At 42.5% G+C, this 202,838-nt stretch overlaps 4 protein-coding genes across 6 annotated transcripts in view; 1 reads left to right on the top strand and 3 right to left on the bottom strand.

The window, feature by feature from the left end:
• Positions 1-49,210: 49,210 nt before the first annotated feature.
• ELOVL6 (ELOVL fatty acid elongase 6) lies at positions 49,211-122,252 on the top strand. The gene is made up of 4 exons (XM_033160206.1): positions 49,211-49,575; positions 114,195-114,326; positions 117,756-117,907; positions 121,808-122,252. The coding sequence occupies exons 1-4, from the start codon at positions 49,487-49,489 to the stop codon at positions 122,230-122,232; spliced, it is 798 nt and encodes a 265-aa protein (XP_033016097.1). The 5' UTR covers positions 49,211-49,486; the 3' UTR covers positions 122,233-122,252.
• A 21,999-nt stretch (positions 122,253-144,251) lies between these two features.
• Positions 144,252-183,843, bottom strand: EGF (epidermal growth factor). The gene is made up of 22 exons (XM_033160210.1): positions 183,452-183,843; positions 176,978-177,177; positions 175,112-175,293; positions 174,536-174,766; positions 173,939-174,141; positions 170,812-170,937; positions 169,159-169,281; positions 167,674-167,796; positions 165,788-165,913; positions 164,875-165,011; positions 162,350-162,498; positions 161,186-161,290; positions 159,010-159,233; positions 155,920-156,087; positions 154,542-154,700; positions 154,014-154,130; positions 153,468-153,593; positions 151,949-152,090; positions 149,521-149,685; positions 146,960-147,068; positions 145,373-145,472; positions 144,252-144,702 (listed from the first exon to the last, which is right to left on the bottom strand). Exons 1-22 carry the CDS (start codon positions 183,570-183,572, stop codon positions 144,632-144,634), a joined length of 3,207 nt encoding a protein of 1,068 aa, XP_033016101.1. The 5' UTR covers positions 183,573-183,843; the 3' UTR covers positions 144,252-144,631.
• A 6,389-nt stretch (positions 183,844-190,232) lies between these two features.
• Positions 190,233-200,738, bottom strand: LRIT3 (leucine rich repeat, Ig-like and transmembrane domains 3). Of its 3 annotated transcripts, none has more exons than XM_033160498.1 (4): positions 200,615-200,738; positions 196,042-196,532; positions 192,616-192,921; positions 190,233-191,687 (listed from the first exon to the last, which is right to left on the bottom strand). In XM_033160498.1, exons 2-4 carry the CDS (start codon positions 196,505-196,507, stop codon positions 190,609-190,611), a joined length of 1,851 nt encoding a protein of 616 aa, XP_033016389.1. In that variant the 5' UTR covers positions 196,508-196,532; positions 200,615-200,738; the 3' UTR covers positions 190,233-190,608. The 3 variants fall into 3 exon arrangements, with proteins under 3 accessions (XP_033016389.1, XP_033016391.1, XP_033016390.1); XM_033160500.1 differs by lacking the exon at positions 200,615-200,738 and adding an exon at positions 199,917-200,327; XM_033160499.1 differs by lacking the exon at positions 200,615-200,738 and adding an exon at positions 197,234-197,754.
• Positions 200,739-200,903: 165 nt separating this feature from the next.
• Positions 200,904-202,838, bottom strand: part of RRH (retinal pigment epithelium-derived rhodopsin homolog) — a 10,934-nt gene continuing 8,999 nt past the window's right edge. The window contains exons 5-7 of the mRNA XM_033160502.1: positions 202,478-202,646; positions 201,663-201,841; positions 200,904-201,516 (exon numbers count right to left, since the gene is read on the bottom strand). Coding sequence (XP_033016393.1) covers positions 201,411-201,516; positions 201,663-201,841; positions 202,478-202,646 — 454 coding nt within the window. The 3' untranslated portion in view covers positions 200,904-201,410. The remainder of the gene's footprint in view (positions 201,517-201,662; positions 201,842-202,477; positions 202,647-202,838) is intronic.

Below are 202,838 nucleotides of genomic sequence, written 5' to 3' on the forward strand. Positions count from 1 at the left end.
GGAACTCTGTGCAACTAGAAACCTACCTATAAGAAAGTAGCTACATAACATATATGTAACACAGCAAAAGTAGCCCCCTGGTGGAGCTAAAAAGCACAGAACAGAAAATCCTCCTTTGTCATTTCTGTGGCTTAGGTCTCTTTCTTTTGTTATCTCCCAAGTAATGTACTTCTTGTTGGGCCACAAATGTTGCAAATGTAGCACAAGCTCAAAACAATCACCTTACAAGAAATAAAATCTTTGATTTTTGTTTCTAAAATAATGATCATAATTCTACCGAACGGACTGAATATCTTGTACATACCATGCAGGGCGGAAAAGCTGTCACTGCAACGATTACAGCGAGAGAGAACATATTGTCCTATAGGAAAATTAAGAAATGTCATTGATGAAAAATGTAGCTCCTAAAGAAAAAGTCCTTCTTTTAAGGAGAGGTGAAAAAAAGCAAAAATAGAAACCTAGAGCACAGCAAGATTTCCAGTTTTTCTGTGATGTTCATCAAAATTGAAACCGCTCACACATTAATTAATTTAACCTCACATCACCCCTGAGAAATAGGGTGTATCAAGATTGCATTGCACTTGCAGCAATGAAACCTTACCCTAGGCAGGAGGGAGGATGTGGTTGTGTTGTGCACAGCTGGAGACTAGAGAGTTGAGCTTGCTCGTACATGCAAGATCCAGGGATGGAGGAGAAAGCCATTCAGTCTGCATTTTGGGGGCAAACCAACCCAGTTTTCCAGTCCTAGACTTGTATGCAAATCAGAACATAACTATTATTACGTAATCAAAATGTACACATCTCCAAAATTTTGCAATGCAGTTTCAATCACAAAAACTGCAGAATGCCTGACATTTTATGGAGGTGGAATGTGCACAAAATGCATATTTTAGGGGAATACACACTGAAAAGCAGCTAAAGAGACCCTTGCAGTCTTCTTCTTCTTTGGCTATCACTCGTAGCCGAGTAAGATTGTCTTCCATGAACACGATCTTAACAGTGAGTCCGTAAGTGATGTGGAGGCCAATTCTGGATCCACACATCCTTCCACAGCAGGGACATAGGTTTCCGTGTGGGAGTTGATCACGGTGAGGGTTTGCCAAATGTGTCTTCCTCTTAGCTCATTTTCCCTTTTTGCCCTGAATTTGTGCTTCTTCAAAGTCCACAACACCTTTGGTAAAGGCTGTTCTCCAGTTGGAGTGTGCGCAGGCCAGTGTTTCCCAGTTATCAGTGCTTCTGTTACATTTTTGTAGATATGCCTTGAGAGCATCTTTGAACCTCTTTTGTTGTCCACTGGTATTTCGTTTTCCATTCTTGAGTTGGAACTAGAGTGGTTGCTTTGGAAGGAGATAATCAGGCATTCGAACAACATGACCAGTCCAACGAAGTTGATGTTGAAGAATCGTTGCCTCGACAATCACTTTGAGCGAAAACCCATGGCAAGGGTGACCAGGTACTTTTTCTGTACCTGAACTGATAGCTCAGATTTAAAAGTACTCATGCAAATGTTAATCATCATTATTTTATGATTTTTTGTGTGTGACAAAAGTAACAAGGGGGGGGGTGAGAAAAACAGAGAGGGAAAAGGGGGGGTGGAAACATCAGCTCATATTAATGCAATAACCACCTATACAGTGCATCCAGCTTGATCTAAATAAATAAATTAACATGTTGTTGTTTAGTCGTTTAGTTGTGTCTGACTCTTCGTGACCCCATGGACCAGAGCACGCCAGGCACTCCTGTCTTCCACTGCCTCCCGCAGTTTGGTCATACTCATGTTGGTAGCTTCGAGAACACTGTCCAACCATCTCATCCTCTGTCGTCCCCTTCTCCTTGTGCCCTCCATCTTTCCCAACATCAGGGTCTTTTCCAGGGAGTCTTCTCTTCTCATGAGGTGGCCAAAGTATTGGAGCCTCAGCTTCAGGATCTGTCCTTCCAGTGAGCACTCAGGGCTGATTTCCTTCAGAATGGATAGGTTTGATCTTCTTGCAGTCCATGGGACTCTCAAGAGTCTCCTCAGCACCATAATTCAAAAGCATCAATTCTTCGGCAATCAGCCTTCTTTATGGTCCAGCTCTCACTTCCATACATTACTACTGGGAAAACCATAGCTTTAACTATACGGAGCTTTGTCGGCAAGGTGATTCTCTGCTTTTTAAGATGCTAAGTTTGTCATTGCTTTTCTCCCAAGAAGCAGGCGTCTTTTAATTTTGTGACTGCTGTCACCATCTGCAGTGATCATGGAATCCAAGAAAGTAAAATCTCTCACTGCCTCCATTTCTTCCCCTTCTATTTGCCAGGAGGTGATGGGACCAGTGGCCATGATCTTAGGTTTTTTATGTTGAGCTTCAGACCATATTTTGCACTCTCCTCTTTCACCCTCATTAAAAGGTTCTTTAATTCCTCCTTTTTGCCACCCAGGTTCTGTCATCAGCATATCTGAGGTTGTTGATATTTCTTCCGGCAATCTTAATTCCGGCTTGGGATTCATCCAGTCCAGCCTTTCGCATGATGAATTCTGCATATAAGTTAAATAAGCAGGGAGACAATATACAGCCTTGTGGTACTCCTTTCCCAATTTTGAACCAATCAGTTGTTCCATATCCAGTTCTAACTGTAGCTTCTTGTCCCACATAGAGATTTCTCAGGAGACAAATGAGGTGATCCGGCACTCCCATTTCTTTAAGAACTTGCCATAGTTTGCTGTGGTCAACACAGTCAAAGGCTTTTGCGTAGTCAATGAAGCAGAAGTACATTCTTTTTCTGGAACTCTCTAGCTTTCTCCATAATCCAACCCATGTTTACAATTTGGTCTCTGGTTCCTCTACCCCTTCGAAATCCAGCTTGCACTTCTGGGAGTCCTTGGTCCACAAATGCTCGAGTACATGAAACTGAGGTTTATGAGAAATGTGTTCAAATGTGGGGGCAATGAGGTCCTCAGACTATGTGACTATTGTGTGATAGATGGTGGGTGTTTATGCTTCCAGGGTTTACATATAAGTTTATTGGGTACCATATGGGCTCATAAAATCCAATGTGATGGGTTCTTGGGTCTCTTTGAGTCTTGGACAGATTTCGTTTCTCATAAGAGCATAAACGGCCTTATACTGAGTCAGACCATTGGTCCATCAAGCTCAGTACTGTCTACACTGATTGTCCAGTGGCTCTCCATGTTTTCCTAGCCCTACCAAATATTGAGGATTGGACCTAGGAACTTCTGCATGCAAAGCAGTTGTTCTGTCTGGGCCTTCCCTGACTCAGAAGACTGGACCATGTCACTTTTGAATTCCTATTTTATAAGGCTGTTTTACTGTTTTCATAATACTGATTTATTATTTTTGTATCCTGCTTAGAGATTTCAGAATAGTAAGCTAAGCCCAGAAATGCTTTTAAATAAATAAATAAGGCCAGAGTTATGTTGTTATTATTAGCATTATTAACGTCGTCGTCATCCTCATTTAATGGTAGCTAGTAATCTTTGTAAAAATAGCCCCTAAACTGGAACATCTTATGCAAGAGTTTGCATCATCCTTGTTATCTTTCTTATTAATTGGAACTGACAAGCCCATATTGTTCAGTGAGGTGTTCAGAATGCAGGCATCTTGCCAGTTTTAGTATCCTACCAGAGCACCATAAGAAGGCCAGCCAGGAAAACAGGGAGGAGGCGGGGGTGGGGAGCGGGCAGAAGATATGCTCTTTCATTTACTGCTCTCAGGTCAGGTCACTCAGTTGAGTACAACTTTGCAGCTCTCACTCATGAAGCAAAGCATCAATCTCCTTGTTAAGCCTCACCTGTCTCAGGTAGCAAAGATGGTGCTCAGTCTTTGAAACCAGACTTGGAGCAGGCAGCCTTTCAGATAGAGGATGCCTTCAAATAAAGGACTGTCCTTTGACAGCCCTTCAAACAGAGAGTTGTTCTCTAGAAAATTAGGCAACAAAGAGCCCTTGTCTCCTTCTGCTTCCCAAACTCCCCTTACTGTGAAACTATGTGGAAAGAAGAAATATGAATTCAGACGTTGCACCTTTCACATAGTGAAAAGATACACGACAAGAGTAGAAATGATCATGACTTTGCCATCATGTGTTTGGCTGGCATGTGAATTAACTGTAGGAGCATATCAATGAACACACGCAGAATGTTTTCACATGCCGGTCAAACATGCAGATGACAGCGAGGAGATGAGCTGTAGCTTCTGGGACACATTTACTACAGTGTTTTCTGAGTTAAGAATTGGATAGTTTACAGAGTCAACTCTCTTTTCTGCTCTCTCCCCACGTTCCCTGTAACCTCCAGCAAGTCTCTCCTGCCTGCTATGGGGGGAAATGAAAGAGAAATGAATGAGTTTCGAAAGAATAACAAATGGGTAGATGATATTCATTAGTGAATCTGGCCTTTGCCAGTTATTCGTGTGCCATGTGGAACAAGCCATTTCCTCCACACCACTGTAAATGTAACCAGATAAAGCTTCACAGTGTGAACGGGAGATAAAATGGCAGCACCTCTACCCTGCCTTGAGAGAAAATGCTTCCCACAATGTCAGGGTAATGCCCAACACGGCAGAGGGGAGAGCCAGTCTAACACATGAAAAAAGTAAACAGAAAAAAGAGGAAACGAACACCTACCTGCATCCTATATCAGCCTGAGTGCCACATTCCTGTCTATGTAAGCTTTTGAGGGGCCACATACCAGTGGTGGGCAGAGCCAGAGTCAAAGGTGGGCAGAGCAATGGTTGTAAAAATGACCTTTGTAGAGTAGACTAGTTTCTCAACATCCTCACCCACTCTTTATCCTTCATTCAGGCAACCAAAAGTCACCACCAGAGTCCAAGGACACATTCCACCTAGGCAAAAACACCCAAGGAGCATGTGAAGCAGGACCAGTGAGAGGAGTGGCTAGGGAGGGGTGAGGTTGGCAAGAGCCAAACCAAAGCTGGAGCACATTCAGCCCCTAAGATTCCCCACCATTTAACTGAATGTTGCAGAGCTCATTCTCCCCAACTCACATGTATCTTTCAAAATGAAAGGTGCACCCTCATTTGTAGAATTTGCACCTGTATTGTGTTTGAAATTGTTTTAACCTATGAAATTGTGTCTATCTATCACATGGTGTTACCGTGGGATGCAGGTGGCACTGTGGGTTAAACCACAGAGCCTAGGGCTTGCCGATTGGAAGGTCGGCGGTTCGAATCCCCGCGACGGGGTGAGCTCCCGTTGCTCGGTCCCTGCTCCTGCCCACCTAGCAGTTCGAAAGCACGTCAAAGTGCAAGTAGATAAATAGGTACCACTCCGGTGGGAAGGTAAATGGCATTTCCGTGCGCTGCTCTGGTTCACCAGAAGCGACTTAGTCATGCTGGCCACATGACCAGCATGTACACCGGCTCCCTTGGCCAGTAAAGCGAGATGAGCGCCGCAACCCCAGAGTCGTCCGCAACTGGACCTAATGGTCAGGGGTCCATTTACCTTTGCCTAAGACATGGTGTTTATGACATTGTATTTTGTTTTTATTGTTAAGTCACTTTGAGTTGTTTTATAGATCATTAAGCAAACGGTCTGTGAGCAACTAGAAAGGAACGCTGTGATAACTAAAAGTCAGCATGGGTTTCTGAAAAATAAGTCATGTCAGACTAACCTGATCTCATTTTTTGACGGAATTACAAGCCTGGTAGATGAAGGGAATGCTGTGGATATAGCCTATCTTGATTTCAGCAAGGCCTTTGACAAGGTGCCCCATGATATTCTTGTAAAGAAGCTGCTAAAATGTGGGCTAGACAATGCTACCATTCAGTGGATTTGTAACTGGCTGACTGACCAAACCCAAAGGGTGCTCATCAATAGCTCCTCTTCATCCTGGAGAGATGTGACTAGTGGGGTGCCACAGGGTTCTGTCTTGGGCCCAGTCTTATTCAACATCTTCATCAATGACTTGGATGGTGGGCTTGAGGGCATCCTGATCAAGTTTGCAGATGACACCAAATTAGGAGGGGTGGCTAATACCCCAGAGGACAGGATCACACTTCAAAATGACCTTAACAGATTAGAGAACTGGGCCAGAGCAAACAAGATGAATTTTAACAGGGAGTAATGCAAAGTACTACACTTGGGCAAAAAAAATGAAAGGCACAAATACAGGATGGGTGACACCTGGCTTGAGAGCAGTACATGTGAAAAGGATCTAGGAGTCTTGGTAGACCACAAACTTGACATGAGTCAACAGTGTGATGCAGCAGCTAACAAAGCCAATGCAATTCTGGGCTGCATCAATAGGAGTATAGTGTCTAGATCAAGGGAGGTAATAGTACCACTATATTCTGCTCTGGTCAGACCTCACCTGGAATACTGTGTCCAGTTCTGGGCACCACAGTTCAAGAAGGATACTGACAAACTGGAACGTGTCCAGAGGAGGGCAACCAAAATGGTCCAAGGCCTGGAAACGATGCCTTATGAGGAACGGCTTAGGGAGCTGGGTATGTTTAGCCTGGAGAAGAGAAGGTTAAGGGGTGATATGATAGCCATGTTCAAATATATAAAAGGATGTCATATAGAGGAGGGTGAAAGGTTGTTTTCTGCTGCTCCAGAGAAGCGGACACGGGGCAATGGATTCAAACTACAAGAAAGAAGATTCCACCTAAACATTAGGAAGAACTTCCTGACAGTGAGAGCTGTTCGGCAGTGGAATTTGCTACCAAGTCTTTACATTCCGACATCAGAAGAAATGGCGGCGATTTGGACTTGCGTAGGAAAAAATTGAGACAAAGGAAGGAAAAGACAGGAAACGTAACTTGATACCCACCTCCCCCCGAAGATGCTGGACTTTGCGCTTATGTTGGCACTGAAGGACTGGGAGGATGAGGAAAAGCTTACTGTCTTTCAATTGGAACTGCTTGATCGAAAATTAAGAGCCTTGAGTGGGATTATAAATGGAAAGAATTTGTTTTCCACAGAGGAGGCTTTTCGAAAGTTTTATTCAATGGAAACAGACTTTTGCAAAGAGCTGGAAGATGTGTTGGAAGGATGGTTTGAGATGGCTGAGCAAATCCGAGTGGAACAGGGGCCGATTTCAGGGGGTGGCAGCAGCCCTGGAACGGAAAGATTTTTAATATCCAGACTCCGAGGTGGCAGTTCGGGGTCGAGGGACACAGAATTAAGATTTCTACAAGAAGAAGAAGTATGGTACAAAGGCACGGAGAAACTCAGAATGGAGAGGATGAACATCTTGGAGCTCGATGCAGGGTTTGTTGTGGGTGTAACCTGGATCTGTGGACATTCAGAAGAATATAATAGGAGATCCAGTTCTGGTGAAAGACAGGAGAAGATAATGGACAGAAGGGGAGTGGGTTGAACCAATTAATGTATAATATAGATGGTCTGCCATGGTATCCGAAATCGGAGTGTGAAGTCTGTTAATTACAAGTCTATTTTAAATAAGTAAGGAGATATTGAATTTAAGTGAAAAGCAGCATGATAAATGATAGAAGAAACAAGTTTAGCTGTAAGAATATTTGGTTAAGTTTTAGGTTATAATGCAAAGATTAAGACAAAGGAGTTTTTTCTTTTTTAAGTAAAGTTAATCTTTATAGAGAAAAGTTGTTAAGGAAATAGTGTACTGTTTTAAAACCGAAGGTGTATAGGCGGGGGAAGTCAAACGTCAAGATTTGGAACTAGAAATTTTTTTTTTAGTAAGGTATACAGATAAGAAGAAGAATCCTGACATTATGTGTATTTGTATTTGTTTTGATATTTGTAGGTGTGGGGGTTGGGTTTGTGTTATTTTGTGAAAATGTCAATAAATTCTGTTTAAAAAAAAAAAAAGGAATTTGCTACCAAGGAGTGTGGTGGAGTCTCCTTCTTTGGAGGTCTTTAAGCAGAGGCTTGACAGCCATCTGTCAGGAATGCTTTGATGGTGTTTCCTGCTTGGCAGGGGGTTGGACTGGATGGCCCTTGTGGTCTCTTCCAACTCTATGATTCTATGAATCTATGATTCTATAGGATGTGATTGGAAGGAAATAAATAAAATAAAATAAAATAAAATGTATGAACAGGAGGCCTACATCTGTGTGACCAGGTGAAATATGGGAGGTTGCCAGCTGTGGCAATATGACCCTCTTTTCATTCAATAAAATATTGCCATGCTGCCAACTTTCCTCTAATAGCACTTGTGTGCATTGCAAAGTAGGATTGATTCTTGATGGGAAAGGACAGTTTTCCCTTGCTCTTTTAGAAAATCAGTTTCTTTGACATGCAGCATAGACCAGCAGCCAGCAAGGGAGAAAGTTGTCATCTGCAGCAAGTCTTGTGAAATGGGCAGTTACCCAACGGAACAGTTATTATCACCTCCAATTTTGCACAGGCCACTAAGCAGCCAAAGGAAGTCACTAGGGATGATTTCTTCATGTACTCTGCTTTGGATAATACCCATGGATCTGTCACGTAGCTTAATGCTCTGCCCAGCCAAAATAAACTTCGTGGCAACTACTGCTTGGAATGCTTCTCACCACATAAGAGAACGGAAGCAAACTTTCCAGCTGAATAATTCTGCAGTAGTTTATATGCAGGAGTTTTATATGCTCACTACGTAAAAAACAACAACATTGCTGTCTTCCTGGTGGGATTGATTGCATTTAAACTCACACCTTGATCCTATGATTCGGGGTCGTTTTCCAGGTATGCCTGCCATCTGAAGTGTTTGTACTAGCGTATAAAGCCTTAAAATGGCTTGAGACCCAAGTTCCTAAAAGACTGCCTTCCCCAGTATCAGCCATATTGAACTCTACAATTGACAGGTGAAGCCTGGTTGGTGGCGCCTCCACAGGGAGCTACATGCTGAGCCATGACAGGGCCTTTTCAGTGGTGGTTCCTCAGTTGTAGAAATGCCCTCTCTAGTGAGGTGAACCTGACTTTCGTGAGTGATTTGAAAATGTTTACCCAGACATTTGGTGGCTGAAGCATACTGTTCCTGGCAACCACAAGATCACCAGATGGAATAATGTTTTTAACTGAAGTTGCTTTTAGAATGTTTCTACTGTTTTAAAATGTTTCTGTTTTGTTTCTGTTTTAAATTGCAGATCCATTTGCCATCCTGGACTCCTTTGGTGGGGCTGGGATATAAAATAAATAAATAAACAAATTGAGAGTTACCAATTCATTTGCAGGTGGGATCTGTTGTGCTCAGAGACCAGTTGCATACATAATGCTAAGCTATACAATGGCTTAGTGCTGGATAGTGTTACAGTAGTAGAATTGGGCCATGGACTTCTCTGGGAACATGAAACATTTGCTCATTTCCACTAAACCATGGTTTGGCTTAGCATTCTGTGGAAAATGAACCAGAGTAAATTGCAGACCTCAGAATATTGGAACAGGGACCTGGACCAGATTTCAAACAGGTGATTTTCAATGTTATTGAATACTTAATCAGGGGAAAATATAACTACACAAGAAGAGTCCTGCTGGATCCTGAATTTGTCAAATCTTCTTTTAATGCCATTCAGAACTATCCCCTTTCAAAACAAGGCAAGCTCCGTTTCAGATATACGCTGGTCTTTATGAACAGAAACAAAGGAGAAAGATTTGGATTTCCAACTGAACAAGGACAGTTTAATGTGTAGAATGGACACAGTTGGAGCCAGGTGAGCAGGGGAAGCCACATAGATAAGGACAGATCTCCCAGAACATTCTGTCTCCAGGAATTGAATCGCATCGTGATCAAAGGGCTAGGTGTGAATAATTTGCTTCCCATGCACTTTCCAGAACAAAGACCATCTCTGTCTGAATATTTAACCTTTCGCAGTTACAAGCTCGGCATTTTCTATATACAGAAACAGCTATGTTTCCTCCCCTCCATAAGCACCCTACAGGGCAAAGAGGCATTGGGTGAGATAATGGGATCAGTGTGGCGTTTCCCCAATCTCAATTCCCAACGAGGCCTCTGGATTGAAAAGAACATGTCCAGGGGCTGCCACTGTCAGGCACCTATAACATATGAAAGCTACACCAGTAAGATGAACAACAACTGGTTTTATTACTTGGCTTCTGTTGTGCAGTTTTTAGTCTGGCATCCATCTTGGAACCACAGAATTCAAGCATGCAGAGTTCCACCTTTACTCAAGAAACACTGCTGCCTTTTGGCCACGAGGTGGCAGCCACACAAACACATCTTACAGCATCTGCAGATGCCTGCGCGACAGTGGAGGAGGTACAGTCCATTGTCAGACACCAGCACTGTGGCCCCTGCTATTCTTTTAATTCTTCGCCTTTCCTAGCCAAGCAGGTGAGCAGTAACAAAAGCAAGGAAAGAGCATAAGAGCGCAAGAAGGAGACCTTCTGAGTTAAGCCAAAGGCCCAACACACGCAGCACCAAAAGATGGGCCTCCCAGTTTTCATCAGGGGATTGTTGGAGGGTATGAGAGAGCATTCTTGATCAAGGGCCCTCCACAATCTGGACACGGGGACATGTTGTCATCTAACAACAACAACAAGCAGAGCAATAAGCCTGCATGAAATTTCTCTGCGCCCAAATAACAGTGACGGCAAAATTGGGAGAGCACCTGTAGCCATCAGTTTCAATGCCAGATTAAGAGGGAGCAAAGGGGATGTGTGCCCCAGGCAGCAGATTGGGAGACAGTGGGCAGCAAGCAGCACCCCGCTCTGAGCTTTGTGGGTGACAAAGGGGTAGTCCGGCAAAGCAGATTCTCTGCCTCTGAGCTATAGACCTTTCTCACCAATCCTAAATCAAGTCTTCTATATCCTGTGCCTCCCTCCCCAAGGCATATTGCTAGGGACCGTAGATTTCACCCTAAGCCTGAGTCACCTTCCTACTTCCCCATGTATCATTATGGGCTGGGCCCATTGCAATTACTTTTAGCATCAGTTCAATAGATTATGTATGAAGCTTCCCCATTCTGCAGCAGCAGCACCTTTTGCCCTGTTGTTGACTTGTAAGTACTAGACTCTCTCTGGGAGAAATACGAAAACAAAAACTGAAAAACCCCGGATGACATGAACAACTCACATCTGTGTCAATTTGTAGAAGCATAAAATCCTTCAGAATAAATCAAGAGTGGAATACTCTTAGCTGACAGCTCAGTCAAGCTTGCTATGTGGGTAGTTATATTGATTCCCCAGCAGTTACAAATAATGCTGTTTAAAGATCTCCGCAGTACATCTGTCAAGCCTGAAAGAAAATCACAGATATATTTCAATTGAGGGTCTTGCACCTGCACCTGCATCCCCCCACCCTACTTTTCAGTCTCCTTAACTCTTTGCAATTCTGAATCCACTCAACGGCTTTTGTCCAACAAAAACAATCTTCTTTAATATAAATATAAATATGTATAAAATCAAGGAGAGAGAGAGAGAGAGAGAGAGAGAGAGAGAGAGAGAGAGAGAGAGAGAGAGAGAGAGAAATAAATTTGCTAATTTGTTTAGACATTGTCTGTCAGGAAAAGGTGCCCATTGGAGTGAAAAACTGTTTTATTAGGCTATCTTGACTGTGTGTAATTATGGAGTACTAGAAAATGAATAAAGACGAAAATGTGGGATGAATAAATCACACTGTGTATATTTTGGGCCTGTAATGAGTTATTAAATTTCTTGAAGGTTCTAAAGCCAAAGCTGAGGGTTCATCCAGACATGCCCATGCCCTGCTGCCTTCTCCTAGGAAACCTCAATATTTACTGCTAAATTGGAACAAACGTCCATCGAGTTTTCCCCTGATTATCATTTGCTCCAATTTAATACTAAAGAGCAGGTTTTCCTGGGGAAAGCATGGGGCAAGAGAAAAACCAATCAGACCCATGCTTTCTAGGCATGGGACAAGCAGAAGTCTGTGATTTGCGGACATTTAACTTTGTCTACAAGCTGGGGATGGTCACATGTTACTCAACAAATGTATAGTCTCTGTACACAATAGAAGAGCTGCACAAGTGAACAATCATACACTTTCACACAGTGTGCAGGTACCGTTTGACAGGAATCCATTGCCTAGTAAATTATAAAACCTTGTAAGAATTACCATGCTGTGTCAAACCAAAGGCATTTTTATTTCATCAGTCTGCTTCATTTTTTTTCTTTTCTTTTTAAAAGTTGCACCCTTCTGAAACACTGCAGACCTGCCTCCCCCCAAATGGGTGCCTTCCAGATGGCTGGGACTACAACTCCTCATCTGTTGGGATTTGTATTCTAAAACATCTGGAAGGACCAACTTGGAGGAGAGCCTGATGTAGACATACAGGGCTGAATCCAGAGGAAGTTATGGGCCAATCCTAAAAGGGAGAGAGAGTTAGGGAGCCGATCATTCACCAATTCCAAAGCCCTTCTTGGTTTGTTGTGGCCAGAAACTCAGTGCACTCACGGTTGCTGACCACAGCAAATCTGGTAAGTATGTTCAGGGCTCGCTGCTGAAACATGGCAAGATTAGTGATGGAGGAAGTGGGTTCTGCCTCCCATATATTTGCAGGTTAATAATACATGAAGGGACTTTAGCCACCTGTAGATCCTCTTGTTGGCATTTCTTCTTCTGCTTGATGCCTTTGATCCTCATAGAACTGACTCTGAAAGCTCCATTTCTCAGACCATTGACCCAGCAAAGGCTTGGAAGAGTCAACAATTCCCTGATCACTGAAAGTATTCCTACTTAGGGCCGCCCATGCTTGGCATTATGCAAGGGCTTGGTGGTTTCCAAGTGATAAGAGAAGGGTGGCATGTTACAGGGTGGGGGAGGGGAAGCGCAAGGAGATGAACAGAAGAATTGTCATCTGCGTGAACACAGAAGAGCATTTGTCCTCTAGCTGTTAAGGACACCCCAATCAAAATTCGGATATAACAAACGAATGCTTTATCTCATCACTTAAACACTTTCTTCGGGTCATGGCATAGCCAAACCTCATTTGCTTTTAAAAAAGGAAAAGGAAAAAGAATCCTAGAAACCTTCTTTATAGCAATTTGCTCAAATTGTTTTATTTTTCACTGTCTTTTAGCCGCTGTTGGTTTAAAAATCAGAACGTGGCAATGAGCAGCGCCATGTTAAGATCACAATTAAACCAACATCTATACCATGATTTAAAGTAAATTCAGAGCATACAAATTAAGAATAAGCCTGTATTAATCACCAGTGAAGGCTTGGAAGAATAAATGAGTTGAGACAATAGGGAACCTTCCCATGATCCCAGCCAGAGTTTGAAATGGTCGCCGTTGTCAGTGGTAACAAAGACAATGAACACAGCCTTGGAACAAAGGGGTGGTAAGAGAAACAACCAGCTATACCACCATGAGGTAGGAAAATCCACTGATCCACGATTTAAGGAAGTTGCACAAGGAAATGGAAAGCTCTCTTCGCTTTTATTATTAATATATTGTTTTCGTTTTTGTTGTTGCTTTAATATGAATGCAGTTGTACCTCGGAAGTCGAATGGAATCTGTTCCGGAAGTCCTTTCGACTTCCAAAACATTTGGAAACCAAGGCACAGCTTCTGACTGGGAACCCGTGGAACCCGCATTGGACATTTGGGTTCCAAAGAACGGTCGCAAACCGGAACACTCACTTCCGGGTTTGTGGCTTTTGGGAGCCAAAACATTTGAGTCACAAGACATTCGACTTCCGAGGTACGACCGTACTGTAAATCACCCTCCTGGCCAATGAAAGGTAGGTCTAGAAAGATAATGAATAAGTAAATAATAATTACTCCCCGCCTCTAATTTTCCAATAATTGTATGCACTTATTAAGGTGGGAGCCACAACACAGTGTCAATATAAGATCACAGTGCCTTGAGCTGCCTTTCAAGTTTTACAGAACTTGTTCTCCAAACTGAAAGAGAAAAGAGAATAAATGGGAGGACAGGAAAAAGATATTGCTAAAGGCATGCTAACCAGTGCCAGCTCCAGGTTTCAGGAGCTGAGTGTCCCTCATCCCTGAGTAGGTTCCCCGCTTCCTCTAGGGATGGGGGAGAAATTTGTTACATTCACATTTTAATGTGAACTCCCCAAATTTGCACTTCTCAAACTAGGAGGAAATTGCTTCCGTTCACCTACCTAATTCACACTTTTCAAAACAAGGCACTAACCAAAATGGCCCTATCCTTTAAAAACCACACCTCTTGGCATTTTGTAATGCAGTTCTCCAGCTGTTAATGTGTACAAAGATGCATCTATTGGGGGAAATGTCCACAGAAATGCAAATATGGGTGAAAATAGCATACAAAAAATGCATTATGTAAAGGAACATTCATTCCATGCACATTATATGTATGTATGTATGTATGTATGTATGTATGTATACGTATGTATGTATGTATGTATGTATATATGTATATATGTATATATGTATATGTATGTATATGGCAAAATCATACATAAACATGTACACAAAAATACTAGTGAATTTTCTTGAGGACTTAAAAAACAAACAAACCACAAACTGGTGCATACTTGGAGTGAACTGAATTTTAAGGCTGGAAAAATGAGAAACTGAATTTGATGAATCCATCCATCTCTACCCCAGACCTAGAGATTTGCAAAATGGCTTCTAATGTCTCGTCAGAGAAAATGCTGCCCAGTGCCAATCCCATTAGTGTCAGCAGATACACAACTTCAGATGAAATATGGGGAAATCAAGCCCAATTTCTTTTTTCTTTTCTTTTTTTATTTCCCTTTTTCTGACTCACCGTTAACGAGGGACTTTTGAAGTTTTGGCATGGAAGGAAAGAGTCCCATTAACTAAAACTGACAAAAGGAGCGTGTGTGCATTCTCTGGGGGTATGACTCAACCTTCTGCCTTCCTAACAGCTGCTGCAATATGATGTGAGAAGTGGAGATGATCGCAATGATCAGAAACATACAGAAAATTGTGTTCCTTTTTCCCCCCTGGTGAAGATTAAATACAGGAAAATATTGCAGCTGCATACAGTCTGTTCAATTCTAAAAGAAATAACCCAGAAGAAATAAGAGGCAAACAGTGTGGAAATGCTAATCCAACCAGTCTTCTTGGACTTGCTCCTTTCGGTCAGATTTCCCCCCTAAACTCCATATGAGAATATAAGGGCCTGCTGAATCAACACATGACAGTTTATTCTATTTTCATGATTTCCCCCTAAAGTTCCACATAATATTTGAGCTTTCACATGATGCAAAAAGCCACTTCTGGAACTACAGTGAAATCTATTTGTTTCTTCATTATTGCATTTACAGTCCATCTTTTTCTCCAGGAGCTCAAGGATGCACACGTGGTTCTCCTCTTTCTTCATTTAATTCCCACAACAACCCTTCGAGGTAGGTTAGGCTGAGAGGCAGTGACTCCGCCTCCCTCTTACCTTGGAAGGTCGGCCTCCCTTCCAATTTTAACCCAGAGAATTTCTAAAACTGACTTCCAGTTGGCTCCTGTAGAACCTGCCACACTTGTAAGTTTCCATCTTATTTCTTACAGACTAAAAAAAGGTAAAGGGACTAGCAACGAGCATTAGTGGGCATGTACGTTAACGAACAATGCAGCCCCTTGGTGCCTTTTTTACACTACGGTTGAATCAGCATATGGACTGATGTACAATGCTAAACTGTAAGGAGAGGTAAAAAGGCACACATTGAAAAGCCTTAGTAAAGTGCACACATGTGGTGTTCTGGATGGGCAGAATTTTGTGCATATTCATACTCAGTATCCAGTCTAACTGATAGGTGTGGTTTGCCTTCCAGAATAAGCTTTTAGACAAATGGCAGCTTTCATTGCTCTAAGGAAGGAGCCACTTTGAATAACAGGGAAGATCCTGGGTTCTCAGCTGCAGTAGTACACACTGGAGAAACTTCCCCCACAATTAAAGGGCTGAGCTGTCATTCAGAAGGAAGGCGTTCCTGTAGAAACCCTTAGATTCTTGCTGTAATTTTTAGCACCTTTGCTGTCAAGGCGAGATTTCCACTTAACAGCTTTTCTCTCTCTCTCAATGGATATAATGAATTGTTCAGCTCCGATTCTGTGAGCTAACGATTTTCCTCTCGATATTCAGCTGTGATGTGCATTTTTCTCCAGCTTTGGATGGCTTATGCAGGGGGATCTAGGTTATTATCTGGTCTACAGTTTAGGTATTTATAGATTGTGTCCATCTCTTTTTCTACTTCTAGATGGAACAGTTCTACAACTGAATATTATGTACCCGTATATACTCGAGTATAAGCCGACCCAAATATAAGCCGAGGCACCTAATTATCCTACAAAAACCAGGGAAAGCTTATTGACTTGAGTATAAGCTGGTTCACCTTTGCCGCTGTGGAGGAGGAGGAGGAACGAGCAGCCCGAAAGCAGCCCTTCAGGTTTCGAACCGCCATTCTTCTGATCGGCAAGCCCTAGGGCTCTGTGGTTTAACCCACAGCGCAATGTTCCCTTGTGTTATACAGAGAAGGCTGGGCTCCTGTCCTGTTTAAGCAGGAGCCAGGGAAAGTGAGCATCTGTGGGGTTTTAATACTTCCTTAACTGATAGGCTTTCTGCCTTCTGGGGTCTAAAGTTTGCATTTATGCGAGCAGTTCAGGAATGGAACAAGCTGCCAGGGGAGAGTAAAGAACCGCCGTTCTTGTACGCTTCTTAAGGAATGGTTGACTGGGGTGAGCAGGCAGCGGCAGCACGAGCAGAGAGAAAGGGTTTCTTTCTCGCCGCCCCCACCACCCGCTTCACTTGAGTATAAGCCGAGGGCAGCTATTTCAGCACAAAAAATGTGCTGAAAAACTAGGCTTATACTCAAGTATATACGGTAAGTTCACTTAAAATTCTGGTTGTTGTATATGAGCAAGGCAAAGAAACCCACATCTTTCCCTGGTGAGACTTATTGCAGCCTTCTGCTTCTGACTTTCTGCTTAATATTAACTGATCTTTTGTGTCTCTTTTGTAACCTTATTATACACAGCTTAAAAGCTATGTTGTTAAGTGGTATATATAAACTGTTGAAATAAAATAGAGCTTTAAGAAAAGTAGGGGAAAGGTAAAAGTCATAGAAGTGTAAATATGAGTACTTTAATGCCTGCAATCTAGATATGCTAAAATCCGACTCATTCAACAACTCCTGTCCACACCCAACTTATGTGATGCTTGCTCAGATTTCTCGCGCATTCTGATTCTTGGTTTTTCTCTCAGGTACTCCCAGGAATTTCCACGGCTCTCATTGGTTCTCACAGATGTCCTGAAGGACTCATAGACAGAGGGATTATAGGAAAGAAACCGCTGTACCTGCTACACATTATAATGCACTTTATATGTGTAGCCATTTGAACAGGTGTTCTGTGCATAATATTCTCCATCTTTCCCACTAGGTGGCCTTGCAGAATCATTTCAGCACCTCAGTAGCTCATCTACTGTATACCAGGCATGTCCAACTCCCACGAGACTGAGATCTACTTCCAGTATAAAAAGGAAACATTGTCATTGGAGGGAGAAGGAGCGAGCGTGGGTGGATTGCCCAGAGCTGTTGAGCTTTTTTTAGGAGGGAGGTGCCCAGAGCTTTAGGGGGGGAGGATTGCACAGAGTTTTTTGCTTTCCCCCCATAACTTTTTGTACACAATAAGGATACCACAATCTACCACGATCTACCACGATTGCGATCTACTGGTTGGACATCCCTGCTGTATACAATAAACCTTGACCATATACAAACATAAGAATAGCCTGCTGGATCAGGCCAATGGCCCATCTAGTAACCTCACCTCAAAAAAGTATATTGTAGAGTTCAGAAAAGGGCACCCAAAATTATCAAAGGGGTAGAGCGACTCACCTATGAAGAATGGTTGCAGTGTTTGCGATTTATTAGTTTAGAGAAAAGGCGAGCAAGAGGCGACATAATAGGAGTTTATAAAAATTATGCATGGCATGGAGAAAGTGGGCAGAGAAAAGTTCTCTCATAGCACTAGAACTCATGAATACCCAATGAAGTTGAATATTAGAAGATAAAAGAAAGTACTTTTCCACACAGCACGTGGTCAAACTATGGAACTTGCTCCCTCAGGAGGCAGTGATGGCCCCTGACTTGGATGGCTTGAAAAGAGGATTAGACAAACCAATGGAGAATATAAAAGGTAAAGGTAAAGGATCCCTGGATGGTTAAGTCCAGTCAAAGGCAACTATGGGGTGCGGCACTCATCTCACTTTTCAGGCCAAGGGAGCCGGCGTTTGTCCACAGACAGCTTTCTGGGTCATGTGGCCAGCATGACTAAACTGCTTCTGGCGCAATGGAACACTGTGACAGAACCAGAGCACACGGGATATCAATGGCTACTAGCTGTAATGGCTATGCTCTGCCTCCACAGTTGGAGGCAACAATGCTTCCTAATACAAGTTGTTGGGTGAGTGAGCCTAAGAACAAAAATCTTTCCAGAATGTATAATCTGTTACTGGAGTGGCATACGCAAGATGTCATTGGTGCCAACATGTACCACAACCACTGACACCTCCCCAGCATTATCTACCAGCCTACCTAGGTAATGAGCAACAGCCACAACCCTCATGCCAGGCAGGCAGTTCACCCTGTGGTCTGTATGCCTATCACACACCCACAATTTAATTGCACACTACTATGATCCCACTACCCACTAGAAAGGTTTCCTCGGCATGTGAGGATACACTATCAACCACCAAGGGAATAGAATGTGGTGTTATCCTTTCTCAAGACCTTCATTCTCCCTGACAGCAGGGGAGCTGTCGTTGTGGGAAAGATATCCAGCTATCACATCCACCACTCACTTTTCCTCTCTAACACTTCCAGTTCCGCCACCTTGGCCTCAAGGGAACAAACATTCTCAGAGAGCCAGGATCTCATTGCATCCTGGGAGTGCATTCATACTGACATGCTCACAACTTCTGCCCTATGGAGAGATAATTATGCATATGGCAGAGGGAGCTGGGAGTGTTATCCTAGTAGCATAAGACCAATGATGTCCTTATTTTTATCCCCTAGGTAGAGGATAAGTAGTAACAAACTCTAATTTCACATAATTACAGTATGCTGTTGCTGGTTGTTAAGAAACATTACCACATACAGATTACAATAGACCTCTGTGACAGTGAGCAACTAAGCTTTAAAACCACTCAAAAATCCCATTGGATTGCCTCCCTTCCACCTTTAATGAGGGCGGTTGCTACAGTAGCCTTCTCTGATTGCCAAGTGGTATTTTAAAAATGTTGGATGGACATCTTAATACAAATGGGACAAGTTGTTCCCTCCCTTTGATGCAGGAGCTTTTCTCTAGGCAGGATGGAAGACTGGCAGATGTTTGGGAACTACTGGGAGAGTATTTAGGACATTATCTGTTAATCACAGCAACTTATATATTTGGATCCAGAGCCAGCTTGTTTGTGCACTCAGTGTAAAGTCTACCCAGTGTAAAGTCGATGGATTAAGAGATGTAGAACAAAATATATTATATGTTAATTACTGGAAAATTATTATTTCTACTACTAATTAACTATTATCACTATGTTAATTGTTAGGAAAGAAGAAAGGAGGCACATTGTTTCAATTGGCTCTGGAGATTGTAGAGATGTGGCTGAACAGTGTTGCTCTAAGAGCAGTTGGAGGGAGGGAGGAAATTCAGTTAGACCACTTATAAACTGAGGGTTTAAGGAAATGTGGGAAATCCTTGGAATGTGATGAAAGGAGTAGTCCATTTATAAACTGCAATAAGGTCCGTGTCTTAAAGAGAACATAACAAGGACATTAGCTACTGTAAGGCAGCATTTTGTCCTTTTTTATATATTCTGCTTAGTTTGGTCAATTATCTGCAGAATGCTATTAAGTTGTTGCTCTTATTTAAAATACATCATTGCTTATTCAGTGTGGCTTGGACAATTCTGTTCCCACATTGTAGTTATGGAGATGATCAACAATTTTCACAGGGCTCAACAACCAGCAGTGCAAGGTACGGTGCAATAAAATAGAAGAAAATTCATCAAGTGGTGGCAGCAGGTTGGTAATAGCAGCTTTAGACTTTTCACTCTCACAGGCTGACATATCATTAACTATCACCCTTATGAAACTTAAAGGACTCTAAGAGTAGAAATCACCCTTTGGCTGCTATAACTGTGAGCACAGCAGGATGCTTAAAAGAAGTAAGTTAAAGCATGAGTAGGCAACTTCTTCAACCTCAAGCAGGGCTGTCTTAAAGGGATCGGCCGCCGTGGCGCAACAATCCCTCGGCGCCCCCAGCGTGCTGCCTCTCCGCCCGCCTCCCTCCTGTGCTGGCCGCCCCTTGGGAGGGGGGGGGCGAGCGGGGGATGAGGGGCGTGGTGCTGTAACGGCGCGGGGCTTTGCGCGCCCTTCCCAGCGCTCCAGCTGGGGCTCCAGAGGGCGGGCAGCTTGCAGCTCGCCCGCCGGTGCGCGAGCACCCGCCTGCCCGTGGGGGCGGGGGTGGGTTGGGGAGGGGGCGCCTGGTATGCCAGCGGGCTCGCGGGGGCACCCCTGGGGGGCCTGGCGCCCCTGGCGCACCGCGCCACCCAGCATCTATGAAGAGACGGCCCTGACCTCATAGAATCATAAAATCTTAGAGTTTGGCTTCATCTGCAAATTTGATGAGCATCCCCTCAATTCCTTCATCCAAGCCATTTATAAATATGTCAAACAACAATGGGCCCAGGACAGAACTCTGTGGCACCCCACTTGTCACTTTTTCCAGGATGATGAGGAACTCTTTGGGTTTGATCAGCCAACCAGCTACTAATCCACCTAACAGTTACGGTACCTTGTTCAACCCACATTTTACCAGTTTCCGTGAGAGAATATCATGGGGGACTCTGTCAAAACCCTTACTGAAATCAAGATACACTATGTCCACAGCATTTCCTCGATCCACCAAGTTTGTAATTCCATCAAAAAAAGAAATCAAATTGGTCAGACATGACTTATTTTTGAGAAACCCATGCCAGGTCATAGTTATCACTGCATCCTTTTCTAAATGATCACAGACCGACTGTTGAATAATCTGTTCTAGCACCTTCCCTGGTATCAATGTCAATCTCACGGGTCACGGGGGATGAGGGGCGTGGTGCTGGAGCGGTGCGGGGCTTTGTGCGCCCTTCCAGCGCTCCAGCGGGGGCTCCGGGAGGCGTGGGCGGCCAGCTTGCAGCCCGCCCGTGGGGGTGGGGTCGGGGAGGGGAGGGGAGGGGGCGCCCGGTATGCCGGCGGGCTCGTGGGGGCGCCCCTGGGGGGCCCGGCGCCCTGGCGTGCTGCGCCACCAGCCCCTATGGATGAGATGGCCCTGACTACTGCTCTGGTAAAGAAGGCCCAGCAGAGAATTTATTTCCTCAGACTTTCAAAGAAGAACAATCTGAGTGAGAGACTGCTGGTGTCCTTCTACCAAGGCTCCATAGAGAGCATTCTTATTTGTGCTTGGTTTTCCAGTTGCACAGCCATGGAGAGGAAGTTACTCCAGAAGGTCATAACCACTGCCCGAAAGATTATTGGTCACCCTCTCCCATCTTTGGAAGAACTATACAGTTCCCGCTGCCTTAAAAAAGTAAACAATATTTTACAGGATCCATCTGATCCGGGATACAGTCTTTTTGCACCACTGCCTTCAGGCAAGAGATATAGAACAATTAAAGCAAGAACAAATAGATTAAAAAATAGTTTCTACCCCAGAGCTATAACCATCTTAAATGCTGTAACCAGATAATATGACCTTGGAGAGTTGTGATGGGTGTGCATGTGTGGCTGAAAATGTGTTTTTTTGTTTTTGTTTTTTGTCTTGTTTTTATGGGATGGCATTCAATTTCATTGCACTTGCACAACATTGTACTTGTACAATGACAATAAAGAAATCTTGTCTTGTCTTGTCTTATCTTATTACATTACTATTACTATACTGTTCTTCATCTGAGGATCACAGGGCAGTTTACAGTATAAAAACACAAAAATATATAACATAATAACAAACATGGATGTAGCCAAGGGGAGGCAGGGGCAGCAGCTGCTCCCCCAAATCAATAAAATTCAATATAAATTTATAGCAAACTGAGGTTCTACTCCCCCCCCCAACAAAAGGCCTGCGCCCCTAACAAAAATCCTGGCTATGCCCATGGTAACAAACAAATACAACAGCCCCTCAATAATCTATCTGACCGCATTTGCAAGCTGATCTATGCTATGCTTTAGAACATAAAATGTCAAAGAGTTCAAAGTTTCTAGGGCAAAAATGTGCAAGCTGATGGAAAAATGTGATTCATTTCTGCTCCAGTTAGAATTTGCTTGTGCTAATTGTTGAAGCAATGCATCTCTATAATGTGAACAATGGATTTAGGTAATTGTCTTGTTAATTCCATTTCCTTCCTCCCTAGTCTGGAACTATGGGGATAGAAAACCTAGCATTAGCTGTGGAAATGTAAGCAGCTGGAATTGTTACTAAATAAGTACTTTTGAAGCTCAGAAGGGCTGGTGTCCACATGGCATAAAACTAGTGATTGATGCTAGCACTGTTTGCTTGGTAAAGGCAGGCCCATTGGAGCTACTGGAGATTTTTAATACCCTCAAAATCTCAAAACCACGCACCCTTTCCTGTCCCCATTTTATACTTCTATTTGAACTCGCAGAAGCTCTGCAAACATTTCTGTCAATCTGTTGTTCTCTGGCCAATCAGCAATCTTTACCACTCAGCCAATCCTAATCCAAAAGTACAGCTATGGCAGAAAAGGCCCCTCCTTTATGGTTCTAGGGACAGGGGTGGCGCTGTGGTCTAAACCACAGAGCCTAGGGCTTGCCAATCAGAAGGTCGGTGGTTCGAATCCCCGCGACGGGGTGAGCTCCCGTTACTCGGTCCCAGCTCCTGCCAACCTAGCAGTTCGAAAGCACGTCAAAGTGCAAGTAGATAAATAGGTACCGCTCTGGCGGGAAGGTAAATGGCATTTCCGTGCCCTGCTCTGGTTCACCAGAAGCAGCTTAGTCATGCTGGCCACATGACCCGGAAGCTGTCTGCGGACAAACGCCGGCTCCCTCGGCCTATAGAGCGAGATGAGCACTACAACCCTAGTTGTTCGTGACTGGACCTAATGGTCAGGGGTACCTTTACCTTTTATATGGTTCTAAGCAGAAAAGTACTTAGAAAAGTACTTAGAAAAAAAAAGTACTTAGAAAAAATCTTAAAAAGCAAAGACATCACCTTGCCGACAAAGGTCCGTATAGTTAAAGCTATGGTTTTCCCAGTAGTAATGTACGGAAGTGAGAGCTGGACCATCAAGAAGGCTGATCGCCGAAGAATTGATGCTTTTGAATTATGGTGCTGGAGGAGACTCTTGAGAGTCCCATGGACTGCAAGAAGATCAAACCTATCCATTCTCAAAGAAATCAGCCCTGAGTGCTCACTAGAAGGACAGATCCTGAAGTTGAGGCTGCAGTACTTTGGCCACCTCATGAGAAGAGAAGACTCCCTGGAAAAGACCCTGATGTTGGGAAAGATGGAGGGCACAAGGAGAAGGGGACGACAGAGGATGAGATGGTTGGACAGTGTTCTCGAAGCTACTAACATGAGTTTGGCCAAACTGCGAGAGGCAGTGAAGGATAGGCGTGCCTGGCATGCTCTGGTCCATGGGGTCACGAAGAGTCGGACACGACTGAACGACTGAACAACAACAAGCAGAAAAACAACAACATGTGACTGATCAGACAACCTGAAATCTAGCCCCTCATGGAATGCTCTGTCTCTTGTTATGAGGCCTGTCCAGCAAAGCCACTACTGCATATATGTCAGGATTGCCTCAACAACAGCATATGTGCCACACCAGCCTCCTCCCATAGGCACAGCTTTGGATTCAAGCAGAAACCAAGCATGGCTCTATCTTTTGCTTGCTTCTAGCTTGTAACTCACACAAAACTCTGCTCTGGTTTTTGTCCTTCTAACTACCAGCCAGGCGAGGGAGGGAGAGTGGTCTCCATTCATTTGCCCTCTGGGGACAACTTTTATCTTCTTTATCTGAAAATGCAAAAATTATTAAGCTTGCTTTGGCACTTCTTTTGAATTCATGTTAAGCAGTCTCTAGTACTTTTAAAACAGTCACTTCAAGGACTTTTTGGATGACACAGTAGTTTATAAATATAAATAAAAGTAAGGCTAAACCAAAGTATCTTTAATAAACCTCGCATCATGCAGGATTACTAGTTGACCAGTTTAGCTATGTAATTCTTATTTCTGAGATCCTGTATAAAAGAGGTGATACCTTCACTTTCTGAGAGATAGTGAAGGTATCACCCCTTTTATACAGGATTTTAGGAATTTTGCTACCATTAACAATGGCCTAAAACCCCAAAGAAGAATGGAATGTGGCTGGCTTTAGTTTATACCATTATAACTGAGATCAAGATCTGCCTATCATTCTTCATTCGCCATTACACTCCCCATTAATATTTTTTATTGGGTGATTAATCATGTGGCGTCATGAGGTGCAGAAAGTTATCAGGCTCTAAACTGCAAATTAAATATTTCATAAGCAGATTTTACTTAGTCCACAATCATAGATGGATTTTATAATAGAAACCCAAAGTTATTGCATAAGTTGACATGAAAGGACGGCAAGATAGATGGTTTTTCTGCACCAGTGGTCTATCATGCACTAATGCTTGTTTCCTATGAGTTTAGCACATCTCTCACTTGCAGCATTTACCCTATGCCCAGCCAGAAATTTGTACAAACTAGGCATTTTGGCCCTCATCCAGCTTCAGTTATGGGCACCTAGTCATGCAGAACAACTATAAGCCCCAGATAGAAATGCAAATTCCCAGCTACATCAAATTCCCAGCTAGTTCAAAGGAATCTAGATAAATGCTGTGCTGTGTATGAGTGCTGGATGTGCTGCTGAAAACATGCCAGTTCTGTATACAGAAACTTTGTTCTGGTTGCACATCTCCCTTGCTAGATTGGAGCACTTGTTTCCTAAAAGAATGGTGTAGCACAATGAAGGTGTTCCGGCTGTAGGATTCAGGACAACGAAATGTAGAGAACATTTCCAGGACTTGGTCTGTTCTAGCAGAGTCATTGGGGTGGATCTCTTTTTACCTTCTTTGATCCTTATATTCTTTTCTATGTACTGGAACCCAGTGGGAGTCTTTCTGTTTTTATTTTAGAAAATGGGAGTTAGAGTAGATGATCAAAAATGTTTAAGAAATAGCAGCACAAAATTTACATAGGGTTAATGGTTGTGTACACACCTTACATTTAAAGCACATTTAAAGCATATTTCCCCCTCCTAGAGAATCCTGGGAACTGTGGTATGCCAAGGTTGCTGGGAATTGTAGCTCCATAAAGGGTAAACTACAGTTCCCATGAATCTTTGGGAGAGAGACAAATGTGTGTTAAATGCATGGTGTGTACACAGCCTAAGGACCTATTAGAAGTATCCAGAGTTCCCATGAGTTGTATACTTCACTCATGGGACATTGTTGACGTTGGGAGGCAAAAAAATTTGCCAGTCCCTCCTTTCCCTGAGGCCCTCTGTGCCAATTGATAAGCCAGTTGGAAGGTTTAGGGAACACTCTGTAATGAAGTGGGAGGAGATATGAGGGGTGGCATATAAACTTAACTCTTTCTGCTTCCACAAGCAGAAACTTCTGCTGGATATCAGTGCCTTCCAAAAACTGAAGGCGTGTTTTCACTCTCAGAAGAGACACTCTGGATCTAACCCAATATATTGTGTTAGTTATGTAAATAAGATTAATGATATTAAAATTAATGAGGACTGTCAGGAAAAGATACTGTTGGCCGGGGTTAAGACAATATTAACACTGAACAAAGGAGGAAGATTATTGCTATCCTATTTTACCAATACAGGAATTTTCAAAATACTGCTATCCCTTACAACGTTGCCTAATCCACCTTTAAAGCCATCTAAAGCCCTTTTGGTGTAGTGCTTAGAGTTCTGGACTAGGATCTGGGAAACCAGGGTTCAAATCACCACTCATCCATGAAGCTCACTGGGTGACCTTGGGCCAGTCACAGTCTCTCAGCCTAACTCACCTCACAGGTTGTTGTGAAGATAAAAAATGGGAAAAGAAGGGAACGATGTACAGCACCTTGAGTTCCTGGCAGGAAAGGCAAGATATAAACATAGCAATAAATTAAATAAGTAACATTGGCCTGAAGGCACGAGGGTTAATGTCAAGGCTCTGTCAAGGCTTCGGGAAAGCTATTCCTCCCCTGGTTGCAGCAAGAGCAGAGAAAACAAGGTAGAGTCCTTTTTTAATGAGTTTTACTGAATCCTAATAGCAAGAGACAAAAGAACGCAACCAGCCTCAGCAATGGCATTGCTCCAAACTGGGCTCCTCCTTCCTAGCAACAGCATCTTCCCCTACAGTGGCCACTCATAGTCAAATGTCTTTGAGTCTTTTGTTCCTGTACTCTTAACGAACGCCACATTCTGGGAGAAGGGGGATCAGAAACACTTTCCAGTGACAACGTGGAATCTAGCTGCCCTGCTGCAGTCCACCCCCCTTCTTCTAACACTTCCCAACTTTTCTTTTCCATCTCTCTCTGAGCTGTGACTTTCCTCAAACCCCTCAAAGCTGTCTCCCTCTTTTCCTGCGGCATCAGGAGAAGGGGAGGGGGTTATCTCCACAATTCCTCCTCCACCACCTTGCCCTCTTGAGTTCAATCCATGATGTTTGCAGAGGATAATGGTGTGCATACAAGCCCCATCCCACGGCTCCATCTGCTCAGACTTTCTTGCTCTAATCAATGTTTCTAAAGGGGGTTTCTAATTGCATTCAATCCGGATCTATGTACAGATCTAGTGTGGTATTGCGTCCATCAGGAGGGGTCCATGTGGAGTCCCTTTTTGTGTAACATTTTTTCGGTGGTAGTTGGTGGTCAACGTTCTGTTCAATAATGTGTTGGGAGGGCAGTGGTTGTTCCCCAGTAGGTTGAAAGATGTTGTGTTGTGAAGATGTTGTTTGTTCTACTTTGTCTTGTTCTTGTGTGTGTTGAAAGTACTCCTTCAGGTGTACCTGTAATCTGGATCTAGTTAGGAACCTCAGTGCAACCAGAAACCCTGCAGTATCAAAGTATTGGCTCCTTACCACATTCAGACCTTTGTTTGAGCACCTCATGTTCAGAGAAGTAGATGCATTCCAAGTTCATGGGAGGTTGAGATAGTGCACAAGCTCAGCCACCTATACAGCACACACCTGTGTTTCTCCTAAAATAAGACACCGACTTATTTCCCCCCCCCCTCAACAAAACAGAGTATGGCTTATTTTCAGGGGATGTCTTATTTTAACCACATTGCATCAGTACGCTGCATAGCCACGCCTTTCCAGGCTGTTTTAATGGGAGGTGCCGCGTCACTATGGCTTACTTTCGGGGTATGGCTTATTTTGGGGGAACGGCTTATATTTCGCAAATGCATAGAAATCCTGCTATGGCTTATTTTATGGCTATGTCTTATTTTAGGAGAAACACGGTAGTGTTCACTTGAATCAGCTGAACGTTTGAATAGGATTTAAGTCTGTGACCATAACCTCATCCTACTGAGGCTTCCAAGTAACAGCGACAGATTTAGGGTGGTGCAATCAATTCCCACACATATAAGGCGCCAATTTTTGTAATTGCTCAAGATTCCTCATTCCTGGCTTACTGTGTGCACCTTATATAACATCCTCTAGAACAGGCATACCACAGCATGGGCAGACAGGGGAACATTTTGCACCCTGCCTCCTGTGGCGAGACACACCCATCCTGATCCCGTCAATTGAGCTTAGTGGTAATCAGGGGGCTATATTCTGAGTAAATTTAAGAAATTAAGAAATGTAGATTAGATTACAACAAGAAGCTGCCTTATGCTGTGACAAACAATTGTTCTATCAAGGTCAATAATCTCCACACTGACCGACAGCAGCTCCCCAGGGTTTCAATCAGGGGACCATCTCACCTCTACCTGGTTCTATTCCTGGCACCTCCCGCATGCAAAACCCTGCTGCCACTTCAGACCTATTCCAGTTATAAAGCAGATCACTTCGCTTTCCTTACGGGAGACCCAGTGAAGACCGAGTTCCTGAATTTGAATAGATCTCACACAATGGGCCATCTGTAGTCCCATCCCCAAGCCAAGAGGCCACCCCGGTGCCCTTCCCAATTGGTCCTCTGCACTCAAGCCTTCTCACATGTCACTGAATCTTCTAGTAGAGTGGGATGACTCGGTTTGTGCTAACCTCTGACCCTCATTTGGGGCAATGGTGGCACTCTTCCTGAGCAGGACCTTTTCTGCCTCTGAACCTTAGCAATGACCCAGCTTGTTGACTGCTTCACACTGTGGCAACTCTCCAAAGAAAAGAACTTCTGCTCATCTATCTTAACTCATCAACAGTCATTAGATGCTGTAATTTCTATCCTTTAATTTCAACACTAAACACTGCATATTTAAATTATGGTGTGAGAGTAATTAGTGGATGTACAGTGTAACAATAACATCCTGCACATTCTTTTGAATCCTCACTCAGTGAGTCTCCAGCCCTTAAACATATTTTAATGAGTTCAGCCTCACATAAAATCCTTATAAGAGAAGTTTTTGTCACACAGCGGTAAATTAATGAATGCAGAGTCTTCTTCATAAACAGAATAAAAGTTTACTGAAGAAATTAAACTTGTTCATAAACAGCATAGTTAAAGAGCATACAGAGTGCTCATAGCAGCTATCTGATTCTTCAGAGACGTTCAGATCTAAGTTACTGATTAACTGGAGTCCTGGAGCTGCTCCGTCTTCCTCAAGCTATATGTGCACATACTGGCTGAGACACACAGGCACTGACTGACAAAGAAAGAGACTCTACATTACAGACTGAGGCCCAGAGAGAAAATGGCTACTTTTTATAGGGAAAATGAGTCACGAGTCCCAGCAGGGCCGTCTCATAATAGGGGCTGGGTGGCGCGGTATCACCAGGGCGCCAGGCCCCCCAGGGGTGCCCCGCGACCTCGCCGGCATACCGGCCGCTCCCTCCCCAACCCGCCCCCGCCCCCATGGGCGGACGGGCGGGCGCTCGCGCACCGGCGGGCAAACTACAAGCCGACTGCCCTCCGGAGCCCCAGCTGGAGCGCTGGGAAGGGCGCGCAAAGCCCCGCGCCGCTCCAGCGCACACCCCTCATCCCCCGCTCACCCACCTCCCTCACGCGCTGGCTGCCCCTCGGGGGATGAGGGGCGTGGCGCTGGAGCGGCGCGGGGCTTTGCGACGCCCTTCCCAGCGCTCCAGCTGGGGCTCCGGAGGGCGGGCAGCTTGCAGCGCCACGCCCCTCATCCCCTGCTCGGCCACCCCCCCGAGGGGCGGCCAGCGCGGGAGGGACGTGGGCGGAGAGGCGGCCCACCGGGGGCGCCGAGGGATCATCGCGCCAGGGCACCCGATCCCTTTAAGACGGCGCTGAGTCCCAGTGACGTAGCAATTTATTGCTAATAGTTACAGCTTGCAGGTTTGAATGATTGTGTAGGCCTTGTAGGCCCCACTGCCTTATTGCTTCTGCTCTTAAGAACCTTTGTCTCATGACAGTATTTGCTATCCAATTTGCAGAACAAGATGGCAACCTTACTAGCTTAAGGCTGTCCAGGGGAAAGAAAAGGCAAGCCTTAAAAACAAATCTGTGATGTTCCCCACAAGTAAAATTGCGTGGTTTTCATTCTTCTGCCAAACCATGCATACATAGTGGGCTAAGTTGATAATAGCACTGACTGACCCAGCACAATGATCTACTCTTCTTGGATCCACACATATCATCTCCATGACAAGCTCCTATTCACTTGGGTGATCCTAGCTTTGATATTTGGCCTGAGTCTGAGGTGTTTTCATAGGAGTGAAGAATGTGATTCATAGAACTAGCCAGAACTGCTGTTGACTCATGTACACTCGGATTCCTGTTGGTTTGAAATGAACAAATACTTTGGTAGGTGATAATGTGTTATATGACGGTCCATAAATAATGACCACAAGGAAACATAACAGTGACATCTTGAATTAAATGGCTGCAATCCTGAACACACTAAGGAGAAAGGCCCAGTGATCAGTGCATTTTGAGAGAGCATCAGCACATATCGAGGAAGTATTTTCTTCTGTTTCTAATCTATATGTAATGATTTCTGACAGAAATGCACTTACTTGGCAGAATATCACTCACCTAAATGGAGGTAGTTTTCTCACCACATGTGGTGGACCTACAGGTACATGGTAAATAAAGCACAATTCTGTTTAAATGGGAATGGCAGATTACATCAATAAATTGAAAACACAACGGCATAATTTTTAATTTTCACAGCACTCGGGAAATATAAAATGCCCCATCTCAGTTTCTGTCAAAACCCTTTTGAATCTTTTTGCACATCTTAATAAATTGTATTGTTTGAAAGCGGAAGGAATATTTCACCCAAAGTACTTAGGCAGAATGGTTGCAGTCTATACACACTTATCTGGGAGAAAGCCCCATTGAATACGGCGGGTAAATATGTGTGGTGTTACTGCCAGCACTATATAAAAAACATGATGCAATACTAGAACATTGCAACACCATTGTTAGCAGATAAAATAGCTGTGTTGCATGAAATACAGGGATGGAAGAATCTCATTTCACCTCAATCAACAAAATGGGACACACCACCCCTGCTACCCTGAATCTGTTGGTCTATAACAACACTGTCCAGTTGCAAATACTCTTTTCCTGGCAAACGTATTGGAAAAGATTATGGTGGCTCACTTGCCGATATTGATAATCTGGATTCATTCCAATCAGGATTCAGGCCTAGTTTTGGAACTGAATAGGTCACAGTGGTCCTTCATTAACAGACAAGGGGAGTGCAGCAACCACCCATGGCACCTCCATCTAATCTGGATTCATCTTCAATTTGTTTGCCCACACCAAGTCCATACACCTCCAGACACCAATTCAAGACCTTTCCTTCTGACACCAATGAAACAGGAAAACGGAGCTGGGTGTCATCAGTACATTGTTGGCACTTGACCCAAAATCGCCTGATGACTGTTCCCAGTACACTCATACCTCGGGTTGCGCTCGCTGCGGACTGCACGCTTTCAGGATACGAACGCGCCGAACCCGGAAGTACTGGAACGGGTTACTTCCACGTTTCAGCGCTCGCACATGCGAAGAAGCGCTAAATCGCACTTTGCGCATGCGCAGTAGCCTCGAATTGCATCACGCACGTGCGCAGACACAACCTGAGCGTCCACTGTATTGGCAACAAAACATTACCAAAAAATGTGCACATTAGGCAGAATTGCATAGAAACATGGGCACATTTATTATTTCTTAGTATTCTTTATTAAATTCCTATACCACCCTTCATCCGAAGATCACGGGGCAGTTTACAATATAAAAACACAAAAATACAGAGCATAATAACAAACAAAAACAATACTCACACACAGTTTAAAAGGCCATAGATGGTTTAATTAGCCAAAAGCCTGGGAGAAAAGGAATGTTTTTGCCTGCACACTAAACTGTTGACACAGTTGCAAATGTGTTGCAGACATGTGGCAATCAAAACTGAATAAAAAGAGAAAGTGAGTGAAGCCAAAATTGGCAGATCCTTCTGAAGAGGGCTAGGGTCACATGCATCGAAAAGTCAAAGCTCTTGGTTTTTGCTCTCCTGGCACTAAATTGTATGGATTTATTTGAAATGTAGAAAGCAGTACCTGAGCAGAATTTCCTTTTATGTTCTATTCTCTACAGCTTCCAGATGGTGCAGCAGAACTAATGAATCTGTGCTTCAGCACTGCCCAGTGCCAAAGCAGGTGCCTCAAAGTGGAGGAACAGCTTTTTGTTTGCTATTCATCACTTTCTCCAGAATTAGTACAGTGTATGAACCAAGAGAACAGCAGCAAAAAAGTTTTGTCCTCATACCTTTCTCCTCCCTTCCTCTCTTAAGGAGAGACAGCCAGCCCATTGCTCATTTCAGCAATGTTTTTACATTTGCACTTCTCCTCCATGTTCCCCTCGTTCATTGCTCACTCACCCTTGAAAGGGCAAGTGAACAGGCAGCAGCGGCAAGAAGGACAAGCAGCAGCGCATGGTCTCCCTGTTGGGAACTTGGCGTGTGCCCAGCAATGCTGGGGTCTGGCACGGACATTGTGTCCATCAGACGCAGATTCAAGGGCTGCTGGGTTGTGTGCAGGAATGGGCAGATCTGTCCGTTTCTGTTTCTTTCAGTTTCTCCTTTTTTCCTTCTTGAGGTCAGTTATCCAGGTTTATACATTAGTTTGCTTTAAAAAAAACAACAACTGCAAGATCTGAATACACCAGCATTTTAGTGCAACTTTCTCCTAAGATACACCTCTATCTATGCAATTTTTTTTTGTCTGATATACATATATTTGCAAATAATGTTTCCAACTAAAATGCATTTATTTTCACTAATACCGGTATATGCATTTTTTATGGACACTTTGCACCGGTATATGCATTTTTATAGACATTACATAGCTGGAGAACTGCATTGCAAGTGCACATTTTGTTTCAGAAAGTGCAGATTAGGTAACTTTGCCTTTTTTAAAAAAAAAATTAAAAGATTTTTATTATTTTCTACAATAAACAACAAATACAACAAACAAAAAAACCAAGAACAATTAACAAAAAGCAAAAAACACAACAAACAGATTAAAACAACATAAGAAATAACAAAAGAAAACTTATACATACCTAAACAGGAACACTCAATAAATCATTGTTTAGTTCTAATTTCAAATCTTCTTTAGGGGGACTTCCCCCGTTCTCTCGACTGCGTTCAGTACCAATATACTTTGGTAACTTTGTAACTATTTTCTTAACATTCACCATTATTCTTAATATACTTTAAAATATTGGCTAATCATATATAATTCTTTACTTGAACAACATAACCTTAAAAATTTCTAAACATTTCTAAACCATTTATAACATTACTTCTTATATACTATTTTTATCTAACATCATCTAGCTGAAGCCAATTAAACAAACTGATTCTGCTTCAAATGCCTAACTTTTCACAATTTTTTAAATAATCCTTAAATTTCTTCCAATCTTGTTGCATCTTATTGTAGGTAACTTTGCCTTTAAACCAGTGTGATGTAGTGGTTAGTGTCGGACTAGGCCCTGAGAGAAACCAGGGTTGTAGTCCTCACTCGACCATGAAGCTCACAGTGTGACCTATCCGTCACTCTCAGCCTGCCCTACCACACAGGGTTATTGTGAAGATAAAATGCTTTATAATAACAGAACATATAACTGTTAATTTAAAAAAATCCATGTGTGACTCTCAATAAAGTAGCAGCAAAAGCTTTGGCAGGAACAGCTCAATAAAAGTCACCATCATCATAGTCTATCAAATGCCTGGGGAAAGAGTAAAGATTTTAGCAGATGTTTGTGATGGCTCCAGTTGGAGCTCACTGGGGAGACCATTTCATAAACAGGGAGCAACAACTGAAAAGGCCCTGGTGAGCACTAGTGAGTTTTCTTAAGCGCCCTTGCAAAACTACCAGGTGCACCGAGTGCTTCTTTTCCACCAGGCTTATGAAGATCAGCCTTGATTTATAATACTTGTGACATATGGAGAAGCAGATGGAGTGTACTGCAGTCATGGAAAAACTTGTCATCCTGCGACTTGTCCGAATTCTTCCATCTCCTCCAATACTGCGTTTGCACTTTCTATTGGTTCTTCCACTGTCAGCACCAAGTCATCGGCATAGGCTTTCACTTTATGTTGTGTCTTTCCGACTGTTATTCCTTTTATTCTCTCTGATTGCCTCATTGTCTTCAAAAGTACTTCCAGGACCGAGATGAATAATAATGGTGACAATGGACACCCTTGTCTTGTTCCCTTCGTAATTTCTATATTCTCAGTAAGCGTATTATTAACAATTATTTTAGCTCTTTGTTGTGAGTAAATTGCTTTGATACTTCTTATGAACTTTTCACCCATATCCATTGCTTCAAAGTTCTTAATCATGAATTCCCACGAGATATTATCAAAGGCCTTTTCCGCGTCAACAAAAATCATTGCAGCTTGTTTCTCATTCCTGACAGACAGGTATTCGATAAGATTTATTATATTTCTTACATTATCTTTCAACTGTCTGCCTGATATTTCTTTAAGAATATTCTTCATTCTATTTGCTAATATACTAGCAAAAATCTTATAGCCATTGTTCAGTAGCGAAATCGGCCTATAATTCTTAATTTGAAGCAAGTCTGAATCTGGTTTGGGTATCAATGATATATATGCATCCTTCCATGTATCTGGTATTTCCGCTTTCTCTAAGATGTTGTTCATCACTTCTTTGAAGGGTTCAAGTAAGGTGTCTCTAAATTTTTTGTAATATCTTGCCGTGAATCCATCCGGTCCTGGAGCCTTTCCACTTTTCAAATTTCTTATTGCTTTGGTAATCTCTTCCTTTTCAATTTTTTTCATTTAGTCGGCTTTTCATTTCTGTCGTTATCTTCCGCACCTCTTTTTTATTTATATATTCCATAATTTTATTAATGTCTTGATTTCCAGCTTTTTTATACAATTGTCTGTAGTATTTTGCGAAGCCTTTCCTTATTTCGGATGGATTTTCAACTTCCTTATCTTCAATTTGTATTTTATTTATTGTGTTTTGCTCTTTTCTCTTCTTGATCTGCCACACCAACCATTTTCCTGGTTTATTCGCATGTTCGAAGTTTCTTTGTTTCATCCATTTAATTTTCCATTCCACTTCTTGATTAACAATCAATGAAAATTGGCTTTGCAGAATCTTAATATTTTGGTTTGCTTTCACATCGTTTGGTTTTGTTGCGAGTCTCTTTTCGTTTTCCATAATTTGCTTAAGTATTTCTTCTTGTTTCTTTTCTCTATTCTTCCTCTTAATGCTATTTTGTTGTATGAAAAATCCTCGCATCACCGCCTTAGATGCATCCCAGACTATACTCTCTTTTGTTTTTTTGTTTCTGTTTAATTCAAAATAATCCGTTAACTTTTTCCTTGCTTTTTCTTCCAATTCTTGATCATCTAATAGATTCTCGTTGAGTCTCCATCTGAATTTTTCTTCCATTCTTTTAATTTCACAAAATATTGGATTGTGATCAGAAAATGTTCTCGGTTGTATTTCAATTTTTTCAACTCTTGGTGCCATCTCGCTGGAAATCATGACGTAATCAATTCTTGCTGTTGATTGGTTTGGTTCTGAAAAATGTGTAAATTGTTTTTCCAGTGGGTGTCTCAATCTCTAAATGTCTATTAAATTACAGTTTTTAATCAATGAGAAGAAGGTCTTAGGCAATTTTCCTTCTTTTGATTCCATCTTCTTCCTCCTTCTATCCATTTCCAATGAGATCACTCCATTCATATCACCTAAAATTATAATTTTCTGGTCCAAGTATTCAAAAAGTTTTTCTTCCAATTCCTTGTAAAATTCTGATTTATTGCCATTTGGTGCGTAGATTCCGACAATTACAAATTTCTCGCCTTGTGTCGTGACTTGTACTGCAATTATTCTTCCTTCCTCATCCTTAAACAGCTGTTTTGCCTCAAGATGTTGTTTCATGTACAGAATTACTCCTCTTTTCTTTGTTTTATCTGAAGATGTAAATTCATTACCCAATTTCTTTTTCACCAATAGCCTTCTGTGTTTCCTGGCTACATGCGTTTCTTGTAAGCAGATTATGTCGAGATTCTTTTTTTGCAAAATATGCTCAATTCTGCTTCGTTTCGTCTTTTGGTTAATTCCGTTCACATTCTAGGACAACACACGTAGCGCCATCTTGGTTTTCTTTTGTTTCTTTTACTGTCTTTTACTGTTATTCTTCTTCTACTACTTCTTATTCTTCTTCTTTATTAATATTATCCTCCTCCTCTCCTCCCTCCCCCTGTATTGGGGCGGCACATGCTCCTTCCAGTGTTTCTTCCTCCATCTCTTCCTTTTCAAACTCTTTATATCTCCTGAGGAATTTTGTAACTTCCGGCATCCCTTTCAATTTATGTTTTTTGTCCTTATAAAAAAAGGAAATCCACTCTGGGAATTCCCATTTGAAGTCTATCTTCTTCTTCCGCAGCATTCTTGTCAGAGGTTGGTATGGCGTTCTCTTTTTCAGCAAGTGAAGTGGGATGTCCTTAAATACGATTATCATTCTCCTTTCAGCTCCTCGTTCCGGCCAGAAGTCCTGCTCTATATGGAAATTAAAACCATATGAAGAGGTGAAAGAATATGTAAACAATTGGTTGCAGTATCATCAAATTAATGAAATGTTCAAGAGCGACATGAAAAAGATAGGCTTCAGCGAGACTAAATCAAAATTTGAAATCAAAATACTAAATAACAACTTTAAAGTACTTGCTAAAATGTACAAGATGCTGTTGGAATGGAACTTGAAGGATGAAGAAGTGAAGTTGATTATTCATTGGGCAAAAGACTTAGGACATAACATTATGTTAGAAGACTGGGGAAAACTTTGGAAGGAAGGAATGAAATTTACGGCATGCACTGCAATAAAAGAAAATATGCTAAAAATGATGTACAGATGGCATATTACCCCAGTTAAACTAGCAAAGATGTATAAGTCTGATAATAAGTGTTGGAAATGTAAAGAAAAAGTTGGTACCTTTTATCATATGTGGTGGGAGTGTAAGAAGGTAAGGGCTTACTGGGATCTGATATATCATGAATTGAGAAAAATGTTGAAATATACTTTTGTTTAAAAACCGGAAGCCTTTTTACTGGGTATTATAGGTACAGACATTAAAAAGCAAGATGTTAAACTATTTCAATATGCAGTGACTGTGGCTAGGATTTTGCTAGCACAAAGGTGGAAACAAGAAGAAATACCGACAAAGGAAGATTGGACAGTAAAATTAATGGAATATGCAGAACTGGATAAAATGACAGGAAGAATCCGGGAACAGTGGGACCACAAATTCATCAAAGACTGGTTAAAGTTTACGAACTATTTGACAAATAATGACTTGAAATTGAATACATTAGGACTTCCGGTGGAGCGCCATTCTGTGCAGTCGGGAGCTGTTTCGGTTCCGAGACAGCTCCGGTGTTTTCAGGGATTGGAGTGACTGCAATCGCGTTGCGGGCTCCGTTAAACCTTGGGAGGGGCGTCCCGAGGGCTTGGGTTCTAGCGGGCACCAGACGTGCCAACCTTGCTCTTTAGCAACCCTTGTAAAAGGGAGGCTCGAGCGAGCGGGGCTCCGGTACGGCGCTGAAGAGCCATCGCTAACTGAAGACACGAAGCAGCGGGTACTGCCGGATTTTGAACGCTCTGCTTTTCTTCAATTTGGATTTAAAACAAGGACTCTGTAAGTACGGAGCTTAATTTGAACTTAAAGTGTGGAAATTTGGCTTGCGGAGAGAGATTTAAAATGAGGAAGTCCGTCTCTCTCTGACAGCGGCAAGATCAAAGTAACGTCAAAGGAGCTGGAGCCGCTTAAGACTTGCTTTAAAGTTTAGAGCTGATTTTAGAGATCGCTGAAACCCCGGTTTGGGGTAAGACTGAGACATTTTATTGCTTTCCTGTGGATTTACAACTCTGTTAACCCTCTGGCCAAGGAGTCTGGGTCAGACTGGAAATGGCGGATACTGAGATGGACTGGATTGCGCAGTTGGAAAATTACTGAGACCCCATCACCTCCTGTTTACTTAAATCCCACAGTGTCCTTCAAACTCAAAGAATGGAAGACACAACATCACTCCAGCAAAGACTATTGTTAGAGCTTCAATTACTTCAGCAGAGAGTTATAGACAGGTTTTCCCAGATTGGAACTGTTTTAGATAACTGTTTTAGATAACTGGTAAAGATGGAAAAAATGAAGATTCAGAGGAAACCCTTGAAGAAGAGGACTTGCAAGCTAAAAAACAAGGAAAGCTCCCTAGGCATGAGAGGCTGGGAGCCTACAGGCTGGACAGAATAGAGAGTGCTAGGGGTGTGAGCCCTAGTGCTCAAGATCAACAACTGAGGAAAATGCAATATGTTGCCGAGTATGAAGATGATGTTGCTAGTGTAGCTATTTACCAAGAAGAAAGTTACAATCTGGAAAAGAAGAAGTTACAACGAAGAATATTAAGTTTAAAGCTGGACATGATTGAAATAATAGAATTACAAGAAGGAGCTGGAAAGGGTGGATTTGGGGGGGGGAAACTTGTGGGGGATGGGAAGGGAAAAGACAAGGGTTGAGATGGACAGGAGGGGTGTGGGGTAAAGGATGAACTTGTAAAGGGGATATAGAAAAAAGGCTGACCACGGAACTCCGAAACCAGAGGGGAAATGGTGTATGAGAATTGGAAGAAATACTTAGGTTTTTGTTAAGATGTGAATTATTAATAGGTGAAATTGGAATCAGTTGATATATAGGCTACAGTATTAGAAGTTAAGTTAAGAGAGGATATAAGAGGTTGAGTTATGTAATGTAATGTTTAGTTTGATAAGAATAAGATTTGAGGTTTGAGGTTTATGGATGTAAGATTAAGATTAGGTGTGAGAAATAAGATTTTATAATGTTACAAAGTTACTAAAGAAGATTATAAATGAATGCAGAAGAATGGACGTGAGGAAGTCCCAAACTAAGGATTATAAAGAGGATAAGGATGGATAAATACGTGTTTTGTTTGTGTGCATTTTGTTTTGTAGTTTTTGTAGTGTTTGTATTTTGTGTATGTTTATTATTAAAATCCAATAAATTCTTTTTTATAAAAAAAAGAAATTGAATACGTTATTAGGACTTCAAGAAGCTTTGTAGTTAATGTGTAGAAATATTATTGTAATTAAGATTGTTAAAGTGATTAAGAGGTATATGATATTATAAGCAATGATAGATTAAAGAAATATATTATTAAGATAGAAATCTGAAAGCCATGTGAAAGGTCTGAGGGAAGTCATGGCTATGATTGCCAAAGTTGATAAATGAATGTGAATTTATATTTTATTTTTTGTAGTAGTTATAGTATAAAACAATAAAAATCATATTTAAAAAAAGAATAGTAAGAATAGTGTACTGGCCCTCTTGGCTTGCCATACCAGAAAGTGCTTGAGTCATTTGTATGGTTCCAGTTTTATCTCTGTGTTGACAAGAATCAGTCTGTTGCACAGCATTTTTCTCTATGAGCATTCTTGTTGATTATGCATCCTTTGTACTGTCTGTTCTTTAATAAGCTTTTGATTGTGCATAAGTAGGATCGTGTTGTAAGCATTTGGAACTCTGTAGTATCACGGATTTAAATTACCAAATCCGCACTATTCATTTAAAACATTATGACACCACTTTAAGCAGTTGTGCCTTCCCTCAAATAATCTGTTATGGTAGGCACCTCCCAAAGCAGTTTAATTCACCTGAAGATTAAAGTAGAAGTTACACCATTCAAGTGGATTAGAATGTTTTGGGTGTTGCTTGCCCCAATTAATGTTGTGATTATTACTTATTGTTTTGACATTACAAAGGTACCTTGCTTCTTGAACAGCTTGGCTCTAGAACAAATCGGCTCCTGAACGTCGCAAACCAGGAAGTGGTCTGGTTTGCTAAAGTTGTTTGGAACCCGAACATCCGATGCAGCTTTTGCTCCTGCCAGGGCCGTCTTAAAGGGATCGGCCGCCCTGGCGCGACGATCCCTTGGCGCCCCCGGTGGGCCGCCTCTCCGCCCACCTCCCTCCCGTGCTGGCCGCCCCTCGGGGGGGGGGGTGGGCGAGCGGGAGATGAGGGGCGTGGCGCTGCAAGCCGGCCGCCCTCCGGAGCCCCAGCTGGAGCGCGGGGAAGGGCGCGCAAAGCCCAGCGCCGCTCCAGCGCCACGCCCCTCATCCCCCGAGGGGTGGCCAGCAGGGAGGGAGGTGGGTGAGCGGGGGATGAGGGGTGTGGCGCTGGAGCGGCGCGGGGCTTTGCGCGCCCTTCCCAGCGCTCCAGCTGGGGCTCCGGAGGGCAGCCGGCTTGCAGCTCGCCCGCCGGCGCGCGAGCGCCCGCCATCCCACCCGCCCATGGGGGCGGGCGCGGATTGGGGAGGGGGCGCCTGGTATGCCGGCAGGCTCGCGGGGGTGCCCCTGGGGGGCCTGGCGCCCTGGTGCACCGCGCCACCCAGCCCCTATGACGAGACAGCCCTGGCTCCTGCAGCCAATTGGAAGCCGCGCCTTGGTTTTTTAATGGTTTCGGGAGTCAAACAGACTCCCAGAAGGGATTAAGTTTGAGAATCCAGGTACCACTGTACTTGTAAATGCTAGAGATTCCTAAAGAGCTTTCTGTTTTAGGCCCCATCTGCACTATACGCTGAAAGTAGTCTGCCACTTTTGACTGTCATGTCTTCCCCCTAAAGAATCCTGGGAACTGTGGTTTGCCAAGAATTTTGAGAGTTGTGGGCAAGCTAAATTTCAAGAAAGCTGATTCACTGTTGCTGAGAACATAGTTTGACTGCATAGTGAACATAGTGAAACTAGCATGGGACAGGAGAGAATGACACTTTAACTCCGCCTGGACACCCAAGCTTCGTATCTTGAGCAGCTCCTCCAAGCTGAAGCTGATTGTCTTTACCCAGTGTTTGGAGAGAGAAAAAGGATGCTGAGAATGCTCAAAGGCACAGTTCTCATTATTATTGGTCTGATATTCCTTAACTACTTGTTCAGGCATGCAGGTAAAAGTCTAGAGACACATATAAAACTGGAGATGCTTAGCACTGGAAATTGCACTTGCCATATTGTCATCACTGATGTAAATGAGGCCTGAAAATTTTGCTTAAGGGGAAGCAGGTTCTACCAGTTCAAAGCATGCTTTATGCACAGATCAGATGTGTTGGTTGCCTGGAACAAAAACAGTTTAGATTTGCCTTAAAGCAAATCAAACTATATTATTATTATTATTATTACTATTACTATTATTATTATTACTAATAATAATAATAATAATAATAATAACAATATTTCAATACCAACCTTCATCCAAATATCACAGAGTGGTTTGCAAGATAAAATGATGGGGGGGGGTAGCGATTCTTGTTTTTATCTGTAAGCCACCACGAGTTCAATGAGGGAAAAAGGCAATATATAGTATAAATAAATTAATAATGCTAACACTAATACAGTACTACTGATAATAATGTTTTGGGTCAGGCTATTATTGTGCCAAAGAAAGCTTGGAGTGACTGAAATGCAACAGTTTCAGTCTGTTTCTATTTCATAAATAGACTGGAAAGAGAAGTTGCTGAATTGCAACTAATTACCAAACTTAAAACCACGGAGAGACCTGGTCTGAACAAAGACATTGGATTCTTATCTCATTATACATAAATGACAAAGCTATCTTTAGCCATCTCACCCCTTGCTTTTTCCTGTAAGACCAACTGCAGTTATTAACAGTCGTCAACAGGTTTTCCATACCTATCAGCCAATCACCCATTCCCACCACCCTTCTGAGTAATACCCCTCCCCACTCTCTCACTATATATAAGGGTCTGGTGACTTCTGTTTCAGTGTATCTGAAGAAGTGTGCTTAGTTGGTCTCTAAGGTGCTACTGGAAGGATTTTTTGTTTTGTTTTGTTTTGAAATGCAACAGTAAACTACATTTAACATACTAGTTAAACTGGAATGATGGGATCTACAGTGGTTCAGCTGCATTTAGGAAACTGGCTTAAAGCCAAGCAATCTCGTTCAACTGGTTTGAGGATTTGCAACCTTAGCCTATGGAAGCTGCACACTTGTAATGAGAAAGTAATAAACTGTTGCATGCCACCCCAATCTCAAAGCAGTGTGAGATTCCAGAGCTTCCAGGTGCTCACCCTTCAGCATGAGGGACAGCGGAGACTGTGGTGTCTTTACACATACATACAACCTAAGCCTATGATGGATTGGTTCACAGCACTAACACCCCAAGAGGGTCTTGCTTCTCCTATGGCCCCAGCCTTGGATTTCAACAGAAATCGGGCATAGCTGTGTCTCCCAGCAGCCCAGCCTGCATGCTTCCAGTTTCTAGCTCACATAACTCCACTCTGTCCTTTGTCTTTCTAACTACCAGCAAGGTGGGAAGGAGACACTCTTTGTTATCTGCCACAGAGCCACTTCCTTTGTTACCTTAATGGCCCGTACATAGAGGGTCATTACCTCACCAGGAAACAAGCCTGGCTATTCCAATAATTGAATCCAACCTGAAGGGGGCTCAAGCATATAGCCTACCACAAAAAACCCCACAATACTAACATCAGCTGATCACCAAAATAGAAAATTCTTTCCAGTAGCACCTTAGAGACCAACTGAGTTTGTTCTTGGTATGAGCTTTCGTGTGCATGCACACTTCTTCACACCAGAGTGAGATGAAACATCTTGCCCATGATCGGGCGAGATAGGGCTGGCTATTGGCCAGAAAAGAAACCTAGCCACCAGCCAGGTCTGTGCTCTTTCCACTTTGACATGTATTTGCTATGCATAAATCAACAAGTGAAGCTTTGCATGTCACGAAGGGAAAACACCATCGCCTGCAGATCGCGGCAGACCACAGTTGCCGGCCCTTTGTCAGCTCCAGGAGCTGATTAGGTTGGCAGAAGTAGGCCTACGATGTACATGTGTCAGAGTCCTTTAACGCGATTTCCCTCGGGGGTGGAGGGGTGGGTAGTAAGGATGAGTAGTTAAAGCTGCAAGACTAAAATGCAAACGCCTTTGGAAATCTATCCCACTGGAATGTTGTTGTTCAGCTGGTGGTACGCTCACCTGAAAAAAAAATGTCTTTGTTTATTTAAGCATGGGATGATTGGCCAAGGACACGCCTGCAGCCCGTGGGCCGGCATAATGGCGAAGCGCCCCCTCCGCCGCGCTGCTCTCCCTCTGCCTCTTTCGCGGGCATTCGGCTGGGCGTGACGTCATTTCATTCATACCGCCAGTTTGCAGAACAATCTAGACCCTGGGCTCGTTCGAAGTGAGGCAAAGGTGAGGGGGAAGCTGGACCGCCCAACTTCTCTAGCCCGTTTATAAATGCCTCGAAACCGGTTGCTTGAGTTCGGCGCGCGCCCCTGAGCTAAATCGGTCCCCCTGCAGCGGATTATTTAAAAAATCCCTTCCATTTACTCATGCTTTGGCACTGTGGATTCAGTGCATCGCATATCCTTCATATAGATAATGTTTAAAAAGTCTCTCTGTGTTTCTATCTCTCTCTCCCCACACACCCCTTGCCAGCTCTCGGTGGTGCAGTCCATTGTGACATTCCGCTAGGAAACCTGTCGGCTTCGCCAACTGTAGACCACGAGCGCGCTCCTGGGTCTTAAAGCTCGCGAATTGTAGTTTGCTAAGATTTCGTTCTTATCTAGGGAAGGAAACTGCGTTCCTCGAACCTAGCTGTGAAAGCTCTCCTCAGTTACCTGTGAGGAAGAAATTGTAACGATAAACTTGGTTGCATCGCTGAATTTCAGACAGACAGTGTGGTGTAGTGGTTAGAGTGTCAGATTACCACCTGAGGGAGAGCAAGATTCTAGTGCCTGCTTGGCCAGGAGGCTCACTGGGTGACTTTGACCCAGGCAGTCACTCAGCCTAACCGACCTCACAGGGTTGTTGCCAGGATAAAATGTAGTGATGGGATGGGGAGAGAACTATGCACACCACCTTAAGCTCCTTTGACGAAAAATAGGATGTAAATGTAATAATAATAATAATAATAATAATAATAATGTGACTAGGCTGCAATTTGAATCCATTAGCTGGGAGTAAACTTACACGGTGTATTCTGCATAGCTATTCAAAGGCAAATCCCATGGAGGTCAATGGGGCTTACTCCTAGGAAGTTGGGCATGGGATTGCTCTTTTTCTCTCCCATTGACATCAATTAAAATACCTAACTTCGGAAAGAGGGAAGGCCAAAAGGAGGGTAGACTGTTTGTATCGATGGACATGTAAAAATTAAATCACTGTCCATTGTTATTTATTTAAGGCATTTATACTGCATAATCATTAGCATTTCTAAGCAGTGTATATAAAAATAAACCATACAGAGAAGAAAACAATAAATGTTCATCATAAAACCAAACATAAGCTGGAGCATTACCTTAAAACAGGCTTCCCCAAACTAAGGCCCGCGGGCCAGATATACCGTATTTTTCACTCCATAGGGCGCACCGGACCATAGGGCACACCTCGTTTTTAGAGGAGGAAACAAGATAAAAAATATTTTTTCTGGTTTTCCTCCTCTAAAACCCCTGGGTGGTTTTGTTTTGTTTTTTTGAGGATCAGCTAAAAGTTTTGCAGCTTTTTTGCAAAGGGAAAAGCCCTGGTTTTTTTAGGATCAGCTAAAAGTTTTGCAGCTTTTTTTGCAAAGGGGGAAAAGCAAAGAGAAAAAGCCCCATTTTTATGGGGTTCAACTCACATTTCTGCAGCTTCTAAAGGAAAGGGAGCCTTTTCTACAATTTCCAGACAGATAATCTAATCAGCCAGTCACATGTCGCTGGGGAAACAAACAACCTCCCTCTGCAGCACATTCAACAATGGAGGCCTGGGCAAGGGGGCGGGCCTGAAAGGGAGCCGGGGACTCTTATCTCTCTCCTGATCTCTTGCTGATCAGCTGCTGAGCGGGGTCCTTTCAACACTCCCTTTTCTCTTTGTAAAATAAAAGCCATGATCCTCTTTTGGCCCCTGGGCAATTCAGCTCCAGGGACCACCATTCGCTCCATAAGACGCACAGATATTTCCCCTTACTTTTCAGGAGGAAAAAAGTGTCTTATGGAACGAAAAATATGGTATATATAACATGGGGGGGGGGAAACAAATGAAACCAAGACAAGTGGATTAGAGCCTTTCCCAACTAGGTGTAATCCAGATGTTTTGAATGGCAATTCTCATCTGCCCCAGCCCTGACCCATAATGACCATACTCTAACTGACAAACAAGCCTAAGCTGGGGATAAGCGCTCCTACCGACAAAAGTCATTTGAGATGCCAGTGACAAGTTGGAATCCAGGAGTACTCCCAGATTATGAACCTGATTCTTCAGTTGGAGTGTAGCACCCCTCAAAACAGGATATACATCTAACTGCCAAAACGTGAGTTACACATGGGAACCACCCACACAGTCTTAGCCCTCATTGCTGGGTGAAGAACTCAAACGCCTTGTTTGGTTTCTGCTGAAGTCTTTAATTCACAAATCAGCTGGGTGCATAGGCAAGGGACAGGTTACAAGATTCAGCAGGTGCATAAAGGTAAAGATACATGTTGCTGTTGTTGGCATCCATCTGTCTTGAGAGACAATGGTCAAACAGCTGTGTTAGCAGCACCATGGTGACCTCCCTAGCGAGCAGCTGGGGCAGTGTGTATGGAGGTCCTGGGCTTCCCAGACGACAAGAACCTCCTCTCGTCCTCACTGTTGTGGTCCAAAGGAAAGCAGAACAATACATTTGGCACCAGCTTGGCTACAGAAGTTGCCAGAAGGAGGTGTACAAGATGCCATGCAACCGCCTTAGGGACTCCACTCTGGATTTGTGAAGGGTTTACTCCTTAGCCTTTTCTTCTCCCAAAGATATCCTGCAAAGCAGCAGAGCTTATGGGTCAGATTTTTCCTTCTCCTAGATGGACTACGTTTCCAGGTTGATGTAGAGTCTACAGCATGCACATAAACCACCTTCTTGACAATTGGGCCCGCTATTGGTCTCATCCATTCAATCTTCCATAGCCTGTCTTCACATACTGGGCAAATCCCTAACTCAAGCTAAGAGTTGTACCTTCCTTTTTGAGAGCACTTAGTGTGGCAAGCAGCTAGAGTCCTGGGACTGGGCAAGCAGATGGACATTCCTTCAAGTGAGTTGAGCTTACAAAGTGTTTGCACTGGTGCTGGGGTCCCCATGTCCTTGGAGATGGATGTGGGACAGGTGCCAGCTCAGCATCCAATTTACCGGTACTCTCCTCACTGGCAAGAGGCACTGATGAGCAGCTCCACAACAGGAGGCATCTGATATGGGTTGTCTGGTTCCATAGGGGCAGTGCACCCCTCTGCTAACCTGCTTGGTCCCTCCCCTAGATCCAGCTCTCTATTCCCTGTAAATACTTGCACCCTCCCTGAGCTCAGACACTTCTTGGGGTCCCAATTGCATCTCCCCCCCATGCTAGGATCCTCCCTGGGGTTATTCAGATCCAACTCTTTATTTCACACAGTTAAGGTAACTGAAATGGAATCCCATGCACAGACTTTCTTTAGATTACCATTTGTGAAGTTGAAACAATGTTTCTAATCCACCTTTTTTTGTAATCACGGACGGACTGATTGGAACAGGAGAACCAATTAACAGATTCCTGATAAGTGCTATGAGCATGCTCTGAAAAAAATGGCTAACAGAACATTGCTTAAAATGTTCTAAGGTTGGCTAACCTAGCTACCACAGTGTTTGCAGACTGGCGATTCTCACCTAGTACTGATGACGGAAACAAACTAACGACACAATCTATTTCTAGATGGGGAAAGATGCAATTGGAGGCACTTGGTGCAGCTTGGGAACTGAGCATGATTACTCAGATGCAAACTTGAGTTCAGTGGTTCCCTAGTAAAATGTGCAGCTACCTACCAGTAGTTAAACAAGATGTAGTGATGTCTTCTTCTGTGCTGATCACTCATAGCCAAGTAAGATTGTCTTCCAAAAATACGGTTTTAACAATGAGTCCGTAAGTGACTGTGGAGGCCAATTCTGGACCCACACGTCCTTCCACAGTGGGGACATTGGTTTCCAGGTGAGACTTGATCAGTGTGGATTTGCCAAGCGTGCCTTCCTCTTCGCACGTTTCTCCCTTGTGTCCTGAGTTCGAGTGTCTCCAAAGCCCATGGCACCTTTGGTATGACACCTTTGGTAAAGGCTGTTCTCCAACTGGAGCGCTCACAGGCCAGTGTTCCCCAGTTGTCGGTGTTTATACTACTTTTTTAAAGATTTGCTTTGAGAGAGTCTTTAAAGCTCTTTTGTTGACCACTAGCATTACGCTTTCCATTTTTAAGTTCAGAATAGAGTAGTTGCTTTGGAAGACGATCATCAGGCATCTGTACAACATGACCAGTCCAACGAAGCTGATGTTGAAGAATCATTGCTTCACCAACTTAGATGGCTTTAAAAGAGGATTGGGCAAATTTATGGAGTATAAGGCTACCAGCATCTACTAGGCATGATGTCTATCTATGTTCCTCCTCCACTTTCAGAGGCATTACGTCCATGAATGCCACTTGCTAAGAAGGTGAGCTGAGTGGCATCTGGTTGGCCATTGTGAGAACAAGATGCTGGACTAGATGTGCCACTGGCCTGATCCAGTAGGGATCTTCTTATGTAGCTCCCTAGACATTATTTGCTGTGAATGCAGTGCGGAACATATGGTGGAAATAAGGGAAAACTGTGGGTCTTTTTTTGTTGTTGTTCATTCTGGGTATTTCCCCCTCATCCTTTCCCCATAACAGAATAGGCTTGCCCCAACCTGTATGATTACATCGTTAAAAAAGAAAAGACAAGACAAGACAAAATAAAAAGAGTCCCTACTGCATTTGTATAGGGCAGTGGGGAAGAATACAAATGACAAGAATTTTATTTATTTATCACAAAATTTAGATAATGATTGGTTGTTAAAACAACAACAACAACCCTCAAAGTCGAAACAAAATAGAAAATTCTTTCCAGTAGCATGCACACGAAAGCTCATACCAAGAACAAACTCAGTTGGTCTCTAAGGTGCTACTGGAAAGAATTTTCTATTTTGTTTCGACTATGGCAGACCAACATGGCTACCCACCTGTAACCCTCAAAGTGGTTAAGAAAAAGAATAAAACAATGAAATTATCAGTAAAACATAGTTAAAAATGATTAAAAACCTTCAAAAAATAATGTGGTTTGTTGTTGTTTTGCTAAAAACCAGATTAAAATACATGTCAGCATAACCACATGTCTGGATAGACTTGCCTAAGCATTTTTTATTTTTATTTTTGTACCAGAAAGAGTGAAGTGAATGTACCTGCCTGGTGTCAATAGGCAGGGTTCTTCAAAGTATGGATGCTGCCACAACAAAATATGCCATGTGCAGGGCCAGCACAAGACATTTTGACATGTGAGGCAAACCGCAAAATGGCACAACCTCACCAGGGAAGGAGGGTTGAGTAAAGATCCACAGCAAGATCAAGCTGGGGATAAAGATCTATTGGTACATTGGGAACAAAGGGGGGAGGGAATCAAATGAACCCCAGCTGATGGTTGAAGGAAAGGGGGGGAGGGTGGGTCCAGAGCCCAGGAGACTCCTAGGGGTGGGAGGAGACTGGCAAGGCCTCCTATTGGCTGAGAGCCCCCTATAGAGGGGGGCCTGCTGAGGAGGGGGTAGATCTGGCCTCTAAGGAGTGTGCCACTGCTGTCACTGTCACTGCAGTAGCAGCAGTGGGCAATCCATTACCTGGAGGCTGGATCTGCTGCCCCTGTGGATCTTGCCGCCTGAGGCGGTTGCCTCACCTTGCCTCAAGAGTGGGCCTGCCCTGGCCAGGAGTATTATGTGGCACTTGTAACAATGCCAGTGATACTGAAGGAAAATATTCCGCAGAGACTCTTACTCAGATCTATACCCCAAATAGATCTTGCTCACTTGGTTCTTCCTGGCACTGGTGCATTCTTACTTGTGGGCATCCGTCCATCTCAAGAAACAATGGAGTGCACCTCCAGGGGTGAAGTTGAACCGCTGTGTTAGCAGCACTGATGTGACCTCCCTGGGGTGCAAGCCTGAGTAGTGTGTGTGGAGGTCCTGTGCTGCCCAGACAACAAGACTCCCCTCTCAGCCTCACTGATGTGGTCCAAAGGAAAGCAGAATAATATGTTTGTCACCAGCTCGGCTGCAGGAGTTGCTGGAAGCAGGGCATACAAGGTGCCATCCAACTGTCTCAGGGACTTAGGGTTTACTCCTTAGCCTTTTTTTTCTCCTGAAGGTGTCCCACAAGGCAGTGGGACAAAGCAACATTTTAATCAAGTTATGGAATGATGGGAATCAAGGAAGGCTTGGAGAGGAAAGACAAGTTTAACACACATCCCTAAAAAGTGTGTTGCTGCCAAGATTTGAAGGCCAGGTTGAAGATGTTTTCTGATGTGCAAACAGTGAGCAGAAAAGGTCCTTCACGGTATGGAAGCGTGGGAATCGCCGGCATGTGTCGCTCAGCATGGTTAGGAAAGCAAAACCTTAGCACTGCTCAAGCCCCGCCTTACCGTCCCCCCACCCGTTTCTTTTCTACCCACACTTGGAAGCTTGCCTAGTTAGGAAAGCCAACAGGAATGAATGGACTTGGGAAGGCTCTGAACAAGGGTTGGGCACTAAGACCGCCGCGGCTCCCTTTCCGCCCAGGGTGGATTGCAGAAGCGGAGAGGAGGAGAGATCTCCAGACACGAGAGGAGGTTATAGGAAGAGGATAAAAGCAATGCTACAACAAGGATATAGCTGAGAGAGAGAAAGAGGGGCGAAGAAGAAAAGGAGGAGGTGGTGGATGAGGCCGTGTGGTGGTGATACCTGACGAGACGCTGAGCGGGGGGGAAAGGGGGGCCTTTCGCAGACCTTGTATTGTCAGCCAGGCGTAAGGAAGCTTCCCCTCCAAGATCGTTCCAATGAACATGTCAGTGTTGACTCTGCAAGAATACGAATTCGAGAAGCAGTTCAACGAGAATGAAGCGATTCAATGGATGCAAGAGAACTGGTGAGTGATGATGGTGATGGTGGCGGCGGCGGCGGCTCCGGGCGAGCCGGTGCTCTCTGGCTGGGAGCAAAGCGTGTGCGTCTCCGGGTGATGCTCTCCCTCCCTCCCTCCCTCCTGCCGTGGCAAGGATTACAAGCGAAGGAGGGAGGGAGCGGGGAGAGCGGTGGCGGAAGGGAGAGAATGCAGGTCGCCCAATGTGCCCAAGACGCCTCTGTGTGTCCGGGGCGCGCGCGTGCGCCACGGAGTGCATTATTGGCGTGTGGGTCGGCGCGCATCGCGTGTAGGTAACGCTTTCCGTGAATGGGTCTAGTGTTGGGAACCCTCCCGGGCTGGAACAAGAACACCACTGTCTTCTGGGGGAGACAGGCTCCTGTTGTTTATTTGGATGCCTATACTGTATATATGTGTTATATAATAGAGCACATCTACCACATTGTTCCTCGTCCTTAGAAACCATCTGCTTCTCCAGCACCACCGTTTTGCATTAGGCCCTCGCTCTGTTTCACCCATTGCGCCCCATGCATCTTTAATTCGCACCCTCACTTCTGTTGTGACTCCTAATTTTACTCGGGGTCCTTTACCTCCCCCCACCCCTCGCCATGCATGTTTCCTCTCCCACACCCCCTTTTGTATGTGTGTAGGAGGTGAATACAGGCTTGTTTCGATCCATGCAAAAATAAAAAAGCCTCCTCGCTTCGTTGCTGATAAAGAAACCCCCGCTCCCAGCATCTCTCGGTGGGGCTGGGATCACTTTTGCCTTCGCGTTATAGCCGTGCATCTAAGCGCGGGGTAGATTTCTGTGATGGGTTTGGAGAGGATGAGAGGAGGGGTTCCTCTTCCTGCCGCCGGTTGCTTGGAAGGCAGGGAGGGGCTGGGAACTTGGGAGCCGAGAAGTAGTAAGGCTGGTCACATTCAGCATTCAGGTAAAGCAACAGTAAGAAGGGGAGAGGGGCAAATGTAAAATTATACGCATTTGCCGCTAACGAAGTGGCCTGCATCTTCTCTGACTCTGCCGTAGGAGGGAGTTTAGGCTAGACTTTAGGCTAGACTCGTCATCAGGTGCTTTTTTATTTTATGGCGGTTTCTCCCTCCCCGCTGCCGCGATCCCAAATCTGATCTCCATCGAGATCTCTCGCTACAATAAAAGTCTCGGGTGGAATGTCCTTGGCTTAAAAGTGCCTTTGATCCTGACAGCCTTCTCCAAGGGAGAGTAAACTTTGAGGTGCCACCCCAAGAGGACTGAAAAATGCATCCTTTTTTTCCATTTTGAGGATGATGGTGCACATCGGAGGGAGGAAAATGGACGGGGGAAGCTTACAAGACAGAGGCTCATAGCACCCCCCGGATCTAGCCTGAGCCGGCCAGCGAGACTGTGTGTGTATGCGCGCGCGCCTTTCCTCAAACAAGCACATGCCGTTGTGGGCGAATCAGTGGGAGACGGAGAGGGGAAATGAGGTGACGCCAGGGGAGCCGCTGCGCGGACAGGGCTTAATTTTGATCCCGGGTTCGGTCCCTGAACCTATTTTTGAAACGCCGGGACCATGCAAATCAAGCCGGAGAGTGGCCAATTCCTCTGCGCATGAGCAGAGCGCGCTCCCACGGAGTGACCCAGGCCGCCGGCACACCGTGGGAGGGGAGGGGCCGGGTTAGGTTGAGCCTTGGCATCTGTTGTCTTAGAAATTTCGCGTTGGAAGGAGATGGGTGGAGAAGGCAGCCCCCTTTCCCTGCATGGCGGAAGAAGGATGGAGTTGGAAGGATGGAGTTGATCGTGTGTGTGTGTGTCTCCTCTCGTGCTCCTGGCCTGCTTCTGCCGCTGCGACCTGCGGGGAGCCGCCATCCTTCCAGACATAAACACGTGCCTGCCCCTAGCCAGTTCACGCTCTCCCAGGTTTAAATCTGCCATCCCGCTCCGCCCCTTCTTCCTCCCTTAAGTAGGCCGGGCCTGCTGCTTTGGCAATCCTGTAGCTGGCGAGCGGCGAGCACGCTTGCCAGGTAGCAGATTCGCCCTGGCGTGCCCCGCGTGCAAAATCTCTCCACCCCTCTCTCTTTCTCTCGGTCGTCAAGCAGCATTCGCCTGTCCTCACCTGAATTGCAGCAGCAGCCACATGAGGGAGGTCAGCAGATCGGTGGGGTGAAGTGTCTGGGTCCTCCAAGAGCCAATGAGGGCACCGTTGCACAACGGTGCCACGAGGTAGTCATCCCTGCTGGGGTGAGGTGGCCAGTCTGTGTGCTGATCACACAGGCAAATGGCATGGCACGGCTCCCTACGATGCTCCTTTCCACACCTGGCACAGATCTGCCAGACGATCGATTTGGAACTCTCCTCAGATGAGGTTGCCAACTGTCTAGATTTGTTTGTTTTCTTGCTTCATTCTTGGCATCATTTCAAGGCAGTTTGACCTGCAGCAGTCATCAGGTAAGACTGGGGGGGTGGGGCGGATAGAGCCAGACATGATCACCTGATGATTGCTGCAGGTCAAAACGCTGTCAAAGGGACATGCCAAAAAAGAGATACTGTATTCTTTGTCCAACAGCTTAAATATTCTCCCTGTCTCTCCCCCTGTCCTCTACTCTGTGGAAACTTTTGACTTTTAGTCAACTTTTGTACTTCTTTTAGCCAGCAAACATTTGTTGCGTGAGCTGTGGCCCTCTCACTTTCAAGTTGTTTGGCAGCCTTTGCCAACCTGGTGCCCTCCATATGTTTTGGACTACAGCTCCCATCAGTCCCAGGCCAAAATCATAGAATCATAGAGTTGGAAGGGACCCGGATGATCATTTAGTCCAACCCCTTCCAATGCAGGAATATGCAGCTGTCCCTGACAGGGATTGAACCTGCAACCTTGGTGTTATAAGCACCCTGCTCTAACCAACTGAGTTATCCATACATTTAAAGCGGTATAATACTGCTCTAAAAAAGCATGGGTCCCCCCCAAAGTATTCTGGGAGCTGTAGTTTGTCAACAGTACTCAGTTGTTAGGAGATGCCTTCTCCCCTTACAAAACTGCCTATTCCGCTCACAAGGCGTTCCCAGTGCTCCCTGTGAAGATTGATTTATTGTAATAACCACTCTGGGAACTAGCTGTGGGAAGGGAATATGGGTCTCCAAACAACCCTCAGCACCCTTAACAAACTACAGCTCCTAGAATTCTTTGGGGAAAGCCTTAAAATACTTTAAATGTTATCATAGTGCTTTAAATGCATTGCATGAATGTGGCTTCAACATGATGGGAGTTGTAGTCTATCTGGAGGGCACTAGGATGGCAAATGTTGGTGTAAGGCTTGGCCCTTCTATATGTTCTCTTCTCACCCCCAACCCTGAAAAAAACCCTGATCCTTAGATTTCTTTGCTCCATTACTTTTCTTCAGCAGCACTGCTCACTAAAAAAAAAGCTGAGAAAGGGGGACACATCTCCTTTTCCCACTGTCTGCTGCTAGAGGGTTCTTCCACAATAAATTTATTCATTAAATTTATATCACACACCTTCAACACACTCAAAAGTTCCCAGGACAGCAAACAATGTGAATGCAATAGCAACAGAAGTACATGCACAAAAAAATCTTGCAATAAATAAAGAAAAGCCAGTACCAGCAGCTCTTCTTGGCAGTTTGAAAGGATAGAAAATCTAGAAAGTAATTCATTGACCTTAAGAATGCTCTTTTAACAGTAAACTGGTGGGGGCACTGAGGACCTTCAGCACATCATATTGCAAGCTCTTTCTTGATAGCTGTACTGAAGGCTGTGACAGTATTATACTGAGCGATCTAAATTTTAATGTCTTTAGAACATTCAGATCCCTCCTTTAATTTTTTTAAAAATAAATTTTAAAATGAATTCTCATATCCACCTGTCTCCTCAACAGTTTCCCTGGTGTGCATGGTACTGGTTTCACATCCTGAGCCCCCCTCATCTGCAGCAGCTCAGAATTTCATGCCCTCCTTGAGCACCATGGGCCTGTCTCAGTTGGTCATGTGATGCCACACGGGATAGGATGGTGGTGATCTGGGGATGACAATTACACCATTGTCATGGACAGATCCTTAACTGGTAGCATCTAGGCTTCCTGAGATGCCTAACCTCTGCAGGGGCAAAGGGCCAATTAAAATGGTCTGTCTGCAGACACTGATGGATTCCTGACTGCTCTGGAGGATGAAGTTGTATCTGGGGATTCATTCCCAATACCTCAAGCACGTGCTCCTGCTCTCTGGTTTACTGAAATGACTGAAGAGGGCTTAGAGTGATGGTAGTTTGATTTGTATTTCAGGTAATCTTTGGGATTGTGCTGGTATGGCATTGATTTTTGCCTATGCTGCCTTGTGTACTTTTGTAGAAAGGCAGGACATAAATGCATAAATAATAATAATAAATGGATGAAGATTTTAGACAAATCAAACACAAGCTTTGGGGATATCGTTGGTTGTTAAGCCTAACAGATATGCTTCTGGGTTTTTGAGAATTGTGCTCCTAAATATTCTTTTCAACTCTTCATGTATCTTGATCCAAAATTGTTCAATCACCTTACACCCCCACCACATATGTTGCATTGTTCCCACCTCCGCTTTACATCTCCAACAAAGGTTTGAATATTTTTTATAGATCTTTGCCAATTTTACTGGGGTAAGGTACCAACGATAACACATTTCCATTATATTTTCTCTTATCAAATAACAAGCTGTGAAATTTATGTCAACGCTCCATAATTTCCCCCACCTATCTAAATGTATTGTCTTGCCCAGATCTTGTGACCATCAGTACAGTGCCAGCCAGCAGAGCTTTTTCCAGTGGTAAGGGCCTTATTTCATCTGGATCTAACGGACTTTTGAAAACCCGCTGTGAGCAATTATTTTTAAAAACCCAACACTTTGCTGATAAAGTTGCCCATATCTGCTCCAACTTCACTCTGCATTTAAAGCATGAGCAATGTATGTGCCCTTGATGCCAGGTTGACGTATTCTGATGGACACATTTCAGTTTCTTCAACCTGTGGATGTGGACAAGTTGCTTGGAGCTTTGAGACCAAACATGTTACTGTTGACCTTGTCCATCCTGGCTGGTGAAAACCACTAGAGGAGCAAGATGGCAAGATTGGTTAAATCTTACCTTTTGCAGAAGGTACAGCACCATCTACTTTAAAGTAAGCAGTAGTAAGACCTCAGTGGACCTTGCCACTTTAGACAATTCTAAGCCAGTCTCTCATTTTTTTCATTTCATAGCAAAGTGCTCCAATGAGTAGCAATGACTCATCTCCAGGCTTCCTTGGTGAAAACTGATTATTGGGATCATTTGTAATCTGAGTTGGTCACCTTGGTGGGTGACCTTCACTGGGAACTGACTTGGTGGGTGACCTTCACTGGGAATTGACTAGGGTGGGGGTGGGGAACCTGTGGTTCTCCAGATGTGGCTGGATTGCAACTCCTATAATCTCTGACCATGCTGACTGGGGCTGATGAGAACTGAAGTCCAACAACATCTGAAGGATCACAAGTTCCCCCACCCTCTGGTTAGAGGGAGTGTATTCCTGGTTTTTGATACATCTTTCTGGTCAATAGGAGAGCTGAACTGTGATATAGAGTATATCCTGTTCTAGATGGAATAGTATACCCCTTGAAAGACTCAAGTCCATAGCTGGTGCAGAGAAGGCATGTTTTGTACATTCATAAAGACTTGACCAGCTTGGCGACAGAAAGGAAAAAAAACAGTTTCATCATATACAGATCTGTGTGCCAGGGCCCATCACTTTCCAAAAATGAGCCTCACATTAGGAACTCTAAGCTGAATTAAAAATCTGGTTCTTCTACTGACATTGAAAGCCTAACTGAAGGGGGGGAAATGGTATGATCAAATTGTCAAATAGATTTGAGGCACTTCTCTTTCAACAGGAAACACCTTTATAGAAATGGCATTAATGTACCACCTTACTGTTAACTACTGAAAACAGATGCAATTTAGCTCAGTTTATGCTCTCAGGCCCTTCTCCACAACTCCACCCACAGCTTTTCCCTCCCTTTTCTGGATGCCACTGTGTCACCTCGAGTTTTGTCACCCACTATCTTTTACTTCTTCAGCTTGTCTCTGTTGGCAGCTTCATACATGTTCCCCAGGTAGCGTGCCACCTTTCAGTCTGTTGCTGATCTTCTGTACCCCACATATCATTATTGCTAACACACTTATGCTCCAGTCTGTGTCTTATTTTCAGCATCTGCTTTGCACCTCACTCTTTCAAGTAGTCATCGCTGGACTAGATGACCCCCAGGGTCCCTTCCAACACTACATTTCTATGATTCTATGTATTCTAGTTTATGCCTTCTCTGTAGTCTTCTATAGTACTTTGCCTCATTGTTTGCAATCAGCTACTTGTTCAACCCCTCTCTGCTTTTTAATCTGTTGCACCAGAAAGCTCTCTAATAGTTTTATCCATTTGGGAGGGAAGGGATAAATTATTCCTTCCATCATTGATTTACACACAAAATTTTGTCCAAATGTCTTCTCCTATGTCTAAAGTAAGCATTTTATCCAGTTCTCACTAACAGTAGCAGAATGGTTGAGAGCTGGACAAGTATCAATACCCAACTCTCATTTTTGGCTCACTATGCCAAACAAACCTGTACTCTGTGAATTTTCTGTGTGACCTTTGAAATTTATTGGAAAGTAATACAAAAGAAGTACAGTGTTAGCTCTGGTTACGTACTTAATTTGTTCCAGAGGTCCGTTCTTAACCTGAAACTGTTCGTAACCTGAAGCACCACTTTAGCTAATGGGACCTCCCGCTGCCGCTGCGCCGCAAGAGCACGATTTCTGTTCTTATCCTGAAGCAAAGTTCTTAACCCGAAGCGTTATTTCTGGGTTAGCAGAGTTTGTAACCTGAAGCGTATGTAACCTGAGGTACCACTGTAATGTGTGGATGCTTCTTCTGTCTCCTATGAGGAAGCGTAGCCTTGAAAGGTTGAAAATTGTCTGGTTTTGAAACGGATAGTTTCTGATGCCTCCAGTAAGTTTCTTGGAGCTTTGTAGGGCTGGGAGCAATATATGTTGAGCTTCACGCTGCTCACTAAATGGGAAAATGAAATATTTCAAACTTGTGCAATAATTATATGTGATTGTTGTTGTTCAGTCGTTCAGTCGTGTCCGACTCTTCGTGACCCCATGAACCAGAGCACGCCAGGCACGCCTATCCTTCACTGCCTCCCGCAGTTTGGCCAAACTCATGTTAGTGATGCTTATTGTCAGATGATATCTGCTGCTATTCTTTAGTGATTCCTTGCATTGTAATGAGCTTGTGCTTAAGCTTCCAAGCATGTCCTTAGGTGTACTAGTCAAACTCAAGGTGTGTGCAGGTTCAATTAAAGAATTACACCAGGTATCTTTCAACTACCTGGTACTTATGGTACTTACGTGTTTCATAGTAAATCTTATTGATATTGATTTGCAACATGGTACTTACTTCTAATCAGAGGCATACCTAAGGATTGGGGCAAACCAGCTGCCAGAAATCTGTCTTTAGTTACCTGTGTAAGGTGGTGAGTTTAGGCAAGAGCTGAGAGCTGAGTGGTAGGAGAAATGGCAAGGCAGTGTCTTCTTCTTTGTGTTGTCTTCTTCTTCTTTGGCGATCACTCGTAGTCGAGTAAGATTGTCTTCCATAAACATGGTTTTAACAGTGAGTCCATTTGGGATGGGTTTTTGGAAGACGCCTGTGCGTGAATTTGTTTTATTTGTGTAGATCACTGCATGCTGACCAATGCACAGTCTTCGCAGTAAGGCTCTATTCCAATGGCAAAGCTGTAAGTATCATGACGACCAGTAGATTCTTTTCTGCTGCAGCCTTCATCCGCCTTCACAGCCATTGTAACATACCGCTTGTTATCATCTGCCTGTTCTGCAGTTGAGGGTTTTTTGGGTCATTCTTTGGCTAGCTCCTCCCCTTTGACCTTACCGCCTTGGGTGACCCTGCTGGGAGTAGGAGACTCCCAGCAGCTTTGCTCAACAAGGGTCATAGGAACGTGCAAGGTGATGATCTAGTGAGTGAGAGTGTGAAGGCAGACCATGGGATACTATGGAGTGTGAGATATATGTGTGCAGCATCGTGGTGAGTTAAAATGCAGGAGAAGCTTCCTGTCCTTCTTGTACTGTAGCACAAAGGCATGCTTCTCTTCCCTCCTCCTTCTCCCTGGACTCTTCAGTACTTGGGTTCTGTAACGTGTAGCAATTTCTGGTGTGGCTGTTGTGGTAAAGGATTTTTTGCGGGGGGGTGGAAGGACTCTGATATATTTCCTTGCCAAGGGTGCAAGGAACCCTAGGTATGCCTCTGGTTCTAATACTAAGCAATTATTTTTAATAGCTAGGTTACACTATTAAAAACAATTCAACAGCCAAATATTTGTTAAGCTAAATGAAGTAGATTACTTTCGAATATTACAATGATTGGGCAATACATGTTGCATTCCAAGATTATTAATGTAGAACTATTATTCAGTACAAAAGTGACTCAGCAGGTAAACTCCTTTTGTAAATCACTTTGATGTGATGTGATGTGATGTATAGGTTTTATGAAATAAATAAGCCAACTACAGGGATAAAGATGTGAAGGCCCGGAAAATTTCGGGGGGGGGCTGTTTCCCCCCATTTTTTCCCTGATGCCTTTTTTGTCCCAACCCCCCAAAAAATGAAAAAATGAAAAATAGATTATGGAATGTTTTATTTTAACATGATGAATAAAATATTTTAAGATAAGGGGTTCAAATATTTTATAAATCATTTCTAAAAAGTATGTATGGTATCAGATTATTTTAATTTCAGTGAGGACAAGCAAGTCCTAGGTTACAAACTGAACTCTCCAATGCAATTACTGGTGGGTAGCCGTGTTGGTCTGCCATAGTCAAAACAAAATCGAAAATTCTTTCTAGTAGCACCTTAGAGACCAACTGAGTTTGTTCCTGGTATGAGCTTTCGTGTGCATGCACACTTCTTCAGATACACAGTGTATCTGAAGAAGTGTGCATGCACACGAAAGCTCATACCAGGAACAAACTCAGTTGGTCTCTAAGGTGCTACTAGAAAGAATTTTCGATTTTGTTTTCTCCAATGCAAGAACAAGATACATTTCTTCCTTTAGGAGGTGCTGTTGTCACCAGAAAAGAAAAAGGTTTCAGTTTTGTTTTTGCATGCGTGTGGTATGCATTGGTTCTGTTCCTCTTCACTAGGCCTCAAAGCACTGGAAGAAAATATAGAGCAACAAAAAGGGCCTGAAAGTATATACAGTACTTAATTACAGCTCAGAAAATGATTCTGAATAAATTTCATGCCCATTCATTGAAACTTAGTCTCACTTCCTTCTTCAGTTCTTTCTATGAGAATGTTTTTTTTTAAATACTGTGGAGAGGAAATATGAATAATTGTTACTTCTGGATTTTTAAAAATTGTTTTGTGGAGTTTTGTTTTTTTTGTTCCACCTAAACTAATAAACAGTTCAGGAGATTGTTGCTCCGTTTGTTACAAATACAAATAAATATTATTTTAAAAGTAAATTCTATTTGTAACAATTGTTTGGATACACTATATTTTTAATATGCTAGTTGTGATAATTTTATGCCCATTAAAATTGTCCATGGTTATATTTTATGTTTCTAAAGTAACAGAATGACTTTCAATCCGGAAAAGAAAAAAGAAGTGCTAATGTAGCATTTTTTTTCAATTTTTCCAAAAATTTCCGTTTCCCCCTGGAAAAAAACTGGGTTTTTCCAAGCTTCAAAATTTCCAGAAATTTTACATCTCTATACAAGGACACTTTGATTTACAGTGGTACCTTGCCTGTTGAACTTAATCTGTTCTGGGAGTCCACTCCCGAAACGGTTCGAAAACCAAGACGCGGCTTCCAGTTGACTGCAGGAGCTTCAAGCTGCATCGGACATTCAGTTTCCGAAAAACATTTGCAAACCGCAACACTTACTTTCAGGTTTGCGGCGTTCGGGAGCCGATTTGTTTGGGAGCCAAGCTGTTCGAGACCCAAGGTACCCCTGCATAAGTCTGTATCTCAGCTAGGCTCTGATGTGCATCTTTTTTGAGTGACCTTGAAGGGACCATACAACTGCCTCTGTTTCTCCAGCTGTAACATGAGGATAACGCTTACCTCGAAGAGGATTAATTTCTTATTGTTTCTGGAACTCTCTGCGAACAGGGAAAATGCAGAATGTGGTATTAATAAAGAAGAAACCACAACCCTCATTACGAAATCCCTTGGGTATCTTAATTCGCTGCAGAAGTTTACCTGCTGGGATCTCAATAATAGCAAGCTCTCACTGTTTTGCCTCATGGGGGAACTTAGTGCTCTTACACCGATTCCTTCCAGTTTCAGGTATTAGATCAGCCGCAAGTCTGTATCATATGTGTGACTCTGTGTACTGTGTTAAAGGGCCCCAGTGAAGTAAACCCTTAAGCTTAATTTCATAATGCTTTAGGATGGGGTAGAAAATGGAATGGAACCGAGACTCGGGAGATGTTTACTAAATTCCTTGAAAATACTGGAAAGATTGAGGAGGGTGCACAGAAAACTGGTCCATCTACCTCGGTGGTGTTTACACTGAGTACCGCAGAAAGGTTTCTCACGGGTTTTGGATGGGTCTTTACCAGCCCTACCTGGAGATTCCAGGGATCGAACCCGGAGCTTTCTGCATGCAAATGTTTTCTACATTTCTAGGGACTGCTTATTTTCAAGACATCCAGTTTCCACTTCCACCACCACCCCACAATAAAGAAAAAAAGATTGCATTATTAGCAAAGGGTTGGAATTCTAGGCATGTTTGCTGGGAGATGAGCACTATTGAAATTAATGGAATTTATGTATGCAAGGCGAGAGGTAAGATTGTACAGGAAAGCTATTATTGCCATCCATGCATCATGGGGGGGGGTGACCCTCAAGAGATGAGGGTGCTCTAGGCATTTAGCCTCTCCCAATGGTGTGAAAAGCTGATTGCTCTGGGTTCAAAATCATAGCATGTAGAGCATGCTTCCCTCTTCTAACTCCCAAAGCAAGGGTGGCAGGGGGCAGAGCTGATGAAGACTGGATAGCAGGAACAGTTTTACATGAGCCTTAATGCCCTTGCAATATTCTGTTGCCTTCTTCCTCCTCCTTGCAGCCCAACACCCACAGATCCCTGGCACTAGACACCCCTTTCTCGCCAGTCCTCAGGCAGTGCAGAGCTAGTCTATGGGCCCTTTGCAAGAATTGCCTTCCCCCAAACCAAACTTACAGCAGCTGATCCACATTTCATCATGACTTTACTCCAAGGAACTCAGGGTAGTATGTATGATTCTCCCTGGACAAACACTTTGAGCTCACAACAACCCAGTTAGGCAGAGAAATAATGACTGGTCCATGGTCACCCATTCATAGCTGAGAGAGATTTACACACGAGCCTCCTTTATTTAACAGTTTCACTACCCTGCTCTCATAATCAAAAACTTCATATTTTTAATTCTCTTGCCTTGCGACCTGGCTAGTTAGTTTTAACGTTGAACCTTCTCATTTTGCCATTTCCTGTTTAGAGTGAGGGGGGCCAATTCTCTCCCCCTTTTCCGAGATACCTCTATAGAGTTTAATTCCAAAACACAGAGTTCTTTCCCACCACTGCGTATATTATATTTAGCTTTATCAGTACTTTGTCAACGTCATGGGTCGGCAAACTAAGGGCCGTGGGCCGAATCAGGCCCAATTGCCTTCTAGATCCGGCCCACGGACGGTCCGGGAATTGCTGCGTGGATCGCTAGGGCACGCGTTCTTTCCCTGTCCCTCACATGGTGGCGCTTTTCTCAGGGACAGAGCAATCTTGTTCCACGCCAGGCGTCGTTGATGGCGCGAGTCGGCTCACCTGCCTGCCTGTCTCAGCGGTGCTGTGAAGGGGGCGTGTGACACCGGCTGCCGGCTGCTGCAGCGTTTTCCTCCTCCTCCTCCTCTCTCTCCCTCAGCCCACCCTTCCTTCCTTCTCCGCGCCCCTTCTCCGCACCACTTCCTCGCATGCTTTCTTTGCAGGTGGGTGAAAATCATTCACCCACGCCCCCAAAAATATAGTCTGGCTGGCCCCCCCCACAAGATCTGAGGGACAGTGGACCAGCCTCTTGCTGAAAAAGTTTGCTGACCCCTGGTCAAGGTCATACACTCAGTAGAGGAAGCCTATTTTTCAAACCTAATCCCTCCCCCTCTCCCACATTGCTCACAAATCTCAGTTTTAAACAATTATATGTTCAAATTTTTGCATCCATTCACATCAAAATAATTATAAGATCCAACATAGTAATATTAAATAGATTTCAATTGCTAAAACTTTCCTTTCCACAACCATAAGTCTTCTTCTTCTTTGGCGATCACTCGTAGTCGAGTAAGATTGTCTTCCATAAACACGGTTTTAACAATGAATCCGTAAGTGACTGTGGACGACAAGGTGATGATCCAGCGAGTGGGACAACCATAAGTTAAAGGTTTAAGGCAGTGGTGTTGGGGGGCTCTGATGCTCCCAGGAGTCTGGCACCACCTTCCCATTTCTGTCTCTAAACACTGCATCGTAGCCGCTTTTAAAGTCTCCTGATATTAACAATCAGTGAAGAGAATCTAATATAGTAAATCAATATTATTAAATTTATTTTAGTCAGTGTTCACAGTGAATAATCTTGTCCTCATCTTTTGATCTTGATTTTTAGCCAGCAAATGCCTTTTTGGTAAAATAAGTACATAGTTGTAAATCTGTTAATTTTGATGTCATCAGAGTAAGTCCCAAAGTACTTTCTCAGAAGTAAAATAGTTTCCAGAGGGTCAATTTTGTCTTTCTTCCAGAAAGCAATTATAATAATCTTCCATCAACTAACATTATATTCTTTCTCAGGTTTATCATCCATTTTAAGTCCAGTTCAATTTCAGATTAAGTTCAAGTTCTTTTTAAAAGGTCTTGAGATTGATATAAGCAAAGGATATGTGCATTCCTTTAGTTCTAATTATTCATTAGTTAACATATTTCCCAAAGTTTCATCCAAACTTCACTTGCATATTATTTTGTGCTTGTAACACCCTGAAAAGGAGCCGACTTCCTTTTATCACTCCTGTTTTTCTTGCCAGATTATCCAAATAAATCAAATCTTTAATTATTTTCTCACCTTCCAATCAGCACAATTGTTGGAAAGGTACCAACGCGTGACTGGATCAGTGGCTTGCTTCCGTAGAGCTGCACTGGTGCCTAGCTCACCGGCTCCTCCTTCCACTCTCCGTTCCTTTCAGGATGGAGGCAGAGGTTGGTAAATCTGCGGGCCATCCATGAGTTTGCAGGACCCCGAGACAGCCCAATGCTCCTCTTGGGTTTTGGGGGGGAGGCGCGTCACCCTCGTGCTCTTCCCCTCGCACTATGGAGCCAAATCTGATGGAGCCATCAGATTCCCAGTCCAGTCACCATGTTGCGAAGTCCTCTCCATTGACATTGTCAATATAAGAGTCTTGTCAGTCTTGTCAGCTTCTGCATGGGGATTTGTGGGGAGCAGGGGAGGGAACTATCTTGCAATTTCAGGCTTCCTCCCAGGCTATTCTGCAACAAATGGAAACTACTGTACTTTAAAGCCACAGTGGATTGCATATTACCATTGCACAGCCAACATAAATATTCTGCTTAAGTAGAGGTTCAGTAAGATCAATCAAACAAATTCTGGATTAATTTCAAAAGATGATCTCAATAAGGTCAGTAGCGTGTTAAAAAATGTTTGATGGAGCCAAACATCCCATAGCACGCTATTGATCTTGTTGAGGTCATCTTTTGAAATTAATCCAAAGTTTCAGGTAAACTTCATAAGAGTGTAAGAAGAGCCTGCTGGATCAGGCCAATGGCCCTTGTAGTCTAGCATCTTGTTCTCACAGTGGACAACCTGTTGCCTGAGGGAAACCAGGAAGCAGGACCTGAACACAAGAACACTCTCCTCTACCATGATTTCTAGCAACTGGGGTTCCGAAGTGTTGCTGTCTCCAACTGTGACAGCAGAGCATAGCTATCGTATCCAGTGGCCATTGATATCCCAGTCCTATGAATTAGTCTGATCCTATATCAAAGTCACCCACATTACTGGCCATCACTGCCTCCCATGGGAATGAGGCTATACTTGTTTTATAATTGTAATGGTGTTATCTGTTTTCACAATTGAATTTTCTGTTGCAACCCACCCTGGGACTTTAAGGATGAAGCTAAGAATTGTTTCCCCCCAACATAAATAGATGCATAAAAAATACTAATCTTATTTTACCAATTGGAAGTAGCTCCTGTTGATGATGTTCAGTGGGGTCAGAGGATAGAAATGAGCTCAAACAAACAGCCTTTTCAAAAATGTAGAACATTACCAAATGCATTTTGAAAAACAACAGCACTAGAACATAATCCTATTTACCACTATTTTGTTTATACGCTCCCTTCTGAAAACGACATGCTTGTGATCCCAGTGAGGTTTATACACATGAGACCTCAGACAAAGCTTTGCAGTGTGGAGTGCTCCTGTTTAGGGTTCCGTGTCCTCTTCCAGAATATTCCAATTCTCCCCCTCCCCGCGCCTGGTTTTCTACTTGTGCGAAATGGAATTGTGTGCAATAGTGTGATTAAATATGGGCGGCATCTGCAGGGCTGTCCCTTAGGCAGAGTGAGGCAGTTGGCTGGCTCAGGTGGAAGCTGGAGTGTGTTACCAGGAGTCATTCATCATGCCATGCATATTGAGCAAGCCGAGTCTTCCTTTTCCTCTTTTGGATCTGGGAACCCTGCAGCTTCCCCACACCTACTGGCACCTTTCTGTCTTGTCTGTGGGTAGTGTTGTTTTAGGCTCCATAAAGATAGATAGATAGATAGATAGATAGATGGGTGGGTAGATTCCAAACTGCTGCCATTGCCTTGTGGTCAAAGCTTTAGGACCTGAGTGGAGCAAATCAAACTGTTTTCTTGGGGTTGGGGGGATTTTTAATGTACAGTGGACCCTCTAGTTATGTACCGCTCTGGATACGTAACTTTCGGGTTACAAACATGGCAAACCTGGAAGTATATACTTCCGGGTTTTGCCATGCACGCATGTGCAGAAGCGCTCTGCACACCATGCACATGCGCAGAAGTGGTGCCTATGCCTACGCACTTTTCAGGTTGTGGACAGACGCCCAGAACAAATTTAATTCGTATCCGGAGGGTCCACTGTATTATCTATGGAACATGCTCCCCCAGGAGGCAGTGATGGCCACCAACTTGGGATGGCTTTAGAAGAGGACTAGACAAATTCATGGAGGAGAGGGCTTTCAATGGCTATTAGCCGTGATGGCTATGCTCTCCCTCCACAGTTGGAGGCAGTGATGCTTCCAAATACCAGTTGCTGGAAACCATGAGAGTGGAGAATGCTCTTGTGCTCATGTTTCTGCTCCCTGGTTTCCCACAGCCATCTTAGCAGCCACTGTGAGAACAGGATGCTGGACTAGATGGGCCATTGGCCTGATCCAGCAGTACTGCCAGCATCTGTTGCTATCAATTCAGAAAGGTGGAATGGCACTGGTTGTGAGAAGGGGAAAGGAGCATCTGTCCACTTGCAGAGGCTAATATTCAGGTCTGCCCTCTTCCCCAGTTGCCGCAGCTCCTCATTTCTCAGATTCCAAACCTGCCAGCCAACGACCTTATCTACTTTCTCTTTTCACAACACCTGGTTGCTGCACAAACATAATTGGCTAGCATTGCAGAGTGAGTACTGAGAAATGGGCGTGTAATTGGCTGACAAAGTAAATCCAGCATCTTGTCAATTCTGCACTACTTCACACTGCCTCCTCCATGTTTCTGACATTCTTTAGTTGACCTGGTCTAAGGTCATAAACACAATCATCACCATCACCATGATGATCACCATTATCATATATTTATACCCCACCTTTTCCCCTAATAGGATTCAAGGTGGCTTACAGATAAAAACAAGAACCGCCAAAAACACAGAAAAAAAGAATCCTTCAATATACTGTATATAGAATTAAAACTATATACTTATTATTTGTCTGGTTTTAAGAGATTTTATACATTTTTTATATTTTTATTAAAGGTTTTCTTGATTTACAAAGGTTTTAAGAGATTTTATATAACAAGAATTCAGCACAGCACCAGCCTTTCCATTAAAAGCAGTCAGTTCCCAAAATCTTGTTGAGCAGAGACCTGGGCATCCATACACAGGACTGAGTGCAGAAGCACACCCAGTCTATGTTTTCAGAGGGAGTGTTACCCCATACAGCACAGGCTGAATCTCTATTACCTGTTGCACCTTCTGACTGACCTGGATTGCCTGGATTAAGTTTCAATTTGTTCACCTTCATCCAGGCCATTACTGATGACAGACACCAGTTTAGAACTGAGACAGCTTCCTTGGATTTAGGTGGAAAGAAGAAATGGAGCTGGGTGTCGTCAGCATGCAGAACCCTGAAACTCTTGGCAGCCTTTCCCAGCAGTTTCATGTAAATGGTAAATAGCATGGGGGATGGAACAGAACCCCCTGTCCAGTTCCTGGCTTAGGTCAACCACCAAGATGATCAAAGCCATCTCTGTCCCATAAACAGGCCTGAAACCAGATTGAAATTGATCTAGATCAGGGTTTCCCAAACTTGGGTCCCCAGCTGTTTTTGGACTACAACTCCCATCATCCCTATCTAGCAGAAGCAGTGGTCAGGCATGATGGAACTGTAGTACAAAAACAGCTGAAGACCCAAGTTTGCGAAACCCTGATCTAGATAATCCACCTGCTCCAGAAAGTCTTGGAGCTGAGATGCCACCATAACCATACGCTTCCCGTACCTTGCCCCCAAAATGGGATGTTGGAGATGGTCTGATAGTTATCCAGTATGGTGGGATTTAAGAAGGGCTTCTTCAATAGAGCTCCTTTAGGCACACTGGAATTATGTTTTGGGGTTGCTAGCACAAGTACACAGGATACCTCAGTTTTTTCCTTTGCAGTCTTTAATTAAACATTCAGCAGAGCAAACTCCTGTGCAGAACAACCGTCTTCGTAAGGAAGTATATAATTATACCCAAAAGTTCAGTCATGCAGTTGATTCGATTGCACTTCTTGGCAAAAGATGAGTTACACAGGGTTTGCATACAATAAACTTAACACCATCGTAGTTGAAAGGGTCTGTAAAATAGATTCTGAAGCTGCTATTCGGACAAAACAGCTGCAGAAGTATGACAAATTGGTCGGTGGCTGTAGAATTAGTTTTCTTTCTTTCTTTCAAAAAGAAACACCGTGCAAACCACTGAGCAAGCAACAACACCCCACTTTTTCTTTCATTTGTACAGACTGTCAGCTTTAGGCTATCAGCAGTAAATGACAGTTACCTCCCTTGTAATGGTCCATCCAGTAATATTTGTCTTCTGATGTCTGCTGATGCAGAGCACACCAATAGGAACTCAGGAAGTCTGTGCTGACCGCTCAGAGAGAATTGAGTGAGGTTATGTCATCAGAAGGGGAGGGGGTTGGTTTGAAATGCCAACAAAACTTGACTCTTCTCTTCTCATAACATCCATGAAGCATTCAGTATAGTTTTACCCTGTAAAGCTGTATTTTAAAGACTCATTTGTATTTGGATTGGTATATTTGTTAAAGCTCTGAAACTGGCTGCAGTTTCCTTCTTCCTTCTCTCTCTCTCTCTCTCTCTCTCTTTTTCCCCCCCTCTCTCTCACAAACATACACACTTAACATAAGATCAGAATTATTGTGACAAACAATTCTCTATACAAAGTGATGTGAAAACTTGCTTTAAATAAGTGTACTACAAATGTGTTCTCTAGGAAAGCTTGTTCCACAACAACAGCCAATAGATTTTGTTTTAAAAGTGGCAGTGTTTAAATAATAAAAAAACACATTTGATTCAAAAGCCTAGGCTAGGTTTATAGTGCTCTTTATAAACAGGCGTGCAAGTTCTTCCCCTGTAGCAGTTTGTAAACCAAGTAGTCCTAGCAAGAAAAAAATCTGGCTTAAAAAACTTCAGTATTACTACTTGGAGTATTATTGTAACAGAAAAGTGGTGTATGAAAAAGAAATAGAAATATTAAAAAGGAATATTCTTGTTTTTATGTGTGCAGATGGAAAAATACGAAACTAAAGAGTTATTTGAATAGATATCAAAAGTTTATATTTGCATTTATTTTTCTCTGTACAATAGAGCAATCTCTCTAATGCCCCTTTCCTCAGCTTTCTAGATCAATAGCAGAAATGTCAAATCTTTCCAACTCTCCACACACAGAGTTGCAACAATTTATGTTGTTAAGCAAAACATCCATTTTTACTTTCATTGTGTAGTTGGAGACAGCCAATCTTGGATACAAATTAGGGCAACTTCCAGAGGGCTCTAATTTAGATCATTATCAGCCACATCCAAGCACAAGCCCTTCCAGCATGAGAAAGTTTGGATTCAACTGAGCTCAGCCAGGGCTATGTTAGTGTAATTCCCTCAGGCCTCAGCCAGTGGAACTTATGTTGAAGTTAGTCCCCAAAAGAGGTGTTCTGGAGGTGTGGCAAAGGCGAAAGGAGGCAAGAAGAGAAACGTATTCCAAATCCTATTCAGCTCAGCAATGTGATCCAGGGCCCGATCCTCAACAATTGAGCCCACACTCACCTGCATGCTCAGTCAATGGTAGCTCCCCCCAAATGCTCCTGAATGGAGTTTGGGTAATTTAGGCCAGCCTAAGTTACATCATCTTTTATAATAAGGTTTGTTCAATGTGCTTATTTATTTGTAGAATTTGTAACTTGCCCTTCTCCAAAAGTTCCCAGGGAAGGAAAACATATATAATTAAAACAATAATTAAATATCTATTAAAAAACATGTCACCATCTGCTGCCACCCTGCCCCAGAGTGAAGAGCCCTACAAGATGAGCAGCACCGAACATTCAGTTGACTTGCCTTCTGTAACTCGCCAATTTTATAGCAATAGCTGCTTACAGTCATTTGTAATTGCAACTCAGTTCTCAGGACCAGCAGACTTACTACTGCTTTCAGAGAAGAATTATTGTAACATATAGGGTAGTCACGAAATTAAAAGACGCCTGCTTCTTGGGAGGAAAGCAATGACAAACCTAGACAGCACCTTAAAAAGCAGAGACATCACCTTGCCGACAAAGGTCCGTATAGTTAAAGCTATGGTTTTCCCAGTAGTAATGTATGGAAGTGAGAGCTGGACCATAAAGAAGACTGATCGCCGAAGAATTGATGCTTTTGAATTATGGTGCTGGAGGAGACTCTTGAGAGTCCCATGGACTGCAAAAAGATCAAACTTATCCATCCTTAATGAAATCAGCCCGGAGTGCTCACTGGAAGGACAGATCCTGAAGTTGAGGCTCCAGTACTTTGGCCACCTCATGAAAGATAAGATTCCCTAGAAAAGACCCTGATGTTGGGAAAGATGGATGGCACAAGGAGAAGGGGACGACAGAGGATGAGATGGTTGGACAGTGTTCTTGAAGCGACTAGCATGAGTTTGGCCAAACTGCGGGAGGCAGTGAAAGATAGGCGTGCCTGGCGTGTTCTGGTCCATGGGGTCACGAAGAGTCAGACACGACTGAAAGACTGAACAACAACATCATACAGGGTGAACAAGAATAGAGATAGGCAGGGAACAGGACGCCTACAGAACTCTTCACTCAGATTCATCACTTAGCCTATTTTCTGACACTTGTTTTTGGACAAAAGTGGCTCATTTGTATACTCAGATCACAGTTTGGAGGACTGGAAATATGATGGATATTTCTTGCACATACTGATTTCTTCCAATTTCTGATTTCCTCTAAACCAGGTATCTTCAACCTTTTCTGACCCAGGACTGACTTTTAACCTAAACATGAATTTGGGGACACATTCTTAATCTTTCCCCATATATTTGCATGGTTGTGATGCTCTTGTTGTGACCCACCTTGGATCAGGCCATGACTTACTAGTGATCCTCATCCACCAGTTGAAGATCAGTACTTTGCCATGACATTCAAATCAAGCAATCTATGGTGAGTGCTAAACCCAAACCATAGTTTGGAGGCAAGTGCTAACCACAGCTTTCCAATTTATTTTAACAATGTCTATAAACTGTCCTGTATCAAAAAATGAATTTCAAAGCAGTGTGCAAGAAAATTTAAAATCTCCAGGTGCAACATAAAACATAACCAGTAATGCAGTGAAATTAATAGGAAGAAAAACAGCTAGCCAGCTAAAAATATAATCTAAAATGCCTGGGCAACTAAAGGTTTTAACCTTTTACAAATGTCACAACAAATTATAGTTAGAGAAACCTGAAAATGGTGGAGAAAATTGACTTGTGAGAGGGAAGGAGGGCGTACATGAATCTGCTTAATTGTTTAGAAAAGCCATCTAAGTCAATGGCTATTGCAGCTTGTGGCAATGCATCTCATAAACTAATATTGTGTTGAGCAAAGAAGTACTTTTGGTTTGGTTTGCCTTGAACCTACTTCCAATTAGCTTTTGTGCTATTGTATATGTCAGTCAAGCAAAATGCTTTTCCTATAGGGAACATGCTTAGAGGTGATAGTTGTGATTTGTGTATCATGAATTTTCCTTTCTGTTGTGTCAGCCTTGGCGCTCTCCAGATGTTTTGAGCTACAGCTCCCATCAGCTCAACCAACTAACACAGCTGGCTAGGGATGATGGGAGTTATAGCCCAAAACATTTGGAGGATACTGGGTTAGCAATGGCTGTTACAACCTGTTGAATTCCATTTGGGACATGGAAGGCCTTCTGCCCAGGTTTTCTAGCTGCTTCCATGTCTATGAGACAAATGAAAATTCTGTTTTCATAACATGCTGTGATGTGGCTGTGGTTAGCATAAACTTTTTATTTATGAAGCAGCATCCCCAGTATTATTAATTGATTAATTGCTTACAGCTAACCACTGGTAATGCTCTAACTCTGGGTTTCCTGCATTGAGCAGGAAGTAGGACTAGACCTCTTCCAACTCTGAGATTCTACATATCCCACAGGGTCATGAATTCGAAGCAATTTGCAACAAGATGCAGAAAGTTAAATGGATCAAGTAATAACATCAAAATACTATACTGTATCCAGCACCAAAATAAACAGCAAGGCCCAAAATTGAAAAGTAAAAGCTCCAGCCTATAAACTAACTCAGGTCAAAGGTTGTGATTCACCAAGTACTTAGGACAGAACATTGTTACAACATCTCATTGTAGTATAGGACATTTTGCTGTCATTAAAGGGTTGTGTTGTTGATTTCTGGCACACCCACCACTATGCATTTTTTAACTTGGTGTGTCCATAGCTTATCTGGTTATACACTGCTTATATTTGCATAAGAGGAGCAATCCTATATCAGTGAAACTCCCACAGGGAAAAAGTCCATTGTTTTCAGAGTTTTAAGGTTGTGTAAATACAGAGTTTGATTGTTGCTTCCATTTCCCCACCTCCTTTCTTTTTGATTCCTGGACTCCTGTGCCTTTCACCAGCTGTGTTTACTAGCTGAAATTTTTCAGCATTTTCTCACGAAGGTGCAGTGATAGGCAAAGCATCGCCTGTTGCCCTTGTGTTTGTCAGATAGTTTATGGAAAGCTCAGGAGTCTTCCTAGAAAAACTGGGACACCCTAATCAAAATTATGCATTTGTATGCCATTCCTAATAGAGCTGGGCGATATACCTGGTATTGTTTAATTATCTGAGAGTGGTATGATGTTCAGATCGTGATACCGGTTTCATACATTTTGAGTTGGCAATATATTGTGCCAGCTCAATTTGCTTGCAGATTTTGTGCAGATAGGCAAATAATTAACCTTCAATTTCACCATCATGGCATGGTACCCATAACGATCAATGTACTCCTACATATGCATTCTTAGACTGCTGTTGCAAATCTTTTAATGGGGCCATTGCCCTAGGCCTCTGTTTCCCAATGCTTGCAGTTGGCAAATGGTTACCAGAAGTCCACACAGCTCCCTTTCCCATCCCAGAAGCTACATGCACTCTATAAACAGCTGCAACCATGTTCTGTTGAAACGGCATCTAGATTTTGCTCTGGCCTCAGAGATTGCAAAGAAAACTGAAGTTCAGCCTTGCTTAAAGTATTATTGAAACAAATAGATCCTGCTGTAGAAGAGGAGGTCTTAATAGGGAAGCTGATGTATTGTCTCATTCACCAGAGCCGGATGTAAATCTGATTGCACACATTGATCTTAATAGTCAGAAATGCTTGTCAATCGAACAGATTAAGAATCTGCTGAGTCACGGTTGCAATGCTCCCCCACCTCTGGCATAATTTGATGTTATCTTTACTTGTGTGGTGGTGCTCAGCAGCTGTAACCTAACTACTGCCTCTGCTACTATTTTAAAATGCAATTAGCTCTGACAATGCACTAGGCATTGAATCCCAGGATGCTCCTCTTTGTCCTGCATGCAAACTCCGGTAAGAGTTGTCAATATGCCCATTAAAATGCTTTGTGTGTTCCTTGAAGCCAGACTCAAATAGCCTCAAATATTAAAGTTCCCCATCCTTTGCCTACTAAACACTGCCCTCCCCAAATGCTTGGAAGGATTTCTTCTACCTATTGTTACTATGCTTGCCGTATAAATGCTCCTGACAAATACGTATATTAATTGCAAATACCACATTTTAAATAATGAATTGCACGGAAACTACCTGAAGAAGTGTGCATGCACACGAAAGCTCATACCAAGAACTAACTTAGTTGGTCTCTAAGGTGCTACTGGAAGGAATTTTTTTATTTTATTTTGTTTTGACTATGGCAGACCAACACGGCTACCTACCTGTAACTAGAGGGTAGGGTTAAGTGTGTGTATGTTTATGTGGAACAAAGGAAGCTGCCTTATTCAGATAATTGAACCATTTAGATCAGTATTGGCTACACTGGCCTTCAAAAAACCTGTTGCCTTCCAGATATTTTGGACTATATTTCCCATCAGCCCCAGTGCAGTGTTCAAAATTCCCATTGTTCTAGGCGCATTTTGCGACAGAGAGTTACATTAGCGCAAGCAGTTTCTGAGCTCTGGGTGCAGTACTGCACCTAAGATTTCAGATTAAAACAGTGGAGTAGAAGGAAAGGATGATCTTTTCCTGCTTCCCCACTTCCAGCTATTCTCTGAAGACTGTAGAAGAGACCCTCTTAAGAATATATGGGGGGGTGGGCAGGGGAAGGACCAGACCATGTATAAAATGAACATAATATTTTAGCTGCAGTTCGTTCATTTGCAGCTTTGTTATTAAAAAAAAAAGCACGCCTGGACATTCCATTGTTGTGCCCATAACCTAGGTTTAAGGTGCCATTTAGCTCCTAGCTTTCATATCTCCATTTCTAACACTACCTCAGCCACCATGGCCAATGATCAAAGATTATGGAATCTGTAGTCTAAAACATCTGCAGACCTTCATGTAAGGGATGGCTGGTCCATGCAGGTCAGCAGTGGGTCTCCAGGGTTTCCATGAGGGCTCGATCCCTTTCCCAGATGGAGATAACAGGGATTCAAAGCAGGTGCTCTAACTCTGGCCCTTGATACTTCCACTATGGAGAAGACTAAAGATTAAATCACCAATACCAAAGTGTTGGGGCTTTTGTTTTCATTTTTACAGCAGTACACATCTGTGTGATCCAAACCTCTGGCCATGCATTGTGGCCGGCTAGGTTCTTGTAATCCCAGAAATCGGCAAAACCAGGAGTATTTATTTATTTGTTTGTGTTGAATTTATACACTGCCCTTCATCCAAGGATCACGGGGCTGTCTAGAGTAGAAAAATGGAGAAATGCAAAACTTAATGAGAAAACAAATCATCCACAGTTTAAAAGGCCATGCATGGGAGGAGAGGAGTGTTTTTGCTTGGCACCTCAAGATATGCAATGAAGGCACCAGGGGAGCCTCCCTGGGGAGAGCATTTCACAAATGGGGAGCCACTGCAGAAAATGCCAGTTTGTGTGTTACCAACCTCCAGACCTATTGTGGAAAGGCCACATTAAAAAAGGGCCTCAAATGAGGATCATAGGGTCCAATTGTCAGTTCCTATGGGGAGAGGTGGTCCTTGAGGTATTGTGGTCCTGAGACATTTAAGGATTCATAGGACAAAACCAGCACTTGAATTGAATGAATTGGTAGCCAGTGCAGTTGGGCCAGGATTGGCATTCTGTGCTCAAACCATCTTGCCCCAGTCAGCAATCTGGCCGCTGAATCAATTCTGTACCAGCTATAGTTTCTGAACCATCTTCAGAGGCAGCCCTACATATAATTATTTGTTTACTAGAGCATAGATGGCAGAAGCTAGGCTATCCTTGTCCAGATATAGGGGCGCAGCTACGCCACCAGCCAAAGCTTGTGGAAGGCACTGCACACCCCCGAGACCACCTGAGCATCAGGCAACAGCAATAGATAACCAAAGGTAGAGCTGTGTGTCATCAGCATATTGCTGACAAGGTACTCCCAAAAAAAAACTCTAGATGAGACCCAGCAGCTTCATGTAAACAGCATGAGGTATAAAATCAAACCCTGAGAAATGCCATCTTGAAGGCTCCATGGGGCTGAACATCTTGCAAGTTTCTGGTGAGTTAGTCTCAAGTTGTGCAAGCCTGCTTTGCAACCAGCTGTTCCTGGGAATCTGGTAGGCTTAATGTCGCAGGGCTCATATAAAACTTTGGGAAATTCACTCCTTCATTTAAAAGGGTTTTATATAACACCATTTCAGCCTCGGGATCCTCAGTGAGAGGTGCTTTGTAGATGCTGCTAAATGCCATCTGATGTGTTGTTGCTGCTATGAGGAGTAAGGTGATGACTACAGTTTACCCCCTTCCTTCAAGATTCCTAAGAAAAAACTGAGCATTTTTTGGCTCTGGCATAAGGATTCTAAAGTGTTCATCGGTCTTCGTTTACTGGAGTAGTAGGCTTGAGGGCACTATAGGAAAAAGAAGGCAGGGCATACTTTTGCTGTTAAGTCTGCATCGATCTCAGTTCAGCAGATCAGTCCAGTGTTTCAATGCCTGTTAATGGTGCAATGTCAGTGTCTGTCATTTTTCTGAGGGTCCCAGCCACAAAATGGCCCTGTGGGCATTAAGTTCTTTTCTGGTGGGTGTGCAGGAAGCACACCTCACAGTCCCCATGGCGAACCTTTGAGCAACTAGGTTGAAGCATTCCGACTATGGCCCCTTGAGCTTAAGTCACATTCCGGTAATTTGTTCTTCCATTTTTAGAGAACTGCAGTTTTGCTTGTCAGTGCCATTCTCCAGGCAATCACGTTGCAGTGCATTGGAGAGATGGTTGTGAAAGGCGTCCCCAACCCCCACCTCTTGTGAAGACTCTTCTGTATAAATGCACAGTGTAGGCTTTGATATGTAAAAGAACGGAGCTTTATTCATCTTCATCTTTCTTACACCAGGCTGTGAGACAGAGATGTGAGCGCACAGCTGTTCTTCCTTGCCTCACCCAACTAGGTGAAACTGATTTCATTTACATTAGCAAGACACAGTAGAGTTGCAGAGAGATAAGTTGTTTCCTGTGAGTTGCCTGATGATATTAGCTAACAGGGTGCAAGAGAGATGGGAGACTTGGAGCACTGCTATTTGTTTATTTTGAAATTTCTAGCCTGTCTTTTCTCTCAAAGTAACCCAGAGCAGAAAACAACACAACAGCAAAACAATACAATTTTTAAAGTGCTTAAAAACAGTCACAGCTAATAATTTCAAGATTGCCAGGGCAATATATTTCAGATGGCAAATGCCAGGGAGAATTGGAATGTTTTAAAATTCTTCCTGAATGTTAATGATGAAGGAAGGAGACACCTCAGGCTGGACGGAATTCCATAAATGGGGAACTACTATCAAGGCCTTTGCTACACATACACTACTGTCCCAAGAAGTTCAGGGTTGTGCAACAGGTTGAGAACACGAGATCCCTGATGGACCAGACTAAGACCCATTTAGTCCAGCATTCTGTTCCCTCCATAGTCAGCCAGAGACCTATCAGAAGCCCACAAGCAGGACATGAGTGCAATATTTGAGCATATCCTGGCCTGACTGCACTGGCTGCCAGTTAGCTTCCAGGCTCAATTCAAAGTGCAGTTTCTTACCTATAAAGCCTTAAACAGCTCAGGACCACAATACCGCAAAGACTGCCTCTACCCATATAAACTGTCCCAGATTCTGCGTTTATCATCTGACACCCGCTTTGAGACTCCTTCAGGTACTGATAAAGTGGGATATCAAATCCAAACTACTTCTTCTTCCTCCTCCTCCTCCTCCTCCTCCTCCTCCTCCTCCTCCTCCTCCTCTACCTCCACGTGAGGGTGGCAACATGAAAACGTGCCTTCTCTGTGATTGCTTCTTGTTTGTGGAATGCTCTTCCCAGGCTTACACCTTCATTATATATTTTTAGGCACCAGTCAAAAACATTCCTTTTCAACCAGGCTTTTGGCTGATTAATATTCAACAGCCTTTCAAATATGTGTCTGTAGGAAGGAGGGGCTATTGTTTTGCTGTTTTGTTTAATTGTTTACTTGTTTCAATCCTATATTTTAGTCTGTGAACTGCCCTGAGAATTTATGATGAAGGGTGGTAAACAAATCAAATAAATAATATTATTTCCTGTAACTTTTATTTGGGTAAGACAGCACTTGAGATTAATGGCATATGTGTAATGTTTAATTACAATGTGCAGTGTTTAATTACAAATATGGGAGAGCAACTTGGTAACCAAATAACTCCTACAGTATGGATCTTGCATCACTGTCCCTGGATGAACAGCATAACCCTGCCATAGTTCCTCTACCAGTAGAACCTTCTAAAGGCTGGAGAAAGGTGTAAAACATGGTTATACAATGGCATTAAGCTTTTTATGTTATCCCTGACTGGGTAAGATTACAGCTGGATGATGCCCGTCTGGAACTGAAGTACTGTAATAGATCAGCTGTGAATAGGAAGCAGATAAGGAGTGAAAAGTGCTACAGACTGTGCATTGCTGTTGTTGTTCTGCAGGTGTATTCTGCAACATGTCAGTGATGCAATAGTAGAGGATTAGTGGTAGATTTACAACAGATCATCGACACGTTATTCTGCTTTATTAGTTGTTCTGCAGTACTTTCCCAATGCTGCTGCATCATTGCCATCAGGAGGGGCACTCCTGCACTATAGGTTAGCAAAAGCAGGACAACGCAGGTTTTGTCTACCCTGGCTGGCAGCTCACGGTTTAGATCTTCCATATCACCTGAAATTGAAATTAGGACCCTTTGCAATTGAAGGCATGGGCTCCATGAGTTATGATCTCTTCTGATATGGGAAGAAGTTATGCTTCTCACTTTGGCACTATTTAATATAGGACTCTTTCTGGGCAGCACCTGGTTTGTGTGGGCACTTCCCTGGAAGTTCTTGTACACTCTTCTAACTTCCAACCATCCTACACATTTGCACTGGCTTCAGATGTAAAGCATGGCGTGCAATTAGCCATGGAAAGGGCAAATGAAGAGAGTTTCTTGCAAGAAAATAGACCTGCCCCAGTTTTCTGGATTTGCATTTCTGTTGTGAGAAAAACATATTCCATGCCACCTATTTTAAGGCAGGGAGAACATCGATCGACATCACTTCCATTTCTTTTCCACATCAGATGTCATCCAGAAACTGAAAGGGGGAGGAACTTACATTGTTCTAGGAACTGTAAACTGGACAAGAGCACATTTTTGCATCCTGGTTCTGTCATTAAAAAAGCAAAACAAATGTTCTGGGTATATACCTGGCACTGTGCCATAAGGTAAGATGAAACTTTGAGTTCTTAGGCAAATGAGCTCCCCTTTCCCCTACACTCTGTGACACCCACACTTGTATTTTGCTTATATAGGCTTAGCTGCTGTGGCAGAATGGATTATTCAGAATCTAGCCGAGCAGCACAATGCAAAGGAAAGGAATCTCTCATAAGCGGGTGCCGAACAGCATTCAGTTGCAGTGGCCAGGATCCAGTCCCTTCTTCTGTGTGATCAAGAATACAATTGGTAAGGCTGGAGGACACACACAAGAAGCTTAGTTTGGCCATCGGGACCACTTGCTCTTAGGACCCTTGCCCTAAGAGCTAATGAAAAGTAGAAGGTAGAGAGGACAGCTGGCTGGGCCATGGAGGTGACTAGTGTCTCATTGTGAGAGGGGCTGGTCCCTGTCTGCTTGAAGGAGGCAGTGGTAAAACTACTCCTAAAGAAATCCTCCCTGTATTCAGAAAATTGTAAGTGATTCCTGGCGAGTTGCCAATCTCCCCTTCTTGGGGAATGTTCTTGAGTGGGTAGTTGCCTATAAAAAGCATTGGGGCCTTGAAAGTCTTTTGAAACTTCCCCCCTGGGTGAGAGGCAGGAACGCATCCCAGGTAGTGTTGTCTGACTCCTTTGGCATCCCATGATGAGTGATCAAAGAACTACATTAGCACCCTATGGTGTGGCAGAGTCACATGAGATTTCTCAGTACTATAATGTCCTACTGGCACAAAGATGGAAGGGGTGGCTGGAGAGAGGGCTGCAACAAGACAGGGTTTTGCGCAGCTGTATTTCACCACAGATACTGAAAAGGAATAATGATTTGAGGGGCAGAGCTTCCTACAACTAACTGCTATCATTTGCCCCACTACATAATGGAACACATTGAGGAATTTGTATATAATTTGCAATTCGAGAATTAAATTAGAAACTAACTGATGTAAAAAAATAAAAATTACGGCACCCAAACAAGGCAACTCTATTTGGTTTGCCTGACCAAAATGAGTTGCAATTTTCTGTTTGCTTTTTGCTGGGATAGCGGAGTTTAGCCTGAGGTTACAGCATTTAAAGAATAAAATAGTTTGAAAATTTGTGATGCTGAAGAAGCATCCAAGGATGCTGTGGTGTCAGTTTTGAACTGTGTGATTGGCCAAGAGACTTGAAAGATGTGCTTTGTGGCATCCCTAGGGAGAAATATATTGCTTCTTGTATTGTGTGATGAATTGTCTGCATCAAGGAATTCTCTTCTTCCAAACAGGACCTCAGTATGTCCCCTGCATGAGGCAGAAATATAATTTCTTTGGACTTTCTATTGTTCGTTGCAAAAAAACAGCAACAACCCCACTTTGGATATGATCCTTCCCTACTCTGGGACTCACACAATTTGATTGTGCTAGAAGGAGAGAGCTAGAGGAGTATTTATTATTTCCAAAATGTTACACAGATTCCTTATTTCCAAAAATTGCCTTACTATAGTGGCTACACACCTGTCCAAGTGTATACACTGAGCAGGGCAAGTAGAAACGGTTGAGTTTGTAGGGATCTCTCTGCACACGTGCTGTTGTTTCCACAGGAGGAAATAAGTATCACATCCATGCTAGAAGCATTATACATGTTAATGCATGTTAAGACTTCCTGATCTACATTTGTTCTAAGGCAAAACTGAGTAAATGTAATTACTGAAACCACAGCAGTGTCATCAGTAATGAATGTCTTTACTAAATAACAGAATTCATATAGCAGTTAATAATATTGCTTACTGCATCATCAGTTGTTTGAATCCAACTCAGCAGCATTATAGTAGGAATTATTTTGGCCTAGTCTGTCCATGTGTACTTCAATGTACACAACAAAATCCCACGGAAATGTTAGATGAACTACACTATCTGAACTTTTCAAAGCTGTGTGGTTTAAACACAGACGACTCACCACTTACATAGGAGTTATGTTCTGGTGCCCTGTGCACATAAGTGAAATCGCATAACATGGGGGAGCACTCTCTAAACACCCTTTAAATGCCCTCTCTGCTGCTCTCTCTTCAATCCATACCAAAAATACTGTATCAAAAAATATCCGCAGCTAGAATTAAAGTTCTGGGGCTGGTGGGAGGCTGGAGAATACGCAGCAAAGCACAGCTGCTGCTGCACTACCCTGCACACCAGCCGTTAGGTGAGGAGGCTGAGCAGCATAAACAAAGCTCTGCTGCACCTCCAGACTCTTTGGGGCTTCCTCCATCCTCTTCGGGCTCTGGGGAGGGTCTCCTTGTGAGCCACGAAGACTCTACAGCCTTTTCCAGATATGAATCAAATTGTTAATTTATTTTCTGGTACTGCACATACATGTGGCTACACACGAGTTGATGGGGGGTGGGGGATGACTGTAGACACAAACAAGGTGCTAGGCCTTTAATGGGGCTATAGCATTTCAGTCTTCATGTTCTGTGGTTGAAAGTAACACTTGTTTGAAAATTTAGCCCTACAATCAGAAACTTGTCTGCTCAGAATGGAGACAGGAGACTATTAAAAAGCTTAGCAGTAATGAGAAGGGGGACGCAGGTGGCGCTGTGGTCTAAACCACTGAGGCTAGGGCTTGCCAATCAGAAGGTCGGCAGTTCAAATCCCTGAGATGGGGCGAGCTCCCGTTGCTCGGTCCCTGCTCCTGCCCACCTAGCAGTTCAAAAACACGTCAAAGTGCAAGTGGATAAATAGGTACCACTCCGGCGGGAAGGTAAATAGTGTTTCCGTGCGCTGCTCTGGTTTCGCCAGAAGCAGCTTAGTCATGCTGGCCACATGACCTGGAAAAACTGTCTGTCGACAAACGCCGACTCCCTCGGCCTGTAAAGCAAGATGAGCAACCCAGAGTCGTCTGCGACTGGATTTAACTGTCAGGGATTCTTTACCCTTTTTTAATGAGAAGGAACACCCCAGTCCACCTGCCAACTTGTTGCATAGGAAGAAGGGGAAGTCAACAGCAGGAATGGTTGCCAGTTCCACCCTGTGGTGTTTCAAGGGCAGCTCATTGGGCTGTATAATTGTTGTTACATACTAGTGAATAATAGCTATTGCTCAATATGTATGCCTAAGGTACAGATACTGGCATGAGTAGAGAAAAGCATATTGGACCTTGAACCGCAAGATCAGAGATATATGCTAGGTGCCAAATGGCTCCTTTAACCAGGCTTATAGTCACCAAAATGGAATGTCTAGTTGCCATTTGGGGGCCAGACAGCTCAAACATTGTATTTTTCAATACAATGTTTTGGTTCCTGAAATGTGTTCTGATTGTGCAGATAAAATTGAATTCTACAGGATATGTCAGGTGCGCCAAGTTGGGCCCAACATGGGGGGGGGGAGCTGTCGCACATGCATGACATCACATGTGCAATGTCCCAACCCCCGTTGGGCCACATCTGTCGGGACATGCGGGCATCTGCCAGGATGCTCTGGCAACCATGGCAGGGGACACGGAGAGCGAAAATTGCCCTCCAAGCCTCCCACCCCTGCCTGGTCCATGCCCGGGGGCAGCAGGGGATGGTAGCCCCCAAAATTGGGGTGGGGGCTCACCCCCTGCCTCAAAATATTGAGGGGGCAGAAGCCCCTTCTGCCCCATATAGCCGGCACCCCTGGGTTGTGTTACTAGTATGTGAAAACAGTCAAGATCCAAGGATCCCCAGGCATGCACCTCCAGATGGATATCAGGCACAATCCTGGCACCTGGGCATCTTCTCTTTGTGGCACATGGCCAGTATCCAGGTGCAAAATGTGCCAGGTGAATTTTGAACCTTGGGTGGAACAGTGAAAAGAAATGTTACATTTGTCTCTCTACACCCCCATAACCCTCAGGCAAGCAAGAGGCCTGAGGTCCCCCACCCTTCTGTAATTGGTGCCTCTGGTGAAATGTGCCACATGGAGAGAACTGCCATGGGGAAAGCAATTAAGACGGCCTTCCTGTGGCAGCTTCTCCATTTGAACTGGCTGTTACTTTTCTTGACTTAAGTTAAAAAGGTAAATAAAGGGAGAGAAGATGGCAGGTGGTAAAAACAAACAAAAGAAGAAAAGGAAATGCACAAATAACACACCGCATTCCGATTGCACGGGAGTGCCTTGGGCTGCCTAGCACAAGCATGCAGCTAGGAATGTAACCAACTGCTTTATGCAGAGTCAGGGACCACTCGCCCATCAGGCTCAATGATTTTGACACTGGCTGACAGCAGCTCTCTAGAATTTCTGAGCCCTACCTGGAGATGCAAGGAATTAAATCCAGAATCTTCTGCATACAGCGCATGTGTACTACTGAGCTATATAGCATGCCTGGATCTGCCTGGGTGGGGAAAGACCGGAAGTTTTCCATTTGCAGGTGGTGATAGTCAACAACATAGCTGATAAATATGGAAATTGCTGGCACTGTGTGATTCATAAAGTTGTGGGGGTTTTTTAAGTATTAGCTGCATGACACATACAGTGATCAAAATGAAACTCCAATGGCCACCACATCTGAGGGCAGGGCAGCAAGTTAAGGTAGGAGGTGCAGGGCACATCATGTGGCACCTGCCACTCAGTCCTCCAAACACCCCGTCACCGCTCCCCAAGCACCAATATCTGCTGCCTGAGACAACTGCTTCCCTTTGCTTACTGGTTGGGCTGGCCCTGGGTTTAATTTCTGATTCATGCCTCATCCTTCTGATTATGGTCCACATTGTGTTGTTGTTCAGTCGTTCAGTCGTGTCCGACTCTTCGTGACCCCAAGGACCAGAGCACGCCAGGCACGCCTATCCTTCACTGCCTCTCGCAGTTTGGCCAAACTCATGTTAGTAGCTTCGAGAACACTGTCCAACCATCTCATCCTCTGTCGTCCCCTTCTCCTTGTGCCCTCCATCTTTCCCAACATCAGGGTCTTTTCTAGGGAGTCTTCTCTTCTCATGAGGTGGCCAAAGTACTGGAGCCTCAACTTCAGGATCTGTCCTTCTAGTGAGCACTCAGGGCTGATTTCTTTGAGAATGGATAGGTTTGATCTTCTTGCAGTCCACGGGACTCTCAATATGGTCCACATATTGGGTTGGAAAACCTTCCGCTGCTTGCCATAATCTGCAAAGGGGAGCATTGGCTGGCTTCACAGTTTCCCCCGTGAAGTGATTGTGTAAGTAAGCTTCATATACACTGAAACTTGCTGTATCATGAACATGTGCATGCACATGAAAGCTTATACCCAGAGCAAACTTAGTTGGTCTCTAAGGTGCTACTGGACAATTTTTTTTACTTTTTTTACTTATTTCAACTGTGTCAGACCAACATTGCTACTGACCTGAATCTATGCAACTGAAGGATGCTCTTTAGATAAAGGTCAGTGTTGTTTTCACATTCATGCCAGTGCCTAAAAGGATGGCTGAAGAAAAAGCAGGCTGAACAGTAATATATACTAGGGGAGGAAAGGCCAAGTAATGCCTAGAGCTCTGCACGTGTTTACAGTCTCAATTTTTGTTGATTGGGCATTGGATTATCTTTTTGTGGAAGGGGCAGCGGCGAAGGATGCCTCTGCGGCACCCGGGGCGCCAAATCCAAAGGCACCCCCGGTGGCGGTGTGCGTCATGACATTGGCGTGTGCGTCATGACGCATGGCACACGGGTGCTACAAAAGGAAAGCAGCCGCTTGTTTGCTATGCTGGCGGCTGCTACCCCCCCCCCTTTAAGGGCTTTTTTCAGCATTGGGCTCTGCAGCCAAGCGCCGAAAAAAGCCCTGCTTTCCTTCCCTTTTTTCTTTTTTTAAAAAAGTTGCCGCGCCGCCGCAGGGTTGGGAAGGGTGCCGGCTGCTCCGGCCCGCCATCCCAAGATGTTAACGCGCTGCAGCCTTATAAAAGTTGCCACGCCAATTGCGGGGGCGGGCTCGCCCCCAGAGTGTCACCCCCCAGGGCGGTACCTGGGGCGGCCTGCCCCCCGCCCCCTTGCTCCACCCCTGGGAAGGGGTGGGGAATACATTGGGCCAGCAGCTATGCAAAAGCACTTTGACTGCAGCTGCTAAGCTCCCTTCTTGTTTGCAACTGTGGAGGAATTACGGTACTGCAGACTGTTAGTGGAGCAGGGAAGAACAATGGTACTGGTGACAACCACAGGTGAGGCTGACTGTGAGCACAGCTTCAGATGCTAGCTTGGTTCAGGGGGGACGCTGATTCAGGCTAGCAAGAGGATTTGAGCAAAAGGAGTGAAGGCAAGTGCCATCTCATGGCTCCCAGTGTTTGGATTATGTGATCCATTGCTTTTAAAACGGCTGCTTTTTATTTTTTACTGCTGCTTGTTTTGTGTGTTTAGCTTGTTCTGTTTTTAGGTTGCATTTTGCACCATGTTGGTTTTGTGTAAGCCTCTATACGCACTTTGGGATAAAGGTATGGCATACATTTATAATCAGTCATAATAATAACAACTTTGCGCACACATATAGCTGTCCACATGAGGATGTAAATTAAAGAAACTGGATCTCTGATGCACTGGACCCCAGAGTTAATATGTGAGTTTCATCTCTCCCCACTCATTTGTGACTATGTTTTTTAAAAGGAAAAACAACAACAACAACAACAACAACAGCAACAACAACAACAACAACAACAACAGAAATTTTAATTAAATGCATGACTTGCACAAGTGTGTTTTGTTTACACAGCAACACTATTTGGTAGACCATGAGACTCTTAATCTCAGGGTCATGGGTTTGAGCCCCATGTTGGGCCACAGATTCCTGCATTGCAGGGGTTGGACTAGATGCCCTTTGTGGCCCCTTCCAACTCTGCTATGCTATGATTCTAAAATCAGATTGTGCATATTTACATAGCTACCAAACACTTTCCCCAAGGCACCATCTTTTTGTGTCTAGAAGATGATCTGACATTTATTTTGGTGAACGAGTGAAGCAAAACAAATCCTGTCAACTATACTTTTTATTTTTATTCATGATCCCCAGCATAATATATAGCACTGATAAAAAATGCCAGTACAGTAATTCCTTGAGCTAGGCAGTGTCCCGTATAGCTCTGTGGGAATGAACAAACAAACAAAATACTGTGGGTGAAAAGGCTAGGTAGAATTTAAAACAAATGACACTCCTAGTTATTCAAACTTCTCATTACCTGTATACTTTGCATCTCTCCCAAGCTGTTCGGATGAATCAGATTGTAGTGTGTTGGCAATCTGGGTGTGGATTTCAAGAGCAAAGGGAACTCTTTACATTAGAAATATGGGATACTTATTTACAAGCTCTTCAAAATTGCTTCTGCTGTTCCAATTCTGTCTCAACTAACCTCCTCTGCTAACTGCCAGCACACCCCTCTTTTGAAGAATTGGATCATTCCTTCCAGGCAGTTAAGGAAGATCTGTAGCATTTTACGGTGCTGCAGGCCTCAGAGAGCCAGAATCACTTAAAATATACACAGCATCTGATCTGTAGGGCTATGTTTGTTTATGGGTGTGTGTATTTTGTGTTTGTGTGCACACGCGCACACACAGCTAGTCTTAAAACAGCAGATGTCCTGTTCATGAGTTTAACTAGTCTGAATACATAATTTAGCAGGCAATGGGTAGCTACGCTGGCAACATTATTATTCCTAACAATGTCCACGGAATCCTTTGTGCAGGAGGACGTCAAAGTGCTGCTCTATTCCAGTCTCCTTTCTAGCTCACCCACATTCAGATTGCTCTGCTCAGCAAAGTGACCTCATGGTCTTTGTAGAGGGGGCGCTTCTCCATTGCAGGCTAATCCTGTGTAAACACAGCAGTGCCAGTTGCCTCTTCCTGAAGTGGTGCCAGCCTTCAGGAAGTTGGATGCAGCATCTGTGCTTGATGATTATTCATCGAAAGGCAGGCAAAATACAGAAACAGTTGTAAAAATACTGCCAGCACTGAAACCACCAACATGCTTTGCTGTTTCTCAGAATGAAGACTCTCTCTTTGGATGAGAGTGCCACAGTCATAATGATTGGCAGCATGCCTTGCTATGCTACGAAGGGGCAGAGCAGGTGCATGCTCTTCTTGCGCAGGGAGGATGTGTGTTTGACTGTATTGTCTTGGGAATAATAGTTTATGTTAGCTTGTCATGGAAGGAAAATAGGCAGTTAGGTAAGCAGAGATGAGCTAAGCCTTCTTAAGCTGCTTACTTTGTATTAGAGAAGCTATAGTCAAGAGAAGTCTCATTATTCTCTCTCTCCACAGTTATTTCAGGAATGCTATTGGAAGGTATTCTCAATGCCGGGGTCCCCAAACTAAGGCCCGGGGGCCGGATGTGACCCAATCGCCTTCTAAATCCGGCTCGCGGACGGTCTGGGAATCAGTGTGTTTTTACATGAGTAGAATGTGTGCTTTTATTTAAAATGCATCTCTGGGTTATTTTGGGGGCATAGGAATTCAGTCATATGTTGTTGTTTTTTCAAAATATAGTCCGGCCTCCCACAAGGTCTGAGGGACAGTGGACCGACCCCCTGCTGAAAAAGTTTGCTGACCCCCTGCTCAATGCTATTGGAAGGTATTCTCAAGTTCTGGCTTCTATTGTGCTTCCTTCTCAACTTTCAGAAGAAAATTGTCGGCATGCAAAGACAAAAGGTCCACAGATTTACATCATAGATAAATGATTGATAGATGACATCACTCGTGTAAAGAGGAAGATGCATCAATTAGCATAGATCTTTGTTCATTCTAGGATAGGGGTCACCAACAGTGTACCCTCTAGCTGTTATTTGACTCCATCAGCCCCTGTCAGAATGACCAACATTCAAAGATGATGAGAGTTGGAGTTCATACAACATCTGAAGGTCATCCATTGGGTATCCCTGTCTTAGGAATGACTGAAACATATCCATCTGTTAAAACAAAATCGAAAATTCTTTCTAGTAGCACCTTAGAGACCAACTGAGTTTGTTCCTGGTATGAGCTTTCGTGTGCATGCACACTTCTTCAGATACACACTGTTATAACTAGTGAGTGACAATGTTCCAAAACCTGTGAGAAGTATCAGGAAGCACAGTTGATTTAATGTTTGAAAGAGCAGCTAGCCAAGGGGTGACTGCAATTTTAGATGGCAATGGTCATTCAAGTTGGTATAAACTAGTTGCTTTGAGATCACTTTTCAGCCTCCAGTGCAACACTCCCAAATGCTATGAATATAGCATTTTTAAAAAGAAGGCCATTTCCTTTTAATTTTTAAACGAAATGCATATTTCTCAGTCATTAAGTCTTTAATTCTTTGTGCATTTACTTTGGAAGGAGCTCTGCTTGAACCTAGAGGGACTTACTCCCGAATAAACATGCACAAGATTGTTCTACACGAGTAGGAATTGTGGGCCAAGTTTCAAAAGTGCAACCATGAATAGTATTTTCCAAGGTACAAAGTTTTGCGGATCAAGTGTCGGCAAAAACAGTATCCCTGCAATGGGATGTCTACACCGGAGGAGGGGGAAAGCACACTGGGGAATCTTACATGAATCATACAAAAGACTAGAAGGGATAGACATTATATTGAAAGTACTGTTTCCTGTAAATCGCTTTAAATTTACTTGCTGTGAATTGCTGTGCTTGAATAATTTGTGCATGGTCTGGAGACACACATGATATGGCCACCTTGCTGAAGCTTAGCAGGTTTGGGTCTGGTCAGCAAATGAATGGGAAAGCCCTGTTAGCTGCCATAACAAAATGTTAAATGAAATAATAAAGTGTGCAGTGGACTTGGCATGGTGTCTTTAGAGGAGGACATTGATTTGGTCAAGATCATGATGCTTGGAGTGCTGACAACAATAGCTGAATTGCACAGCTTAAATATCCTTCAGGCAAAAGTGACCCATGGTCACTGTAGACAGTGGACAGATTTGAACTAATGAACCAGAGGTAAATGGATCTAGATCCCATTACAAAGCCACTGTTCAGTCCCCCTCATTAACATTTGAGTGGCAGAAGCTCAAATGATTTATTTCATTAATAGTCATGAAACTAATTACACTGAAGTGCATCTGTTAGTAGCAGAAGAGGCTGATTTTGTCCTGCAAAATAAATTCTCTCTCATTAGGTAAATGTTACCTTTTTAAAAAGCAAAGAGCGACTAATTTTAAAAAACAAAAGCTCATTGTAGTTCATGAAAGAGACAAGACTCATTTAAACATTGGGCTGGAAGTGTGTTTTAAATATAGAGTGCCAGGTTTGAATTGTTTAATGCAATCATTTAAAGAAATAATCAGAAATGTGTATGCAGATATAACACAGCTAGACCTTGCTTCATTTAATCCCATGTTAGCATTTGCAACATATTACAGAGTTCATATCACATTATCCTTACTGCTGTTCACAACATAGGGCATTTTCAGGTGTTCTATAGATGCAGGAGAGAAAGCACAAGTTACATTTATGTCATATTGTCTGTGGAACATATAAAATGAGAGAGAGTGTGTTTTCCACACAGTAAGATGCATGGACTTTATTATGCATTTCTGAAACTTTCCTATCTTTCCCCAGGGCAGCTCTGCAAGTCCCTCCTTCAACATTGGAGACTCAAACATAAGGCCAAATTGCTTCTTCTTCCCCTTGCGCCAATTCATTATAACACCTGAAGCCGCATAGCATTATTCTAGATCTGTCAATACTTCTTGCAAGCCTTAAGCAGAAATGATTCAGAAGTGTGATGGACAGGAAGCAGATGCTGATTCCAAGACCACCCAGACAAACCACCCTTGCAAGGTGGTAGAGGAGTCTAGCTCTCTCATGTGTTCAGCCCTCCTTCCAGTTGGTGTCATTAGCTGAAACTTCCTCCTTTTTTTTTTTTTTTTAAAAAGCACCCTGGAAAATTGGAAGCACCATGATTCAGTAATAACACCAGCGTGGCCCACACAAAATCAACTCATTTTGCTGGACACTTTGCTGAGATGTAATGAGGAGCAGCTTCTGGTCCAAAGTCACAAAAAAAAAATATTATTTTTAATTTACTCACAGACATAGCATAAAAATAGATGAGCTTTGGCCTTACAGCTTAATTTAAAGAAAGAGTGGGGGGGGTTAATCATGAGGGCATGAGAAAGTGTAGTAGGTCAATGCTTGATGGTTTGGGTATACGTTTTATACAGGACAGCCTGATTTTTGCTTTTTCCAGTAAATTGGAGGAGGAAGGTTTGCAGGCATCAATCCACATACTGCCTGGGTTTGATTGAAGTTGTATTTTGAAACATCTGGAGGGCACCAGGTTGGCAAGGGTTAATGCAGACTGATGTGCACGCTGACTGTGTTGTGTCTCACTTGCCTTTTACTAATAGCAGAGCTGCTGTTCACTGAGAGAGCAAATTTAATTTGGGTAGGATGGGAAATGACACTGTTGCAAATGGGATAACTGTATCAGAAACACGGGACAGTAACATTACATCCTGGCCAGTTTGTTACTGTAGCCATAAAAAGATATGTTTCATTTTGTTTGATCCCTCAGAAAGCTAAGGGTGTGGGGAAAGTAGTTACTGCAACCAAATATTTGCAACTAAGGCTGTTCATAGATCCCCTATCCATCCTATAACCCCCAACCAATTATACTGATTCGCCCTGTACTGCCTGGGGGCCCACTTAACCCCTCCTGGATCTGTTCCTGAAGCAGTTTGTGGGTGGGGAGGGTCAGGGTGAGGGTTTCCAAAGCCTCTCTGGATCCAGAGGTTATGGAGAAATAGAGCTGTGTATCATCATCACCATCATGCTGGTGGCACCTCACCCCAAAATGCCTCATGACAGCAAAGAGCATTGGAGATAAGAAATAAACACCTATAATTAAAACAGTAAAAGAACCCATTTAAAAAATAAAATACAAATACCCATAATTAAAATATGGGGGAAAGTCTAGTTAAGTCAACACAGCAATTAAAACAGAAGACTTGAGTTAAGAGATTTTTCATCATTTGCACTTCCTCAGATGAAATCTATGCTAGTGCAGATGAAAGATCCACTATGATAATGTATCCCTCCATGAATCACTCTTGGGCTGGATTTGGATGACACAGTAAGCCCATGTGGGTGTTGTTAGACTCCAACTCTCATCATCCCTGCCCTTTGGCAAAGCTGGTTGGGGCTGGTTGGAGTTGTTTTTCCATCAATATCTGAAGGGTACCATGTTTGCTACCCATCTGGTAAGCCATAAACCATGGCTTGACATGAATAAGCAGTGTGCAGGTGTGTGCTTATTCCTGCTTACTGAGGTGTCTGAACCATGACTCATGGTTTGCGTCCCTGAACAAACCACAAACTATAAGCTCTGATTTGATTGCCCTGATGAGCCAGGGCTTGTGGTGTGCTGCTTCCGCTCATGCTAGGGCAGCAGGAGTGAATCATCAGTATGCACTGCTCCTTCGCAGCAAACCATAGTTTGTGGCTTACCATATCATCTGAATGCAGATTCTGTCCAATATCTGACTTGGGTGAGCCAATTCTGATGTAGGATATCTAGCCTGAAAAAATCAAACCACTGGAAGACTGAAGCAGTTATGACAGTGCAAACTTTTTATAATCTCACAATTCCAAAAGATGCATGAATGTGAAAAACAGGGGTAATCACTCAATTGGATTGGTCCCTTCTGGAGACTGTTTAGAGAGAAACTGAATAGTATTTCTTTTACAACTAGACACATCCCTGGCACTTGGCCTACACAGGTAATAGGAGCTGAGTCGCTGTGATTTCCAATGAACACAATGAGCATCAATCTCCCCTGAGAGCATACTCAATACTTTGGAGATATCCCTTAACACTGTTTGGCTAGCACCGTTTTACTTGTTGCGTAGTTTAAGCAGAACAGAATTGGAAATGCAGGGTTCCCCTGTCTGTAACATACAGGTAATATTCTTTGATATTTGTTGTTGTTAAGTCATTTAGTCGTGTCTGACTCTTCATGACCCCATGGACCAGAGCACGCCAGGCACTTCCTATAGCTGTATATAAACTAGAACCTGCCCAGAAGCTCCACTGTTACATTTTTCATGGAACTTTGATTAGTTTTGGGGAAGGGGCTCTGAAAAAGCAATACATCCTCAGAGATGGGGGAAGTTATGGATTTTTTGCAACAGCTTTACCTGAAAAGCTGCTGTTTCTGTTTTTTAAAATAACATGTTGTTTTCTTTAATTCAATTGATCTTTGTTGGTACAATCATAGATCAGCCAGTAAACAACAATCAAACAAATACCGTTTTATAGTGTACTAGTGGTTTAAACCCATTAAAATAACGGGCGCTAGAACATTTCTGACACAAAACCCAAGGTCCTGAAGTGCAGGGAGCGGGGCAAACCATGCGCTCCCTACATGGCGTTAAGATTCCTGAGGGAGAAATGATGGCGTGTTTCCTTTTATTGTTCCTGTCCTAAACATACTTACTGCACGAAGCATTGCTTGCTGCCTCCTCCTCCTCCCCTCACTTTCCACGCGCGCGATGCTCTCCACATGCCTGTCACTTGCCCAGAAATAACACGCTGCCACAGACACCCACGGCTGACGCCGAGCTCGAGCTCAGCAGAACCCCGCCTTAATCCCGCCCCTCCGGTCTGGGCTGCCTGGCGGGCTAGGCCTGCGCTTGCTGCTGAGGGAATGGAGTAAAGGGCTGGGAGCAGCCATGATGGTAGGTTCCTGCGGAGCTCCCACCGCCGTTGTGGTGAGGTCTTCTGGCCGGGGGAAGGGGCGGCCGAGGGAGAGCGGCGACAGGAGGGGGCTTTTTTCCCTGGAGTGGTGTGGGGCTGGGGGACGGTAGAACAGGTTTCCTTCCGGATGTGTGGGGCTCCCAGCCCCTTTTGGAGTGTGGGGCGGTGGGTGGGGAAGCGAGGGGGGTGAGGCGGAGGCGGCGGCATCATCTCCCGGGAGGCTTCACCCCCCCACACACCCGGTTCTCCTCCTCCTTCTGCCCAGCGGCGAGAGCGGCAGCGTGGCCTCCCTTCTCGGCCTCCCTTCAGCCTCTGGAGCGCCAGCGTTCCATTTCAACCGCTGCTTCAACTGCCACCACTGCTCCCGGCCCGATCTCTCTGCTCCAATCCCTGTGTCCGTGGGGCACATGCTCAGTAGCGCAAACCCAGAGACACAGGGACTGGATGCAGAGACACTTGCGTTTTATATATATAGATAAGAGAGCAAAAGACAATTTGGGATTAACTGCATGGCAAAGAGCTAAGATATGCATGTGTGGTTTCAGACATTCACATTCACACTAGAATGAGGCTGTTGAGTGCTAGGTGGCAGCACTCCACCAGAACATCATGTCTTCTATGAACCCCCTTCTATGGGGGTTATGTTCTGGACCACCACGTGCATCAGAGGGGCCCACATAAAGCGTTCCTCCCTTTTAGCAACATTTTAGTGATTTTTTTTTGGTCACTTCTGGGTTCAGCACATGCGCAGTCACACACCAGACATGTGTAAATCAGTTGTTGCCTATAACACACAACTCAAACACATTTAACTTGTGTGCATTCAAATTTACATGCTTAGCAAAAATAAATGGAAAGGGGGTGGATGTTCCGGGGGGGTGGCTTTGGCAACCCCACCTGCCATTGCACCCAATGTGTTTTGTCTTTATGCAATTTTGGCTTTATGCACTGTCCCTGGAATGTAACCCCCACATAAGTTGAGAGTCACTTGTAGGATCATTTCTGGGTGGCTTGTTGAAGGGGGAAATGGTCACAGGGGAAGGTGGTTGGACAGACAGATAATGAGAAGAAACTGCCATCACTGCTTTGGGCCCCTCTCATATGTACAAACATGTGCAGTGCATACAGGAAGCTGCCTCATACCAAATCAGACTCTCAGTCCATCCAGCTCAGTATTGTCTGAGTAGCAGTAGCTTTGCAGAGTTTCAGGCACGAGTCTCACCCACCCCTACCTGGAGATGCCAGGGACTGGAACCGAGATCTTCTTTATGCAAAGCAAATACTCCACCACTGCTCTGCAGCCCTCCACAAAATGTGTTTGAGAAATTCAAGGCCACCTCTGCAGCAGCCAGCTCCATGTGTATGCATAAGGGGGAGTGGGGAGAGAGAAACTTCTCAGGAAGCAGTGGAACCACCCCAGTTTTCTTGGCCAGATCCTGCAAGCACCTTGAAGTGGCCCACGTGACGCCAAGGAGATAGGAAGTATTAATAGTAAGCTAAGTCAGGATAGGGCAGAACTGAGCATGACACAGCTCTGCTGTGGTATGAAGAGATCATTGATGCGATAACTCCAAAAACTCCTTCTACATTGCCTGTGGGGCTGACAACTAATTGTTCAGTCATCCAAGTTTCTGTGTTCCTGCAGCAACCCTCTAAGTTTGGACTGTTAACTTGCACATTTTCCACCTCACCTTGATGTGTGTAAATACACAAGCGTACAGAAAAAGCTCTGTGAGGTTAGGTTGCAGCTAAATATATTTGGAGACGATGTGAACTGTATATGTAAAGCCATGTGTATGTACTTGCAGTCATGACCTAGAGTGACTTGACCTAAGGGTGAATGAATAGTTCCTTTAATTTTTCTTTCTGTAGACTTTTGTGATTACTGAACGGTACATTGCCCAGAGACTTCCCTGCTGCATTCAGATAGAATATTATACCTTAACTAGAGGACACATTATTATGATAGTTCATACTAAGAGCAGCTGGGGACATAAGAGCAGATGAGAGAGATTACATAGCCAGCCTCCAAACCTTCCAGCCTGTAGTTAACACCCAAGTCTTGTAATAACTTGTGCAGACCTAACCCTTTCCCTTGGAAAAAATTTTTTGGGACATATTCAAAATATAGCAAATATGAACACCATGAATTGAACAAATCTGTGGCTGGGTCATATACTTTATCCACTGCAGCCCATTTCAGCATATAGTTAGGGTTCGTCATGCCCAGCTAAACAAGCTTCTTTGTAAAACACATTGCAGACAACCTTTTCAGCATGAGCTTGAGGCTGCCAGGGGCAACCAGGTGCACCAACCTTCTCTCAGCCTTGAGACCAAGGGCAATAATGCCTTTAAAGAGGGAGGATCTGCACCAGAGAAATGCCCAGCCACTGCAGTCCAGTACCCACCAGAGTTGCCACTATAAGAGCCACCACTCTCATCTAACAGCACTCTTGCCCTCAGTTGAAAGTAATGGTCTGTGAGCTGAGTTAAAGGTAAAGGTAAAGCTACCCCTGACCATAAGGTCCAGTTGCAGACGACTCTGGGGTTGTGGCGCTCATCTCGCTGTATAGGCAGAGGGAGCCAGCATTTGTCCACAGACAGCTTCCGGGTCATGTGGTCAGCATGACTAAGCCGCTTCTGGTGAACCAGAGCAGCTCACGGAAACGCCGTTTACCTTCCCACTGGAGCAGTACCTATTTATCTACTTGCACTTTGACGTGCTTTCAAACTGCTAGGTGGGCAGGAGCTGGGACTGAGCAACGGGAGCTCACCCCGTCACAGGGATTCAAACCGCCGATCTTCCAATTGGCAAGCCCTAGGCTCAGTGGTTTAGACCACAGCACCACCGGCATCCCATGTGAGCTGAGTTACATAGTAATAAATCAAACAGCTTTGTATTTTGTACCTTAATTGCACCTCTGCTACAATCTCTGCACAGCCACAAACATTTCAGCGTCACTTCTAGGGTATAAATTGCAGTCTTCTTTAAAGAGTGACAATTTTCCTGCTTTTTTTTAATTTAAATGAAGCTTAAGTATCACCTTACTGTCATGTGTCTTGGGCTTTTACCTTTCTTCATCTAGGCACCAAGGGCATGCTAAACCTTCACAGCTGTGGGAACATGACTAACAAAACTTTCTGTTGCTGGGAAGAAATTGTAAGTGGGATGAGGGAAGCAGTGAGTTGCATCAATGCTTCACCCTGAAGATAAGCCACACCTGTCAGGGCAAGAACTATTGAATTCTGGCCATTCTTATTCATGTTTGAAATATCTGGAGAGCACCAGGTTGGGGAAGGTGGAAGTAGTTCTTGTAAACTGTTTGCCCTTATACTTGCTATTCCAATACAGCTGAATACTTATTTTGGAGTGGAAACTAAAATGTATGGGTGTGTAACATATTTGGATGAATCCTGTGTCATGAATCCTTGGGGGGATTTTGGACTTGTCAGAGGTGAAACAGGTTCAGTACAAGTCTGCATGAGTCAAAACAGGGGTCTTTGAAGGGCTTTGTGGGGCCTCATTGATCCAGGCATCTTAAAAAATGCTGCAGACAACACTCTGCTACATGCAAAATTGATGTCTCTTGAGTTTACTATGCAAGGAATGATGTCGGAGTAGAGTGTTAGGGGAGGGGGGAACAAACACCAACGTGGGAAGAGGGAAAGCTCTGTTGTGACTGACAGGTAAAGTTTGCAAATAGAGGGAGTGGTTTTATCCAGAAGAAAAATCCCCTTTGGTTCCCCTTCATCACACACACAGCCCAAAAAGACAATGACAAAAACCTACCGACAGCATACAAATCAATATGGCTAACCTGACCAAAAACACTCACCAACCCCACTCACACAGGAAATCAAAGACCACCACAGCCAACCACAAATGAACAATCACACCCTATGCCAACCCTGACCTCTCTCACCACCAAAGGAGCACAAGCGAACAACAGAGAACCAGCACAAACGATGCTGACACCAAACCCTACATATATTAAGTAAAGTAGAAACATCACCACCCCACACCACCCCACTCATCTCCCCACCCCACCCACCTCTCCATCCCGCCCACCTCTCCCCCTTTTCTCCCTAATGTTTCAACAAACGAAACTGATGTGTATAAATGTTACATGGAAAAAATATGAGAGAGACATTGCAAGGTGCCATGGATTTTTGTCTGTGACTTGGCTGGTTCCTTACCCAGCACACCTCTCTCATGTCTACAATTTTCAGAGCAATTGCCAACTAAACACTGGGGAAAATTAAGTGATACATTTCTTATCTACCCCCAAACTGAATTGACTACCCTTTCAGAAAAGCCACTACAGCTATCCTCCTCAAAGTCAGCAAGAAGAGTGACGTCAGAAGAGTGACCTTGCCAGCAAATTTTATCCAATTCTGTCCCTTTCCTCAAAATGGGTATAGGGATGTCCCTTTCTCCGTCCCCCCCCCAAAACACCCAAACTTTAAAGGGGCCTACCACAAAAGACCCAGGACCTATTTGCCTGTAGATTAGAGGGGCTACTATGCCTTCAAATTTCATCAATTTCTGTAAAAAGAAAAGTAAACCATTTTTTTTTAAAAAATTCCCAATAGGTCAGGGCATGAAGCAGACTCAGATGGGGCCAAATTGGGCATCCTACAAAGCCTCTCGGGCTGGGCAGGCTATTTTCCAAAGCACCAGATTAGGGTATGAACAGAATCTTGTGGTCAGTGCACAAACCCACATTGTTCCTGCCTGACCATCGCACTTAATAATCACTACACCTTTTCCCACCTATTTTACTTGTGTCTGCATACATATTTGGCATCTACAAGTATATTCAGCTCCAGGAGAGCAGCAAATGAAGTTGCAGCTTTAATTTTCTTTACTGAAGTTGATACATATGGCAATCGGCCTTTGCTCACCAGAAGCCCTCTGAAAGAAGCAGCAGCAGAAGATATATTAGGTGCAATTGCAATTTTACTTGCTAAAAAGTACAGAATGCCAGCAGGGGAAAATGTTAATCACTTTTACAAACTACTGAGGCAAACTGCCTAGGCATGGAAACAGCAAGAATGCAGTGCCAATCATTTGTGTGAATGCGGGAAATGATGGAGGATTTTCATCACTCCTTTGTGTCTGGTAAATGTTTCTCTTACGAGACCAATACCCAAGGTTTTCCATGAGCATTGTGGGCATCTCAGCTTCCTGCACAGTGATGCAGCAGTAAATTTTGAAAAGCAGGAGCTCCCCGTCACCCTAGCCACACTCTCAAAAATACTTCAGAAATGCAAGCTGCTGTGTTTATCTGTTACACACACATGCATCTCAAATAGTAGTAGTACATAGCACAATGCCAAAATTGTTAGTATCACTATGACTGCAATCCTACACATGGTTACCTGGGAGAACAACTCAGTGGTGATTATTTCTATGTGGGTTCAGTTTGTGAAAGACACAGAACTTTAACAAAGGATCTATGTTGAAATGCAACCTTTAGCTTTTCATTAAAAATGCAAACAATATTGTGAAGAAGTGTTGCCATGTAAACTGGTACCACAAAATAGGAGCCCCCATCAAAGGATAGGAAATATATATTTAGCCTATACTTCACAACTTTTCTCATTCTCTGACTTCCTCTGTGTTAGGTCCCGTCTGCACTATGCATTTAAAGCAGTATCATATCACTTCAAAGAGTCATGGCTTCCCTCAAAGAATCCTGGGGACAATAGTTTGTTAAGAGTGCTGAGAGCTGTTAGGGGACCCCTAGTCACCATCCCCCGAAAGTTACAATTCCCATAGTTCCCTGGGAAGAGATATTGTTAAACCATACTGGGAATTGCACCTCTGTGAGGGGCATATGACTCTCTTATTCCAATTTGAAAGCAAACTTGAAAGCTTCATTATCACTTCATTCACTTCCCAGAACAAAATGGGTTCATAGATTTCCCTGGTGCTCTGGCAAATGACATCATCACTCCTGCTCTTCAGTAAGTCTTGGAGCCATGCTCAACTGCTTCCCCCCCCCCCCCCCACTAAAGCACCGTACCCATGTAAAGCCACAGAGTGTGGGCTTCAGAGTCTGAATACAGATTTGCTAAATGGTCACTTATCTGTAGGTTCATTGAGAAGACTATCCCCATCACTTTAAAGAAAAATAATTGCAATCACACACACACACACACACACAGAGAGAGAGAGAGAGAGAGAGAGAGAGAGAGAGAGAGAGAGAGAGAGAGACTTGATTCATGGTGTAGTCAATAGTGTCAAGTAATATGGACAGGCTAGGCTGGTAGTTTAGGGACATAGAAAGCTTCCTTATAACAAACCAGATCATTGGTCCATCTGAGTATTTGGAAGATAAGGCTGTCAATGCTCTGCCTTCATGTTTGAAGGCAGTAATGCATACCAGTTGCTGGAAACCACAGGAGAGTGCTCTTGTGCTCAGGTCCAGCTTGAGAATTTCCCACGGGCATCTGGGTGGTCATTGTGAGAACAGGATGTTAGACTAGATGCAGGCTCTTCTTCTGCTCTTATGTCCACAGTGGCTGGCTGCCCTGCCCCTATCTGGAGAAGCTGGAGATTAAGCCGAAGATATTTTGCCTGCAACGTATATGCTTGGGATTTTCATAAACCCAAAAATCTTCTCTTGTCTTTATACAGTAGTTTCATTTGCTTCTTTTCTTGCTTTAATGCTGTTTAAAAGAGTTAACACGGAGTCCTGATTTTATCTTCCAGTTGTGGCTCATTTCAAGGTGATTTGGGGACTTGTGGTAATAACTGCACATGACCACATAGCCATGCTGGTCTGTTTCTTCAGAAACAACAGAGAGCCCTGTGGCACCTGAAAGACTAATGATTTTACCATGACACAAGCTTTCATAGGCCTTCCTGGACATGCCCTTCCTGGACTTGGCAGCATAGGATGTAATTAAGGAGGTCATTTGTGCTATGTAGTTGTACAGGGTTTTCCCCTATTATATATTCTCATTGCTGCAGGGTTCAAGGAAGTGCTTGACTCCCCCCCACCATGGGTAAATGTTTACATAGGAAGCTGCCTTGCACTGAATCATACCATTGCCCCACATAGCTCAGTACAGTGGTACCTTGGTTCTCAAATACCTTGGTACTCAAACAACTTAGAACCCAAACACTGCAAACCCGGAAGTAAGTGCAAACTTTTTTCGGAAGCCGAACATGCTCTGTTTTGAGCGCTACACTTCCGATTTGAAAGCCACGCTTCCATTTTGAGTGCCATACTTCCATTTTGAGTGTTTGTCTGTTTTTGCTATTTATTTTGCGTTTTTGTTTTTGCGGCTTTTTTGTTTTGTTTTTGTGACTGTGTGGAACCCAGTTCAGCTACTGATTGATTGATTGTGTGACTGCAATATATTGTTTATTGCTTTCATTTTATGGATCAATAGTCTCGTTAGATGAGGCTCCAGTACTTTGGCCACCTCATGAGAAGGGAAGACTCCCTGGAAAAGACCCTGATGTTGGGAAAGATGGAGGGCACAAGGAGAAGGGGATGACAGAGGATGAGATGGTTGGACAGGGTTCTCGAAGCGACTGGCATGAGTTTGGCCAAACTGCGGGAGGCAGTGGAGGATAGGGATGCCTGGCGTGCTCTGGTCCATGGGGTCACGAAGAGTCGGATACGACTGAACGACTGAACAACAAAAGTCTCGTTAGATAGTAAAATTCATGTTTTAAATTGCTGTTTTAGGGGTTGTTTTTAAAAGTCTGGAATGGATTGATCCATTTTATATTACTATCTATGGAAAAGCGTGCCTTGGTTTTGGAACACTTTGGTTTTGGAACAGACTTCCGGAATGGATTAAGTTTGAGAACCAAGGTACCACTGTACTGTCTACACTGACTGGTAGCAGTACTCTGGAGTTTGAAATGGGATCATTCTGAGCCCTACATGTGAGTTGCTGAAGATTGTACCTGGAACCTTTTGCATGTTAACAAGACGCTCTATCTTTGAACTATGACCCTTACGCCACTTCCTTCCATCTTTTAGAAGCATGCCAAAATGTTCGTGTCTATATTATGAACTTGAATGAGTTGGCTTTCTGCCATCTGAAGCTGGTTTTTTCTTTTCTGACAAATCTTGTAGCTTGGTGCATAGGATTGTTGTCACATTCCATGTTGCTACAGCAACTTTCTTATTGCAGCCTTTTTTCCCCTTTTTTCCATTTAGGTCACTCTTCCTCAGTCTAGTGCCTTCCAGCTGTTTTGGACTTCAATTCCCATTAGCCAGTGCTGGAGGAGCTGGTGGGAGTTGTATTCCAAAACAGCTGGAGGACACCAGCTTGGGGAAGGTGCACCACAAACATAATCAGAAAAGTTTGGGTTAGCCTAATGCATCAGCAGCCAACGTCATGACCTACAGATTTTGGATGAGCTAGGGATGATGGCAGTTTTAGGTCAACAACATCTGGAGGGCATACCTTGACTACACCTTCCCTAGTTTTGGATAATTCCCCTTTTTCGTTCCTTTCATTCCAAATGAGAGGTGGATTTTGACAGGGCAGAAAGCAAGTTCAAGGTTTAAAGGTTTAGATTTTATATGCAACAAATAATATAGCAAGCAACAACCAATCACTGCCTTCTCCTATTAGTGCAAATGTGCTCCTTGTTTTTCCGTCCCCATGACTCATATTGCCTATTGTCTCAGACTGTCTGCAGCTATCCCAGTGGGCTTAACTCTGCCCCAGATGGGCCCACTCTGTATTGTTTCTGTTGTTTCAACAGTGTCCTGGAACCCTGCTGGCTACTCCAGTTCTGTAGAACTGTGTTGCTGTCTGTAAGCCAATTACATTAGCCACAGCCCCTTTTAGGTTCAGCTGAACAGACTAGGTCAAGAGTTCACGCATTAATCAGTTTGTTTAAGCACATTAGCATAACGCATTTAGCATTAAGAGGCTAATAAAAGCACATACAAAGCAAACTATACCTCTCATGTAGATCACTGTCTCTCTGGGTTTGGCAGATTGCCTGGATTTTTTTACTCCAGGAGCAGAGAACATTGATGAATCAGGTCTTCTCAGACATCCAAGGTCCTCTTTGCTCTTCATGTTCACAGTGGTGGAGACATTATAGCAGAGCCATCCTTGCTTTTTTTAATGGTGATGGCTCCTCTGTGTGTCTTTGGCTCTCTGTCCTGGGCTCCAGGCTTGGTGAGTTCCTGTAGACAACCGAAGAAAAATCTCATATAGTCCAATGTAAACATGTACAAAAATCAGCAGCGATTTCCCCTTGCAACAGGTTTCACAGTTGAGACTGAGCAGTGACTGGGTAGCTTTTGCCATCCTGGTTGTTCAAGACATACGCCTTGGCACATTTCTTTGTACTTTCCATATGTACTTTTCAACTACAGGCATTTATTCATGTATTAGCTAAAGCATCCAAGTTAATTCAAGTGTTTCCTGCAGAAGGGTGCTATGAGAATGGACATTGCACCTTTGATAGTTTAACCACAAATTTAACTTAACTTGCTACAACATCATACCTGCAGTCGAGCATGCAGAAAGGAGGCCATCATACCTCATAGGATTTTCCCATCCCCGTGGTTCTACATGGTCATTTATGCTTAGAACCATGTTTTCAGATCCTGGGGATTTGTGGGTCCCAGAATCATTGCAAACCTTTCCAGTTTTTCTTGAAATAAATTAAACATGCTTTTAAAAAATAGTTTTTGGGAGGCAGTTCTACTCATCGCAAGCTTTCTGAGTGTGAAGGAGCACATGCTGCAGACTTCACCAAGGGTTACCCTGACATTTTATGCTGTTTGAAGCTTGTAGGCCAATGGTTGCACGCACTATCCCAGCATTGTTCTTCTGGTTGCCTGTCACAATCATTGTTCTTGGTCATCATGTCATTTGGCAGTTCCTTGGACATTTTTAAAGGCTAAAAATTTGGACTGGTAACTGAGTAGCTGACAACGTACAGTGGTACCTCTAGTTAGGAACTTAATTCATTCTGGAGGTCTATTCTTAACCTGAAACTATTCTTAACTAGAGGCGTGCTTTCGCTAATGGGGCCTCTGTGCTGCCGGCACACGATTTCTGTTCTCATCCTGGGGCAAAGTTCTCAACTCGAGGTAACTCTTCCAGGTTAGCGGAGTTTGTAACCTGAAGCGCTTGTAACCTGAGGCGTTTGTAACTTGAGGTACCACTGTATTCACATTTTGCCACTGGTTTTGAAATGGAGATAATGAGTACAAACAAGGTTATAGACAGGGGCGTAGCTAGCTGCTCCGGCACCCGGAGCGGTGGGGGGAGGGCGATGCGCCCAGGGCGGTGGCACAGCAAGCTGCCCACGGAGTCTGCCTGGTGGATTCAAGCCCCATGCTACCATTTCGGGCAGCACGGGCCCCCGAGCCACCGTGTCACTCACAGGAGAGGTGCGTGGCTTGGGCGTGTTGCGGGCCAGGCCCCGCAGTAAGTGCTCCCCCCCCCCGTGGTGTGTCATTTTGTCACCTCGCTCAAGGATGGCACCCGGGGCGGGCCACACACCCCTACACATACCCTTTCCTATGCCCCTGGTTATAGATCTCTCTGGGAGACTTGATAAGTACAGGGTTCCCCCCTCTTCAGACTTTCACCCTAAAAACTTGTGGAGAACTTTAAATGGCGTGAAAGTGATGGATAGGGGCATGGCAGTGTGCCTCAGATCCCCCTCATGTTTTTGTTTACACGTGAAGAGATTTGGGTTTACACCCAAAAAGGACTAAAGAATAATGTGGTGTAATGAATTTACTTCATTCCCTCCTAACTTCACAACAGCCACACTAGAAATGACATTATTTTTGTATTGCTGCATTTATACACAAAATGTAAACGGTAGCATCGCTTGCCCATGAAGAAAATTCCAAAATCCATATTTGGACAATACCTCAATTAGATTAACCAAAATGTCACCAGGCTTGATGGTAAAGGGATAGGACCGGGGGCTGGGGTGGGGGGTGTTGGTTAAATGTTGGAGCCATGACAACTGCATTTGTTCATTTATAATAGTTGCATTCCAAGATGGAATGTGGAAGGAGCTAGCAAACATTCAAATGAGGCTCTTTCCATGCCTCCCTTACTCTGTTCATCTAGCCCAGGTGTGGACAACCTGTGGCCCTCCAGATGTTGACCTACAACTCCCGTCAGCCCGAGTAAGCGTAGTCAATGGCCAGGGATGATGGCCGATATACAGCAACATTTGAAGAGCCAAAGGTTCCTCACAACTGATTTAGCCTGATGAAGAATTTTGGAGAATTCAAAAGCTTATGCACCCTCTTATGACATTTTTGGTCACTGCCATTTCCAGGATAGCTACAAATAAATAAAAACAATTTTAAAAATCTAACAACACTTTAAATGTCAAGGAATTGTTTTTAAATAATCATTGCAGCTGGGAATCATGCAATAATGGCATCTTGTCACAATGCCAGTGAAATGTACAGATTCATCAATATCTTCCTTTTTAAGGCATATTATGTGATACAATTAGTACAGCAGGAGCATTTGACCTCACAAGCTCTTATTTAAAGCTATTAACTAGTTATATGCTTACTTCCCCTTTAAAAAGATAGTATTGATTGAACAATAAAAACGAACTGTTAATTCAGTCAGTCATTTATTTGCTTAAAACCAAAGGTCAGCACTAAGATGCACAAGGCGCAGTTCCCAGTACAAAATATTAACATTATTAATTCATTGGAAGAGAACCAGGAAGTGCAAAAATTGCAAAAATACATTCAGACACAGTAAACAACGTTCTATTAAAGAAATAAATAGAAGTCCACCATTAAAAAAATATAGTGTTGCCAGTGCAAGTGGCTTGTTCTGTGAGTAGAAAGCCAATTCCATACAAGTTGGGTTCCCCCCCACCCCCAAATCTACAATTTTTCTCCTGTTGCAGCCCTGGCATTCCTTTCTGGAGACCCCTAAGCCTGACCATTAATCACAGGATTTCAGAAGGCTACAGTTGGAGAAGGGGCAAGGAAGCCTTGTGTCAACAGAACTCCTCTGACAGGGTAATAAGGAGCAGGGCCTAACAAAATGATGAAAACGTTTATTCCAGGGCAGGATAATTATGGACCAATTTTGGGTAACATTAAAAAGTAACATTGATGTTATGACATGTCAATACTTTATGAACTTTATGAACAGATGGAATTTTGTCACACAATATATCAATAAACAATTATGAATATCAGGCATCGTAATAAACTGTGATTTTTAAATAAAGACAAATTAATTAGTAACTTGGTTACTGTTAAGCCCTCTTTTAGCGGTTATAAATAGGTTTTTGACTCTCTTTCTAAATACCTATTTTTCGCTCCATAAGACGCACTTTTTTCCTCCTGAAAAGTAAGGGGAAATACCTGAGCGTCTTATGGAGCGAATGGTGGTCCCTGGAGCTGAATTGCCCAGGGGCCAAAAGCAGATTGTGCTTTTTATTTTACAAAGAGAAAAGGGAGTGTTGAAAGGACCCCGCTCAGCAGCTGATCAGCAAGAGATCGGGAGAGAGATAAGAGTCCCGGCTCCCTTTCAGCCCCGCCCTCCTTTGTTGAATGTGCTGCAGAGGGAGGTTGTTTGTTTCCCCAGGACATGTGACTGGCTGATTAGATTATCTGTCTACAAACAGTAGAAATGGCTCCCTTTCCTTAAGATTTTTTCAGAAATGTGAGTTAAACCCCATAAAAATGGGGCTTTTCCTCTTTGCTTTTCCCCCTTTGCAAAAGGAGCTTTGCTTTCCCCCCCTTTGCAAAAAAAGCTGCAAAACGTTTAGCTGATCCTAAAAAAAAACACCCAGGGCTTTTCCCTTTGCAAAAAAAAGCTGCAAAACCTTTAGCTGATCCTAAAAAAAAACCCAAAAACAAAACAAAACAGGGCTTTCCCTTTTGCAAAAAAGCTGCAAAACCTTTATCTGATCCTAAAAAAAAAACCAGGGCTTTTCCCTTTGCAAAAAAAGCTGCAAAACCTTTAGCTGATCCTCAAAAAAAAAACCAAAAACAAAACAAAACAGGGCTTTCCCTTTTGCAAAAAAGCTGCAAAACCTTTAGCTGATCCTTAAAAAAAAAACCCAGGGCTTTCCCCTTGGCAAAAAAGCTGCAAAACCTTTAGCTGATCCTTAAAAAAAGGCCTTTTGCCTTTGCAAAAACAGCTGCAAAACCTTTAGCTGATCCTAAAAAAAAAACCCAGGGCTTTCCCCTTGGCAAAAAAGCTGCAAAACCTTTAGCTGATCCTAAAAAAAAAACCCAGGGCTTTCCCCTTTGCAAAAACAGCTGCAAAACTTTTAGCTGATCCTAAAAAAAACAACAACAACAAAACCAGGGCTTTTAGAGGAAGAAAACCAGAAAAATATATTTTTTTTCTTGTTTCCTCCTGTAAAAATGAGGTGCGCCCTATGGTCCGGTGCGTCCTATGGAGCGAAAAATACGGTAACTATGCACTTGATATTGATAAATATAAATTTTACTGGTTGTTTAAAAGAAAATATTATGTTTACATCATTTGCACATTCACCAGTTTATATATTCATCGACATACTTAAGATATTTATAATGTAGGATCAGTAATTAAAAAGACACTGACCAGTCTATTTGTTTTTGTCCTGTTTGTCTGCATTGCAGAATGCATTGCCTTGCAATCCATTTGCATTGCAAAAATTACAACCATGGCTGTATTCACACCATACATTTAAAGCACATGACTTCCCCCAAAGAATCCAGGAAACTGTAATTTGTTAAGGGCTTTGGAAGTTGTAACTTTGTGCAGGATAATTAAAGGTAATTTCTTCTCATAACTTCTGCTCCTGAAGCTGGTTGGTTTCTTTTTTCTTTTTTACCATAATGGATTTCTTAGATACAAAATAACGTCTTAAATTTATGCTCAGGTTTCTGTGCTCCATAGCTATTTATTTAATTTTTGTTACATCTTCCTTTTCTTCTACAGTAGAATTCAATGCAGCAAACAACACAAAAGTATAAACAATTCAAAAAATCACAATTTTTATTGTTTGTTTGTCTGTCTGTTTTATTACATTTATAACCTATATTTCCTCCAAGGAGCTCGAGATGGCATACATAGCTCTCCTCCTCCCCATTTTGTCCTCACAAGAACCCTGTGAGGTAGGTTAGGCAGAGAGTTGGTGACTCACTCAAAATCACCCAGTGAGCTTCATGGCTGAATGGAGATTTGAAACCTGGTCTCTCAGGGCCTTATCTGACAAAGAAAAGTTGGGAAAATGGTAAAATGCTTCTGAAAATATAATGCATTATTTTCAGTGCTGGAATTCATCTACTTTTCAAGCGCAGGCTGTTTTGCACAGGCTGCATTGTTTATATTGGTTATTTGAGTTATAGAGACTCTTATTATTTAACTTACAAGCTTGACATTAAGAGTCTCATGCTCTACCAATTGCACTATGGGGTGAGAAGTTATAGGGGGGGGTTAGCCCCCTATGGAAGAGTCTTCTACTGCTGTCAATCTTTCTTAACAAGATAAAGCCATCTTGGTGAAAGTCTCTATTAAGAAGAGTTGTGGAGCAAAGATATTTATTAGTCTTGCCTTAGGCACCTTCACTGACCTCATTCTAGGTGACATTGTCTTCCCCTCCAACATTGCTCTTTTCTGCAGTTTTTTTGGGTAAGTTCCGCCTTAACCGTATTCCCCAGAGGGTTCTGTTTCAAGGCTTGTCTTACAACATTACTGTCTTATTTCTGAAGCAGCATGTAGGCAATTTTGGCTTCCCTTTTGCTCCCTTTTGCCTGGACCTGTGCAACTTGCCACTGAACCAATTGCTGCTCACGAGCAATATCTTCTGGCCTGGCAAAAGGTTTCAGCTAAACCCCAAGGCTTTGGGTTCCCCATATTGGCAGGCAGAAAAAAGAAGAAGAAAAGAAGTTTTATCAAGCTCTTTGTGGGCCCTAGAAGAAAGATCAGAACTTACCCAGCTTGTTATATACCCAGCTTGTCCTCATTTGGTATACAGTGGTACCTCGGGTTAAGAACTTAATTCGTTCTGGAGGTCCATTCTTAACCTGAAACTGTTCTTAACCTGAAGAACCACTTTAGCTAATGGGACCTCCCGCTGCCGCTGCGCCACCAGAGCACGATTTCTGTTCTTATCCCAAAGCAAAGTTCTTAACCTGAAGCGTTATTTCTGGGTTAGCGGAGTTTGTAACCTGAAGTGTATGTAACCTGAAGCGTATGTAACCTGAGGTACCACTGTATTCAGGACTGGGAGGATGGAACCCTGATGGACTCCAGCTACAAAAGCTGAGGCTGCTGAACAGAATATTGGGCTGAGGTATTGTTTAGTGAGTGTTGTTGCTGTTAAATTTTTAGATCTTATGGTTTCTGTGGAAAGCGTTCAGTTTGGTTGTGTACTTTTTGATGTTTGGTTTATTGTTTATCACTACTTTTGTTATTTTTGTAGCTATGTAATTTTTTATATGTTGTAAGCTGCCTTGAGCATGGTTTTATTTTGGAAATGTGACATACAAATAAAATAATTGATTGATTGTGCAGGTGCAGATGACCATACAAGTGCGGATTACAGTTTAATACAGGGTTGCCATATTTCAGAAAGTGAAAATCCAGACAAAAAAGTGTCGTTTGGGTTGCCATACATCTGAATATTCCTGGACATTCCAGCTATGTCCAGGAAATTCTGGATGTATGGAGGCCCATAAGTCTATATTTTGGATAATTTCCTAATGATTAGGAGTTTCAGGGGGGTACCATGGGCAGGGAAACCAAGAAGGTCATGCACATCAGGTAGATATAGTACCTCTCCAATGTGAACAACCCCATGCAAATGTTGCATGCAATTTATCAGGGGGAGTGACCTTGCTGCATTTTAAGCTTCTAGTGCAGGCATAGGCAAGCTCGACCTCCAGCTGTGTTGGGACTACAACTCCCATCATCCCTAGCTAACAGGACCAGTGGTCAGGGATGATGGGAACTGTAGTCCCAAAACATCTGGAGGGCTGAGTTTGCCTATGCCTGTTCTAGTGTGACTATACCCTTACTTTCTTTTTAAATGAAAGCTGAGAATCTGGAGTTTATGGTTCATCTGTGGCAACTACCCCCTTCCCTTCCTCCATGAACAGCTATGCTTTCTGTTCAATGAAAATTAATGGTTCCAGAAGACGTACAGTTCACATGAGTGTATGGAGGATGTTTTGTTAATTTCTAATTTTATCATCTTAGTCTTTGCCCATAATTTTCCCCGGGCAACAAAGTTCAGAAATCCTTATAGATAGACATAAAAAATTGATTTGCCTTGACAATTGCTGGCTTTAGCACTATGTTTGTACAAAATATGTTATATGTTTCCTAACTAATTCATCTAGGCACGGCTTAATGTAGCTCCCTGTTGTACTGAAAGCTATTACATTTATGGAATTACAGTTTTTGACATGTTTGTGGTGTTAGGAGATTCGAGTAGCAACATAACTTAATGTTTGCTGTATTGCTGGCACAGTGGTAGGCGAGGTAGAAATTCCCACTGAAAATACATTGCTTCTGACGTAGCTACAAAACAACAGCAATGATAAAATAGGAAATGTGATAGTTTTATACCTTTGGTTTTGCTTGTGTCTGCAAGGATAATTTAACATTCGGTAATAGCTGGTGGTGGCTGGTGAATTTTGCAGTTGATGAGATTGCAATTAAAAAACAACAAGTATATTTCTCCTTTCTCCCCAATATCCCCTTCACCCAGTTTAAACACAATATTAAAATAAATCTGGTCAACTTAACCTACCTGGAACTTGTGCGTGATTTGGGGTAGAAGCGGGCAATGAATCTCAGCCAGGAAGTTTGAATCTTTTTGGTTAGGGAAGATGATGAATAGGAAACTCACATTTAAATTCTGTACATATTTGACCATGGTTAGTAAAATTTTCTGCTGTGTTCCGGTTAGGTAATTTCACCTTACATTTTACCTTCTCCTAGGACCATAGGAAGCACTGAATCATCCTTTCTGAGGGCAGAAAAAGAGTTCGCATCACACAGAGAGAGATTTAGTGTTCAGTGCTCTAGAGACAGACACTGTCTCTTTGCCTAACCTATCTTACAGGGGTATTGTGAAGTTAAATGGGGAGGGAGAAAACCATGTACATCACTTGATGTCAGGGAGCCGACAATGAGAACAGGGCGTTCGCAGATCAGAGAAAGACAAAGAAACAATGGCTAACTTACAGTTAGTTTCTTTATTAAAAAAGCAGAACAGAGAACACACAAAGACTTCTAAGGGTTGCTCCTGTCTAGATGATGCAGTTGCTCGGATGCTTGTAACTGCCCCCTTCACTTCCTATTCCTCTGTGTCAGGCCCCTCCCTCTGCCTATGGCGAGCCCCAAGAGACCCTCTCTGTTTCTGCCTGGCTCTCTGCTCTGTAACATGCAATAGACACCTTGTTCTGGGTGCGGGGTGTGTGTGTGTGTGTGGTGGCTTGCAGACTGTCAGCAGAGAAGCTGTGAGGGTGGCTCTGTGGGGGAGCTGCTGAGTCTGCTTCCTGTCTCTGCTCTGTGCTGGGGCACCTGCCTGTTTCCTCCTCTTCATCATCCTTCAAGCTCCCAGCCTCCAGTACTTCCCAGCTCTTCCCCCCACCCTCTGGGGTGTGGCTGGTTTCCCACCACCAGGAGTCAGGATCCAAACGCTCCCCTTCTTGGTCAAGCGACTTCCACAGCTCCTCATCCAGCCAGTCCCTGACACTTGAGTTCCTTGGAGGAAAGGAGGGGACATTCCGGTAAATGTCATAAATCCATAGTAGGAATTTTCCTCTGAGGCTCCAAATGTGGGACTTTGCTAGCAGGGCCTCTGCCTTCAACACCTCCCCCAGATCTGGAATTCCTGTTTCTCTTATTCCTCTGCTGCCTCTTTTCAATTCTCTTTTTATCCTCTTCCCTCTCTCTCTCCTTGGGTGGGGTCAGAGCTTTTATAGCCAGCTGACTGGGCCCTGCCCAAGATCCCCCCAACCCCCTTTGCCTGTTTAATCCCTCCCTGCCTTCCCCCAATGTTTGTTCTGTTGGACCATAGGTGCCCACCTTCTGGCTTCGCAGTCCTTTTCTGTAGGTGTCCACCTCTCAAGGACCACAGAACCAAAGTCCCATTTTGACCACAGAAAATATGCACAGCTGGATTTTCCCCTGTTAACAGAGAAGACGTCTTTGATCCAAGACTGCTGGAGTACAGCCAGCTCCAAGCATTTGTCTGATGTTGTCCAGCTCACTATGAGCTAATCAATCTGTGGATGGAGCAGGGAGGTAAATGAGATGGCTTTGCTGTCTGTTACAATCCGTTGCTGTGTTGTCAGTCCACTGTGGAGAAAGGCACAGAAGGGATTTCAAAGGGAAGCCATCACAATGGATGTTATGTAGTTTCTAATATATACAGCTCAGATGGGCTGAGCCTGGAATTCCCTTACTTTAGTTCAATGGAGAGTCACATCAACTATTAGATGCTTATATTTGAAGCAACCCACAATCTTCCAAATATAATGTAAAAATATTTCTATGTATCTGTTATGTGGCTGGGACCATCTGTTCATTCAAACAAAATATACTTGAATAGAAAATATAAACCAATGTTGGTAGTCCACAGAAACACATTATTTAGCATGTGTTAGCTTAAGATTTTATTTCAGGGAAGAAAATGGTACATCTCTGGCACATTCCCATAAATGTTGACACATTTCCATAGATTTTTGCTTTCCATTCATTTGCTCTTTAAGGTCAGTATCACCGATGAACCTGGCTTCTTAAACTAGGTAATCAGATTTTGTTATAAACTGCAATCCCTGGTCTGGATAACAGAAGAAACTAAGACTCAGAGAAAATGGAAATAAATATCTTTGAAGGCCTCATCCTGGCTTCAGGGCAGGAGGAGAAGAGAGGGGAGGAGGAGCACATGGCTCACTCATGCTTGTGTGTGTAATGCTAAAAAAAATGGTTTAGCATGACACTGACCACAACCAGTGCCTGGTCTAGTGTTTTTGGTACCAGTGCTATATGTTATGACATCCTTCTCCAACCTGGTGGCCTCTAGATAACAGCTGGACTACAACTCCCATCATCCCTTACCATTGACCATATTGCCTTGGTTGGGGCTGATGGGAGCTGGAATCCAGCATCAACTGGTGGGGTTTGGGGGAAGACTGTTTTATGAGATTAGTAGAGTGGTGGGCCCATAAATTTTCTCAGTATTTTACGAAGAATATAAATGAGACATTACTGCTGTATTCCCTCCCTTCCATCTGTTGTTTCGCCTGTGTCACATGTTAGTTTGTAAGAGGGCAGGGATCTGTGATTTTGTACTCCATGGCACAGCATAAAGCATAAAGACCTTACGTTTATCTGTACTGTAGCATCACCCTTTTCTTGTTTTCTTTTCATTTTTCCTGCTTTCAGCCCCCCCCCCTTTATTTTAGGCCATTCTTTTCCCTCTTGCTTTTTTATTTTTCTGTGGTTCACTCAGGTTCATGACTCAGATAAAGCAGTCTTTCTGATGGGTTGGTTTTTTTTTACCACAATTCCCTATTGCTCTTCAACTCTACTTGGGTGTTCTGTTTACACATAATCCTTACACACAAGCGGGGATGTTCCCTGTAGGAAGTGAGAAGTCTCCTTTACTCATAAAAGTTCCCTGCATGATTTAATGCCCTGCATAATTGGGGTTCTAAATCGTACAATGCAGGAATATGCAGTTGTCTCATACAGAGATCAAACCTATAACCTTTGAGATATCAGCACCATGCTCTAACCAGCTGAGCTATCCATGTATGTGGGAGCATCTGCAAGCTCCCACTGCCCATTGAGGGTGATGCCAGGGTAGAGTTTTGCATGCTCCTCCCAGCCTGCCCAACTCATGCGCATGGTTTACACCTGAGCCAAATGGGATTTCAGACTCTGCTACCCCATGTATTATTCTTCTATTGGCTGCTGTTTTTTCCTGCTCTCCTCACCTGTGAATGACAGTATGGATGACTGGATTACCAACCACTAGACATCCACACTTTGATGTGGTCTTCTGTACTCACCATAACTGTTTGTGTTTCTTTTGCTCTTTGAACACCATCACTCCTTTGTTCCATAAAGTCATTTCCCCACAGATTTTAGGCCTCCATGGCGCATTTGTAGGGTCTGCTGTTTAAATATCTTGCCAGGGATGCAAAACATTCATTTTACTGATCCCCAGCATTAACGCCTTCTGTAGATAATGTAGACAGGCAGATAATGTAGAATGTATGACCTTTAAAAGTCATAAATAAGGAGCTAATTAAAAAGTTGTGAAGTGACCTAAGATATAATTATAGATGCTGACCTATTTTATACAACTTGAACACAAAGTAATAGGGGTAATTTGGGTGCCATTTTCTGTTAAATAACTACATTGCGCCTATAAAAAAATATATCAAAGAACTGGGAGAGAGGTCAGGTTTCTCCAGTCTATTATCTTGCACTGATGTAAGTTCTATTGCAACAGGGTAGAAATAGTTGTGTAATTTTATTCTTCTTGATATACGTTCACAACAGAGGTAAAGAGCCAAAGAGCTATTTAGCTACATGAAAGGATTTGAGTCTGTCCTGTAGTATTAATTTAAAATATGACCTGTAGGTAGTTTTACTCTTCCCACAGGCCCAGAGGATGCACTGATTGGCTATAAACAAATCTGACTGCTTTTAATTGGCTTCCCTGGAGAAATGTAAGCATCAGCTAAACCTCAGTGTTGTGGCACCCACCAACAGCCTACCATCTTGCAAATGCAGACACAAGAGATACCTTGTGAGGCTAAGAGAAAACAGACCAGCAGAGAGCCAACTGTGTGGGAAGCAATCCTTCCCTGGGTGAAGTCAAAAGAGAAAGGCAGCAGCCTGAAACGTCAGACTCCATCCCATCTTGTCACTCCCCTGCCAACCCTCCCAATTCTTTGCTTTGAGTTTGAACTACAAATTAGCCCTTGGCCATGGCCTTACCATATGTCTGAAGCACCCTTATAGCACTTAGATAGCCCCGGCTTCCCTCAAGGAATTCTGGGAACTGTAGTTTGTCAAGGGTGCCAAGAGTTGTTAGGAGACCCCTATTCCTCTTGCAGAGCTACAGCTCCTAGAGTGGCTTTTTATGGTGACACTACAGTATTCATTAATAAATTTGGAATTGGTTTGTGGCAAAGATTCCAACAAGGTGATTTTATTTTATTCATTCATTCATTCATTCATTCATTCATTCAGCGGCTCGACCAGAATGGTGAAGGAGAATGAACTGGAGATTGAAAGCAGGTTGAGAGGAAAGTGGGATCTGGAACAAGCCTCCCCAACTCTGCACCCCGTCCCCCAACCCCAGCTCCTAGAGTAGCTTAACAATCAATCCCTCTTCCCAGGGCATTCTGGAAAATGTGGCTCTGTGAGGGGCTAATTAGGACTATGCTGGACAAGATGGTGTTTTCTCTCAGCTGTGGAGGGGAAAATATGAGGGAACTCATACCTCCAACATCCCACTGGTGGAAAAGCAGCTGGGGAAAGATGGTAGCTCAGTGATAAAGCATTTGAACACAGGAAGCTGTGTTATACTGAGCCAGTCTGTTGGCCCATCTTAATCAGTATTATCCACACTAGAGGAGGAGAATTCTCAGGGCCAGTGACCAATGTGACCCTTCAATCCTGTCTATCTGGCCCTTGAGACTTTCTCCAGGCCACCCTCCCTCTTTAGGCACATCTACTGCTCTGCTTCATACCCTCCTTGAGAGTTTTTGCCTGGCTGGAATGTGTCCTTGAACTCTACTAATGCTTGCCTAGAGGGAGGATAGAGGGATGTTTGTGCAGAAACCAGTCTGCTATAGAAAGGTAAAATCAACATTCATTGCTTCACCTACTTTTGCTGTGGTCCTGCCCATCACTGGTATGTGGTCCCTAGAAGATTGACCCTTGGGCTGAAAAGGGTTATTTATCCCTAGCCTACACTGACTAGCAGAAGTTTTCCAGGGTTTCAGGCAGCAGTTACCCCTTTCCTCCAGCCCTAGCTATTATTATTATTATTATTATTATTATTATTATTATTATTATTATTATTTGAATTTATATACCTCCCTATACCTGGAGGTCTCAGGGCGGTTCACAAAACACTGTGTCTAGCTGTGTTCAGGTTACAAACCTGTTTTCCTGGAGGGTAAAAGCTGGGCTTGGCTTTTCGTCCTGAATCTGCATGATATATGCTGCTTTAGAAACATGTGACGGGGAACTTTTGAGATGTCACTCTGCTAGCTGCAGTGCCCTGAGGGAAGGCAGGAGCAAAGAACGGCAGGGCAGGGAGCTAATACCCGCCGCCAGCTCCTGAAGTTTGTGAGAGAATATACTTTGTTTATTCTAATGTATTTTAAATTGTAAACTGCCTTGGGTTGACTTGGCAGAAGAGTGGCATATAAATGCAGTATGTAAAGAAACTTAAATCCATTAAATTTTGGGTTGTGGGTTGGCATTTGTGTTAGTGAATTGCTTTCACTAGATTATGGTTCAGGCTGTGTATGATGACTGCAAGTCTTTGATGGAAAATAACTCAGCAGAGCAGATTTGGACAACATATGGCCTGTTGGTTACATGCAGCTCCTGAGGCACACTTGTACAGCCTGTGTGATCTCGATCATTTTTTTTTAATTAAAAAAAGAAAAGAGAATCCCTTCTGCAACCAAAACAGGCAGATTTATCTACATGTGATTTATCCAGTCATGATGTATTTCTATGGTGCATGAGAAATATCGGTCAGGTTCAGATGTAGAGATGTATCTTTTCGTACCCTTATTCAACAGATTGTGATGTGAAGCAGCATATAAATTGTGGAAATAAATACATAACTAACTCAGACCAAGAAACTATGGGGTTTGTTTGTTTGTTTTTCAGACTGAGAACATTGTGAATGCTTCTTAAGTCTAGGCAGGAAATCTGTGGTTAATGCTCTGGTGGCAAACTTGTCAAAGTTTATCAGCATGACCCAGGAATATACCTGCTTTCAGGGACAAAAAAAAAAATGTATTGTGTGAAACATCTCTACTAACTTGTTCCAAACCAAATGTGTTTCCCCAACCAACAGGGAAATCCTATGCAGGTCTAATCATTAGTAACTCCCATTGAGTTTAATGGGTCTTAAAGATACAGGGATCTGGGGTTGCAACCTTGACGATCTATAAATGTGGGACAATTACTGTCTGAAGCTAAAAAGCTCACTGAATATCTTTTGGTGATTGTGGGTTTTGTGTTTTTCCCCTCAGGAAAAAATCTTTCCTGTTTTCAGCTCTTTATGCTGCCTTTATATTTGGTGGTCGACATCTAATGAACAAACGAGCAAAATTTGAACTGAGGAAACCACTAGTGCTCTGGTCTCTGTGCCTGGCAGTCTTCAGGTAAGTTGAGGAATGTGACAAAAATGCTCCTTACATGATCAATATCCTATAATGCAGCCTTCCCCAAACTGATATCCTCCATATGTTTTAATTGACCACTCCCCTGGACACCATGGCCAATGGTCAGTGATGGTGAGAGATGCAGTTTAACTACATTATTAAAGGTAAAAGTAAAGGGACCATTAGGTCCAGTCGCGGACAACTCTGGGGCTGCGATGCTCGTCTCGCTTTATTGGCCGAGGGAGCCGGTGTACAACTTCCGTGTCATGTGGCCAGCATGACTAAGCCGCTTCTGGCGAACCAGAGCAGCGTACGGAAACGCCGTTTACCTTCTAGCCGGAGTGGTACCTATTTATCTACTTGCACTTTGACGTGCTTTCGAACTGCTAGGTGGGCAGGAGCAGGGACCGAACACCGGGAGCTCACCCTGTCGCAGGGATTCGAACCGCTGACCTTCTGATCGGCAAGCCCTAGGCTCTGTGGTTTAACCCACAGCGCCACCCGCATCCCCATTATTATTATTATTATTTAAATTAATATACCACCCTATACCCACAGGTCTCAAGGCATTTCACAGGATGAAGGGCACCAGGTTGAGGCCGGGGTGGACTTTGGTCATATGGCACCTTGAGCAAGGATAAAATCTCCCCATTCCCCCCCCCTTTTACATGCCTTCCTGTGACTTGGACCCAGGTCACAGACCCACTTGACATGAGTTCAGTCATGATGCACCCCCACAACTTCTGCTGAGTTAGTCCTTAGTAGCAGGCAACACAAAACAGCTACTATGACAGCTCTAGAAGCTGTCAGTTCTTAGAAAAGTTAATTCTGTAACCCAGCAGCCTCTGCGGTTGGGAATTTTGACATCAAAAGTACAAACAGGAGGGAGGAGGTCCAGGCAGTGAGCTCACTCCCTTTCCCCTTGCATTCTGCACCCCCTCAGTTCAGCGGCCTGTGTGAAGGAGCCACCTTAACAGCCCTGAATCTGGCCTTGGTGGGGGAAGACTGCTTTAATTATTTCCGGTTTCTTAACCGCTTTCTCCCAACACACTTACAAGCATTGCGACAGGAAGGAAGACAACAACCACAAGGCTAGGCGAAGTGTATGAACCAGAAAATTGCATTGTGCTACTGCCAGCTGCCCTAACATTGCCAACTTCGGCATTCAGTTCGTACCTACACCAGGAACAGGCGTTGAAAAGGCCGGATTGAAATAAATGAAAGGCATGCAAACATGTTTCCCACATGGTGAAAGCACCCCCATGTGGCAAGAGTCTAGATTTCACATCCTGAAAAACATACTTTTCTGCATGGAACCTAATGGCTGTTGCAATAAAGTATGATTTAAAAGAACAGTGTAACTTTCAATCAGGCCTGATATCAGCATGCAGCCATTTTTGTTAGCACCGCTGATGCCAGATCTAGCCCCCACCCCCACCCCGCCTTTAATATAAGCTAAAGCATTCCTCTATAGCCAGGCTGTTGACCTTTAACTATATGTGGCCTTTTAGAAGTAGGTGGGATGTTTTTCATATATTTCTCTTTCCTCTTGGTTTTAATGTATCTATGTGGGATTTGTTTGGTTGTAAGTTGCTTTGAGTTGCCTTGTGCAAGATAAAGCAACTGACAAATGTTAATAATAATAATAATAATAATAATAATAATAATAATAATAATAATAGTCTGGGAACTGCCATTTTTATTTCCCACAGTGCCCTGGAGTGCCAGTTAGCTGTAGGCTAAATTCAGGGTGATGGCACTGGTATACAAAACCCTACACATCTGTGGACCAGGATACCTAAAAATTCATATATAACATATATACCCAATGGATTGCTATGCTGTGCAGGGAAGCGCCTCCTGCAGATACTGTTCCATGTGTTTGGTACAAGAATCGGAGATTTAATGTGGTGGCACTTTGAAATTCCCCCCCCCTTTATTATTTATTTAGCCACAATTTGAAATGCAAAATTAAAAAAAACAGTTTAAAACAACTTAGAACCACCTATTGAAGACCTTTTCTTTTCACCGATTTGTTATAATTGTATTAGAACTCAAGCTTTTCCTTCCAGCCATCTGAAACTTTCCGTGCCATTTATAATCTGCTTAAACTATTTTATAGTTTAGCCTTAGTGAGTTCATTTATTTGCCTCACGGCTTTCTTCCTTTTTTCATTGTTTGCTCAGGATAATTTTCAACAGTCACATAGATAAATACTTTTCAGGGCTAAGTATTCCAGTTGCTATAACAACTGGATACCTTTGATCTTGTAAGAACCTTAAAGAGTATCCTCTAGAAACAGGTATTCTGCCTTTTCGGATTACTGTTCAAATCTCCAGATTACTGCAGTATTTTCAGATTCTGTTTGGAGCCTAGCCCTCTCCCGCCGACCCCAGTAACTTCACAGGGCTACATCCCTGAAGTATTCATTAAGGATTATTTCAGTGTTATACCATGCTTATGAATCCCTCCTGTGCCATCCTAAAGATTAATAAGTGTCTTCCTTAATTCCAATGAGATCTCTTGCCAAACAGAGTTTTAGCTAAAAAGTGAGTATTGCCTTTGCATATAAAATCCAGAAGCTGTCCAACCTTGTTAACTGTGAATGTGGCAGAACTAAGATATTTTCTTATTAAATTAATTTATTGGTTATGCCCTAGTCTCCACAAGGCCTTCGGCAGATTTTGGCATAATTATAGAAGCTTTGATATATTTATTTGTAAATGCTGAATTTACCCACAAATGTATTTGAGCGGATGAGTAATTTCAAAATAAATGAATCTTGCAAAAGCAAGGACACACTGTCTTCTGTAGCATTGAAATTCAGTATTGATTAATTCTAGGGGGTTACTTGGAAATTAGATGTGAAATGCTATGGAGAGGATATGGTGCTGCACATTTATTCCAAGAGTTCTGTTGCTCTAAGGCAGGGATAGGGAGCCTACGGACATCCAGATGTTGTTAGACTCCAACTTCCATCATCTTGGACCACTGGCCAGTGTTGACTGGCACTGATGGGAGTTAGGAGTCCAGCAACAACTGGAGGGCCCCTGCGCTAAACTGGATTGACTCACCAATCATCCTCCCAACTAGAAGCACAAAGGAACATGTTTCCAATAAATGTGTTTAATAGCAGCATCCTTAATTAAATTCTTCTGTGGGAACATTTTATTTGAGTATTCAGAAAGGGTGCAGTCTTCCCAGGAGTATCTGGTTGGCTGATATAAGAACAATTTGCTGGAGTAGATGGGCCTTTGACCGGATCCAGCATGACTCGTCTGATGTTCTTAAATGGAGGTCAGGATAGGCACAATGAAGGTGCTTCCTGCTTCTTGCACTCAATAACTATATCTGGGCTCTCTAAGGATTTTGTCTTCTACTTTCTGATGATAACCGACTGCTCTTTGTTTTCTCTTTATGGTCATAAAGTATATTTGGTGCTGTTCGAACGGGTGCTTATATGGTGTACATTTTGATGACCAAAGGACTGAAGCAGTCAGTTTGTGACCAGAGTTTTTACAATGGACCTGTCAGCAAATTCTGGGCTTATGCATTTGTGCTAAGCAAAGCACCAGAACTAGGTGAGTGCCTTCTCTCCTTTTTCACTTCATGGGGTACATTTGGAGCAAAAGGACAAAAGTGTGACAGGATTGCTCCTTAGCAGTTCTCTTCTTTTATGATATATTTGTAAATCACCTTGATGTGCTTGAAAAGGTGTGCTTGAAACAAGCACCATGATGTGCTTGTTTGATTGCTTAATAATAGTGCTCGGAAAATGCCTTTAAAATTTTGCATTCAGTCAATATATTAATCACCATACAACCACTTGTATTTGTGGTCTCAAATGCGTTTTCCTCAGTGGAGCAAAATTGTAATATAGTTAAGTCATTCTGGGTCACATTTGTGAAAAAAAATAACAAATACAAATAAGAATAATATGAAGATGAAGACCATGTCGACGACAAACAAAAAGACTCTCTAAATTCCAGATGCAATAGTTGTTCTTAACTCATACTGTCTGGATTATTAAGGCTCATGGGTTCTATATTTGCTGCTGTTCCTCAACTATCTTCCAAGAGCAAGAAAGGAGCATTTTAGCCACCACACAAAGTGACCATTCACCAACCCAGTGAATGGCCAATGCAGCCAAAAAACCTTAACCCATTGGTGGCGCAGAGTCTACCTAACACAGATACGGTCATATACTGTTCATTCTGCAGTACTTCTACTCCTATCAAAATATTGTATATAACCAACACGGTCTTCTCAAGGGTCAAACTTCTCAAGGGCCAACAGAACAGGAAAAAACAACAATACAGAAATCAGTCATATATATGACTGCCTGCTCACATGCCTGCCAACAGGATGGTCTAACAAATTCCTCACCTAGAAATAATGGCCAGACCTAATCTCCCTTCATCACTTAGTTTATGAAGATGTGTCTAAGCAGTTTCCCCACCAGCAGTTTTAAAAAGCTTGTAAGTAGCAAACCCATTTGCACATCTATCTTTGCTTATCCTGAAGCTTCTTAGGCAGATTCTAATTGGAAATAGGAAGCAGTGATTTGGCAGACGTTCCACAGCTTGTTTCTCAGGAAATCTCACAGGGCATCCGACCCAACAAAATAATGATAACTCTGAAGAATATGCTGTTTCGGTGCATTACTGATTTTCAGCATAAGCCAGAAGGAGATATCCTTCATATTAACTTTATTGTGTATCCTGCCTTACTTTCCTCTTGGGAACCTGTGTTTCCCAAGTGGTCTTTCATCTAAGCACTGACCAGAGCCAGACCTGCTTCACATCATTTAGAATGGTGCTGCTTTGTACCCTTCAGACAGCTGTTGGGAATGTGCAGTGCTTTTTTTCCTAAAATAAATAAATAAATTAGGGGTACTCTCATTTTCCTACTCGTATTGAAATACTGCCCCCCCAATGAGGCCAAACTTAGATTCACAAAATGTTTAGGGGTATGCGTACCCCTGCGAACCCCCAGGAAAAAAAGCACTGGGAATGTGTGGAAACCTATTGTGAGTTACCTATATTAGTCCTGCAGTTGTTTATGGAAATGGGGCAGTGCTGGAAACTCGTATATATAAGCTAAGCACCAAATGTTTCCTTAAACCAGCATTACAGTTGCCAAAATGGAATGTCTAGTTGCCATTTGGGAGCCAGACTGCTCGAAAGTTGTCTTTTTCAATACGACTTTTGGGTTCCTGAAATTCATTCTGATTGTGCAGATAAAATATAACGGATATAATTCCACAAGCTGAGCTATTAGCGTGTGGAAACAGTCAAGTTCCAAGGATCCCCAGGCATGCACCTCCAGATAGTGGAGATGTCTCCAGATGGTGGAGATGTCAGGTGCCATCCTGGTGCCCGGGAATCTTCACTTGGTCACAAGTGGCTGATAGCCAGGTGCAAAATGACCTGGCGAAATATGAACACTGATTTACTAATCAGCTTTACTGCTGATTTAGGTTACCACCCTAAGCCCACTTCATTGGAAGTAGGCACCACCAGTTCACCCCCTTCCTCTTTGCAAGTAAACATGTATGGGGTTGAGGTACAGGTAATGAAGACACTGGTTACTAGTATTTTTTTTGTTTGAGTTTTGAAGCAGGGGCTGCTGCAGGGCAGGGCAGTGATGTTACTGGCCTCCTGGAACCAATGTCTCTGCAGCTTACCAGAGGGGTGAGGCAGTGGGGACGTTGGCACATTGCACACACATTGGGGGGGCATTAGTACCACACCAACCTCCCTCACAATATATGATCTTAGAAAGAATCATGGAATAACTAAGTTTGGTAGGGCATTGTTTACTTGCAATCTTTCCCTCTCTAAACATATCTAAAGAGATATGTTAAATATTGATAGAGTTTTCCCATAGAGGCAGTTTCAATAAGAACATCCCAACTGGAGGCTGTGATGTTTCAGTCTATGAGAGAGCTGTGCCATTTTAGCTGGGGAATGTCTCTTCGAGTAGATCTAATCTTCTAAGTAGTGTGTTAAGAAAGCAATTTGTATCTCTATAGGTAAAATTCAGGGATTTGATTCCATTTGCACAATATTTTTCATTTGCACAGTACTTTTCTTCTCCCCAAATGTAAAGTTAATTTGTGTTGGAACCTATTCACATGACTAAATGTAATGACTTCAGAGGCCATAGTATAATTAGTGCTTCGACTGATATGCGTTTTCTTCATCTATATTTAACTTCAATTTTTCTCAGGCTAATACAAGATAAATAGCCATTATCCATGCTTAGAAAGATAATAGGTAATTTTAAAAAATGTATTTTAGTTTTTTCTCAATAGTAGCTAATACTTTCTGTGAAATGTCTACCTTGGCTTAAATTTCATGCAAACCCAGCCATAAGCTGACTTTCGATTCTATCACTGCAATCCTTTACATGTCAACTGAAAAGTAAGTCCCATTTGAGTTCAATGGGACTGACTCCCAAGTCAGTGGGAGTAGGATTGCAGCATCAATCTCATTGAAAAATTGGTCTTTGCCACTAAATTGGACAAAAAATTCCCAAATGATCTTACACCTCATGGGTTTTGACAGTATAATCAACTGCAAATGTGCCTGGATGGCACGGATGATCTACAATAGAACCAATTCAGTCTGGGTTTAGGCCCGATTATGGGACTGAATTGACTTTGCTCAGCATCCTGGATGACCTGAATCAGGAAAGGTAGTGGGGGATTGCAACCCTGCTATGCTTACTTAATCTCTCAGTATCTTTTGTACCATTCACCATGGTGTCATCTTGAATCAATTGAATAGGAGACATATCAGAGATACTGTATTACAGAAAATAACATTGGACAAGTGCTCTTGTGCTGTGGGGTTCTGCAGGGCATCCTTTGGTCTCCAGTGTTGCATAACATCTATATGAAGCTACTAGGAATGGCCATTAAACTTCTTGGAGCTTGGTGCCATTAGCGTGCTGACGACACACAGCTCAATTTCTCTATAACAGGGATGTCCAACAGGTCGATGGCGATCTACCGGTTGATCGCGCGGGGCATCCCTGGTCGATCCTGGCTGATCGCCAAAAAAGCTCAACAACTTTGGTCAATACAATGGGTAGATCACTGCCAGTTTTTTTTTAGTGGGAGTAGATCGCAGTCTCTTGGGAGCTGGACATCCCTACTCTATAACATCTGAATCAGAAGAGGCTGTGCAAAATTCTAGACCAGGGCCTTAATGGACTGGATAAGGGCCAATAAACTGAGTTTGAACCCTGGGAAGATTGAAGCTTTGTGGTTTCCATGTCTGGAAGATAAGTAAGTTGCCTGTTTTGGATGGGCAGGTAAATGTCTAAATGGGCAGGTACATAGTTTGGCGGTAGACCTGGTTGCATCTTTGTTATTAGAGGGCCAGGTGGCCTCCGTGGCTAGGAGTGCCACCTAATTCACAAGTACGCTTCAGGGTTCTAATATTTCTCTTTTTTTTTTTCTCCCCCCCCCCCAGGAGATACAATATTTATTGTTCTTAGGAAACAGAAGCTTATCTTCCTCCATTGGTACCACCACATTACTGTACTGCTTTACTCTTGGTACTCATACAAGGACATGGTAGCTGGTGGTGGCTGGTTTATGACCATGAACTATGGAGTGCATGCACTCATGTACACTTACTACGCCTTGCGGGCTGCTGGCTTCAGAGTGTCCCGGAAGTTTGCCATGTTTATCACACTATCGCAGATCACACAGATGTTCGTGGGCTGCATCATCAACTACCTGGTCTTCGCCTGGATGCAACAAGGCCAGTGTCACTCACACATTTCCAACGTCTTCTGGTGTTCTCTTATGTACCTCAGCTACTTTGTGCTCTTCTGCCATTTCTTCTTTGAAGCATATGTTAGCAACACCAGAAAAACAAGGAAGGCCGAGTAAAGCTAGAAAGGAGAGAGAGAGTGAGAAGCAGCTGCTCAGGTCATCCACAAAATGGCAAACACAAAGAGGGGGAGAGAGAAAGAGAGAGGGGGGGACAGAAATGGCACAAGAAGGAAACATTTCTAGATGGTGCAACTAAAACTCAGCAGCTAAGGGACAGCTAAGTTTGTTCAAAACCAGTAAGTTTATGATCCTGTCATGGTGAGGACTCACTGAATGATCTTGAATCTCAAAAGGCTGCTGTAAGACATCTTCCTTCTTGCATCTTACTGCTCTTAAAAAAAAAAAAAACACCAACCACACTTTTTTAAGAAGGGGGGGAAGCAAAAGAAGATGATTATTTTGCAAAATAAAATGTTAAAATAAATGGTTTCCCTGAGCATAGATTACTTTTATTTTTAAAAAGCAAACTAATTATTTATATATACTTTCTAACTTGTTGTTTTTAGAATACAAAACTTGAACAAGATTTGAGCAGAGGAAACACACAATCTGTGTCATATGAACATAGGACTTTGACCTGTCAGAGCTGCATCTAGCCCCATAGTGTCACCTCTGACTGGCAGCTGCTTTGCAAGGTCTCAGGCAGATGTTCTGCAACCTGACAGCCATTAAAAAATAAAAATAAAAACTCAAAGAGTCCCAGGATCAAACCTGCCATTTTCTGCATGCAAAGTATCTTCTCTCCCACTGAGCTCTGACCCCCCAACAATACCAGATTTTTGCAAAGGTAAAAGTTTTCTCCTTGAAAGAGTTGAACCCTAAAAGTTTCAATGTGAAAATGAAAAGTTAATCTTGAGTGCCTGCTATAGACAGCCATTTAAGCTCAATTGAAGTAATAAATGGAGAGGAATTGGTTGGGTTTCTGTTTTGTTTTTAGTACTGTGTATTATGCTGTGAGAAGACCTGGTATGAGATATTGATTTGAGAATTAAATACTGTTGAGATGCAGTATCAGAGAGAATGTGTTCCAGTGCATTGTCTGCTCAAAAGCAATGCATATAGAAGAGCAGTTTAATATACAGTCAGTTATAATTAAATATACTTGGGGCTAGTAATAAAGGAGAGCAGGGAAAAGGAATCAAGGAGCTAGGAAAAGGCAGAGTAGGCCAGTCCGCAACGTGCCCTACAAAATACTGGTGAGAAGGGTTTGCGAGTCATAGTACAGTATATAAATTTATTTTTCTGAAGTCCAATTCTCACACAGAATGGCTCTGAGTGTGATTGTTGTGGGTGCATTTTGTTGGGAATATATCACCAACACCACTTGCCCAACGTCAATTCCAGGGACTCCTCAAGCACAGGTTAAAGACTAAGAACCATAACAAGGGAAAGGAGGAGTCTTGAGGTAGCCCATCCACAACCAGCACTCGGGCAACCGACTGCCATTCTCACTAGAGTGAGAAGTATTACATTTCTCTTTAAATTACAGCCATCATTTCCAAATTGGCATCTATCTTTATAAAAAAAAATAACATGCAGATTTTATGCTAACTGTGCCCTCTTGTTTTTCTTTTTTTGGGGTGGGGTGGGGATGGGGGCGTGATTTCTTTTTTTTCTTTTTTTTGGTGCTGTGTAAACGGCCACCCTACAGACAGATCTATTTCATGCAGTCTCTTTTGAGAAGCTGAATGGATTCTGATGTGATGCTTCCCTATGCACACAGGGCCCATGAGGCGAGGTGAGGCAGTCGCCTCAAGGCAGCAGGCTCTGGAAAGCTGGGAGGGGCAGCTGATCCTGCCTCCATGAACCTTACATTGCCTATCCCTGCGCCAACCCAGGACCCTTAACAAACTCTAATTCCTGAGGGTGCCATTTTCTGGTTCACCTCAGGCAGCAGAGTATATTGAGCTGGCCCTGTGTGCACACATCCACCACAGGAATTGTTCCAAAAGCCATCTTGTGAATGCAAAACATTATGGTGGGACTGGTCTTTGGAACAGGAAATGGTACTTTAAAATATCCTGATCGTGGCAGCTTCCATTTTGATTCTACTGCTGCCCATGATGGTTCCAACCACATGAGCTGCAAAGTCATTTTCATGAAAGAAAAATTGTGATTTTATTGTTCATTTTGAGGAGGCGCATGCAAAACGTCCGGTTCTGCTCCTAGCAAATAAATCCAAAATCCCAAGAACCATGAGCAAGCAACGAGCCATCATGGGCAGACGAGAACAGCAGCTGCTATAAACACAGAACAACCCTGAAGTTACAGCAGTCAGTAAATGCAATTGGAATGACAGGCGCAAAGACAAATGAAAAACTAAATATCTTTAGAGAGGTGTTCTTAGTGTTGGATGGAAACTTCAGGGGGAAAAACAACCCTGTGGTATGGTACATATTTTATATTTTTATGAACTTTGAAGAATAGAAATCTGCAATCTTAATAGTGTTCTACAGGATTATATGTGACTTTAGGTAACACTGTGCTTCTGCATTTGCCTCACAAGCAATGCAAAGATGTTTAAAGTGCCCTCATCTGGTCACTTGGAGATACTACCGTAAAAGGCATACGCTTGGCGTCATCACACTGCAAGTTTTAAATGGGAAGGGATTTGAAAGCCTAAATGCAGTAATTGTGCTGCAACAAATTAACTCTAATGTCCAGAGAGAACTATTCTTCTTATTATTTTTTAAATGAAATCTGTAGAAAAATATACTGTAGCATCTTTGGTTGCTTAAAAAGACACCTGGTTCTTCAGTCAGCTGCAGATAAAAGGACAACCTCAGAGAATTAGCTGAAAAGAGCCATATTTTCTACAAGGAAAAGTAGATTGTATTATCTGTAAGATTTCAGTCCTTACAAAGCCAAATAAAATGTGTAATCGTTCCTAGTACTTCAAAGAAACAAGTGTATAAACTCGATGTTATAACTGTGTTAACATAGTATTCTCAATCGTATCAGTTTGGTAGTTTTAACGAAACAATTAGAAGAACTAGCAGAACCAATTAAGAACTGCTGTTCTACATAGAAAAATCATACATGCCTATAACTACAACCATAACACATATGTGAGCTGTCCAAAAATAAAAAATAAAAACCTGGGTGGGGGCAGAATCTCCACCCTCCCCAGCTAATGCAAAACATTTTCCACTTCCCTGCTTTAATTTGAGACTGTACAATACCAAGTCATATTTTCCCTTATTTTTGCTTCAACTGTGCTGCCCACCATTCATGACAAAAAGCTGATGTAATATTCTGTTAGACATAACAAGGGCTTTTAGTGTTTCACCTTGTGTAGAAAAACTGCTGCATTCTATATTATATGAACAGTGTTTTAAGAAAAGGAAATTGGAAAGCTCTCTGGAGTTTAATCATAACTGTGAAAAATGGTGGGGGAAGTTTCTGTCTGTGTCATTTAAGTTACTAATGTTCTGACATTGTTATATGGTACAACCCCCCCCCCCCCAAAAAAAGCAAATTGTTATGTTCAGTGAAACATATGACATGATCTTGAATTACTCCTGTATAAATGGAAATATCAATTAAAATGTATAAAAAATTAATAATGTTATTTTACAGTTTCGGGAGTAGATTGTATTCCACAGTGAGCCTTTTCTGCCTAAGTATTTCTCCCCAATTTCCAATATTTGAAGTAAACCAAAACCAGTTATTATAGAATAACAAAATTATTGGGCAGCAGTAGTGAGTAACTTTCAATGGTGCCATTCATTTTTGTGACTTTTGTTCCTCCTGTTGTGCTGACTGATCTGGTGAATCAATATTCCCACAGATCTTACCTTGAAATAAATGAAAAGGTATTTCACAAGGGAAGCCAATACTGCATTATAGTTTCTTTTCTCTATAAACCAAAGGAACAAACAAAATGTGGTTTTTCTTCCACTTACACTCTTGCATTAACAGCAATGACACTTTAGACTCTAAAATTTTAGAGGTGAAGAAAGGTATTCTTAATATCACTTGTGAAAAATGCTTCAATTCTTCTACCATGATTAAACAGTGATTACTATTCTTGTTGTTGCTATTGCATTTAGTTATTCAGACTTTTTGTGACCGAAAACCCAAATAAACATCACAAGAAACAAGCAAGCTATTGACAAAAAAAAAGTACAGGATGTTTACAGAGGTAATAATTCTAAGAAATGTGTTCTCAGTACTTGGATGTAAGTGCCATTGAATTTAACGGTGCTTGCTTCTGAGTAGATGTGTATATTGTACTGTTATGTCCCATTAGGATTGCACTGTTATATCCCATTATTTGAAATGTGAAAATGTAAACATAAGCTAACTTTCCCATTGAAACCAATGGTTCTTAAAAATGCTTAATTTTAACTTGATTGTGCCCATTTTCTTATGCTGATATGTGTAGTATTTTGAGACAAATGGACATTTTACACCTCCTTTAGTTTTCTTCTCAGAATATATGAAAACAGTTATTAATAGCTCCATCCTGTCCACCACTTTTGGGTCAGTATCACATTGAATTCAGAAGGATTACTCATTCATGAGTTTGAATTATGAGACTCAAAGTAATTCAGAAAAGCCCTTCAGAAACCAATGGTACCTCAACCATTGAATCTCCATAAGGAGAGAAGACCCACTGAAACAAGGGACTTTTCCATTGATTTTAATTGGTATACTCTAGGATACAGTTGTTTGTTGCCCATAGATTCCTTAACCAGCTTCTAATGTGTAGTGCCTTTTGTCAGGGGCATAGCAAGCTAAATTGGTACCCAGGGGCAAAAAGAAAATTGTCACCCCCCTCCCAGGCATGGGAAGGTCAGGTGGTACCCGGTGCGGAAAATTTCTTGTCAACCCCACAATTGATCCCCCCCCCCGCCCCCGCCGCAAAAATGGTTTTACGTTATTTCATTTTTTCTTACAAAGGAATTATAACAAGTAATAATAATAAAAACTTTTTATATCCCACCCTCCCCGGCCGAAGTCGGGCTCAGGGTGGCTAACATCAGATACATAACATTGGTATAAAATCAAACAATAATTAAATTACCTCCTAAAAACATCTCAAAATCAAATTAAAGTCTAATTAGATGGCTTTCCACAGGGTTAGGGTTGGGAACAGTAAGTGTTCTCTGAACTGAAATTTCAGCCTTCATGACATAGGAAAACAGCCAAGTGAACAGCTATTTTGGTGGAGGAGGGTCAAGATATTAACCGATATGCATGAAATTTCATATATAGCTATATAATCCCTAGTATAGTAAGATAAGACCTTCGGAGCAGGCATTTTAAAAAAAAAATCAAAAAAAGTTCCTTGATAATTTGTCACCCCCTCCATTATGGAACCCGGGGCGAACCGCCCCCTCCTTGCTATGCCCCTGCCTATTGTTTTAACTGTTCTGGGACTGCACAACATTATGGATAGGAGAGCTTTCCTACATGTGTTCATCTCTTGATTCAGATATGCAATGTAAAAGTGAATGATCTCTACACCTTGAGAACCCAAATTACCTGAAAACACTGCCAGCCAACACAACATCTGGAGCAACATATGAACAGCATATGCTCTCATTATTTCCATTAATCTTGAATTTTATTTATTTATTGCCATTGCTTATACAAATAGGTACCTATTTAAGTGTGGAAATTGTGGCACAAGTTAACAATAGTCAGGCTCTTTAACTGGAAGTTTGCATTTAAAATGCATGTTTAAAAGTGGGTAGGATTTGTCTCTCGGACTCAGCAATATGGTGGGTGGTGGAACAAAGCATGTGTGAAGTGTTCTTTTCTGTAGAATGGCATCATACATAGCTCACAAGACAAAACTGCAAAAGGGTCCAGCACACCTACTCATGAGTCAGTCCTCCTGAAATGTGTGACACTTTGTCATGAATGATGGTTACTTAGGTGTGCGTGCCCTCCACTTGTTTTCCCACTTTAGAATAATTTGAAGATCATTCCATTGATTTAGGGCAGGTATCCTCCAGGAGATACTGAACTACAACTCCCATCATCCCTGGCCTGTGGTCATACTTACTAGGGCTAATGGGAGTTGTGGTTCACCAACATCTGGAATGCCAAAGGGCATGAAGCATTTCTTAAAATTTTGCATATATTTGAAAGTAAGAAATTGTAGCTGAAAGCAAGAAAAGAAAACTTCCCAGCGATTTTTTTTAAATGTTATGCAACACGGTATGTATGAAGCAGTATTTGTTTAACTAACATGGAAATAGATATCTCAAATATTGATTGATTTCAGTAATGAGACTTGGTTCAAGCCAAAATCTCCAAAGTAGTAAATGGCTTGAAGCTATGGCTGACAGTTCTCTTTTGGTATGATGATATTATCTGGAGGAAAGCTGTGACTGCTGGTGGTAACATGGGCTTGGAACTCTTTAACTGTGACTGCAGGTTTTATGGCATCCTGGGGACATAAGTATTTCACACACCTATATTATCACACTGAAATCAGGCGCAGAAAACCAAATGAGCACTCAAAAATATTATACAATGGAGGGGGGGACATATTTAGAGAGTATTTCCCTAGCTTTTGGTCATAGGAGGTATCAATGTGACCTACAACAGAAGTGTAGAGTGCTCCTGTTCAGCATTCCAGCCTGCCAGGATACTCCATTCTATCCTTCCTTCCTTCCTTCCTTCCTTCCTTCCTTCCTTCCTTCCTTCCTTCCTCTCTCTCTCTCTCTCTCATTCTGCAAATCAGGGGCTTTCTCAAAATGTGCTGATAACTCAATCATGTGCATGGATGCTGCCATCTTGGCTGCATAAGGCTCCATGCTCAGAGAACAGGAGTTTATTATTAGTGTATAGGAACAGTAATATTTCAGCTGTGCACTTTACTTCGCTGTGGCCTGGGGAAGAGTTTCTTATGCCCAGCGCCACTTGTGCTACTGCTCAAATCTCGTTGGGTTCAGTGAGTTGTGAAGGTGCTCAGCCCCTTGCAGGCTGCCGGGGAGATTACTTGTAGCAATGGATACGTGCCCTCTAAAATAAATGCACCCCTGAATTATGAGCCAGCGACCCTAAGAAGAAATGTCCAGTTGTTCTTTGTGTTAGCAACACTGCTTTAGGGGCAAACTAGATGGGGTGGCATCAGTTCCATTTACTGCAATTGGAAGGTTTTAGCAGCAATGGGGACAGGTGGATGGGAAGAGCAAACTCTGTGTGAGACTTACCTTTCTTCTTAGATGAGCTCCAATGCCAGAACTCAGCTGGGCAAAAAGAGCTCAGGGCGATGGATTCAGGGAGTAAGCGCTTCACTAACTTGCCCCTTTTGCTGTTAAAACCAGTCATTTTTTAACACAATTGGAGCAGTCCCAGTTTAAACAATATAGCCATCACACTTGGTTTGACCCTTGGAAAAGCACTAACACATCTTGGACTCAGATGGATAAGGCTACGAATCTGTAAACAAGCCAAGTTTCTCTTCATTTTTACAAGGTCCGGTTGTCGATGTTGTCTACTCTGTCATTGTCTCTCCAGAGTCTCAGACAGAGGTCATTCCCAGCACCTTCATTCCTTTTCATTCCTTGCTGACACTGAAATTTAGGTGTCACAAATTGAATCTATGCCCTCTACCACTGAGTCACAGTCTTACCCCAGTAAATGTCCACTAATGCCAATTTTACCCATTATTTTCATTTGATGCACATTAATTCTCTCACCATGAGTAGTAGTCACGTCATAAAGAATGCTCAAGTCCGGTGCTCTAGTTCGTAAGCAATCTCAGACCTTTCTGTCCACTGGGTGCAATTATTAGAAGTATTCACCATTTGGAAATTATGGGTAAAAGGTGTGACCCATCATCAAAAAGAAGCTAGACCTTTTAAGGCAATTTGCTGCTTGTTTTCATAGCATAATTAAAACCGGAACTCCATTTCTCTCCACTCCTTTTTGTTATAGAAGGTTGCCCCAATCTATCAAGGGCTATCTCCTTCCGCACAAGAAGCTGATGTTGAAGCACATCTGGATGCTGATATGCTGCACAATTCTTACCAGTATCCCCTTGAACTTGATCAACATGCCCAATAAGGTTGTGGGTGTCTCTTCACCCAGGGCCATAGGTGTCACAGGTGACAAAGCACAACTAGATAAAACTGGATCCCTTAGTCTAGTTATGGGCGCATGAAATAGTCAGTACAAAGTCCAGCAAACTCAGCAGCAGTTTCTCTAAGGCTGCAATGCTATATGCACACCTAGGAGGAAGTCCCATTGAATTCAATGGGATATACTTCTGAGTAGACATGCTTGGTTGTGCTGTAATAGGTTGCTGTGATGTTTTTAAAAATAGACACATTGCATTTCAAAGGCTCACACAAAAAAAGAAAAACCACCCAGGGCATTAAAATAAAAACGCTAGTAATTATTTTTGGATTTCCAATTTCACAATTAAATCCATCTCAGAGATTTACAGGAAGCCAAGTCATGTTGTTGAACGCTTTGCTTTTGCAGACCAACTCTCAAAGTTGCAAAGTCCATGTATGTATATTTGATTCTGTTGTCAAAACAGTAGTATGTTGTTTTCCTTGCTAAAGCAATTTAAACCACCTAGCAAAGTCAGCAACAGCTATTTGTATCAGCTTAATTCCATCAGCTTTGCTGAGGGCGGCTACTTCCGACCAGCCCTTTGGATCAGCTTTAGCTATTGCAGCACAGATAATATTTTGTACCAAAGCAGCTAAAGTTATCCATGGGCAACTGGGACGAGATGAAATGATCTCCTCTCACTTGTCATTCCATACAGCAACATCTGCCGCTTCCCAAACTTGTGCAACAGAGTCTCTCTGAGCTGCAGCTGAGCTGTTGAGCTGCTGTATGGAGCACTACTGTAGCTCTGCTGATGACTGGACTGAGACATTCTGGGTAGCCTGGAGTTCCAGTGCCTCAGCATGTCCATTTCTAGGCATGAGATGCTACCAGTATCCCAAGCGTTTAATTTTGTCTGGAGTCGTTCTTCCCATGTATCAAATATGGAGCCATTGACACCATGTCCTCCCTGCAATGCTCTACATCAGCCTTTGCCAACCTGGCGCCCTCCAGATGTTTTGCACTGTTGTTGTCATCTGAAACATCTGGAGTGGGCTGGGCTGGTGAAGGCTGTTCCGTTTGTTATGTGGGTTGCCACATGTAAGCGTTCTTGTTCTCACTCACGCGTCTGCTTTCTCCGAAGCCGTTCAGTGCTTTAGGCTCTTAAGTGTCTTAACGCTTGAGCTAGATGTACATTCAGATACAGTTGTAGTTCTGTAAAATATCTATGAGATAATGACTAGGAACAGCTTTATTTTACCATTTTCAAAATATTGATATTTCACTACACAAAGGAAAATTTTGATTTTAATTTTATTTTTGGTATATGGATATTCTAAATAAAATGTTGATTTTTGGTTTAAAATAGCACACGTTTCCGCGTCTTCTTGCACTGTCTCTCTATCTATCCCATACTCTCCAACATTTCTCCGATGAAACTAGGGACATCCTATTCCATACCCTCTGATGAAAATAGGGATGTCCCAAGGAAAAGCAGGACATTCTGGGAACAAATCAGAAACTGGGACAGTTTCTGTAAGCCTGAGAATGTCCCTGGAAAATAGCGACATTGCCTATCTATCGATATTCCATTGTGTAAGAATGGATGTGTGTATGAATATGGTTGCTGAGAGTACAAATAAATAAATTGGAGTGTATCAAGTTAACTACCCCTGGACTCAATTATCTTGGACTTTTTTCTGCTGTTTATAGCAATAGACACAGATGCCCTGGTGGTTTTGCTGTCATGTAGGCTCATGGCTTGGTCACTAAATACATCCTTTCCTGTGCCCCTTCATGATTTGTGAGTTCAATGGGAGCTGAGGGAGTGATACAAAACTCTGGAGGCCTTCATATCTTGCAACCATTGCAAGGTCTGGTCAGATCAGATCAGAAGAATCTTTATTTGCATCAGCCACTAGCCATAGCAATAAAACAAAATGTACTGAAGATAGAGGTAAATACATTTTGGAGGTTTACATCAATAATCAAATAATAGATCTTATTCTAATTGCCCCAGCTAAAAACCTTGCAGTTTTTGCAAAATATTGATCCAACTTGAGTATCTTTTAATTGCATTTTATACATACAAAGCACAGCACTTTTTTTGCTTTTGATAAAATGGTTATTAATGTTGTCACAGACACTGAATGCTGGGAACAGGGCATGTTATGCATAAACAGGGGGAACACTTAAACCCTTTCATTGCTCAGTGTCCCTCTAGCTATTCCCTCTACTCGCCAACCTTTTTGATAAACTGAGATCACCAGTCAATGATGTTTACCCCATTAACTGAGGAAATTGGACTAATTGCTAGAGCTGAGCAGCATATTTGATAAATAAATAAAGATTAATAGCTGTGCTGCCCTCTGCTGAAAGATTTTCTTTTTATGGGTTGGAAGAGAACTGAGCGTTTATTATCCCTATTCATTTGCAGCCAGCAAGTTTCTCCAGTTGGGTGTGTTTGTTACGAAACCAAAAGGTGTGGGGCAGGCAGCTCTCTGTCATTTGGTGATTCTTACCTGCTTTTATGGGGCTACACCGGTAGCATACTATGCCAGTAAGAGAGCAAAGTTGAATGTGAATTTTCATAAAAGTATTCTTAAGAAAGGAAGATTACTGAGTCCTCTTGCATCCTGTGAGCATACAAATTGGACCTTTGCTTTATTTCTGCAAATCAAAGAAGCCTTGAGCTGAGCTGAGCTCATATTGGTTCACTCCCAGTCCCTGCAACAGAAGCAGAGGACCATAGCTGGGTCGGCATGTTCAGCACAATGCATTCTGCAACTCCATGTGCTCTATCCATGCTCTGATGTTCTGAAAATAAGTGACTGGCTAGCTATCTCATTGGGCTAGTTTATACTCTCACATGTTAACTATGTTGCATTGTGCATCATTGAGATTATGCACTGCATAAAAACACACATCTCTGTTTCCTGATCTGGAGATTCCAGTGTACAAGTTCCTCTCGTTTTTCTTCCTTTCTGTCGCTGCTGCATGTCATTTTATTTCCAACTTTCCTATTGTCCCCCTTCCCCAACACCTTTGCCAGCCTTTCCCTCTGGTCCTGCATCTTCCACTCATCTTCACAACTTCTGAGAGCCAGTGTGGTGTAGTGGTTAAGAGTGGTAGACTCGTAATCTGGTGAACTGGGTTCACGTCTCCGCTCCTCCACATGCAGCTGCTGGGTGACATTGGGCTACTCACATTTCTTTGAAGTCTCTCAGCCCCACTCACCTCACAGAGTGTTTGTTGTGGGGGAGCAAGGGAAAGGAGAATGTTAGCCGCTTTGAGACTCCTTCGGGTAGTGATAAAGCGGGATATCAAATCCAAACTCTTCTTCTTCTTCTCAATCTGTTTTCTACTCTGCTATCCCAGGTGAGCTCCATTTCCTTTTAGAACCCCTGCATCCTGGACCTTTCCCCCACAGCTTCCCATTCCTCATCTGCATTCCCTGTTGATGGTTGCATGCACACTAACTATTTTGTCTTGAAACGGACACCCTTCAATCAATCACTTTTATATGGGGAGCCTAGATGCTATCCAATGCATTGAGTTCCACTGTTTTTTGTGTTGTCCACCCTTCCTTTCTCAGATCCAGCTTGTGGATTTCCTTTCCACTTAAAAAACAATTCAAATGTGGAAAGGAAAAATGTTAACAAGGTGTTACAGGGCTACTGTAGCTTTAATAAGCTGCTTTCTTCTTCAGAAAGAATACTTTCCTCTGCCTTTAATTGCTTTCTGTTCAGCGTCAGGAAGTATTACAGGTGAATTGCCCCTTCATTATCCAATAATTAATCTGTTCCTGGTCTCCATGATCTAGACCCTAGATTCTAGGCTGATGGAACCATGGAAAATCAAACAGGCCTATAGACCACACAGCCTTTTCCAAACCCCTACAACCATTATCAAAATGCAGATGAACAAGCATATGAATGTACCTTAAAAGCTTATGAATGGTGCTTTTTGACAACATTTAAGAGTTACATTATTCATATAAGAAAAATGAAAATCATGTTGAAAAGATCTCCATTTGGCTAACACATCAAGTGTGTACCCTCCAATCGTCTTTGACAGAGGGAAATGGATACACTCTTTACATTTTACATTAAGAATGACAAAGATTTAAAGAATGACAAAGAGCAAGCCAAATGAGGGAGCCACTTCCATAGGGCTTGGCAGCGTGCCCTGCCAAAAAATGTCTGAAATAATAACTTCAAAATGTACATTTTCCTATAACCAGGAATTCACAGCTTTTCACGCTCTTGGGTCATAAATTTGTGCATTGGCATTGTCAAAAGTTTTGTGACTCTCCAAATATATCCATTTTTATTTAATACACTTACATCCCACCCTTCATCCCAGGAGCTCAAGGTGACACATGCCGTTCCTTTCCCCTACTTTTTTTACCCAAGCAAAAAACCTGTGAGGTTGGTTAGGCTGAGAAAGGGACACTTTATTGCAGGTCTCTCTTGTTTTAAGACATAAATGCCATACAATCCATGAAGTATTTCCCTGACATTCTAGTTTTCCACATGCAGGGATGATTTTGGTTTGTGCTTTACACAAGGTAGGGGTTTAGGTAAGCAACCATTTCTGTTTCTGCCACTTTTTTATGTCAAAATCAGCCCTGTTTCTATTCCACTACAGCTCACTTTCCACCAAATTCTATGATATTCATCTCACTGTCTGTTATTTCTCGTGAGTTTCTTAAGCTACATAACTCTATCGGTAATGTAACTTACATTCATTTCAACGTAAAGGAAACACTAAAACTATTTAAAAGAGTAATTTGTTGGTTATCCTTTCAGACTTAAAAAACAACAACGTGAACATAAATACTGATTGCATTTTGTTGACTGATTTCCATTCCTGACTACAGACAAACAATTGAACTGCAGCAATTTCTGCTTGCTTTTCCATTTTTGTCAGGATTCTCTGACGCTCGTAGAAGAGGGGGCATTCAGAGGCATGATCTCCCATGTGGGGTCTAGAGTGTCAAAGAAAACCTAAAAGTCACTTGTAATAAGATGAAGAAGGTTAAAAATTGAAATATTAAGTTATAAGGTTTTAAGGACGTGCGTGAATGAGTATTAAAACAATGAAACCAAGAAGGGGAGGGGAGGGAAGTCAACCAAAATTATGGTTTAAAAATTTGTTGATGGCGCTTTAGCTGTTATTTTTGGTAAATTTAATAAAATGTTATCCAAAAAAAAAATAGAGTGTCAAAGAAGACCTGAACAAAGTGCTATTTCTGCATGCTTAACTTGGCCCTGAGTATTCTTTGTCACGAATATTCCAAGTGAATAATCTCAAAGTCACATCAAATGCCTCGCAGCCTTTATTTTGAGGTCAGCATGAGAGATACAGAAAGCTTCCACCAAGATTTCTTTTGCTGCAACATTTTGCTGTAATATTCATCTAAGATGACAGTCCTCCTGGGGATGCGCAGGGTGCTCTCATTCAGTTCACTGCTTCCTTTGCCATTTATTTATCTCTAATGACAAATGGAAGGGACGCGGGTGGTGCTGTGGTCTAAACTACTGAGCCTCCTGGGCTTGCCGATCAGAAGGTCAGCGGTGAGCTCCAGTTGCCTCGTCCCAGCTCCTGCCAACCTAGCAGTTTGAAAGCATGCCAAAAAGTGCAAGTAGATAAATAGGTACCGCTCCTGTGGGAAGGTGAACGGCGTTTCCGTGTGCTGCTCTGGTGTCAGTGTTCCGTTGCGCCAGAAGTGGCTTAGTCATGCTGGCCACATGACCCGGAAAAACTCTCTGCATACAAACGCTGGCTCCCTCAGCCTGTAAAGCGAGATGAGCGCCGCAACCCCAAAGTTGTCTGCGACTGGAGTTAACTGTCAGGGGTCCTTTACCTTTACCTTTTTAATGACAAATGGAAAGACAAAGTACTCTTATATGAAGATTGAAGATTGGACATATACCCAATGGTGCCATCAAAGCACAACTTTGGGGGAGAATGAGCAGGGGGATCCTGAAATGCAGTAAGGCTGGGTTACCAAATATTGAAGTAGGTGGTGTGATACATATCACCATTTTAAAAGGGTAGAGATGTTAGCACCATCAGCCCAGAGTCTGTTATTACTTAATTGCACAACTGCATATACTTCCTCATTCTGTCCATAGCTTTATGCTGATCATTTCAACTGGATAAATAAATAAAAAATAAAAAATAACACGCCTGGAGAGAGAGAAAATAACTTTACACTTGGTGCTGGGGTTCTTCCCAATTCATCACATTTGCTGCAGTCAGGTCTGGTAGTTGGCCAGTTGTCAGCAACAAATATTTAAGTTTTATACTAGGATCTGTGCATGCTTTCCCCTTTTAATTCTTCATTTTTATTTTATTAAATTCATATATCACCCTCCACCTGAAGATCACAGGGCAGTTTACAACATGAAACCAGAAAATAAAATCACAAGATACATAACATCGTGACCCAAAAAAAACCCCAAAACATTGAAAAGGCCACAGGTTGTTCAATCAGCCAATGCCCTGGGAGATGAGGAATGCTTTTGCCTGACATCTAAAGATATGTAAAGAGGGCACCAGGTGAGCCTCCCTGGGGAGAGCATTCTGCAAACAAGGAGCCACCACAGAAAAGGCCTGCTCTCATGTTGCCACCCTCCAGACCTCTTGTGGAGAGGGCACACAAAGAAGGAGCTCAGATGATGACCACAGGGTCCAGGTCGGTTCATGTAAGGAGAAGCTATTTCCCAGTATGAGGGAACTTGGATGGCATCTGCACCATAGATTTAAAGCAGTCATATACTGATTTTACAGTCACGGCTTCCCCGGAAGACTCCTGGGAACGATAGTTTGTTAAGAGTGCAAACCTCACAGATCTGCAATGCCCAGCACCCTTGACAAAATGCAGTTCCTAGATTCTCCATAACTATTAAAGTGGCATACGAGTGCTTTAAATCTCTGTTGTGGATGTGACCATTCGATGTACCACAAGGAGCAGAGTAATGCTGTTCTCATTTGCTGAAATAGTTACTCTTATATTTTTATTTGTTTACTTAAAAGCATGTATAAGTTGCTTAGCATTTTTGTAAAGATCCCTAAATACTGCACAATATAAAAAAACAATATAATGAAAATAAAAACATGGTATAAAACTATTGTATAGAGCGTTGTTTTAAAAAAAAGAAATTAAGCAGGAATTCGGGGACTTCAAAAACATAAACCAGGATCTGATATTTAGGGTCAGTTAAAGCCTTGGCAAAAAGAAGACATCTGAAGCCACTGTTGGTTTTACATATGAGAGAGGAAATGGCATTGAATAGCACAGAAATAATAGCAGAAAATACCTGCTATTGAGCAGAAATTCCCACACTTTTCCAGATTAGTGGGGTTGGAAACAGATTATTTTCTGGAAGCAAGTAACATGAAAATGTGTACCAAACTTATGGAAAACTAGTAGAATAAAGCAGTAGTGAAGGACAATATAACATGATGGGATTATCAGGTAAGGAAATGTCAGGGAAACAGAATAAAGTGCTCTCCGAATGCGGCTTTATAGGGCCCAACATTTTATCCATGTGGCTTCAAAAAAACAGATGCACAAATAGTAATTACTGCATTACTGGGAACAAACTGTATTCACAAACAATAAGGCCCCTTTCTCCTAACTGGATTTGTGCAATGAGATACAGAAACAAAAGACTTTCTTCTCTCTCTTTTCCTTCCAACCCCTTTGTTGCTGTTGTTGAAAATATAAGCAAAATTGGTTTCTAGTATCAAAGAACTACTTTGGCTAATTGAAAACTCACTTGAGCTTCCTCAGCCATTGTGATGCCAGTTCTTGCTTCAGTCTTCAAAGAAATCCCTCCCAGGTTGCTAAGGTGCTTCAGGTGTCAATAATTAAGCAGCCATCCTACCAAGGGGAGGTATGCCCTGCAGGGTACAGTGAATTGAAAAATGCTCTTTGTCCTAGGCTCCAGGGAATTCACAAATTATCCTGGGAATTGCTGGATGATCACCTCTGCTTTAACTTAGTTTCAGTTGGGGGGAACATGTGGCCCTTCCAGATGTTGTGATATTAAAAAAAAAGTTGTTGGGCTTTATAAAAGAAATTGGCCAAAGAAAATTGAAGTTTCAGCGATTCCCATCCGGACACAGTTTCTGGCGGCCGCCTATGTGTGGGAAATTCCAGACATATGTCAACCCTAAATTAGACTTTCTTCATCCCTGACCAAGGGTGCTAGCAGCTGAAGTTCACAACAAGCTCCCCACTTCTGATTTAAATTATAAATGGGTCAATTTATGTTGTTGTTGTTGTTGTTGTTGTTGTTGTTGTTTTTACCCTGCCTTTTCCCCCTGACAGGGACTTACAGATAAAATAGGAGCAGCTAAAACATAGGAGGGATCATTCAAAAACAATTACACATTAACAGAATTAATTTTTTTATATATATTATATACAATCTACTAAAACATACAGATAATTACAATAAAAACAACACAGCAAACAACAAAACAACAAAACATTTCAGGAGAATAAAATAATAACTTCTCACATTATACATAGTTTCGCCCTGAAATGCAATGTGGGAATAGAACTCCAAGGAAGGTTGTGAAGTATTATTAAAAATGTCTAGAAAGACCTTAGCAAAGGCTATGAATCAACCAGCATTTGCCATTTTGAGTTCTTTTTTCTTTTTCATTTTTGGCCAGCTCTTAGCGACACAAAATGGGGAAAGCCTAATGGAATCTAGCAAAGTTTAGCCATGCCTTAAGAGGGTAAGACTTATGCATAATGCAGCAGTACAAATGTTAACGGACTCTTCCAAGAGCGTTTACATTTATTTTTTATGACCTTGAGAAATTGATCTGTAAAACGGTCCTGCTGAAGGGTGCATTTGGGCCCTGAACGATGCCCAGAGAGAGAAGCCTGTCTTTCCTTCCATCGCATCTGCTATGAATTTACAGATCTCAGAAGAACAGGGGATTCACATGTCCACCGCTGGGTTGTTACAGGCAAAAAGTGCTCCTCGTGTACAGAATTTGGGTTGTAACACATCAGTTTAAGCAAGGTGTTCTCTTACTGTTCCCATCAATCTAAAGCACACCTCTGAGAAGCACAACATGAATGCCATTACTAATAAAATAACAGTGCTGAGCATCTCTTTTTAGCTACACATTGTGAAAACAATCCATTCTCTTTCAGTCCTGTTGTATCTATCAGCACTGTTCCCATTCACTAGAAATGAGGGTGGAGAATTGTGTTTGTTTTTCTTTGTTTTGGAGAAAAACCCGAACAACCTTACTGGAAACTTGTGACAGTCATTGGTGTCTGTCTATCCACTTTTTATTAACAGAACTGGGAATCTAACCTGCCGCTCATTGGGAATTATGACAACCTTCCGTTTTGCCAGCAGAAGTCATGATCTCGAAGCCACTTAAGGCAGATTACCTGGATTTCATCCAACAGCTACCCAGCTCACAGAATAGTTAAACTGGGGCATGTGGACTTAAGTTGATTTTGTTTAGTTAGCTTTACAGAGACTTTAACTAAACCAACCTAAATCCATGGACTCTCCACACTTCTTGGTGGTGGATCAGGTTGCCTGCTTCCCCAACGTAACTGGCAAAGAGCTCTCTTGCTGTTACTAAGCCACGTGTACAAATACTGTGGCTGTGATCTGGTTGCTCTATTCCACACACTGAACCCCTCATGCACAAAAGTTCCCCATTGTCCTCAGCAAGACAGACGTTGTAGGAAGCAAGCAGGACCTGCAACAAAATGGTGCCATCTGGAGCACTACTGGAATGTTCAGGGTTTGAACCAATCCTTTTCTAGGATACTCCAATACTCCTTCCCCAGCAGCCAATCAATATTCTGTGCCCACTGAGCATGCTCAGTCCTCACTGATCTATTTGGAATCCCTGCCTCCCTTTAAGATTTCTTTCTAAAGGGCTTTACTTTTTTACTTTTGCACATCCTGGGGTTCCCCATAGCCTGCTGTTACCTCACTTATGTATGTGGCTGGAGCTGTTTTGGATCTAGGGTGGTCTTCAAGGCAGAGGGCCTTCTCGGTGGTGGCACCCGCCCTGTGGAACACCCTTCCATCAGATGTCAAAGAAAAAACAGCTATCTGATTTTTAGAAGACACCTGAAGGCAACCCTATTTAGGGTTTTTAATGTCTGATGTTTTATCGTGTTTTTAATATTCTGTTGGGAGCCACCCAGAGTGGCTGGGGAAACCCAGCCAGATGGGTGGAGTATTATTATTATTATTATTATTATTATTATTATTATTATTATTATTCAACTATGTTTGACTCAGAGTAGGCACACTGAAATTCATGAGCATAACTAAGGTTCATTAACTTCAGTTGGTCTGCTTCGAGTTTCGTTGCATACAACCCCAGAAGCATCCATTCTCAGAGAGTGAATTTGCTATTAGCATTGTTATGGGGCAGACCCCAGTCCCTGAGCAGTAAGAGACTGCAAAGGTCTCCACACATACTGTGGGTTATCATCTCCACAGAATGAAGGTCATTTGAGATTCCAGTGTCCTTGTAATATATACAGTTTTATTTGCACATATATACAGGATGAGTGGTTCACAGCATTAATACTCCAACAGGTACTGGTGTCCATTACATTTTGAGGGCCACAATCCCTACCTTTCTTTCCAGATTCCAGTTACCAATCTGACTACCCTTTGTTTTCCTCCATCCACAGACCCACAACATCACCTTCAGCCAGGGAAGGGGGGAAAGTGTGTCCCCCTCAGCCTACCTTCTGGAAAGGTCTCCATCTCTTAGTTCCTATGCAACATTTTGACCCCAGTTTAACACAACAAAGGTAATACTTAACATACTTGGCTAGAACCATTCACTTACCAGTAACCAAAAATTGGTTTGGCCTCTTAGCAGCCTCTCTTTCTGTAGAATCCAGCCTCCTACATAAGAGATGGGGTGGGGTTTGAGGGGACCCAGAATGACATCTAGAGACTATATAGGATATCTGTGGACCATTCTCATTTTCTCTAATATGAAATCTCTGAACAAAATAAAAAATTCTTTCCAGTAGCACCTTAGAGACCAACTAAGTTCGTTCTTGGTATGAGCTTTCGTGTGCATGCAAACTTCTTCATACCAAGAACAAACTTATTTGGTCTCTAAGGTGCTACTGGAAAGAATTTTTTATTTTGTTTTGACTATGGCAGACCAACACGGCTACCCCCCTGTAAATGAAATCTCAGAATGTGCAAATAATGTTTCTAGGTGGCAGCAGATGACACACCCTATTCTACAATAACTTTCAGTGCAAATCCCAGTGCCTTGAGAAGTCTGCATGAACCTCTTTGAAATGCTGCCTTTAAAAACAGTGAATGGTTTTGTTTCACATATAAATCCTCCTGATTTTAGCTGGGTGACCTGTTGAAGAACAAGTGATGTTCAAATAAGTAACACAATCTGCATAGGAAAAGGAGAGAAGACGTGGCTTATAATTGAAAGAACTTGAAACGTATCCATTTTCTACAAATACATGTGGAAAGAGTAACATTTCACATTTTAAATCTCAGCTCCTTGTTGCTTTACATTCCAAGGATTGATCTTCCAATGGATCACCACAACCTTTTCTGTTCTGTCTGCTGGAAAGCTACTGCACTGCTATACCCGTTATTGGAAATCTTTCATTAAAAGCAACTGTTTAAAGAGGTTATCCAGACCCAGGGCTTTTCTTTTAGTGAAGTGGGTGGTGTGTAATAACACAGCTACAAAGCCAAACTGTGGCACAGCATCTTGGGTGGTGGCGTGGGGAGATAAATGCCCCATTCTCAAGGTCACTAAGTCACTCAAGGTAGGTTTCAACTGGATACTTCAGCATTGTTTACGTGGAACAGTATTCCAAGATATAGATGGGTGTGGCAGAGAAAGATAGAGGGGGGGGAGAGGTGAAAACTAATGCATTTATATACTCAGTCAATCAATCAGTCACCTGATAGCAGAGGAATGATGTGGGGCCAGTGGGCACAGCTGGAGGGAAATGGCCATATGGGGCAAATTAGAGCCCCTACCAGGCTTTAGATTTCCAGTGCCTGCTTCAGAACAACTAAACCTGGGAATCAATTCATCAACAGTTCCATTTATTTCAACAACATTTAAAGCAGTTAAGTTGTACAAACATTTTAGCATATACCGGTATATGAGTGCTTTCGGCTATTGAACTGTAACATTTAAAATCCACAGTAGTGAAATATCTTTATCAATACGAACCAAAAGATCACAAAAATAGTGAGCAAGCTTTTGAGTTGGGTAGCATTACCTAGTGGCTGGCGTTTGGAATAGGGGTAAATTACACCAGCATAATCTGCCCTAGGCACAAATTATGCTGGTTTCCTATAGCTTGGATTGCTCTGTAAGTCTCACTGACTTCAAAAGGATTGACTCCCAGGTAAGTGAGAATAGGTAAGTGAGAATAGGATTGCAGCCCAACTTTCCTAAATCTCTTAGTTTTAATTATGTCCTGAACCATAATCTGGGAATGTATGTATGTAAATCATAAATATAAATCCTCTCCATTTTTATGCAATCTGTCTTGTAGATTTCACAGAGGCAATAGAGATGAAGTATCTCTATTCAAAATCAATTCCAAGATTGATTTTCCTCCAGTTTTAAAATAACCTTTTGTTGAAGGCACTGGGAGCAGCCTTTTGCCATTCAACAGATCCCTATGGTCCCTTCTCTCTATGCAGTGTGCATGATATATAGAACCAGAATTCCCAGCGTTGGCCTCAGAAAAGTGGTTCAAGCAGTTGCTGGAAGATAAATGGTTCCTTCCATTTCGGCCTGAATGTGCTTGATGAGTACAAGGCAGTGAGATGACAGCCCTTAGCTTCCTAATCAATGCCATGTGATCAACTATGTATAGGGTTGATAAATGATAGTCGGGACAAGTACAAAAAGCTTTTCTAATAACTTCAGCTCATAAACACATATTCCTTTCAATAAGGCAGAGATGAAGAACCAGCAACCCAGTCCTAATACTTCATCCAGGATTGTTGTTTTGGAGTTGGGGCGTGTAATGTGTGAATCTCCCATCTTCAAATGCAGCCTTCCAACCTCTTTGGAAATCCTTCCAAAGCTGCATTATTTTCCTTTCCAGAAAACTATTTTTCCCTGCATTAAAAATTCTGGCCAACTTCATATATAGAAAAGTACTTTGTGGGACAGGGTTGGGGGGATAATATTGTCACATTTGTTATACATGCATGCAAATTAATTTTCATAAAATAGTTCTTTTGAAAGATCACACATTCCAGTTACATAACAAGGCGTAGCTGTAAGGTTATTGAATCAGCTTTCATTCACTGGCTGTGTGAGTAGGGATGGGGGAGAAAAAGAATTCACATTTAAAGGTGAACCTACCTAATTCACACTTTCTGAAAGAATACAGGAACTGATACACAGCCAGCCTTCGTAAGTCACATTTCTGAGAATTTTCTGATGTAGTTCTCCAGCCAAGTAGTGTCTACAGAAATGTATACATGACTGGGGTAAAGTGTGCCTAGAAATGTATATATTAGCAAATATAATGCACAAAGGTGTCGTATTAGCAGAAATTTGCAAAAAAATATGATATATTTGATGTATGTAGTGGGAGAAATTCATACAAAAATACTGATGACAACATTTTTCTTTTCTTTTTGCAAACTGATGTGGAGAACCAAACTGGAAAACTTGACAGATTTGCCCATCCTTATGTATGAGGATGTGGAGAGAGGATCACTTTTGGCAGTGTTTAGGGCTGGCATTCCACTGAAGAAGCTGAAAGTCATTTTCTGATTTACATGGCAAAGGTTTTCAGGCAGCTGGAGACTGATTCTAAGAGAGAAGCTTGATCTGTTGCTTCCTTTGCCAACATTGGTAGACCACACTTCCATTGCTCAAGCTGGACAAGAAGAGAAAAGAGAACAGTTATTCTTGGTGTAAAAAGCTTCAGGAAAAGGCTAGTGTGCTCATATTCTGCTTGTGGGCTTCCTGTAGACATCCAATTGGCCGCTGTGGGCGACAGAATACAGGACTAGATGGGCCTTCAGTCTGATCTAGTTTTTCTTATGTATCCAACAAGTGTGCAAATGGCTCCAGAAATAGACAGGAATGGCAGTTCTGAGAGCTGGTGTGATGCAATATTGCAGATATTAATATTGTACAACTTGAAGCAACTGGATGCATAAAAACTGAGTCCTTTTGGAATAAAAATTGCCCAGACCCATAAATATTATTCAAAGCTTTACTAACCAGAACTTTTTCAAAACAGGTACAAAAACCATCACTGATACACCCAGAAAGCTGTATAAAGGATATACATATTCAAGCATAGGTTCTTCTTCTTAGATATATAAATAACATAATTGGGATCAGAGCAAAGGTCAAAACTCTGTCTCTCCCATAGCTTGCATTAGTCTGCATCCAGCCTAAGGGTATGCAGCTGCTGGAGAGGCATCTTATCACATCCTTCTCTCTCTGTGCCTGGGAACCAAAAAACCTTTCAAAATGGAGATTTGCAATTGAATACCTTAATCACATGTTTCAAGGTTAAACACTCACGTGACTGCTAGCAGAGAACATCAAATGTTAATTATCAACTCAGCTAGAAGCTCAGAGAGCCCTCTTCTAGCTTAGTATGCTCCAACGGAATTCTCCAATGTTAAACCCTTAGCAACATACAGGCATTCTCCATTTCAGTGTGCAATTATACTTAACATGTAAGGGATGATGCCAGATGAGTGGGGCTTTGGGTGAGCTGGAGAGGATAGGCAAGGGGGTGGGTGAGATGTAAAGGGAGGGGGTTGGACAGATGGGTGGAAGGGGGAAGGGATAGGTGGGATTGACGACTAGAGTGAGCAGTGGCAGTAGCCTCAAGTTCTTTGGTTTTTAATGCAAAGTCACATGGAAAAGTGAAGAACTGAAGTGAAGATGAGAAATTGAAAGGAGCTGAAATTGACAGATTCAGCCATACCTACTTTTAAGGCAGCCATTTCTCAAAAGTCACTTCTCATGTAGTTCCAAGTAAGGATTGTGATGGTACTCAAACTACGCAGACAACTGAAGAATCTGACCTGAATAGCTTTGCTTATCTTTCCTTTTGCTATACTTCCACGGTAAAGACATTCCCCAAAGATAAAGAAAATCTACTCACAGGGTTCTGAAAGGCAGAAATAATCGAGATCTTTCGTATCGCAGTCTGTTCCATCAGTGGGTCTCCCTTCACTGTTGCCATCGCATGCCATTACAATGAACTACAAAACAGGCAATGTGCACGTGAGTTTGTATAGGCACGTAACGTTCTTATATGCAAGCTTTATTAAAATGAAGGGGACTCATTCATTTCAATATGGCAGAGATAAAAGCTCTCCAGATGTTGGACTACAATCCCCATCCTCCCTGGCGAAGCTGGCTGGAGATGATGGAAGTTGGAGTGCGGCAACATATGGACTGCCACTTGTTCAGCCATCTAGCATATGGAGAGTCACCGGTTCTCCAGGTTTCCAGTTTTTTACAATTATTATTATCATTTCATGGACTTACTTCAGGGCATAGCCACAAAAACTTAAATATGAATACTCTTCTGCCAAAAAAATATATCTCTACTTCTTATCCATTTTATTGTATACCTGAAGATCTTCCTACTGACCCAATGATGAGGCTAGATTAACAGAATTTAGATCCTACCAACTGCTGCTAATAATTTCACTATCAAGGGACTGGATGGCCCTTGTGGTCTCTTCCAACTCTATGATTCTAAAGCAACGCAGCAGAGAGAAAATCAACAGTGAAAAATACATCACAGCAGATTAAGTTAGATTTGATTTTACTGACTCAGTCCACTGTTTAGATGTTTAATTAAGCCTCATTCTCAATGACAATTATATTACAGTACTAGCCAATATTAACTGCAGCAGGAACTACTGCAAAGGGCAGCCTTATTCAGTGATAACAAACTGCTTGACGTGAACAAGGTGGTTGCAATTCTAATATATCATTCTGGTTCTAGAAGTTCTAGATGAGATGACAAATTACGTTTTCCACCTATTGCCTCAAATAATGCAGGTCGTAAAATAAAACCTTTGGTGCAAAATGCTGCATTAAGGCACCTTTATTCTGTCAGGGTGGTATAAAACTGGCCTCCGTGTAAAAGTTAACAAGGAACATGAGGTGGTCTCATCAGCTCATTTATCATTCTCTTTGTTTCGCTCCTCAGCTGCCGAAATAAATTCAAAGCTGCTTCCGATGCAAAGGCATTTCATCCCTTCCAAACCAAACATCCCTAGGTAGCATGCAGGATCTGCGAGCTGCAATTTGGTACCAACTTGAGCATGCTTCGGACTCCTGGACTTGGGTGGCGAGCAAGCATGCCTAACTGGTTTCAGGATTGCAGGCTCGGTCTCCAAGAAACGAAACCCGTTTACATCTCTGCTGTGAGAATCAGGCATGTCATCACATCGGTATTCCTTAATTTAGAACACATCCCCTCCAACTGTTGTGTGCCGAGCTAACAATAACACTGTCTCCTGCCCGCAACACACCCAGGCAGCTGTGAACTTAGAAGGATAGCATAACAATGAGGTAAGAGGGACTGGGGTTCATAGCTAAGCACTTGATGACCCCAGCAGTTATTTAATATATTTAAGATGTGAATTATTTGATGGATAATCTCAAGTGGATTCCTAATGCCCTTTGATCCTTTCTCCTTCTCTCACCACTCCACGTGTTAATATAGAATTACCAGCGACTCGTTGCTGGGGAGCTTCATGTTCCTGCTGTCAGCACTGCTGCTGCTAGTATCTTGTGTTGATTCTATGTATGGCTCCTTCTTGAAAAGCCTCCCGTGTCTACTGAAAAAGAGAAAGGAGCCAAGGAAATAAAACGCCCTCAGGGGAAAGGGATACTGGCCACACAACACAGCTCAAACACTCCATTTGTTTTGGCAGCTGAGCTTCGTTTCATCACTACCAGGAACCAACATAGTCTAGCATTGCTCTTCAACTGATGAGTCGGCACTCAATACTACAGGGGAGACTACAACTCCCATCAGCCCCAGACAGGCCGGTGTCCAGAGATGATGGGAGCTGTAGTGCAGCGGCATCTGTAGGGCACCACAAGCTGGGACACAATTCAACCTACAGTTAGATGCAAAAGTGGTGGCTCTCTGCAATGGCCGTCCCCCTGCCAGAAGCCTGCCACTAATTTTCTTCCACCTTCAAATACCATACCCTTCCATATGAATCTCTGGGAAATGGTGTCCATATATCCCCAAATGCTGGCTGAATTGTGGGATATAAAATTTGGGAGGCTGGACTCTTGAATTCAGCACACTTTCCCCCATCAAGAACCACCTGAGTGTAGCACCAGTTAGCTAGCTATGGATTACACTGACACAGAGGCTCGTCCTTCCAAAGCCTACTGAGTTAATTTTTTGAATGTGCATCCTTATGTAGTCAGAACAGCACCATGACCACACAAGATGGAGCTTTAGCAGGCTTAGTGTAAACCATTTTTTTTTTTTTTTAGAAATACATTTATTTATTTTTAGAAGAAGAAAACAAGCTAGGGCTCCCCAATGAGGACTGAACATGTTCACTGCCCACAGAATGCTGGAAAATTATTTCTGGGCAACCTGGAAGCAGAAGTATCCTTAAAGATGGCATATCTGAACAAGAGTATTCTGCATGGCAACCTTTGGTTGCAGTACCCTCCTGTAAATGTTCTGAATAGGTAAATACAGGGAAGTCGGCAGGGAGTGTGTGTGTGTGTGTGTGTGTGTGTGTGTGTGTGTGTGTGTGTGTGTTTGTAGGTCTTGGTTTTTAAAACGTCTTATCCCAGCAGCTCATTTTTTATTCCTGCAAGCCTCACATTAAGGGGCAAGATGAGTTTATGTTTTATGGATGAAGGGAAGGACTTTTACTGACCTGCTCATGGAACTTAATCGATAGGTCTTAAAATACAGCAGAGTATGAGCAAAAATGAAATAGCAATCCCAATCCAAATATTGGTTTCTGGACTCCAGTTAAAGGGGGATTTAGATCAGTGGTTTCATTTTGATCTAGTTAGGCTACTAATAGCTGTAGTACAAACCCAGCCGAGCATGTAATTGAAAACTTGCTTTCAAGATAAACAGTTATATTGATCAAAACCATTTGGTAAAGCAGGAAAGTAAATCAGGGCAAAACAATGACTTTTTATTTTTGTTTCTAAGTGAGAACAGGTTGCAGAAGCAGAAAGAAGAAATAAGAGTACATGAATCAAGGCACCCAAATTATAAATATACGGTATATATTCTCAACAATATTTCCAGTTGTTAAAATGACAGTTTTAGTGCTAGCTCACCAACCAATTTGGGAGCCTCAGTGTCATGTAGTGATTCCATGTATATCACTCAGGTTGTTGGGAAGTGGTGAAAGCAGGATAATCAGCAATCAGTTTTCACTATTGAACTCTAAAACCAGGCCACAGAATCTATGAGGCACAAAAGCAGCACTATGTAGTCTAAAATATTGCATGTACTTTGCATTAGAACAATGCACTGGGTGACTCAGGGCCACTCTAAACTAGTGCATTTTTGTGAGTGTACATATGTCATTGAGGCAATAATACAGTGGTACCTCTGGTTGCAAACTTAATTCGTTCCAGAGGTCCATTCTTAACCTGAAACCATTCTTAACCTGAGGTACCACTTTAGCTGATGGGGCCTCCCGCTGCCGCCATACGATTTCTGTTCTCATCCTGGGGCAAAGTTCTCAACTCAAGGTACTACTTCCGGGTTAGCGGAGTCTGTAACCTGAAGTGTTTGTAACCTGAGGTACCACTGTAGTGCATTAGTGGTGGACTTTTAATGGACCCCCCCAGACAGCATTCTACGTTATTAGTTGTGCTGTGATACTTCACCAACCTTATCGCATTATTCCAGTTACAGGTGGGTAGCCGTGTTGGTCTGCCATAGTCGAAACAAAATAGAAAATTCTTTCCAGTAGCACCTTAGAGACCAACTGAGTTTGTTCTTGGTATGAGCTTTCGTGTGCATGCATTATCGCATTATTGCTGCCTACTGCTCACCTAATAGTGATATCCCTGCCTTGAGGTGTTATTGGTCTACAACTCCCATTGGGCCTCTGGCTATGCTAGATGGAGCTGGTGGAAGTGGCCACAAACAAAATCAGAACCAATGCTTGGTAAAGACTGGATGTAACCTAACTTCTGTGTAAGCTTTGTGCAAGCAAATCAGGGTGAATGCTCAATAAATGGGTTGTCGGGGGGGGGCACTGTTGCAGGCTTTGCAGATAGATTTACCTGTAGCAGTAGAGAGCGGCAACTCCAAAGAGGAAGGCCAGGAGCAACATGCCCAAGCAAGCTGCAGTGACCATGTTCTGGTTGTTTCTTTGCATCACTTGCTGCTGCTCCCACCACTCTAAGTCACTGAACTGGCAGCGCTCTCCCAGGTAGCCTTTTGGACAGCTGTCAAACGAGGAGACACAGCAGCCAATAAAGGAGAATGCTACAAAGATCACCATCGTGGTTTAATTGCACCAAATTCAGCCATTCCAGAAACCTTGGATCAGAGTAATCTAAAGCAGTCAAAATCAACATGGGCTTTCCTAATGGATCCAGGAGGGTGTCGACTGCAACCAGCTGAGCGCTTTTAAAATGAGGTTTTCTTGAAACCACCAGTAAAGGAAATTAAAACGAGCTATTTCCTGCTGAGCAAAGACACCCTCAGGAGCCAATTTTACTTCAAACTATACTGTGCAGAGAAGCCCAACACAAACCATGAACAAATGATAAACACTAAGGGTGTTTGCAGATGGATGCTTACACATTTTTTGCCACAGCAGAATTGGCATTAAAATTAGGGCTGTGCACAGGCACACAGTACCCTGGGGCCCCTAGACTGGACCAAGCCTGCTCCCCCACCCTGTGCCAACCTTGGGACCACCTACCCCAGATCTAGTGCCAGATGAATTTGGGGATGAGGCTGCTTAGTTAGGGTTTTTCAAACACTACTTAAACATACAATGAGGAGAACAGAAAGAGTATTATTCACTGCATCTCTTCCCCGCCCCAGGCTTCTGCTTGCTCACAATTGCCTTCCTTGCAGCGGAAGCAGTTTTAGTGTAGCTGTTGCCAATGATCCATCTGCAATATCTGAACTACCCATTTCTAATATTAAACTCCCGTCTAGAAGCACCCTCACTTTTGTTGAACTCTGTAAATTCATCATGCCTTCCATCTAGCAGTACCACCACACACATCTGAAGAATTAAGTCAGCTTTACAAGATAGTTTATATCACTAGGCTAGGAACATATATATACATTGGTACCTCTGGTTACGTACTTAATTCATTCCAGAGGTCCGTTCTTAACCTGAAACTGTTCTTAACCTGAAGCACCACTTTAGCTAATGGGACCTCCCGCTGCCGCTGCGCTGCCAGAGCACGATTTCTGTTCTTATCCTGAAGCATTATTTCTGGGTTAGTGGAGTCTGTAACCTGAAGCGTATGTAACCTGAAGTGTATGTAACCTGAGGTACCACTGTACTGATATCTAAACACTGATCATGTTGTCTGCTCTGTAAGAATGGCATAACATGAGCCATATTAATAACTTTATATCTCAGGCATGCTTCCCAAAGTAAGAAACTATGTAGTTTTGTCTACTTGCAACATATGGCAGAAGTCTCTGTATGTGTGTGTGTGAGTGAGTGCGCACACACACACACGCGCGCGCATTTCCTGCTAGGTTTTCTGTGGGACCAAGATTGTGCATGTGTTGGTGAAGAATGGTGAAACACTGCCACCTAGTGTGAATTTATTTTCAAAAAATTGACTAACATTTATTATAGCAGAATCTTTCCATTTAATCAGATGCATGAAGTGTCATCCTGAGTTGCAAGCATAGGAGCAGGGGTGAATTGTAAACAGGCAGGTCAGAAGGAAAGGAAATTCAGAAATTACTGGAAGTGAATTAAGTTAGATAGATAGATTTATTGTTACGGTTCTCAACCAGCACAGTAAATTAAGTTCTTAACTGTTTTTGGTGATATCACACATCTTGACATCGTTAAGATGATTAACTTGGGAGGGGTGGTTTCTCATGGAGAATGTACATATAATCATTTCATGAAGAGGGGATTGGGTGCCTCTCTTGGTCAATATCTCTGCTGAATTCTGTACATGAAAAAAGTGAAAAGCAGACCTCCCTTCTTCCTGCTGCTTGGCTGATCACAACTTCCTCTTCATAGAAGAATTATGTTCTTATTCTCCATGAAGTTTGGTGAATGTGCCCAATGGCTGACTGTTATGGGCTCAAATTATGGTCCCCTATGCCTCTGCTAAACACTAGTATGTTATTATCATATTCAGCAACACTGTTTAATCTCGATGTTATTCCACTGAGCCCCAACCAATATATTATACATGTCATGGACCAAAGAATTCCCACTGCAACAAGTAGAAAACCCACAGCAGGGCCGGCCCTGCCATTAGGCAGAGTGAGAAATCTGCCTCGGGTAGCCAATTTGGGATGTCATGAAAAGGCAGCAAATTGTTAGTTGTTTAATGTGTTATTATGGTTGTATTTTTACTGCCATGGAGAAAGAGAGGTGCTTGTGGGATTTTCTGCCTCAGGTTTCAGAATAACCTGACTGGCCTATGATACTTGCAGGGTGGGGGCAACAAAATGTCTTGGGCTGCTCTTGCAGCACAAGAGTTCTCCACTTACTTGCATGCAAAAGCTTGCAGATCAAAAAAATAAACACAGACTCCCTCATGGAGACAGTAAGATGGAGGGCAGCCAGCAGAACTTTCTTGCTCGGATATGGTGGACTCATCGCGTATTGCAGTGGTAGGAGACATGGCAAGTTCTGAAACACAGTATTCCACAACTGTTTTTGTTTTGTTTTGTTTTAAGAAAAAGAGAGAGAACTGGTTTGGACAAGCTGGTGATTTATACTATAATGCAGGGCAGTTGCGATGTCATGGACGAGAAATACTAAGGACCAGTAAATAGACCTAGAGGGCTTTCAAGATAAAAGAAAGATAGAAATGTGAGAAATGAAAACATTTTTTCCATTATCTCAGACTTCTATAGGCGAAATGGATTCTTGCATTGTTTTAATTGTTTATTTTAATTATATTTCAAAGTCTTCTAAGATGACTATGTGATTTTTGTGGCGTAGCTTGCCATTTCTACTGTACTACTTTGGGTAGTCACATAGAAAGGCAGCACACATGCTCCAAATGAAATGAGAACAAAATACTGAGATACTGGGTGAATAAAAGCCGTATACAGCATAGCGACAGAATAATGTCAGACCTAGTTGTGGGGATCAGCGAATCTGGCCTTAATTGTGAACATGTATTTAAATGTATTCAGATTGTAAATGTCAGCACTCTGAATCTCATGACTATTAAACCAACATAAAATTATTTGCTGAGTATTATGACTGACTCAATACTTTGCTTTCATTTATATGCATAGTAATGATTTCCAATAAATCTCCGTTGTGTCATTCTCCCACCCCCCACCCCTTCCAATAGATCTGCCTAACAAAAGGAGAAGAAAACATCCAGTTGACAAGTAGATATACATATAGATAATGCACACATTATGCGGCACAGGAAGTGCTCAAAAGGAGAGCATAATCAGAGCTCAGAAGTTTAGCTTTGGCACAGAAGGCCCTAAAGGCTAGTTTATATAGGAGTTACAAACACACTGATGCATTTTTTAATTTATTTTTTACATCATAATATTTGGATGTGTGTTGCAAGGAAAAATCTATCTTCTAATTAGTGGTGGAGCCCTAACCCACTAGCTTAGAGGTTGAAAAGCAAGGCCTGTGGCAGCGCTGCCTGGCGGTACAGGCTAGACCAGGGGTTGTCAACCTGGTCCCTACCACCCACTAGTGGACGTTTCAGGATTCTAGGTGGGCGGTAGGGGGTTCTACGGCACAAGCTGAATCCTCCTTCCACCGAGCACTGGTGGGAGGTAAGGAAATTTTACCATCAATAAAAGTGGGTGGTACTACCCCTGCGCTAGACTGTACCACAAAAGGGGAATACTTACAATGCAAAATCAACAAGTAAAGTTGCATCACTACAACCCTAAGAAAAATAGCTCATGTTCCAATTGGGCTGTCATTCAGAAGCCTGCCACAAAAAATCCCTTTGCAGAATATCAGCAAATCATCCCAAGTGCAAGATTTTAGAGGGTAAGCAGCGACAGCCTCACATCCACTCACCAGAGCAGCGAAGCCCGTCTCCCGTATATCCCACAAGGCACTCACAAAAGTAGCTGCCTTCAGTATTGATACACGTCGACAGGCTCCGATCGCATGTGTCTATGCCGACAGCACACTCATCAACATCTACAACAGAAACAAGGTTAAAAGCTGCAAGAAGGAATGGAAAGGGTTTTTGGTGTTTTTTCAGTAAGAACTAGATTGAAAACAGTGTTGACTGCATTAGAAATGTAACTGTTTTTAAGTCTAGATCAATCTTTCTCAACCTTCGTTTTTGGACTATGACTCTCATGAATCCTGACCACTCATATTTGCTTTATTGTATATTGTGGGTCGCATCCAACTAAGTCATACTCAGCATGGACCCACTGAAATTAATGGATTTGACTACCCTAAGCCCATTGATTTAAATGGGTCTTCTCTTAGTGGGAGGGGGTAAATATGTACATCTCCTTGGGAAGCCCAATTGGTCCTTAAAACTTGTATACGAATATCCACATGAATAAAATAAAATAAAATAAAATAAACATGTGACACTAAAATTACCATAGCACAGTTGGCCTTCCATGACGAACCCTGCCTGGCATTGACATGTAGTGCCATCTTCATTCAAAATGCACTGGGCGTTGATATCACATCCCAACCATATGCAATTGTCCTGGTCTGTGGCACAAAACAAAGCATGCTCATCCTCATGGTTCATAGTACATGTTCTCAGAATAGGTCATTACTCAGGACAAATTAATTAGAGCCACCCTTCCAATACACTTCTCACTGAAGAAATTTGCAAAAATTTCACCCCCCTAAAATGATATGCCCTACTAGGACATTCTCCACCACTGAACCTGGATTTCCTCCGTTTTCTTGCTATGCAGAAACATGTCCTCCAATAATACTTGCAACAAATTATTTTTGTGTTCGATAGCAGCACCCATGCCCTGGAACTCCCTGCCTTTTAACATCAATAGTTGTTGGTAAGCCTATTCAGGGCATATCTGTCTGAAACCAAATTGCCCATCGCTGGATGAATCAACCACTCCCGGGAGTTATGAAATAGGAAATTGCAATCCTTACTAGACACCACGATTTCAGCAGTCAGCATCGGTTTCATCTGTTGTGCATCTCCTCTGCTATCGCCGTATGAACTTTGACTCAGAGGATGCTGGTGGAGTGTTTTCAGGGCTAATAATGTCTTGTTAGTCAGCACTCCTGCCTTGGATGTGATTCTGCAACCTGAAACAATAACAATAAGACTCAAAGCATTTTGAAGTTTAGGTCTAGGGTGGCATTCAACTGGGGCTCGCGCACTCAGAAGGGCTTTGATCCAGCACATGCCTCCACCAGTAACTTCCAGATGAGAATATGGCAATGAACTCTACATGGCGCTGCCCTTGAAGATGACTCAGTGATTTCAGCTGGTCCAAAATGTGGCGGTCAGAATCAGATTACTGTCGAGGTTGCCCCATAACCCCGGTTCTAAAACAGCTGCATTGACTTCCAGTTTGTTTCCAGGCCTAATTGAATGTGCTCACATTAGTGTTTAAAGTCCTAAATGACCAAGGTCCCAAATATCTGAAGGACTGCCTCTTACCCTATAGACTTTCTTAGGTGTTAAGATCAGCAAAGAGGGCCCTTTTGGCAGTTCCACCTCCCTCAGAAGTTTGGGAGAGTGACCCAGGAGAGGGCATTCTCTGTGGCAGCCCCTAAATTGCTCTTGACATCTGAGATTTGTGTTTTCAGGACCTACCCTAATCCTGTGATAGCACTGTTTTTAATTCTTCAATTTTAAATTGTTATAACCTTCCCTAGACCTTCCTGTTGAAGGGTGGGTAAATTTGTTGTTGGTGATGGTGATGATGCTTACAGAAGAATAGATGAGAAAAGGCAGTTTTTGCTGATTCATTCTTTCCCCTTTCCCTACATTCTCCTCCTCTGTATTCTGCAGAGTCCCCCAACTGTATAAAGTTAATTTTCAGGGGCTGCAGGGGGAAGGGGCCATCTTCAAAAACCCTTTCATGTGTGCTACATCAATGCATTGGATTTCTTGCATAGCTGACTGGTGATTAGCAAATATCACAGTCGTATATGCAGCTTTCCAATTTATAAAAGAAAGCAAATGCAGCTCGCTTCTGGGACCAAACGGGCTAATAATAGCTGCAGGGATCTGCATGTTGTGAAATAACACGTCTTTATTTCACAGGGGATTCCTCTGACACTCACAAAATTCAGAGTAATAGCAACAACATTCAGCTGATAAGATACTTCACACATGGGTTGTTGGTCTCCAGCTCATTTGCCACCAGGGGTTCGTTTCTTTCTTCCCTATCTACAGCATTCGCCAAATAATACCTAGCCTACCACTCTGCTGCTCATTCAGTCAACCTACCCAATAGGCCCTGTTAGCTGGAGCTACCGATAAGAGGAAAACAGCTGCCTAACCCTTGAAATATACCTGGTTTTGCTAAGGGGTGAATGACGATCAATGACGAGGGTCTCAACATGCTCCCTCCAAGTCGGACCCTATTTAGGCCAGTCTTCTTGTCCATTCTCAGCAACGAAGGCCTTGCCCAGTCAGAGATCCAAATGTGATCCTCAAACACTGTTATGTCAAATGGATGGCCTAAAAATATAGATGTGTATACAACATACTGAAGAAAACATCAATGAATATGCACACAAGCATCTATTCCTCACATTATACTTAACATTGTATCTAGATCAAAGGCTGTCATAGATAGGACAAAACCCACGGGGTCACCCGGTTCTACCTCTTTTCCTGAGGAAGCACATTCAGCAGGAGTTGCCAACCTTTTGAGACCACTGAGTGTGTTTGGAATTTTGAGGAAGTGCTCTGGGTGCCAGTCACAAAATGGCAGTCATGGGGGGGGGGGGCTTGTAGAAAAAATGGCTGCCATGGGAGGGCATGGCATGACACATTGCCGAGACCTGATCCACCACCAAGAACTTTTTCGTTGCTTAAAAGCCTCCAAGGAAGGAGATGTCACAAACATGCTGACAGCTTGTTCCATTGTTCAAAGTAACTTTCCTGGAGTTCAAGACTGCTGCTTGTTGCATTATGCACAGCGGATAGGACGTCAGCTGCTCTTTCTTCTCTGTGGCCTTTTTTTTTAGGCTGCTGTGACCTTGCTTTTGCATTTCTGCTTTGTGGCATACTGTGGTTGAGGTGGCCAAAGTTAATTGCAGTAGCAGCTAGAGGTAAACTGAACAGAGAACTGAGCTTTTGGTAGTGGATAGGGCGAATGATTTTGTATCCCCTTTCCAGTCCTATTATTCTGTATCAATCATATCCTTTGAGTTCCACCATAGACTTAAGTCTTTAACTCAGTTGTTGTTGTTTTCATATGATCTAATTCCATGCCAATTTATGGGGGGGGAACCCTTCCTTTTCCAAATCAGGAGCTATAATTTTATCATATATTTTCAGACCCTCATAACAAGGCCAGCAAAACAAAGAATGCAAAGCCATGCTGTTCTTGCAATTCATGATTCTCATTATTCACAGATCACGACACCAAGAGCAACAGTAGATGGCAGTAGCACTACAACAAGAATCCTTGCTCTAATAAATCTGCAGTCAAAGCATTTGCATATTAGTGGTACTGCTGAGCCAAAATGAGGCTGTAATGGGGTGAACATTTTCTTCCATGAAAGAACATGCCCAGTTTTCCAAAAAAAATTCACATATCTTTCCAAAAGGGTGTAAAACTGCAAAGAAGTAGGTGCTAAAGGTAGGAAGGACTACACCCCCATTGCCAAGGGAACCACACCAATGCTTAAAATTATAGGAGGATAGTGTTGAGGGGGGTCTTTTAGGTCATCTAGCCCAAGCCCCTGCTCAAAGCAGGAAATCCAGAGCTAAAGCATCTCCAACAGATGGCTGCTCAGTCTCTACCTGAAGATCTCCAACAAGGGAGAGCTCACCATCCTTCCAGGAAACAGGTTCCAGTGTCAAGGCATTCCTCCTGATGTTCCACCAAAAACCACGCTTCTGTAACTTCCACCCATTTTAACTAGTCCTGCCCTAGTCTTTGCCCCAATACAGTCACAGATTGTTGACTAGTTGAGGCAAAAGGGGAATGGGGATGTGGACTGGGCACATCCAATTGAGAATAATGGTGACAACCCAAGGCCTTTGCAGCATAAACTGAAGCCCAACTCCTCCTTTGCTGCCTTCATTTATACTTCCTTCCTGGTTCTTCCTGAAGTACACCAGTTCACCCTGCTGCACGGCATGGCCAAGCTATGTATCACAGATGGCAGATCCATAGATGCAAATCTGAATGTGGATAGTATACATTTGTTATCCACTTTCAGTGGAATGTACATCTGGATGTGTGTCCCTATGCATAAGCACATACACATACTGCCCAATTAGTCATGAATAAATGAATTGAATTATGGTACTGGAGGAGACTCTTGAGAGTCCCATGGACTGCAAGAAGATCAAACCTATCCATTCTGAAGGAAATCAGCCCTGAGTGCTCACTGGAAGGACAGATCCTGAAGCTGAGGCTCCAATACTTTGGCCACCTCATGAGAAGAGAAGACTCCCTGGAAAAGACCCTGATGTTGGGAAAGATGGAGGGCACAAGGAGAAGGGGACAACAGAGGACGAGATGGTTGGACAGTGTTCTCAAAGCTACCAACATGAGTCTGACCAAACTGCGGGAGGCAGTGAAAGACAGGAGTGCCTGGCCTGCTCTGGTCCATGGGGTCACGAAGAGTCGGACACGACTAAAGGACTAAACAACAACAGCAACTGACTACCTGCCCACAAATGGAAAGCTGTGCCAGCTCAGAAAGTCTTGTCATACAAGCACTGACACAGCTTAGCAAGCCCTCACTTCAGCTGACAGAGGAATAGGGACATACCAGGTATTCCCTTATTCCCAACTCAAGTAAGAACAATGAAACGACTTTGTTTGCTCAAGAGGCTGGGATAATGCAGTGAAGAAGTTCTTTTCAAGTAGCACTGAAACAAGGAAACAAATCAGGGAAACAATGGTTGTTGGCTGATAAACAAACTGCAAGAAAGAGGTTTCTGTCTGAAATGGCAATGCTTGTAGCAAAAAAGAACAAAATGCCATGAACTTCAGCAGAGAACTAGTTACTGTGTATTTTTAGTTGTCTCTTAAACCTTTCCATTTTAAAAAAAAGAAAGGCCTGTTCCCCTCTCATATTATTAAACATTTCTCTTTTCCCTTTGCAAAACTGCAGCTTATTTCTATAGTTATCTTTGAATATACATATGTTTTCACCAACCCCACTCTTGTTTGCTCAAAGCAGTTCACAATATAGACTGATAACTTCAGTAAAAGCATAGAATAAATATGCAGGTTTCCTGAAACTGGGTTAAGAATTTACTCCTTTTTCAACTGGCATCAGTCTGTAGAATTCACAAGGCACTGGTTACCGGTAACTCAAAAGGTGGACTTTCACTGATATTTCGATATGTGCAGCATACCAATGCACTGAAACTCTTGCATCTATGGTCAGAAAGCTGTCAGTCCCAAAGCCTCACCTACATCATTCTGTGTGAGTATTTTCCGTTCAGAACCATCCAGATTTGAAGTCTCAATAGCAGCCTTTTTTGCATCACACCAGTATAGCTTGTCAGCAAAGTAGTCAATCGTTATTCCGCTGGGCCAAAGCAAATCGGAATCTACTATAATGAGACGATCGAAGCCTTGTAAGGAAGACCTTTCAATCCGTGGATTAATCCCTAGGTCTGTCCAAAATAGTTGCCTTTATTGAAGAAAAAGATATTTTTATTTTAAAAAAATCACTTTCACCTTGCAATAAAAAGAGGGGGGGATACTTAAAACATTGTATACATTACAGGGTTTATTGTTGTGGCTGATATAAATGTAAGCAATTATACAGGTAGGTTATTATTTTGTATGTTAAATTCTCTCCCTGATCCTTGAGCTGTAACAAAACAAAACAAAAGTCACATGACAACTTCTACAAGCACATTTCAAGCCACAGTGGTCACCAGGAGAAATATTTTTATTTTATTTTATTTTTACATAATTTATATAATGTTACTGTTTTATTTTTTTGTAAACTGCTTGGAGGCTATATTTGCAAACCTTAGCTTTGCCAATAAACGACAGAGATAAAATAATATTTCTTTTTAAAAAATTAATGATTATAGTCTACAATAAGCCAAAACCAGAATCATAGAATTGTTGACTTCTACATGTCTGGATAGGCATGATTGGAGAAAAATGTTTTAAGCAGGTGCCAAAAAAAAGGTACAGTGAAAGTGGCTGCCCAAGACTAAAGTGCTGCAACACAAAAAGATTTTTATTTCTTACAAGTGTGGAATGAATATTATATAGCACCTATAGCAGTGCCAGTTCTGCAGATCAAAACTGTCAATTATGCTTTTCTCATGGCGAGTTCAGCACATGACAGCTGTGAGGAAAGCCTTTGGGTTTAACTGAGGTAGACAAACCCACCAACACGTGGTTAATTCTGTGTTGCCATGCCACTGCAAACCATGGTTTAGCATCTGCTTTGCATGCAGAAGATTCCCTGGTTTAATCCCCAGTATCTCTAGGAATGTCTATGGCCTGAAATCCTGCAAGTCAATGTAGGCAGTGCTGCTGACCCAGATAGACCAATTGGTCTGACTCGTGTATAGTAGCAGCTGGGCTCCATTTATTGTGGTGGGTGCCCATGAATGGCATGGCTAAGCATTTCCTGCAACTATCATGAGCTGTGAGAAGAGTTGTTCCAAAGAGAGCAGACACCACCAAATTTCATAGGGGGGCCCCCACAAGCAATTGCCATAAACCCACAATTATCCTACAAGCTGCAGCATCCATAGTGGATGTCAATATGCTTCAGTTTGACGTTGCTTTACTGGAAAAATTGACTCCCTTATCTCCCTTCCCTGCATTAGACCACCACAACCTCAGGTGTCATTCTGGACAGATGTTCTAAAAGACCCTTTGAATTATTTTAATGCCTATTTTTTATTTCATCCTCCTCTGCAGGGGTGCAAACTTGAATAAAATTTTGTGGGGGCCCAAATAAGCCCCACCCCGCGTAATCAATCACATGACGCAGTGCAAAACTGCCATTGCAGTGGGAATGCTCATCAACTTTGTGGGCAGAGTTTGTGCTCAGCCCCCTCAAATATTTTATTGTGGGGGCTTTGGCCCCAAGACGTTGGCTCCTATGCCTTCTGGGATCAAAACACTCAGAGAAGAGCAGGTTATAAATACTTAGAAAGAAAGCAATTGTCCCTGTTTCGAGTGGCTTAGCTTTGTAGACACACTCCATATAGGCATTCATGCCAAAACATGAATCTAAATAATAGTTTCACATACTTTGTTCAGTTGTGCATTCTGGGCAGGATTTGGGGGCAGAAGTCCAGAACCCCACTCAGCAGAAAGATCATAATATCAACCCAGAGCCCCGCTCAACACAGCAGGGCTGGCTAACTACATTTTCTTTAAATAAAGTTATAAACATTCCCATCTAACAAGCCTTTTAAGGCTGCAGTCTTAACCACGTCTTCTCAGAAGTAAGTCTCACTGAATTCAATAAGACCTGCTCCCAGGTAAATGGGGTTGTAAAGAATACAATGAAGCCCAGAATCTAAAATAATCTAATTGCACTACTGGCTTTATTCCTAAATCTGTGCACCTCCTGCTGTCAGTTTCAAAGAAAGTTTCACTTCTTACTCAGTGAATGGATGGACAGCAATTCCCCAAGGCTGAGACACGTCTTCCCAGATAATTATTTTCCTCTGCATTCCATTCAGATTGCTACTTTCAATTTGGGACTTCCTGTGTATACATGCAGATAGATTAGTTACTACAGTAATTTATTACCAACAAAATAAATTGCTCTTTTCGTTTGTGACTACAGTCAGTTCACGGTACCATCTATATTTCCATCCAGTTTTGTTCTGCTCCATCACACCTATCTGCCTTCCTGAGTTCTCCTTCTCGGTTTTGCTTTGTCCTTCTTACATGAGTCGTAAGCTGCCTAGGTAAGAGAGTTTCTATTATATTTTGCTATGCCACCAGCCATTCTGTTAATATTACTGCATATAATTAAAACAGTAATTGTAACAGCTTGTATCAGGATCAAGAACCGGTTCAGCACAAGAGTAAAGAGCATGAGCTATGAGTCAAATTGCCCTGTTTAAAAACCACATTTCAGTCCCAAAAAGCCATTGTTTGTCTTAAGCAAGCCACTGCCTTATCCACCCCCATCCATAACATGGGGATAATATTATTACTCTGGATCATAATTTGCTGATATATAGCACACGTCTCCTTAAAACATGATGCACACTTCTTTTTAAGCACCACAGAATTATCACTAAATGCAAATAACATGACATCATGGCTTGACATGACATCATAATTCTTTGCCCTTGGCTCAAAAAGGGTACAGCTTCTCCCACACCCACTCCATTGTGATTTCCTCATTGAACTAAAAAATTGTTCCCTTCCTTTATGGTGCCTCAGAGCTGAGAAATTTCTGTAGAAATTTCAGAGAAAAGAGGCTTAAGAGAATTTATATGCAGGGGACATTGATACATCACTAATCTTATTGCCCCAAAAGGTATGGATCTGCTCTTCATGCCCACTGCCTTCCATGACCACTTCTATGCAGAATAATGTTCAGCAAAAAGGTCTGCCTGACCCTCTGACACTGGGCAGCGATGGCATTTTCCATTTGCTAAGCCTTTCTGTTATGACTCAAGCACACAAGAGCACACCGGCATCTTTGAGAACAACATTTCAATTACGCCAGTCTTTTGCCAGTCATTCATTTCCCACAATGTCTTACGCCAGCATTAAGTTTGCTGTAATATGTGTGTGAGAGAAGCCTACCCCCGGTCAGTCCAATACAATTTGCGGTTAATCCAGTCGATGGCGAGTCCTTCAGGTTTCTCCATTGCTTCGTGGATAACATTTTCACGATCTGAGCCATCCAGATTAGTTCTCTCTATCCACTTCAAGGCTGTGTGAGCAAAATAAATCTGTAATGAGAAAAAACAGAAGGTTTATAGCTGATTATTGCTCATCTTATTAGAGAGCAGGATTTCCTTATCTAGTGGCTTTACCGTCAGCAATGAAATTTCTGGGGGGGGGGGGAATAAATGAGTAATTACAAAATTGTAGCCCATGATTACAGATCAAATAAACAGGCACTTATCCTTCAACCAGAATGACTTCTGCAGCCTGAGCATGCTTAGCAAGTAAATCCTGACTGCCCTATATACCATCTCTTCAATAACCCATGCTTCTCTTTCAGCCAAGCAACTTGCAATAGGAGAAACAATCAGCAATCTATAAAATAATTCTGAAATCTGATAGGCTTTAACTAAGGACCTGCAACAAATGGTTACAGTACGGACTGCTCCTGTTCAGTGCGCCAGTCAGTTAGTTACCCCCTGCTCCGAAATACTCCATTCCACTCCTTCCACTCAATTTTCCCACCTGGCAACTGTCAGTCATTCCATAGCTACTGCTCATTCTCAGTCTTTCTTGGGTGTTTCTGAGGTCCTCCCCCCCTTTAGTTTTCTAAAGGGCAGCGGTTTTTCTTTTTGTTTTAAGTTCCTGCAAACCATGGGGTTCCTTCAAGGCTGCTCCTGCCTCTCTCGTGCATTGATGGTACTGTTTTGGCTACATACACATCCCTAAACACTGAAAACAGTGGGTATGGTTGCTAATACCTTTTGAAACAAATTTGGAAATGCCAAGTATGAGAGATAAGTCATGTTAGTGCATTGAGAAAGTCAGACTACAGATTGCAAATGGGGAATTCCTGATTTTTTATTATAAGAATAAAATATAAATTACTAACTGATTCTAAAGAGAGAGGAGGAGGAGGAGTAGTTTTGGATTTGATATCCCGCTTTTCACTACCCGAAGGAGTCTCAAAGCGGCTAACATTCTCCTTTCCCTTCCTCCCCCACAACAAACACTCTGTGAGGTGAGTGGGGCTGAGAGAGAGAGGAGGCTTCTCTTTGCCAGATTTGAAGTTATATTATGAAGCATCCTATCTCTGCTGGTTGTGGGAATGGATCTTGTTAAAAATACAGATTTACTAGATTTGGTGGGTCATGATAATAGATTTGGGTGGCATGCTTATTTGTGGTATGATAAAACATAAAGGAAATATATAGAGAAAGAAGGCACTTTCTATCATATGTGGTGGACGTGTACATTGGTAAAGACTTTCTGGTAAATGATATATAATGAGTTAAAAGAAAATATTTAAAACTACATTTGTCAAAAAAAAACTAGAAGCCTTTTTACTAGGTATAATAGGTGAAGGGTTCCCAAGAGAAGATAAAAAACTTTTTATGAATGCAACGACGGCAGCGAGAATGCTACTAGCCCAGAGATGGAAAGAAGGAGAAGTACAGTACCAATAAAAGAATAATGACAGGTGAAACTGGTGGAGTATGTGGAAATGGCAAAACTGACAGGGAAGATCTGAAACCAGGAAGATCAAGTATTTTCTAAAGACTGAAGTAAATTTGTAATTTATTAAAAAGACCACTGTAAACGGTTAAAATCTTTGGCAGGGATGTAAAGACACTTGTAATGTGATTTTTTTATGGTAATTATGGTTATATAATAGATAGATAAGGCTAAAAGATGCAGTAAATTTAATCTTAAAAATGGAAGCCATGGAGGGAGGGAAGGAGGTCTAAGGGTTCGAAAGAACTCTGTATTTTAATGTTTGAAATGGTTTTGTTTTATATGTATAAAAAATTTCAAAAACTTAATTAAAAAAAATAAAAAGCAAAAGCAAATAAGGAATTCTATTTAACTATTGATGGATTCTTAAGGATCGTAAGACATAAGCACAAGGCAACTGTGTCCAAATACATTATCTGAAAAGATAGCAGGTTGTCCGCTGTTTCCAGGAACTCTTCTCATTGTGAGATTTTTGCGGGTGAGTTGTGAGTTTGTTGGACCCTGAGTGAAAAGCCGGAGGCTGAGAGGGTGTGTCAAAAGCAAAATGAATTTATACATACTAGTAGCTTTGTATTAATGTAACATTTTTCTATGTAACTGTGTATTTTGGTAATATTGCTATTGTTTGCGCTGTGCCTCATTCCCAAAAGGAAACGCATACCCTGGATAAGTGCATGGAACACCATGAATCTCGTATCACTCGGAGAACAGGGTGGCGTGCAACTGTGTTCTCATTAAGTTGTTTGATTTTACTTCAGTTTTCTATACCAAGCTTAGAGATATTTTTAAATATATTAAATAAATCTAATCTAATCTAATCTAATGCGCATCAAGGAGAACCAGTAACCAAGAGGTTAAAATGCAAAGAAGCAAAAGCCAAGTGTCCTTGCAACACTTCAAAATCCTCTAGTTTGCAAATGCCTTACCTTATTTTCAACAGGGTCATAGTCAAGAGCTAAGACTATTCCCATCTGCCACTCGAGTAAATTTGAGTAATCTGTTCCATCAAAACCAATACGGCGGATCTCTCGGCTCTGTGCAAACAACAGAAATGGCTTCGGCCCTGTTTGTGACAAATTTCATAGCATGTTAACTCTTCTAGTCCCATAATAATCTTTAGAGAAGAAACCTTTAGAGAAGAAACCTTTAGGATTACCGAGTTACTTTTGCCTTTTGCACACTAAGGACAAAGGGTGTTGCAGACCATTTCCCTCCCTTAAAAGTGCAAAACAGAAAAGAGATAAAAGCCATGATGCAAGGAAGAAAGAGAAACTATAGAGGAAATTAGGGAAAATTAGAGAAACTCCCTCTGTAAGGTCAAACTCAAACTCTTATCTCTCCACCATGCTTTTATCTGAGCTGCACATTTTTATTTTTTGTAAAGAGCCACTTGTGCATTGAAACCATATAGACAGATATAATCATTAGAAGACATCTGAAGGCAGTCCTGTATAGAGAAGCTTTTTTAATGTGTAATGTTTTATTATGTTTTTATATATGTTGGAAGCCACCCTGAGTAGCTGGGGAAACCCAGTCAGATGGGTGTGGTACAAATAATAAAATTATTATTATTATTATTATTATTATTATTATTATTATTATTATTATTATTATTATAAAATTGCTTCAGAGGGAGAGGAGCAATGGAATTATGACATCATAGCTCTCAGCCAAGCAACATTGTGCACAACCAACTTCAGAGGTTGAAATGGTCTTCTCTTAGCTCAACATAAGGAGAAAGAGTGATGTCAGACAAGAACATGTTCAGTAAACTTCCAGAGTTTCTTCACTACTGAAATCGTGTTTGCTTGTAATGGAACAGACTGTTGTGATACAAACCTGCAGCAGTACAGTGTCTTTTGTCCTCCTGGAGATTATAGCCAGGAAAGCAATCACATGCCCAAGTTAATGGACTCAGAGAGACACAAATGTGGCTGCAACCACCATTATCAGGAGAAGAACAACCTTTAAGAGACCATTAAAAAAAAATTGAACACTAAAACTATATTACAACAAGGCTTACATTAAACATCACCACCCACCCTAATGAAGCCTTATTAACTGTTACTAAACTTTCTAAACACTAATAAACTTTCTAAAACAAGACTGTTCTTTTTGAAAAGGGTGAGTGTTTGCTTCCAAGGAAGGTAAGGACTAGGGTCTCTACCATATTGTGTCTCACTGGAGCTTCAAGGCAAGGAGGTTCTTCCAAACTCCAAAAAAGGAAGTCCATTCCTCATGGTTGGCTGTCTCTGACAGTTAGCAAGTCTGGATATTTGTCACGATGTCTAGAAAGATTTGCTGTAGTTGCTCACCACTCTAATTTAGCAATATTTGGAATATTCTCAGTATAAGAAGGTTTACTCAGGCATCACCTGTGTACACACTATATGTTTAAAGCTCATTTGAAGCACATTATTTTCCCTCAAAGAATTCTGGACACTGTAGTTTACCCCTTACAAACTTACAATTCCCAGAAGGCCTTAGCAAACTAGAATTCTTTGAGGGAAGAGATGTTCTTTAAAGTTAATGTGTATACAGAGTCTTAAACTCAGAAGAGAGTGATCGTTTACAACACTTGAAAGGCCACATTCTCAGTGTCTGCCCATGGACTATGAAGTGCTGCAAGCACTGCCCTCTGAATGTGGAGTGACAGTCGGAAAAGAAACATGGTGAGTGGTGGGGAGGGGGCGGGGTTGGAAGACTAGAACCCTAAACAGGAGTGCTTACTTTAGGAAGGTTGAAATGCTGCAACATTTTGCTGCAGATCCTATGTGTCCACTAAGCAAGAACCTCTATGCCAATTTGCATATCACATGCAAACATATGGTTTGAAATCTGCTTCTTTTAAGGAAAAACACCTTTGGGAGAAGAGATTTTTAGTAGAGAAGAAGGCACCATGGTGGGGCAGTGTTGTCACTGAAAAGTAGTGGGTACGTAAAGGGTTAAAAACACTGCTGCTTCTACACTTAAAATCACCCCTTCCCAAACCTTACCCTCTCCACCACCAGAAGAAAGATTTTGAAACATACAGTTGTGTGTAACATTCAGTTCAGCCCTAAACAATTAATGTTATGGCTGGACAAAGACTTGAGAAAAAGGTTTCATCCATAAGCTGCATAAAACATTTGCAGTAAAATGGATGAATATCACACATACACCAGGGAAAACAGTATTATTATTTTTTGTTAAACCCTGTTCATGACAGACAGAAGAATCTCTGCCAAAAAAGCAATGAATTCTAGCAGATATTAAGCATCCGAACCTCATTTAATGACACACCAAATGAAAGTCGTTCACACACCGCAATATGAAATGGCTTTGGATAATGAAGCAGTGAAACCCAATGATCCTGAAACTTGTCAAGAGGATGCTTCATGTTTTATTGCATCTTTTACTTTTAAATCCGTGTCTCATGGTGAGGGTTTTTTGCGGGGGGGGGGGCTTTAACCCTTTCCCTGCCTTCTGTTTTTCCCTTGCAACCTGTCCCTCACAGGGTTGCTACTATAGATGATGGAAATCTTGTAGCAGGCTGAGCAGCAGTTATCTCAGTCAGAACATTTGGGTTGAAGTCCAACTTGAAGCTTACCTGTTATATGATTTAGCTGCTAATAAAAATGGGTTTCTTATTCCTAGGATACCAATCTGGACAGGGCAAGAGCGGTGGTGAGTACACACAAACACAGTCTCCTCCCATGCAGGAGGCTCACTCTCCACATGGTTACCTGTGCATGTTCTTCCATCTGCTTGGAGAACTGATCCTTCAGGGCAAAAGCAAACAGGCCCCTTCACTGTCTGCCCACAACCATGGCTGCAATGACTGTAACTGCTTGGACATGGAATTAGTTCTACAGTAAGTTTAAAACAAAGGAAATAAGAGTTAAAGGGGGGAACGGATTGAACAATGGAAAGAATGGTTTGCAGGAATTTCAAGGAAGGGATAAATTTCAGCCACCCCACCCTAGCTCATCAAGCCTCAGCTCTTTTAACATATGGCAAGATGGTCTCTGGGTGTATGATTTAATACACAGTACCTCTGCCTTTAGAATTAAGCTACGCAGGTTTCTATAACCAAAATAATGCATCTTGCCTCCAAGATCATAGTTTAGCCTCTGGGTTTTTTGGAGCAAGGACTGGCACTGCTGTAAGTAAGGAGGGAAAAAACTGGCTATTGGAGTTAGAGTGTGGGGAAAGGGACTGTGCCTAAAGTCCCATGTCCAGATAAATGGAAGCAATTTATTTGTCTTCTTCCAGCATTGCTCGTGTGTATCATATAGTCTGCCTTTTGAGCTATACTGTACGGTGCACCTGGGACACAGAGCAATTGCTGCATATAAGCAACATTTGTGTGAAGGAAGGAAGGAAGACCAGCCCTACCCAAGTACAGTGATGTCAGCAACATGAAAGCTGAACACTGTGGTACACCACAGGAAAAAGTGGAGGAGTCCATGATCCAACAATTTTCCCCATCTGTTCAGACCATTCATGGCTGTTGTTTTTTTAATCTCACAATGCACACATTTCTCATTTTGCTGAATAAGATTTTAGAATTTGGAAATAAGAGGCTGATAGTAATAATACATACTTTTCAACTCTAAATTCTGGCTTTTGTCCTTCTTTATATCTCCAAGCTGGAGGAAGAGCCCAGAGCCCCTCTCTTTTGCTCCCTTAATGGCCCATTCCCCAGGCAATCACCTATGAGGAAGCTAGCCTGATCTATATTTTAACACTTGCTAGGATTATAGGGATTAGAACTCTGGGACCCACAAACTCATAACAAAACATTTGAAGCAGTATCATACCACTTGTGCCTTCCCCCAAAGAATCCTGGGAAGTTTAGTTTGTTAAGGGTGCAGAGCAGTGTTAAGAGACTCCTATTCCCCTAACAGAGCTTCAGTTCCCAGAGTTCCCCGCGGAGAGGGATTGATTGTTAAACCCCTCTGGGTACCCAGGTTCACTCCACAGCTTCTCCAGGGTAGGGTTGGGGAAAGCATGGCTTAGAATCCTAGAGAGCTACTGCCAATCATTGGAGACAAGACTAAGCCAAATGGACCAAAGATCTGGCTCAACATAAGACAACTTCCTATTTCCCTATGTAACAAAAGTGTCAGATTAGCATGGCTGTGCTGGTAAACTTCCGCTGCTATAAGAAGAGGACTTTCAGAAGGCAGGAGCAAACATGCTAGTATTTGTGTCTGACAGCTACCTACCGTGGCAAGTTTTCTTGTCAGACAGTAGAACAAAATTTCTTGGACATGTACAATAATAGGAGCCTGGGACATTGACACAACCTAAGGTACATCCATGGTTCCAAAATGCACATTCATTGACATCTGATGGGAGGAAAGAACAATTATAAAAACTCAAGGAGGGGGGTTAATAAAAAAAAAGTAAGAGAACATCATTAATGATATTATGGGCTGTCACTATTTGGGGGTGTGATTCAGTCACATGCAAATGCAGGTTACACAGCTGATTTGGAGTTCCTGCACAACAAACCCACCCTCACAAAGGTCAGACTTTTGTGAAAAGGAAAGTAGTGGGGAAATGCACTAGAAAGTGTATGATAACATGTGCTTTGATGTAACATTACCTAACCTCTACACAAACAAATCAGAGTGAATGCTCATTCAATAGTCCATGCCTTCTAATCTCACGGCAAACAAATCAGCAAGCAGGTCATCTGCAGGTGCCCAATATTCATATTTGGATGTCTTGAGTAAGAGAAGAGAGCTATGCTACTTTTGGGAGGTGAGGGTTATTGGCTTCTTTTGTTCTTGTTTTTATTATGTATTTTGTGTTTTTATGCTGTAAACTGCCCTGAGATCTTCAGATAAGATGCAGGATACAAATTCAATAAATAGTAATAATACAATACTGCACTGGAAACTTTCTGCAACTAATGGGAGAGAAAACGTAGCTAGATGAACCAATGGACCTGACTCAATCTAAGGCAGTTTCTAATGGGCTGTTCAGAGGAGCTATAGCACAACAAAACTGGGACCAAAAAAAACCCAGAATATTTGTGGTATGAAAAGTTATGCGGTTTCAGCAGGAAGTTACAGAATACACCCTGTTTGGAAATGAAACAGTGTGACTGCCCCACCCCCACCCCCACCCCAGAAACAGTATTAAAAGCAGGATCCGATGTAACCATGCAAATACTATTGAAAGTGTGATTGTGTATGACCATTCCAATAGCATCATGCACACTAATCACCACGATAAAAAGCACGTCTGGAGGAGCCCATAGCATGATCACAACCAAACATTTCATCACTTATCTGTACCTAATATGTAATTAGCTTGGTAGCCACGAAACCATGCACCTCAGAATGAGAGAGCCAACACCATCATCTGTCCTGGTTCACACATGCCTATGCTTGGGACAACTCATTCTACAAAAGACTGGCACTCGTTTTATTTCTATGTCCAATGTTAAGTGCTGATCAGTTTAGAGTGTATTATGTCTCATGAATCCCCCACTTCACTCTGAACAAACCAGCACCTGAATTATAAGGGACAGCCTCACTAGTTGATGTATCTAAAAAGTGTGGGGAGTCATGATTTGGCAAAATAATAATAATGGGGGAATCAGGAGCTGGGGCTTGTGCATTTCACAAAGGGCCTCCTTGCCCCCCCCCACCTCAAATTAGTCCAGCACTGTGAACCAGACTGAAAGATTTCAAAAGAGCTGCCTTGTGGTCTGACATTTTTGTCCCTCTGTTCCTAAAATATATATGGTGGAGAAACACCATCTATTTTTCTAATTTAGTGCATCTATTTATATTTTAAAGACTAGAGAGTAACAAGCATGCCTGTCTGCCCACATAATTCAATCACAAGCAGTTATCCTTCATTACCTTCGCAATATTGCTTTGTTTTGCTTAAGGTAAACCCACTCATACATTTGCAAAGACTGCTTTTGGGGTCTCGCTTGCAGGTACTTGTCTTGCAGCTTTTTCGAGTTGAAAGACACGGCCTTCTTTCTGGAAAAGAGGATTATATCAAGATAAAGTGTGACTCAAAATGCACCCAGTTTTTAATTTATATATTAGCGGCTGATGTCCCTGGTGGCTTCCCTCAGCAATCCCTTCCCCCCCAACCCTTCCCCCAGAACCCCCCTTCCCCTTACTCCTTGCCCAAGCCACCATCCCCAAACCTCTGCCTACTCTACAACACTGCCCCTCTCACTGAACCACTGAACCTGCCCTTCTGATGATTTGCAGCACCTATCTATAACCCAATTCCACAACGACCTTTGCTACAATACTGTCCTCCTGGAGAGTAGATTCACTTGAAGAACAAATCTGAATTTCAGTGCTCCATCTGTGTCTCAGTTAGAAATTAGGGAAATTAGAAACTGAGCTGGATGCAAATATGTCTACAAAAAAGGCCTGTGTGTAAAAAATTGAGCAGAGAAAATTAGGTGTGCTTATGCGTGTGTGTGTGCAGACATATACAGATAAATGACCTATCTAAGGCATAGGTAGTAAGATTAGATAGATAGACAGACAGACAGACACACACACACACACACACACACACACACACGTAAAGGAAGCCTTGGGTTCTTCTGATAGTAACATTGTACAGAACATGGCTGTAAGCAGGTTCATCTTCAAATGCCACTTTGTCACTGTATACAATTGTTACTTTATAAAGGTGCCCTGTTTATGAATAGAGCTATGACATTGCACAAACGCATTGCATTGGTTTTGAAGCCAATGTAGCCATGAAAGAGTCCTGGTAAAGATAAGTCAGAACGCTGAGGGAAGGGCAGGTAAAACAGTAGGAGGCATCCTGGTTTGACCTGTTGCAAGCAGAACACTAATCTAGTGGAAGGAAAAGAGCTTGCAACTAATAACCCAAATTTGACCTTAGCAAGCATTTGACAGCTAAAACAGTTTCTGTATTGTATGTGAAAAGCACAGCAACAGCTATTTCCTTTAAAAAAAAAAAAAGAAAACAATGTTAGATTGTGCACTTTTAACTCCAGCGCACATTGACTTAGCCTCTGCAGAGCATTGAATTAATGCTCACATGATTTCATTTCCAGGTTTCCCTTGTTGCAAGATCCCCTTATAAATCTCATTTGTACTTTAGGCTAATTAGCCTTCCTTCAATCCAGGTCCTTGGGCTGGATAAGCTAAACAACGCACATGCAAAGTCCAAAGGCTTCATCTGGATTGGGCAACTTAAGCTTCTTTCCACCCCCTCAATGTTTTATAAGAAGTCATTGGTGGGGGAGTGGGGGAGGCCTATATTACATCCATTTCAAATTCCTATGCTCCAATCTATCGTGCCGTAAAAGGAAGGTTCCGGAGTCAATGAAGAGCTCGTTTTAAAAGCGAACTAATTATTAAGGTGGGAAAGGAGGGAAATTGCATCTCATCTCAACAGCTTTATACTATGGTAGCCAAAAAGGTCGTGAGAAAAGGCAACTAGGAGAATACAAATGAGTCAATAAATTGCACCTTACTATGTACCTTCATTTGGATGGATGGACAATTTACTTTCCCAGAATCCTCTGCCACCCTGTTGTCAGCCATTGTGACCCATATCACTTACAGTGTTGATTGCCTGTTCCCCAGCATACACACTTGCAAATACACTGAAAGGCCTCCTGTGAATACGAGCACAGTCTGACTGAGGTGATATTATGCAATGGTGTTTGCTAAGCTTAGGTTGACTGCTTGCCTCAGCCTCCGCAACAGGATGGCACCTCAGCACCAGCCCCCAATCATCTTTATTTGGCTGAGCGCATACAACTGATTGACAGTGTTCCTTTTACAAGGATAAACTGCAACAAACTCACTGTCTACCATATCCAACAGAGCAATAGTCCCCAAGGATACAGGCGGACAGGTTTTACATATTTCTTGAAGTGTCATAAGCTTTGCGATTGCCCAAGCATTCTCCTCTCTCTCCTCCTGTTTGTAAAGGCTCTGCATGTGAATGGTCCATAGATGGGCAGACTATGCATGTACAATGGCTACGCATGTACACTGTGGCATTCACACTTTCAGGCAACACCGGCAGTGAAAGCAGTACACAAGCATAGAGTGTCATCTGACAGATTTGGGAATTAGGCTGAAGGGAAGAGGAGCATGGTCAGGAACACATTCATCAAGCCAAGTTCCTTTGGTGTTCTTTCAGTTTCGTTCCTATTGCTTAAACCATTGTTTTAATTTCAATCTTATATATTGGTGGGTTTGTGGGGAAGAAGTATCCTTTATTCACAGCCATTTTATACTCCCTCAATAAATTAATCCAGAAGTATCCTCAGTGACATCTATAAGGAATTTATAATTAAGGGTGGTTTGAAAAACTACAAAAATTGGGACAAGTTAACGTGCAAACATTTGTTCCAAATGGATTTCCAGTGGTTGATTATTATACAATATGTCTGTGAAGAACAATGGGTATTATTATGACTTATTCTTAGAGGAAGAAAAACTTCAGATGAATAAATGTAAAATGGATATAAATGTAAAAATGGGAGATATTCATGTTTATCACATTATTAGAAATGGAAACAAAAGTAAGTTGTAAGAGCTATTGTGTGCCAATATCAAAGGAAGGGGGATACAGGTGTGTGTGTGTGTGTGTGTGTGTTTCTTTTACACAAAACATGCAATCTTTTTAAAATGAGGTGCTGGAGAATGTGATATTAATAATGCAGATTTTATAACCCACATGATGAGCATGCTTAGCTAAGCAATGTTGAACGGGGGGGGGGGGCGGGGGAGAGATGAAAGAAATTTCTAGATATAGAAACATTCAGTTGCAGCATTGTTAAGGCATTTGAAAGGTTTGGTTGGAAAATGTGAACAGGAATTACCCTTGAATATCATGACGGTATGAAAAACAGGGTGGTACAAGATAATTCGAGATACAAGATACTAATGACCGAGCAGAAAAATTATGCAACAAGAGCTAAGGTTAAAATTCTTAAATATTTGATAATCAAATTACATGGAAACTTACCAAATGTTTTGGAACTCATCTTTAAGCTGAGCTGTTTTAATGGGTGCACTACCAGTATTTCAGCAGGTGGGAGAAGTGACAGCTGAAGGTTAATTGCAACTATATCCATTCCTGTATATTTATTGGCTCTCCAAATACTACCAGTGGTTGAGTCAGAATAGTACATGTGGTCAGCAAAGAGGAATATGTCGGAAAGTTGGTTTCTATGGGAAAATAAAGCAAATAGTTGCATCTGTTCATTAACTTGCTCGAAGTTCATTAAGTCATGGATCTTCTAGCCAGTTAGGCAGCAATTCAGAGATAACAGGGCAGATCCTTACTATACATTTAAAACACATCCAGACACATTTAAAGCACATGAATTCCCCAAAGAATCCTGGGAACTGTAGTTTGTTAAGGTTTCTGGGAATTGTAGCTCTGTGAAGGGAAAACTACAATTCCCAGAATGCTTTGCGGGAAGTCATGTGGTTTAAAAGCATTCTGGGTGTACTTTAAATGTATGGGGTAGACCCCATATGTCTCCTGGCTAGATTGAGGCAATTTATTTTACACTTTGGCATTATATATCCACTATATAACATATATTCATTAACATACCGTACTATGTATTTGTGCAAATGAACAGAACTAGCATTGTAGTCACAGCTTGCAATATGTGTAACTTCATCATTGGCATCATAGTGGATCCAGAAGAGCTTCAGATCAATAAGATCAAGTGAGATACTTCTGATTTTTCCTGTGCTCCTCAGAAGTCTCCACACGTCTTTCCCATTCAGAACTGCTCTGTAGATGCTGTCAGTGGCTCCTTCAGAGGACCAAAATAAAAACCTGTTGATAAAATCAGTTATTGCCATTATTGCTATAAAATTTACTTCAAGAGCCGCAGATCATAAATCTCTCACTTAATTCATTTGCAGTCATAACTTGGAGGGCTCACCAAAATTTACCAGTTCACAGACATAAGAGGAATCTAGGTTCTATCATGCCAGGAAATTACTCATTAAACTGATACATAAGAGGAGGAAGGAGAGAGAAGATGAGAAGTTATATCAGAGTACATGACCCTTTCCCAGTCCTCCAAACCACAGAGGATCCTTCAGTCTACATTTCATCTAAACTGCAGCTTTTTGTTTCAGCACTGTCACTATAAGCCATAAAGCCAATCTGAGTTACCTTCTGTTTGGATCAACCACAATATTTGTGGGATGGTGTCCATCATTTATGATGATTTGGGAATGGTTTCCATCCATGTCAACTGCCTCAATTGTGGCCTTCTGGTAGTGAGTGAAGTAAAAGTTGTGGTTTATCCAATCCACTGCAAATCCAGAAACATCTTTTTCTATGTGGCAAATTGTCTATAATAGAGGGGAAAACAATTGTCACCCAATTGTCATTATACTAAGACACCAGATCACTGGTTGAATCAGAATGCCATACAAAGCACTGGAATTCATGAACCTTAATCAAACAATTCAGGATGAAAGCCGCCTGAGATTAGCACTAAGGGATATACATTTATTCATTTACCGGAAAAACAAGAAAAGGCCTGTTAAATTTGTAAGCAGCTATCCTATTTTTCTATCATGAGACCTTCCTTGTTTGGATATTTTAGCCTTGGATTTGTCTGCCTGACAAACAGCAGCTTTCTCCCAGCATCTGTGGGGGGAATTGTCATTAGGACTGCTATGGGGATATGTTTAAAACTCTGCTCCTCCTCAGAGGAGTAGAGAAACAATAAAATTAATGACTCATTTAACATTATGTCTAGTTTTTGGTTGAGCGGCTAACCAGATATCTTACTCAAAATGCACAAAACACATTTAGCTTAAAGTAAGGAGAGGGGAGGGAGACATAATTTTAAAAACATACACACAACAAACAAACAAACATAAGGAAATGCAACAAAAAGGAAACAGTTTTGCATTAAAATTGTAATTAAGTATAGACGCAAATTTAGAAATAATTGCTCTAGTTTATATAGAGCTACCATACATCTCACCAACTGTGACCCGGTGATGTGTGGGCCTACTCAAGGCTGCTGTAACTTCCAGACCCTTTCTCTTCCTTCTTCTTCTCTTACTTACCGGTATCTTTAAACTGGGCTTGGTTTACACTTCCAAGATAGGACTCATTGAAATATAGGGTGGTCCTCTGCCAGTCCTTCAATTAGAGGACTGCTCTCTGTAAAGTTGGGTGAGTGGTCACCCTAAAAGGTAAAGGTAAAGGGACCCCTGACCATTAGGTCCAGTCGTGTCCGACTCTGGCGTTGCGGTGCTGATCTCGCGTTACTGGCCAAGGGAGCCGCCGTACAGCTTCCGGGTCATGTGGCCAGCATGACTAAGCCGCTTCTGGTGAACCAGAGCAGTGCACGGAAATGCCATTTACCTTCCTGCTGGAGTGGTACCTATTTATCTACTTGCACTTTGACGTGCTTTCGAATTGCTAGGTGGGCAGGAGCTGGGACCGGGCAATGGAAGCTCACCCCACCGCAGGGATTCAAACCGCCAACCTTCTGATCAGCAAGCCCTAGGCTCTGTGGTTTATGCCCTAGTTATGATCATTAATAATAGACTGTCCATCATTCCTACTAATAGCGAATTTAGTTGGTGAGTGCTGAGAGGGCAGCAGCTAAAATGTGTTTTTATATTGTAATTTTATGTTGTGAATTGCACTAACATCTATGGGTAGAGAGCAGTATTTGTTGTTGTTCAGTCGTTCAGTCGTGTCCGACTCTTCGTGACCCCATGGACCAGAGCACGCCAGGCACACCTATATTTCACTGCCTCCCGCAGTTTGGCCAAACACATGCTAGTCACTTCGAGAACACTGTCCAACCATCTCATCCTCTGTCGTCCCCTTCTCCTTGTGCCCTCCATCTTTCCCAACATCAGGGTCTTTTCTAGGGAGTCTTCTCTTCTCATGAGGTCAGAGCAGTATACAAATTTAATAAATAATAATAATAGAGAAACAGAAGGACGCATCAGTATGCTCCAGGGAGATGCAGAGGTTTTCAGAATCTTGATGATTACATTCCATTACCTGTTGATTTGAACCATTCAGGTATACTCGCCGGAAGAGACCTTCTTCAGTGTCCACCCAATAAAGGAAATCTTCTTCATAATGAAAATCCATTAATGTTGATAAGCCAGCATCAGCCACCAGTCTTTTGTGATTGGTTCCCTCAGTGTCTATTCTAAAGATTGCATGTCCTTGGCTGAAAACTAGGAATGGTGTAGGATCTAAAAAGATAATAATAATAATAATAATAATAATAATAATAATAATAATAATAATAAGAAGAAGAAGAAGAAGAAGAAGAAGAAGAAGAAGAAGAAGAAGAAGAAGTTGTTAAATGCAAAAAATTAGAGAATTTTGGATGTTATAGAATTTTAGTGACTTTCACTCACACATCAGGACTTCCTCTTCCTCTCTTTCACCTCCACCTGCTCCCTGTGTGTTCCCAAAATTTTATCCAAGGAGTACCTCAACCTTCTGGAGTAGATTTTGGGGGTACATAGGTATGTTGCCCCAGCCACTCTGGGCAGCTTCCAAGAAATTATGAAACCACAGTAAAACATCAAACATTTAAAAAACTTCCCTATATAGTGCTGCCTTCAGAGGTCTTCTAAATAGGTGTTTGCAAGGAGAGGTGAGGAAAGGAAAGAGAAATCCCATTGCACAAGCAGAGGTCCATTCAGCTGGGAAACATACACAGTTGAATGTCTGCCCTTGATATTAGTAAACATTTTCTATGCTTTTAGGGTTTATTGGTTTGGGGTGGGTCTTTTACATTTTAAAAACAATTTTAATGGTTTTTAAACAAATACAAGAACCATTATCCAGCAGAACATCTAATGGTGCAGTTATTGTTTTTAATCTGTAAGCTGCCTTCACAAAAAAGTGGATTTGTTGCACTAGGCCATCAGAGCACTTTAGCTCACTCTAACTGTGCAAACCTGAATTTCTGGTATACACTTGAATCACTCCCACAAAATATTGACAATCTAGAGGCAGCCTAAAATGACTGGCCTGACACTGAACCCATTGTCCAGGTATAGATAACAAAATTTTGACAAACTCCAGGCACACCTAGAAGATAACTGGAAGGCAATTTGGTTTGGGACAGGTTAGCACCTGTGGCAGGTCTGCAGCCTGTGTCTTACAGTATCCAGTGTTCTCCTATGATGAGGATTTGTCAAGGCTTGGCTGATGGTCCTGACATAGAGAGGAGAGAAGCATGGGTACACAGAGAAGTCATTTTGCAAATCACACTGCATGTTAGCTCTCCAGTTTAAAGACACCACTGTGTGTGCTTGCACACTCATGCCAGTGTCTGTGCATGTGTGTTTTAGCCTTAGTTGGCTTCTCATTTTCAAACCAAACCTGCAAATAAGCCTTCACCCTAAAATTCAAGTTAACTGTAGTTTTGCTTTATGTATCTGAGCTTCAAGCACATCATTGCTATCATGCGGCTAGTCATTTGGGTTTTTTGTGCTCAAAATGATCTCCGTCAATCTAAGGTTTTGCTTTTGAGTTAACACTTTTAATAAATATTAGACTGGCTTATAGTTTTTATTCAGTGGGTAGTCCTGATTTTTTGGAGACTCAAGAGAAAACATCACGAAGTGTGGTTTATTTGGGGGGGGTTATTTGGCGTGTTCAGAGTTGCTCTTGCGTTTGAAGTGATGTTGCTTTCTGCTGTTTGCACTGGGAGAATATGAAACTATTTAGACTTGCTTTGCGTACATGTTAAATGAAGGTTGAACTGCAACAAAGTTGATTTGTCTCAGGAATCTGACAGCTGTACTGCTTGCACTTTTTCCAGTTACTCCCTTGACCAAACATTAACATACATTTTGTTACTAAGTTGTTTGAGACATGGAATTTCACACTAAGGTAGGCTAGTCCAACAGGACTTTGGAGGGTCGAATAGCTATGATGGCAAAAGTATTTTTGCTGTTGTTTTTGCTGATATTCTAAAATCTGTCTTTATGATTTTGCTATTGTCCTAAAATGTTGCCATAAGGCACCTTTGAGTATATGGGGAAAGGAGTATAAATATTTAAAATGCATAAATACATTTATGCTATTTTTTTCCATGTGAATCCTAGAGACAGAAACACTGGTCAGCTAAAACCATTACACCTTTGTTGAAATGAGTCAACAGTTCAAGTATCTCAATCAATTTCAGAGGATCAATATATCACCATTACAAGTTATCATCATCAAAAGCTATTTTCAACAGGACACTCAAAACCAAAGTGATATCCCATTAAGAAAATTCCTACCATGCACTTGGCTGATCCTTGAATTTTGGGTGACTCAAGAGACTATTATGTAATAATTACCCCCCAAAAAAACCTCTCCTTGCATATGTTTTATTAGTAGGGGTAGGGGAGCTGGGGAGGAATCACATCTGGCAACCAATGAACCCCTTTGGTTTCAGATAGTACAAGGGTAGATGAGTCTAAAAAGCCTGGGACACAAATTTTCATGACCCTCTAGCGGTTATGGTGGCTCATTTACCAGAAGTAATGTATTTTGCATTAACTCTGGAAGTGTATACTCAATCCTGAGCAAACTAAGCCTCCTAGAGCAAAATATACATTCATCAATATCTATAAAGTAATCATTTATAGGTTAGAACACAACGGTAAACCACAGTCCAAACATGTTTCTAATTGTTCAAGTATTGGAATAAGCTAACTACCAATTGCCAATTTTTGATTCCTGTAAATAAAGTAGTATGAGTTATTGTCTTAGATTTAGCTGTTCATGACACCTGGTAAAGAAAGCAAGGAATGACAATTGATGATCAGGCTAAAATAATGTTCAGGTATTTTTGAGGGCAAAGAATTGTACTATCTCCACTCTCCCTGTATTTATTTGTGTTGATGATTTGGCCCCCATCCAGAAATGGAAAGCCATGTGATCTGAATGCACCTTGAATTGAAAATGCGTGCTGTCACCATTAAACTTGATAGATACATCTGATGTCACATCCTCATTCAGGTCCACTAGTCACATATTATAAAGCACAAATAGAACTAGATTTGGGCACTGGATTTTGTTAAATAAAATAGGTACTCTATTTAGTTTGCTCTACATCTGGAGCTCAGTAGGCTCTATTCAATAAAGTCTCATGTAACTCATTTTAAATATGTGCTTGACTGTCAATCCATTTCCATCTTTATCCTACAGATTTTGGTATTCAAATAATCGCAAATAAAAAAAATCAGACCCCTGGAATGCAATCCAAACAGCAGCTAAGCTTCAAGCACAGACACCCAAGTTCTGCAGGCTCCAGCTAGATGTTTTGCATGTTAACTAGCTAGAGAACTGCATGTAAAAGAAACAGCAAAAGTTTCCCCCATCCAAACATCATCACCTGCCGGCCCTGCTTGTAGATCAAAAGCCAATGTGGTGAGATGATATGATGGTGTCATATACCTGTGATGGTCCTTTCGGACAACTCTTGAAAGTTACAATTCTATGATGTCGCAAGTGATTTCTTCCCTATAGCCACAACTTGCCTTTGTTCCCTTTGCTGACAAATCAGGCAATTCTGACCAATACAGGGTGCTGCATTTTACAGACTAGACATCCAATACCTTGGCCGAAGCCCACCCCAAGAATTTATTCAGTTCCACATAATTCTGCAGACTGAAAAACATGCCAATTCCACAGCAGAGAGGATGGTGTTTTGGTTTATTCCATTTGGCAACTCTAGGTTTGCCTGTTTTAACCAGCAGCGGAACCATCTATCTTTTTGTAGAGAAGATGCTGTTTCTTAACATACATCCCACAATATCAAGTGCAACCAAGTCTTAATCATCAGCATCAGCTGCCTGTCTTTACCCCACACCCATCGAAATAGTGAAGTAGCTGCCATCTTCCTGCAGCTGCTCTGGATACCCTGGCAACAATTTCCCCGTAATGAGAACTTTCCCTGTGTTAAATAAATCCTCTTAGGGAGAACAAAAGTTTCCTACAATGCTCTGGCAGGCAGCGCAGAATGGAAGAATGAGGTTCTGCTCCCAGCTCAAAGGCCTCTTTATGCCATCTCAGCAGAGGGTCTTAAGAAGGAGCAAAAAACGATGAATCATGTCATTGCAATGCTAGTAGCCAATCCTTAGCATCTTTATGCACAAGCAACCTCATTTACCAAGGGTCTGGAAAAAAAAGACCCAGTTAGAGAAGGTGAAGAAGCATTAGTATGCCTGTCAGGGAGGCAGAGTCCACATTGGTGTATTGTGAAATGAGCCAGAGTCTGCCCTTGTTTATTTCCTCCCAGAATCTTCTAGTATGATAGCGATATTCAGCTATTCCAAATTTAGGTTGCTACATGCTGCTGCTGCGCTGCTACAAGTTTCTTCCCACCCCCTCTCCCCTACTCTTCTTTTCAATTTCAAATCATATGTTGAGGAGAAAATATACTCCATCTTAATTCAGATGCATTTTACCTCACCTCCAAAAGATTGAGGCTGTGCGAACATTATTTGAAGCTACAGGTGGGTAGCCGTAGTTCCAGTTACGGCTACCCACCTGTAACTGGAACTATGGAAGGCACCACATTGAGCCGCATGAAATGGAAGGTGTATCTGAAGAAGTGTGCATGCACACGAAAGCTCATACCAGGAACAAACTCAGTTGGTCTCTAAGGTGCTACTAGAAAGAATTTTCGATATTATTTGAAGCATATTCAAAGCACATTTCCCCCCTCTCCAAAGGATTCTGGGCACTGTACGTAGTTTCTTAGGGGCTGCTGGGAATTTTAACTCTGTGAGAGGTACTCTATGGTGCCCAGAATTCTTTGAGAGATGGAAATATGCTTCGAATGTGCTTTAAATGTATAACGTTTATCCAGCCTCAATCTTTTGGAGGTGAGGTAAGAGGGACCTCAGAGACTGTGGTATCTTTATGATATATGGTTTATTTACACACATATACAACTTGCCTGCGATTAAGAGGCTCACACCCCAAGAGGTGTTGCTGCTCCCATAGCCACAGCCTTGAATTGCAGCAGAAATCGAGCATGTCTCTCCCTCACAGGCTTCTGCTTCTAGCTCAGTCCTGGCTTTTGTACTTCTAACTACCAGCCAGTTGAGGGAGGTGGCACACCCATTTGATATCTGGCCAGAGTCTCTTCCTTTGTTGCCTTAATGACCTACCTGCACATAGGCTATTGCCAAGAAATTAACTGGGCTAGTCCAGCAATTGAATCCTTGCTAGATTCAGGACTTGGAAGGGACTCAGGCATACAACCTAACTGCTCCCAGATTCACAACACTATGTTTACTCAGATGCTGGACTCTGATTCACAATTTTCTGATTGGTGGTCCTTTTTCCTTTTTGAGCAATGCTAAGTTTTATCTATGGTACATAGTTTCATTCTGTTTTTAGTCAGCTTTTAAAAAGTTTTATTTGATTGTTAATGTTGCATTTCTATATGGATTTATATTGAGTTTCCCCATTATTATCTCTTATGCCTTTTTACATTAAGCAGCATGGAAATTTCATGAACAAACAAACAGTGTGGGCAATAAACAAAAGGACCTCATGCAACATCTATAATGGAGTCCCATCCTGACTGCTAAATCCTGCCTTTTGTGGATTTGAACTAAATGTAGAATTATTCCCAAGATCAGGGTCTTGAACTGCAAAAATTAAACTTGTAGTGGATAAAATGGTCACGTGAATCCACCTTCAGTTCAAGGAAATCAAAGGATTGCTAGTAAATAGACCTTTAAAAACAACAACCCAGTGATGGAGAAGCAACACGCCTTTCAACTATTTGATCCATATGATGAGATCTCTTATTGCTATGGTTTTAGCTTTCATGGGTTTTGAAACACTTCTCAATAAAGATATCTCAGAGGCAAGTCCTGCTGAGTTAATGGGATTTACTCCCAAGTAAGCATGTGTATGATTGCAGCCAATATCTATTATATTTACACTGCAGACTTTCATCCCTTGGAAATGGAAGGTCTGTGAGGGGGGGGGGGATAGGCATCTTTCACAGGTAATACTCATTGGCAAATTACTGTTCCCAGTGTTCTTATGGGGAAGCAAGAACTCTTTAAGTGGTAGAAAGAAAATCAATAAAAGGTTTTTTTTTGAGTCACTCAAGAAACAATTGCTGCAAATTAGTTTCTCCAAGGCACATATGAACCTAACTCCCGTTAAATGTATCAATACTAACATCTCCCAACCCACCCACCCCTCTCACCCAGATATTTCTCCTGCATGCTTTTGTTTTGTTATTTTTTTCGGACAAGTTTCTTGGCAGACGTCTCAAAGCACCTGTTACTATTCCACTGGAAACTTATCAAGGTTGGAGTCCTAGCTGTTTCTTTTAAAAAACACCACAGCAAACATAGCAGAGACTCCAAATAATAAAGGCACATAAACATGGTTTCTTTTTAAAGAAAATAGCATTGAACAAAAAAAGCCCCACACTGCTAAGCCTCTTAACTGACCTGAAGTTGGGGGGGGGGAAACCAATTCACTCACCTACGCAAGAGGAATTTTCCCTCTGCATTTGGTATCCTCTGGGACAGCTCCAGAGCTTCTCAGCTGACAGACCGACCAAAATGATTTTAAAAACCACAAGCAAAAGATCTGCGAGCAACATAGTCTTGACCCACTTTTTCAGTGTCAGTAAGACAGGCGAGACTGCTCAACTTCAAGACATCTTCAAGACAAAAAAGAAGCAGGTGTCCTCATTCCCAAGGTGCATCTACAACAGCAGAGAGACATCACCTCCCAGCTCAATTCCGTGGTCTGACTACACTTGACACTGGGAGAGCGGAGGAGCTGGCTGACTCCAGCTCTCACCCTCAAAGAAATTCCAGGGTGATCTCTTCTTTGCTCATGCACACACTTCTTCTGCCTTTTTTTTCCTTTTGGGAGTGAAGTATGAAATGCCTAACCCTCGTTACAAAACTAACATGGCTTAAAAAAACAAAAACAAAAGAAACATAGGCTACTGCAAAATTCAATAGCAAGACAATGAGTTTGTTGCAGGTTTATATGGATATACGAAGGCACTAATTTTTAAAGTAATCTTTTGAAAGTAATAGGTAAGCAGAGACACTGTAGTCCCCAAAACACAGATTCCCATTTTTGTACGCACATTATAATGACTGTCCTTCTCTTCCTACAGCTTCTTGCCCCCCCCCCGGTATTGTTAGTGCCACTTGAGTGAAGCTTGTGTTTGCAAATAGAACTGTAGCCAGCTCCATGGTCCAGGGAAGTTAGGCAATGCATAGCTAGACAATCGCTCCCAGTTAATTGCCTATTTGAAGAAAAAGAAAAAGAAAAAAGAGGGGGAGCAGCAGCATGGTGTAGTGATTTAGAGTGTTGGACAAGGACCTGGGAGACTAGATCTCCACTCAGATCAGGCATGGGAGAAGAGCACAGAGATCAGGTGAGCAGGATGGTGTGCCAGGGGATGTCCTGCTTTGCCCTCCCAAAATGTTGGAGGATATGCAGCCTCCAGTACTTGCCCAAGAATGTTGCATGCTGACTCTGGGCCTGGAGGGACATTCAGTAGTTTGGTAGGCAAACTGCAGCAAAATTGTGCCTAAGGTGGGCCCAAGATGAGAGCCAATGTGGTGTAGTTGTTAAGAGTGGTAGACTCGTAATCTGGTGAACCGGGTTCGCATCTCTGCTCCTCCATATGCAGCTGCTGGGTGACCTTGGGCTAGTCACACTTCTCTGAAGTCTCTCAGTCCCACTCACCTCACAGAGTGTTTGTTGTGGGGGAGGAAGGGGAAGGAGATTGTTGGCCACTTTGAGACTCCTTAGGGTAGTGATAAAGCGGGATATCAAATCCAAACAACTCCTCCACCTCCTCCTTCTTCTGTCACTTGGAACCAGGGCTTCTTCATCACAACAGGCTTGGGGACCTTTTTTAGGCCTGAAAGATTCCTCTCATGGGCAAACATCCAGACCAGATGCAAATGGGGGCAGAGCAGATGGATGGTACTCTTACTCTTACACACACACACACACACACACACACCTCCATTCTCCAACCAGACAAGCCAGGCAATAATACTCAAGGATGATGCAGCCTATGTGGTGGTTTGCAGACTGGGGAAAGTTCTGGAGCCCAAATGAGTAGGTTGGGAGAAACACATTTGGTCTCCAGGCCTGAGATTCTCCACCCCTGCCTTAGGGCTGTCAGACACCTAAGACCCTTTAGCTTGATCAGACAAGCTGCTGTCTTGTCAGTGCCTCTTTGCTAACACTGAAATCTCAGTCTCTCGAGTCCTCTAAAATTATTTTACTCTTGAATAGACACAGTTCCTTGTTATCTTCCAGACCTTTGTTTCCAAATATTGCAGAATGGGTTCAGCATGACACCTAAACATGACTTGAACTCTTGAAGGAGCATCTCCACCCCCATTGTCCAGCCCAGACACTGAGGTCCAGCTCCAAAGGCCATCTGGCGGTTTCCTCACTGTGAGAAGGAACCAGGCACAGGGTCTTCTCAGTAGTGGCACCTGCCCGGTGGAATGCCCTCCCATCAGATGTCAAGGAGATAAATAACTATTCAACTTTTAGAAGACATCTGAAGGCAGCCCTGTACAGGGAAGTTTTTAATAGTTGGTGTTTTACTGTGTTTTTAATATTTTGTTGGGAGCCACTCAGAGTGGCTGGGAGAACCTGGTCAAATGGGCAGCATATAAATAACAAAATATAACAACAGCAGCAATAATTCTGTGCTTCCTGATTTGCTCATCTCTAAAAGAAGTATTTTAGTAGATTAGTTAGTTGGGACCCTTCAGGCAACACCTTGTGAAATGTGAAGTATATTATTATATGATTAGCAGCATGATACAAGTCCCGTTGAGTTCAGTAGGGCTTGGTTCCAGGGACATGGGCCTAGGACTGCAGTCTGGAATTGCACAACGCAGCAGCTGGCAATCCTGGCAGCACCCAGGAGATGCCACAGCTGTACATAGAGCCATTCCTAGGAACACTGGCTTTGTTGACCTTAACTGACAGAAACTGATAGGCGTGCACTCTTGGAAACGAAGAAATAGCATGAAATAGCAGATTAGAAGCTGTGCCACTAACAGCAATGGCACGAAACGGTTTCATTGTTGTTTATACATCTATGCAGACTAAATCTCCTGTTTACATAATCCATTCCATCCATTACTGCAGAGATAGGAAACCTTTTGCAGCCCAAGGTGGGTGTGTCCAGAGGCAAAAGTCAGCAGAGCCATGAATGTAAATGGGTTTGTGGTCCTCTTTTTAAAATGTAGTGGCAACCCCGCACAGCAGCAATTTTGTGACCCATAGCGGCGCTTTCTCAAAATTCCAAATCCACTGACTCAAAATGGTTGATAACCCCTGGCACAGATGATCTAAATAAATAAATAAGGTTCTGGGCAGTAACATTACACAGCTAAGATAAGGTGTGTTGTTAAAACAGACTAGAAACTATTGCAGTTACTTTAGGAGAGAACTGTGTTTCACCCGGAGATTATACTGTTAGGAGATGATATCACAGCCACCTTTAAATAATCTGAGTGGCTATGACTTTGATGATAGAATAAATTGATTCTATTGCTCCTGGGAGCAGGACTTGACTCAAACAGTTCAAATTACAGGAGTGGGAATTTCAACTAATCCAGGAAGACCACTGTTTGACAGTGAAACAGACTGCTTTGGAAAGGTAGTGAGTTGTCATTTGTTAGAGCCTTTTAAGCAGAGCTCTGGGTTGCCTACCTAACAGGGGTGGAATAGCAACAGATTTCCTGAAGGAACCTTGGAGACAGGGATGGGGCAGAGGAGGAGATTTGATTCAGTTCACATTTAAAAGTGAACTTACCTAATATGCACTTTCTGAAATAATACACGAACCAAAACACAGTCATCAGATTTGCACTTCTTTGCCTTTTGCCTCTACCCAAGTAGTTTGTACGAAAATGCATATACAAGGGTAAAGTGTGCATCAAAATGCATATATTATTGAACGTAGTATAAAAAACTGCATTAAATGAGGGGAAAATTCCTTCCAAAAATATCAGGCAAATTGGCATACAAAAATGTGCATATTAAGGGAAATTCACATTAAAATGCAGGTGAATTTTCATGAGGACTTTTTGTGAGGGTTTTTCTTTTAAAAATGCAAACTGATGTGAAAATATGAAGAATGCAAGATTGGAAAGACTGACAAACTGTTAGAAACTGAAACTGATACATCCACCAATCCCTACCCAGTAGTTCCTTCTAACTCACTTCTGCAAAAAAAAATTAGGGGATTTATACTGCTTTAACAGTCATGGCTCCTTCTCCCCTCCCCCCCAAAAAAGGATCCTGCAAACTGCAGTTTGTTAAGAGTGCTGGGAATTGTAGCTGTGAGAGGGAAACTGCAATTCCCAGGATTCTTTGGGTGAAGCAATATGCATTAAATGTGCATTAAATGCATGTGTGGATGTGACAGATGATTCTCCACAACTGGGTTGAGAAAGTTGAGGTATAAAATGCACTGTGGAGGAAGTGTTTCACCTTGCGAAGCAAACAAATCCAACATAAGATATAGTGCACTAGCAATGGCCAAGTCTTGTTTATTTCAAGACAGTCTGAGAGACCCACATTCTCCTAACATTAGCTCATTGTGAACAGTACCTTTACTACAAAAAGTTCAAGTGAAAAAGGGTGAAACTTGGCACAAACTAGGTAACTCAATGCTGGGCATAATTAAAAGCAATTGTAAGTAAAACATATATTTAAATTATGGCTTTATTTCTAATCAGGAAGTGAGATAGTTTTGTTCCAAATTAGGCCAGATTCAGTTGCATCTGTGGAAAATAAGTGGGATGCCTTGAGGTCAATATGAAAAGAAACAGGATGATATATCATTCCATCAAACTCAACTATGAGGTCTTTGAATGCCTTTTCCATTTGCAGTCATTGCTTGATTTGAATTGACGAAACAGGATTAAAAAAAAAAAAACCTACCCGAAAATATTCCTGATAACATTTATGGGGAGTGTATCTTATTTTTGAGATATTTTGCTTTCTGTTTATTCATTTGATGAAACTTTGTTTTTTAAATAATATCTATTATTATTTTGACTTGATCAGATAGATATATTCTCAATGCACCTCCAAATTGATCTGTCCTTAGGAAGCTAGAGTTTTATTAGAAAACATTTTTCTCCCATCTAAAATTAGATCCCAAGGAAGGAGAACCTCTTTGAAAACCGTGCCCAAAGGCAGGATGATTTGTTAACCAACTTCTTCAACGCTGCTTTTCCTTGACCAGTGCTGCAACCAACACTTCTAGAATATCCTGGAATTCCTGGGTCCCTGGAAGTGGACCCTTTCAACAAGGTTTTAGTTGCTGCAATTTTAAGCAGTACAACACAGCTTTCAAGTTAACAGTTCTAAAGGTCTTTAACTACAGACATGTGGATAAGCCTTCAACAACATACCAAGCTATGCTACTGATAAAATTGGCTCCCAAAGTCTGTAAAGTATGTATTCAGGGGAAACTAGTTGATATGGAAACTGAACATGCTCTGACTTCATTAAGCTAATTTTTTGTCATCCCCAATAGGAGTTTCTAAAGATGTTTGTACTTCTGCCAACCCTGGAGTTGCCCTCAGCCTGCTGACATTACTCTCTTCTACAGATAATACTGCTTAACATAAATCTGGAGTGGCACTGACATCTGAACATTGGAAAGAGAAGGGAAAATGTTTTGCATTGCCTTGGCCTTAAAGGTAAAGGTAAAGGGACCCCTGACCATTAGGTCCAGTCGCGGACAACTCTGGGGTTGCGGCGCTCATCTCACTTTACTGGCCGAGGGAGCCGGCGTACAGCTTCCGGGTCATGTGGCCAGCATGACTAAGCCTCTTCTGGCGAACCAGAGCAGTGCACAGAAACGCCGTTTACCTTCCCGCCTGGAGTGGTACCTATTTATCTACTTGCACTTTGACGTGCTTTCGAACTGCTAGGTTGGCAGGAGCTGGGACCGAGCAACTGGAGCTCACCCTGTCATGTGGATTCGAACTGCCGACCTTCTGATCGGCAAGCCCTAGGCTCTGTGGTTTAACCCCCAGCCCACCCACCTTAAAAACCATTATTATTATTATTGATTATTATTATTATTATTATTATTATTCAGGATTAGACAAAAATCATGGAGTAATAATGGTCTGCCAACTGCTATAAGTCATGACAGTTGAAATGGACATTCCACAGTCCACAGCTGAATTGCAGGTGCTGAGGAAAAGCAATGAGGGAGAGCTAGTCTTGCCTATATTGAAATATCTACTTCAGAAGGTCTATTTCAGTGCCTGTCAGTAAAGGCTTTAAACTGGTTAGCACACTTAACAGGGCCTTCTCAGCAGTGGCTCTGCAACCAGAAGCCAATTCCCCATCTCTTTTCTCAAACAGTTTTGACTGGGGTGGGGCATGAGAGAGGGTAGTTAACTACTATGGTATTGCTGAATTATTATTGTTTTCTACCGGTGGTTTTAATGTTGGTTTATCATTGCTGGCTGTGTTTTAAAAGGTTTTATGGAATGGATTTGTATTTTAAAATATTGCAAGCTGGTCTGTGGAAGATTTCTTCCAGAAGGGAAGGAGAAACTCCTTAAATAACAAGCAAAACAAACATGCCCTGCTATGTGCCTTTAGACATCTGGATCAAAATTTGTTTGATCAAATTTACCTTGATTTCCTCTTATATCTTTAGCACTTATGTCTAACCTGGATTACAGTGTATTACTGTAGCTATCTTCTACACTAGCTGCCACCAACCAAGTCCCTCCAGATGTTTGGAACATCAACTCTCACCACTTCCAACCAACATGAATGCAGGCAGAGATGAGAGTTGTGGTACAAAACATCTGGAGAGCCCTATTTTGGGGAGGCTATTATGCACTTCTGTATAACAAAACACTTGTATCTTACAAAATTCTATATATTCATCCTTTCCTTAAATTCAGTATGCAGATAAAACTTCTCCTAAATGTATCCATCATATGCAGCTGATGCATAATTTCTCACAAGAAAAAAGAGCCATGAATATTGGCTAAGTGGGTTGGATCCACAGTAAGTTAGTTATCCTTCCATTCCTTTGAAATGAATGGGACCTAAGTAGGTCACTTAGTCTGGATCCAACCTGCATATCAACCTGCATATCAAAACATGGCATTATTTAATGTTCAACTGTGTTCCCACAACACAAACCACGCTTTTATCACCAGACGTCTCGCCCACAATTAAAAAAGCAGAATTAAACCAATCTAACATGTTAACTGCACATGAAAAATGTATTTTTAATACCTATTAATCTAAAATTAGTTTATATAAAAACAAGAAACATAGATAGCAATTGACAGGCTGGTGGTACATGTTTAACACAAAATCTTCCATTTGAACAAGAGCAGATTGATAAAAAGACAGAATATAAACAGGCAGAATGCTTCAAAAATAATACAAAAGTTCAAAAATGTCACTTTTCAAAGAGGCACCCCCCCCCATATGTCCCACCAAAGATGATTCTGATTTCTATTCAATGCTGCTGTCCTTAATCCTCACATTTTATAACTGGCACTGATCCAGCATTTGAAACAAGGCTGCAGTCACTCCCCTATTCCCCAGTAGGGATCTTCAGATGGTCCGCAGAACACCCAGAGTCAACAGAGGTACTCTGACCTTGAGCCTTCACTTTTGAAGGTCATCTGAGAATCCATACTTGACCTAGAACACAGCAATAGTCTTTCTGACTCATCGGTGTTCCGCCGAGCCCAAAGTTCCCCACCTGCCACCACACAACGTGGTTTGAGGGAAAGGGTTTCAAATTTGACATAAGTCTCTTTTTCAAGGTCATCTTCCCTGACAGGTTTTGGTTTCCTGTGAAGCATTAAGACTTTATACAGTAAGAAAAATATCAACGGTAAGACAACGGCACAGGCCACCCCACCTGCTACCAGCAAAATGGGAATCTGATAATCATCTTCCACAGTAATTCCATCAGTAGAGAAAATGATGCATTGGTCCTTCGTAGGTGGGGTCCCTTTGGGAACAACACAGGCCATATATTGTGTGCTGGGTTCCAAACCATCTATGGTGACTTTGTTTTTCAAGGGGTCTGTGCTCAGGGGTAGCATGTCTTTCTCACCATACTTTGAGTACAACACAGTCAAAGAAGAGTTGCTTGTGACATTGGCAGTTTTCCATGTTAAGGTCACTCTTTCGTCAGTTTCAGGAATTACTCTTAGGTTTTTTACTGCACCGTTTTTTTCAGCTCCTGCTGCTGCACTGAGGGATGTCCCGTCATCCTTCTTGCTAACATCACCTGGTTGTTTCTTGCCTCCATTTGTATTTGATTTGGAGTTCTTTCTTCCATCTGGCATTGACTTGGGTGGTTTTTTGTCGCTGCTTCTGTCAGTTGTAGGCCTTACACTGGTAGCCACTGTTGTAGGAGAAGAAGTGCTTGTAGGCAATGTTGAAGGAGAAGCGGTGGTTGCATTTAAGGATTCTTGTTTGACCTCTTCCTGGGTGGTGTTTTGCTGGTCTGCTCCAGTCTTTTTCCCGTACTTTTGTGGAGAAACAGTTGTGGTGACAACACCAACAACAGTGACTGTAACAGCAGCTTCTGACATTCCAGCCAAATTTTTGGCCTTGCATCTGTAGTCACCTGCATCCTTGTAGGAAATGCCTGTCAAGCTGATGATGGACCATCTTACACCTTCACCAGGACTTTCTTGAATAACTGGAAAACAATTCAATGCAGGTGAGTATGATAACCTGAACACAAAGTAGAAGCATTCATACTACCTTAGTGTGCTTTTTGTGGTGTTACAACATACATTTCAAATGAGAAGGAACTTTTTTCATAGGGCTGCAACATTTCACTGATTAAGATCAATCAGTTGATTAAGGTCAACCAGTTAAAAACCTTTAAGTCTAATTAATCAGACACCATCTTAGAAGAAACATTTCTCCTGCAGTACATCATATTTTAATCCAAAATCCACTGGACTCTGTAGGACTTGATTCTAAACAAATATATGCAAGGGTGGACTGTAAATCTGTTTCACGTATGTGAAACTGGTTGAATGGCACAGGATCCAAGTCAGCCCTACATACAATGATCTATTGTAAGGTTATCAGAAGTCCCTGTTTCCCAGGGACAGTCCTCGGATTTACATATCAGTCCCCTGACAAAATCCATTGAAGTTGTAGTGTCCCCGGTTTCATTGATAAAAATCTGGTAACCTTAATCTATTATAAAAACTGATCTCTTGTTCTGCCTCTCAGACCAGCAGCATCCAATACAAAATATCTAATACATTTCTAAAAGGAAACACAGGCCCTGGGTAAGTGCCTGTAGCCCCCGGAATTTCACACCGCTTGGAGACATAAGGAAGGAGAGGGCAGCAGCAGAAGCGTCATTCATATCCCTGCCATCCATTTCACCACACTTGCTCTCTACACATGAGTAATTCATAAAGAGGGCTATAGTGGCTGGCCAAGACTACCTAGTGGGCTTCATGGCTGAGAGGGCATTTGAACTTGGGTAACTCCAGCCCACCACTCTTGATGACTACACCCCTATTTTGGTTCTCAGTGATCTCACAGGTCACTGTCAACTCAAGGCAAAATGACCTCTAGTCTCCCTTTTGCTTGAGACTCAATACCTGTATAGTTCACTGGCACATTATCTGACCTAACCCAGGTGAGTTGTGGGGTGGGATAGCCAGTTGCATCACAGCGCAGTAGGACGTTGCTTCCCAGGGGCGAGGTGATCTTTGTGGCCGAAGTCATGACGGATGGTTTCAAGCACTGTTCCAGCTCTGCTCTTTGGAACAAAATCCCAGCCAGGCTCTCAGGTCCACTGCAAGCCACAAAAGGGTCCAGAAGCAAAATGGTGGTATCCACAATTTTGGAAAATTCAATTAGCTTGGAAATCCGACAGTCACAATACCATGGGTTGTCCTGCAAGCCTGAAAACAGAAGAACAGTATGCTCATAGTCTTGCTAGCAATGCAACTCAGCAGTTAGACTGGGGCTGTGTACATACCCCCATTTATTCTGCATCCAGGCAGTGTACATATTGCTGGCTTAAAACACAGCTAGGCCATTCTTTTTCTCAATTCAGATCAAAGCTAGCTTGGAAGAAACACAATATTTCATAGGAAATGACAGAGACGGGCCATAGCTCAGTGGCAGAGGGTCTTGTTTTCTATAGTGGCCAACTGAATGCCTTCCAGAGATCCACAAGCATGAGGAAAATACCAACCACAAGCTTCTGCAGGCAACTTGCTTACACAGCCAATGCAGGAAGCTGATGGGCAGAAGAGGTGAAGCCTGCTTTCTGCAGGCATCAGTTACGTGGGCAAGTTCTTGGCAGGGATAGGAATGTAAGAAGCTGCCTTATACTGAGTCAGACCATTGCACTGCTGGGAAAAAGGGCAGGGAGCCCAACGGTAGGTGGAGACAATGAGAGGCAGAGCAAGCTAATTCTAGCTTTGTCCCCATCCTCCTCCCTCCTGAGTTTCTACAGAGCCAACTTTGAGACCTGGGAGGTGGAAGCCAACAGGCAGTGCCAGGCCCTGGAGTGGTTGTCAGTAGGAAAGTGGGTTTTGAGGACTCAAAGCTCAGGTTGGTGGGTGGTGCCCCATTTGCCCTAACAGAGCAGCCTCCACTAGACATTAGAGGCAATGTCTTAGCCATAAGGCTACAGTGCCAGTCTATCTGGTGCTGTTGTTTTAGCCTCATCCTGCTTCTCATTCTTTAAGCAGCTGAAGTTGTGTCTAACAACATAGAAAAAAAGCTAAGTTATACCAGGCCAGGCCTTTGATCTATCTAGTTCAGTACTGTCTGCAATGACTGACAGTGACTCTCTAGGATCAGTGGTCTCTCCCAGCACTATAAGATGATGACATCTCCCTCCTTCCCTCCCTCTCCCTTCTCCACACCCTGAAATGTTTCTGTCAAGGTGGAAGTCATGGAAGTAAAGAGGACAGGTAGCAACGGGCCAACTGCTTGAAATAATTTGAAATATCTTCCCGTTGTACTTTCTCCTTTTAGCCCACTCCAAAATTTGAATCACATTACACTCCAATGAAAAAAGGATGAGTCCAGGTACATCTCACTAACCAATCAATGTCCCCCGCCAATCTGTGTGCCTCATTTTGCTGCCTGCTCTCCTTTTTCCTCACTCTCAGATGTATCTGTCAGTAGTGACAACAGGAATTGCAAATTCTTAAGTTTGTCCTTACAAGCCCTTTAGGAAGCGTAATAGCTAAGTGCTAAAGCTTCTTCTTCTTTGCATGCAGGTGGTCTCCAGTTTGATCCATGTCATCTCAGGAGACAACCTCGCCTGACATCCTGGAGAGCTACTGCCAGTCAGTGTAGACGATACTGAGTGAGATGGACCAATGGTCTGACTCAGTAGAAGGCAGCTTCCTATGTTCACTTAATTCCAAACTTGGATGCTATCATTAGAGTAGAAGGCATCAGTAAATATATTTAAACCCGTGCAGGCCTGAACATTGCTAAAGGGTCCAGCAGAGAAATTCAGAAAGAATAGGCACTACCAAACAGGAGAAAGAAAGACGGAGGAAAGGAGAGACAAAAGCATCATTCTAGGCTTGAATCTCTATTGCAGCTGATTCAATAAATGAATCCCTAATTCAGGGCAGTTGTGCACCAGCTTCCTTGTGCAGAAACAGCATAAGGAACCTTAAATGGCTCCCAGAATTTCCAATACTGAGTTTTATTTTAGAATTGGAGATGCATGACTTTTGTTTTGTTGACTTTTGGCACAGCCAAATATGCATGCAAAACAAGATAATTTGTGAGGAGGCACCTGATATTGAATCAGGATCAGCAGCAATGATTTATGAGAAGGTAATGCAAGAGAAGAATCAAGCTGCAGGAGAAATGAGAAGCATAACCTTCAAAGTGGGGCATTCAGAAACTGGTGCTCAGTTCCAACTATAAAAAGAACAGCACCCTCTGCTGAACAGCGATTTGTACTACCTAAGTTGTCTAGCAAAGTCACCCGCAAGGATAACTTTGGAATTTGGACAACCCAAAGAAAGTGCTTCCAAAAGCGTAGTGCATGCATCCCTGGGGATACATGAAAGGGTCTCAAAGGGTGTGCAGCAGAATACTTTTATTTTACTTTATCATAGTTCGATCGTATTATAAATACTACCCCCAAATTATATTGGTCCTAGAAGGGGTATTCAGGTAAGACTAAACTCTCAAAAGGGGTATGCAATTCTTGCAGGATTAGGAAACACTGCTATATAACATATAAAGTTAGCAAACTCATTCTCTGAATGTGGACAGTGGTGCATATTTGACCTGGCACATATTTGTATGTGCTACTTGAACAGCCCATCACTGCACTGTAACAGCAGGCTTCGTGAAACCTCAAGAGTTGCCCCCATATTAATAAGCATATTTGTAGAACACATGTGCAAAAATACAATCTTTAGATGGGTGGGAAACTAGGGAGCTGCTCTGTGAGGAGCTCAATGAGCATGGAATACTGACTGCCTCTGGAAGGAAACAGAACCCTGGGGTTGGGAATTGAATGGAATGTCCTGGAAAAGGGTATCCTGAGCAGAATCACATGACACTGCTACATTTTGTTGCAGAACCCACATGTGTGGTTATAATACCAAAGCCAATGACTTTGTGTATGCCCCACCCCCCGCCCCGGATCATGAATGGAATTTTTGTCAGGTCAGTTCCTTTAAGACGCTTAAAGCAAACATGTCACAGTAATGCACATCTCCAGTGGGTTCTGGACAGCACATCAAAAGCTCACAAGGCACACAGGCAGTGGCAGTGCTCCCCACTAGTCAGCAAAGCAGACCATAGAAATTGTGGGTGCTCCAATCAACACAACAGAGCATTGATCAAACTATTTTAACCAAGTTCCAGATCTTGCTGTTCTCACATTCCTCTCATGCTAAAATGCCAAACTAAAATTTAGGGAAACAGCAGTGCAAGAAATGTATGGCCAGAACCATTTTTCAATGGCCCAGGGACTCATTCAAGATTTGGCACAGTTCAAAGAAGGAATTTCACGATATTTGCCGGCTTACCTAATATGACCCTCTGTATTATGGAGTCTGCATTCCTGGGTTCTGTGTTTCTGGGCAATCCTGTTTCAGAAAAAGGAAGCAAGATATCCAAGATGTCTGATGGCAGAGAGGTTAATTTGTTGCTAGATATGTCCAGGTAAGTGAGATTCCTCAGATATTTGCCGGCCTCAGCAGGAATACTGGTCATTAGGTTGTTGTGTAAGTCAAGTGTTCGGAGGTTAGGCATCTCAGCCAAAGATTCCCAAGGGAAACTCGACAGCAAATTCCCATCCAGGCGCAATTCATGCAACAGTTTTAAATTATAGAAGCTGCTCGTGTCGATGTTTGCTATAGAGTTGTAGGTAAGCCACAGGTATTTGAGATCCACCAGGTAGTAGAAGGCTTCAGTTGGGATCTTTCGTATGACAGTCTTTTCTATCCGGAGTTTCACTGTATCCACTGGAACGTTTACAGGTACCTCAAACATATCAGGATCATTGCACAGCACAGACCTAAGGTCAAACAAAAAGAAAGAGAGGCGATAATGAATTGCTTTCAAAGAAGTTTTCAAGGAACCCTATTTCCCTCACAGCTACAAGTCCCATAGTACCGGTAGTTTAACAAACAATCCCATGGAACTCTGGGAATTATAGCTCTTTGAGGGGAACAGGGGTCTCCTAATAACTCCTAACAAACTACAGCTCCCAGGATTCTTTGAGGGAAGCCATGGCTGTTTAAAGTGGCATGATAATACTTGAAATGTATAGTGTTGATAGGGCCGTAGCACAGTCACATGATGGCAATGGGCCCAAGATGGGCCTTTTCACTTTGCCAAACCATGTTGCAGACAGGCACTTTCCTATTCCTCACCCATTTTCTGCCCTGCCATGTGACAGTGGCTACACCACTCAGTTAAGCCCCGTTGCTGCTAGCCAAGGGTTTGGATTGCAGCCTAACCCAGCCAATAGCACAGTATAAAGGGGATCATGATAACCCAAGCTTCCTCAACCTTCGCCCTCCAGATGTTTTGAGACTACAATTCCCATCATCCCTGACCACTGGTCCTGCTAGCTAGGGATCATGGGAGTTGTAGGCCAAAAACATCTGGAGGGCTGAGGTTGAGGAAGCCTGTAATAACCCTTCAAACCCTCGTGTCAAGTCCACTCTTTCATTGCAGGTTGATGTTAAGTGAGCAGAGGAGGATGTAGCCCACACCAGAGGAAGCCCACATGGTGCTGAACAACACTGGCTGGGGATGACAGGAATCAGAGACTGAAAACAGATGGCAGCCACCACTCTTGGTTCCCACTGGTCTCACACCAAACCGATTGCCTTCAGCGGTTGTTGTGCTCCTTCTGAGGTACACATACAAAGTGCCGATGACACACTTCCTCCAAATTGGGTGGGTACAACAGTCTCAGACACTCACCTGGCTTGATGTTTCAGGCAGGTTTACTTGAGCATCAGCTACTCTCCTCAGGTGTAAGAAAAAGTCAGAGCTAAGAGGAGGGCGGATGACACCATACCTCACCCTACTCCTCTGCTTAACCATGTGCTCCTCTCACCTGCCGTCTGACAGTACAATAGTACCATCTAGGAACTGGTTTAGCCCCTCATTTTTTATTTTATATCTCTCCATAGGCCGCCTTTCAGGGCAAAAGCCCTCACAAGGCAGCTTACATTTAAAACAACAATAAAACCTAACATCATATTTCAATAAAAATTCGATCATTCAAAGCCGCAGCCTAAAACACCACACAGGAAAACAGCATGATACACTTGATGATGATGATGATGATAAAATGTAATCAGATGTGCTATGTGTCCTTTAAGAGAAAGCCATCCAAAATAAACTGGTTTTGAAAAGCAAGTTATAGCCTCTACTACTGGGACCATAAGCATATTACTCGGGATTTCAACAAGGCCCAGCACCTTGTGCCTAACAGTCTCATCTGCTGTTTGTAGTATCACCTACCAGAGGCCACAAGCAGAGGCGAAGCACGATTCAAGAAGGAACACAGGCATGGACAACGCCAGGGGGCTGACAGCATACATTTAACTATTCTTATTAAGCTGCTGTAAGATGGCAGCATATTTGTGCAAGAAAAGAAGAACTGCACAATTCCTAAAGACGAACCCCTTTTCCAACTGACCACTAATTCCATGAATCTCCGACCAGAGAAACACTAATGAGTTCAAAATAGGATTATGTAAGAACAAATGGTGAAAACGAAACCTTAAACGTGGAGCGCCAGAGCCAAAGAACCTTCAAGCACAATTTCTAACATATCTAGATTCAAAAAGCGTCTGGAATGCTTCTGAACTTATTTTCTAAAGGAAGGGTTTTCAAAACTACTTCATCTAATTGAGCTGACATTTTGTTCCCTTCCCCCACCTGATGGCATTTGGGAAGATAAGGCAGTGCAGTCCAAAGCGTATCTACCCCCACTGTAAACTGGTATAAGATTGCAGCATATTTGTGCAAGGAAAAAAAAAAAGAACTGCACAAGTCCTAAAGCCAAACCCCTTTTCTAGCTAACCATTATATCTGGCTTTAGAAAACTAAAATACATCAAAAAATAAACTAAATGATATTTGCAGGTGCTGAAAATAACCCTCCTCTCATAAATCCCATGAAGCTGCTAAGGCAGGGTCCAAAATGACTAAGCCTATTATATTAAAAATCTCATTTTAGAGATTCTAGACAGTTGGATTTTTACTTTCATTTGTGTTTTACCTTATGCTGTACCATCCATTATTTCCACCAGTTCTTAACATTTGTTAGTCTCTTGAAGCAAATAAAAAAGTCTCAAAGCCACTCACGATAAAAAAAGATAAAACCAATTAGAAATCAACTATTTAGCAAACAATGTAATACAAACTGCAGACGTTTGTATTGCTTTTATGTCCTTTGTTTGTCCCAAATATGGTACAATACAACTAAATGAACATTGTTTTCTTTTCCAAACTGAGAATAAATAACATGTTTTGAATCTATCATTACAAATTGTGTTGAAGTTTCCATACCTTGGCCTCACTCCAGTGGTGTTGCTGAGTGGTGCTCCAGTGGTGTCCCGTCCCCCCCTCCGAAGAAACAGGCTTTTGTCAATATTTGCATATTTGCCATATTTGCAAATGATTGCTGTGGGGCCACAGAATCCACTGCATCCCGAAGCCTGGGTTGCACAAATAGTTTCTGGCCTACAATCGAGTCCCTGAACTTTCTCTGGGCTCATTGCACCAACCCTCCCTATTCCGCCAATTATCTGCTTGGAATGGAGCGAAGCTGAAATTTGTAGGCACTATTGCTCTCATAGAATTATGGACCTGGATATCAGTATCTTCTCTGTTTCAAATCTGGCTTCCCTACTGAAAGAATAACTGTAAAAAAGTGATGTGCACTGACTAGATGTTCTTTAAAACTATTTTCAAAATACTGGCATTGCAGAAGGACGTAGATTCTAGGGGCATTTGTCCCAAGCAATGAAGGAAACAGTTCTATACTCGCTCACTTACCAGTAAAGCCACAATGAGTATAGTGGGGCTTACTTCTGAGTAGACATGTATAGGCTTGCATTGACATTTCCCCCCTGCAGTTACAGCCCCCTTTACTACAATCCAATTAGATCAGACTTTGCGGCCAGCTACCCTGCCTATGCACGTAGCTTACTATAAGAGTGCAAAGCGAGGAGGGGGGGGGAATTCTAATTTCTCCCCTGGTATATTAATTTGCTACAGAAATAACTTGCTAAGCACTTGAATCACTGTAGCATTTACACCAATCACTAGCAGCATTGGGTGGTTTTTTGTTTTTTTAAAAAAAATTCATCGGCTGCTTTCTTGAGGTTGTACTGAGTAGCATTTTCTTTTGAGCAAAAAAGAAAAGAATATCCTACCTTGTTCCAGTGTCATCCCCTCTGCCATGATAGATGCAATTGCACTGAGATGGACAGAAACTATCCACTTCTTCCAAAAAGCTCATCACAATGCAGACAGCAGCAATCAGATACATGACTTCCTTCCAAGACAATTGATAAACCCAAAACCTAAAATCTTTTATTCCTGGGCACTCCCTCTGTGTGTCACGGCTGTGAACATAGGCATCCATTTAGTAAGAGCAGATTACCCTGGATTAACCAAGAGCTGCAGTTACTTAACCTTCAAACGTATTCTGCAAGGGATCAGTTGAAACAGCTCGCTCTTTATTGTGTCAAAGGAGGAATATATTACCTTTAAATTGCAACCACCCTGAAGAGGGACTCTTTAAATATCAAATGAAAAACTGAAATTAAAGCGGGGAAACATCACCAGAGTAACTCACAATTTAGACAGCCAATGCAAGTAAAACACTATCTTTTTATTTTTAAAAATATGCTCTATGCTTTGAATAACTGCGAAGCACACCTATATTATGCAGCAAAAATAAAACACCAAATTGGCAGAAGCACAGAATGGGGGCAAAAATGCTTTTTGACCGGGTGCTATTGTAAAAGACCAATTATTTTAAATTAACAGCTGAATAAAATTAGCTGTATACAGATAGAGACCCATGAAGCATAAAGGAACTGTTAATCATTTAATGAAATATACTTACAATTAGTAGCAGATGGTACCAATAATCTGAGTGCAATAATCTTGAAAAGTGGCTTCCTGTTGATTAAAAACTTAACTGTTTGTCCTTTGTTCTTCTTTAAAAACAATCACATATTTGCTTTTTTTTAAAAAAAAAAAAAAGCACAGATTAGCTATCAGATCTAATCACTTTATTTCAAAATAGTTTCAGTAAAAATCACTTTGAAACATACAAGAACTGGTAACAGAAGGTGTATTGCTCGCTACTGTTTTTCTGGTGACATTTGTTTGCTTTTAAGAAATGAAATGTTGGCTGTTTAAAAATATATTTGTTACTGTAATATGGTTTATATTCTTGATGAAAATGTACCATCCCCTCCTCCCTCATTCTAACAGGTAAAAATCTGACTAATAATTGTGGGAAAGGATATAAAGCAGTCAAAAATACTAATCTCTGAAGTCTTGATTTTTATTGGTGTTTTATTATAGATACTAAGGGCACGCGCCTATGAAAAATTGTGCTTGTACAATGAACCACAAGGGTCTTTTTGCTAATACAGTGCTGCAGCAGATAGCTTGGCACCAGGGGTCAGCAACCATACAGCCTGGGCCAGCCAGGACCCTGGTACATCTCGGGGAATAAAATATATGGTCCTTGTTACCATCATAGCTACCACAGGATCCAGCTATGGAGTCAAATGACTTGACACTAAGCAAAGTCCTTGTAACACAACTATTTGCAAAACAGATCAGACTTGCTTCTTTCCAGGGATTCGGCAAGCAAGTAAACATAGAGGCAATGCTTTCCATCAGCATCCTTAGGTAATTGTGCTTTGAGATGCACTCATTGGCAAGAAGACATGGTTGATTGTGATCTCTTGTCGTGTTTGACATCTGACCATCGCAAAGATGGCCCTTCGAAACCTGAAAGAGGGAGAAATCCTTTCAGTGTTGGATGCATGAATTCAGTGCCAATCCCTCAAATTCCAAGAATTCCACCTCCAAGAATTGGCTGGCTCAAGGCCATCCATTCTCTACCTCTTAAGTTGTGGCAGAAGTGAACCACTTACTTTTTGTTCGCAATGACATAAATACAGGGATTATAGAATGTGGAGGACTTGGCAAATAATGGTGCTATAATTGCCATGGCAGGAGAAATTTTCCTGGGATCCCCAAACGAAGACCACAAACACACGATAGAATATGGTGACCATGCTACCAGGAACATTAAAATCATGACAACAGACATCTGTAAAGGAAAATGAACAAGGTGTGATGTTCCAAAATATTTTCAGTTTTATTCTAGCATCTCTTTGATTGTTACCTCAGACCTTTTTTGTTACAAGCCCGTCTAAGGTTTGAATAAAGTAGGGATGGAGAGACACAGAGGAGATGTGAGGACGTGGGAGGAGGGAGGCTTGAAGGAGCTGCGAAGATATGGGGGTTGTGAAGCAACATGAGCAGGGGCGGGAACCCCTAGTGCAGTGTTTTTGGACTACAACTCCTATCATCCCTAACTAACAAGACCACTGGTAAGAGATGGTGGGAATTGTAGTCTCAAAGCAGCAGGAGACCCAAGTTTGGGTAACAGTGCCCTAGTATATCATATTTGTGTTTGGCATAAACATATGTAGCTCAGTGGTAGAGAAGCTGTTTTTCATGCAGAATGTCCCAAGTTCAATCTGCAGCATCTTCAAGTATGGCTGGGAAGCCCCCTTTCTAAAACCATGGGGAAACCACAACCAATCAATACAATGAACTTGATGGACCTATAGTCTGATACAGTCTAATGATCTGATTATTTGTTTCAGCACCTCAGTGTGCAAAAGAAACTGATTTCCTCCCCACTGAAACAGAAAAGGGAGCTCTGCCAGAATGACCATACCTTTGTTACATCTACTTGATCAGACCAATCTATGTTGATGCTCTCCAGGCAACTGCTTCTGGTGTACCGCTTCATAGTTCGCGAAACATTGAAGTAACAGTAAAACATGACCGACAGTGGGATGACAAAGTTAACGGCAATTACAGACATCGTGAAAGAAACAAAGGATCTGAAAGTGGAAAAACCCCAAAGAAGATGACTAGAAAACACCACCTTTCATCCTGGTTTAACTGTAAGATTAGAGTGAAACATTTTATGTAGTGTGCAAGATGTTCTAAAAGTGTTTTTTTATACTTTACCCATCAATAGTGGCTCCATTTTGGCTCCGTTTTGGCTGAGTTTAGACACGCAGCCTGAAATC

The sequence above is a fragment of the Lacerta agilis genome, chromosome 9 (genome assembly GCF_009819535.1).
Source record: "Lacerta agilis isolate rLacAgi1 chromosome 9, rLacAgi1.pri, whole genome shotgun sequence".
Classification (NCBI taxonomy): domain Eukaryota; kingdom Metazoa; phylum Chordata; class Lepidosauria; order Squamata; family Lacertidae; genus Lacerta; species Lacerta agilis.

Coding starts and splice junctions, on each gene's coding strand:
- EGF (XM_033160210.1), bottom strand. CDS start 183,572: ATGTTGCTCGCAGATCTTTTGCTTGTGGTTTTTAAAATCATTTTGGTC. Junction 165,914..167,673: donor AGATGGAAGAACATGCACAG/GTAACCATGTGG, acceptor GGTCTCTTAAAG/GTTGTTCTTCTCCTGATAAT. Junction 144,703..145,372: donor TTTCTGCCTTTCAGAACCCT/GTGAGTAGATTT, acceptor TTTGGTTCCCAG/GCACAGAGAGAGAAGGATGT.
- ELOVL6 (XM_033160206.1), top strand. CDS start 49,487: ATGAACATGTCAGTGTTGACTCTGCAAGAATACGAATTCGAGAAGCAG. Junction 49,576..114,194: donor CAATGGATGCAAGAGAACTG/GTGAGTGATGAT, acceptor TTTTCCCCTCAG/GAAAAAATCTTTCCTGTTTT. Junction 114,327..117,755: donor CTGTGCCTGGCAGTCTTCAG/GTAAGTTGAGGA, acceptor ATGGTCATAAAG/TATATTTGGTGCTGTTCGAA.
- LRIT3 (XM_033160500.1), bottom strand. CDS start 200,128: ATGGATGCCTATGTTCACAGCCGTGACACACAGAGGGAGTGCCCAGGA. Junction 196,533..199,916: donor GGGGATGACACTGGAACAAG/GTAGGATATTCT, acceptor GTTTGACCTTAG/GTCTGTGCTGTGCAATGATC. Junction 192,922..196,041: donor AATACAGAGGGTCATATTAG/GTAAGCCGGCAA, acceptor TTCTGTTTTCAG/GCTTGCAGGACAACCCATGG.